This window comes from Euleptes europaea, chromosome 1 (genome assembly GCF_029931775.1).
Source record: "Euleptes europaea isolate rEulEur1 chromosome 1, rEulEur1.hap1, whole genome shotgun sequence".
NCBI lineage: Eukaryota > Metazoa > Chordata > Lepidosauria > Squamata > Sphaerodactylidae > Euleptes > Euleptes europaea.
The window spans coordinates 64,042,319-64,330,676 of NC_079312.1; the positions used below are offsets into that span (position 1 = coordinate 64,042,319).

The 288,358-nt window shown below is 41.8% G+C and overlaps 1 protein-coding gene across 1 annotated transcript; it reads left to right on the forward strand.

Moving 5' to 3' along the window:
* Positions 1-34,910: 34,910 nt before the first annotated feature.
* On the forward strand, positions 34,911-178,016 carry PHF2 (PHD finger protein 2). The gene is made up of 23 exons (XM_056851608.1): positions 34,911-35,044; positions 111,663-111,748; positions 124,358-124,472; positions 126,943-127,103; positions 130,193-130,334; positions 131,742-131,928; positions 134,409-134,571; positions 136,592-136,679; positions 137,337-137,443; positions 139,563-139,654; positions 141,661-141,750; positions 142,400-142,810; positions 144,094-144,213; positions 145,114-145,232; positions 153,352-153,530; positions 153,958-154,031; positions 154,518-154,675; positions 162,189-162,466; positions 166,068-166,163; positions 168,146-168,255; positions 172,149-172,407; positions 175,616-175,681; positions 177,529-178,016. Exons 1-23 carry the CDS (start codon positions 34,947-34,949, stop codon positions 177,615-177,617), a joined length of 3,288 nt encoding a protein of 1,095 aa, XP_056707586.1. The 5' UTR covers positions 34,911-34,946; the 3' UTR covers positions 177,618-178,016.
* The last annotated feature ends 110,342 nt before the right edge of the window (positions 178,017-288,358 follow it).

Here is a 288,358-nt window from a genome sequence, read left to right on the forward strand (position 1 = left end):
GCAGGTGGAGGGGCGTGCAGTCCTATTCCACCTTTGAAGTGCCCACAAGCCATCCTCCAAACACCTTTCCATTTGTCTTGATATGTAGAGAGAAAACACTAAGGAACTAGTTGCCAATCTCCAGGTACTAGCTGGAGATCTCCTCCTATTACAAGTGATCTCCAACCAATAGAGATCAGTTCCCCTGGAAAAAATTGCCACTTTGGCAATTGGACTCTATGGCACTGAAGTCCTTCCCCAAACCCCGCCCTCCTCAGGCGCAAAAACCTCCCACTCATGGCAAAGAGGAACTTGGCAACCCTAGCCTCTCCCTCTGGGCCCCCTCTGGGGGTGGTATTCAGGTTAAATTGCCGCATTGGCACTCGGCGATAAATAAGTGGGTTTTTGGTTGCAGTTTGGGCACTCGGTCTCTAAAAGGTTCGCCATCACTGTCCTAGACCATGTAAGGCTTTAAAGGTCAAAATCAGCACCTTGACCCTGATCCGGTATTCCACCTGGAGCCAGTGCAGTTGGTGGAACACTGGTTGAATATGTTCCCACAGCAAGGTCCCTGTAAGAAACCTTGCTGCGGCATTTTGCACCAGCTGGAGTTTCTGGATCAGTCTCAAGGGCGGCCCAACGTAGAGCGAGTTACAGTAGTCCAGCCTAGAGGCGACCGTCACATGGATCACTGTAGCTAGGTCAGGGCAGGAGAGAGAAGGAACCAGCTGCCTGACCCGGCAGAGATGGAAAACAATGGCTGCGACCTGGGCCTCCATTATTAAGGAGGCATCCAGGATCACACCCAGACTCTTAACAGCAGGTGCAGGTACCAATTGCACACCATCAAGAGCCAGGAGCCCCATCCCAAAACTGCCCTGCCCACAGGACCCTCGCCTTCCATGGATTCAATTTCAGCCGGCTTTTTTTCAACCATCCTGTCATGGCATCCAAGCACCTGGTCAGTGTGTCGGGGCGGATTCAGGATGGCAGTCCATCAGCAGGTAAAGCTGGGTGTCAGCTTACTGGTGACACCCCAGTCCAAAACTCCTGACAAGCTGGCCAGGGGGAGGGGATATAGATGTTAACATGGGAGAGAGGATCGCACCCTTCGGCGCCCAGCATACCAGAGGGTGCCACTGTGATATCTCCTCCCAAAGTGCCACCCTCTGTCCCTGACCCTGGAAGAAGAAGCGTAGCCATTACTATACTATCAACTGTGCATTGCTTACATGCATTACTGGAAAGGTCTTGGAAGGTTGGTTTAGTTACATAGGAGTGCATTTCCAGTGACAGAAAGGGAATGTTCTGAAGAGTTCTTGCCCATTAATAGAATGAAATGTATGTTAGCAATATTTAATTTTGCTTGATGCAAAATTGTTAGAGGGAGGTCAGAAGCATTGGTGCTATCTTCCCTGGTTCTATATTCAGAATCAGAACTGCAGTCCCATTTTGCCTCAGTGGCTGCTTGAGACCCTGAAGCAATATCCCTATAGCGTTCTAGCTAATGGGGGGCATGAAGGAGAGACAGGGAGGAGAGTGGTACATGAGGTGTGTTACAAGGGATTGCTGTACTGATTCTGAAAGCATGTCTGTCAACCCCTGCCAGGATCAGACCCATGTTTGATAACAGAAAATCAGTAAATCGTGAATGCCATGTGTACTGAGGTGTAGTAACACATGAAGTTGCCTTATACTGCATCAGACTATTTGTACATCATGGCTCCCTAGTAGGTTTTAGCCTTGGTACATTTTTTTCCTGCAAGTTTTCATTGTCTTGTGCCATATCAAAATGTAAACTTTACTGTAAGTAAAAATTACTATAGCTTGCCCATTTCAGCATATTAAATATGCATGCTCGTATCTCCTTCATTAGTGTTGCTGTATGAAACAAAACTGGGGCCTCCTCAAAATTCTTTCATCTGTAGGCATTGAGGAATAAATGGGGGCGAGGGAAGAAGAGGAGGCATGGTCTTTGAATTTTCAAGAAAGCAGGGTCTCCATTTTTTTGCCAGCACCTTGAAAAATGCTAGTATATAGAATGCAATATCAAAGTTTGGTCAGGGTTACTGTTTGAGAGAATAGGTATTACAATATAATGAGGGGAATGAAAAATTCTGCATAATCTGGAAAAAGTAAGAGATTAAGATTACTTCAGCATGCGATCAACGTGTGTATGCCCTGAAGAAAAAAGTTACTCCCTGTGTAATTAAGCCCCAGATTTGGACGCTTAAAGGGAGTTTGAGAAAGACATGGAACATTCAGCAAGTCCAGTCTAAATGGTAGTCTTGGAAGTGTTAAACAGGACACACTAATGCTTTTCTTAACAGTGAGCAATCAATCTGCGGGGGTCCGTCAACAATGAAGCTAGAATGTACTGCTCCACCCTTTTTATAGCACTTTTAGTGCTGAATTGTGTTGGCCTTTGCTACTAAGCTCCGAGTGATGATCTTTTCTTTTAAAAAGTGGATCATTTAATTGCACAATTGTTTTCTGTCTCATCTAGAAGGTGTTAAATACAAACAGCCAAGTAATTGGTGGAATACAGGCAATGAATGAATTAAACTAGTTCTTGATTGAGCTGAGAGAACGTGTTAAGAGTTGCAGAAGTTTGAAGGGTGGGGGAGCACATAAAGGTATTATGACCCAGTGACAATGTACATGTAAATAAATTGATTAGCCGTTTATCATGCCACAATTGACCCAGTGACAATTTACATGTAAATAAATTGATTAGCCGTTTATCATGCCACAATTGTTCTGTGATTTACTAAGGTAGGTAAGTTTGTTATTATGCCTGGAAATTCAAGGATGGAGGCTAATAAACATGATCGACAGAGCCTAGAACTGTGTGTAAAGAACCATTTTTACAGTAGTTGCAGCTCTGTTGAATTACTGGTTGGGCACAATGTAAGACAAGTTAAGTGTTACTGATTTCAGCAGGAGAGTTAAACATATGCAATTAAAAAAACACACACACAAGTATTAGCTTGCCCTATGAAATCTTGAACCTGACTACATCTCTTATTATAGGGTACTAGCAAGGCATCGGCGCCATTATCAACAAATTAGAGCCTAAATTATTTGTTGTACGCAGAGGCAGGCAATGGCAAACCACCTCTGAACCTCTCTTGCCTGGAAAACCCTACAGGGTTGCCATAAACCATCTGTGACTTGACAGCCCCAAAAAAGTATAGTATTTACATATTGTAAAATATTTTAAAATAAGGAAAATTTGTCTATATAGAATCCCAGATCTTTTCATGTTTATTTCTATCAAACAACTATTTATATGAACAACTCCTACAATTCCCCATCCCATCCCAGACAGGATTCAGAATTAGCAAAAACAACAACAACAACAAAACCCTAAAGTGCTGTCCTACCCATTTCTCATTTTAGGTCTTTCTTGCTTTCTAGTAGTCTGATCCTATTTCTGTCCTGCCTTTTTACAAGCCACAAAGACATGAAGAGTTGAGGGTGTTTCTAGTACCTGAATTGGGCCTCGCTGAAGAGGCAATAAGGGTAGAGATGGAGGTATATGGAAAGTAATATTTCTGCTGAAGTCAATAAATAAGGCACACACATTTTATATTCTGTCATAACTTGATGTAACGTATTTAAAGTTTACTTCTGGATCTAATATTCATCACAATATTTAAGCTTCAATATTTAATATGTTTATGCATTATTTTTTTTAGATGCAAACCTCCAACACTTACTTTCAAACAAATGTAGCATTTTATTTTCTATGGGGTATGATATTTCTGAGTCATAATTTTAATATTAATTTTTTTATCACGTTTACATTTGAACTAGTTTCACTGCTGTTCTCCATATACTATTCTATTAATTTTTCTGATATAGTGGCCTGAGGTTTATTTCCTATTCATAAATGTACAGTAATGTTATGAGAAATTGGGGATCAAAATGGCTTACTTTAGCAAACCAAACCATTTTTATCCCCAATTTTTCATATTCTGTTTAATTTTTCTTGCCAAGATTTCCAGCAAATACCTTAATGGCAATATTTAAAACATTTGAAAAGTGAAATTTGTTTTCTATCTTGATATATTGTAAACTGCTGGATCATGTCCTTATACCTGGCATAAACTAGCATAATTTACCCATGCCAAAGAGAAATTAACATTGTGCAAAAAAAGTCTCCGAAGAGGGATTCAAATTACCTTTATTAGAAATTCTTGAAGTAGAATAGGAGTTCTAATCTCTGGGTTAGATCAAAAGTCCCTCCTCTGCTACAAGGACATTTCTGATCACAAAAGAGGTGGGTATTTTTGTTACTGCAGAACCCAGTAACTTTTAGCACTTTCTTGCTAACCCTTTCCCACTGCAGAACCCAGCATAGCACACCATGCTGCTGTGCCCCATAAAGTTTTAAAGTATCACTAACCCTAAGGCCAGGCGCATCAATTAAAGGAGCCAGGTCATCCAGCAAACTTCCACAGCAGAGTAAGATTTAAACCTGGGTCTCCCAGAATCTAGTTGGTTGAAACTCTAACCACTGTACTACACTGGCTTTCATGGGGTGGCTGCTGTTGAATAGTAGCAAGCAGCCAGGCCTGACAGTTGTCACTGCCGGGTCTGGCCTCAAAGGCTAATACAGGCCTAGATAGGGCCCTGCCCCCACCTGCCTTTTAGTGACAGAAACTAAGGCTTGAAACCTGGCAATATTGCTTTGGTTGCCTAGCAATTCCCCACAATAGCCACTGCAGAAGTCATTTGTTTGTTAACAGTACAGGTGCTACTTCTGTGATTGGCTCCACCTCCTGCAGCAGCCATTTAGTGACAGCCATTCTGTGGCTGCGCTCACCATTCTATGTCAGACTTCCAAAGGTGCCTGCAGGATCAAAAAGATCGGGGACCCCTGCTTCAGCCTGACCTGTTGAACTATGTGTCCTGCCAGGTGCCCAGTGATTCTGACCATTGAACCTGTGTGTTCTTCTCCTAGGGTTGCCAGTTCCGAATGGGGAAATATCTGGAGATTTGGGGGTGGAGCCTGAGGAGGGCGGGGTTTGAGGAGGGGAGGGACTTCAATGGGGTATAATGCCATAGAGTGCACCTTCCAAAGTGGCCATTTTCTCCAGGTGAACTGATCTCTGTCACCTGGAGATCAGATGTAATAGCGGGAGATCTCCAGCCACAACCTGGAAGTTGGCAACCCTATCTTGTCCCAATGGAGCATGACATATCTATGCATTTTGTTCCAATCAATATATCTAATCCTCAATGTGGCCACTGAGAATGGCCAGCTTGTCAAGTGGTATCTGTGCTGAGTGCATCCTGAAGGGGCTTTCCTTGTTTTAAAATGTCTTAGTATAATAATTTCTTTATTGTATGCGGTGGGCCTAAGGCTTGTCTCTGAATGATCCCAAGCCTGTTAATCTCCTTTAGTTACACTTGTATGGAAGATTTAAATGACCAATTCCACATCAACAGCACTATATATACCAGTGATGGCGAACCTTTTAGAGACCGAGTTCCTAGACTGCAACCCAAAACCCACTTATTTATCGCCAAGTGCCAATACGGCAATTTAACCTGAATACTGAGGTTTTAATTTAGAAAAAACAACTCATACATTCACATATTTTGATTGATATTCCCTTGGGGAATTTGCATAAATAAGAGGCTTAAAGCTGGGCTGGCTAAGGGCAAGGAAGACTCCTCTATGATCATAGAATCATAGAGTTGGAAATTTCTTCTAGAAATGAGGCTTGGGGGAAGCTAGGTAGACAGACAGAGATACATCCTGGCATGACAGGAGGGTCAAAGATACGGCCCACATCTTAGAACAAAGCCACTGTAGTACCAGCCACATGGGACACCTGAAGCTTCATGGACCTTTGTCTATCAAGGTCAGTACTGTCTACTCACTGCAAAGCAGGTGTTCTACCGTTGAACCATGTCCCCCACCCCCAGTTCCTCAAGTACTTCTGAATTCCATAGATTTCAAGGGGAGAAAAGTATTTTCTTCTGTTTAGCTCTCTGACTGAAACCAAGAGGACTAAAGGCCAAACCACACATTAGGTTGAAGATCCATTACTAGATCTCCACATGGTTTTTTCACCCTAAAATGCAGCCATAGGGACAGACCACACTGGGCTGGGAGGATATTAGCTTTCTTCATTTTCCCAATTAAAAATGTCCTCCCCAACTGGGTGGCTATTGTTCCTGGTAGACAAATCTTGTTCTGTCTTCTTTCCTTGCTACGAGATAATTGTACCTGGTGTGGAGGGGAGGGTTCAGCTGAGAAGTTACCGTATATACTCGCGTATAAGCCGAGTTTTTCAGCCCCAAAAATGGGCTGAAAAAGCCGGCCTCAGCTTATACGCGGGTCAATACGGGGGGAGGGAGGGAGGAGGGAGGGGGGAAACTTACCGCCGTCGCCGCCGCCGCCGGGCCCGTGCCGCTTCCTGCCGCCGGGAGCGGCCTGGGGTAGCCTCCTGCAGCCGCAAGATGGCTGCCCCGGCCCTACCCGCCCCCCCACCATTTTTACCGGGCGGGAGGGGCCTTAGGCAGCCTCCTGCAGCCGCAGGATGGCTGCCCCGGCCCTTCCCAGCCCCCCCCCCCCGCCATTTTTACTGGGCGGGAGGGGCCTTAGGCAGCCTCCTGCAGCCGCAGGATGGCTGCCCCGGCCCTTCCCGCCCCCCCCCCCACCATTTTTACCGAGCTGGAGGGGCCTTGGGCAGCCTCCTGCAGCCGCAGGATGGCTGCCCCGGTCCTTCCCGCCCCCCGCCATTTTTACCGGGCGGGAGGGGCCTTGGGCAGCCTCCTGCAGCCACAGGAAGGCTGCTCCGGGTCCCCCTGGGCCTCGCCGCCGCTTCCTCCCGCCGGGAGCGGCCTGGGGCAGCCGCAGGAAGGCTGCCCAGACCTCCCCTGGCTGCGCCGCTGCCGGACCCTCGCCGCTGGAGAGCCCTGTCAGGTAAGCCTGCGGGGGGGGGGGAGGGGTTATAAGCCGACCCTCAGCTTATACGTGGGTGCCTAATTTTTCCCCATTTTGGGGGAGAAATTAGGCACCTCGGCTTATACGCGGGTCGGCTTATACATGGGTATATACAGTAGTACCTTGTTGTCACTGTAAAGGGCCTTTTTAAAACAGCTGCACCCTGGTACCAAGTTCAGAATTAGATATATAGGTGATTAGATATATATAGATATATATAGGCGCTTAACATTCTGTAAGGGGGAAAAACAATGTTGATGTTTGAAAAGGCAGTTGGAATGGGGTGAAGAGAGTCAGTTGGATGGTAAGGGATGATGAGAAGCTGACAGAGTAAGCGGATAAAAAGAAAAAAGGCAGAACAATCAATGTGGTAATACCTACCTAGGAAAGCAGAATGGAAGAAACTGAAGATGGGCGGGGCCCCCAAACTGAAGACGGGCAGGACCTCCAAACTGAAGACGGGCAGGGCCCCTGACAACAGCTGAGCTCCCCATCCAAACTGAAGACGGGCAGGGGGCCCCACAAACAGCTAAGCTGCCCTGCAGCTCAGCTGAGAGGAGGGGGGGGCGTCACAAGGTGCCCCGCCACAGCCTCCCCATCCAAACTGAAGAGGGTGGGGCCCCCGACAAACAGCTGAGCTGCGGCTGCAGCTCAGCTGAGAGAGAGGGAGGGGCTTGCCCCAGTGCAAGGAGAGGGAGGGCGCCAGCGCAGGCTTGGGGAGAAGGAGCACAGCACCACAGCAACACGGCACAGCCCTAGGCAGACGGGAGGGCTCCGCGCCTGCCCATAGAGAGGACTCGACGTGTCGCTTGCGGCACGCATGCCATAGGTTCGCCAACACGGATATATACCATGCTGCTTTGAGTAGTCCTTTTTTTCATAGAAAGAGAGAGATGCTGTTGCGTGTCCTTTTCTAACATATTTGTCTGATGAATTGTGTCTTAATCTGTTCCAAGGGCTAAATTATGTTTAAATTAATGTGGCAATATCTAATTGCTCAAGGTGTGACAGCTGGAAAGGAAGTTGAAGAATAGAGTTGAAAGGAGGATTTAATGAAGCAGAAAGGGAACAGGCATTTTTACCAGCCAAAGCCTGCTTTTTTCCCCACTGGTGATGGAACACTTTGCCATCGGGAATGGTGGTATCCAATCCCCACTTTGCTGCTTTGTTGTCATCCTGGGATAAAGGCCTCATTGTTTCATTTTTTAAAAACTCCTGGGAAGAAACATTCTTGCTAGATTACTGTGGAGACACCACTTTCTTGCTAAATTAATTGAAAACTTAGAAGCATAGCAGCGGCCTTATCAAAAGAAAGAAATGCAATTAAAAAATAAGCCATCTCAGAAGCTTGCTCCCTACTCATATCTTTATAAGGTGTGTTCAACTATGTGGATCTAGAAATCATTGTGGCTGAGTGATAAATTAATAAATAAATATTCAGAGCACCAAAAGTGATTAAAGAAGCCCTAGTAAGGAAGTAATATGTATTGAAATCTTCAGCAAAAGAAAATGTCTGGCCTCTAAGTGGCAGCAGATATTCCATAGACAGATACAGGAGTTACAGGAGTAGGTGGGAGGCGGGGGAGTTGGATCATTTGGAGAAAAGACCTGTATGGATAAATGTTTAATCATAGTGCCACCTGGCTTCTTTATTGCATTTGAAAGCATGAAAAGATGCAATAGACAGTTTATTTTATTAACCTGTTTACTCTGTCAGCCTAGTTAATTTTAAAGAGTGACATTTTTTCCACTGGAGATATCTTAAGACGGATGGTAGGAAAAAAAGACCCAGGAACAAATCCCATGAATGAAAATGTGTGGTTAGTCTGGGCTTTCCATGTATTCATAGAATCCCATCCTAGAGCTGGTTCTCAGAATGGACTGGATTGTTAACACCAAAATTAAAAGGAATCCACATGGAACAGAAAAAAACCAATACAACCCAGTTAAATCCTTCCATATCCATTTATCAGTTCTGGCTACCAAAACTCACCCATCCCAAGCTCCTTGTGACACTTGGCAAAAGAGGCATTTTGGATTTACAGTTGTTCTTCTATAGCTGTTTTCAAGATCTTTCTGTGCTGTGTTTTTTGGGGGAGTGAAGTTTGGGGATATTGTCGAAGGCTTTCACGGTCAGAGTTCATTGGTTCTTGTAGGTTATCCGGGCTGTGTGACCGTGGTCTTGGTATTTTCTTTCCTGACGTTTCGCCAGTAGCTGTGGCAGGCATCTTCAGAGGAGTAACACTGAAGGACAGTGTCTCTCAGTGTCAAGTGTGTAGGAAGAGTAATATATAGTCAGAAAGGGGTTGGGGTTGAGCTGAATCATTGTCCTGCAAAAAAATTACCTTTGATACTTTTTGCAGGACAATGATTCAGCTCAAACCCAACCCCTTTCTGACTATATATTACTCTTCCTACACACTTGACACTGAGAGACACTGTCCTTCAGTGTTACTCCTCTGAAGATGCCTGCCACAGCTGCTGGCGAAACGTCAGGAAAGAAAATACCAAGACCACGGTCACACAGCCCAGATAACCTACAAGAACCAATGAAGTTTGGGGAGTTCTTTTTTGTTACAGCTAACTGTAGATGAGGGTTTATGGTAGATATTTTTAAAAACACAATATAAATTTCAGTTTAGGGTTCAGGCAGTGGTTTCCCCAAAAAAAAAAAATAAAGTTTTGTTAGCCTTTCAAAATAGTAAGTGGTCAGGTGTTTTACAAAAATAATATTTGGAGCATAGGGTTTATTTTTAAAACAATATCAATTGACCTGGGCTCCAAAACAATTGAACCCAAATGATCTTTCTTTCTTTCTTTCTTTCTTTCTTTCTTTCTTTCTTTCTTTCTTTCTTTCTTTCTTTCTTTCTTTCTTTCTTTCTTTCTTTCTTTCTTTCTTTCTTTCAAGTGTTTAGCCTGACCATTTAGTTTTCAAAAAAATTGATATCAGGTTTTCAGAAAGACTGGGTGTTAGCTTAACTTTTTACTCAGAAGCAAGAGGAGCAGCAGCCCAAGCTGTTTTTTGGGCTAAACATGTGGGATGAATCTCTATGGGCTCCCAGGTTTATCTCAAGGACCCAGCGTTTGCTGAAAGGACTGAAGGAGAATTTGGGCACCCCTTCTCCAGTTCCCCCACAGTCCAGCAGGCCTTTCAAGGAGAAGGGAGAGAAGAGACTGGAGGTGGCACAAGAGGAAGAGATGGAGGTATGCTCTAAGGTGCTGCCATCTGAACCCCTTCTCCCTCAGGTCTCTCTCCCCCCCCCCAATTTGGTGTGTCTGCCCTGGAGATGGCTCCAGTAGTGCCTCCAGCTGCTAGATAGGATGGTTACCCCTATACAGCCAAGGTCTGGAAGCACTTCCAGAAGATAGAGGATCCCTGTTTTGCACAGTGCCAGCTGGGATTTGTTGCTGGGATTTGTTGAGGCAAATGCCTGGGTCATCTCTCAATGACCTGTCCCAGGAACCATTTGAAAAAGCACTAACAGGTGGAACTTCTTCAGGAGGAGCAGGGAGCCTTGTGGGTTGGCTGTGTATCTGCTAGCCAGCCAAGAGAGGAGTCACTCTGCAACCCCCTCTGGTGCTCTGCCTCCAGTCGGGAATGGATGCCCAACACTTCTGACAGAGATGTTTGGTATGAATGGCACTAGCGAGGCAAGAAGTGGACAGAAGTGGGCAGGGCAGAAAGTCACTCACCTCACTGGTGAGATGATCGGTCTGGACAGGCAGCCATTTTCTATTGTTCAGGATGCTGGGTTCTGCAGGCTGTTCCTGGTACGTGATCCCTGCTCACACCATGCTGAGGAGGACCATGATGCCCTCTTTGTTTAGGGCAACAGTTGTGAAGCCGCAGTTGTCCCACATTTGTGGGAGATCTGCGCACTTCTCATCCAATATCTGGATCTGCCCTCAGTCATAGCAGTTGTACTTCTCACCAAAAGTGCACGAGTAGCAACCCAAGGATATTATGGATGAGGATGGAGCAACCAGTACTACTTGGAGTGAGAGGAACTGTAGAAGTGTTGCCAGGCTTTGCTCCACACCAAGTAACTGGATGAGGTACATACAGCAGCCAGTATCTTTGCTGCCCTTGAGAAGCATTTAGTGGCATTGGTAGACAGGGATGTCTCTATGGGCTACATGATGAGTGATGGCAGCACAAATATTAGGGCAGCAGCTCAGGCTGTCGGCCTGAAGTTTAATGCAAGACCCGCCTCCTTCACAGGATGCCCTGTATTTGGGCTCTGCACAAAAATCCTGCATTGAATGCTATGATGCTTGAGTTCCAGTGTCTGCTCCAGAAGTGCCAGTATCCCACGTGTCATTTCTCACACAGTGTAATGGCTACTCATCCCTACACCATAAGAAGGCACTCATGGGAGTGCCAGAGCACCACCTAATCAGTGATGTCAGCACTTGCTGGTACTCTACCAGCACCATGTTTGAGCATCTGGTAGATCAGAAGAGCGCCCTGGACAAGGTGGTCTTGGAGGTTGATTTTATCCAGGGAGATAAACAGTTGAACAATGAGGAGAGGCTGACTCTCTCCCAGACAGTAGAGTTCCTTAAGCCCTTCAAGGAGTTCACCAACGTGCTCTCATCTGACATGGCAAGCCTGGGTCTCAACATTCCTTTGATCCAAATGTTTCAGGGGAAGATGGTCACCTTTCTGGACCCAGGTGCAGGACATGCAAACATTGTTCCAGCAGTGCACACACTGGTGCAGAGGATGCAAGACGGCATTGAGTGTTTTGTTTCTTCTTTACAGGGACAGGAGGCAACAGCAATGTCAGTGGTGAAGGGCAGCTGCAGCTGTCTTTAGGCTCCTTTGAGTCCATGACTGCAGCTTATACAGACCGCAGAGAGAGGCAAATTCAGGTGCCCCAAACCCCGTCTCTCTTGCTTTCTGAAGCTTTCCTTGGAGAAATGAAGTGAGTGTGTGTATGTCTCCTTAGTGAACAGACAGAACTAGGTTTTCACAGTTTTTCTGTCATTTGGTTAAAAAACAGCCTCTCCATCCTCCCAGAAATAGTACCCCCACAGGTAATAATGAATCTTGAATCTTTTAGAATTCTGGGGGGTGGGGAAACTTGACTCAAAATTCTGAAATGGTATTGGGGTGTGTCAGAATACTCCAAAATTCTACTGTGGAACTCGTTCCAAACATCTGAATCCTAATAATGCTGATTCCCCCCACCCACCCCAGTCTACATTCCTAACAAAACAGACTTTGCACAGCCCACGGTCCAGGGAGACTTCCAGGTGGGTTCCAATTAGGCAGGTTTATATGTGATCATTGTTTGATTTCTCATGAGGATTGTTAACAGCTGAATGTGTGAACAGACTTCATTTCCTCCGTTTGCTTTAGATTCCCCAATCATTGAACACTGACGTGACTAGTTTTACAACAACAAAAACCCTTAAGATTTTTTTTAAATTTTTAGTTTATTCAACTAAAGATTTGTTATTTCTTTATCCCCTTTTAGTATATGACTCTCAAGGCAATGCACAAGATAAATCTACACATTCACAGGGCCAGATCTTGAGGGGGGGGGAGCAAGCGTCCTGGGTGCAAGGAGGGGGGCACCAGCATGGGCATGGAGGAGCACTGCCACCGCGCTGCGGCACAGGCACAGCTACCTGCCCACAGCATGGCTTATGTGCATGCTGGCGCTTAGCATGTAGCCACCTGCCCTTCCTCGTTGCCCGCACCACGCTTACAGCAGCTGCCCGTGAGGCACACCCCCTCCCTCCCCCCAGCCCAGGGCGCTCCTTCCCTCAGCTCCGTGCCTGCCCATTCATCACCAGAAGTAACACAAACCAATAAAACTGTCAGCACCCATTATACCACACCAGTGTGCTGCAGTACATTAAAAATGAAGTACAGCAAGTAAAACTATAAAATACCCAGTTTAGCAACATATACAAAAGCAAGCACATTAATGATATAGTTGCCATTAAACACACAAAGCACATTAACTGCCAAATGCCTGAATGAATAAAAATGCAAACCAAAATTTTTTCAAGGCACTATACTCACAGAAGAAACTTGAATATTTTTCTGTCATCAAAGATCGAATAGTACATAGCCCACCAGCTGCAAATTTTATCTTTCAGGGGGAGTGCAACCTCTTCACTAACAGGTGGCTCCTTGGTTAGGACCTCAATGTTGTTTGCGATGAGCTTTGATTTACTTAAATAACTATGAATTAAAATGTTATGGATTTTCAACCATTCTTGACATGTTCCTTAAATTCCTCATAATTTACTGAAAACTGAATTTTATGCTATCCTTCTTTTCCTTTCTGATCTTGCATAATCCCTGATTATAATCACATGTTCCAATTTTATTTCCTGTCAGCCATATCTAAAGGCAGTTAGATCTGGTGGAGAGATTAGGAGGTGACACCTAACATTCCAAGGTGGGGTAGCTACAAAGAACCTGGTGTGAAATAATGGAGTGGATCAGATGTTAGGCTGCTTTGATCAGTGGTTGGATCAGAGGTGACACTTAAGGCTGACATGAAATGGTTCATGTTGCTTTGACGAAGTATTCTTTGAAGTAAGGGATATGTGGGCAGTGGGTGAATGCTGTATGCATATCACTGACATCCTGCCTCTGTGATAGAATGTGGCTTGGTCATGGCAGACCAGATGTGCTTTCTGAGCCTCATTCTAGGGATCCCCACCATACAGGCTTTCAAAAGGGTGCCCTTTAAACAACTAAGAGGAGATTGGGTATCAGATGGGATCAGATGGAGGGGTCTAAACAGGAGAGAAGACAGGGGTCTATCAGATCTGCAGAATGGAAAAAATGAATTTAAAATTCTAGGGATTCTAAAGTTCTAGGGATGTGCAGTCAGATCCTTAATGAAAACTTGAACTGAATCCACTTCATTATTTAATGCTGTTTTTATAACTAATCTAAATCAATCATATAAGGAAATACATGGAAGTGGACTTCATTCTGGTGCTGGATATGGCACACAGAATTGGTGTGTGTGATAAGAGTGACTCAGTAGAGATGTAATTGGCAGGGATGTAATCTTATCAGTCTGAGTAATACATACATCTTGCCAAAAATAAGAGGAGTGCGCTGACAAATCAGTTTTCCCAAAGTGTTTTTATACTAATTGTTGGCTTGGGAGGATTCTTTATAAACACAATGGTGCCTGTTTGCTTATTATTCTGTTATCTATGGGACTGTGCTTGCTAAGCACAGAGACCACCATTTTGTTTGTGCCTACTGGCGGTCACCTCTATAAATGGGGGAGGGGCAGCTCTTGAAGACTAATGCCACATTCCCCTTTCCCAATGATCGGCAGTGTCTGCCACAAGGCAGATGGAAGCCACTATTTTGCATTGCATGTGCTAGCGTTTGGTCAGGTTGCATGGGCAGACTGGAGGGGATGAAGGCAGCATCTGCTGTCCAATGCCAATGTATGTGTGTGTAATACAATATGGAGAAAAAATGGAGAGAGAGGGGGCTAAACCACACAAGGCACAAAAGATGAGGATAGTTCTCTCAAAGTCTTTAATTGCATCTAAAAGCAGCTGCATTGTTTCTCCAAGATAACTATTCCCCTGCACTGCCACTATTATCCATAGGAGGGGAAAAAGATAAGCAATCTCCTGTTCATGTGTGGAGAAAGCAAGGGTTGGTGGGATCGGTGTGTTTTTAAACAATAATGAAGCACACAAAACAGCAGTGGTACTCTTGGCCCATATGTGGCTTACATCACTACACTTCATTTCTTCTATCAGTTTTCGTCCACAAAGGCTCACTTCTGGTATTAGAGCTGGAGTGGGAGAAAAATGCTTCATGTATTAGACTGAAGTATAGTTTCAGTCGGACTAGGCAGGAGGAGGAGGAGGAGGAAAAAGAAGAGTTGGCTTCTATATGCCAACTTTCTCCACCACCTTCCCCTCCCCACAACAGATACCCTGTGAGGTAGGTGAGGCTGAGAGAGCTCTAAGAGAGCTATGACTAGCCCAAGGTCACCCAGTTGGATTCATGTGTAGGAGTGGGGAAACCAAACTGGTTCACCAGATTAGAGTCTGCCGCTCATGTGGAGGAGTGGGGAATCAAACCCAGTTCTCCAGATTAGAGTCCACTGATCTTAACCACTATACCACGCTAGCACTTCGGTTCTTAGGTTCCTTTCACCCTTGCATTCCATTTTTTCAAAACAAAAAATAATTCTGCTTCGGTTGCCCCCCACCATCTGAGGCTAGATGGATGGCGACCCAAGAAAGGGCCTTTTCCATTGTGGCGCCAGAACTTTGGAACTCCCTCTCCAGGCAGATTTGTCTACCTCCCTCCGTTGATGTCTTTTGCCAGCTGGTGGAGACTTTTTGTTTTATCTGACATACCCCCCAATAACAGTTTTTTGGCCTCCTTCTAGTGTTGTTTGTTTATGTGTTTTTAAATGAATTTTATATTGTAACTGTTTAACTGTTTAAATGTTTTTATGTTCACTGCCTTGTGGCCCTTGAAAGGATGGAAAGGTGGCATAAAATGTTTAAATAAAAAAATCTGATAGGCTCGTGTATTATTTGTGTCCCGCTTTTCCTGAGTTGCCAAGTGTCTGCTTCTGCCCACTGTGAAAAATGTTTGATTGCACATAAAACAGGGACACTTTTTCCAATCTGTCCAAATCTGGTGGTATTTTTCTTCAGCTGAGGGCTGCAGTGTCTGAAAAATTCATCCTAATTTGGACAGCATAAATAAATAAATTAAAGCCATAAAGGGGTTTCCACTGAAATCAATAGAAAAAGTCTAGAATAAAGAAAATGAACACATGTAATGGCTTTCATAACAATCTACAAAACTAAAATAAACCCAAAAATAAATGATCAAAATGTTTGTCCACATCCTGTTGAACTGGCTGTAGTCATGAGAATCCTAGCCTTGACTATAAAAGATTAACACCCCAATTGTCTCAACCCCTAACAGCTATATTAATATCTGACACCTGTTAAAAGCTGCGAAACAATTCAACTGTCTAGCAATATCCATCAGCACATGTGCCTTAAGACAAGGATAGGGCTACAGAAGTGTCTCAACCTCCCAAACTCAACCAGTAGTCATACAAAAGGCGGTGGAAAGAGCCCTGACCCCAGAGCCACATAAAAGCTCTTTATCAACTTATATTAGGGGTGCCAACCTCCAGGTACTAGCTGAAGATCTCCTTCTAGTACAACTGATCTCCAGACTATAGAGATCAGTTCACCTGGAGAAAAATGGCCGCTTTGGCAATTGAACTCTATGGAATTGAAGTCCCTCCCCTCCCCAAACCCCGCCCTCCTAAAAACCTCCCACCAATGGCAAAGAGGGACCTGGCTACCCTAGCTTGTTTAGTATGAATGGAAATGGCTCAGAGATAACAGTTCCAATTAGAGCTTTTGCAGTGAGGATAGTATTGGAAAAGGCTACCAGTTGTACTCTAGTTGCACAGTGAGTTGGGATTCAGGTATCTAGGCTAGCTTCCTGTTTATGGCAATAGGTCTGAAAATATCCCAGGAAGAGTAAATGCTCAGAACAACTATTTGAGGCTTGTGATTTCTAAGCCCATTCCAAAGCAGCTCAGGGATGAACCAAGGCAATGAGGTGGTTAAAATGTTAGCCTTACCATCAAATCCCCATCTGCCATAAAGCTTGCTGAGTGACCTTGGGCTGGCTACTATAGCCATCAGCCTGCCCTACCTTTTTAAAGAGGTTGTTGTGCAGACAAACTGAATGGTGGAGCGAGATGAAATGTGCAGTTTCTCCTATATTCAAATAGAATTGAGGATTTAACTGATTTGCCAATGAAGTTTTTTTTTAAATTACTAATCTGGACTGGCACATATTAAAAAGGGTCTGTGGTCAAGGTTGGTTGTTGCTCTAGAAGGTGGACATCTGGCACAAGTAAAAAAAGTACCCTTAGAGGTGGAATGAAAAGGATAATCCAAAACATTATTTTAGAAATTGAGAGATCATGTGTGAGAAACAGTTCATTTGCTTGTTAAACCTCCAGAGGGCTAACAGGTATTACTGGACTCTGCTTTACGAAGCAAGAACTACTGAAGCTAAAGTCAAAGGAGAATTACAACACAAGAGCGTTTAAGTGACCATAGGCCTCTTCAGCCTTTAGAGATCCCACTCGATAGCAGTTCCCAAGGGGAAAGGGTTTATTTATGTAAGAGCAAAATGTTGCTTTTAAACACAGATAATTGTCTTCTGGGTCTATTTAGCAGCTAGTATGTGAGCAATAATTAATAACAAGATAAAATGTTATCACACATAAAAAGATGATACACATCAAACCAATAGTGACAAGAAGTGAACTCGAGAAGCCAGGAGTTTGCAAGCACGGCTTATGTAATTGTGAGCAGGTGTTAGAGACAGTCTCATTTTCCAAGATAGCCAATTAATACCTTGTTTTGTGGAATCTCTTCTTTGAAAACACAGTGTGACAATAATGTTCATTACAAGGAAGGATGACAAACTGGTAGTGACCACATTTGAAAAGTCTGCATGCTATTAACCTTCCCCAGTTGTTCATTCACTTACTGTAGGAGTGTTTGGGTTTACCTTAATAACATGATCAGGCTAATATTGATTCTAAAACCATCACCAGCAAGGAATTGTACTGATTACAGATTGAATCCGTCATAAAGGGAAAAAATGTATTTTTTGTTTCAAATTATCCTATCATCATTTGCATTATTCATGCTTTAACCTTCTGACCTCACTTTGATGCTGTTTGCACAGCCTTTTTCATTATGAATTCATACTACTGAGGCCTTGTTTTGTCTGGGCAGGTGTATTTATTTAGAGGAGAACATCCTCTGTATGGTAAATATGAAAGAGTCACAGAAGTAGTTACTCAACAGCTTTTAAGGGGTTATCAAGGCATTCTCCATCAATCTGAAAAAAAAAAAGAAGATTAATACTGCAGAGTACATAAGAGGAGGGGAGGGGGTGTGGCTCAGTGGTAGAGCATCTGCTTGGCATGCAGAAGGTCCCAGGTTCAATCCATGGCATCTCCAGTTAAAGGGACTAGGCAAGTAGGTGATGTGAAAGACCTCTGGCTGAGACCCTGGAGAACTACTGCCAGTCTGAGTAGACAATACTAACTTTGATGGACCAAGGGTCTGATTCAGTATAAGGCAGCTTCATGTGTTCATGTGCTCAAGATGTCAACCAGCTTGTAACCTGAGCAATCATGTGTGTTCTGTTTTCTTAGGGGAAGGATGAATTCAGTAGCAGGCAATAAAAATTAGATCTGAATTTTTGCTGAATGGATGTGGATTCACAGGTATCTCCAGTGTGATGCCCATGGGAACCATGGTGCCTGCCAAGTGTCTTTAGAAAGTGGGTGGGGCTAGGTGGGGCTTTTTGTGTTTTTAATGTTTATGGTATAATGCAGACAGTGGCTTTATATAAAATACTGTACCTGTGCAAATAGTGGGCTGTTATTCTAAAAACACAGTGGGACTTGAGTCTGACTAAACACAATTGAGCTGTGCAGTTAACATTCTTAATGCACCTAACTGAAACTTCTGCTAAAAGTAATAAGGTCTTCCCAATTTTAATGTATTTTTACAATTCAGGTAGAAGTTGATAATAACATTACAATATCAAATATTGTTTAATTTTGAAAACTCATCTATGTTCCTATCAAAATCTGGCCAGAGTCTCTCTCTCTCTCTCTCTCACTGTACACATGCGCAAGGAGCTCTTATCAGCCTTCCAGGTCAAGCTGTCATTGTTACACATAACAGTGCCTGTTAAAAATGGCTGGGCTCATCAGAGCAGCACTCCTGTAAAGAGGAAGCCAGGAGAAGCATTTCTCCCTTTTCCTTTCACATAAGTGTGTTAAATGTCTGCAAAATGAATATAGATACTGCCAGATAAGGGTTTTTTAGCTACCTCAATATGTATACTTATACTGTGTGTATGCAAGAAAATATTAAAAACATATGTTAATTTTAAAAGGTGTCCCATTAAACAGAGCTACTGCCTGAAATGTTGAAGGCCTAATAGCAGAGTTATGTATAACCTCACTCACTCCCTGCCATTTTATGGTTAGCTCTGCCTACCTTGGCAGACATTTTGTGGTTTTGCCCACCACCCTATGTCAAAATTCCAAAGTTGCCTGCAGGCTGAAAAAAGTTGGGGACCTCAGCACTATGGCCTGTATAACTGAGCTGATGCTTTTATGTCTTAATTTAATAGTGATTGTTTTATACAGTGGCTGGTGAAATGATGCTATTGGCCACATGTGAAGCCATCCTGGGAGAAGACCACTAAGCTACTATTTTGTGCAGGATTGGTGAGGGCATGCCATTCTGCCAACTGGCTTATACCAGGTGAGAGCTGGTTGTCTTTGTGCTTATGTTTTGGGCAGAGGGGAGTTGGTCTCTGGCCTTACTTAACCCATCCAGATGCAGGTGAAAGCAGCTATCTGGGCTCTAGTGTTTAACTGTGGTTGTTTGTCCTTCTCTCACCTGTGGGCTGGGATGTATTTGGGGGATGTGTATAGGGTAGGAGATGGTGCCATGATCAATAGGGTATGGGGTAGGTGAGATACAGTGGTGGGAGGAAAACAGGCCAGGTAAGGTAAGGGGTGAGATAGAAATCTAACAAACAAATAAATAAAAATAATAAGGGACATCAGACATTTGCATGCTGTTGCCCCTTCTGGTTCTTCTTCCAGCTGGGTGATGCTCCATCCTGCTAGGCTATAATGCCATGCTTTTAAGTGCTAGGTCTGTCACAGGCAAAACAGCAGCCATCCAGGATTTAATTCTGGATGAGAGGGCTGATTTGGCATATATCACTGAGACCTGACTGGGGGAAGGGGAAGGAGTTAACCTTTCCCAACTGTGTTCCACAGGGTACTCAGTGATGTATCAGCATAGGCTGGTGGAAGGGGAGGAGGCAACGTTGTAGTCTACTGGGGTTCTGTCCCACTGGCTAAGTGCCCTATCCAGGTCTCTGCCAGTTTTGAGAATGTGTATCTAGCATTAGGCATTTGAGACAAGACTGGGATTCAGTTGGTGTACAGCCCACCCTGCTACTCAGCCATATCTCTGCCTGAGCTGCTGGAGGTGGTCTCAGAAGTGGTGCTGAAGACTCCCAGACTGATTATTTTGGGGGCTTCAACATCCATGCTGGGGCTACCTTGTCAGGAACACCTCAAGATTTCATGTTCTCCATGAGAGCCTTGGGTCCATCTCAGGTAATAACATGCTCCACATACTGTATATGTCAGAATCTTAATCTGGTGTTCTGCTCTGGGCAGGGAGGTGATTTGAAGGAGGGGGTATTGAGGATGGTCACCCTGTCATGGACAAATCACTACCTGCTTGTGTTTAGCTTTACTGAGATACCAAGACTCTGCAGGGATGAAGGGTTGACTAAGATGATCCATTTCTGTAGCCTGATGGATCTGACTGGGTTTCAGATAGTATTAGGAGATTTTCCTTCTGATCTTGATGGTGCTCCTGTCAATGCCTAGGTTGACCTTTAGAATGAAGAAATGACCCAGGCAATTGGCAGGAGCTCTCCTAAGTACCCTAAGTCAAGTTGAAGAGCCCAGGCAGCTCTTTGGTTTACTAAGGAGCTGTGGTCAATTAAATGATAAGGGAGGGTCCTAGAGTGACAGTGGAGAAAGGCTCTTGACAAATCTGACAAGGCATGAGCTACAGCTCATTTTAAAGCCTATTCTGTGGCAGTGATGGTGGTGATGAAACAATATCTCTCTGCCACCATAGCAAATTTGCACAGGGCAGACCTGCAGAAGGGATAAGCTCTCCAAATTTTTTCCCATTTCTTTTTTGGGATGCCCCCCCCCCCACTGTCTATTTCCAATTTGCTGATATAAGATGGGGTCTGTGGGAGACTTTCCAAAAGTATCTTAAATAATTTGGCAATAATCCTCTTATGATACCCTTGCCTATTCTGTGCCATTATTTCGAATTGTGTTGGAGGCCTGTGCAAACTTTGTTGGATTTGGGGCATGTGGATGAAATGTTTCAATTGCAGAAATTGGTACCATGACACTGCCAGGGGGAAAAGCTTTTGTTGCAATGTGGTCTTGCTTTGGATTGTCTTTCACTCCATAATATCCTGAATTCTATTTATATGAAGTTGCCTCCATGTATTATAGTTGTCTCCCTCTTGTCCTGGAGGATACAGTGCGCTTTTAGTGAAAGTCATTATTGGTGATATCTCTGGTACCAGATATTTTTTATATTTGTCCCACTCCCTTAGGGTGTTCCGCAACATTGGATTTTTAACCATGTATTTGGTGTGCTCCAAGGGTCTAAGCCAGACCAATTCCTCCAGGGTAATATTGGTGCACGAGGCTTGTTCTATTTGAGGCCATGAGCCTTTTTCTATAGGGCTTAAGTAGTTAATTATGTTTTTTAGTTGAGCCGCTGCATAGTATAGCCTCAAGCTAGGCACCCCCAGACCCCCTGCACTTGTTGGCATTATTAAAGTAGAGGTCTGTAATCTTGCCTTTTTCTCTTTCCAAATAAATGTGTGAATAAGTCTTTGCCATATTACGAAATCCTTTTCCTCAATTTTAATAGGAAGAGTTGTAAAGAAAAACAAAAAATTGGGTAAAATAATCATTTTGACTAAGTGAATTCTAGAGAACCATGACAAATTCTACTTAGACCACTCCATAAAGGATTTTTTAATATCTGCTATTAATGGGCCATAATTTAATTTGTGCATGTCATTTATGTCTTTTGATAGGTGACTCCCAAGTATTTCCATTTTGGGGGCGGATGGTCTAATCGGAGATTTGTTTTTAACTGTAAAACGTTCTCTTCAGACATGTTTAGCGTAATGATATTAGATTTTGAGTAATTAATCTTATATCCCGCTATAGTTCCGAAAGACTGGATTGTTTCCATTAGACAGGGTAAGGTAGATGCTATTTTTGTTATGTATAGAATAACGTCGTCTGCGAACAGACTTATCTTATACTGTGAATCATCAATTTTTGTTCCTTCTATTCCTGCATGCGTTCTGATCGCTTCAGCTAAGGGTTAAATTGAGAGAACAAATAAAATAGGGGAAAGAGGACACCCCTGTCTTGTGCCTCTTTGTATTTTAAACTCAGCTGATTTTAAGTTATTTACTGTTAAATATGCCATAGGTGATTTATATAATGCCTTGATGGTCTGGCAAAAGCCTGGGCCAAAATTTTAATGAGCTAATAATTTATGGAGATACGGACTTTCCAGGCGATCGAATGCCTTTTCTGTGTCCAATGAAATAATAGCGGTTTCTAAGTGGTTATTCTTGTAGTGTTCTATAATATTGAGAGTTTTCCTGATATTGTCCATAATTAATTTGTTTGAGATAAAACCTGTTTGGTCTGGTGATATATACTGATGGATAAACCGATTTAAAATGGGAAATTCTGATTTATGTTGGAAATGTGGATTGGAAAAAGGAACTTTTATGCATGCCTGGTGGGTTTGTAAAAAAATTAATTTTTTTGGAGAAAAGTAGTATGTGAGACAAACAATCTGATTAATACCAAAGTAAAGATGGATCCAGCTTTTTGCTTATTAGGACTTCCTAGAGATAATATGAATAAGAATGATAGAGTCATATGCCAATATAGTTTTGCAGCAGCTAGGATTATTATTGCTAAATCCTGGAAGCTAGTAAATAGACCTCTAATCAAGGACTGGAGGGAAAAACTATGGTTATATATGCGGATGGCTAAATTAACAGATTCCCTACATGGGAAGGATATGGAAGAATTTAAAACTATGTGGTCAAAAGCCTTCGCATATTGGGATAAGCGGGCAAAAATGAATTTTATTAATATAGTGAACAAGTTGTAGATTCAATTTAGTAACTCAAATTATTGTTAAAATAATCTATTAATAAACTGTTTGGACACTTCTCTGGAAGTTCACATGGTGGTGGGAGGGATTATGGTTACACTGGTGAAGGGAGGTGGGAATAAAATGGGTAAAACAATTGTAATAAGAATGTTATGACTGTATTTCGACTGTATAACTTCTGTTCTTTATAGCTTTGAGAAAACTAAAAATTGCCTTTTAACTCAGCATTAACCTTAACCCAAATAAAATATGCTTAGTATACAGCTGTAACAAATATAGCTCTGAGGCAGTATGTCCCTCAGAAATTATACAGTATAACACAGTGTTTATAACTGAAACATGCTTCTTATGTAGTTATTACTCTTGAGTCAAATAGAATACTCTTGTTAGCCAGCTTTAACCAATTAACTTAAATATAGCTGTACACTCTTCAAGGGTTGGCCCACATTAAGACACGGACCTATCCATAACCATATAAAGGAAAGGCCTTAGTGATCTCTATTAACTAGAACCAATGCATTTGTACTAAGAGGGAGCATGCACAGAACTCTCAAGCGAGTCACAGCTCTGCGGCCCATCGGCCAGGTTTTATTCTGGAGTTATACTAAATATAGAAACAGTTTATAGGTATGTCAAAATATATGTCTGAAAAGCAGAAACCTGGAACCCCCGGCTCTGTTTAAAACGATCAGTTATGCTTTGGCGAAGTTGAGGTTGGAGTCTAAGCTTTTGCGAATTGTTAGAAATACCAATCAATAATCAATACTCTTTTTGACCTTTGGCACATGTTGTCTGGGTTGATGGGATTTTGCAGAGTCCCTCTGAAAGTCCAGAGACCAGACCAGACCAGTGAACAGAGATATTCTGGGATGGAATGCCCCCATCCATTAATTGAACCAGGTTACTCCTCCCTTCTCTGTTATTTCCACTTTTGATCCTCTAACCCAGTGAGACTCCCATGCCGTGCAAGTTTATTCATCAACCCTTCAACAGGAGCCTGCATAGTTTTTCAGCCATGGGAAAGAGGAGAACATTGTCTGCATTATGTTTTATGCTCTTCTTATATTATCCTTAATCTATCTATATATATATATGAAACATTCCTATTAGCTTCGAATATACTTTTAAGCAGACTAAGTCTAAACATTATTCTCTCCCCCTCCTATGCCTATTTTAGATTCCCATCTGCTACCATGAGCTCAGAACAGGAAACTCCTAGCTTAAACGCAGAGAAATGCGGAACTTCCAAGAGAGGCCCTGTCTAGTTTCACAGAGCTAGAAAATTTCAGCTCTCTGTCCTTTTGAACTTTCCAGGCCTTACCGGGAGACTTTCTTTGGTTCGTCTTAAAGGCCATTTTATATATGCTTGCCATATCTATATATGCTGTCATAGGTGAACAGGTAGCTGTGTCCATCAAGATTTAACAGGCGAAGGATTCCTGATGCCCAAATCATATAGCAGTTGCTTGCTTTGTTGCTCATCAGAGGCTGTGAAAAGATGGTTGTCATGGTATACCACGATTTTAGTGGGAAGCCCCCATCTATATCGGATCCCATTCTCCCTGGGGGCCTGAGCAGCCATCTTAAGCTTCTGCCTCTTTTCCAGAATTTCTGGGGCAATATCTGCAAAAATTTGTATCTTCTTTCCCTTGTGGGTTAGGGTTCCGCTTTCCCTTGCCATTCTGAGGACTTTAGCCTTTGTCCTCTCATGAGTAAAGCTTGCCAATATGTCTCTTGTAAACCTTGGGGACTCTTTGTGTGGAGGGCCCACCCTGTATGCTCTATTTATAACTGGAGCTATGCCTTCTTCCAAGTCAAGCACCCCTGCTAGCCAGTTTGAAAGAAACAGTGCTGGATCACTTCCCTCTTCTCCAGCCCCAAATCCTCTAAATCGTAAATTATTTTGCCTTAATTTAGCATCCAGTGACAGTACCTTGTGAAGGTCAGATTCTCTCTGTTCCAGGTTTTGAATTTTCATTTGGTTAAAACTGGCCATTTCCTTAGCCTCCCCTGCTATTGCTGCTGTTTCCAAGAGGCCTCTTTTGATCTCTGTTAACTGCGTGTTGATTGGGGCCACCAGGCTCTCCATTCTGCTGATTATTTGTTGCTGTGTGTCTAAAGAGTTTCGCAAGACGTCCTCTTTAGAGGCAGGCGCCTTGCTGGATCGGCTTCTCCTTTCCTCTTGTTTTTGTTCCTAGCGATTTTATTGCCTTTGTGGTTTGCAGCTTTTTCTTTGTTGAGTTCTTTCTGCCCCGTAAAAAACAGCTTTGGATCAGGTTTTCCTCTGACAGGTGAGGGGTGATCTTTTGGCCCTTTCCTGACCATTTGGACGTTCCGATGGGTATCTAATAGCTTTTTATTTTATAAAAAAGAGCGGGAGGAGGGCAGCCGTTCAAGGTTATGCTACCATCCGGTTCTGTAGCCCCCTAGAGGCTCCCATTTTAAATGCTTTTTAATGTCCCAAATGTTTTAATGTTTTGTTTGAATGTTTGCTGCCTTGGGAACCCTGAATTGGGTGAAAAGGTGGCATAAAAATGTTTTAAGTACATAAACTAGAACCATCCTATTTGAGCTGTTGAGGAAGCTGTCAACTGATATTTCACCTTTTAGAACAGGCCTTTCCAGGTCTAAAAACAAGATAAAAGTTGGGTTAAGGTGAACAGTCCTGTTTCTCCTGGTAATATACAAATCTCTTCTATTGACTGAACTTTTCAGTACCACAAAAGTTCTCAAAGAAAGCATGGAAAATAGCATAGGAAGACAAGTATGGCAATAATAATGAAATAACTCAATACAAAGAACTGTTTATATCTTTTTACAGGAAAGAACTGTCAGTGGTTGCAGTTGAAATAAAATTATTGGTTGTTAATGAGACATATTGATAGGTAGAATTTTAACTGTCACAATGCTAAGTATTTTATTCTGTGGTAATGTACTATAAGCGACCTTAAAAAGTAAGATACTTTAAAAAAACACCTTAAATTATTATGTTGTGTTGGGTTTCCTGCATCAACCTCAGTCTACCCAGAATCCTGAGGGGTAAGGAGGCCAGTTGCAGTGATTACTGTTGGGATGCCAATAATATCCCAGTGACTAAGACAGGCAGAAATCTCTCTACCAGCCTCATCATCCTTCTGACCATTCAGGTGTTGAGCTTAAAGATCTTAGGAGTCTGTTCTGTCTGTACATAATTGAATATTTAGGGAATCTTTAAGGCATTTTCTGTAACATACAAACATTTCAAAACTATTAAACTGCTTTAAAAATGTTTCCCATTTTGTCTCCTACACAATACCATGAACATTTCAATCAACCAGCGTGGTGTAGTGGTAAGGAGCAGTGGACACTAATCTGGAGAACACATGAAGCCTTGGGCCAGTCGCAGTTCTCTCAGAACTCTCTCAGCCCCACTCACAAGGTGTCTGTTGTGGGGAGGGGAAGGGAATGTGACTGTAAGCCACTATTAAGATGTAGTAACCTCTCTTGCCAAGCTGACTTCAATATTCAGTTTGCTGAGACTCTTACATGCACAATGATGCTAGTTCTTCCAGGGTGAATTGAGGCTTCTTCGGCCCTATTTTTTTAAAACCCACCTGGGAGTAATCCTGTGAAAAATGTACAACATGTACATGGCATACACATTCTGGATCTGGGGCTGGATGCTGGTTTGGAATACCAATCCTGGTATTATGAGTATCAAAATGAGACAGCATCATAGCTTGCAACCCTTGGAAGATATCCATTGATGGAAGGCTGGCAATTCCCCCCCAATTATTTCCTTCATGCTGTTTCTACTAGTCTCTTTTACCCCAGAAGCAGCATTTCAGACAGTATTTTGGGATGCACTGGGAGGGGGGAAAGTCCTGTTCCATGGATGGGAGCCCATTCTATCCACAGAATGTCCAGTAGATCCAAGCCTGGGATAGGGAGGTAGGGGTGCCAGATCCAGGTTGGAAATTATTTATAATTGTGAGTAAAACCACTGAGCTCGCCAAAACTTGTCGGTGACCTTAATAAATAAGAGCATGGACTATGGAATATGGGGATGTGTAGAGGGATGTCTCTGTAAACAGCATCTCTGAGTTGGATCTTCTGGCTGGAATTGCCAACTATTCCCTAAATCAGTCAGGATCACAGAGAATTAATAGTGACGATTCAGCTCACTGAAATAACTCCAACTAGATGTCAACTCCTCAGAATGCATTTCCCCAGCTTCAGGCTCACTTAGGTGCTCTATAGTTCCTGAACTCTTGCCTGACTGGTATATTGAGACTGTATTTGAATTGAGACTGTATTTTTTGCCTTTATCAATTGTCTTCTCCTAGACATTCATGGGGCAATTGTACCTTACTGACCCTATTCTATCTTCTAGCTGCACTTTTTTTCATTGCTCTGAAGAGGTTGGTGACATGATCGTAGGACATAGCTTATATTTATGGCATCATTGTACCCATACTTAGTTGCAAGACTGTAAAAGGTTTTGATAGATATTAGCATTTCTGGCTCTTCTCAGAGGTATGGCAGCACCAATGCAGCATCAATGGGGTGAATGGAATGTTAGAATTCTCATTTAAGTGCAAGGAAAATGCATTTTTTTTAGAAACAGGTATGTTAGGTGGATGGATGGAAGGGGGATATTCTCTGGGTTTTACTCAGCAGACGGGTACTACATTGCTGGGGAAGACTAAATAGTAGTCATTTGTAAAAGATGGTATGGTGTTGGGGCTGAAAAGTGTGAGCTGCAACCCATAAAGTATTGTCTTAGCCACAAGCTAAAGTAGATAGCCCTAAGGAAGCTTCTGTCCCTCACCAGACTAATACTACTACCTCACCTTATTTAACATAAATAAATGTAAATTAAAATTAATCTGTTTAACACATGATTGGCTTAATGGTCACAATGGTATGTTCATGCCTTGGAAATTCTACTGCCAATAATGTGTGTGGCTTTGTTTTGTTTTAAGAATTGGCCCTCTTCATTGAACTCACGATACAATCCTGTCTGCATTTGTATCCACAGAATGACGATTGGGCTGCTACTATGTCCAATGGCACTGGCACAGGTAAAAAATATATCTGTGTTTTATTTATTTTATAATATATATATATTTATTTATAATTCACCTTTCCCACTCCCAGTGGTGGCTCAAGACAGCTTACAAAAACCAAGTGTAAACAAAATGCTATAAAAACCATACCAGCGCAAGGTACAAAAAGCAATTTCTATGTAGCCATCAGTTGCTCTCAAAGGCCCTCTTAAACACAGCGGCTTTGCAGTGCTTCTGGAACAGTGTCTAGATGGCACATCTTCCTGACCTCCTCTGGTAGACTTTGCCAGAGAACTGTTGTTAACACATCACTGATGAGGGGGTGGGCAGCACAACAGCACTTACACACACTTAGCTTTCAGGCATGCATGCCACCTCTTACATCCCAATGTCACCGCAGCACAGAGATGACTATTTTCTCTGCCGCTGTGTTTAAATCGATCATCCAAAATGGATAGGGTTCCCAGGTGGGGAGGGGAGGTACTTCAGTGCCATAGAGTCCCATTGCCAAAGTGGCCATTTTCTCCAGGTGATCTCTATCAGCTGGAGATCAGTTGTAATAGCAAGAGATCTCCAGCTAGTACCCGGAGGTTGGCAACCCTAAAAATGGATTTTGTTGTTCTCATTAATACATTTTGAGTCTAACCAGCCAGCATGGTTTTATTTACAACTTAGCTGTTTTGCAAAAGAACTTAGCATAGTGGTTACAACTTACCATAAAACCATGGATGGGTTTAGAAGAACAAGGAAAGGGGCTTAATATGTATGGTCTCTACAAGTAGAATGAGGCTGGGTCCTTCATCTGAATACGCCTGCATAAAGATGGACAGGGAGGCCAAAACACCCCTTCCAACAAACAACAATCAGCCAGGGCTAATGGTAAATCCACCACAGGACTTCACATGCAACACACTCAGCTCTACTGCTACATTGGAGGATTAGTTATCAGGTACCTCACACAGACAACGGGGGGGGGGGGGGGGATTTGGGGACCCACAAGGAGGAGGAATTCTTCAAAACAAGACTCCTGCATACCATCTCCCATTAACTGAGAGCTAGATAAACAAAGCCTCCCTCCATTCAACATCAATGGTAGGATTTCCCACATAAGATACATTTTGTGGAAAGGGTAACCTTGTTTGCCATAAGCCCTTGAAATACACCGGTGATAGGTCCAGGGAACTTCAAATGCTTCATTTATATTCCACCTTTCTCCACAACGAGGATCCAAAGCAACTCACATCATTATCCTCTCCATTTTATCCTCCCAACAACCTTGTGCAGTAGGTTAGGCTGGGAGTGTGTGACTGGCCCAGAGATATCCAGCAAGCTTCCATGACAGAGTAGGGAATCACACTAGGGTTGCCAACCTCCTAGTGGCTGTAATGAATGACCAGCATAAATTGCTCCCTTTTTTCCCCTTTGGTTCTCAAGCCCTGCGAGGCATATTGTGTGATGTGAACACTTGTCTATATAGAGAGACTTTAGGTTTGGTTCATATAAACAAGCATTGAATTTAAAAGTAACAGCATTGCTTTGTGCTTTAATTTTTTTCTTTTGTACTAATTGAGCCACGCGCTGCCGCCTCTCTACAGTTTCCACTAATTCAGCGTAGGTTTATTTATTTCTCTAACCTCCAGGTACTAGCTGGAGATCTCCTCCTATTACAACTGATCTCCAGCTGATAGGGATCAGTTCACCTGGAGAAAATGGCAGCTTTGGCAGTTGGACTCTATGGCACTGAAGTCCTTCCCCTCCCCAAACCCCGCCCTCCTCAGGCTCCGCCCCCAAACCTCCCACCAGTAGCAAAGAAAGGCCTGGCAACCCTAAATCACACCGTTACATTACATTAGCTATCATGTAATGATGGTTGTCGAACAGTAACAAGCAAGCAGGCCTGGGTGAGTGATGGAAGTTGCATAGTGGCAAGTCACCCGGCGGTTGCTGCAGGCCCTGGACCCAATGAGTCCTTCCTCAAAGGCCAAAACAGTCCTGGAAAGAGCCCTGATTCCTCCTCCTGCCTTTCACTGACTGAAACTGAGACTTGAAGGCTGGCAATACTATGGTGGTTGTCTAGCAACCCTTCAGAACAGGTTTGCAGACTCTGGAAGTTTTTGGGGACAAGTGGCAACACTTTTATGATAAGTTTGGATAGAGAAATAATTTGTAGTTAAACTAATATTATGTTTTGTGGTACAATATAGAATTTTTAACAACATTAATTAGCTATATTGAATAAATAAGATATTTAATGGTTGACAATGAAATTTAATGCAGTCCGATTATAATATACAATATAGTATTATAGAATTTTGTAATAGAAGACAAGAAAAAATATAGAGATTAACATTTTAGATAAATACAATATGGGGGTAATTATGAATATAAATTTTAGAAGAACTATAATGAACATTTTAATTTTAATTTAGAAGTACAATGTGTTAATGCGTCAAGTATCAGATGTGGTGGACTGTCACAAGAGTATATGTTTATTTTTACTTTTCCCTCCCTATCCCCTCCTGTTTTATTTTGTATCCTAAAAATACAATAATTTTTTTTCAAAAAAACACACAACAGGTTTGCAGAAAGATCTGTCTTGAGAATTAGATGTATTGATTAGATAAGTTTATATTAGTGAGAATATAATTGCCTCTGTTTTAGTTAGGAAGGTTTGAAGTGAACAGCGCATACCTCTGTTCCTTAATCTGGGTAGCTTCCAATCTATGTATTCAGTTCAAAATGCTGGTTCTTAACTTTTAGGTCTTAAATGGCCTGTGTGCTGCATATTTTATGGAATGCCTTCTTCTATATGTGCCATCATAATATTCCATTAGATCCTAAGGGGATGAGATGGCTAGTGTCAATTTATATCCCGAACCATGCTCTGCTGGTACAAGGCTAAGAATGTACAAATATATCCCTTTTCATTTCTTTTTGTATGTTGCAGAGGCGGCCTTAGCTAATGTGTAATTGTATCAGCTACCCTGGGTCCCATGCTCAAGGTTTGTGAAACCACCCAAAAGCCCTCCCCCCCATGGAGGGGGGAAAGAAGAGCAGTCTCCTACCCATCCCTGTTCCTCAAGCTCACCCTGCCTAGGGCTTGGGTAGCTGGTTTATGGTAGCAGTCTCCGATGCCCACCTAGGGTTGCTAACCTCCAGGTACTAGCTGGAGATCTCCAGCTATTACAACTGATCTCCAGCCGACAGAGATCAGTTCCCCTGGAGAAAATGGCCGCTTTGGCAATTGGACTCTAGGGCATTGAAGTCCCTCCCCTCCCCAAACCCCACCCTCCTCAGGCTCCGCCCCAAAAACTTCCCGCTGGGGGTGAAGAGGGACCTGGCAACTCTATGCCCACCCCATCCAGGGCTTGGGAAGCTAGTTTCCAGCAGTAGCTGTTCCTGCCCCACCACTCACCTTGCAGCCTCTAACATAGGGTGAGGGCTACCCCTTGTTTCGCCCCAGTAGGGGAGTGGCATTGAACTGAATTTGTCTGCTTTATCCATTTCCCCCACAATTTGAATGATAATATTTCTGTCAAATTTGTTAGTATGGTCAGAAGAAAAACATAACTGCAGTTTCATTCTGAGTAGAGAGAAACCATAGCAAAAACTAGAACTTTTGTACTGACACATTATATTTGTGAAGTTCCATAAAAGCTTTATACAGGGTTTTAGACCATGACACCCACTTTTTGGATTTTTTTGGCTAAATGTATTTGCTTGGCTACTTCGATACTGGACTGGTTCCAGAGACAGGTAATGTCTAGATTTAAATTTAAGTCTACTGGTATTTGTGGCTATATATTCTTCTGCTGTTCTTAATTTTTTTGTTTCTATGTTTTATTGTTTTTATTGTCTTAATTATTTAGTTTAATAGGCTTTAAGTATTGTTTTTAATTGATTATAAGTGAATGCAATTGTTACAGACAGAAAAAGCAATTCATAAATGTTACTCCAGTAAGAGTAATTCAGGACAGCATGTAGAACAGTATCAACGTTAAACTACTTTAATCCTCCATTTACCAAAAATTATCAGTACCCTCCTACGAGCTGAATGTTGCATGCCCCTAGTGATATTTAGAAGGTGGGCTGGCTGGATTTTGGCCCTCTTCCAAGAAGTTCAGCTTAGAGCAGTGAACATAGGGTAAATTTTACCCTGTCAGCAGTCCTGTGAGGTAGTTAGTTGAGAAAAGGTGGCTTATATAACCCACTATTTGTAAGACTCCTCTGTCCTAACCTTCCCCATAAGATTTCCCAGTAAGATTTTGCCTTCACATACCTATCTGAAGAAGTGAGCTGTGAGAAGAAGAGCTGGTTTTTATACACAGCTTTTCTTTACCTTTAAAGCATCTCAAAGCAGCTTACAATCACCTTCCCTTCCCCACCCCACAACAGACACCTTGTGAGGTAGGTGGGGCTGAGAGAGTTTGGAGAAAACTGTGACTAGGCCAAGGTCATCCAGCAGACTTCATGGGGAGGAGTGGGGAAACCAACCACGTTCTCCAGATCAGAGTCTGCTGCTCATATGGAAGACTGGGGAATCAAACCCTGTTCTCCAGATTAGAGTCCACCACTCTTAACCACTACACCACGTGAGGCATGGACGCTTATGTTGAAATAAATGTTGTTCGTCTTTAAGGTGCCATTGTACTTCTGCTTTATGTGTTTGGTGTGTTTTGTGTCCAAATGAGGATCTGAACCAGGTCCCAGCCTGCTAACCTAGCCACTACCTGACATAGGCTCACGGAATGAGAACGAGAGGACAGAGAAGGAATTAACAGAATACATCCCATGAGTATCCATTCTACAGAATATGGATTTTACAGCAGAATTAAAAATGAAGGGCAGGATTATTAAAACATCATGTGTGAATACGAACTCAGAAGCTCTATGTCAGGTCGGGGTGTCAAACATAAGGCCCACTGGACAGATCTGGCCGATCTTTTGGTGGTCCCCGGCCGAGGAGTGTCTGGCTGGCCTCAACCAGGGCCAGGGCTTTCTCTGCCCTGGCCCCTGCCTGGTGGAAGAGCCTCGCTAGCCAGACCAGGGCCCTGCGGGACCTCAAAGATTTCGCAGGGCCTGTAAAACGGAGCTATTCCGCCAGGCTTATGGTTGAGGCCAGCTACGGTTCCTATATATAAAGACTGGCCTCCCTAACCTTCCCATTGTAGTTAACACCTTTTATTCCATCTGGTGCCTTCCATCGGCTCGCCTAGCTGGGTTGTTGTATGGTGACTCGTATGTTTCATTATTCTAAGCAGATTATTATTATTATTATTTGGATTTGTTATATTAAGTGCAGCTACAATGTTCTGAAAGAAATGACAGCAATTAACTACACACCAAAAAAGTCATCTCTATGTTGGAAGCCTAAAGGAAAACGACATGTGGATGGCGACTGCTAGACAGAGATGAACTTGGCCCTCCCTATGCACCCCGGCAGGGTTGTGCCCTGCCCTAGAACATAAGGGTTTCAATCTTTCCCCTCCCCGGAAGTCATGGCAACCGGGAAACTATTAAACATATGGCTGCAGGACTGAGCAAAGGGGGAAAGTGACACGTGGTATTTTTCAAAACCTTTACATCAAAAGCTTGGAATAAAGGAAGGGGCGTCGAGAATAATCGCGTTGTTCCGAAAAGTTACAACCGCTTCCTATTTAAACGGACGACGAACTTCATGCTTCCAGGGAAATCGCGGAATACCCAAACACCGGAAAGTAAAAGGACCCGCCACTTCCTCCGGCCGAGTCTCAAAATCGCTGCTACTTTCATTAACAGCTAAATAAAGGAGGGGGGGGATCACACTTCTAGGGGTATAGATAGGTAGCTTGCAGAAGAAGGGGTTGGATTTGCCCCGAAAGTGTGCTTATTCTTAACCCCCCTCCCTTCTTTCTAGCTCTCTCCTGTTGCGGAATTGCATGAAAAATACAGCTGGGCTATATGTGCCTCCTAATTACTTTTTTCTCCCAGTACTCCAAGTTTAGGTAAATAGCGAGAGATTCAATCAAAATTAACTTTTTTTCGAAAGCTTACTGGTTAGCCACATGGTAGAGTTTGCCCACTTCTGGATCTCTCGGCTCCTTAATGTCGCTCAACGAGACAGATTGATTCCTTTTCTTCTTCCCCACCATCATGACGATTGGCTTTTAATCCTCCCTCATATGGGAGGCAGTGGTGGTTGGCGAGAGATTTCTTATGGGCAGGTAACATTTGTGGAAGTTACTGCAATAATAATTAAAAAAAAAAAAGACTCTCGCTAACCTCCGCCCCCATTCCTGTTCGGCGGGTGTCTTTCATTTGTACACCATATCCCTTGCTGATCGTTTGTAATTTTTTTTTAAATCTCCCTCCTTCGGCCGTCTCAACTTTGCACGCCTCCCTGTTTATTTTCCAGCCTCGAGACTGGTTCTCTCTCTCTCTCTCCCCCCCCCCCTTTAAAATATTTTGCACGCTGCCAAGCTTGGGAGTTTTCACAGATCCACCTCCCCTTTTCTGCAGCCTCCCTCCCCAGCCCCATCAGAAGAAATATTCCAATGTTGCAAGCTGACGTAAGGACATTGCAAGGAAAGGGCTACATTTCGGAGTGTTTATGAAAAGCCTCGGTACTGTACTGTCACCAGGGGGCATGCAATAGAATGCATTTCGTCCAACATTTGGAATAATGATCATTTAGCAACCACCACCACCACCAAAAAAAAAAAAAAAAAAAAGCTTCCAGTGCGCTTTGGAGCCCGCGCGAGCCAGAGGAGCCATGCAGTCAAACTTTCGGGAACCATTGGTTATTATTATTTTTATTATTTTTTTGACATTGCAAGCTCGCCCTTGAGGATCGCTTATTGAATTCTCCGGTTTTTGTTTTGTGCGCGGTTGTGTGGTTTCCACCTCTGCCTCCGGGCCTCGGCGATTTTTTATTTTTATTATTTTTTTTTGCTTCCCTCTTGCAAAAGGGGGGGGGGGGAGAGAGAATCAGGCAAGCCGACCTAGCGGCGAGGGAGCCGCAGCCGAGAAGCCCTGCCCGCTCGCTTTTTGCCTCCTCTCGCTCTCTCTCTCCCCGCTCGCCTCGGGAGCCCAGCGTTGTTTTGAAGGGAGCTAACATGGCGACGGTGCCCGTCTATTGCATCTGCAGGCTGCCCTACGACGTAACCCGCTTCATGATCGAGTGCGACGCCTGCAAGGACTGGTTTCACGGCAGGTAACACAAAGCGGTCGGGCCTTTCCCCCCACCCCACCCGCTCTGGGGCAGAGACCCCCCCCTCCTCTCGCTCGGGGCCCTTTCGCCTCTTCGGCTCGCGAGGGCACGGAGCGAGCGAGCGATGGTGGGCTTGGAGCGGCGGCGGCTGCTCTGTGCAGTTTTCCAACAGGCCTTTTCGGAGGAGGAGGAGGAGCCACTCTCCCCGTCTCCCTCGCTCCTATTTTTTTTTTGTGTGTGTGTTTTGTTGTGTAAATTGTCGAGCCCGGACACATACAATGGACCCCCCCCCACCGGGGCTCTAGTGTCATGGGGCTGCGGGGGGTAGGGGGAGAGCTATTGTCCTTTCCTCGGGGAGGGGAGGGTTGGCTGGGCGGCTGGCTGGCTGGCTCGCGCCGAGGGTGGTGGTTTTATTTTTGCTTCTGCGTTCTCCCCCCTCCCCAGTTGCTGTTGGAGGGGGGGGGCTGCTGGCCGAGTGGGTGTGGGGGACAAGAGGAAGGTGGTCTTCCCGTCTTTCACTTTCTTCCAGAGAAAGCGTGGAGAGGGCTTTGGCCCGGGGGGGGGGGGGCGACGAGCTGTTCTACAATGTCTGGCGAGGGTCCCCGCGGGGCGGCTCCAGACGGGGGGGGGGGGGGGAGCCCGGCCGGCGAGGAGCCCCGTCTCCCGCGCTCTGCAGGCAGCAGCCCCTTGCCCCCCTAGGGGAGGGGGCGACTGGGGTGTGTGTGTGTGTGGGGGGGTGTTTCCTCGTGTGATAGGCGCGCGCTGGGCTGGCGGGCGGAAGGGTCCCGAGCGAGGCGGGAGAGGACGGGGCTGGGGGGGGGGTAGCCTGTGAGCCGAGAGACCCCCCGAGCTGGGCAGGGCTTTCCTCCCGGAGAGACCAGGCGGCGGCTGGGCAGAGGGAATCCCCCGCTGGGCCGGCCGCCCCAGCCCGGACCTCGGCTTGGGCGGTGGGGAGGAGAAGCCTCCGCGCAGAGGCGGCCCGCTGGCCAGGAGCGGCCAACTCGAGGGCTGGAGGGAGAGAAAGAGAGAGAGAGGGGAGACTCCTCCTTGGAGCCCTGCGCTGTTGTTGCAGACGCGGACGGAGCGGAGCCACGTCCTCCTCCGGTACTTTGCAGATCGCCTCTTGGGGAAGGGGGGGGGGAAACAGCCACACACACGTACACACAAAAGGGGCCGGTTTGCTCCCCTGGGGGAAGCCGTCCTTCCCGGGGGGCGACCCCCCCCTCCGCTGGTTTCAGGCCGGTGAGGGAGGTCGTGCCTTCCGAGCAGGAAGCTGCCGCTGCAACACTGTTGACTTCGCCTGTGGAACCCGAGACAATGTAGCGCGCGGGGGCTGGAAACTCCCCTGGCCGCGCGCTCCGCCTCGCTCGTGGTTTGGACGGCAGGACAGGCAGGATCCCCTGCCTCCCCCCCCGCCCCCCCCGCCCTTGCCGTCGTGCTCCTGGGCTGCAATTGTCACTCCCCCGCCCCCCCCCCCCGCTTGTCTTCTTGCACGGTCCCGGGTGATGGTTCTGATCTCCGTCTCTCCCCGTGGAGGGGGTTGTGTTGCATGCGGAAGGCAGGCGCGTCGTTCATAAAATACTGGAGCTGCAAGGAGGAGGGGGAAGAGAGACTTCAGCTCGATTTTCCTAGGAGGTCAGTCTCGGGCAGATCGCTCTTGTGGGAGCCGAAGGACCTCAGAGGGAAACAAATGCCAGTGGAGTAGAGGCTGACTTCCAAGCTGGTCCTAGGAGCTGCCAAGTTAAGCATTTTGCAATCCATTGATTTGTTCCTATGTGCTGGGTTTTTCTCTTTTTCGCATACAAATTAATAGGCCTTCGAAGTGTTTAATTTTGGCTGGATGACTGTACCCAGTGTGTTTTAAGCGTTGGGAATGTCCTTTAGCTGTGTTTGTGTGTGTATACAGAGGCTTCTCTTCTGAATTATTTCCCTCCGACTCACCGCTTCAGCAAATGTGTAAGGTTGAACTTGTTTGCAACCTGGTTTCTCGCTTCAGCAGGGAAAGGTATCAAGGGCTGGCTGGTGCACCTGAAACTCAAACTTCAAGGGGATGATTGGCTCCCTAAAGAAGAATAGAGAAAGTAGCTTCAGTTTAAACTCACTTTATGTTTGCTTTCTTTAATGTTTTTTTTTTAAAAATATTTATCAGTGGTAATTTGTTTTATATGCTTCCTTGTACTGTGGAACTGTGGAAAGATGACCTGGATGTTTTAAAAAGAAAATAAAGTGGTACCAGAAGAATGCTAATAACACTGAAGGTTCAATTTGATACTGTTGGGTTGGAATTACAATTACATATATATGGATCAGTTAAAGAAGTTTTTATTCCAAATGTCACTGGGATCTAAAACAAGAGGAAATTACAAATGTTGATGGATAAGAAGAAATTTAGGGGCATAAGAAGAGCCCCAATGGATCAAACAGCAGGATGTGGTAATCTGCTCTTATCAAAGGCCATTCCTGTGGCAATCTGCTTTTTATCAAAGGCCATTCAGGTGCCTCTGGGAAGCTCAGAAGCTGTGTGTGAAGAGAGTAGCTCTCCTTTGCTGAATACCCACAACTGTCTGGTATTCAAAGGTATATTACCTTGGAACATGGAAGTTTCATCTAGCCATCAGGGCTGATAGCTGTTATAGATGTACCCTACATGAACGTATCTAGTTCTCTTTTAAAGTCATCTGAGGCAGTGTCCATTTTCCCATTGTATGGCTGAAAATCTCGTACATTATTTATGCATTGTGGTGCACAATGTGAGTCTACTGTCAGTCAATGTCATTAAATCTGTTACGAAATGGTGTCATTTTATAAGACTAAAGATTTCATCCATATGTTGTAGTTTGTGGTAAGATGTACTCAGCTGGACAGGATCAGGCTATAGTTAACCAGAGAGCAGGAATTAGACAAGCCAGATGATGTTTTCCATCCCACCTTTCACAGGAAAATGGTAGCACTTTTAAAGAGGGAACTGTATGGTAATTGACCATGACTACCTGCAAATTTGCTATGATCAAAATTATTCTATTTTGTGGTATTGGTGATTCCCTCGCCCAATCAGTTTATTTATTTGACATTTGCAGTCCCTCTTCCAGCCATTCAGGCAACTGAGGAGGCAAGAGTAAAATAGAAGAAGAAGCTGGTTTTTATACTTCGATTTTTTCTACCTTTTAAGGAGTCTCAAACTGGCTTACACTAGCCTTCCCTTTCTCTCCCCACAACAGACACCTTGTGAGGTAGGTGAGGCGGAGAAAGCTGGGAGAGAACTGTGACTGGCCCAAGGTCACCCAGCTGGCTTCATGTTTAGGAGTGGGGAAACAAATCTAGTTCACCAGATTAGCCTCCGCCGCTCATGTTAAGGAGTGGGGAATCAAATCCAGTTCACCAGATTAGAGTCCGCTGCTCTTAACCACTGTGTCATGCTGGCTCTCCATAAAGTACACATACCATAAAGTACAATACAAAACAAATCTAGATTTCTGAGCATATAGGATACTCCCAGTGCCATCATAAACAGACTTGTACATTTCTAAGCCCACTGGCTTCACTGGATGTAGAAAGTTGTTGCTCTTCTTAGGATGGCAACATCAGGAATATTTTCTTCTATTCATTGTACCTCCTTTCCAAAGATGTTATATATATATGAATTACTGCAGGCTTTAACAGCTGCTGAAAATCTTAATAAGTACTGGTCTCTAAGGTCTAGTATTCTCCTTCCCTGCACTGTGTGTACAATTAATGTGCGATCCACATTACCATCTCTATGTAACTATACTCAGTTCCCATGATCCTCCTGCCCTTTTTGAGCAGTAAGGATCAGAAGATTGCAACAAGGAACACCTTTTCCAGGCCCTTGTGACAACTTTGCTCTTCCAGCCTATGTCTGCTTGATCACCTCCCCTGGCTATTCGCTGGGTATTTCTTATTGATGGTTGCCCAACTTGTGAAATAGCCTTCCTGAGTGTGTTAGTTGCTTTGTTGATATCTAAAAATAATGCAAAGCAAAACTGTTCAAAGAGAGCTTCTGTAATGGATAATTTTGGGGGGGCTGTTAGTTTAGTGTGATTGTGTTTTAATTATTGTTTTTTATGTCATTGTAATCTGTCAAGTGCATTTATGAGAGAAAGACTGGCTAAAATGTCTTAAATAAACAAATATGCAATTACAGGTGCATGTGCATACAGTTGTACATTACCCTTTTCAGAATACCCACAGAGAAGGACCTTTTACATGTATATGGGAGTTTTGGACTAAAACTCAAATGTTTTGTACAAAAGAGGGTTTTAATACTCTCAGCCTTACGTTCTTCTGTCCCCTTCTCATTGCCTTATATTTACATATCCTTGGATATACAAGCAAAAATAAAAGAAGGGAGAAGAAAGAAAGAGAAAAGAAAAAGAGTAGCTATTCTGTTCTAAACAATGCTTGTGTAGTATAGGTGAAAGGGAAAATTGCTTGGTGAATATTTGAAGACAGAGTAAGATATGTAGAATGAATATGCAGAAAATAATGAGATGGCAAATGCCATGTTATTTTCTTTGAAAATAATATGAAAATGATAAAGGTAATAAGATAGTGTTGAAATGTTTCTACAAATCTTTTAAATGATCACAAGAACCTGCCAGGATAGTTGTCTGTGTCCACTCACAAAGTTGTAAAACAATTAAAGAAGAAAAAGAGATCACCCTGAGAAAATAATGACCTTTTGCTTAGTGGCTGTTCATTAATTAACAAGGAAGTTATATGAAAGTATACGTAATTGGTTACAGGTTTTGAAAACTACACTTTTTAAGCCAGTAATTCATGCCTGGGTCTGGAAATCGATCCACTGTTCACATTTAGTTCTGAAAACTAAACAGGATAGTATTTTGTTTTCTTAGCTTTTATTGGCAGATTATATCTATGCATACAAGTTTTGATATTTTAAAAACTATTATGCAGAATATAAATTTAGAGACTATTACTGTAGTCACAAAACAGGAACAAATTAGAACTATTACAGTACACTGTTAGTAATCTAGAAAGGGGGGAACCTTTGAGTGACCCACAATTTGAGCTTCGGGGGGGGGGGGAATTAAAAAGAGAAAAAAATTGGCAGTTATCATCTATGAATACAGCGTGGATTGCATTTGGCATTTATACATTGTACTGACAGTTAGAGTAGACAGCCAGTTCAGTTTTAGCTTGGGAGAGCCAATGCAAGATGCAAGCAACACTATATTCTTTTTTCCCTTCCATCAGTGTGGGTGATTACTCCCAAGGGACGATACTGTTTTACATGAGTTAGATTGTTCTTAATATTTTCACTTTTTTGTTATTAAGGGCTATGATTCATTGAATGAGAAAGTATGAGAAGAATTGGATATCTACAGTGAAGAAACAAGAAAAAAGTGAGCCACTCATGTGACTCGCATATTTTTTTCATAAACCAGCCCTTGAAGGGCTTATCCAGTAAAATTAATACAAAATATGAACCTTGATTTATTTGAAAAAAGCAATAATTATGCTCGTCCTGATTAAAACTCTCAGCATTGTCTTGATTAGAGAAAAAGTTAAACATTGCACACTATTTTGCATTTTTCTTTCAGAAATTAACTGTATAGATCACGATGGGTAGCAGTTTGTAGCAGTAGAAAAGAGCAAGAATCTAGTAGCACCTTAAAGATTAATAAAATTTCTGGCAGGGCATGGGCTTTCGTGCACTTCTTCAGATATAAACTAAATATATGCGTATCTGAAGAAGTGAGCTGTGACTCACGAAAGCTCATGCCCTGCCAGAAATTTTGTAAGTCTTTAAGGTGCTACTAGACTCTTGCTCTTTTGTATAGCAATATGTATTTATTTTGTAATTTATGTCATTGCCATGGGAGACATCAGGAACAGTTTTATTGAGTAAATGGCAGTAGGTCTACACAGTTTTGTAGTCACCTGAATTGATATGGTAGACCTGCACCAAATAATTATTACACTGCCAATGAATAAATTTTGAGCAAAAAACAAATGGTCCTTGCCCCAAGAAGATCCCATTCTAACATTTGACAGTGGGATGAGGACAGAAGAGGGAAAGGAAAATACACACAGCATGGCCAAATCTTCTTGTTATCAATGTGTGTGTGTGTGTGTAAAGTGCCATCAAATCACAGCTGATTTATAGCAACCTTGGGGTTCCAAGGCAAGTGATTAAACAGAAGTGGTTTGCCATTGCCTTCCTCGGCAGAGTCTTCCTTGGAGGTATCCCTTCCAAATACCAACCCAGCTTAGCTTCCGAGATCAGGTGAGATCAGGCTACACTGTACAATTCCACATCCCCTTGTTACCAATGTGTGTGTAAAGTGCCGTCAAGTCGCAGCCGACTTATGGCGATCCCTTTTTGGGGTTTTCATGGCAAGAGACTAACAGAGGTGGTTTGCCAGTGCCTTCCTCTGCACAGCAACCCTGGTATTCCTTGGTGGTCTCCCATCCAAATACTAACCAGGGCTGACCCTGCTTAGCTTCTGAGATCTGACGAGATCAGGCAGGGCATTATACTGAAAATTTGGAGGTGTGGCTATGTTCTCTATGATTGTGAAATCAACATTACCGCTTGGATCCAGCTGTAATTTCTGCTGATGGAAGGGGTTTATGCTAATAGAGGATGACTTTCTTGCTTACCTCCTTCTTCTGTAGTCCCAAATGCCGCTCCTTGAAATGCTGCACCTTGGAAACAGCATGAGGGAGGGCAGGTCTGTAGTTAGAGGAGTAATTGGCAAAAAATGCTTCCCCTTCTGCAACAGAAATAGTTTGCTGGATTTAATCATACATCTAGATTACATGTTTGCTTTAATTCTTAGCTGACACAGGTTTCTAAACATAGTGTCTTTTGTAAATTAAGAGATCCCTTGGGTAATTACCATTGCATTTGCAATGGTCTTTCTCTTTACGAAATATTAAATAGCATTAATTGGCACTGCTGCTATAATTCGTTAACTATATTTTAGAGTTCAATTTGTTGCTATGAACTATAAACAGGAGAGCCTGACAACTCTACAGAAAAGTCATACATTCCTGCAGAACACACAGTTCAGAGGCCATAATGAGATGGTAGATCCAAATTCTTCATACTTGATGCAAATGAATTTACTTGTGGAAGAGGTTGTTGTCTTTTTCATCCAAAGAGGGAAGAAAAAGATACCTGAAGAAACAGCAGAAATGTTAAGAGGAGTAGTCTGATGGCCCCTTACCGACTAATAATTTATTGTGGCATAATCTTTCATGATGTGTGAATGTATCGTATGTACTTAATTATCTTGGAATTCTGATTATCAATAATTAACATATTACAAACCTCCCATTTTAATGTATGGTTTCCAAGAATGTTATGTCAGAACCAATACCAATACCTTTAATGGCATAAAAAACTTAAATTATACAATAAAACATTACACGTAGCTAAAATAATGTTACAATCATGAACAATAATAATCCCTGAGCTTTGCCATGCTGTACTTCTATGACACTCTAAAGAATTTGGCCACTTTCTCAATTATGAGGGGAAAGCGATTATTCAAGAGAAAAGACATTTTTACAGGATCAGTTAATCCAGTCTTGTTTACCAAGATAGGTGTTAAAATTTTTGATCGAATTTCGTCATAATAGGAGCAGTGGACGAGCATATGTGACATTGTTTCAATACAGCTCTTTCCACAAGGGCAATTCCTTTGGGGTAGATTTTGAAATCTCCCATACAAAATTGAAGATTGCACGACATTAAATCTCGCAAGGGAGAAGGCTCTGCATTGCTGTGGAATTTGCAGGAGGAAGAAATACGAGGATGGTTGGCCTCGTTCCAGGGAGATCCCCAGGTTAAGAGGAGAGCAAGTTTTATTTGCTGCACTATTAAGATTTTGGTGTTCAGTCTCCAAAAATCTTCATTTTATCATTTGGAAAGCCTCTGTGGCCGAGAGCATAAAGAATGGATTGAGAGATAGACCAACTGATTTGATGTTCTCTTCAATATAAACTAACCAGTTAGAGGATTTGTATTCTTCAAGCATTTGGTAGGTAAGGCTAGGAGGGTCAGAATTATAACGCAACCGCAACCAGTATTGTGAGCCAAGCGCTGGTTAAAAGTAACCTCTGGCCAGTTTCCAGATAGAGATCTGCATAGGGTACGCAGCTAGGCACTCCCAAGATTTTATGAAGGATCATTGATCATTGATCCATATCATTGATCCATCTCAATGAATCCATTAAAGATAAATTAAACATTAAGTTAAAAGTGATTTCATTTTTGCTGTGAGTTCCAGTTATACACACACATGACTCAAATGGCATTTAACTCATCCAGGCCATTAAAAAAATTAAAAACCGTGACCTCACTTTCCTTGGGAGGACCTGGTTAGGGAAGGCTGGGGGATGGGTTCTCTGGTGTATCAGCATGTATAACATAGATTCCCTGCCCTTTACTCTTTGCTCTCTGGTGGCAGCCCCATTTAGGCTGTCCTGTGCTGAGGTGTTTCTCCCAGCAACTTCAATGTGTCTCCATAGAGCATGTAGTATATTGAATATAACTGTAATATGGTGTGAGAAGTAGCAGTGTGGACAGCTTTTGTACATTGTCCTGTGTGTATAGAAATCTGAGTAGCCTCTTAAAGAAAGTACCACTTACTAGTTTCATGGCAAACTCTAGGGGTATAATCCAGTACAATATGGGTGCAGCACCCAGAACTGATTTCCCTAGGGTTGCCAACCTTCAGGTACTAGCTGGAGATTTCCTGCAATTATAACTGATCTCCAGCTGATAGAGATCAGTTCACCTGGAGAAAATGGTTGCTTTGGCAATAGGGCTCTATGGCATTGAAGTCCCTCCACTCCCCAAACCCCACCTTCCTCAAGCTCTACCCCAAAAACCTCCTGCTGGTGGTGAAGAGGAACCTGGCAACCCTCGATTTCCCATAAGGCTGTCTCATCCTCACTCCTCTAGTCTAGAACATATTGTCTGCACATTTATATATGTATAAACCAAGGAGGGGGTACTCAGTGTATCACTGACAGTAAGACTAGATTTCAATCATATTTTTCTACATAGACTCATTCTTGCAGGTATAATCTTAATATTTTCAATCAGATGAAGGTTTCATTTTTAGAATAATAACTTTTCAGATTAGGTTTACAGTTATATCAAAAAATACTGGTTTGGTTATATTATCAGAAATACATCAATAGATAATTATGAAATTACTGCTAGGCGAACTATCTCCAGTTTCATTGGGGCCACCAGGCCTTGCATTTCTTTGTTGCAATGTTTGTATTTTGCAAGCATGCCTGCCTTACCCATAGATAGAGGAACTTCATTAATATATCCCCCAAATGAGTCTCTTTTATGGCCTGCTGCCATTACAGATTTTCTCCTCAGGCTATACATACAAAAATCCCAGGATTTGTGGAGTATTCTGCTCAAAAGGTTTCACTTTCATTTTTACTGCTTGCCCCTAACATTTAACTCCTTGTGCAGATCTGTTCTACTCTATTCATTGAACTTCTTGAAACTTAACACTTGAGGTGAGGGGTTGATTCTGTGTACATAGATTCACAAAGAGAGAGCCAGCATGGTGTAGTGGTTAAGAGCGGTGGTTTGGAGTAGTGGACTCTGATCAGGAGAACCGGGTTTGATTCCCGACTCCTCCACATGAGCGGCGGATGCTAATCTGGTGAACTGGATTAGTTTCCCCACTCCTACTCACAAAGCCAGCTGGGTGACCTTGGGCTAGTCACACTCTCTCAGCCTCATCTACCTCACAGGGTGTCTGTTGTGGTTTGATTCTTCCTTAAGTGGTAGAGAAAGTCAGCATATAAAAACCAACTCTTCTTTTTCAAAGGAACAATGGAACTAAGGACTTTTTCTTAACTCTGTATGTTTATTTTATAACATTTTTGCTGTGAAGAAGAGGCATATTATCTCTGCAGACACACATTCACAGTTTTGAGAACTGCAAAACCAAGCATCTGTGATAATATCTTCTAGATAGAAAAATTGCCCAAAATAATCTTACAGAAGCCTCTGGAAGAGCATGACATTGTGAATGGGTTAACGGAATCCATTTACCAATTTTTTTTTAACATTGCATGAATATATAGCCTCATGCTGCATAATTAAAAACTAATCCTTATTTCATGATGAAAACCCTTTGGACTATAATGTATCTTAAATAGAGAACTACCTTTAGTGAATTCTCTAGTCTAGGCTCTGCTGGACTTCTGACCAAATAGTTAATAGATTTTTCAGAAACTCATTTTCTCTATTCTTGATCCAGATGTGCATTGATTCTGAAAAAAACTTACCTCGTGTTAACCAATGTCAAGTAGACCAAGTGTTTAGAAAATACCCACTCGACTCTCCCCTGCTTACAAGGTTTTCTGCTTTGCTTCAAAGGGGCTGTTGCAAAAAAGCACTTTCTTGAACTGCCTCTTCCACGGCACTGAAGAGACTAGTTGCATAAAAATTCCAGGCACCACAAGGGTGCCTGTTGCGAGGCTGGATTGGACAATAACATGCAAGTAGGAGAGGGCAACTTGTTCTATACTGTCCTTTGCAGAGATCCTTGGCTCTTAGAGTGTTGAGAAATGCATTCCGAACTTCCCCCTTCACCTTTAAAGGTATTTTTCTAACTACTTGTGGGAACTAAGGCTGAAACAGCAACAATAATAAAAGATCACAAACAACATGTAGTTCAATCTCTGTGAATTCAAGATTTTTAAAGAAAAAGTTGATTTCGGTTTTCACAACTAGGTGTTAACTTCTGAAAATGATGTTGCAGAATAAGTGCAATATGCCTAACAAATCTATTCTGGCACCATTGTGTCTTTGGCACTCACAAAATATACATATTGCTGTAGTCCTTTGTCAGAGGATTGATTTTCAGTGTTTGTTTTCTAATCACCACAGCAAGAAACAAAGTGCTTTTTAAAAGAGGTGAGGGAATTCATTCCTTGGTAATATAACAAGGCCGTGTGTTCTGTGTAAAGGAATATATGGCATAGATGACACTCAGTGATGCCTCATTACAGACATTTTGGAAAGCTTCTGTTGTAAGTGTGTCTCTTTGTAGTTTTTGTTAACAGATTAAGAGCCTGTTCCTGAAGGGGGGCAGAGCTCTTTAGGAGCAGGTGTGACCCTGTGCCGGCATAGGTGCCACTTTGTCACGGAATAAAGTGGCACCTATGCCAGCATGGGGGCAAACATGCCGGTGTCCGGGAGCCATGGAGCTCTGCCAGTCCCCGCCCCCAGCGCAGCCACTCTGGGAACAAAGTCCTGGAAGAGAACACCTGCACCAGTGTGGAGGAGGCATTCCTGGGGCGTTCCCAGGGGTGGAGCTGACTCTAGTCAGCCTCTTAACCCCTCTCTCCCTGAGAATGCCCCCTCGCTCAGTATCATTGCTATGATACCTTTTTTGGTGTTGTAGCCTCACTGTTCTCAATTAGGTGTCTTCATTTAAAAAAAACAAACCTTTTTTACCTCTACGGTGGCTGGGAAACCTCTGAGGAGGCATCATGGGTGCACCACTCCCAGCCGCTGTGGAAATACATCCCCCCCACCCAGGTATGGGCTGCCCAACTATTCTGTTATCAGAATTTTGGTTTCCATAAGAATGGCATGCCACTGATCTTTTCTCATCTTTTCTGCTGGAATGATCTTTTCTGCTGAAAAATTTACAGTTAGCAATGGTATTTAAGTTCTTTGTGAGTTTTATGTCAAATCCCAACAATTATATGTATGTATAAGTTGCATAATACTCTTATTATAGTGTAGTCCCAATAAATGTAGTAAGATAAAAGTCAACAACTTTAGCTGATACAATTGTCTGTTAATCAGAAACTCATTTTAAATTTATCCCCCACCTTTCTGCCCTCACCAGGCCTACCAAGGCAGCTAACATATTAAAAACATATGTAACATTTACACTATTAACACCAAGTTAAAATACTCATCAAGTACAATAAAGTATACATACAGAAAAAACAAAAGCAGGGTAGGAAGGAGGGATCATTGAGGTACCAGCAGGCAAAACAAGTCTACCTGCTGGTGGAAAATGGCAACAGGACGGGCAAATCTCTCTACGGAGAGAGTTCCAGAATTTTGATGCCACAACCAAGAAGGCCCTCTCCCACGTTGTCACCCATCTAATTTCTGAAGGCGAGGGCACCTGAAACGGGCTTGGAAGATGTCTGTAGTGGTTGGTTAAGTTTGTGAGTGTTTCTTTGCCACGATTGCCTAGGAGTATGCTTTGATGAGCCTTAGACTCAGATTGATTTTGAGTCTTCCTCCATGGTCGCCGGTAACTTTGTCTTTTCATTACCCACAGCCCCTCAGTAAACCAAGGGGCTACCTAGACTATAACATCAGGGAGAGGTGTTTTGGATGTTCTTCTTTGATGAAAAAGTGTGCTAAGTATTTAAAATGACTATGTAAAGTTGTGAAATGGATACAGAAAACTTGGTATTGTGCAGATAGACTGGATCATTGTGTTTAACAGACTATTGCATAGCAGAAGGGAATATTTCAAGAACATTTGCTGCCTCTGCTGCTAGCACGCTACTAAATCCACCCCCCTGTTTCTATTCATAACAAAAAAATTAAAAATGTTTTCAGAAGTTCTGCATGTGTGAGAGAGATTCCAATTAAATATTACATGTCTGTTTGGGTTGTATTAAATTATACAGAGGAGGGCTGTGGCTCAGTGGTAGAGCATCTGCTTGGCATGCAAGAGGTCCCAGGTACAATCCCCAGCATCTCCAGTTAAGGAGACTAGGCAAGTAGGTGATGTGAAAGACCTCTGCCTGAGACCCAGGAGAGCCGCTGCTGGTCTGAGCAGACAATACTGACTTTGATGGACCAAGAGTCTGATTCAGTATAAGGCAGCTTCATGTGTTCATACAGCAAAACATGTTTCCTTGATTATCTGGAGAACAGTGTAGTCCTCCAAGAAGTTGACCTTCCCAGAAGATCATGCTTCTTAAGCAGTAACTGAGATAGGATTGGATCCTACAATTCCAGTGTGCTAACAGTTGAGCATTCCATTAGCACACAAGGAGTCTTGTGCTGGTGGAATACAGTTTTTCAGGTGGTGTAAGGTTCTTTGCACCAGTGGAAGGCTCTACCATTGGCAGAGCAGGGTCATAGTATTCAACCCAGAGTATTTTACTTTCACTGTGTAACAGGCCTCTGTTAAATTTAGTTAAACTATTGCTAAAGCCCCTTGATGGCATCTAATTTATATGAAGTAGTGGTCAAAGCTCTAGACATTTGGTCTTCATGTGGCTTTATAATATGACTGTGATTTGAAAAGCACAGTTATGTATCTACTGCCACACAGCTGAAATGACTAATGGTAGCATTCCTATTTCAATGAGTTGCAATCCAGCCATTGTGGTAAAGGTGAGATAAGGAAAGGATACAAACGAAAACTATGAACAATTTATAGCTATTAGCCTGGGATGGTGCATCAATCCAATATATTAAAATGACATCTGCCTATTTGGACTTGGGGAAAGTGAATCTTAAAGCTCAGTGCTAAACAGCTGGCAATCTAGGCATACTTTGGATTCTAGTGTGATACCCGTGGCCAAATATGTGCATCAGGGGTCGGCCTTTCTTCTCATAGATGTACCTACAAATGAAGTTCATTTGTCACGTTGACAGCAGGCACCATTTTAATAGCGTAGTGAATAGGATACCATAAAGTGAGGAAGGCGATTACTTACACCTGAAATGTAAATAAGCTGGAGAGGGACAGGCTGGATTTTGTGAGGAATTCTCAGAAGTACAAGTACAGCAAATGACATAAATCCAGCTTTAATGCCACATTTCTGCAATTCTGGTTTCCATTTCAGATGGTTGGTTTGGTCCCTGGATCATACTTATCTCTGAAAGTGCAAAATATTTCTATTTCCACATTTTATTTAGGCTTTTTTTTAATGGCAGTGTTGTAATATATGCCTTGCGTATATTCATACTTTTGAAAATGCAAATTACCTTGATGATATTTGGTTGTATTACATAATTCACACATTTTCCCCTCGTGTTGCAGAAAATTGAATGTGTATTTAGTGCCTCCGAAACATGATCTTTTTTTAAGGAGACTTGCAGTACAATCCTAAGCAGAATTACATCAGTCTAAATATTTTGAAATAAAGTAACTTGGAAGGGTGTAACTCTGTGTAGGATTGCACTGCTGAACACTGAAAGTACTGACTTCTGTGCAGTTTGGCAGGCACAGATTTAAAAGAGCAGTTAAGTAAGAAGCTGATGTGATCTTATAAGCATGTGTCAGAAATGCATTTATTATTATTTGGAGTGTGCTGGGCTGAGCTCCTTGCAGAGGGCTTGGATGGTCTTTGTGTCCAGGTGCTGTCAGACAGATGGAGGGTGGTGATGGGGGTTTGGTATTGGTGGAGCATATGAGCGTAGCCCTAGTGACTGCTAGGACCAGCTCTGCCACAGCACGCTGCTGTGCCTTCTGGCCCATGGCAGTGGAGCTGGTATCTGCCCTGGGATATGCCACCCAGACAGAGTTGTCCACCCTGAAGTGCTGGAACGATTCTTGTAGCCCTGCTTGGAAAAGCATGCGTGCCCTCATGGCCCAGGGTGTCCCTTATGAGTGGACAGTGATAGAAGGTCTCTCTGGCGCTGAAGCTATCATGCACCCTTGGTAGTGGGCGGCTGTGGCATCAAGGTATTGTGCAGTGAGTGTGAGGGGTCCCACTGCCCCCATGACCCTCCGGATGGGCTCTCACCTAGCCACCCTCACTCTTCCCACACCCCCAGCACTTGGTGACTCTTGCCCTTTCCCTCCAGAAGACTCTCAGTGGAGTCACAGTCCTGGGACAATCCACACTTGTGGCTAAGAGGGATGCTGGAATGGCCAGTGCCAAAGGCAGCCAGGACCCAGACCAAGAGCTGAAGGATGAAGTGGCCACTGCCAACATGGCCACCCCATCTCCCCCACTGGGGTGCTTGCCCCCACCTGGTGACTTGACAACCCAGGCAGCTGTCCCCTTGTGCCGAGTAGGAGAAGATGGAGTTGAAAGAGGGAGAGGAAGGCCTCTTTAAAAATAGTTTTCCTTGGTTAACAACAACAACAACAACAACAACAATTTATTGCTGTCATAGACTAGTAAATATAATATTGCATTGCTATGCTACAAATCCAAAATCTCAAACCTTACATTTAAAAAACATAACAAAACAAATAAAAACAGATAAAATACTATTCGCAGTATAAAACTTGGAGCAGAGTTTCTATGCTTATTAAATTTCCTTGGTTTAATTTGTGCAGTTTTTAAAAATGTTTTAAAAGATTGTGTTGTTTGGTTTTCTTCTCCTAGCTTGTTTTGGAACTTTAACTGCTTTGCATTTTCTTTGTTTCTAAAAAGTTTTTAATTTTTAAGGGATGTGTGCTGGGGGGGATTTTCCAAGTTGTATTCTTCTTTGACTTTGGTTCTGTTAGGCTTGTTGGTTCTGTTTGCACTGGGCGGCTTTTTGCCAGTGGTTGCTCTTGTCTGTCTGGCTATTGGCTTCTTTGCGCTGGAGAAAGCATGCCCCCCATAAGAAAAAATGGAGACAGATAGGGTGGGAGAGAGTTCATTGTTCAGGGTCCTGTAGAATTGGGCCCTGTGATCCAATTTGCTTCAAATTTGGGGAGTCTTACTGGACAAGCAGGCCTAACTTTCCAGTGATTTTGGTGTCACTTGCTTGAAAAACAGCCACTCTAGCACCCCCCCCCCCGAAAGAGTCCTCCATCAGAAATAATGGATTGAAAAATTTCAGAATTCTGGAAAAAAATCCAAATCTGAGCTCTGAAACGGCAGTGGGGACCCAAATAATCCGCGAAACCAGAATGGCTACCTTTCCCATAATAAAAATCTGGAGAATTGTCTTGTCCTGGAGACAAGATGAAACATTACAGGACCCCAGAAGCCAAGGGCCAGAGTAACAGTACTCCAGCGCAGCACTCTGAGAGCTACCTTGGAGGTAAAACTGAAACCTCGGAACAGTGCTTCCAAGTCTCAACCCCAAAAGACAGTCCAGGAGGATACTATAATTGATGGCGTCAAAAGTTTCTGAGACATCTAGGAGAATTTAAAGGGTCACCCTCCCCATTCATCTCCTGGAACAGGTCCACCAGGGTGACCATGGCCATTGCGGTACAATTACCAGGCCTGGAACCAGATTGGAACGGATCCTAGCAATCCATTTAGGAATCCCTGAAGTTGCCCAGCCGCCGCTCGTTCTATCACCTTACTCATGAATGGTACATTTGAGTTATTCAGCTCTCCTGGATCCAAAATAGGTAATATCTAGAGATAATAACATGAGAACTGGAGTTGGAAGCATATGTGTTTGAGGGTTCACATGTATGTATATTCGTAATTTTAAAAGTGAAGGTTTTACAGAGAGAAGTTAAAGTGTGGGTGGCTAGTGTTGAGCTTGATTTTTAATTTTTCTGAATGGTAAAGACATTTTACACTCCACTTCTACTGAAAAAGCAGAATGATGAATGATCCTCTTTAAATGCCAGTAATCGAATACAGAACTAAGAGGGGATGTATTGCTTCCCATGTTATAACTCAATAGCGTTGCAGATATAAAGACCTTCTGCCTGCAGTTTTTCACCCTTCTCTACTCTGGGGGGAGGGGGGGAAATCTCTACCATTTTCACTCAATGTTTCTTAAATTATTGCTGTAATGTAGGCACTGCTAAAAGATCTACCTAATAACAAAGCGGCAAAATATTTAATTTAAGGATTGGTAGAAAAATGCCACAATTCAGTTTATGGTATGAAGCATTATTAAATTGTTTATTCTAGGTATAGAAACAAATGAGCTCTTCCGTTGTGTTTTTTTAAAGACATTGGCACGTATGCCTCAGTGAAGTTTGAAGCGCTTTCAAATGTTGCTGAGCTGAATGGTAGGACATATGCCATTTGAGCTATGTAAAACATGTAACATTATTATGTTTTTGTAGAGATTGCAGTAAATATTCATGAGGTTAAAGGCATTTGAAACAGTTGATGCAAAGAACAATTTACTTGAGGATGGACCAACAAACATACTAGTGTGTATCTCAAGGGCATCATTCAGTTACTAATGACAGTGCGTGGTACCAGACAGCTTGGATCCCATTTCCTTCGGAGTTTTTATTGCAGCTCAGTGTAATGTCTCGTTAAGAAATATTTAGGGAGTTGCATGTCAGTTTGAGGTAAATGAATGCTGAAGACACCAGTGGTGATCTCGAAGGATAAGTAGATTTAGAAGTATGCGAAGAAAGAAATCTTGCAGTACATTATATAATCAGAGTATATACCCTTACTATTAATACATTTTTTGAAAAAGAAAAAAATACTAAAATTCTACACTTAAGTGATAGACTATATACTGTTCTAGTGCATTCTGTCACCAAGTTCCATGTGTGTTCCACTATACATTTGAAGTGTGGGTAGGATTCCCCATGAACATCAACAGAGGAAACACCCCCCTGAAGTAAAAGGGATATATTATTTGTGTTCTCCGCTGAAGTGAACAGGGAAGTCTTTGTTGACCATACAAGGTGATTTGTCTATGCCAAAGTGATAGGCAACACAATATTCTCTTCTGCATTAGGCAATTGCGATAGGATTGCTAAATAAATGTACAAGAGAGGACTCACAGGGGAGAGGAAACACATTCCCCTTCCAGCTACTATTTCTGTTGCTCCAATTTTGCTTTCCCCGCCTCCTTTCCTCTACTGTAGCTCCACTTTCACCACTCATTCACCTTCCTGATTTTCTTGCCCGTCTGCCCCCCCACCCTGGCTGCCAACCCTCCCAGTCTTCCTGTCTACCTAGTAATGCCTCCTGGCTGCTTGTCCATTCATCTGATCTGCCTGCTTGCCTGTTGTTGTTTCCTGTCTTCATTTCCCTCTCCTGTTTGTTTGTTCACTTATGCCATGAAGCATAAGTAGAAACAGTCATGCCAGGGAAGCTTACTGTAGCTGCCTGTAGCTTCTTCCTCACGCTTGTGGTGGCTGTCATAACCACATTTTAGTGAGGTATCTTGGATTGCTACACCAGTCCTATATGCTGCCTGAAATTGTGCTCTTCTCTTTTGCCTTTTGCAGATTTTTTTAAACCACCCAAATATTTTTCCTGACAAAATGTATTTTTCTTCAAACCTTAGGTTTTCAGAAACCTACATTCTGACCCTGTATGGCTCCATGTGTAGATTTTTTGATCCCCGTAAAGAGACCACACTTGGCTTTTACAAATGTAGATGAATAGCAGGAGGATACCTGGAATGTTAATGTCACTTTTCCGATTTAGCTAAGTTCAGGTTTCATCGGATTACCTGAATGATTTAACCCCTAAGGTTACACATTGTCAGACAAAAATAAAAACAGTTTGGGAAATGGTAAGTAATTACCGTATATGTATTTTTGCCTCATGTGTTTCTTTTAGAAACTCCAGGTGAATTTGATTAATACCATATATTTGGATAAAAGTTTTTGTAATTATACATTAATTTTTTTAGAACTAGAATTCTGCAGAGTTGTCCACCCATGCTTTAAGGACTTGTATTGTTTCTTGTACAGGGTATCATAGATATGTAGATTCATACAATATAAATACAAATTTACACTGGTTCTGGATTTAATGATGATAAGAATGGGTTAGAACCCGAAGATATTTACACTGATAATTAAGTTATTTGTGGACTAATTTTGGAATTTTTCAACAGGGCAGATCTGCTGTTCAAAACAGATATACCAGGTAAACAGGGAGTCTGGAGGGCTGAGAATTTATATAGTTATATGCCACCTGTTACATACTCCTAAGAGTTATTAGAATTCTTGCAATTACCAAGTCAGCTGTATTGCTAGTTGGTCAATTTGGTACTGCCACTAGGCCTGTGGGCTAAGATATTTAAATAAGGTGTGTACATCTCAGCTTAATGTCTCTTAGGCATATTCACCATCTGGTTTCAAAACAAACAAACCTCTGACAATTCACAGTGGTTTAATGTACACTAAACAGAAGTCATTGTTTTCATTCACTTTGAATTAACTAGGATTTCTTAGGTTCTTTATTCCATTTTCATCTAACGACTGTTACACAACCTACTCCCTGTACATGAGTACATTTCTTAGTGTACCTAAAGTCATCTGTGTTTCTTTTGGTGCCTTGAAGCCTGTGTATACATGGGTCAAACTTGGTATCATATTTCCAAAAAGTGAAAGGAGGCAAAGGACATTTACATATGCAGTTGTGGACAAGTTTACATTGGGACCACAAAACGCAGCATACAAACAAGGATAAAAGAACATGAAAGATACTGCAGACTTGGCCAACCTGAGAAATCAGCAGTGGCTGAACATGGACTGACCCAAACAGGACACAGGGTCTTATTCCAAGACACTGAAATACTGGACAATTCTACCAACTCTTTTGTCAGATTGCACAGAGAAGCCATTGAAATTCATAAACATCAGCAAAACTTTAACAGAAAAGAAGAGAGTTTAAGAATGAATAAGGCTTGGCTTCCTGTCCTGAAAACCTCCAGACTAACAAAGACTACAGTCTACAATAGCCATGCGGATTAGTTTTGGATTCCACATGTTAACAGATCACTTCAGGATACAATGGTTCCACATTAACATCCACACCCTCATTAGCATGTTATCTTGATACTTACAGGACAGTGATTAGCACATTACCTTTAATACTTCGCAGGACAATGACTCAGCTCAAACCCAACCCCCTTCTGACTATATATTACTCTTCCTACACACTTGACACTGAGAGACACTGTCCTTCAGTGTTACTCCTCTGAAGATGCCTGTCACAGCTGCTGGCGAAACGTCAGGAACGAAAATACCAAGACCACGGTCACACAGCCCGAATAACCTACAAGAACCGATGAACTCTGACTGTGAAAGCCTTCGACAATATTTTGACATTTACATAATACACTTTTATTTAGAATACAAGGGACAGCATAAAGAAAAGAGGAGAGATAGAGCCAATAAGCAGTTGGTTCAGAAGAATATCTTATACACCCTGAGGAAGCTGGGATACTCTTGGGAGAGAGGATTGTTGCTGCCGAATGGGAAATAAAAGGGTGGATGTAAAGTATACTTTGCCTGTTCTACAGGAAAGGGGGGGGGGTCTGTGGTCTAGAATTCCTGGAATATTGTGAGGTGAAAGATGGTCCTAGGGCAGTCCAGAGTCCTTGCCTGGTTCCAAGTTGATGTCTGAGTCCCAAGGGTGGCCAAATCCAAATTGTGGGTGAAAGAGCACTTTTAATACTTTTTGTCTGTTGGACCATTGGAGTTTGAAGTTGGGTGGGGACAAGGCCTGCTGAGAGGGTGGGTGGATATGTGGGGAACTTAATTAAAATGAAAAGCCAAATGACTAGCTTGGGTGGTGGTAGAAATTGGCCTAATGTCCTGCTGCTCTGGGCAAGGCAGGACACCTGCTTTCATTCTGGGTGCGATTCATTAGTTTATTCCGTTGCAAAATACATAGATCATCACCAGCAATATTAATGTATTGCCCTTCCATTCTGAACTTTCCAACCATCTCATCTCAGCAATCAAGTAGGGGATGACTATATGATGGCCCATAAAGAAAGAAAGGAGGTGGCCATGGATTTTCAGACCAATTCACTTAGTGCACCGTTGGGTGGCTGTGTGATCACCCAACAGCACAATACTAATAATTAGTTTCTCACCATTGCAACATCCTTTCTAAAAATAGTTGTTATTGGGCGGTGTGCCAAAACAAATAAAATGCAACCTTTGCTAGCAACAGAAAATCAGAATATATTTTCAAGCAGAATGTCAAACACAGTATTTGTTCTCAAAGCTGCATGAATAGACTTTGAAATGAATTAAAAACAAATATACACAGAACCACATTCCTAAACATTAACATCAATTCCATCCTTCTGAAATGCTGACATTGTACCCTTATAGCCCTTGTGTAATAGCATGGCTTCTTGTCACTGTGCAGTGCTGCAATTGGCATTGACATCCAAAGCTCTGATCTGCTGATTTGCTGATGTAGAATATTTTACGACTAGTTTGTCAGTCCTGCTGGTTTCAATCCAACCTTAGAATCGCATATTCATCTGATTTTCTACTTTGGTGTTGTTAACGCTTTTTATGTGACGAAGGATTGGTAGTAGCTATCTGTTGTCTGATTTTTGGTAGCAGATACCCGTTGTCTGATTTTTAGCAACCTTTATCTGAGCTGGTGTATCAAGATACTTGTCTTGATGGTTTAGTGGCCTAAGCATCAAGTCTCTCAACATTATTTTTCTGTAATGGGTGGAGTGTGTATATTGCCATTCGTGGTCATGGCTCCTCTGAGCCCAGGATGAGGACATTTTTTGCAAAAGTGGTGGCTTGGGACACCATTCAACAGTGGTGCTATATTAAGCTGGCAGAGCTGAAGTTACTGCTTCCTTGCCCACTCCTGTTGGGCACCATCTATTTGGACAGTTGTGTAGGACTCTTTGGTTATTTTTCTCTATGGTTATGTGAAAAACTATGTTCCATAGGTCCTATTTCTTCCTTTTTTGCTCTAGAAGATAACTAAATATGAACTCAAGAGCCTTCTAAACAGCTAAATTTCCCAATTATGTCTCCATAATTGGATGCCTTCAATATTATACTGATAAAGTTTCCCTCCTCTTACCTTTATAATTATTAGTGAAAAATTATAGAGCCATGCCAAGACACTTGCATAAAATATTTTGAAATGAATCTGCTCACTTCCTCCCATGAGCCAATTAGATGCATTTGCTATACTTCCAGCTGTAGCTCACTCAGACTGAAGAACTCAACCAAGTGGGTTCTCCAGAGGTTTCTGGGGATGAGGACTGGAGGAGAAGAGGAATCTGGGTAAGGAAAGAATTTTATCAACCTTCTCTCATACCTCAGTTTATTGAGAAAGGAGGGCATCTTGGCCATCCTCTGGTCACTAGGGGTGTGGAGGGGGGAGGTAGTTGTGAATTTCCTGCATTGTGCAGGGGGTTGGACTTGATGGCCCTGGTGGTCCCTTCCAACTCTATGATTCTATTATCAGAGTCAACATTTAAAAATGAAATTTCCTACCAACTGGTTGAGTTGCCTTTAAAATGCATATGTTCCGTAAGTGATTGGGAGTTGGCAAATCAGGGGGGAGCAAATTTTAAAAATGAGAAGTTATTAAGAGTTTGGAGAAAGGCACTGTTTACTTGCTCAGAAGCACCTGCCTTTCACTACTCGGTCCTGTTTTTTTTTGTTTAAATTCCTGTAATAAGCCCCAATGAAGTCTATGTACAAATAAATTCTTGAGGGGTAGACTGCTGTAGCAAAGCAAAAAGAGAATCTGTGCCACCTTAAAAATTTATATTTTCCTATGTTCTAGGGAATCATGAGGCACTAGATGACCATACGGGTTGTGGCTGAAACAGTATGGTGGGTTCTGGAGGTAGAACAATGGCTGTAACTATGATTTGTCAAACATCAGCACAATTAGTACAACAGTGGTTTGGAAACCCTCTTAAAACCATTATTTTGGATTCTGTGGTTGCAGATCTTTCCTACATTCCCCTCCCATAATCAGATCTGGGTAGGGGGTAAGGGATCCTGGTTATGGATCTGTCCCATAAGTTCTTTCTGCAGTCAAATCATGAGTTTTAAACCATTGTCTGATTCATGGTTAAGCTTCTTCAGTCATAATTTGAAGTGAGACATCACATCATTCTTGCTGATTGATTCTTCAGTTGCACTCTGAAGGACATTGCGCTAGAAGTAAATGCCATTGAATTACACTGGACTAATTTCTGAGCACATCTGCTTAGGATTGCTTTCTGCATGGCCTGCTCTCATTGTACTACTTCTTCTGTCTTGTGTGGATTGGGAGGAATGAGCAGGGGCCATCACAGTCCAAGGCCAAGCAGCTGTATGAACTACATCTGCTTAATATGCTTTGAATAACCACATCTGCTCCCCTCCAGATCCGCTGCTTGGCTGTAGCAGAAGAGGTTCCTGTTGGACTGACTCTGTGCCATCTTTCCTTCAGTAATGAACATGACTTGCCTTCCTGCCTTGGCTTGTGGGACTTACCCAAACAAGTTTTGTGTTCATGCAACAAGGGAAAAGTATTTCTGAAGCTATTTATTGAATCAATTTCTTGATGTTGTAAAGAGTAAAGAAGCAAGATGCCAAACTTTTGTTAGAATTAATGACATGAAAGATGGAGAAACTAACTTTAGAGCCAAGCAGAGATGTAACTGACAGTGGGAGCCAGGATGTATCAACTGCTGGCATTCTAACTGGGATCTGAAATCAATGAAAGGATTGAGAATCAGGCCTTACCATCACATGCAGCCTAGGGATCGGGTTACCTGTTTCATTTTACACTTTTACAAAAGAGTTTTGTTGATGCTGTAGGCTCTTTTATCATCAACCATTTTATGTCAAATCAACCAGCCAGCTCTGTTTATAATCCCACAACTTCAAAATTTTTTTTCTTGCATTCCTACTTTAGTCTATGGAGCTTTTAAAAAGAATTGTCACTCAATTAAAAAAAAAAATTTGGCTGTCTAATCCAGATGGCAGAAAGCATCACTTCTGCAAGGGGAGATTTGTGCTTGGATCCAAAGTGTTATGGAAGTAACATACTGATCTCAGTGGGGTGACAGTATTTGCCCAGGCTCTTGAGCAATTTCTTCTGCTCGGTGAACAGAATGGAACTGACAGGCTGCAGTGAAGAGCTACTGCAATGGGGAACATTTGCTGAAGATGGCGAATGCCACCATACACCTTTTAAGGTTGTAGTAGGTCTGTACATGGATATCACACTCTTCCTGAGAAAAATAAAATGGCTAGCGATCAAAACAGGAGGAATATCTTACAAACTCACAGAACATACAGTACTGAACTTTATTTTAATTTTACTTTCCCTTCCCTGCATTTCTTTAGGTTTTTTACCCATGCAATGCTGGATCTTCTACATTTTAAACTTGAAAAAAAATATTTTAAACAGAAGGAAGGCAAACAACGTAGGGATCTGACAATAGGCTCTTTAGGTTGCTCTTTTATCCTGACTCCTGGGAACAATTATGCAAAATTTTAAATAAACACACTTTCCCCTTGTGCTGTTTGTTTGCAAGTGTGATTTTGAATGCTCATTTTGATATTTGTATAATGTTATTGTATGAGCAAGATTAGCATTTCCCTCTTATATTATTTTAAAAGACAGTTGAGGTATTTACATGCACAAACATTAAGAAATGTGTTGTGCAATCTAGTAATTGCACAATTAGGTATGCTGATGCTAGGCTGACTGAAAAATTATACTTTTGGTTTAAAAACCTATGATTCGGAGAGATCCAGGTTGAGTATTTTCTTACTGCTCAGTGAAAGAAACAATTTCATAAACAGTTTCATACACATACAACAATCTTTTGCTGTAAAAATGTCTTTAATCTCAAGTGTTTATGAGAGGGATATTTAATTTCTTGTTGATTCAGGCTCACATCATGGGTTCATATGGAAGTGTTACTATGAATTGGCCCTCATATGTTGGCGTGTGCTGCTGATAGTTCCAAAAGATCTGAAGGTTTCAATTTAATGTACACTGATATAGTTAACTGGGAATGAGAGAGACGGGAAAACAAACCATGCAGGCCATCAAATAGACATAAAATTTTGGTGGCTTGAGAGCAAAACAGACTAGGTAATATTAATGTCTCACATACCGTACATACATACATACAAAGACCCACCACGAACTATTGAATACACCTGGAGAATGGTTCTTACTCAGAAATTCATCAGACAAGCATGTGTTTGAATCATTGTGTATCCCACATCAGGTATTCTTCAGCTACTGGGTGTAGGATACTAGAAGTACAATAGCCATGTTCGTAAAGAGGCAGAAACAAAACATAGTTCTGTAGCCTTGTTATTTTATTTATTTAGACCCAGAAGCTATGCTTCTGATAAATGTAATCAGTCCTCTGATAAGGTGTTCCCCAAAACTCAAGGTTATGTCACAGCATTAGTGAGCAGCTGCTGGGGGTGATGGGAAATGGGAAGCCCTGGTGCAAAATGCAATTTAAGGTGGACATCGAAAGTTGGATTATGTAAAATAGTATTGTCTGGATAATTTTTTAAGGATTATTTGTATCCTGATGGGTCACCTTTCCACCTAATCATGGTCTACAAGGAGGGGAACATAAAAAAGTAAACGATTAAAATACAGTTAAATATATATAATTCAGTCAAACACATAAACAAAGAACACTAGAAGGAGGGCCAGTAACCGTTACTGGGGGTATGCCAGACAAAACCAAAACATCCTCACCTGCTGGCGACAGGCACCGATAGAGGGGAAGGTATTGATGCTGCTTTATGGTTTGTACTCCCCATTTGTATTTCTGCTTGCTTCCTGTCAGCTCAGCCAGTATATTTGTAAATAAACAGCATGCTATGAATGACCACAGCTGGGGTAATTTATTTCTTAGAACTTTTATAACTTGTTTTTCAGCATAAAACATCCTTAAAGAAATTACAAGATGTTGAACAATAACATCTGCAATATATCTAAACTGAAGGTAAACGATCATTAGCTATCAATCGTAATCAAGGTGTATATTAACCACCATAATAAACATCGGAGTGTATATTAACTACCATAGTCCTGGGTAAACAAACGAGTCTTCAAGGCCCTTTTGAACACAGCAGTATCTCAAATCCCAGATCAGTATCCCATGAGAGCCATGGTTTTCAAAGTGTTATGCAATCTTTTAGGCAGACACAAAGACAGTTTATAGATCTGACGCAGATACATCCTTCAGCTCTCAAGTCTTAGTTGGGATGTGAAATACAGTGTAGACAGTTGTTTCAGCGAGTGTCAGATGATTAATGGAATAGGCTGTGTGCTTCTCTGTGTCTAGGCTAGAATCACCAAGTCCTCTCCAACACAAAGCTGGTTTACCACCACAGCCCTCAGAAAAAAAGATTACCTGTCACACCATTGAAATCTAACCCAAGCATCATATAAAAAGCAAAACATTAATTTCCTGGCTTCATCCCCCCCCCAGAATGTTGTATTCATACCCCCCCCAATCTGGCTTCATTATTTGCCTTCCCCAAGTGAGTTTCTTGCCCCATCCCATCTGTATTATTCAAGACCACTTACTATATCATGAGTCATCACATAGTAACTTGCCCTATCTCTGCTGGTAGCTGCCAATCCTGTGAAACTATATTGAGAGTGGGGAATTCATCAAGTGGGGGCTAGTCCCCATGAGAGCACTGTGTCTATTGAGCCTTTTGTCTTCCACATATCTTCATTTTCTTATATATGCATGTAATAACTATTATAAAGACCATGGAATTCGCAAGAAAAATATATTGAAATACAACAGAGAAGAAAAAAAGGGGAAATGCACACCTCTCTTTTTTGGATAACTATGAGTAGTGTTCACTGAGCTGTTCACCTGGAGAAACGCAAACAGTTTTCTTTTGAATAAGAGCATCTTGCTTATAGCATAGTTGTGAAGTGTTTCAAAGTGAAACTGTGTATATAATTGCGGTTTTTAATTTTTCCCCCATAGGTAAAATAGCCAGCTTATTTGAAGTCTTTTGTTAATGATTCACTGCTTTGCCCTAGTAAATAACTGTAAATAATTTTCTAGAACTGGATTTCATATCAGTGTTTAAATGGTTAATAACTAGATGGATAACCTGAGTCTATTAAGTTAATATGTTGGCAAGCGTGGCCTTTGCCAGTAGGTACACTTATGCATTTGCTCCTGTCATTCTTAGTTAATATCTGGTCTTGGATGGCAAGGATGAGCCATCTGTTTAGGCAGAGAGTTTTCCTTCCCAGCTCTGAAAAATGGTGTGGATAATCTTTCACTTTTGAAGAAAGCATTATCCCATTTGGTGGCACCATTTTCCAATACAGGCTGTCAGATCTCTACCTAGGGTTGCCAACCTCCAGGTGTTGTCTGGAGTTCTCCCAGAATTACAACTGATCTCCAAGCTACTGAGCTTAGTGGAGAAAATGGCAGTTTCAGAGGGTGGACTGTATCGCTGTTGAGCTCCCTCTCTTCCCCAAACTCTGCCCCCAAATCTCCAGGAATTTCCTAAGCTAGAGTTGGCTGTCCAAGTTGCAGGGAACAGGGAAACAGGTAGCATCCAATCAGAGCTGAACTTTCACCCCAGAGCACAGTGCTTAACTAATCTCTGCCCCATCATGGTTTTATGATATTGTATGATAAATGAATGAAAATTCTTCTTTCACACTTTTCTGTGAGTAAGCATTATGGAATAACATAGGACTTACTTTTAAGTAATCTTGTTTAGGATTGCTTTCAATGTCCTGAGATGATAAAGATGACTAAGCTGAGGCTATCATAATGATGAGTCACTGGAAAAGACAATAACGTTAGGAAAAGTTGAAGGCAGCAGGAAAAGAGGAAAACCCAACATGAACTGGATTGGCTCAAATGAGGAAACCACTAACCTCAGTTTGCAAGACCTGAGCAAGGCTGTTAACGATAGGATGTTTTGAATGTCATTAAGTCATAGTAATCATAAGTCAGAAGCGACTTGACAGCACTTAGTACATGCACAGCTCATACTTTCTTCATTATTTGCCCAACTGCTAGCACACTATACCCATTGGGACTGCTAATTCAGTGCTGCTATCTACAAAACATGTTGCCCCTTTCTAAGTAAGGAGGGCTCTTCATTATAACAGAGGAAATAGCCTTATATCTCTTTTTCTTTGTAGTAAGTGGAGTTTGATTGGTTTCAGAGGCAGATCTGTTACCTTTTCCTGTGGCTCCTAATATTCAATGTCTTTTCCCCGCTTAGGAACTTACTTTGTTTAGTAGAAGGTAATTTAGTGCTGGCTGCATTATAAACTTTTTCCAAGTATCTTCTTGTTTGGACCTGGATCACAGAAATCAAACCAGAATCAGATCTTTAATCAGATCATTTAAAATAAGCATTGTGCCATTGTCTCAGACAACTTGAAAGGATGAAAAGTAGACAAAAAGCCCAGCATGGGAGTTATTTTTCCGGAGCATTCTGTACATAGTATGAGTGTGTGTGTGTAGTGTTTGAAAAACTGTTTTTATTTATGCAATACTTTCAGTTTGCAGAGTGCTTTTTTCCCTTTACTGTAAGATTAAAATTTTTTGGTTAGCACACAGATCCTGATTTTTCCTGAACTTTATTTATTTATTTAATACATTTATATCTTGCTTCCCCCCCCCATAGGGATCCAAAGCATATTGCATAATTCTGCACTCCTCTATTTTATCCTCACAACAATCCTGTGTGGTAGGATAGGCTCAGTATGACTAAGGTTACCCAGCAAGCTTCTGTGGCATAGTAGGAGTGTGAACCTGAGTCTCCCAGATCCTAATTAAACTACTGTGCCATACTGGCTCACAATTCTAGGTGATTCCTAATTGTTTTTCTTAGAAATTCAGTATTGGCCATGTAAGGATTTTGGGTAGGGTTGCCAGGTCCCGCTTCCCCACCAGCGGGAGGTTTTTGGGGTAGAGCCTGAGGAGATCGGGGTTTGGAGAGGGGAGGGACTTCAATGCCATAGAGTCCAATTGCCAAAGCGGCCATTTTCTCCAGGGGAATTGATCTCTATCGGCTGGAGATCAGTTGTAATAGCAGGAGATCGCCAGCTAGTACCTGGAGGTTGGCAACCCTGGTTTTGGGGTATATTTTAGATCCCTAAAAGTAATGAAAGTTTGTGGGAAAGTGCTGACTCTGGTAATGAAATCCTGGAAGTTGATTCAGACGCACATTTGACAGAACAACTGATGTGCTCAAAGTATTCTGATCTGATTGTTGGGGTTTTTTTTTGGGGTCATTCATATATTTTGACCAACAAGTTACAAAATGGTTCTGGCTCAACAAGGATTTCATGTTTTTCAGGATGTGGTGGGTACTGATTTTGTCACGTTTTTATGACATGTCAAAGCATGCAAATGGACCAGTCATTTGTTCCATTATCATGTCAGATTGGTAATCTTCATTTTTCCTTCAACATAGGAAGGAAAAAAATACTGAAATTAATACAAGTGAAATAATTACGTGAAAGAATTCCAATGTGTCTTGATCAAAGCTTCTTCTGTAGGGAGATTACCTCTTAATAGCTCTACACATGCTTCTTAATTTTCAAAATAAGGTGGCTCCTGCACAATTTTGTACCATAGTCCAAACCCATATGCTTGTAGCAAATACGGCTGTATATATGTAGTCGATCAGATAAATTCAGCCCCTGTTCCAAAGAGCAGAAAAGAACTGATCAACGTTTAACCAGGACTACATTTGCAGTTCTGGCTACTGGATTGGGAACATGTGCAATCCACCACACAGCTGTTGCCTCATCAAAGTGGCATCTAGCTATGTTGGAGTGCTGAGTTTAGATAGCAGTGCAACTAGTAAGTGGCTTTAAACAATTGTGCAAAATTGTGCAAAGGCATTTATCAACCCTAACTGGCCCACTGAAATCAATGAGCTTAGAAGAGTGTAATTCTTCTTAAGCTTGCACTGCTGGACATGCATTTCCCATGTGATTAGCGTTCTCACATGGAGAGCAGTCTACCCTTGAGTGGCCCTGCACTGGGGATGATCTGGATTTGACTTCAGTTAGCAATCCGTAGATGGCCAAAGGACAAACAATGCCCTGTCCCCAAAAGAGCAGCAAGTGTGTGGCATTAAGCAGCTTTTTCAAAATGAGCAGTTGGTGTTCCAGGCCTATGTCTGAGGAAAGCAGCTGTTTGTTTTCCACAAGAGCACATCTTAATGTCAAGCCAAGAGGCAGCATTTTTGTTAGCTTCAGCTGCAGCTGTTTGCCTGCTTTCCCTGAGTCAATGAAATTAAGCTGTGGTTTTCCTGTTGCTAAGATCTGAGGTGAGGAATGGGAAGAAAGGAAAATGATAATGCACCAGAGAGGGCCTTTGAATTTATTTACATTTCTGTTTGGATGGCCCATAGGCTCAATACTTAGGAGGAGGAGGAGGATTGGTTTTTATATCCCACTTTTCTCTACCTTTAAGAAGTCTCAAAGCATACATATTTCTGTATAATACATAACCTCTATGTGGGGCTGCCTACCCCTGAAAAAACTCCAAAAGCTCCAAGTGGTGTAGCGTGCATCAGCCCATCTTTTTATCTGGCGTTTCGCACACAGCCTGCTTAGTGCCAGTCATGCCGGTTGCCAATCCCATGCGCTTCTGAGTTCAGTTCAAGGTGCTCTTTCTGACCTGTCCGCTCCTTCGTATCCTGGGATCCTCCTACCTGAAGGAGTGCCCCTCCCCAGTTGAACTCAGATGTCATTTAAGAGCTAGACAAAAGCCAAACTAGTGATACTGCCATTTTGAAAGGTGAGAACAGTGGCACAAGAACTGAAGATCCACACAGTTGTCTTGGAAAAGCTTCCAGTGCTATCATAAGCAGAGTTACACCCTTCTAAATACATGGATGCTTTTTTTTTTTAATAAATTTTTTATTGCATTTTTATAATAAATCAAAACCAAAAAAATATATATAAAAGTATACATGTAAAAAGAAAAGAAAAGAAAAAAATACATACATATATAGAGCGTAAGTTTCTGTTATACATTGTTATTCATATAAAACTAAATATTACGCCCTAGGTCAAAAACCCTCTCCCCACCACTGTGCCCATCACCAATGGACTTCCGATGAGGTGTCATGACAAAGATTAATAAATCACATTGTTATAGATTAGTTAAAATCACTTTATACTATAATTCGTTAACTAAATTCTTAAAATCCGTTTTTGCCGATTTATCCCAATATGCAGTGGCCTTTGACCATGTAATTTTAAATTCCTCCATGTCTTTACCATGTAAAGATGCTGTAATTTTGGCCATCCGCATATACATCCATAATTTCTCTCTCCATTCTTTAATTAAAGGTTTATTTGTTTGCTTCCATTTTTTAGCAATTGTAATCCTTGCAGCTGCAAAACTATATTGACATATGACTCTGTCAGCTTTATCCAATTCTTTTTTTGGAATACCCAATAAGCAAAAGGCGAGATCTCTCTTAATTTTTATTTTAATCGAATTATTAGTCTCATTCAAAACTAATTGCCAAAATCTCCTAATTTTTTTACAATACCACCAGTTATGCATAAATGTGCCTATATCGGTACCACATTTCCAGCAAGAAACTTTATAATCTTTTTTCATTTTATTTAATAATGCTGGAGTTATGTACCATCTATAAAACATTTTATATAAGTTTTCTCTTATTTCATTCGAGATTGTAAACCTAAATTCATTTTTCCATAATTTTTCCCAAATCTCCAACTCTATATTATATCCTAAGTCTCTCATCCATTTCAGCATAACTGGTTTAACCCTTTCCTGTTCTAATTTCATTTCTATAAGTACTTTATAAATCCTTCCTATCAAACCTTTATTACCCTTTGATAATATTATCTCAAGTTTAGATTTGGATCGGTTAAATCCCAATCTATTATCCTTAACAAAAATATCTTTTAATTTATAATACATAAACCAATCTTTTATCTGTAGTTCTTCACGTGTTTTCAAAACCCATATCCCATCTCTGTAATCTATCATATCTCTATAAATATCACAGTCCAAATTTAAATGTGCACCTCTTCTAATAAATGCTTCTATAGGATTTAACCACCCAGGGGTTTTACTTTCTAAAGCATCTTTATATTTATTCCATATCTGTAATAAATTTTTCCTTATAATATGAGAATTGAATTCTTTATTCACCTTCTGTTTTTCATACCATAAATAAGCATGCCACCCGAACCTTAGTTTATATCCTTCTAATTCTAATAACTTTGGATTCTCTAAGAGGATCCAATTTTTGATCCAGGTGAAGCAGGCCGCATAATAATACATTTTTAAATCTGGCAAACCCAAACCTCCCGTTTCCTTCAATTCTATTAAATTATTATATGCTATCCTATGTTTTTCTTTACCCCAAAGAAATCTCATAACATCTTTTTTCCAATCTTCAAATATGTGTGCACCTGTCACTATTGGTAAATTTTGGAACAAAAAAAGCATTTTGGGTAATAGCATCATTTTGATTACTGCTATTCTTCCCCATAATGATAGGGGTACTTTTTCCCAATTTATCAAATCTTTTTTTATTTGTTTCCATTGGTTTACATAATTATCCTGAAATAGATTGAGATTATTATTCGATATCCATATACCCAAATATTTAACTTTATTTTCAATGTTGAGTCCCGTCCTTTTACTTAATATTTGTTGCTGTACACGAGTCATATTTTTCACTAAGATTTTTGTTTTAGCTTTATTAATTTTAAAACCTGAAAGCTTTCCATAAACCTCCAAAATGTTATACCATCTATCAAACTGTTCAATTGGATCAGTCAAAAAACATACTAAATCATCAGCATATGCTTTAAGTTTATAATGATTTCTCCCTATTCGTACCCCTACTACATCATTAGACTTTCTAAAATTATTCAATAATATCTCTAAAACTAAAATAAAAAGTAAAGGGGAAAGAGGACAACCCTGTCTCGTTCCCCTTTGAATTTCAATCTTTGGTGATAATAGTCCGTTTACAATCAAATTAGCTGTTTGTTGTGTATATATACCTTTTATAGCAGTTTTAAAACTCTCACCAAAATCCATAAACTCCAATACCTTAATCATAAACTGCCAATTAACATTATCAAAAGCTTTTTCAGCGTCCAAAAATATCAAGGCTATTGGTGTTGTGTCTTGTTCCGCATATTCTAACAGATCTATTACCACCCTTACATTCTGACTAATCAACCTCCCGGGTAAAAATCCAGCCTGATCATCATATATTAATTGATTCAATACTCTTTTTAACCTATTAGCTAAAATTTCTACATATAATTTATAATCAATGTTTAATAATGAAATCGGTCTATAATTTTTAACTTCCAAAATATCAGTTATCCTTTGGTATTAATGCTATATTTGCTTGTTTCCATGTTTGAGGGATAGTACCTTTTGTCATGCCTATATTCATCACTTCCAGAAGATAAGGAATTAATTGCTCTTTAAATGTTTTATAATAATATGCTGTAAAGCCATCTGGTCCAGGGGACTTATTGAGTTTACTTTTGCTTATTGCTTGTTCCAGTTCCTCCGTAGATATTGGAGAATCTAAGAATTCTTTATTTTCAATTGTTATTTCCCCCCAGACCGATTTAGTCAGATAGGCTTCCATCTCTATCTCTGAAACTAAATTTTTTTTTGTATAAATCTGTATAAAATTTCACAAACGTATCAACTATCTCCTCTTTAATTCTTGTTATCTTACCATTCCTTCTAATCTGGGTTATTGGAATTTTTTTTCCTTTTTGTTTAAGTTGCCAAGCTAACATTTTACCCGGTTTGTTCGCGTGTTCAAAAAATCTTTGTTTGTTATATATAACTTTTCTTTCAATCTCTTCAGCAATTAAAAATTCATATTGTTGTTGCCAATTTCTAATCTTATTTTGTTGTTCCTGTTTAGCCCCTTTATCCTGCAGTCTAGATAAATATCGTTCCGCCTGTTTTATTTCATCTAATATACATTTTTTCCTTTTCTCCCTTTCCCTATAGTATCTTGTATTTTGTTGAATCAAATGTCCCCTAATTACTGCCTTACTGGCATCCCAAACTATATCTTCACTGGTACCTTTATTTATATTTTCTTTAAAATAATTGGATATTTCCACCTTCAATTTGTTAACTATTTTATTATTTTTTAAAAGAAAATCATTAATTCTCCAGGGCTTGTAACCTCTATTTTCCATTTTAATTTTAACTATAACCGCATTATGATCTGATAACACCCTAGGCAAAATCTCTGAGTTCTCTGATTTCTCTACCAGACCCTTTGACATCCATATCATATCTATCCTGGAATACGTAAGATGTCTCTGTGAAAAAAAGGTATATCCCTTCTTGTTACCATGTGTCAACCTCCAGACATCAAACATATCCCACTGATCTATAAGGGCATCAAAATTCCCTGGTAATTTTCCTTCATTAGCTGCTTTTTTCTTTTTTCCTGATCTGTCAATCTTAGGTACCTTAACTCCATTAAAATCCCCCATCCAAATCATTTTTTCAGTAGCATGTTCAGCTAATAGTGATGCTAATTTTTCATAAAAAGACCTTTGATTTATATTAGGTGCATATATTCCCATGAGCAATATTCTTTGAAAACCATACATTACTTCCAGCATCAAAACTCTTCCCTCTGTATCTTGATAAATAACTTTTGGTTGCAATGAAACAGGTATATACATAGCTATTCCATTGGTTTTCTTACTATCATTACATGCTGTAAATAGGGTACCCAACCTTGTTTGTTCCAACCTAAATGCATCCTTTGGGAGTATATGTGTTTCCTGTAAACAAATAATGTTAGCATTAGTTTTTTGTAGATGATGAAATATTTTCCTCCTTTTGTTGGGAGAATTCAATCCATTCACATTCCAAGATAAAACCTGTAACATATCAAATTTCAATTAGATCCCATATATTTCCACAATCAATTTCAACATGCTTGCCACCTACTACTGCCACCCCCCCTACCCCCCATATTTCTGTTCAGCCTTCTGTATCTTCAATTGAAGAGTCCTCTGATGTTGCTGGTATGTCTCCACCTCCAGAAGCCTCAGATGCCTTTTCTTCCTCTGTGAATTCTCTGGTTGAAACTTGTTTAGCTGATTTGGAAGTTTTAACCAGATCAGTGTCATATCTTCTCAAAAACTGGTCTGCCTTATCAACTTCTGTAAACTTGAACCTTTTAGCCTTGAAAATAAAAGACAGGCCCTGCGGGAATTCCCATCTAAATTGTATTCCACTGAGTCTTAAGCGTTGAGCAATCTCCATAAAATCCTTCCTCTTCCTCAGCAATCTTGCAGGTATTTCTTTCATCAGTCTCAAAGGCTCATCCCCAATCTTCAATGGTGTCTTGTAGTGAGTATTAAGTATTAGGTCTCTGTGACTTCTAGAAAACAATTGAAGCAGGCAATCCCTCGGTACTTTATTCCTTGTTGCATATGCTGAGTTTATTCTATACGCTGTCACTATCATCCCTGCAATAACTTCTTCAGATTCTTGTAGGAAATCCATCAAAAGAGCTGTCAGGTATCCACGTAGGTCCCGATCCTCAATTTTCTCTCTCAAGCCACGTATACGTAGGGAAGATTCCTTTATCTTGAGCTCAACCATCGCCAGTTGATCATTTTGCCCCTCCTCTCTGTCAACTACGGATGCTAATGACATCTCCAAGGTATCCACCTTCTTCTTGATTTCTTTAGTCTCCTGTGTATTTTTTTTGAGCTTGGTTTCAACCTTATCTTGTCTGACAGCCAAAGATGAAATTGTATCCTGCAAAGCAGCTATTGCAACTGAATTCTGAGATGTAGTAACTGTATTCTGGGATAATTCCTGCTTCATTTCTGTAACGTCCTGGTGAGTCTTGGTTAACAGTTCAAACACAGAGTTCAAAGTCACTTCAGGTTTAACATCAGGTTTAGTTTTTAAGGGCATCTTGGTGCTAATAGATGTTGTTGCTGTTGGAGAAGTCGTCTGTTTGGATATTTGAGCTATTTGAGTTACAGAGGACCGTCTAAGAGGAGGCTGAACCACCAACTTTGTATCCTTAAGTATATCTTTAGTATGCTTCTCAGCCATTGATAGGCTAGGAAAAAAAAAACCAGCTAGCAATTGTAATCCAGAGGAGAGTGGGGGGGGGGGCAGAGAGTTCTTTTTAAATCATTGTAAAACTCATTCAGATGGAATCAGTTAGGAGAAACAATCACTATGACCACTGAGATATTTTATGCCATGTCACTTGATTATTCTCCAACTTCTTTCCTTTGAGCCAAAGATCTTGTTTGCAAAAAAGTTTTTCTTTTAAGTGCGTCACTCAACTGGCAAAAAGCCAAAAGACAAAAAAACAGAGCGTAACTGAATTATAGATAGTTCAGAGTTGTCTCTTAACAAAAAAAATACTGCCACACACCCCAAATTAGTGCTCCACAAATCAGTAACCTTTATTTAATCCAATTTAAAAGAAAGAAAAAAATCGGGTCCCACCTCGCTCTCTCCTGCCGTCTCTTGAAGATGGCGCCAGCTCTTCAGTGAAGTCTGCCGGAGCAACAGCCACCGATTTCTCGGCGGCTATCGCTCCCATGGCAGTTCCACCACTGGCGCCCGAGTCCACATCCCCTCTTCCACCAAGGGGTGCCACTTGCCGGTTCTTAACGGGGCTGTTTGTGTGCCCCAAGGCAGCGACCGGCAGGAGCGCGGCTTCGCGCTTGCAACGGGGGGGGGGGTCGCCCAACCCGGAAGTGATGGATGCTTTGAATAGGGTTGTCAGGTCCCTCTTTGCCACTGGCAGGAGATTTTTTTGGGTGGAGCCTGAGGAGGGTGGGGTTTGGGGAGGGGAGGGACTTAAATTCCATAGAGTCCAAAGCAGCTATTTTCTCCAGGTGAACTTATCTCTGTTCAGACGAGGATTGAACTTTTCAAGTTATTTCATAACATCAAATTGAAAGAATTCTTTCAAAATAAACCCAGGACAATTTCGTGGAAAATCCACCTTTATCCCAAATTCTTCTAATTACCTCATCAATACGTTCAAATATTTAGTTACCCAAGACATCTCTAAAATAGAACAACACAAATGGCAGCCCCTACTGAATCTAACTGCCGCTCAAAATCAAATCATAGCTGAATTAGCCAATGATGACTCTATAGTTATCCGCGCTGCGGATAAAGGCGGCGATAGTCATCCTGGATACCACACATTATAGAGATGAGATCATGAGTCAACTCACAGACTTTTTATAAAAAGATTGCGGGAAACATCACTTTTAAGTTGGCTAATTTGATCCAGACTGTAATTTTGGAAGGGCTCCACTTGGGTTTAATAAACCAGCAAACGGACTTTTTAACAGTCCCATTTCCGAAAGTACCCATATTTTAAACACTTCCAAAAATCCACAAAAACATTCATCCAGTACCAGGGAGACCCATTGTTTCTTCCAGAGGATCGCTTTTAGAACCAATTACAAAATACTTGGATTTTTATTTACAGCCGTATGTCAGTCAGACCCCTTCTTATATTTTAGACTCTAGGGGTTTTATTAAATACGTTGAAAACATGGATCTTCCATCAGATGCTGTGATTGCCACTCTAGACGTTGGCGCACTGTACACAAACGTACCCCTTGAAGAGGCAAGAAATATCATTGCGCAGAGACTTGACTCTCGCATAGACCCTTTCCCTCCCACCTATTTTCTATTACAGCTAGTTGATTTACTATTTGAAAACAATTTCTTTAGGTTTGAATCCAATTTTTATTTGCAGGTTAAAGGGGTAGCTATGGGGGCAGCATGTGCCCCCGCTATCGCCAACTTATTTATGATAGAATTTGAACAGACCCATATTCTTGCCAACAACCCTTTTGGGAACAATATGCTTTTTTATAAACGTTACGTTGACGATTTGATTTTTATTTTTGATTCTGCTAGTTCATTTGAGGCTTTTTCTGAATGGCTGAACACTCGGTGTGTTCATCTAAGCTTCACTGGTTCCTGCAATACTCAAACTATGACTTTCCTTGATCTAGAAATTTTTGTACAATCCAATGGCAAACTTGCAGTAAGACCTTATAAGAAAATCCTAGCAAAAGACTCTGGTCTGCATTTCGCCTCTAATCATCCCATTGGCTTGAAAAAGATCTTACTTTTCAGCCATTTTGTTCGGCTTAAGCGAAACGCGACTAATGAAACTGACTTTGAAATGGCGTCTGACAGAATGACTTCCTCTTTGATTAGGCGCAAGTATCCAGTAGAAGTGATATTAGATGCCAGATTAAGAGCTAGAATGAGAGACAGTTCTTCCTTGTTTATAAACAAGCCTAAAAAGAAACTTAATAATATTTTTTGCTCCCTAACTTATAGCAAACATTCTCATCAGATCCAACAAGCCATTAGAAAACATTGGCACATTATCCAAGGCATACCAGGATGTGAATCACCCCCAATTTTTGGCATGCGGAGAACCAGTTCACTTCGGGACCGGCTGGTCCATTCTGACATTTTGAAACCTAAACAACAACTATCAACACAGGGCCACTTTAAATGCGGCCCGTGCTCCGTCTGCCCATTAAGCTTACCAGTGAAAGAGTTCAGCTCAACCACCTCGAACTTCAAATTTAAGTTGCGCCACTTCTCAAACTGCTCCATGAGCTGGGTGGTGTACTCCATCACGTGCAAATGCGCAAAATGGTACATTGGGAGCACAATGCGCCAGATTAGATTGCGCATAATGGCGGCCGCCATTTTAGAGTGCAGCATTACCAGTAAAGGGAATTTCTTATTGACCCTCGGCTTATACGCGGGTCAATATGAAATTCCCTTTTCTGGCCTCAAATTTGGGGGGGGGGGTTGGCTTATACTCGGGTCGGCTTATACCCGAGTATATACGGTACTGAGAACGATCTGAGATTTTTTGTTCATTGGGTCTTCAAGGACCATTCTCATAATTCAACCAATGTACAAAAGACCTTCCTCCAACACGAGATGTGCTTCATTCATCTCTTTAATACCATGGCACCATATGGATTGAACAATGAAGTGGACCTGTCATGTTTCCTGTAAGACTAGCTAAAATCGATACAGTCTCTTTAAATTTGTTACGACCCATGCAGGCTTTAACATCATGTGACCTAGATGGGAAATATATCTGTAAGACGCTACACTTTGAGTTAAGGCAGAAAGAATTGCAGCCCCATTTGAGGGGAAGCATAAATTAATTCTAAGAAGAAAAAATATACATGTAAAAAGTAGCAAAAACATATGAAACATATGGGGAGCTAACCAAGCCCTCAAAGCAATTCGTGTTCCTCCTTAAGAAACCTGGACAACAGAACTCCAGGATTTCTATGATTCCTTTTGGAGGTGAGAATTTCACAATTAAATGTATTGAACTTGAATTTTAACTTTAATATATCACCTTAAAGACTAGCAAAATTTCTGGCAGGGTATGTGCTTTTGTGAGCCACAGCTCACCTTCTGAAGAAGTGAGCTGTGGTTCACGAAAGCTCATACCGTGCCAGAAATTTTGTTAGTCTTTAAGGTGCTACTGGACTCTTGATCTTTCTTATCCTTCTAACTGGAAATATTGGAGATTGAACCTGAGACTTTTGCATGCAAGTTCGATCCTCTACTGCTGAGTCACAGCCACTTCTTGGCATATGACTGCACTTAAAAAAGGTTAATGGCCAATCTTGAAAGGATAGTGTATGGTTTCCTTGCAGATAATTAAAGAAATTTTAGTTGGTTGGCAGCCTTTGAACTGATTAATTAATTAAATTAAATTGGTTACATTTAAACATACTTTCATTTGATTTAACCAAAACCTCAATATAATTGAATTTTTTCAGATAGTGAGAGAAATGTACATGACTTACAACTGAACAAAAATTATCACTCAGGGCCAAACAAGCTCTACTGTGTGTGTCAGTTTAATGTGATATGGCAAGGCAGGATTAATGCTTTTGCTGCCATTTTCTTGATTTCAAAAGCCTTGTTTTTTTGTTCAATCTAGATCCCTACATCTGCTTTTATAGTGTTTTAAAAATGTAAATCATAATTGTTTGGCTATCACTTTTCCAATGAACTGGAAATATTTACCTTTATTTTTATTTTTTATTCCCCGTTATGGTAAAAAGCGAGCCAGTGTGGTATAGTGGTTAAGAGTGGCAGACTGTCATCTGGAGAACTGGGTTCGATTCCCCACTCTTGCACATGAAGCCTGCAGGGTGACCTTGGGTCAGTCACAGTTCTCTCGGAACTGTCTCAGCCCACACAGAAGCAGGCAATGGTAAACCACCTCTGAAGATCTCTTGCCTGGAAGACCCTACAGGGTCGGCATAAGTCAGCTGTGACTTGACTGCACTTTCCACCAGCACCACCATTATGGTAAAACTCCAAAATAGTCCTTAACTCATAGCTCCACCTGTTAAGATTTGCTCTTATCAACTCAAGCAATAACATTTATAAAGCTTACAGGCCTGTCATACTGTTTCAGTTTATGCTTGAATAAATGTATTTCCTTGCTGTGTTTTGCTCAGCTACATGGCATTCCCGTTAGAAATTGGCCAGCCTTGCAGAGTCACAGGAAAGCTGGTCTATGGCAGGTTTGCCTACCCTTGAACAAAGTACCGTAACAAGCCACTTAGGGATGTAGCCGAGGGGTCTTTTAAAAAGATGTATGGAGACATTAGAGGCTGTGATTTCCATATTTTGCCTGGGGACAAATGTGTGTGTGCCCTGGTGCTAACACTGTGCCAGTTGAGGAAAGAAACAAAATGTTAACTTGATCATCAGTGAAACTGGTATCCCCAGGAGTGAAAAGTCCAATGTACTCACTATCATTATGTCGTAGTTGTTCTGCATGATTTAGGGTGGATGGTGCTACTGTGAAAGGAAGCGGCATTACACTGTCTCATTCTGCCATTAAGGGGTAGGTTATAAAACGCACAATCACTAACCAACCTATCAAAATTGCACTAGTGGGTTTATAATATCCCTACATTATGGACAGCTATAGTATTCTGGGAGCTTTGTGTGACTATTTTTATATATTTCTTTTACTGTGGCAATGAAAGCCTAATGGAATGGGTGCACTAACAATAAATCTGCAAGGGCTGTGGTTTCTGCTGCTGCTTCTGCTGCCACCAGGACCTTCTTGCAGACGAAGATTTAGGGGGCTTATACAAAGCTGCTGTGGCATGGTTACCACTTTCACACAGCCATGTTCCCATGATGCAGAGTTAATGCTTGCAGTTGGAAGAATCAATACATTGGATCCAGACATAATATTCTAGTTGCAGCATGGAACGTTCCTGCCTCCTCCCCTCCCACTGTAGTCTACAAAATGCTACTCTTGAGGGACAGGGGAGCCTGAGGAATGACATAAAGGGGTCTGTAGCAGGAGTGGAAATTGGTGGAAAATGCCGTTTAGACTGACTCCAACCCATAATCTGGAAGGAAAACTGGTTCCATCCGTGCTAACAATGCACCTTCCTTTGGATCATCAGGGATGTTACTATTGTTGGTGTGGGGACCAAACTATGTGGACCTAGCAATATACAGAATGTCTTGCATGGATTATCAGGCTTTCTGGAAAGAAGATGCATAAAGTGGGATAGGAAAACTAAGTAGATCCAGGGCCTCTTTACACCGTTTCTTTATGTTAAAAGGTAAAGTGTGCTGTTGAGTCGCAACTGACTCATGACGATCCCAGGAAGCTCCACCTTTGGGGTTTTCGAGACAACAGATGAGTAGATGTTGCCTTCCTCTGCATAAGCAGCCCCAGTCTTTCTTGGTGGTCTCCCAGCTAAGTACCAACCCAGTTTAGCTTTTCAGCTCTGATGAGATCAAGCTAGTCTGTTGCTACTTTGTAATGTTGCAATCTGTTATTTATGTTATGAAATTGCTCCCAAGTTCAATATCACATTGGAGACTCCCAACATTGTTCTCTGGTGCTGTCCCTTTTAGTTGGTGTATAACGGGGTTAATAAAGAAGAAGAGGTTGGTGTGGGAATGTTCAAACTCTCCAGAGTATGCTAATGGATCCCTTTTCTGTCCCTGGTGGCTTTTAGTTTTGTGAAAGTTCTGATTTGACAGAACATGCATTTTTCAGAAAGAAACTAAGGACAAGTAAAAGGGAAGGGACAAGAAAGGGAATAAATATTATTGACTGACACCATATTTACAAAATACTTCCAATAACCCAATAGTAATAATAGTAACAACAACAACAACAACAACAACAACAAAAATAATACATTTTATCTGTATCCCGCCCTCCCCCAGCAGAACTGGGCTCAGAGCAGCTAACATCATAGAAATACATACAACTAATATTATAGCCATTAAAACCCAATTAAAAATGCTAATTTATACCCTTTCTATGATGGCGCCATGACCATATATCACTATAGGGAGAGATCATTCTGCCAGTGGCCATGACCTAAATGTCTAAAGTCAAGAGCTCAAAGGGAGATGGGAATGAAATGGAGGTGAGAGGCCAGCATTAAAGATGTACCAACTGTTGCTGTCCTCAACCATAAACCTGGCAGAACAGTTCTGTCTTGCAAGCCCTGTGGAACTGGGCCAAGTTTCGCAGGGCATCCATCAGGCTGGAACCAGGGCCAAAAACGCCCAGGCTCTGGTCGAGGACAGCCGTACATTCTTTGGGCCAGGGATCACCAAAAAGTTATTTCCTGCTGATCTTAGCGCTCTCTGAGGGTTATATAGGGAGAGGCGGTCCCAAAGATACAGTGGTTCCAGACCATTTAGGGCCTTGAAGGTTATTACCAAAACCTTTAATCTGATCCAGAATTCAATCTGGGGCCAGTGCAGCTGGTGAATCACTGGTTGGATGTGGTGTTAGCCAAAATGCTCGGTTATGAATATTTATATGGGGGAATTAGCAAATCAATAACAGGCAATGGGCATAATTGCAGGATTTAAGCCTGTGTCCACCAGAGTCCTTATTGTGACCCTCAAAATAAGGCAGAGGCAGTGGATTTAGTTAAAAGGTGTTTACTTGAGTATATGTTCACACACAAACAAAACAGATTCTTACAAAACACACACAGAGCCTAGAGAATAAAAGGTGGTAGAGTAGAGACGTTCACCAATGTGGCCGGTTTCCCTTTGAAGAGGGGAAATACTGCACCTGATCCTGTAGAGGGGGGACGGGACGTCCGAGGTTCCATGCGGCTAAAGGAGGGGGAAGGAGTAGGGATTCCCTTGGCTTAACCAGCAAGGCTGGAGAGCGATGTGGTCTGACATTGCTACCCAGACTGACAGAGTGACAGCGAGTGTGGGAGGGGAAAAGGGAAGGTAAATTATGACTGAGAACGACCCAAGTTATACTCTTTTTGGGGTGGGGGATGATGGGATTATCCCCTTGTGGTTCCCATTCATTCACAAAAGGTGAATGAAACCTTAATGGTCAGCTGGTAAGGTGTGTCAGGGGGGCAATTGAGACAGGTAAGCTAAAACCTATGGCTTGCGCAATTCCGGGAGGGTCAGGAGACTATCTCAGATGGGTTTAAACAAAGGTGCGAACAGCTGCGCCCGGGCAAGGCACTTTCGCAATGCCGGATGAGCGATTCTTAGTTGCTGATATCACGGAGGCTTCCGATGGGTCGTTGATTATGCAGATGGCTTGGGGGTGGTGGTGCTGGCTACGTGTCTGGTTGTTCCTTGCAAAATGGCTTCTGCTGGACACTCGAACAGGAACACAGGAAATGGATTCCCTCTGGTTCACTTGGAGGGGTCGTCCTGCCCGTGGTTCCTTCATGCCTGTTTCGCGGGACGGTGCGGGAGCCCTTTCCATAGCATCTGGGGCTTGCTGCACGTCTGGGACGGTGGCGACATGTAGCTTTTGGGGTTGCCATGTATCCAGTCCAGGAGATGGTAAGCGTGGGGCAACAGTGGGCTTTTCATGGGGTCTCTGTCAGGACCCACGCCGCTGCATTCTGGACCAGTTGCAGTTTCCAGAGCAGTCTTAAGGGTCATCCTGCATAGAGAGAGTTACAGTAGTCTAATGCAGAGGTGACCGTTGTGTGGATCACTGAGGCTAGGTCTGTTTGGGACAGATAGAAGTTAACTGCTGGACCTGACTAAGATGGAAAAAGCTGTCCAGGCAGTATGCATGTCCTCCTTATATACCCAGCAGAGAGTGCTAAGATTAGTGGGAAATAACTTATTGGTGATCTCTGGCCCAAAGAATGTCCGGCTGTCCTTGTTCAGAGCCAGGGTGTTTCTGGCCCTGGTTTCACCCTAGGCTTCCAATGAAAGGGGGGCATCCAGAATCACTCCCAATTTCTTGACAGAGGAGACTGGCTCCACCTGAACCCCATCAAGAGTGGGAAATTGCACCCCCTGACTTGGACCTCCCCGTCCCAGCCACAGGACTTCCATCTTCTGTGGGTTCAAGTTCAGGTGGCTCTGCTTTAACCATGTCACCACAGCCTCCAGACACTGGCCAGATTTTCTGGGACTGCGTCCAGCTGGCCACCCATTAGCAGATACAGCTGGGTTTCATTGGCATATTGGTGACATCCCAGCCTGAAACTCCAGACCAGCTGGGCGAGGGGGTGCATGTAGATGTTAAACAACATCTGAGAGAGGATCACTCCTTGCAGGACACATACCAGAGGGTGATGTGGCAAAAACCTCTCCCCTAGCACCGTCCTCTGTTCCCGGCCTTGGCGAAATGAGGGCAGCCATTGAAGGACTGATCCACATATTCCAATGCTGGCGAGGCAGTTGGCCAACAACTCATGATCAACCATGTCAAACGCTGCTGAGAGATTGAGAAATACCAGTAGCATAGACCCGCCCTGATCCAACTGTCTTCAGAGATCGTCTGTGAGGGCTATCGGCATGGTCTCTGTCCCAAGTAGTTGTGTTCTATTCTGGGATTTTGCATTGTCCTTTACTGCCGTCTGAGTCAATGTATCTGATAAGGCAAAGGAAGCTCAGTCTTGTCCTGTTTATTTGGATCAATTCCAGCCTATATTTTCCTGCAGTGGCAAGGCTGTAATGAGGATGTGTTCCAGTCAGGGACTATACATCTTGAATACAGAATCTTGGGGCCTAGTGATCTCCTGTGAAGATAGGTGTTTAAATGGCAGCCCTCTTATGGCATCACTGGCATGCAATATGACACTTCTGGATTGGCCAGGCCTGTTATAGATACCAGAAACTCTGACCTCTCTCTGTGCTTGACAGAGTAGAGTATCTTCTTTCTGTTGGGGTTCATGAGCCGGGCCAAGCCTCCACCTCAAGTGTCCAGTTCCAGTATTGGAGACCCTGGTTTAGAAAAGTGAAATACCAAGGTCTTCATCTGCTCGTGGCTGTTCATAGCTCAGGTCTAGTTCTGGCTGGATCTGTGTCTCATTTGCAAATACATCCTTCTGAAGTTACAACTTCCTGTGCAATTTCATGCTTGTGAGGTGAAATTGATGCTGTTATAAATGGTATTGATAGCTGGATTTACTGTAAGTTACAAGGACAAAGAAACAAAAAATTCCCGGTGAGGTCAGAAAAACAGCATGGTGCATCCCAGAACAGGGACTCCATGATTTGTTCCATTATAAATAAAATGTTTGTCAGTTACTGTCTGGGTGACAAGATAATTCTGGTGCTTCTACATAATTTAAAAATAAATACAACACAAGATACTAACCCAGTCCTTCAGTACCATGACCTTCTGCAGCAGGGAGTAAAGCACTTCTGCTATTACTGATTTGGGGATTCTGGTGTTTTACAAAATCTCTTGAGTACATTAGTTTTAAGCAGAGCACTTAGCAATGGCAACACACACAAAATATGATGGTATAGTAACTTTAAATTGCTGTGATTTAGCAGCTGTGTTCTTTTGTGTAATAGTTTGTGTGATATTTCATTTAGAAAACAACCTTATCTTTGTTTCCGTTGAAGGAAGAAATGATACCAGCAGCGCAGCAAGAAACATTTTTCTTCTGTAATCCTGACAAGCAGTGTCGTGAAACAACAACAACCTTGCTTAATGCACATTAAAATCTTACTCACTAGGCATCATTGCAGAAAGGAAAAATGATTTTATTTTTTGTACACTGTTGATAACAACTCTTTCTCCTATGCAGTCTTCGAAACACGTTATAGGTTATTTTCTTTTTTTGTCTTTTTAAAAGAAAAATAATCGGATTTAAAAATAGCTGAAATATTGGTGCCAAAACTAGCTTTCATGGCCAGCTACACATAATAGGGACTTTATGCCATTGTTTGAGCTTTAAAACATCATGTCGTTTTGGAGGCTAAATCCACCCTTTTGTGTCAACATGCTATTCTGATATTTTTCATCAACAGTATTTTCAGCTTTGCTTTCCAAAGATGCTTGCTGTTTGACAATGCAGTTGCAGTGGTATGCAGAATACAGTGAAGTTAGCATAACCCCAGAACTCAGACTGGGATTATGATGGATTGATTTTTTGGAATATGCAGTTTCCATGCATCTGTATAATCTGCAGGAGTGCTGTCTGCTATAGGTGTCAGCAGAAAGTTGTTCAAGTGAACCACGGAGCAGCGATTCACGACATTTCTCAGAGAGCAACAGAAATTTGCATATGCATTTTCAGACTGCTAATTCTGAGAACTAGAGACAGCATACGAGAGACGACAAAAACCCAAACTGGTCAATCAACATAATTCTAGGCATTCCATATCTGTTCAGGAGCTGTTGTGGCTGTTCTAGCCAGTTACAAACCATGCCTGTGGATCTTGTGCAACTGCTAAGCCATGCTGTGTCCATCGGTGTCTCTAACAGCTCTCAAGTGATTGTTTCTGGGGCAGGGATACCACCAAGTGAATGAGCTGAAGGTGCTCATTTGTTTGTACCATTTATATCCATCAGTGCATTCAGTTTGCGGCTATATGGTCCAAGGGCTATGTAAGCCCTTGGTCCAAATGAACCAGAAACCACGACATAGACAATCAGGTCCAAAGAAGCTGGTCTTTACTGGTCAAATAGAATAACAGAGCGTAAAGGAAAGGGTGACAGCTATGAGCTGCCTGGCTAACGCTTGGCAATATAAAAGCATTGAAACGGCGAGAGATTACATATCATAAATAAAGCTGTGTTCCCAGGGCATCAAACAGAGTTTCGTAGGCATAACAGTTCTACTGTGTTCCCAGAGCTTCAAACAGAGTTCAGTATCTTGGCATAACGTCCTTGAGTCTGGTCGGCTGGGAATCGAAAGCAAACATCAACTAAGATACAGGCCTGACATTCTGCCCCCCTTAAGGCCCCCTCCCACCGTGCAAAGGGGACGGACTATCCGGGTAGGCGGTGTGGAAGGCATTTACTAAGTGTGGGGCGGAGACATCCTGTGCACGCACCCACTCATCGTAGGCAGGGGGGAAGTGTTTCCAGCGAATTAAATACTGTAGGGACCCATGTCGTATACGTGAATCCAGGATCTTTGACACTTCAAAATGTTCCTCCCCCCCACCATCACGGGTTGGTCGGGAGCGGTTCTGGGTGCCATTCCGAGGAAGCAACATGAGGCTTAAGGAGGCTGACATGGAAGACGGGGTGGATGCGTCTTAGGGTTTTGGGGAGAGTCAGTTCCACAGTGACAGGGTTAATGATCCGAGCAACGGGATATGGTCCAATGTACTTGGCACTCAGTTTAAGACAGGGTCGAGTGGATCGCAGGTTTTTCGTGGAAAGATATACCAAATCACCAACTTGAAATTCCTTGCTGGGGGAGTGATGCTTATCTGCCTGCACCTTATACTTGCGCTTGGCTCTATCTAGATTGCTCATTAGCCAGGGCCATGTGGTGCGGAGGGCATGTGCCCAAGAGGCTACATCGGGATCCCCCTCCCCCTCTGGAACCTCCGTAGGGGTAATAGGACCGAAGTCCTGACCGTACACAGCATAGAAAGGGCTGAACCCTGTAGATTGATGGACAGCATTATTGTATGCATATTCTGCAAAAGGCAACAGCTCTACCCAATCATCCTGGTGGTAATTGACATAACAGCGTAAATAACATTCTAACACAGCATTGACACGTTCCGTTTGTCCATCCGTCTGGGGATGGTAAGCACTTGATAACCCTTGCTCCACCCCACCAGTTTGAGGAACGCTTTCCAGAACTTAGCCACAAAGCTACTTCCGCGGTCGCAGATTATCTTGCGCGGGAACGAATGTAGCCGGAAGACATGTGATACGAAGAGGCGGGCCAACTTGGGGGCGGAGGGAATACCCGCACACGGAACCAAATGTACCTGTTTGGAAAATAAATCAGTAACAACCCATAGTACAGTTTTGCCCCCGCTAAGGGGGAGATCCGTCATGAAATCCATGGCAATTACTTCCCAGGGTTTGCTGGGAATTTCCAGCGGTTGAAGTAGTCCTGGGGGTTTGCCTTGAGATCGTTTGACTGTGGCACAGATAGGGCAGCTGCGAATGAAGGAGTCCACATCAGAGCGCATTCCCCCCCACCAAAACTGTCTGCGCAACAAGTGAAGGGTTTTTAGGAACCCAAAGTGTCCCGCAGTTTTAGTTCCATGGGCCAACTGCAGAACCTCTCTTCAAAGTACCTTAGGCACGTATAGTTTTGAGTCTTTGTACCAACAACCACTTTGCTCGAGTACACCTTGGGGCAAGGTTTGGGCAGTGCGTTCGGCTAGGCACTGAGCCCGAAGGGAGTTCAGGAAGGAATTGGAGATGATCACCCCCCCTCCTTTCGTGGGACTAGGGGCTGGCGGAGTTGGAGGGGGGGGAGAAACTGGTTGTTGCGGAGCGCTGGATGCAGGCGGTGCATGGGGGGCAGGCGAGGGAGCCTGCTGGTTAGGGTTGGATACCTTGTCGGCTACTGTGCGATTCCCCTGCTGAAGTCGGGTTTGGGACCGGGTCTGCACGGCCAGCATGGGCAGGGCTTCTCGTTGTGCTGGGGTGAACAAAGAGTCTGTCGGCCGGTCAAGTTTTACCGTGTATTGAGGCAACCGGGATAGGGCATCTGCAAGCACGTTCTGTTTCCCGGGCACATGTTTAAGAACAAAACGGAATTGAGCAAAGAAGTCCGCCCAACGCTGTTGTTTTGCGGACAATTTATGGGTCCCCGTGAGGGCAGCTAGATTTTTGTGGTCGGTCCAAACTTCGAAGGGGACCCTGGACCCCTCCAGAAACTGCCTCCACAGAGTAAGGGCATGGTGGATGGCTGATGCTTCCTTTTCCCAAATGGGCCAGTTTAATTGGGAATGGGCAAACCTCTTCGAGAAGTAGGCACAGGGGTGAAGGAGACCGTCCGGTCCTCTTTGGAGTAGAGCCCCCCCCCCATGGCTACGTCAGACGCATCGACCTGTACAATAAACATTTGGTTCGGATCTGGGTGCTGCAGGACCGGTTCCGAAGTGAACAGCCGTTTGAGGGCTACAAAGGCGGATTGGCATTGATCAGTCCACAGTATTTTGGCAGAGGGCAACGTTGCGGACACTCCTTTACCCATTGTTTTCAGGAGGTTTGTAATTGGCAGCGCTACTTGAGTGAAGTTGGGAATGAAACCGCGGTAGAAATTAGCAAAGCCCAGAAATTGCTGCACTTGTTTGCGGGTGGAGGGCGGAGTCCAGTCAAGTACCGATTGGAGTTTAGCGGGGTCCATGCTAAGGCCACGATGAGAGATTATGTACCCCAAGAAGGTTATCTGCTCTTGGTGAAATTCGCATTAAGACAGTTTTGCATAGAGCTGGTGGTTACGCAGTCGTTGTAACACTTCTCTGACCAGAGCAACATGTTCCTCCATGGTTTTTGAATAAATAAGAATATCATCCAAATAAACTACCACGCCGCGGTACAGCAAATCATGGAGGATTTCGTTAATGAGTTGCATGAAGACCCCCGGGGCCCCTTTTAATCCGAAAGGCATCACAAGGAATTCATACATTCCAAAACAGCTAGAGAAGGCGGTGAGGGGTTCGTCTCCCTCGCGGATACGGATAATAAGCTTCTACTAAGTCCAACTTGGAGAAAACGCGACCCTCCTGTAATTGCCCCATAATATCCGAAATCAACGGTATGGGGTAGGCGTTGGCTTGGGTAACTGCATTAAGCTTTCGGAAGTCAATGCATAAACGCAGGTCACCCTCCTTTTTCCGGACAAAGAACGCTGGGGCTGAGTTGGGAGCGTTCGATGGCCGAATGAATCACCGAGCAAGATTTTTATCCAAAAAGTCACGTAATACAGCGCGTTCGGAAACGCTCATGGGGTAAATCTTGCTCTTAGTCAGTGTGCAATCTTTTACTACCTCAATCGCACAGTCAGTGGTACGGTGGGGGGGGGGCAAAGCATCACATTCTTTAACATTAAAGACATCTGCAAAGTCTCTGTATGCTTCGGGCAAAGGCGGTGGCGATGCGTGATCGGAGGTTAAAGCCGGAGCGGGTGGAGACATCACCGCGACTCCCTGTTGGTGCTGTTCGCACTTGGGATTGGCAAAGGAAATAGTGTTCGTTTCCCAGTCTATATGCGGACTATGACCTTTAAGCCAATTAATCCCTAGGACAACTTCGAACCGGATGGGGGCTATAGTAAAGTCTATTTGTTCCCAATGAGAACCAATACCCATCGCTACTCCCTGTGTGCGATGATCAACTGGTCCCCCCTTAAAATGGCTTCCATCCATCTGGGCGAATTGGACGGGAGCTGGTAACGCCTCGGACTTGACTTTGAGGGCTGCAAATGTGGCTTCACTAATTAAAGTGCGACCGCAGCCAGAGTCAATAAGTGCCTTGACAGGCAGTTGGGGGCCCCCCTTATAGTGTTGCAACACTGCGTCCACATAAACAGTGGTTTCTACTTCACTCACCTTGACGGGAGCTTTGGGTTTAGCAGGAGATTCTGCAGGGGTCTGTGGAGACGCTCCACTCACCACAGACCGAATCCGTTTTTTGACAGATCAAGAGGGGTTTCCAGGTTTAGAGCTGGAGCATTCCATTGATCCTCGTCAGAAGAAGGAGAGTTGTCCCCCATTGGGGCACTTATAATCCGAGACACTTATAATCCGAGACCCTGAGGGGTCGCTTGGTGCAGAAAGGTTAGCTGATTCCTCAACGTGAAGTGCAGAGGGTGTGGGTCGTCCCGGGTGGCCGCGGTGCCTCTGCGTTGAGGTCTTCCTCGAGCTCGGGGTGGCATGCTGGGGCGGGTGGTCTCCGGTCGTTGAGGACAAGTCGCTGCAAAGTGGCCCAATTCCCCGCACACGAGGCAAGCCCCCCTCTGGAACCTCGTTTCGCGATCCTGAGGTGGTCGCGTTGGTTTCCGCAGGCTGGGGAGCGGTGCTCTTGATGGGGCTTTCTGGGCGCTCTTATCTTTGTTTCGTTGCCGGACCAGGGAAATGAAACGCCGGCGGCTTTCAACTTCTTCAGCCAGTAAAATCCAATCTTCGAGGGTGTTAGAATCGCCTCGCATATATGACCAGTTCAAAATGTCAGGGTGTAAGGCTTCCCTGAAGTAGTGGATTAGGGTGGCCTCCGGCCAATCTACTATTCTACTGGCTAGTCTCTGGAATTCATCTGCAAACTCTCGGACTGGAGAAGAGCCCTGCCTGAGTTGTAGAAGTTCTGCTTTGGCTCGTTCTCCCATAAAGGGGTCCCCAAACCGTCTCCGCAAGGCAGTCATGAAATTATTGAGGGAGTGGATAGACCGAGACCGAGTGTCAAATTGGAGGACCATCCAGTCAGCTGCTTTCCCCATCAATAGAGAAGCTACAAAATGGACCCGGCTATCCTCTGTGGGAAAGAATTGCCCTTGTTCCCGCATATAACTGTCCACTTGATGTAGGAAACAGCGTAGAGTCTCGAGCGAGCCATCATAGGTCGTTTTCAATCGGGGTTGCTTCCATGAACCGGGTATGGGTTGTCCCGGCTGTACGGGTGCCCCGGGAGCTGGTGCAACTGGCGCTCCGGGGACCAGTGGTTAAACGGGGAGGTTAGCTGGTGGTTGAGCTGGCACAACCGGCTGAACTGGTGGATGAACTGGTGTGGCGGGCCCAGGAAGAATGGGCTGCGCCGGAGTCACCTGCGCCCGCTGTAATCGTTCGTTTTCCTTGGACAAACGTTCCATTTGGTCCTGGAGACAGTCTACACGATCGTATAACTCCCGGTTCTGCACCTCGTCCTCAGGTCCCCCCGTACGAGGCGCCCGGCTGGTCCGGAAGCCCGTAGCCCATTGGGAGCTGTCTCCATACAAGTCCTCCTCGTCAGAATTGTCGGATCCCCGAAGCCGTTCTGCAAGGCGCCGTGCGCGTTGGGTGGTGCGGGACGGGGCAAAAGTCGGGGAAAACGTTGGTCCCCACGAAGGGCCGGTTCAACCGGGGTCTTTGGGGCGCACACCCGCCCGTGCTCGTTCTGCAGCCAACTGTTGCTCCCTGTCTCGTGCGGCTTGAGCTTTGGCCGCCGCCTCCGCCGCCACCGCTGCTTCTCTGTCCGCGAGAGCTTGGGCGGCCTCGAGTTTCAAGGCAACATCTGCGGTCACAAGCGGTAGAAGTTCTTTTTCCAAGAGGGCGAGGAGCGGTTCGGACTCCCCACCCAACAGCGGTTGAATCTGGACCGCTAGCGCAGGTGCATCAGCCCCGAAAGTTGGGGATAACAATTGTGATAGAGTGGCTACCGTAGTATCCTTGGTTAGATCCACAAATAGAAGCGCTGTTTGGATAGCGATTCGTTTCGCCTCTGCCTGACAGTCAGCTGCATTCGGCACCAAAGAAAAACTTGCAGGTGTGGCTCCTGCCATGGCTCCTGTTGAGTGAGTTTCACGAGCAATAAGTTTATCCAACAAGCCGGTTAGTATTTGTAAATCCTCCGCCGCCAGTTGGGCATCATCTACCAACCGATCAAGGACTTGGAGGTCTAAGCAGGTGTTGGCATCCTCAACGTCAGACATCCAAGGAGAAGTCACTAGAGAACGCCACTGGGACTGTAGTAATCCATTAAGGCGAATAACTTCCATGCTAGTCCTGCTCAGCTCAGCTACAACGTCCCGTAAGAGATTGGGGTCGTCACCTTCCAGGGTTGGTCCAGACACCCGCAGTCCGGGGATCACAACCGGCTGGTTTGGGACAAACCACACGGGGCACCAGCCCCTGTGGAATCACTCGGAGAGCGCTCTCCTCGCTCCCATCCAAGTGGCAGGCGAACCCTCCTGGGCTCCAGCCTGACAGTGGAAAGTAGAGGGATAGCTGTCACAATGTAAGCCCTTGGTCCAAATGAACCAGAAACCACGACATAGACAATCAGGTCCAAAGAAGCTGGTCTTTACTGGTCAAATAGAATAACAGAGCATAAAGGAAAGGGTGACAGCTATGAGCTGCCTGGCTAACGCTTGGCAATATAAAAGCATTGAAACGGCGAGAGATTACATATCATAAACAAAGCTGTGTTCCCAGGGCATCAAACAGAGTTTCGTAGGCATAACAGTTCTACTGTGTTCCCAGAGCTTCAAACAGAGTTCAGTATCTCGGCATAATGTCCTTGAGTCTGGTCGGTTGGGAATCGAAAGCAAACATCAACTAAGATACAGGCCTGACACTGTTTTTGTTTTTTGCATTATGTCAGTCCTTTTCCAAGCCGGTGCTCATGTTACAGCTGTCCCTGCCCCCCTCCCCCCCCATGGCAGCATCAGTTCATACAAATGGCAAAATCAGTGTGACCATTTCCTGTCTGGGAGCCCAACAAGATCTCTGCATGCTCCCAGGGCTCCACCAGGTGTACTACCTAAAACACCAGGTGTACTACCAAAAACACCAGTGTTTTAGCAGTGGTGATCACGCTTTTTCCGGGTTGATATTCTAATTGACAATCTGAAAAAAAGTACCTTTACAACCATAAGAGAACACCTACAGATTCTTTTCCTCCATATTGACTATTAGTGAGTGATTGCTCCCCCCCCCCGTTATAAACCAGCCATATGTTTTCAAGGATCAAAAAAAGTTTTGCCTAAGAGGAGAGTTAAGATAGATTCATGCATGCTTTATAAAGCATAAAAAAATTATTATGCATGCCTTATATAAGCCACACAGACAGTTTATACAGACTGAAGTATAGGCCTAGCACATCAGAAGCTGAATATAAACGGAGAGGTAATTTTAAAGTATATTTATATTATATTCCCAAAAATGTTAGATTAATATATTCACACTTTTGACTTAGACTTCAATCAAAGTTTTAGAGGCAACACTTCTTAGTCCAGGGGTCTGCAAACTGCGGCTCCTGAGCTGCATGCGGCTCTTTGGCCTGTTGAGTGCGGCTCTCTGAACTTGGTTCGGAGCCCCTGCTCTCTCGCCTGCTTGCGCCGGCAGCCGGGCTGCTGAGCCGGCGCGTTTGAGAGAGCGAGCGACCGTGCGAGCGAGAGAGAGCAGGTGAGTGGGCGCACTGTCTCTCTCCCCCCCCCCCGCCGTGGAGAATGGCCAGGTCCTCCTTTCCCTTGCCTTCAATGGTTGGGAGACTGAAGCCTCCCCTCTAGCCGCATGATTGCTGGGTGGGCGGCTCGGCGGTTCCTGCCCCCCACCCGCCTATCAGCTGTTGGGTGGGGCGGGCTTCCTTTGGTAGACCTGGCCTCCGGCTGAGTCCCATTGGGAGGCCATGTCTACCCACTGGCTTTCTTGGCAGTAGACCTGGACTCCGAGGAGGGGGAAAAGTCCCCCTTCAGAGGCCAGGTCTACCAATTGGCTTCTATGGGCCTCCGGAGGCCAGGTCTACTGCCAAGAAAGCCAATGGGTAGACCTGGCCTCGCAATGGGACTCAGCCGGAGGCCAGATCTACCAATAGGCTTTTATGGCAGTAGACCAGGCCTCCAGATGAGGACTCCGGACGGGGAGGGGGAAATGGCAGGGACTTACAATTTAATTTTTATCAATAAATAAGATCACTATTAAGTATGATATCAAGTTTTATTCAGTGTACCTTTAGTTTAATTAAGACTTAAAACTTTAATTAAAGTTTATTAAGTTAATAAACAGTGTACCTACCTATATAGTTTAAGTTTAAGAAATTTGGCTCTCAAAAGAAATCTCAATCGTTGTATTGTTGATATTTGGCTTTTTTGACTAATGAGTTTGCCGACCCCTGTCTTTGTCCATCAGTTTCTGAAGAGCTCCGCGTGGCATAATTATTTTCCCCTCCACTGTTTTCTCTTCATAACAACCAAGTGAGGTAGATTAAACAGAGAGGATGGTTAGACCAAACACCTTTTTTGTATCTGTTGGAGAGGCAACAGCATTTTGTTAATGTATATATTGATATTGGGCCTATTTAGTTCATTTGAAATTAGGAAAAGCTATACTGTACACTCTGTACTTTCCAGGGTACTTATCTTGTAGGTTATCCTGCCTTGTTATTTTTTTCTCTGCTTGGAAGAGTTAGTGCATGTATCCTGAATAGGGTTGCCAAAGCTTGCCCAGTGACAATTTCAAGATCAACAGACTGGTTCTTAATCCATTTTACAGACAGACTATCTTTGCCACATCATGGTATAACTTAACATTAAGTATCACTATATCTCCCTGGGCCTTTTTCAGTTGAATGACTTTCAATCTTATCTTTGGTCTTTTATTGTCCCAAATAAATTTATTTATTTCGCTCTGCCACCCTTTTAAAGTGTTGTTAGGGATCATAACAGGAACACTGAATAATAAGTAACTAATTTTAAATTCTTCTTAAACAATTGGAAGATGTCTCAGATAAATGAATATTTTTATGACCTAAAACTTACAGTGTTTCTCTATATGCTGAGGACTCAGCACTGATTTCAAGATGTGATGGATTTCTAAACTTTTCTGAGATATTTAATCAGTGTCACAGTCATAATCTAAAATGTAATATTGCCAGTGCCAAAATTTGGTGTTATCAGTCCTTTGAAGTGCAAGTGTACATACAACATCTACCTCTGGATAGTAACTGAGAACCAGCATGGTGTAGTGACTGTAAAAATGTCAGAGTAAGATCTGGGCGACCTATGTTCAAATCCCCACACTGCCATGGAATTTTGCTGGGTGACCTTCAGCCAGTCATACACTCTCATGGTTGTTGTGAGGTAGGGTTGCCAACCTCCAGGTAAACTCCAGCCTCCACCTGGAGATTGGCAACTCTTTTTACTTAAACAATGAGTGATTTGCTGGTACCCATCAATTTTGTCCTTCTTTACAAAACTTGAGGATCTTACAGCTGAAATGAAGAATATAAATCTTTTAAATACATGAATAAATGAAACTACCTTAGAGGTGTTGTTGGAGAGTGTTACGGGTACCTTGGACCGTCAAAAAGACCAAGTAGTGGGTTCTAGATTAAATCAAGCCTGAACTCTCCCTAGAAGCTAAAATGACCAAACCGAGTCTATCATACTTTGGTCACATGATGAGAAAACAAGACTCACTGGAAAAGGCCATAATAGGAAAAGAGGAAGACCCAACATGAGATGGATTGACTCAATCACGGAAGCCATGGTCCTCGCTTTGCAAGACCTGAACAAGACTGTCAATGATATGGCTATGAATTAATGACCTCTGGAACGTCCTAAGTCGAAACTGACTTGAAAGCACTTAACACACACATATCTTAGGGGCAATATGTTTAGACCTTAGTTTGCTGAATCCTGCCATTTTAGCAAAATTAAGAAAAAAAACCACTATTTGTTAAAAATTATTTTTATTTACAAAGGAGATGAATGAAGATGGGAGTTTTTAAAAAGGTAAAGGTCCCCTGTGAAAGCACCGGGTCATTCCTGACCCATGGGGTGATGTCACATCCCGATGTTTCCTAGGCAGACTTTGTTTACGGGGTGGTTTGCTAGTGCCTTCCCCATTCGTCTTCCCTTTACCCCCAGCAAGCTAAAGTTAATTGTAACCATTATGTTTGCAAGGCCTAATAAAATCAAACCACCTCAGAGAAATAACTGAGAGTGAGAGTTCTTACACAGACAGAGCACAGAAATAAATCAATGGTGTACAGATAGCACCATGCAGAAAGAAATGGTGGCTGTAAATCCGTTACATGCTACTTGTTCTAAAAAAAAATTAAGTGTTCATTGCTATGGAATGTTACTTAGATGTTTTGAGGGTTAAGAGAAGTACAGTTAAGTAAGATAAACAGCCCAATCCTGAAGAGGGGGCTGATCTGAGGCGGCTAGGAGTGGCTCAGCCGTGCCCCCTCCTCAGAGGGTTCCCAGCTGCCATGGAGGCAAAAAAAAGTTTTAAAAATAAACAAAAGGGGAAATCCCCTACTGTGGTGCAGCACCGCCGCAGTGCAAGGGGGCATTCCTGAGGCAAAAGGGGTGAGGAAGCTGCCTAATGGCAGCTCCTAACAGCCACTTCTCCTTCAGGAACCCCCTGAGAATGTCCCCCCATGCCTGCTCAGGCTTTCCCTTCTGGGAAAGCCCTGTTGGCATGGCTGCTCTGGCGGCAGGGGGCAGCTGTTCATGGACACCGGCGTGTTTGCTCCTGTCCCGGCATACGTGCCACCTTATTCTATAATAAGGTGGCACCTACATTGGCGCAGGGTCACTCCGGCTCATAAGGCGCTTCGTCCCCCTTTCAGGAATGGGCTCATAAACTATTGTAAGTTTGGATTAATGGAAACCAGTACTACTATAGTGTAGAAAATTTCAATGTGAACTGAACCAAGTATGGATAAGTATAAGGCATTATGAAAATAAACTTGTTCCATTAGTAAAACAATTAAGCATATGGTTCAATAAGGAGCCAGTATTCTGGTTGCTGGGTGGTGATTTGTCATCTATGATAAACGTTCAGTTTTGTTTTCACGCTCAATAAGCAACCCCCCCCCCCTATAATTATCTAGATATATCTGGCTTTTATTTTGACTAATTATTATGCATGTCATTCTGTGCAAGAATTTAGTAAGATTTGCTATGAATATATTTAAATGTATATGTATTTTTATTTAGTTTAAGTTGGGAGTAAAATAAAGGGGATATCTCAGCAGTAACTGCGTAGTGGCTATGGGTAATTTTTATATAGTACATCTATTTCACTAGTTGTGCCCTTTATGCAGAGTAGCAGTCTAATCCCTAGTGTAACCATTGATTTATACAATCATGAAATTATTAGGGCAATGTATACTCCCAAGGGGTACCTTTGAAAGCAGTTCAGAAGTTGCTGTTCATCTAAAATGAGATGGCTCATCTCCGAATAGATGTAAAAAACAGAGGGCATATAACACTGATAAGTTGCCAGCTGAAATGATTGCTGATTAGTTTCTGAGCTCAGTTCAAAGTGTTTTGTGATCATCTGTAAAGATCTACATGGTCCTATCCTTGCAAGTGTCTTCTTCCACAACAGTTTCCATTCACATTGTGAATAGTGAAATCAGTCTGGATGAAGGGAAGTTTGAGAATGCCGAAGAAAGACTACTCCATCATGGCTTCACAGGTTTTCAGGTGGAAGGTGAGGACCACCTTGTTCTAACAAACTTTTGAATGACTTTCTTATGATTGTATTTTTAGACTAATTCAGTGGAGTGATTTATATATGTGTGTGTGTGTGTGTGTGTGTGTGTGTGTGTGTAAAGTGCCGTCAAGTCGCAGCTGACTTATGGCGACCCTTTATAGGGTTTTCATGGCAAGAGACTAACAGAGGTGGTTTGCCAGTTCCTTCTATCCAAATACTAACCAGGGCTGACCTTTGAACTAGGGCTAGCTGGCCTGGCCTGAAAAAGATAAAATGTAGCAGGGGCATGCATACATTTTGAACTGATCTCCAAGGTCCAGAGTGTAACACTTACTTAAAGCTATACTACTATAATTACTATTACATGTACGAACATGAAGAACTGTAGCTTTTTTGTTTCAAAGAGTATATGGGTCTTACACATTTCACTGTTCTTGATTTTTAGTGCTATTGTTCCTAATTTTAGAATTCATAACATTCAAGGCAATATCATATGCTATATATGGTCTCATTTAGAGGCCAGGTAAGAATGGAAAGGTGTATTTTAGGTGTACTTCAGAAAAATATTGATGTGATAGTGACCTTTGTTGTTGCTGCTGCTTCACATTCAAATCTGATGCTTTAATACCCATACTTTTTTTTACAGCTTCTGCTATGTAATAAATGCTAAAGTATCATTAACCTAAAAAGATTAACCGTTCTCTCACTTGGTTTCTGCTGGGTATTAGAACTGTGTTCATATGTCAACAGAAGATAATTTCAGATTCATATCAGAAGGCCATCTCAGGGATAGATGGAGACAAGAGTAGGGCATATTACCACATAAGCAATACAAATACAAACCAGCTCAGTTAAAATCAAGGGGAGTTTTGCCATTATGGTTTCCGGCTCAGAGACTACTTAGTCTGCTCATGCTTATTTCTCCCAGTTATTTGTCCACTGTTCTCCTGAGTATAACACAATAAATGAGTAGTTCTGCTACTACTTCTGATAGAGAAGGCAAGTGGTTTAAAGATACAGGGGGAGAAATATATGAGAAGAACAGTGGCTGCCTCGCCTATAGTTTTATCCAGGTATTTGAAGGAAAGAACTTTCTCTAGGTTGAAGACAACCCAGATTCAGTTGCCACAGTTTCCATTAGGGTGCAAATATTCTAAACTCTACATATTTCCCAGGGATATTTATTCCTATAATAGAATTTATATCTACCAGCTCAGAAAGTGAGCACTACGTTTTAGTTATCATCATCATCATATATTCTAATAGCAACAGTGTGACAACATCTGTGGATATGTAAATTTGTGGATTGGGGCCACACAAAAAGAAAACATATTTGTGCAAATTTGCCCCCCCTCCCCCCGATTTTCAGAAAAACCTGAAACTAAACAAAAAATAAACAGGGAGGGGCTAATCCCCCCAAAAAACAAAAGTATTGTCTGATCAAGTGCAGACAATGCTCTTACTTACTTCTAGGGGTGTGCATTTGGCTTTTCTGAACCGAAAATGGTGCCCTTTAATGGCAGCTGAAAAAGCCAAAGCTGAAAAGCTGAAAAAAATTGGCTTTGGGTATGTGTATGTTCAAGATTTTTCATAGGCTTCAATGCAGACAAAATGCACACAATGGAAAGGATCAAGGTTCAGCACATAGCTAACAAAGAATAGCTGCAGTCAAATACATAAGAATCAAGCAATTAAACAATATCTTGACATTGTTATAGTGGTTGCTCTCTTGTAACTTACATCTTACTCTGAAATAATTGCACACTATCATTATAAAGTTAAATGAGAACATCTGGTTAGACATACCTGTTGTGATAGCTATGTCCAGAACCTGGTGATTCTTTATAATGGTATATAGAGTAAGCCTGGGCATGATGCCCTTTAGGTAACCTACATTTAAAAATCAGTTCATTATTTTTTTCACATCCATAAGCAAATAGCTTGTGCTGAAATGGATGAAATAGATGTTTTGATTAGATGTTTACATTTTGTATTGTGAAAATATAGCACCAAAGATATGTTACATGATGGCTTCATTGTTTTTGAATGTGGCTAGATATTTGGCTTAAAGGGAGCAATCTTCAATTGAATGAGATCATTGGTCCATCCAACCCGGTGTTATTTCCCCTGACTGCCAACTGATCTCCAAATTTTCTTTGTTACTTGAAATATTTTAACCAGAGGTGCCACGTATACAATCTGTGAGTTTATATATCTGAAATATCCTGTGTTTCACTTCTAAGTGACAATCATTTCCATTTACTCATATGACCAGCTACAACAGTTTTCGTAGCAGATGTTCCTGCCCTTTTTAATTACCTGTTGGCCTAAAACAATTTTTTTAAAGTACCCTGTATTATTAAATGTGCCAAAATTCTTCCAATATAAATTCATCATGTCTAACCAATCACTTGTTTCTGATTTAACAATAATTTCTGTTTATTCTGTACCTTCTCATTCAACATATTTATTTGCTTGACTTTGAAGGGCAGAAAAATTAGGAAATTAATGTAACAACACTGAGCTAAACAAAGTAGACAAGCTTGTCTGCCAAGTATAGCTGGACTGTCCGGGCCGGTTCATAGCAATGAATCTTTGGAATGTTTTCCAAGTCTGGCAACACCCGGCTATAACTAAGTTTCATCATGGATATTTGACTGTGAGAACAAAATATAATTATTGCTTGTGTTTATTTGAGTATTTGTGTGTACCAGGTTGAAGCTTGGAAGTGATTGAGTGCTATTAGGGTTGGCATTTTGAGGCTAAAATGGAGGAGAGGAGAGAACGATGTAAGCTGCTTTGGGTTCCCTTTAGGGAACAAGGTGCGGTATAAATAAAGTAAATAAAATTAAAAAACAAACAAATAAAAATTGATCAGTCAGTGAAACATCAGTCAAGTATTGGACAGATAACATCAAGTAATTGCCAAGCATTGAAAACATTAGATTGGTAGAATTGTAATATTAGTGGACCGTGATCAAGGGACAAAGAAGTTAAATTGCAATTTACTGGAATAAAGACATTTATAGCTAAGAATATTATCCAAGTACATATATGATGTGGAAGACATTAAGCAATTCTTAACATTAATTGTGGAATCCAGTACCTGCCCAAACATTCTTTTATATGAAATTAGATATATACAGCAGCTAGGCTTCTGAATATGGTTAGATTTAACAATATGTGACAGGATGTATGTCTACATAAATGATATGTGTGTGTATATACATTTTCAAAATGGTGGCAAGGAAATTTTAAAGCTGTCAGATGATACCATGATTCAATGTTAAAAAGCTGTTTCTAGTACAGACACCACCAGTCTAGTCCCAAGAGATATTGTAGAAAGTGTAAGGAATGGGACCCAATTATCAGAATCACACAGCAGTTCCTTTTCGACACTAACTTTTGTTGAGTGACAGGTTATCAGATCAGCAACCTGGACCCTGACTTTGTCTTTAAAGGGGGCACCGTAGCCAACAAGGAATGTTGAGGGGGAGAGTAAAAGGCTGCTGCCAAGCATCACCTGAGGGGGAAGGGCAGCCCTGCCTCCATGCTGAGTGAGAGATGAGGCAGGAACTGAGGCACACAGGAGCTCTGTCCGTACCACGTAGACCCATAAGGTGTATGATTAGTTTAATAATAAGTTATTATTCTTGTGCAGCAACATATCAATTTGTTTTCTTGAATCAACTTTTCAGGAATTCAGTTTATAATACATTCACTACTTAGTATGTGTTTGTTTCCCTTGCCTTTTTCAAAAGAACTCCCACTGCCTTCTGAACAGTACACATTAAAGGACCTGAGAGCACTGTCTCCTACTTGTAATTATAATAACTGAGAAGAAAACTACTCCACAATGAATCTGGGGGAAAAATCAGCAGAAGCTAGTCATCATGTAATGCATATGATTTTGGCCCACTCATTACACCAGTGAACTCATATTTCAGAGAATAATTATAGATGTTTTAAACTAAGCCGTAAGTCTTCATTCAAATTGCATCTTAATAGGAACAGGAACATCTTGGATAGCAGAGTCTTTGAATCAGATGTGCTGTCTTTGAAATAAGTGTCCTAATTATAGCAGTCATCACTTAACATTAATTTAATGAACATCCTCATTTGTAAGGAAAATGTTGCCAAAGAGAATTTAATGCTGCTAAAGCCACAGATCTCCTAAAATGGGGTGGGTGGGTGGGAGGGAGAGGTTGAGCAGAAGGATCAAAAGGATCTGTGAAGGAAAGCTACCTAGCAAGTGGAAATACGAATTCACCTATATTTCTATACATGGTATAGGAACGTTTGCTTAAAAGGGAGAATAAACGAATACTGTGCGAGATGCTGGATTCATGCTGGGTTAAGTGATCTGCAGATTTCAATCCACTTTATATGTAACAGGTATCTACGTCCCAGCATAAAGGTCAAGTTTGACTCTAATTGCCAATTTTATTAACAATCTCGGTGTTAGCTTAGAAGGCCAAAAGGAGGTAGCTGAATCCTGGAAATGATAGATTTTCTGTAAGCTTGAGCAAATTAGCTACTTCTGTGTCTTTTACTCCACTTGTTCTGCTGCCAGAAGATTTCTGGCTTGAGGGCCATTAGCCTAGCTTCTTTTGTGAGTATAAAATATATAACATGCCTAAAAAGTACAAAATTTTATTACATTACTGAACAGGTTTGTTTTTTTCAGATATATTGCTTGAGCTTGTAATGTATTATTTGTTGGTATTTCCCTGACTCAGTTGCCTGATTCAAAGCTGACCCTGACAAGAGAGCTGGGAATTGGTGGATGGGTGGGTGGGTGGGAGCTGAGTGAAAATGCGTCTGAATGGCCTACTTTGGGCCAACTCCAGAGACTAGAAGAGAGCTCATTATTGTTCACGTCAGTTCTCACTTTGCATAGAGCATGTCAGAAGGTCAGTGACAACATGAGATTTACTATTGATCTGCACATCTTTACTCTTACAGGTTAAGGGAGCCCACTGTTTTTTACTAGGGTGGCCAACTCTGGGTTGGGAAATTCCTGCAGATTTGGGGTGGGGGCTGAGGAGGGGCCTCAGTGGGGTACAATTCCATAGAGTTGACTCTCCAAAGTGGACATTTTCTCCCAGGGAACTGGTTTATGTAGTTTGGAGAACAGTTGTAATTCCTCGTGATTCTCCAGGCTCCACCTGCAGTTGTAATTCCTTGTGGTCACCAATCCCCCAAACCTATTTGTGGCTTCTCAAATGGAGTCATTATGGGAACAGTTCAGAATCTCTAACAAACCCGACATTAAAAAAAAAATTATATACTGCATTTGAAAAACCCTGAACAAAGGGAAAAAGAGTAATAGATTAAAGAGGAACTATTCTTGTTCATTCTGAAGTTGTTTTTATAAGTTTATGATTACTATTTAGGCAAAATCTGCCAAAGGTCTATTTGTCACCCCAAACTTTTTTTTGATATCAGAAAGTTTATTTTGGCACACCATAGATACAAAAATATTGTGTGCAAGACCCTGAATAAACCAATTCCTTTAACATTTTTGCTTTCTTCGGGATTCTCTATTTTAAGTAAGCACAACAGGAGAGCCCTTTCTTTGTAAGTCATGTGCTGATATAATCACATGTGACAATATCACATGACCTGACAGAAGAGAATCTGCATGTGTCTTTTTAGGGTCTGGACTTCAGACAAAAAATTAAACATACATGCTAAAACTGAACTGTGGTTGACAATGGCTTTAATGTACATCCTCTGTTCGGCAAAGAAATGCCTCAGAATGCTGCAGAGTCAATCCACTTGCATTACACTTTAGAATGCATGTGTCTCTTAAACCAGTTAAGTAATTCTTATATGCTGTGTGGGCTTTTGGTCAACAGGCTGTGGAATCCCCACTAAAAGTTTGGATTGAGCAGAACTATCAACATGTGATGGTAGCCTTCTCTGGGAAGCTTCTTACAGAGAGATGATAATTCTGAAGTGTACATTTTATTGTCCACACAGTTTTCATACATGTATTGGCATATTTGAAGATAGATCTCCATTACAGGCTTGTTGATTATTTCTGGCTAAATACGTTAGAGCAAATTCCCATAGGACTGAACTGGGATGCCATGCCACAGCTGTTCTTTTGTTCTTTATGTAACATCAGTGACTGATTCTGCTCTGATGTTGTGTTGAAGTGTATAATTCAGAATGACAAAGAAACTTATCAAAATCATAGTAGGTTGTTGTTGACTGACAATGCATAAAAATGGCTCCAAAAAGATCACGTTTTGGCGTGTGTGTGTGTAAACTGAACAGGTCTGTGTTAGGGTTGCTAGCTCTGGGTTGGGAAATTCCGGGGGATTTGGGGAGGTGGAGCTTGGGGAGGGGAGGGACCTCAGTGGGGTATGATGCCATAGAGTCCAACCTCCAAAATAGCCATTTTCTCCAGAAAAACTGATCTCTGTAACCTGGAGACCAGTTATAATTCTGGGAAATCTCCAGCCATCACCTCGAGACTAGCAACCTTAGACTTATTGCTGCAGGCTTTGAATAAAACTGATTGTCACCAAATAGACTGTGGTACCTTGGCTTGACTGTGTAGATTATGGTAGTTAAAAGGGCAAACAACACATGTTTCAAGGTGATAACTATTGGTAAATAGACATCTTTGAGAAGGAGTAAATATGAGGTCTTGAGGGGCCCTGAGTTCATGATTTTCCAGTCTAAACAGAAACTCTATTCAGTAATGAATAAAAACATCTGAACAGGACTAGCAAATATAATTTTAGAGTTGAGAAAGATTCCAAAGTTCAGCTAATCTTCTCACACAGGAAGCTTTGTAGAATTCCAGATTTACCTTTAACACATAGCTTGAGATATGGAAAGTTTGTGAGCCTTCTCAGAATTGCTACCTGTCATCCATGCAGGCTCAGCTAGACAGGCACAGATTAGGGGTCTCAATAGTGGGTGAGAAAGTGGTGCAAGGAGAAAGAGTTTAGATTTTTTAGACACTAAGGAACTTTCTGGGACAAGTCAAACCTATAAAAAAGATGGGCTTCACTTGAACTGAAAGGGAACCAGGCTGCTGACACTTAATATCAAAATGGTGGCGGAGCAGCCTTTGAACTAACTTCTGTGGGAAAGCTGACAGGAGCTTGAGAGTCTACAGTGTGGAACAACTCATCTCAAAATGGGAGAGGGGGAAATGAGACGCCTCTTGCAAAGCCTTGCGGGGTCCCCTGCTTGTCAATATATCTAATTGTCAACCCAGCCAAATCTGAGAATACAAATCCAGAGATTGAAGCCATGAACAGACAAGACAAATCTTTCTACAGATCTTAAAAATACCCCAGGTTTGCAGTAAAATGTGAAATCTAAAAACAAAAACAAAACACAACCCGTTGTGGGATTAAAAAACACCAAATTGATAAAAGAAGCACCTGTAGCTTTAAGAAATGGATGCCCTCAGTGGCCATTGCTAGGCAGCCACAACAGTACCGCTAGCACTCCAGCTTCGTTTCAGTAAAAGGCGGGGGGGGGGCAGGGCTCTTTCCAGGGCTGTTTGGGGCTTTCAGGGAGAACTCTTCAGTGCTAGGCCTGGCAGCAACCACTGGCCATTTAGCTGCCACCCAACCTGTATGATTCAACCAAGCCCAGCTGCTTGCTACTATTCAACAACAGCCCACCCTACCATGCAATCTTGCTTGGTGAACTTGGACCAGTCACATTCTCACAGGGTTGTAGTGAAGATAAAATGAAAGACAATTATGCAAGCTGATTTGGGTCCACGGTGTGGGGAACAACAGGATATAAATTTAGTAAATTTAACTGAAGACGATAAAAGATGTATGGGTTGGTTGGTTGGTGAGAAGGAGGAGGGAAAAGTGAAGATTTGGGGGCTGCCAGGAGGAGCAAAAGTAGAAATAGCAGATGGAGGGGGATACAGGGAAACTGAGGTGCCCCTTCACATGGTCTTGCAGGTTCCCCACCATGCAACTGGGCCTGGCCTGGCAGCTGGCTATGCCCAATTTAGCCAGACTTTCCCCAGGTAGAGGCTGCCTGGGGTAGTGAAGGAATGAAAACTGAAGGGGGAGAGATAAAGGTAGGTTGTTCAGTGGGTGGGAAAGAGAGGAGGAGGCAGGAAAAGGGGAGAGACTATGGATGCTTCAGGGAAGGGAAAGAGGAAATAGCGGGGGAGGGGATAATGAGATGTCCCCCCTGCAAATCTTTGAAGGCCCCTGTTTGTTTACCCTTATTGACCACTCACAAACATGCCATAACCAAAGCTACTTGGTCACTGAAGGAAACCCGAGGCAATAGCCTGCTATCACAATATAGTAATTACTTTAATTTTAAAAAAATCTGACCTCTTCCTGGGCTGGGGAAAAACCTACCTGTGCTGTACATCATATGAACTTTGGGGACTGATTTTTTTTCTCAATAAAAAACTGGATTTCCAATCTAATGGCTAATTCTAAATTAACCATTCACTATGAAGTACAGCACTTCGAGGAATTGTGGATTCCAGTGACTTTTTGCTGGTTTGTGAAGCTTTTATGCTAACAAATTTGCAGCTGGCAGTGTGGGTGGCTCCAGGGTAAGTGATCTGACATTATTGGTATGATTCCTTACATTGTAATTTCACTGCACCCAGGCATCTCTCAGGGTTTCTTTCCGCCCCCCCCCCTTATGAATTGCTAGCATATGGCTTAATTTAAATTAGCTTTTCAAGGTTGGTTTTTTTTTTAAAGTAATTGGTAAACTACTATACAGCCAGCTGTTGACCGGGTTCGATCAAGAACGTAAAAACAACAACACATCCCTACAGAAAAATGATGTCGCCAATTATTGCTGTGTCTCTTATCTGCCCTTTCTAGGCAAAGTGCTTGAGAGAGTAGCAGTGGACCAACTCCAAGTCTTCTGAGAGCCAGCATGGTATAGTGGTCAAGAGTGGTGGACTCTAATCAGGAGAACCGGGTTTGATTCTCTGCTCTTCCACATGAGCAGCAGACTCTAATCTGGAGAACCGGATTTGATTCTCTGCTCTTCCACATGAGCAGTGGACTCTAATCTGGAGAACCGGGTTTGATTCCCCACTCCTCCACATGAATCCTGCTGGATGACCTTCAGTTAGTCACAGTTCACTCAGAACTCTCTCAGCCCCACCTGCCTCACAAGGTGCCTGTTGTGGGTGGGTGGAGGGAAAGCAATTGTAAGCCGCTTTGAGACTCCTTGAAGGTAGGGAAAAACGGGTATAAAAACCAACTCTTTTTCTTCTTCTTGGATAACTCATCTGCTCTGGACCCTTTTCAGTCTGTCTTCAGGCCAAGATAAGGGACAGATGCAGCCCTATCAGCTTTAGTTGATGAATTCTTGTCTGAATAAAGACAAAGGGAACATTTTTGCCACTTCCTTAAATGCCTTTAATCTCTGATGCTTTATTTTCTAGAAGAGCATGGGGCTACACTGGGGACATATCTGCAGATGCTGTTGAGTTAGGAACAAAAATTGATCCCCAGACACTGATTAAACTAGGAGGACAGGTTCTGATCCCACCACAACAGTCCCCAAATTCAGTCTTTTCACAATGGCAGCCATTGCCTTCTGGGAGAAAAACAGGACGGATAAGAATTGCAAGGAAGCCTCTGTGGACAGTGGGGCTCAGACCTCATCAGATGTGAACGTGGCAGTAATCTGCAACTGCTTAAGCTGCACTAGTTAGGTTTGAACTAGTTCAGTGTTGTTAATTGCTGACCCAGGGTTAATTAAAAGGAACGCCGCTATTCAATAAGTTCAAACATTTTTTAAAAGTTAACATTTTATTAACACACAACTTTATTAAACAACAACATTATAAACATTTAATTGTAGGAATTAGATTGATTTTGGAATAAATTGGCCACAGCTTGGAATTGGCAAACAGCTGCGACCCTCGTGGCGCAGCATGCGAGATGTGTCAAGCGCCCAGGCCGTGTCCACCACGGCCATGAAGTAACCACTGCCCACAGGACTCCCGCTGTGGGCAACTGGGATGGCAGTACCAGGATGACACCAGGACGAACACCACTGGGTGTTATCCCCCACCACTTGGGAAGAGGCGGACACCTGCCCTGCCGCCAGGGCATGTCCCAGAAGCCTCTCCCAAAACCCTTGGGATAGGGTTCCCAAAACCAGGGAAGCGACCAATTCCTATGGAGCTTCCCCCCCCAAAATGACACATCCACATGCTAAACCGCCCCAAGCTGTGACTATAAGCAATAAACTTTAGGGAGGGTGGGTGGGTTCACAAAGAAAACGGAGTGAGCTTGTGGGCGGGCCCGTCCCCTGTTATATACTGAGGGGCGAGGCTAACCACGCCCCCCACCCAGCTCCCGCCTTCCGCCCTCATTGGCTGGAGCCCTTCCTTGCCCCAGCCAATGAGAAGGCTGTAACTGGGCAAATCGGGTCCGGCACGAGCCCCCGTGCGCGCGCAAACGCACATGTCGGCTGGCCGGACCCGATTTCCCTCCCCCTCCACCGCGATCGCTCCTTCCTCCCCCCGGGGCAGCAAAGATGGCTCCCGGTAAGGCGGGAACCCTGCCTTGCAGCAGTAGGCATGAATTGGCCAAGAGGTTGGCAAAAGATTTCCTTCTTCCCCAACAATTCAGTTACAGGAACCAGCCCCAACAAGAACTCTAAACTGTGATGGTAGGATTCTCATTAACATTGTTATGCTCTTGATCAGGCTTCAGTGCATAAAAAGTAGGGGAAATAATTAGATTAGGAAGATACTTCCATAATGAATCATCAGTTAAACTATGTAATTATGGGAGAGGATATTACTATACTTTATATAATGGAGACTATGTTGTCCTACAATAGGAGTTTGTCTATCATTGCAGCACTGGGATGGGAGAAGGATTGCAACAGGTAGAATTTCCCCTTCAATACAACTTACTATAAAAAGGCCCTCTCAGGTTGAGGAGCAGGCTTCCCTGATCAGTGGTAGGTATGCCACATTTCAGTACTCTTTATATGCAGGAGTACGTTTTCACTTTCCCAAAAAAAGATTCATGGGGAGGCATTATCAAAATTCTCTCACTCAGCTGCATAAGCTCTAAGAGCTTGTACAGGATGTTGGCAAAGAGTTTGCATTCAGCCACAAACTCCCTAGGTGACTTTATACTTCAAACCAATATTCTCTAAGCTTCATTCCCACACCTATCATATGAAGATGATAATAGTGCTTTCCTGCTTTTAAGGGTTTTGTGGAACTTGCATATGCGATGCTCTTTGAACATTCAGGGAAAGCACTGTATAAAAGCCCTGTGCACAGTGAATGGTTTGGGAGTTGCTAAAGCTAAGTAGGCATAAACCTCACTATTAACTTAGATGAGAAGCCCCATGTCAGAATAGGATGCAGATAAAGTAAATATAATTGTATGTCTCCAGTATTCAGAGAAACCCTGGTTGAATGCAATCCTGTTCTACTACAATTCTTGAGTTAAAGTATGTCTTCCATCAGCTCCCTTTACAATTATTGCACTTTCATGCTGTATTCAAATGTCACACTTATCAGTGGTTAAGGAAAAATGTGCACAAACCTGTCTTTTTGCTAAACTCATGTTCACACCGCATCTCTCTCTTCTGGGGGCAACCCCCTGCCCTGTGTGTGTGTGTGTGTGTGTGTGTGTGTGTGTGTATGTGGGGCAAAATGGGATCCCATGACCACTTCTGGCTGCATAACTGGAAGTGACATCACCATGTCACAGTACACTCTAGAATCCCCCCAGAACTCTATGGGTTTTACGATAGAGTTTGGGCAAAATCCTAGCCAAACTAAGTGTGACAGAGAACTCGTGGCAGTCATGAGTTTGCCATCGCCATTTTAAAGTGATTTTAAAATGCCACAATGCCACAGCCAATGACTTTGGCTGTGGTTTGGTGTCAAGATTATGGTAATTCAGTGAGTATTAGAAATCTCCAGTAGCAAGTGATCTTTCTTAGTCGGAAACAATAAAGTTGTTGAAGTTAGAGCAGGACTGAAGGCTAAACTGGAGTACGGGATAAGCTTACCCTACTCACCATGCCTCAAAGGATGCCACAGTAGCCAATTATTTTCATGTCTTGATTGTACTGGGAGCCCTGCATGTACATTAAAAATTGTTTACATACATAGAGAGAAGGAGGACCATATCCACCAGGCCTGGCCTCAATATCTACAAGTTCAGGCAACTGTCTGCAGTGAGCCCTCCGTGGATAAAAAGTGTAGGTCCCTTCATGTGATTGAGAACTTTTTTTGTTCTTTACCTAATTGTGTGGAAGGACTGGCCCATGGTACAGTTTTATACATACAGAACTCATAGTAAACTTTAAATTGAATGAATAGGGAAAGGGGCAGTGAGTTCCCCTGTGTGTGTGTGAGTTTTGACGTCAGCTGAAGGATGTAGATTTGCTGGGGAAGTTTGATGAGAAAATAACTGTGTTTGCCTATATGTTATGGCACGCATTGTAGATGCTACTTTATATCGGGATGCCTGGAATTTTCTGTTGGGCTAGTATGGTGTTAACAGAAGGTTTACTGTAAACTCTCAAAGCATGTGTGCAAACTTGTCAATGGGCCCTGAAGCAATTTCAGGTGCAAAACGAGTGAACTTCACACCTCCTAAAATCAGGAATAAGTCTTTTACACATTTCTCTATCAGAAACCCATGATTTATTTTAGCAGTCTGCAAAGCTGTTATTGCAGAATTGCTTTTGTATAGGGCAGTTCATAGTTAGCTGAGCTGTGAATTTCCTGTGTGTCATAGTGTGTTGTGCCAGTTACAAAGCACTGTCTAGGATATGGTGTAAAATTAATCTGGGAAATAACAGTGTTGTTTTCCAGTGTAAATGTATGATCTTCCCATGAATATGTTTGTCTGCAAACCTAGTCACTGCTTAGTGAGAATACTGAAACTGAACTTTGTCTTTCTGACTCTTGCTGATTTTTTCCAATTCGTCTGCTAGATTAAGCATGTGCTTAACGCCAAGCCCTTAAATGCTTCTGCCGAAACAATGGAATTTCTCATATACCTAAAACTGTACATTTGTTTAAGAACCATTATTTCCCTTTCCTTTTTAGCTCTTCACAACATGATTTGCCTCCATTATCTTATCTAACATATGGTTATTGCATTTCCAGATGTCATAATTTGATCATAGGAGGCACCAACTCTCATACATATAATTTTAGATGCCCATCTGCTATTACAGTTTTCCAGCATGAACTTGCTTCTAGATAATATTGTCACAATATTTTCATTAAGCTCTACTCTCCAAATGGCAGAACCTTTGTAAAATGGTTTGTAGTCCTCCTTTGTTCAGTCTTGATTATTATTGCTATCTTTCTGCTAGTGGGAACATAGCTTCAGTCTTACAATCGCATGTGGGCTCTGATTCTGTCTAATAACTGGCTTTCACATTCAGATCTTGTGATTTTCTGAAAAGGTATGCCCTGGCAAAAAAAGCAATTTCTACACAATTTCCAAAATATAACTATTCAGATACTCCTTACAGAACAGCCACTTTCCACATTGCACGACAATCATGTTTGCTGTGGCAGTGCCAAGTATTTCAGTGGTGCTCCTCACAAAACAACAGCAGCAACAACAACAACCAGAAAATACAAAAGGCAATGATGCATTCCCAACCAACACTCTGTTACAAGTGCTATACAACCTTGGTTGGCTGCAGGTTTCTTGCATTTATTTATTTAAATGTTCATACCCTGCTTTTCCTGTCAGCTCAAGTGGTTTATGGGCAATATTTTAAACATTACAAATTAAAATAGACTGCATTAACCCCCAATACTTCCTCCCCCTCCTAAGATGTTTGTTATTCACATCCCATCAAAAGCCCTGGCAGACAAACAAGCCTTGCAGCACCTCCTGAAGATCTGCAGCAAGGAAAATCCTTGTAACTCTTCAGAGCCTATTTCACAGAGTAGGAGCCATGATGGAAAAAGCCCAGGCTCTGTTTCATCTCACGCAGGACACCATTAATGTGACAACTGCCAGCAGATGACAGCCTGAAAACCAAAGTTGGGGAATGGGAACATATGGGAGGAGATCGTCCTTCAGATATATGGGTCCCAGGCCTTGAAGAGTTTAAATGTCCAGGGACAGGTGAAGACAAGAATTTTAATTTTACATTGCTATATGAATTGTGCCCTGACTTGGATGGCCCAGGCTAGCCTGATCTCGTCAGATCTCAGAAGCTAAGCAGGGTCAGCCCTGGTTAGTATTTGGATGGGAGACTACCAAGGAATGCCAGGGTTGCTGTGCAGAGGAAGGCACTGGCAAACCACCTCTGTTAGTCTCTTGCCATGAAAACCCAAAAGGGGTCACCATAAGTTGGCTGCGACTTGACGGCACTTTACACACACACATATGAACTGTACATTCAGTTTTTAACATTATTTTTCTGGCAAGATATATTGGCTTTTGAAGTAAAAGGTTTTCTTTTGCTGAAATTGCTTTTACTTTGTCAGACTATCGTAGGAATTACAACAAAAGTATTTATTTCCTTAATTTATTTATACCCTGCCCTTCTCCCTAATTCTCCTCTCCTCCATTTTATCCTCACAACAACCCTGTGAGGTAGGTTAGGCTGAGAGCATGTCTGGCCCAAGGTCACCCAAGGAGCTTTCATGGTACAAGTGAGGATTCAAACTTGGGTTTTCCAGGTACTAGTCTGAGACTGTTTGAATAACTAAGTGGTCACAAACAGTGGCTGGCTGTTTGTGACCACTTTGAGCAGCAATGGAAGAAGGAATGCAAATATTTTAATAATAAATAAATGGCTGATGCTGAATCTAGACAACTGTTATAACGCAGAGAGATTATGATTCCATCTACACTGAAAAAGAGTCTTGATCTCTCGAACTCTCCTATGAATAGGTTTAGTTTGTTGCTAAAGACATTGGGCAATGCTGATGTTCTCTGGATTATATGTATGCAGTGATTGTTTATTGTTGGTAAGTATGGGAGGAGGATGGCTTTAGTGGCTGAGTGAGCAAGCCGATGAGAGAGTGTGAGGAATGGTATATTACTTTAACTTAGAGATCCAGCATGGAATAGTGGTTAGAGCGCCAGACTACTGGCTCAGACTTCAGGATCTAAAAATACACGTGGAAACCAGGGCACGGTAGTCCTAATATGAAAACCTGGTGAATAGGGATATTTGATCTGCCTGAAAGTTGCTAATATACTCAAGGGATAAAAGAAATAGTAGTGGGAAAGGGGGACAATTAGATTTATATTTGCTTAAGTGCAGCAATATTCCATATTCCTGAGAGCTTTACACTCATCAGGAGGCAACTTATTGGTAGTCCCTGGCCCCCCGGACTATCCAGCTGTCCTCAACCAGGGCCAGGGCCTTTTCAGCACTGGCCCCAGCCTGGTGGAACTCTCTGCCTAGTGAGACCCAGGGCCTGTGGGATTTAGCACAGTTCCGCAGGGCCTGTACAATGGAGCTGTTCTACCAGGCATATGGTTGAGGCAGCGATGGTTCCAACAATAAATTGGCCTCTCTTCCCTTCTTCCCCTCTTTCACTTTATTTAAAATTTAAAATCTATGATGGGCTTATCACCTTTACAACTTAATTTTATTACAGTAGTAATTTTATAACAGTAGGTATAAATTGGACAGCTGTTTTAGTCTGTATTATATGAGTGGTAAATTGTCTTAAATTATATTTTAATGTATTGTATGCATATATTGTTGGAAGCTGCCCTGAGCCCATCTTAGAATGGGAAAAAGCGGGGTATACATTGAATAAAATAAAATAAAAATATATATGCCCCAACCATAGATAAAAGACTGCTCTGTCCAGCAGCCAGGGATAAGCACTGGCCTATATAATTAGCTGAAAGAGCAGAATAGCATATTTCACACACTGTTACTTGGGCTAAGTGGATCTCTGGTGATTCTGCATTTTATTTTATTTCCTTTTTTAATCCAACCCTTTTTTGCATCATTCATTCACTTCATACTGAGCATAGGTGGAAATGCTATAGTAAACAGAAATGTAGGATTTCCTTTCAACATGCCAACTTTTACACAATAGGAAGAACATCCATGCGAGGTCATATGACTATGAAGGAAACATCAAGTGGCAGTCACTAAACTGACCACTTGGGCAGTTTTAAATTGGTGGATGCTAAAGTCGTACTAGGGACTTGAAGGCAGCATTTATTTTCTGGCAGATCTCCCATTTCATTGTGGTGATATATACATAGTTTTGACTTAAGCAGCATTGTATGTGTGTGTGTGTGTAAAATGCCATCAAGTCGCAGCTGACTTATGGCGACCCCTTTTTGGGGTTTTCATGGCAAGAGACTAACAGAGGTGGTTTGCCAGTGCCTTCCTCTGCACAGCAACCCTGGTATTCCGTGGTGGTCTCCCATCCAAATACTAACCAGGGCTGACCCTGCTTAGCTTCTGAGATCTGATGAGATCAGGCTAGCCTGGGCCATCCAGGCCATACCAGGTGATAAAAAGCCTCAGTAAAATATCTTCAGTACAATGCATTAGGGGCAGGAGGAGACACCACTTCCTAATTTGCGGAGAGGCAATAGCATCTTCAGCTATGTTAATGTCTTTTTTTTAGGGCAAAAATTCCACATCCCTCTGCAATAGGAGTTTAAGAATGGAAGATATCTTTCTACTTTGAGCAGCTTTTATACAGAGAGGAGTTTCCGTTTGTAGCCATTACTGGTTTAGCTCAGAGCTCCCCCATAAATCAACATACACAACCTCAGATAGTTCTGGGTGAGCCAGAGTTTGGCAGCTCTGAAATGGAGCTTGGTACTGCAGTTGCCACTGAAACTTGTATGTTGACAACTTCAATGGGTGTCCAAAGCATCTTCTGCATGATCACTTTTCTTAAGGCAATCAAAAAGTGCTGCGTCCTCTTTTTCTTCTCTGTGTGCAGCGGTTCTGAATTTTGCCATCAAAATGCCTTGCACAGATCAGTTAGCACAAAAGTCTATGATGAGAATAAATCCATATTTTGTGGACGGAAAGGATCACACTGGTTCATTGAGCTGTGATCAGGCTGATTTTTAAAATCTATCTGCTGCAATGCTTCAAAATTCCAGATTTGGACTCTACAAGCATTTTATGCAAATTAGTCATATTTGCATATGTATGCTTTGTATTGCTTGTACTAATTGCTTCGGTTTTTATTTAATTGCTTATTGCTACTTTGGGTTGATCAACAGTTGAGACATATGGGGAGGCAGCAGATACACAGAGGATAAGTGTTCTACAGAGCCTTCAAAATTTTGTGTTAATTCTTAGCCATGCCATAGATGACCAGTGTCACCACCTCCCGGCCTTAATGATCATTCATATTGAACAGAGAACTAAGTAACATGGTATTTGTGAAGAGAGAATTTAAAAAAGTGGTTAATGGAAATATCCATTCACTTTTGTCAAATGGCATCCATTTTGGCAGTCTTAAAAACATCAAATTAAGCCAGCTGCATGAATGGCAGGCCCTTAATGAATTGCAGACAACTTTGCCCAAATGAAAGTAGAGGGTAACCTTGGTATTACTTTTACTTTTAATGATTAACCCAGCTGTTCTGTAGCAGCAGAGTAATGGTAAAAGACATCAGCAGTGCCTTCACATTATTTGCTCATGACCCAGGTCTAGATGACCTAAGTTGTAATTGGACACAATAGTTTGAGAGAGACATAAAAATGGTGCTCTCCCAGTAGGTCAGACAATGAATCTAAATGGCTCCAGCTGACTTAGGCTATACAGTAGTGTAACAGAGCAGTCCAAGACCTGGGACATGGACTAGCAGTGTTATCCTAAGCAAAATTGCAGCTTTCTCAGCCCACTGATTTTGTTGTATTTGGAAGAGTGTAACTCTGCTTTGGGGGGATAGATGACAGTAATATATGAACCTAATTTTCATTATCCAGGAAATAATTCTTATATAGATTTATAATATATAATAATCATCGCTTTAAATTATTGTCGAAGGCTTTCACGGTCAGAGTTCATTGGTTCTTGTGGGTTATCCGGGCTGTGTAACCGTGGTCTTGGTATTTTCTTTCCTGACGTTTCGCCAGCAGCTGTGGCCGGCATCTTCAGAGGAGTAACACTGAAGGACAGTGTCTCTCAGTGTCAAGTGTGTGTACCAAGAAAATACCAAGACCATGGTTACACAGCCCGGATAACCCACAAGAACCAATCACTTTAAATTCTTTATTTTATCATCATTTATTCTATAATATGGTACAATATTATTATTGCGGTTATCAAGCATTGTATAGTGTATTTTATGTATTATTTTCTTTTACTTTGCTTTTGGAAGAAAAGGACCTATGTTTTTACTTTCTATTTTCTGTTTTTCTTTTTCTTTTAACTAATAAATTTATTTTTTTTAAAAAGAATGGCACTGTAAGGAGGCTGGACATTGGTATGGCTCTTTGGCGTAAAAGCATCCTGAAATTCCTGATCATATATTTGTGTCTTTCAGAAATATTCCTGATTTCTTTTTTCCTTATTTCTTTCAGTTGTGTTGGTGTAGACGAAGATGAGGCACCAGATATTGATATCTATCATTGTCCGAATTGTGAAAAAACCCATGGTAAATCAACTTGTGAGTATAACTATTTGATTTCTTCTTGGTCATTCTATAATGCCCAGCTTATCATCAGATGCTATTAAACAGTAAATTTTGCTGAAATGAAAGGGATTCACATCCAAATGATCTCTGTATAACCAGCAGGTTTCTGGAGAGGCAGCATGTAAATTTTCTGAATTAATATATAAAAGGAGTACTTGATTAAAACATATTTACTTAAAACCTTTCAACTCTAAGAATGGATTCAAGCATGCATGTCCACTGTTTGATGATTGTAATACCAAGTGATTAAAGAATAGGGCATGGCAGGTATAACACTGCAGATAGAACTTGGTTCAGTAGTCAGTGTTTTTCAAAGGAATCTGTTCATACGTTCAGCAAACAGTCATCTGGTGTGTAGCAGAATGGTGATTTGCATTCACGTTTGAAACTCTGTATGTCCTTGCTTGGGACTGATCACTGCTGACCTCAGTAAATATGCCTAGAATGAGCCTATAATGCAAAGCAGTATAATCAAAATCAATGGGATGTACTTCTCAGTAAACATAGTTTGGATCATGATGGGAAATATAGCAGAAAAGCTGGTATTACTGTAAAGCAACAGGCTAAGACAAATATGATGAAAGGTCTACACATTCACCTTCTCGGAGTTGCATTTAGAAGCCAAAAACATTCAGCTTTTAGAGAAAAATGCACATTAGGAATGGGTCACATAAGTCATATATAAACGGAACAATTTTCCAATTCAATAACTTATCTGGAAGAGGAGCAATGTAGCAGAAAATTCTCTTTGTCAGTAATGACCTCCCTGTAGGAGATAAAATGTTAATTTCTTTGGGGTCCTTGGCTGAGATTCTTCTATAAAAACCCAGCAAATGTATTATGATATTCAATTTCTCATAGTTTAGAAATTAAGATCAAAGGAACAAATGACTAAAAATGAATGGACAGTTGTGGTTGAAATTCATCCGCAGAACATAATTCATGATACTTCATTACAGTATTTGGTGTGGGGTGGGGAGTCTATTACTTTGGTATAAGAGTTGAGATTTTAACTGTCCACAAAACATAAATGAGGTGTGGCAGGAAGAAATTTGCAGCATGCTTTAGAATTTTAGAACTAGGAACACTTCAGAAGAATGCTATTTTTGTAAGTCATTAAAGAACACCCCATCTCACACACTTAAAATGGGGGAGAACATTTCAATGCTCAGAAAAAGAAAGGATCAACTTTATTAAGACGATGACAAGTGTAATATACCAATTATTATGACAAGTATGTTTGAGGGGAAAATCCAATGTTGAATGCCTTAAGCACATTTTGGCTTCTCGTTCCTCAACAAAATCTGGTTGCAACAATATGTTGCACAAAGTCAATTATCTTCCAGGATTATAGACAAAAAAAAAGTAGAGTGTTATGATCAAAAATCCACAACTGTAATATTCGTGTAAATGTATGTGTGAGAAAATGTAACCTTATAGGTGTTGTTTAATTTTTTTCCTGAGAGGTAACCTCTTTTTTTTTTAGCAGACCCCTTTAAATAAAACAACCCCCTCCTAGAGAACAGAAAGAGGGCAGATTTGAAAAGCAACCCTGAACATTCTCCCCCCCCCGCCCCAGTTTCCTAACAGAGGCCTCCAGCCCAAGTGCGTAGATGCATGTGAGGAAAGAAGCGAGACACCTGTTGTTACAGGCCTGTTAGAGAGAGCTACTCTAAATCATATGGCACGCTTGTAGTCTCATTGGCTTTTTCATGCACAATCCTGCTGGAAAATATGAAGCTGTTCAAGATTGTCCACATCCATGAACTCTAGGGAACAGGCTTTAAAATGTAACAAGGGGGAAACTTGCATCCCTGTTGCACTGTAGTTCATTCAAGACCAAATCCTGGTTTAATGCTAACTCTGTTTGTGTATGCTATGCAGATGCAGGCAGGCAGGTTAACTGGAGTTTGTTTTGCCATACAGAATTTTTTAATATATTTTATTATTTTATTGTTATATTGTAAAATTTTAATGTTGTAACCCGCCCTGAGCCCGGGCTGGCTGGGGGAGGGCGGGCTAGATGTATGAGAAATAACTAACTAACTAACTAACTAACTAACTAACTAACTAACGAAATAAATAAATAAATAAATAAATAAATAAATAGAGTCTTATATCTAGATTGAACCCTAGTTTAAAATCACAGTTTGTGGAGAGGAAACTAACCTGGGTTAACCCCAGCGATGTGAAAACTCAGGGGAATATTTTCCCCCTGAGGGCTCCTCTTCCCATGGAAAAACTGGAAATTTGGGGAAGCATTAAAAATAATAATTTTATCTTATTGGATCAGTAAAATTCTATTTAAGATAAAGTTATACTCAAAATATGGAAAATGAAGACTTTTTTTAAACAATGTAAGACTATCTACATAATTATATAATGATAATCCCTGTGTTTACTGTAGATATATGTAATAGTTTCGAGGATATATATACTATTTACATGTGACTAATTTTGTACACTATTAATATTGAAGAATAAAATGCTTTCAATGTTACAAAATTTAACTCAGTACAAATATGCTGCTGGTCGTATTAGGACGGTATGAGACTGTTTCTGCTCAAATAGCATGCTTATTCTTTTTACTACAAATGTATTTGTGTGTTTAATTGCCTTTTTTTTTTTACATCAGAGATGGCAAAAAACAACTACTACTATGGCCTTTAATGCAGGGACGTTTCCTTGCTGTCACCCCTGCCAACTTCTTTGGGGCTTCCTTTTGATTATGTATGCCTTTTCTGCCTGTCAGAGGTAGCCTCGCTCTTCCCACACATATTGCCCCTGTTTTCCAGATGCTGTTTTAGCCAGAATCTGGAAAATGCAGGCAAAACACACGGGGAAAGTGAGGCAACCTCTGGTAGGTGGAAAAGGCATGCAAAATTAAAAGAAGCCCTGAAGCAGTTGGCTGGGTTGACCGCTGGGAAACATCCCTGCATAAAAGGCCATTTTATATGTGCTAATGTATCATATAGTACAACAGTCTGCAGTTCTCTGTCTTTAGTACTGGGCTTATATTTGAAATTTTGCTTGTAGAAAACGTGCAGTGCAAACCTAAGCAGAGTTACTTACTCTTCTATTAACTCCAGTGGTCTTTAAAAAGTATAACTCTGCTTAGGATTGCACTGTAAGGAATTGATACTTTCTTATTTCTTCTGTTTACCATATTTATGAAAATTAAAAGTAACTAATCCATATATTTCAGTTTGCTCCCCAAATTTCAATTTTTCACTGGAAAAAAATAGAACACAACCTTTAAAAAAACGACTTCAAAATTTCCAGAAATTTCATATATCTAGCTGACTTACATTGCTGAATTCATATATCACAGTTAACAAGAGTTAGTTTTAAAACGGCGAGGCCATGTGAGAAGAGTAAGGGAGGTGCGAAGTGCATGCACGGGCATGGCAACAAGCTGGGCTCCTGCACATTCACCTTAATGTCAGCTTGGTGTGATATGGAATGCAGCCTTAATTATGAAATTTAATTTTTTTGTACTAAATTAGGTATCCTCCACTATCTGGCAACTTATTTACTTGTTGAATGATTTGCAAGACAAAAAATATGCATGCAGTTCTTATTATACAACTTGTAGGAGGATTTTTTGTGTATAAAAGAAAGGACTCTGAGACACACATTCCATGATGGATGCCTTCCAGATGTCAAATATAAAAATAATTCTCCTCTTTTGCTTTCTGCTTTTCTATTTGATCCTGCTGACTATATTTTAGAAAAATTGCTTCCTCTTGTATGGCATTTAGAATAATTTTGATTTAATGAACTTTGGGGAAACTACTTATGGGGAAGAAATATGCATTTGTTAAAAATGTATTTCTGGGATTGTTTTGGGAGAGGGAGATTGTTCTGTGGAGACATTATTAAGTCTGTAGATTTGTGAGTCTTTTATTGATAACGGTCTTTGAGGAGTAGTCATCTGATAGGCTTTGTAAATCCTTACAGTGAATGATATTGTATTATGGCTTGAATCCTGTAACAGTGTACTCTTGGAAGGAGCTCTTTCCTGATTTCCTTCCACCCAGCAGCCCACCCCCATTAATAACCAGGTGCTGGGTCTTTGAGTGCCATGGAAAAATCCCAAGCAGCACATGGGAGCTGTAATGAATAGGGTTGCCAGGTCTCTCTTCGCCACTGGTGGGAGATTTTTGGGGTGGAGCCTCAGGAGGGGAGGGACTTCAATGCCTTAGAGTCCAATTGCCAAAGCGGCCATTTTCTCCAGGTGAACTGATCACTATTGGCTGGAGATCAGTTGTGATAGCAGGAGATCTCCAGCTAGTACCTGTAGGTTGCCAATCCTAGTAATGAAGAGGAGGGAACTGCATTCCAAAATTTATTCCAGCGTACGTTTTTGTGAGTCGGAGCTCACTTTCAGTTGCTATTGATGCATCCTCCATGCATCTGAGGAAGTGAGCTATGACTCTTGAAAGCTTGTGCTGGAATACATATTGTTAGTCTTTAAGGTGCCCCTGGGCTCCTGTTTCATTCGACAGACTAACATGGCTGCCCCTCTGGAATTAGGTTGTAAGCAGTTCACTCCTTGTGTGGAAGTAGTGCACTCTCCCCAATTGCAGGTGGTTGTCACTTATGGCATACACATGTTCAGTTAGTAAGACTATGGTTAGTGCAACACATAATTATGGTGGTGTATATTCTTATATGTTGGCTTCCTGTCACATACGTCTGTATATGTATGTTCTGAGGATGCCAGGGTGGATGCTACTTTTCCAGTAGTCTTTAACAGAATTGCTACTTTATTTAATGAAAGTGTGAACATATGTACAGCACTCCGGCCTGTGAATAAAATGTGCGTGGGAGGTTTCCAATGAAAGCTTTCTGTCAATAGAAACTAGGTTTTGTGCATGGATCATCCGACTGCCAGCTGCAGGGGTTGGAAAGAATGCTACATCCAGTTGATTTTATTAATCATAGATAATAGATATGGTTAAGTTTAATTAAGCCATCTCCCATAGGAACTTCTAACTGCATTTTTTAAAGCAAAATATGCAGTAGAAGAGAAAGTCAAGCACAAAGTGGATTTGTATGCAGAATTCAGTACTTAGGTCCCATTGAGTTCCTTGTGATCTTTGTCATCTCTGTATCATCTATGAGGATTACTAGATTTAGTGAATAGGTTTCAGACAATTAAAGCTGATCTACATTACATTTGCTCATCATATCTCTCATACAATGTGATCCACCAGTATCTCAAGTAGTTTGACCCTCAGTGATTCTTATTTCATGGTAAAAATGGAAATGATAGGGCTGCATGAAATACATATACATGATTTCTTCAAATGCTGATAATCAGGAATTTGCAGCTTATTTTGTGCTGGGACTATTCATCAAGGTGGTGGTGGAGTGGTGGTAAAGTTTGTTCACTGATCATCTACCATTAATCACAATTTGTGTTACAGAATACATACTGGCCAATATGTGAAGGTATTTGTGTGTGCAACAGAAAAGAGACTGTGTCCTCATTTAGCTTCTAACATCAATTTTCAGAAGTGTCAAAGAAAAATATAGCTATAACAAAAGGACACAGTACAGTTGCTTTCAAGAAGTGGAATAACAAGAATAAAATTAGAACCCACGTGTACAGTTTATGCCATCACAGTTATGTAGTGTGGAAAGTGCCAGGATTTTGTGTCTGTTCTTTTGTACTGGAACTGTCTCTTTATTATATTTGTATACAGTCTAGTTTAAACGTGATGCTGGTGGGGCAGAAGAATTTACCCACAGTTCAGACTTCACACAGCATCTCAAGTAGGAACACATACTAAAGATTTTATCCACAAAATGCTGAGAGGAACAATCATGGCAGGCCACTGAACAACCTCCTGCAGGCCAAATCCCAACAGGCCTTTGACCACTTGGAACAGCTCTGCTGGCCTATACTGTGCAATTAGGATTGGGAAATTCATGGAGATTGGGGGTAGAGCCTGGGGAGGGTGGGGTTTAGGAAGGGGAGGGACCTTAGTAGTGCATAATGCAATAGAGTCTACCCTCCAATTAGGGTTGCCAACTTCCAGGTAATGGTGGGGAGGAAAATAGACACCACTGTACTAGTATCATGGGGATAAGGAAATCAGTACAGGAGTGAAATTAGTTAACAAAGTTTAAAAAGTTTATCACAAATGCTACTGAATACACAATTCAAAACAACAACAATGGCATTTACAACAAAAGAATACCACTATCCTATAGGATATATACAGGTGCAATGAACATATATAGAGCAAACCATTCAAAAAAGTCTCCTATAGAGTACAAGTGTCATTGCAGACAGTATAGTTGCATAACACAGTTCAGTTCGTGATCCTTAGGATGTGAAGATAATACAGGATAATCTCCAATTCCCACGCAGGGTAATGAGGTGAGTAGCAAAGAGCTCTCCTAGTCTTTCTACACACCTCATTACCCTGCGTGGGAATTGGAGACTATCCTGTATTATCTTCATGGTGAATATGTAGACTGTTCACAGTATTAATGCTTGAAGGACTGAAGAAGAATTTAAACTAAGAATTTGAAACGGCCATATCCTCTTGGTGAACTTTGGCTTTACATCCTAAGGATTACGCACTGAACTGCGTTATACAACTGTACTGTCTGCAATGACACTTGTACTCTATAAGAGACTTTTTTGAATGGTTTGTTCTGTATATGTTCATTGCACCTGTATATATCCTATAGGATGTGTTGTGTGTTAAGTGCTGTCAAGTCGCTTCCGACTCATGGTGACCCTATGAATGAAAGTCCTCCAAAATGTCCTATCTTTGACAGCCTTGCTCAGATCTTGCAAATTGAAGGCTGTGGCTTCCTTTATTGAGTCAATCCATCTCTTGTTGGGTCTTTCTCTTTTCCTGCTGCCCTCAACTTTTCCTAGCATGACTGTCTTTTCCAGTAACTCTTGTCGTCTCATGACGTGACCAAAATACGATAGCCTCAGTTTATTCGTTTTAGCTTCTAGGGTCAGTTCAGGCTTGACTTGATCTATAACCCACTGATTTGTTTTTTTGGCAGTCCACGGAATCCGTAACACTCTCCTCCAACACCACATTTCAAAGGAATCTATTTTCTTCCTATCAGCTTTCTTCACTGTCCAGCTTTCACACCCATATATAGTAATAGGGAATACGATGGCATGAATTAATCTAGTCTTGGTGGCCAGTGACACATCCTTACACTTCAAAATATTTTCTAGCTCCTTCATGGCTGCCCTTCCCAGTCTCAGTCTCCTTCTGATTTCTTGGCTGCAGTCTCCTTTTTGGTTGATGGTGGAGCCAAGGAATAGAAAGTCTTGAACAATTTCAATTTCCTCATTGTCAACCTTAAAGTGGTGTAATTCTCCTGTAGTCATTACTTTTGTTTTCTTGATGTTCAGCTGTAGTCCTGCTTTGGCACTTTCTCTTTTAACTTTCAGCAGTTGTCGTTTCAAATCTTCACTATTTTCTGCCAATAATGTAGTGTCATCAGCATATCTCAAATTATTAATGTTCCTCCCTCCAATTTTCACTCCACCTTCATCTAAATCTAATCCAGCTTTCCTAATTGTATGTTCTGCATATAGATTGAAGAGATAGGGAGATAAAATACATCCTTGTCTGACACCTTTGCCAATTGGAAACCATTCCGTTTCTCCATATTCTGTTCTAACTGTGGCCTCTTGTCCAGAGTACAGGTTGCGCATCAAAATGATCAGATGTAGTAGCACACCCATTTCTTTTAAAACCAGCCATAGCTTTTCATGATCCACACAGTCAAAAGCTTTGCTGTAATCTATGAAACACAAGCTGATTTTGGTTCTTGTAGGTTATCCAGGCTGTGTGACCGTGGTCTTGGTATTTTCTTTCCTGACGTTTCGCCAGCAGCTGTGGCAGGCATCTTCAGAGGAGTAACACTGAAGGACCTTCAGTGTTACTCCTCTGAAGATGCCTGTCACAGCTGCTGGCGAAACGTCAGGAAAAAAAATATCAAGACGATGGTCACACAGCCCGGATAACCTACAAGAACCAATGAACTCTGACTGTGAAAGCCTTTGACAAGCTGATTTTCTTCTGAAATTCTCTCGTATGCCCCAGTAACTGGCGTATATTTGCAATATGATCTCTAGTGCCTCTTCCTTTTCTGAAACCAGCTTGAACATAAGGCATTTCTCATTCCATATATGGTAACAGCCTTTGCTGTAAGATTTTGAGCATCACTTTACTTGCATGAGAAATTAATGCGATGGTCCGATAGTTGCTACAGTCTTTGATGTCTCCTTTCTTGGGAATTGGAATGTAAATGGATCGTTTCCAGTCTGCGAGCCATTGTTTTGTTTCCCATATCTGTTGGCATATTCTTGTCAAGATGTTGATGGACTCCATTTCTGTGGCTTGGAATAGCTCTATTGATATCCCATCTGCTCCTGGTGATTTTTTTCTCCTGATTGCTCTCAATGCAGCTTTCACTTCACTTTCTAAAACTGTAGGGTCTTCTTCAAAAGATTCTTCTTTGAACAAATCTTTTATCCTTTCATCTCTTCTGTATAGTTCTTCAGCGTATTGTTCCTACCTTTTCTTTATTTTGTCCTGTTCAGTTAATGTATTTCCATGCTGATCTTTCAGCATGCCTAACCATGCTTTAAATTTCCCTTTGATTTCTTGGATCTTGTGGAACAGATCTCTTGTTCTTCCTTTTTTGTTGTTGTCTTCTATTTCTTTACACTGGTTATTATAATAGGTCTCTTTGTCTCTACGTGCGAGTCGCTGGAACGTTGCACTTAGACTTTTGATTCTATTTCTGTCACCTATTTCTGTCCTATAGGATAGTGGTATTCTTTTGTTGTAAATACCATTGTTGTTGTTTTGAATTGTGTATTCAGTAGCATTTGTGATAAACATTTTGCACTTTGTTAACTAATTTCGCTCCTGTACTGATTTCCTTAACCTCCAGGTAATAGCAGATCTCCTGCTATTACAACTGATCTCCAGCTAACAGAGATCAGTTCACCTGGAGAAAATGGCCGCTTTGGCAATTGGACTCTATGGCATTTAAGTCCCTCCCCTCCCAAACCCCGCCCTCCTCAGGTTCACCCCCCCAAAAAAAGAGGGATGTGGCAACCCTACCTCCAATGTAGCCATTAGAGACAGTTATAATTCTGGGAGATCTTGAGGCCCCACCCGGAGTTGGCCACTGGTTGAAACTCCTACCCTCACATTGTTATTAGTCCTCAAAGCAGAAGATACAGACTGCCCATTTTTAGTAGAGGGATGTGGTGTCATTTTTATCCATGAAACTGCATGGGGAAAGAATCACGTCCCATCAACACTAGTGGCCATGATCTGAGTTGGGCCCCATATAGCTTCTGTTAGCATTTAAAATTTACTGAAAAGATCCAGTTATGGATCTCCCAGGATCTTGTCTGTTTTGACCTTGACATCTTCCCAGGTCAGTGTATATTACACTACAAATCAGTGCAGACTATGGGGATTGGGCTTCTAATCCAATACTGGCATTAGGAAAGGGATTGTCTCTTAACCGTCTATAAACCGTGAAGTGCCATTTAAACATAGATGCAACATCGACGTTCTTTCCAAATCAGAAGCAAGTGAGGAAAGCAGTCTCCCCCACAAATTCAATGTGAACCCACTGGAAGACATTTAACTGTCCATGGGGCAGGTGGGAGTGGGGTGGAATAAAGGGTTTTAGATGCTGAAGGATGATCTCCTTCCCTTGAACTTTGATCTTCCCTTCCAGGTGCCCTGCCCCCTCTATGGGACCCCATTCTTTCTCTGTTTTTCTTTGACATTACCACTTTGTCATTAAGACAAAGTCGTTACAATGAAAAACTAGCTGTAAAAGTATTTTAATTGAGGAATGAAGTCTCAGCAGACAGAATGAATACTTCCCATTTGCACTGTACAAAAGCAAGGATTGATTTCCTTATTTGTGTGTGTGGGGGGTTGTCTTTACTTTTATATTCGAAAATTCATAAATTTCCAGGACGCTGTAATTAAAATTTAAGTGTGCTCTGTTTTGGAAATTAAATGCTCTGTGTTGATAGCTGTTTTTTGTGAAAGAGGAAACTCGTCATTGTGAAACATCAAGAATATGTTCTGTAACTTTCTACACACTCATACTCCTTACATGCCTTCAAAAATTTTATGAATGAATCTTTTGACCCAGGATTGTCAATGTCTTGGAAGCCCCCCTCTCCCTGATTACATGGTTCTAACAGTGGGGCAAAAGGGCCTGTTAGAAGCAGGTTGGAGACAAGTTAGCAGAGGCCTTTGATGAAATAAGAGGCCATATAAAAAGGGAAAGTAGGCAAAAAAAAACAACCCACTTCTGGATGATAGCAAGCAGCTAAATATTGGTCTTTCAACAAAACGTATCCCTGTTGGAATGCACTGTCCATGTGGCTTCTCAATTTGGTGGTGGTACTGGACCAAAACCCTAGTGGATGTTATTGTGAGTGTTACAGTAAGTTTGGTTTCTCTTTGATTGTGAAGAAAGACACATTGCTTTGGATCCAGGGATTTGCAAGCGAACACATAAATGGACTTAACACAATTCCACTTGTGCAAGATCTGGCACAACACCTGAACACTTCTGGTGCCCAGAAATTGGTTTGCACAAAGTCTTGGGCAAGAGCTCTGTAGCTCAATCAGAAAGTTTGCTCCTGGACCCAACCTAATGATTGTATTATTTCCTTAATCAGAGATACACAACAAAGGAGAAAATATTCAAGGATAAAGGTTTAAGATATATGATTGGCTCACACCTAAATTCTGTGCATGGAAGCTCTACTTCCCTGCTTCCTCCTCCTATTGCAGCCTGAAATCCCCTCTTGAAATCCTGCTGCTAGAAGAAGGGGGAGCCCTAGGAGCATCAGCATGGGGGTGGGGGGGGACTGAAAGGTTGCTGCAGCACAGGAAAAATCAGTAAAAATCGCTCCCCCTGCACGTACAGAACTTTTCCAAAGTAGCCAGCCCACTGATATGAACAGTGATCTGTAATTTATCATAATGGTTGACCTCCAGTCTATTTGTATTTTATGTCTGTTTCTGAGTCTTTTTAAATTTTTTAACATGGAGCAGTTTAGAAATTTGAGTCAATTTAATATTACAGATTGGAACAGTTTGTCTTGGTCACAGAGTCTAAGAGACATTTTCCATATTCAGCAAAATCATATGCTATAGCCCTTCTGGGAATGTACCACTTCAGAAGTGATGGCTCACAGGCCTGAATGCTCTCTTTTTGAAAAACTTTCTGAACATAATTCCAACATCTGGAAGAAAACTAGGCTAGTATGTTCCCTATATTCTTGCTTTTCATGGGTAAGGAGAGTGTTTGTGTGTGTATGTGTGTAAATTTAAACTACCTACACTTGCCTTTCTCCCATATGCTGAAATGTTACATTCCTGTGAACAACTGAACCATGTAGGGTTATTGTTTTTTAATGAGCTGACATGGTTAATCTTGATACGTTTTTCATTTCCCCCAAATGTTGCCAGCGTGGTTAAGAACCACGCTCTAATCTGGAGAACCAGGTTTGATTCCCCACTCCTCCACATGAGCGACCGACTCTAATCTGGTGAACTGGGTTGGTTTCCTCAGTCCTCCACATGAAGCCAGCTGGGTGACCTTGGACTATTCACAGTTCTCATTGAACTCTCTCAGCCCTACCTACCTCACAAGGTGTCTGTTGTGGGGAGAGGAAGGGAAGGTGATTGTAAGCCACTTTGAGACTTTTCAAAGGTACGGAAAAGCAGGGTATAAAAACCAACTTCTTGCAAACACTGCTTTTGTGAGGGCATGCACTTGGGCTGGGGCATTATTCTCTGTCTCATCAGTTAAACTGGTATACATTTGAACACATGGAGCTGGTTTGTGCAGAATCAGACCCTTGGTCCATCTAAGTCAGTATTGTCTGTTCAGACTGGCAGCAGCTTTCCAGGGTTTCGGGCAGAAGTCTACTGTGTGATCCTTAAATGGAGATTCCAGAGATTGAACCTGAGGCCTTCTGCATTCTAAGCAGATGCTCTGCCACTGAGCCACAGCCTCTCCCCACTTTAAACCAGCAGTAAGAAGAGAACCTCCCAAAATAAGTCAATGTGATGACATAACTCCATTATATGGTGGCTGATTTTCTTCATTTGTATATGGTTCAAGCCGTCAAAACTGATTTTATTTTGTGCATTGCATCAGTTTGTGAGATGTATCATTTTCACAATTGTTCCATATGGCAAACTGAATTACTGCTTTACAGTGGAGATTAAGTGTGTAGCTTGTAACCTTGAATTCTAGTCAGCAATTAACAATATGGCTGGTTGTCCTTACTATTACAAATGGGGGCCATTTGGTATAATAATAGAAGCTACTATAGCAGTATTGTCTAATAGCAAGTCAGAAAACAATTGTTAAGTTTTCTCATAAAGAATAAAATTACCTGTATCTGTTAAAGTATTATCTTTTAGGAGAAAAATGCTAAGTTTATCATAATCATGTGAAGCCAATGACAGATCTTCCTATATATGTAAACAGAACCTTATCACTTATCCTTTTCCAATTCTCTTGCAGTGAAAAAGAAAAGGAACTGGCACAAACATGATACTGGTCAAACTACAGAAGTCAAACCTGTACAGAATGGGAGTCAGGTCTTCATAAAGGAGCTTCGAACTCGAACATTCCCCAGGTAGGTTGCTCAGTGATGTCTGTGTTTGTATAATAATCCTTAGGTTGTAGGCTGAACTGGAAAAATGTGTCTGTAAAGTGGTGATGGTTACACTAGTGAGTTTTTCTCTGTAGATGTACGCTGCTAGTAATCCCACAGATCTGGGAGTAACAGCACAGTTTTCGGCAAGAGTTTTTATTTTTCAAGGCGCATTGAAGCAGTGTACCCCAAACCAAATTTTTGTATCCCTGCTGGTTGAATAGTTTGAGGCTGCAACTTTCAAGGTGGAAATAAGCAACACTTTTGGTGAGGTTTTTAGAATGATCAAGTACCTTTAAACAGTGGAAAGATACATAAGTTGTTCTATGTTCCAACATGGCCTGCTTATCTGATTCTTATTTTTTTTAACATCTTCCTTGTCCTGTCACCAGAAAGCCTTGGATGTCCTCAAAATGAGATGTAGTTACAAATAAGCACAGGAGAGGGCAGTCATGTATTAGTTGTTACATGGATGCCTTTATTTGGCAGACTGTGTTTGACAACAAATGTTCTTTGTTGCAGACTCTGTTGCCTGAAAATCTTAACAGTCCCATTCTGAACACATTAGCTCAAGGTATTTTGGATAGCTGCTTGTTGTTCAGAACCTTGCATGACAAAACGAGGTCACCCATCAAATTTCCCCAGCATTTCAATAAAAGCATGTATGTTACAAACAGAGCATTAACTAACATATCATACCTAAACAGAGGCTATTGGCACTTTGTACTTGGGTACGGTCTGCAAACTGTAAACATTCAAATGTAAGTTCTTGTCTCTTTAAAATACTTGGAAACATTGTCCCTAGTATAAAATTGTATGTATGCTTGTTAAAAATAAGTCTTTATTACGGTCGCTTTCTCCTAGAGGACTTAATGTAGTTTCCCACTTCTCAGTGGGTAACTATTAAATAGCACTTTTAGTTTTAATAATTTTATACCTTTAGCACCTGTCATTTTTAAATTTGAAGCTTTTCAGGAGTTTTAGTCTAAAAGTGTTTTGTATTCATTTGGCACAATTACTAAGAGCAAATTTATATGATAATTTTGTACTCAGGAACCAATTCCCAAGAACACAGTATGTGTGCATAATGCTATTTGGATGTCTTTTGCCTACAAATATGTATGAATATATGTTGGAGATGGCAGTGGAATCAGTCCTTTTCTGGTTATCATTCATCAACATTTTTCAGGCAAAAGTCCCAGTTCACAAATGTGGTGCCACTTATAGCATGCATATATCATATGCAGAAACCATTCCTAAGAAAATAATGGAGAACATTTGATACAGTTATATCCTTGGTAGTAATAATTACTCTATAACTATGATTAAGTTAATTTAGTTCTCAAATTAATGAATTCAGCTTTAATAAAGCAGAAATTTAATTTGGTTGAATAAATATTCTGAGATAAAATGCAAACCAGAATCAACAAAAGAACAACAAAAGCATCAATAATACAGTGTTTTTTAAACAATTGTTTTGAACATACTCATCATACCCAAAAGTTATTGTGTTTTTATAATCTAACTTAATTTCCAACCTATATATTTCCTTTCTAGGGTTCCAGCCTAGAGAAAGTGAGTTGCACTTAATTCATGCTGAAAAAAGCATGATGATGTAATGTAAAAAAAATTTTGTAGACAGCCAAAGGCCTTTACAAGGTATATTAGACAGCTGAAAAAAGCAGTCATTAGTTCCTTGGTGGTGGAAAGTGCCATCAAGTCGCAGCTGACTTATGACAACCCTGTAGGGTTTTCAAGGCAATAGACAAACAGATACGGTTTTCCGTCTCCTGCCTCTGCATAGCAACCCTGGAATTCATCAAAGTAATAACCAGGGCTGACCCTGTTTAGCTTCTGAGTCCTGACAAGATCAGGCTAGCCTGGCCATCCAGGTCAGGGCATTGGTTCATTAGGTTATTTTATTGCTTTCAATAAAAATATGTGCGCAAGACTTTTCTAAACCAGGGAGAATCAGAATGCAGACTATGACTGTATATACAGAAGCAATTCAAAGGGTATTCCACTGCATCTGAGTATTCAGTGGTAGAGCAGGTTCCCAAGCCATACTATATATACAGGGCTTGTTGCACCTGCTGTCCTATTGAGTATTTTCATGTCAGCATACCTGGGGCATCCTTACTCAGTTACCCTAGAAAACTATATACCACAGGACTGCTTGCCTGTCATTGTGTGCTCAGAAATTTTTGTTAATATTCCAAGTTGGAGAAGGACACTAGACCTCCATGATTAGCACTCACACAATTGAAAGCAAATATCTTGCTGCCTCATTAAACAAACAAAGGATTATATGCCAGTGGCATCATACTGGAGAGAACGATATAGAGATCTGCATGTTGTTTCCTCAGTAATAAAGCAAGAGAAAATTACTGACTGGGTGTGAAAGTTTTTTTTTTTTTTTTAATTAGACCTCAAAATGTGTTTGTATTTCTAGCTCTGAAGATGTGGTTGTAAAAGTTACTGGAAGCCAACTAACAGTTGAATACATGGAAGAAAATGGATTCACAGAACCCATCCTCATTCCAAAGAAGGATGGCTTGGGGTTATCAGTACCTGCACCAACATTTTATGTTAGCGATGTTGAAAACTATGTTGGTATGTATTTTTCCAGGGCCTGATCAAGCTATGCATAGAAGATTATGTACAAGGGGTTTCATTACACTGTTTCCTTAATGGCAGTATGGCTTTATACATCTAGTGATGTGGATGACAAAATGACTAAGGCTGTCCTTCAGTCCTTTCAAACTACCTTCATCCCATCTTCCAGGTCAAAACTTTATGATCATCTGTAGTAGCCACATTCTTTGCTTCATTTACCTTCACAACCCTCTCAAGTTAGTGGCATGCCCATTTGTTTAAATCTGGCTTTCCCCCAATCATATGTAAAGAGGAGCTGCAGGTATTTTTTAATAGAAAAAAGGATTGTGTCTATAACTTTTCTTCTTACTGGATCCCTCCTACTTGAATTGTAAAGGACTATGAGAAAAGGCTCTGCAGAGAGGAGCTACAGAAGGAAAGTGGCAGATGTTGGGATGATTCAGCTCTTCTTTTGCCTTAATATTCTTACCCCCCCACGGTTTATATATTATTGGGACAGGCCTGGTTTTTAAGACATACAGTAAGTCTCCATCATACCCATTTGTTTCCTGTCCTCTGCCTCTTTCACATATGCTTCATTTTCATTCGTCTCCTTTTTTTGCTAGACATGTCCTCAAAGGGAGTGCCCATGCCTTTAAGGGTTTGAGGGCAGGGCAGTGCCCTGCAGGTGGCTTTCTTCCTCTTGCAACATGAAGAGGAGCTGCAACTGCTGCTTGTACCCTTGAGATGTAGCCATTTCAAGAACTGGAGGTTCCCTTTGGCCTGGGGTTGGCTTGGCAGCCCTTCTAGTCATGACAGTCAGTCTTCTGCTACTGTGGTTCCATCTGGTAGTACAGCTTCCTTCTTGTCCTACATGGATTCCTTGCCCCCCTCCTTGAAAATATTTGTAGCTTTATTAGAGACTACAGGCCAGATTAGAGACTATAGGCCAGATTACCACAATTTGCCAGACACTATGCTGCCTCTTCTTTGGCAAGATGGTCTTTCTTAAGTGGCCCCATGAAAGCCTTCTTTTCCTCTGCTGTCTGGAAGCTGCAATAACCCAACTTGGAAGTTGTGTCAGTAAACTTCAAGTCAATCTTCTCCAGGGCCCGATGCTTGGTCTGCACAAGCAAGGACTAGCGCAGAGTGAGAACTCTCTTCTTGGTCCCAACAACACACCCTTTCGACATGATAAAGTCATTGGTCAATTCACCATAATGAACAAACCCACCCAGAGGGTTGATGCTTTTGACAGACTGATTATACTCTGTTGAAGCATTGTTTTTGATCAGCTTGCCATCCTTGATTTGGTATTATGGCCAATCTTGAAGATCTTTTTTTTAAAATCGATTTGTGTGGTGATGATAGCCCTTCTAACCAGCTCAGGTGACAAGAGAAGGACACACAAGTAGGGTGCCGTGCGCAGACCTCTGTGAGTCTTGTGGGGCTTTTGAGAATGATGTCTGCTTTTGAGAATTATCCCAGCCTTTCTCCACTACCATCCATTGATTAATCTCCTGAAACAGAAGTTTCAGATTCTTCAATGTGTGCTAATTTGTGTTTCTTATGTAGATGCTTGCGTAGTTTCCCATTATTACCCTTCAGAACTCATATCCTTGGTCACCAAAGTTGTGTGTTATGAGTTACGTAAACACTGCTGTAGTAAAGTAATATTTTACAGCAATTCCCAACCTCTAAAATAATCTGACAGCCATTTTCAACCTATCTTCTTTTAATGAGAATGTATTTTTGCTTTTCCATCTGCTGTCCCTTAGCGGATTTTATTGCATGACCTGAGTGCTCCTTGACATCTGCTGGCTTCGTCCCTGCCTTGCAGCTGAAATAATCCCATCCTTCTCAGGAGTGCTCTAATCAAGAGAGAAACAGAAAAGTAAATTGATTATCTAAACAACACACATAGTCCCAAGCCCTGCTAATTGCCTCTAACCATGGACACATGCAGTTTGGAGAGGGGCATAACATAACTTTTGGATCAGACCTTGACACACAGAAAAGCTGAAGACATTTCTGGCAAAGGAGTTATACTGTACTGGAATACAGCCCATGGTTTTTAAAGGCCTTCCATAAATGACAAGAAGATATGGTCAAAAATAGCAAGGCAAATCATGATTGGTGAAAATTGAAATGACAGGCAGGATGTAACAAGGTTTGCATCCAGTACTTGAAAACTGATTTTCCCACAACAAACTGATTTCCCACAACATGTGATTCTCCTCTCCCCCATTTTATAAATAAAACAATATATTTAGAATGGGGAAAGTATAAACACATAACCCTGATTTTATAACTAAAGTAATAGGAGATGAAGGAATGACTGCTTAAAAATGTGTAAGAATATGCTTTCTTAACGCTAACCGGTTTAGTGAAATTAGGACTGAAGAGCTGAATCATTGCAGAGTGTAGGAAATCTTTCTGAGCTGCTGCAGTCAAGGCATTTAGGGTGCTTCAGCTGGCAGGGGACTTTGTTAACCCTCCAGAGAAAACAGATGCTTCCCACTGTGCCAAACTACTGCCTGGATAAGCTGTCAGACAATGACCGCTACTATGTCTAAACTGCTACACTGCAAAACCTTTATGCAGGTTCAATGATATTCTAGGATCATTAAAAGACAGATCAGATAAACAGCACTGGATTTTGTGCTTGGATCCAGGAGAAGATTCATTTCTTTAGATTCATAATGTATCATTTTCAGCTCAGTTTCAACAGTGGCTTGACATGTTGCATAGAGGTGGGTTAGTGTTTGAGAAAGTCTAGCCACAAGCCCCTTAATTATGCTAAAGTAGTTATGCTATTTTTTGGATGTCATGATACTCATGAGTAGCTGCTCTTGTAAAGCAATCCTCAGTCACCCCCTTTGCCTGTGCATGCGTAATGCCTGGACAATCAGTGTGCAAATTGCCCTCAGCACATGACTACTGGTTCATATGTCATCGTTTCATAGTGCATCTATGAAATGAATCACTCTTCCTAAGACAATGCCTAGTGATGACAAGTTGCAACCCAAACAGTATTCCATACTCTACCACAGCCTCTAACTTATTTTAGATCCAGTTTTATATTCCCCTTTCTCTTTATTTTTCAGGACCAGAAAGGAGTGTTGATGTCACTGATGTCACAAAACAAAAAGATTGCAAGATGAAGCTAAAGGAGTTTGTTGATTACTATTACAGCACTAACAGAAAAAGAGTCCTCAATGTAACTAACTTGGAATTTTCAGATACCAGGTAAAATGGAATAATGGGGTTGCCTGACCCCCACAGAGTTTGATTTGAGTTATCTGGTAGCCTGAAGCAGCAACAAATTTCAGCAAGTGATTTTGTGTATGTGGAGGGGTAGAGGTTTGCCTCTTTAACCATTTTATCTCCCCTCCATCCTAGCTATAATGTTAACATTTTAAAAATTTCTCATTCCCTGCCATAGTTAGCATTAATTTTTAGAGTAATAACAGGAAGAACTCCCTAGTTCAACAGAATGAATGGTCTGACATTGCTTTACAGAGCATGAAACCATTTCTAGACAAACTATTCATCTCTGCTTTTCAGTCTGTGGAGGTTTTGTTTGGTGTGCATCATTGGTGAGGAAGGGATGAATTTATGATTTGCTGAACCATGTAATTTAAACTTCTTTTTATTTGTTTTAGGTCTTTGGGGTAATCTACATAGCCATAAAAAGAATATTATAGGGCAGGAGAATGGTTCTTTATAAACAGAGAAAATGATAAGCTTTGGCAAAATATAAAATAAACAATGGTTGTTTGAGAAGAGAATTCCATCTCATTGGAGTAGAGAAATAAGTGATAATTAATGCAGATTACAGAAAGGCTGAAGGATAATTGCAAGATCATGTCTTTTGTAGTATCCATAGCTCTCTAGGCTGTATTTATTGTTTTAATCACGTAACCCCCTTCCTTGCGCACAAAGGATTAAAAGCAATTTCAGAACTCTGTGATTATAGGTATTTTTCAATAGGTATTCTACAGCTTTTTCTTTATCTGCAGAGACAATAACGATGAGAGACATTTTATTCTTGGGGATTGTAGGAACGATCACTCATATGCTGCTGATTTAATCATCAACTAGCAAATATTATATTTCCCAACAAAGAGCATGACATTTTAAAAGGATCCAAAGCTCCATTGTGACATGGAGCATGAAAGACACAATGTATTTATAAAAAAACATTTTAGAATGAAGTTCACATGTAAAAGGTGTTTTAAAAGTGAAAACAAATGTTGTATTGCCATATCTATTGGGTTAACCTGGCAAGCAGTTAAACAGCTATATTTAGGAAATTGGAAATGTGCTTTGTTACATGGAGTACATTTAACATACATGGAAGACTATCTATGAATTCATTTGACTGGAGTTATAGAATAATAAGCTTATCGAGTAAAATATTTTTGATTTTTTTGTTATAATTTTTTATTTGCATTGTGTTGGTATACAGTTGCTTTGCAGGAATATCCCTTAGATTTGATGGAATAATGATCTGTAGAAGTTTTATCCAGTACTTACTTTTTTCACAGGTACTTGAAAAATAGTGGAGAATTCGCCAAGAAATAGCATTTTCACTGATGCTAGGTCCGACGTTATACTTCATACTAATTCTATTTTTTTTTATAATAAAAACAGAATGTCCAGTTTTGTAGAGTCTCCTGATATAGTAAAAAAGCTTTCCTGGGTGGAAAATCATTGGCCTGATGATGCTTTACTTGGAAAACCTAAAGTGACCAAATATTGCCTGATATGCGTGAAGGATAGCTACACAGATTTTCACATAGACTCTGGTGGAGCCTCTGCCTGGTACCATGTCCTGAAAGTAAGACTCTTCTTATTTCCCTGCATTTAACACCAAATCATGTCCTAGAATTTTTACAAGATCTTAAAAGCTAAGATGAACTTCCACCGCAGCACCTCCAAAGCTGTTTCCTAGCTGCCGAAAGGCTTTAAAAAGCCTTTTGGCGGCTTTTTATTTTTTAAATGAAGCATTTTGCTCCATTGAGAACTGCGAGGCTGCCTGCAAAAAAGCAGGCACAGCAACGCCATTCTCCCCACCAGCGTGCTGGGGCGAAAGGGGACAGGAAGCTGCCTACTGGCAGCTCTGCCCCCCAGCACGCCCCAGGAATGCCCCCCTGGGACACTGGCGCGGGGCTTTGCGCCAGTGGGATGCCAGTGGAAGCCCCAGATGGCGTCCCGGGGCGGCGCTACCATGGCAGTGCTGGGATATTGGCTTCCAGGCCTCCCCGTTGGCATTGGGGCCACTCTGTGCGGCTTAAGTGGCAGGGGCGCCGGTGCAGGTTACCCGAATGCTGGTGCAGCCCCTTCCTGGCTTCCAAAGGACTTTCGTCCTTGAGGCACAGGAATGGGCTGGAACGGTTGCAAAATGGGCAGCCAATTTACTTGGACCGTGAAAATGTATTGTGAAAGTCAGATTTTGCAAAAACATTTTTGAGTGAGCAGCAAAACAGACCGTGCAAAAAAAACCCCCAGAGTTTGTATTTTCTGCCCTGCTCCTTCTTCTCATGGTGGAGGGACGCTCCCCCTTATGCAAACGACCCCACCAAACTCAAGCAAGTCTCACCAGCACCACCCCCCACCTCTCCAACCAATACGGCGCCGCGGTGCACCCCCCAAACGGGGAAAAAATCCAAGATGCAGGGGATCTCACGCAAGCCGCCCCGTTGCACTCAACCCTAGGCTAGAGGCAAAAACAGTGAAAAACACCAAGGAGGAGGCTCAACACCAAGGGTGCCGAGCGGAGAGAGACTCGCTAGCCGCCGCACAGACTCAACTTTAAACTTAACTTTAAAAGCAGTACACACACTCCCACAGAGGTGAGCGGTCACACACCCCTCAGCAGAATGGGCAAAAGACTCCTTTGGCTTCCCCTCCGCACAGAAACGCCCCCCCCCCACAGACTCTGCTTCCCCCCCCACATACACACGGAAAAAAATTATAGATTAAAGCCCCAAAAGGGGTCTTACTGTGGATGTCTTCTGTTCCATCAGGAGGGACTGGGTAATCCAATACGATTCCATTTAAGCACGGGAGGTTTTGCCTTGGATTTGCCGCTCTCTAGATGCATAGGATCGGCTGATGCAATTCATCCCAATAGGGAAAAGGGGGGGACCCATATCTCGGGACCTCCTGACCCAATCTTTACAAAACTTGGGGGTTCTTGCAAGAAGGCTCATCTGAAGCTACGCTGAATGTTTGGGGGCTGCACCCCCAAAAATGCACCCCCTGCAGCCACGGAAAGGAGCGAATGTGCACACGCACCCCCCCCCCCCACGGGGATTTCTCTCTCACACAAACAGATACTCTCTCTTTCTCTCCCCGGGCCACGCAGCAGCTGGGCTCACGTGCTCAATCGCAACTGATTGGCCAGAAGAAGACCCTGCTTGGCCACCGATTGGCCGCGGGAGAATGCTGCTTACTAACTGACAGTTATGCTCTGGGCCGAACCGCGAATTTGCCGAATTTATTCGCCAAACACCCCAAACTTGCCGAATTCGGCTCCCCGGTTTCCAGCCTTTTTTGAGTTCGGTTCCATCCGAACTAAAACCCGCCGAATTGGGGGAAATTTGGCTGTTTTTCGGTTCGGGCCGAACTGAATCGACAGCCCTATCTCCAGCTTGCCTTCTGCCACATTGTCATTAATTAAAAGCAAGAATTTGCCTCTTCCCACTGTTGAGTCATGCCAGTTGCCAACATGAGTCAGAGAAGCAGCACCCCAGTTATACAGAATGAAAGTCCTCCCAAAGTCAGTGTTTTTTGTGCTGTGAACCACCCTGAGTCCTGCCTTCACAGGGGTAGGGCAGGATACAAATAATATATTATTTATGATTATTATTATTCAGCAGTGTAATTGGAGGAAATGCTGTGCAAATAAAAAAATGCCAATCAGAACAATGCTGTTTGGCAGGAACATGGAACATGTGTCAGGTACATATCTGAGTGTTGAATATATTCTTTGTTTTCCTTGTCCCTTGAGGAAATTTAATGATAGAACTGAAAAATGAGAACTGAAAGCAGTCAACAGCACTTACCACAGCACTACTAGAAAAATGGCCAGAACTGGCCTTGTCTATTTGTGTCTAAAAATTCATTTGGATTGGTTATCCCTATGAGGTTAACAAACACAAGGCATGCTCATATTGGGTTTTGATTACTTACCTTCCAAATGTGCACCACTACCGGGTATACCAAAACAGATTGTTTAAAGATATTTGTGGTTCTGCAAGACAGGTTACATGGTTTTAATTCCTTTGGATAATCAAAGCACCTGTTCTGTTTTAGGGAGAAAAAATATTTTATCTCATCAAGCCGACCTCCGCAAACATTTCTTTATATGAGCGCTGGCAGTCAGCAGCAAATCATTGTGAGATGTTTTTCGCCGACCAAGTGGATAAATGTTACAAATGCACAGTTAAACAAGGACAAACACTTTTTATCCCCTCAGGTGAGCTACTGAAGAAATCCAAGTCATTTGTGTTCATTGTACCTATTGCTCTGAATTTGGAAAGCGTCTGTCATAGGTGAAGTGAGATAATATTAAGTTGTATAATTTACCTCTCTGTCCTATAGAATTGCAAGCTGGTAACCTTCAAATTATTGTTTGATTGGCAGCATGCAAACCTGTGGTTTGTTTACACTTTGAATACAGGAAACTTCTATCAGGGCAAGCAAAAGCAGCATAACTATGTAGTAGAAAGTCCTTAGTGGGACAGGTTTCCTACCTATGTCTTTCCTTTTGTAAGCCAGAATGGAGACAGTTTAGACTGCTATTTTGTTCCATTTAATTTATTTAAAATGCATACTCCCAAAATTCTCCATCATGAGGAGACAGCTGACATGAGGAAGTTGATGGGTGAGGAAGATCAGATCCAAGAATATTCCCAAGCTCTTTACTGAATCTATCTATTTCAAATGCATCCCATCTGACATAGGCGGTGGGATTTCCCTCTAGGACACTCACAGCCCATTCCTGAGCTGACGATGTAGAAGAACGGTTTCCCCTACGCCATTAAACAAAAAACCATTTCACAGCTTTTTTTTTGTTTAACTTGGGCTTTTCGCCCCATTGAAAACAGCGAGGCTGCGCCTGCAAAATAGCAGGCGCAGCAACGCTGTTCTGGCCGCCAGCGCAAGTGGCCGAAAGGGGGTAGGAAGCTGCCTAACTAGCAGCTCCTCCACCCGCCCTGCCCCAGGAACGCCCCCCTGCACCATTGCGGCCTCTTTACGCCGTTGCCGGTGACATGGAAAGGCCGTGCCGGCGGAGGGGAGAGGGGCGGCTTCGCGGCGCTTGGGCGCCGGCAGAGCCACCCTCCCCACCAGCGTAAGTGCGCGTTATCTCGTGATTGCACTCACTTATGCTGGTGGCGGGGTCAGGCCGCCTCCTAAGACGTCCCTCCCCCCCTCAGGAATGGGCTGTCATTTTACCAGCCAACTTCACTTTCATCTTATCTGGCTTCAGCTTGTTCATCCTCAGCCAGTGTGTGGTCAAAAACCAAGATGGCAGCAATATATTGATGAAACCCAAAACAATGAATGATCTCTTCAACAGTCTTACATAAACAGTAAACAGAGGGAAAAGAATAGATCCATGGGGCATCCAACATATTGGCTTCCAGGGAGAAGAGTCTATATCTCCTCTCTCCACTCTAAGTGCTGTCATATATATATTAACCTCTTACTCCAACCTAGTGTTCAAATAACAAGTAGAATAGCATGACCTGATTATTAAACACTACCAGTACATTTTATTTTACTTTCATTTATTGTCTGCCTTTCTCAAGGTGGACTCAAGGTGGATTACATGGACAAAAGAACTATTCTGTCACTCGATAACGCTGATTGAAAAATACAACGTTTTAATGATAACATTTTTATTGAATAACAAAGATTCCTAGTAAAACAATCAGTAAATCAATAAGTGGATTACAGAATATGATTTTTGTTTTACACAACAGAAGCATGGGGACCTTCTTAATAGCCTCAGGCAGACCAATCCATAATGTGGAAGCCAAGGCACATGAACGGACAGTCGTCAATTTTACCCATTTGCAAGGGTGTACCTTCAGAATGCTTTGCTCTGATGAGTGAAGCTGTCAATGCAGAACATACCAGGAGGGGTGGCCCTGCAAGTACACGAGCATTGTAGGTGATCAGTGCTATTGCAGGCCCAGAGCTCAGCATGAAGCCAGACTGAAATTTGATTTGTAGGGGGAAAGTGGTGGGGGTATAGGCTAAACTAGCCAGTTCTCCACTGCAACTCTTCCTCTTCCTTTCCCATTTGGCATCTGTCTGATGATACTTCTGGCCCCGGCAGCAAAATACGTAGCTTTGAAGCTAACTGTGTGGCTCTTGGCAAGTAACTCAACTTATCTTGCAGCCTTGTTTGGTATGAAACTAAATGATGCTCCAACCTCCTTGAAAAAAGGGCAGGAAAGACTTCAGTGTTTCATTTATGTGTTCTACAGGGTGGATTTATGCAACGTTAACCCCAGTTGACTGTCTAGCCTTTGCAGGACACTTTCTACATAGCCTAAGTGTTGAAATGCAGATGAGGTAAGCTGTTTGTTCTAGTCTTTATTGGAGGACATTTAACCAGTTCCTGTTTTATGTGTTTTAGGACAACTGTGTATTTTAGGACAATCATGCATTGGGTTGGGGCCGAAATACAGAGGCAACTGTTTTGTTAGAAAGCATTCATTTTTATACCTGTTGAGAACAGAAAATATCAGTGTTAAGCTATGTGCTTGACACTGCTGCCATACAATGGGTACAAATATGCCCTACAGAAGTTGTTGACTTACATTGTCCCAGTCTCCAAATTTCTTCAGTACTCATACTCATCATTTCTAGTCCTCTACATAAATATAAGACATTAGAAGAAAAGTTATTTTATTTATGTGGAAATTGTAGTATTGCAGTGCATCTTAAAATGGGGATCTTCATTTGAGCAAACTGGTGACTTTTTAATTTGTGTTATAATGAACAGCGTGGTGTGTTTTGAAATGTTTTCTTAAGTTCAGAGATCTTCTGTTTTCATGTACACTTGTCATTTTCATAGAAGTCCAGGATTTATGGCACTTTAGTTGATTAAAAGCACCGGAAAGCAAAGCCACACAGCTGTTGTGCTACAGTGTGATAATGGAAAATGCGTTCCTCTTTGGTTTGATCTCTGTCGCTGAAACTGGTTTTTTTTTTTTTACTGTATTGCAGAGCATATGAAGTTGAAAGACGATTAAAAATTGTCAGCTTAACCCAGTTTCCAAACTTTGAAACAGCTTGTTGGTATACAGGAAAACACCTGCTAGAATCATTTAAAGGTAAAAAAAAAAAAAAAGCAACCCTTTAGTAGGTACCTTGTTTTCATTCCTTGAAAGTGCTGTGCCACATTATTTTCTGTTAATGCTTGAGGCAGTCACATCTTCTCCCCCACCCCCCATAACCCCTATGCTTGGAAAGAGCACTTTATTGATTAGGTAGTAGAATCAGTTCTAATTATTTACATTATTAAATGAGTTGTATTTGACACTGAAACCAGTGTAACTTTTTAAAAATGTATTTTTAATGAAGTCAGTATTTCTAGTACAAGGTTAAAACTACATAGGGAAGCTCTGTTATCAGCAACACCCTCATCTTAATGGTGTCAGTAAATGGTCACGCTATAAGCCAAATGTCCTTAGTATAAAAATGGCTCCATGTATCAAAAATATAGAAATGATATATATATAGCATTATACCAAAATACTAAAATTGTATATTAAAATTATATTAAAAGGAAATACAATATAAAAGATCAATTTGAGCAGATAATATCAAGTAAATTATATCATCTACATTTATAGATTATACTAACTGTAAAACTTTTAGCTATTACTATCCTGGAAGTAACTTACGTTGACACCACTCTTGTAGAGGTGATACCTCCCTCATCCTTATGGAGGTGATCTTCCTGACCCTCTCCCCCACCCCACATGTGGTCATAGCTTCCTGAAGTTGTCACCTTCCTGAAGCACCCATCCAACTTTTGATCACATTCTGTTGGGGCTGTTGGAGCTGTTCTTTTGCTCCTCATTTTGATAATCTGTGGGGTAATATTTCTAAGGTTGGAAGTGACCTTGGATCTCTATTGTGATCATGCTCTCCTGGAAGTGACCATCCTAATTTGTCTTTTGTTACATGCTGATACCCAGATGTCTCTTTCCAAGCAGTGGAAAAAATATATCAGTATGGGTTCTCAAAAAGCAGAGCAAAATTAAAGATGGCTTGTAAGTTATGGTAGTATTTACTACATAATTTGGTCAGATAAGCTTTCTCATGTGATACGGGCAGAGCAATCCTGAAGGGGGGTGAACCGGCTCAGGAGCAGGTATGACTCCTGCGGCAGCATAAGTGCCACTTGCGCCGGCTAAATTGGCACGGACACCGGTGCCAGGGAGCAGCGCAGCAGCACCATCCTTGTGTGCTGATGCTGCCGCCGTGGCAGTATTTCCTTGATGCAAGGGCTTGCGCTAGCGTCAAAAGAGCATTCCCAAAGCAAGAGTGCCCCTTTACCCGGCGTGAACTTGTGCCAGCAAAAAGGCAGGTATAACCCCGTGAAACTCTATGGAAGAGGATCAATGTTTTTTTTTTTTAAAAAAATAATATTTTCAACTTGTTTTTTTGGGATGGCAAGCCTCTTAGGAGGTGGCATGTTTGCGCCATACCTGGGCCTGACTGAATACCCCCCACACTCAGGTTTGTGCTGTCAGCCACTAGTATTGAAAGCACTATGATGCAACGTAGGGTGTACATGTTAGGAGGGAAGGGGGAGATCCAACAGGTGAGATCTGAAGGAACTGTAATTAGAATTTGCATAACATTGGACTAATTCCACAAATGTTAAATTGACACATTTAGATACTGTGGTCTGGAACTGTGTGCTCATGGAAGCAGATCTTTTCTGCTTTTCCTTTCCCCCAGATGTCATCTTTATCCCTGAAAAGCCAATTCTGAGGGTCAGGAAATCCTCATGAACAAAATACCATGTATCACAGGGGGGTGCCTTATAAGGAGGAAGGCCTTATCATGAATAAGCAAAATTTAATTTGAAAATATCTATATTGAACATTGAAAAGCAGTGTTTTGAAATCAGACTTTACATTTTATTTTGGTATCGACTCTGTTCCTGACCAAAAATGACGCTCCTTTTGTAGATCCCTTTAGTATCTAATTTGGAAATACTGATTAATTACCATGGAAATTTCAGTCTTCTGATGCCATGTACTGAACTCAAGAGGCTTGTTTAGGATTGCACTGTTAATCTGTTTTCAGACCACCTATGTACTTACAGCTTGTTCCATCTTAAATTGAACAGTTTGTTTCTTTCATTTTGAAAAGCTACATACGTTTGTGACCATCACTGAATGGCAGGTGCTCTTTTTTTTTTTTTTTTTTGCTTAGGATTGCACAAAGCTGGAAAGCAGCCTCCTTCCCATTTAGTCCAGGGAGCAAAAATTCTAAACGGCGCTTTCAGGTCTTGGACTAAAAAGCAGGTTGGTTTTTCTGCTTTACTGATTTCATGTTTGCAAGGAAAAAAGGGGGCAGAAAATGTCTGGATAGCAGAACTGATAGTCATAGAGATCCTAATTACAAAAGAGCTAAGAGGAATCATTTCAATGCTTGAAACTGTTTATGCATCCTGAGCTATAAAGGAAAAATCATTAAGCTTTAGTCAAAAAAATTATTGAGCAACTACATACCGCCTTGATATGTTCTGGCCAAGAGGCAGGTGATTCCTAATAACTTTAAAAAATAAAAATTACTATAGGAAAAGATTATGCATTCTTTGTTCTTCAGTAAAAACCCTGACTCATTTGGTATTATTCAATATTTAACTTATTTAGTAATTTGTGCTCTACTGCACATTGTGTTGTGCTGGTGGAACACTGGTAGCCTTATATATTGTTGGGTTTTCTGTTTATTTGTAATTGATTCTCCTTCTTATTGTATCTGCTTTCTTTTCCCCCATCGTTGTTCTCCAAATAATAAAAAAGCTTAATGAAAAGAAAAGTGAACACTTTTGGTTACCGTAAAATGGGTGGGGAACCTTTTTTCTGCCAAGGGCCATTTGGATATTTATAACATCATTCGCAGGCCATACAAAATTATCAACTTAAAAATTAGTCTGCTATATTTGGTTAAACGTTTAGCCAAGAGGCACAGCCGGAGACGGCTCCGAGTGTCTGCCACATAGAGCGACTCGCTTTTGAGCTCTGCCATCCCCAGCTGGGCTCAAGAGATTCAAGAAGGGCAGCAAACACAAGACAGAGTGACCGACAAGCCACTCGGAGCTTGTAGGGGAAGGAGCTTGGTCCAGTAATGCCCCGATTTGGCACTTTCCTGCCCTGTGCGTCTTTTGCAGGACTTAGAGGGGAAAGAACCAGAAGGGAGAGGGGGTACCGACCAAGCCCCAAGCAGGCAGCTGCCCAGATGAAACCCCCCCCCCCGGCACGGGCAAGCAGGCAGGCATCCAACTAGTGGTGCACTCACCCACCTGGTGGCACAGGATGGTCTGTTGCACCAGCTGGGCGTAGCCGTCAAGCCGCACGCTGGAGTTGCTCCTGCTCCACATGGTCGGGGCCAGATTCTACAGCCGGCTCCTGCTACCTCCACCTGCAGAGATGAAATGAGGACACAATGGCTAAGAACTTGCCCTTGTGCATTCTGGCCCTGCCCCCTTTAACTCCTCCACTGTCGCCACTTCCTTCCCCAGCCCTCTTGTAGTACAGAGGGAATACTTTTTCTTGGGCGGTCCTAGCAGCTCCATAGCTAATTACTCTTCTGCAAGGGGGAAAGAAGGTTCCTTTTCTCGGCAAAACAAACACATCTGCCTTGAATAGAGGCTATTACTGTCCGTGGGAGGGGGAAGATCGCCAGTCTTAGATCCTTCTGAGCTAGAGATCTGCCATGACCCACAAAGGGCCAGACCAAATGATTTTGCGGGCCTTATACGGCCCCCAGGCCTGACGTTCCCCTGCCGTAAAACATACATATAATTGGACGAGTTACACTGCCCTGGTAGAGAGTTACAGTGCATTCCTGAAGGGAGGGGCGAATGCTCATAAGAGCCGATGTGACCCCTACCCCAGCATCCGTACCACTTGCGCCATGCAAACTGGCATGGATGCCAGTGTTGAGGTACTTACTCCGGCCCTTCTGGACTGCAGAGCTGCCATTAGGCAGCCTCTTAACCCCTTTTGAACTGGAAACATCCCCTAAGACAATGGCATTGCTACAACACCGTTTTTGGTGGCGCAGCATCGGTGTTTGCAATGGGGCCTTTCCCAGCGGCGGCTGCAAAACCTCTGTGGAAGTGCCACAGCAGTGTCATGGCCATGCTGTCCCTGGCCGCTGCAAGTTTCAGGAATGGGTTGTTAATCCAAAATAGGATAAAAATATATTTGTTTGAATTGCTTAGCATTACATGATTTTAACAAAAGTACCCAATAAGAACTCTTGATACGCATAAATTTTTGTCTTTGGCTTTGTTCTGTTCCAGGCTTTAATGGACCATGAAGATGAACTCCCAGAACATTTTAAACCAGCACAACTTATTAAGGACCTTGCCAAAGAAATAAGATTAAGTGAGGTTGGTATCTTTCCTGTGATGTGAACTGCTTCTTACATTTTCTTATAAACTGCCAGAAAGTTTTCTCTCTCCCGTCCTCTGTCCCCGCCTCCCTCTTTCTGAAGGATGAATTTGTTAACAAACATTCCAAGCCATTAGTTCTTTGCCTGGTCTGCAACATTCCTTTACCTAGAAAATGCAGCCACCACAGATAGCTGGTACAATTTTTAAGCCTTTCAAAAGAACGAGGTGGCCTTATGCATTTTAGTTCAAAGATATCTGTCCCAACATGAAATTGATTTTAATCCAGTAGTTCATATACACAATATATATTGTCAGGTAATTTTATGAGGCCAGAGGCCTAACGAGGTGAGATGCTGGCGGGTCCTTCATCACATCTTCCCAGCACTACAAAATAACTGCATAGGGATCTCATTCAGATACAGGCTACATGACTTTTCCACACTGTGCATGGCTTTGCCAGTCTATACGAAGTCTCCCTGCTGTTATTAGCCTTTGAATTGACCACCTCTGCTTAATCACTTGCCTTAAAAACCCCACCAGGGGTCGCTATGTCAGCTACAATTTGATGGCACTTTACACTCACACACATAAACAAGATATTGAAAGATGGTTCTAATGTGTGTATGTATGTCCTGTTCACCTTCAGAATGCTTTGAAAGTCAACAAACCTGAAGTGAGTGCCAACATGAATGTTGAGGTCAGCCCTATTGAGAAAGAGGAAATACCATCGCCTGCACCACGGACGCCGCCACCACCACCTCCGCCACCGTCGCCACCTCCTCCACCACCACCCGCTGAAAAAGTTCCTAAGAAAAAGACCCCCAAAGCAATGAAAACTCCCAAACCTTCCAAAGTACCCAAACCTCCTAAGCCCCCCAAACCTCCCAAGCCCCCCAAGCCCCCCAAACCTCCCAAAACACCAAAAGTCAAGGGGGAAGGGAAGAAAAAAAACAAGAACGCAAAAGAAGCTCCTCCACCTGCCATTCCTAACTTAGATCTTCTTGAAGCTCATACAAAAGAGGCCCTAACAAAGATTGAAACACCAAAGAAGGGAAAGGTGAGCAGAATTCTTCCTGCTGTTGAAAAGCTTTAAAAAACCTCAGACTTTTACCATTGTCTATTGTTGTCCTCATGCAGGACTAGATGTTGTGAAGAGATATTCCAAGAGTTTAGCATTTTAGCCAAAGTATATTCCCTGAGTATCTCTGAATGTTGGGTAAGAAGTGATATTTGTAGCAGCATCCTCATAAAACACTGACATACAAGGGGAAAAAACACATTGCTCAGTAGGACTTTTTTTTGGGGGGGGGGGTACATTAGCAATGGGCAATCCCCCCATAGCTCACCTTGGAAAGCCTTTGGTTTTTCAAAGCTTTCTCAGAATTTCTGGAGTAAAGCTCCATGAAACAAAATGTGGGAACAACATCCACAAGACGCTTCACTAGTTCTTCCATCTCTCTGTAAACTTTGATTAGGATGCATAAGAAGCTACAAATCCCATAAATCTTAGCAGGAAATTACCCCTCCAAACATGGTTTGGAGTGTCAGAACCATTTAAAGGTTTATCCTGGCTCCACCAGGGTGATGTATGCTTAGAATGGGAGCTAGCTGGCTGGTTAGTAGGGCTAGCTCCATGAGGAGCAAGAGTTCAGAAGGGTCCAGTTTGTAATATGCTGAGCATTTCTGCTAAATTCACCTCCATTACTTGTGTTAAATCTGTTGATATCCTCACAAATAGCTCAAAATAAGAGTAATAGTTCAATGCTATAATATAGTATAATAACATGCTAATAGCGGGTAGCACCCTTTGCAATCTTGGATTGTTCTGGGTGGCCTTGGAAAATTGCTGTCATCCACGATAACATGCCTCAGAAGTTTGCTTTAAGTGAGATTCGTAAAGCACTTTGCATTTGGAAAGGGCAAGAGAAATTAGTGCAAATAATATTTTTCTTCCCCTTGTAAAAATAGTATCTTTGAAATGATCAAAATTATAACGTTTTCACTAATTAATATTAAAAGATTCTTGAAACAGTAAGAGATTCCTTATGTGAGTTTCAAATGAGTATTGTGTTATTGCTTGCGCATTCGCTAGAGTAAATATCACCAGTTAAATTTATGACATAAATGTGGCATGTGGCACATTCTTGTTAGTGTATTGATCTTGGCAATATATACATGGGGGGAAGAGAATGATGCTTTGACAGCCTGTTCAGCATGAATGTCATGGTGCTACTCACACCTGACCATACTTGCATATAGTAATTAACAAGAGCCAAACATAAGACGTTTATTATGTCTTATGTGCATGGGATAATAAGCCTGTTTGTTTGCTTGAGTCAGGCTGCCAAGAATGCATCGAATACCCCCAATAAAGAACCTGTTGAGAAGCAGAATGAGGTGGAAAAATTTGAAATTCGGGAGCAGAATAAGACCAAAACAGAAGCAAAATGGAAATACAAGGTATGGCCTCTTTTATCTTGTGATTCTACTGTAGACTTGATGCAGTGTTGGGCTGAAGGAATTAGGGATGTGCAGGATATTCACAAATTAACATTTTCAGTGAGCTATGGTTGTTCTTGGTTAAAAAGAAAACACTTAGATTTTTATGCAATTTACTGTTTACTGCACATGCAAATTTCAAAATGAAAAGAGAAACTGAACATTCACTTCAGCTTCAGTCTAACAATTTGTATCTCTATTTCTGGATGCAAAATAGCAATTTACAAATGTACCTGTAGCATGCAAGCCAATAGAATGGCTAACTACATGACTAGATGTAGATCCATGAATACAAGTAAATATAAATGTCCGTTACATGGAAATCAGACCCCTTGGAATTCAAACAATTTAAAAGGGTAATATTTCTAACAATAACTTCCTACTCAATAGGGACACATAGTTGCTTTCTAGAGGAAACAATAAATCTGACCATCCTATCTCAGCACCTGATATCCAAGAGAACAAAGAAATAGAAACAGAAGTTTGCACCATAATAGTAGGGACCCCCGGAAGAAAGCTAAATGAATGCAAATCACAATAAATGAACAGGAAGAATTTTCAGCAGCATTTTCTAAAAGGGTGACTATCACTTTGTTGTGATATGGGTCATTTAAGTTCTTAGAGAACAAGGGGCCACAGAAGATCTTCTTACACAAGGATTGTGGATCACTGTATCCAACCCACATATTGGATTATCTGATTGAGAGATGTGCCTGTTATAATAAGAGATGGTATATGCTATGCCATTTCTGTTTTACAAATGTGTTCTCCATGGTATAATCATTTATCAAGCAATAGTTTGCCATTCTCTGGAACATTTATTGTTTGTTGTTAACTTGGAAAATGGTGTATCATTTTCAGAACAGTAAACCTGATTCATTACTGAAAATGGAAGAAGAACACAAATTGGAGAAGACCCCACTGTCGGGAAATAAGGACAATAAATTTATGTTTTCCTTCTCCAACAAGAAGCTATTGGGGTAGGTAGCATTTTTGCTACGCAGAATCACCAATGAAGTGGAAGTTTTAAAACTTTGCCATAGTGATTTTTCCAGTGGTCTGATCTGAACATGACCTATTGTCTCCAACTGGATTTGGAAATGAAAAATTACTTCTACTTCCTGAAGCATAACTAAGGAAGAACAAAAATGAAACTTTTTTTGTGTTGTCCATATACAAAAGAAGAAATCTGTCTGCATACATGGGTTTAATGATGAAATTGAAGAATATGTTGAAATTTTAAAGAACTTGTCCCGTCTTTTGGTATGGTTCATTCTTAGAGAGCAACACTAAACAGATATATTTGGAAGTAAGTCCCATTTTATTCAGTGGGACGTATTTCTGGGAAAGTGTTCTTAGGATTGCAGCCTTAGAATCTAATTAACATGTCCCACAGAACTGCAGGATGAACTCTTGATAAGCCTAAGGATGGTCGCCTCGAACTAGGGTTGCCAGGTCCCTCTTCGCCACTGGAGGGAGGTCTTTGGGGCGGAGCCTGAGGAGGGTGAGGTTTGGGGAGGGGAGGGACTTCAATGCCATAGAGTCCAACTGTCAGAGCAGCCAATTCCTCCAGGTGAACTGATCTCTATCAGCTGGAGATCAGTTGTAATAGCAGGTGATCTCCAGCTAGTACCTGGAGGTTGGCAACCATACCTCCAACCCATTCAGTATGCCAGTTTCAACACATGGCTATCAGGATTGTGCAACATATGCTGGAAGAGGAGGGTGTTGCCATGGATAGAATATCTCCAGGTGGCTTTTATTCAGAGCTCTATAATGAGACAGCAGCCCTGCAGCCTGCCTGCTTCAGCACCTACTTCTCAACTGACTACTGCCCTCACCTAGGAGGCAGAAGAGACAACCCTTATCTCTTTATCCGCCCCCCTCCAGCATTTTTAAAAGCTGTGCATGCTTTCATTAAAATGGTAGATGCTATCATTAAAATGAAAAGTATTATGTATAACAGTAACCCCAGAAAATTCCTGGGAAGGAAGCACAGTTTGGAAACCCCACCCTTCAGAATTCTCACCTTTAAGCATCCTGTAAGCTTTCCTTGAGCAGGCTGATTTTCTTTCCCCCTTTTTCCCTTTAACTGAAGCCTGGTGTATACATGCAGCACAATGAAGTGGTAGAATTCTGTGATGGCACAATAGGTTGTACCATTTAGACTGCAGGGAAGTTGATTTTTTTAAAAAAAATTCCCAGTGAAAAACTCCCTGTAATTTTTTTTAAAAAAATCTGTATTGTACAGAGGAAGGTTCTAGCCTAGTCACTTGTATGCTGTGCTCATTCTGTATTTACAGAGAGTTATTAAGGTAAGGGAGCTTTTAAACATAATTCCTCACCTGCAGCCTGAAGTGTTACTGTCCATCCATTTTGTGACCCCATTCAACACATGTGAAGATGAGGCCTGACAGCTGCTCCCAGGAGTCCATGCTCCTGGAGCATATTTTGTCCTCAGGCCTTTTGAGACAGATTTTTTGTTCTTGTTGGTTAATTTGTTGAAATAATTTCTGTCGTTTTCCTAGGCAGCCTCCTGAGTAGACAGAAAGTCCTACTTTGTTTGTGGGAAGTTTGATTATCTTGTTTTTGTGATTGGCAGGGCCAGCCACTTTACTATTACGTATTTAAATTAACCTTACTCTGAAGGCCATCTTTTCATGCTGCCCCTTGATAACTGAGATAATTTTTGCTGTGGTCACTCTGAACACTGTAGGCCTCTCAGTGTCTACTACTGAGACGGGAACAATTGTCTAACCTTTAATTGCCTTGGCAGAACCTAAATTAACTCATTTTGGCAATACAGGAATTTGCTTAATAGCCCTGCCTTGGTTTCACTTTCCCCCCCAACAAAGATTTGTACTTGATGTATAGATTGTATTGACCACTTATATAAAATGCATACCATTCAAGAGTTTTATGTATGACTGTATATGATCAATTATATTGAGAGAGCATTAAAATTGGTTTAATGTGGTTAAAGACCATTTCAGCCTTTCAAAGTCAATAGAGATCTGTCAGTTCCAGCAACTGAACAGTTGGTGTTGTCAGATCAGGTTTTTGATAAGGTATATATACTAGAAATCATTCACATGTCAGTTCATGGTTCAATATTCTGGGAGAAACAAAGATATTATTTATACCTCTTAGCTTTCATAGGACTTATCAGTAAGATGAAAAATGTTTACTTTTTCTGCACATATTCTCTTGAAGCTCTCATTTTGAGGGATCTTGTGCAAGACAACTTCTCCATTGATTGTTCATTAAGCTTGGTTCTAGAAAGTCTGCCCCTTATGGGTATTTAAATATTGTGTTGGTAATTAAATAATTGTCTGTTAGTCTCTTGCCATGAAAACCCCAAAAGGGGTCGCTATAAGTCGGCTGCGACTTGAAGGCACTTTACACACACAATTAAATAATTATCAGAAATTATCTATGTGTTGGCATGGAATAGCATCAAATGTACCTAGAACAGAATAGAATAGAACAGAATAGAATAAGCAGGGGACACACAAGGACTTGAGGCATCTTATTTCCCTCCCCACTATTTTCTCTTTCCCTTTCCTGAAAGCCCCCATAGCTTCTTGCCTTTTCCTGCCTCTTTCTCTCCTTCCTTCCAACCAACCAACCAGCCAACCTACTTTATCCCCCTGACCCCATCTTCAGTTTCCCCCCTTCCCTATCCTGTAGCCTTTCCCTGGGAAAAGCCTGGCTGAGATGCAGTGCCATCTGCCAGACCAGAACCAGTTCCTCAGTAGGGAACCCACAAGGACTTGTGAAGGACACCTCTCTTTCCCCTTTATCCCTTTCCCCACAGTATTTCTTCTTTCCCTCCCTGCAGCCGCCATAGCTTCACATTTTCCTGCTTCCTTTTCTCTTCCCCACCCATCAACCGACCTACATTTTATCTGCACTCTATCTTCAGCTGTATTTATTAATTATTTACTGCATTAGAATAATAGAATTGGACGGGACCACCAGGGTAATCTAATCCAACGCCCTGCACAATGCAGGAAATTTACAACTACTCTCCCCCCACACCCCCAGTGACCCCCACTACATGCCCAGAAGATGACCAAGATGCGTTCCCTCTCATCATCTGCCTAAGGTCACAGAATCAGCAATGCTGACAGATGGCCATCTAACCTCTGCTTAAAAATCTCCAGGGAAGGAGAGCTTACCACCTCCCGAGGAAGCCTGTTCCACTGAGGAACCGCTCTAACTGTTAGAAAATTCTTCCTAATGTCTAGACGGAAACTTTTGATTTAATTTCAACCAGTTGTTTCTGGTTCAACCTTCTGGGGCAACAGAAAACAACTTGGCACCCTCCTCTATGTGACAGCCCTTCAAGTACTTGAAGATGGTTTATTTATAACTTTCTGCCCAACGTGGGCCCAAATCAGCTTAGCATTCATCATTCTGTCCCATTTTATCTTCACAACAACGCTGTGAGGTAGGACAGGCTGGCAGGGTGTGACTGGCCCAAGGTCACCCAGCAATTCCGTGTCAGAGTGAGGAGTTGAACCTGGGTTTCCCAAATCCTAGTCTGAAACTCTAGCCATGCACAGCACTGGCTTTCATGGCGTGCCTGCTCCTGAACAGTAGTGAGCAGCCAGTCCTGAGTGAGTCATGGAACTCACGCAGTATCAATTCACTTAGGGTTGCTGCCAGGCCTGCGCTATTTGTGTATGTAACAACATGTTAAGATAATAACTTTGGATTTATTAAACAGAGTATCTCAGATTTCCTTTTTGTAAGCAAGTTTCATCGTAATGCATCTGGGGCTCTGTGTTTGTTCATAAATGTATATTATTCTATGAAAGCCCTGAAGGTTTCTATTGATTGCTGACATTCTTCAGAGAATGTTAAGGATATGCGCATAGGTGGTTAACAAGCATGTAGATGTTCCAAATCCTCTCAAAATGAAAAAATAATACGTAATAATAATCTGACATTCACTCAGGAATGTCAGCATTGCTTGTTACATGTTTCCTGTTTTATTTTGTTTTTTTGGTCAGTGTCAACATTCAAACATCAGGGTTGACAATCTCATGCAAATCTGATTGATGCCTGAAATATGAAAATACACCAACTTTTGACTGACACCTAAATGTGAACCATTCATCTGGAATTGTCAGTATGCACACAAAAATTCGAACATGTAACTAGTGTTTCATAAGCAATAAAAACCAGTAGTTTAAGAAGCCTGGTTATTATGGGATAACATGAACTTGGCAAAATAAGCATCTGTAATACTGTGCAGCCTTTTAAAAATGAATATAAAAATGTTGCATTCAGAATTTTTGACTCTTTTTTTACAATAAATGGAGTTTGATTTGTCTGTTTCTTAGTTACAGTGTCACAATGGGTGATGATGTTAGTCTGTCTGCAGCAGCAGAAAAGAGCAGGAGTCCAGTAGCACCTTTAAGACTAACAAAATTCCTAGCAGGGTATGAGCTTTTGTGTAGATGACTGGGGAAGGCAAACCTCCCCGTAAACGTAGTCTGCCTAGTAAACATCGGAATGTGACATCACCCCATGGGTCAGGAATGACCCGGTGCTTGCACAGGGGACTACCCTTACTTTTATGAGCTTTTGTGAGCTACAGCTCACTTCTTCAGATACAGCCAGAATGTGATTCCATCTATCCTTAAGTAGAAAAGGTTGAATTAGACACAGAATGGCAATGTAAATGTCAAAAGCAAATAAATCACATTAGCAGGCCTGATTGGATTAGGTGTGATATGCAGAGGGGTAGTAGGCATGGAGAAATTAGCATTGGTAATGAGACAGGAATCCCAGATCTCTGTTCAATCCAGCAGAGTGCATAATCTTGAGTTTCATTATTAGTTGTAATTCAGCAGTCTCTCTGTCTAATCTCCCTTTGAAATCCCTTTGTAAGAGAAGTGCTACTCTTAAATCAGCAACTGAATGTCCTGGAAGGTTCAAATGTTACCCCACTGGTTTCTGAATGCTGTGGTTTCTGGTATCAGACTTATGTCCATTTAATCTTTGTCGCAGGGACTGGCCTGTTTGTCCAATGTAGAGGGTGGAAAGGCGTTGCTGGCATGTGATGGCATAAATCACATTAGAAGATGAACAGGAGTATGAACCTGAGATAATATGGCTGACATTGCTGGACCCAGTGATGGTGTTGCTATATGAAAGCAAAGTTGGCACCTTGGTTTGTTGCAGGCCTTGGTACTGGAGTCCATGCTACTGTTAAGTAGTTTATCATTGCGGGTGAGAAGTTGTTTTAGATTACTAGGCTGTTTGTAACCACGAAAGGGTTGCCCCCCCCCCAGTGTCACAATCCAGCATAGGTTGTAGGTCGTTAATAATACATTGGACTGGTTTCAGTTGTGAGTTGTACATGACCACCAGAGTTGTTCTGTTGTCATTTTCCTTGGGCTTGTCTTGCAGCAAGCTGTGCCTGGGTATTATTCTGGCCTTTCCAATAATCTTCCTTACCTTATCAGCAGGATATTGTAGCTGCAAAAATGCTTGCTGTAGGTCCTGTAAGTTAGTATCTCTGTCTGAGGGGTTGGAGCAGATGCGACTATAGCATAGGGTTTGGCTATAGACAATGGACTGTTTGATAAGGTAGCTGGAGGCATGTAGATATCTTTGTTACATTGTTAGTTATAGTGTGTTTTTGAACCAGTCGATTAGCTATATACTTAGCTAATTAGCTATATACTTAGTTAATAAGCTCCATTCTTGGCAGGCAGGAATGTCGTTATTATTTAAAGGAACTGCTTAACATTGTGCTGTTCACCTAACTATCTGGCCTGAAAGCTAGGCCTTACCAAATTTTCTTTGGACCTATGATCCAACTCAAAAATTCAGGACCCAGATTTATCTGTAACAAATACAATATTTTCATTGTCACATGAGCTACCTTGAGCAGGTCTCTGAAAAGACCTGGAGCATTAGTCAGTGCCAAATGTAGACACTCACAGAATTTATTTCTCTTTCCAAGGACTTTGAATTCATACTACTCATTAAGGAGAAGTTGTACATTATACATGTAAAAGCTGTTTTTGGAAATGCTGAGCCAGTGTGGTTAGTTCAGTGACACCATAAGGTTCAATATTACCCACTGGCCAGTCCTCATTTAACCAAACCACGAAGCACTCTATCCCCCCATACTAGGGTTGCCAACCTCTAGGGACTGGCTGGAGTTCTCCTGCTATTACAACTGATCTCCATCCAACAGAGATCAGTTCACCTGGAGAAGATGGCCGCTTTGGCAATTGGACCCTATGGTATTGAAGTCCCTCCCCTCCCCAAACCCCGCCCTCATCAGGCTCTGCCCCAAAAACCTCCCGTTGGTGGCAAAGAGGGACCTGGCAGCCCTACCCCAGACCCACTAACTGGCAGGAAATGACTATTTCCATCAAAAATGCTCTGAGCAAATATTAGCTCAGATATAAGGTAGCCACACTAACCAAAAGGAAGACCCAAAAACAAAATACATTTTCCCATTCATGATCCACCATATGAGAGAATACTAATCAGAGAGAATGCATTTTTCATTTATGGGGAAGCAGCTAACAAAAAGGTTGGCCAAGATTTTTTCCCTTTCCCGATTAATCTTAAAAGGGTATAATCCTTTGCTCAAACAGTGCAACTTGCCTTTTCCACATTAAAACCAAAAACAGCAAAGCGACTGTCAAATGCGCTAAAGAATAAGGAGGCTGCCAGATCTTGCAAAAACCTCTGCTTCTGAAGGGTGCTACTCAAGTCTACCAGAGACACCAAAGAACACCTTTCCTCTCACTCCAAAGACCACCTCAGCAACCTTCTCCAGAAAGAATATGCTGCATGTGTGCGGGACAATATGCTGAAGAAGGGAGCTCTGACTCACAAAAGCTAACATTGAAATAAATGTTGTTAGTCTTTAAGGTGCCCCTTGACTTTTGTTTTATTTTGCTACAGCAGACTAACATGGTTACACATCCGCAATCCTATGCATATGAGTAAGTGCTATTAAACCCAGTAGGACTTCTGCCTAAATTGGTGTATGATAAGATTGAAGCTCCCTAGCAATTAGATTTGGGAGGGGGGAACTTTTAGCAGAAATCAGCAGCAAATCCAAAGTAAGTTTTTTTTAAAGCCCTCTCTTATGAACTGCTAGATAGCACTTTTAGCATCATATGGTTAGCAAATCAAGGACAGTGTGAGATTCGAAATTTTCAGTAAGCATGTACTTAAAAAACCAGTGGGGAACCAAACAAAAAACTTTCCTAAAATTTAAAGGCTTCAGCAAGAATAGGTTACTTAAGCAATTGGTTCCGATTAGTTCATCATTATTTGTTGGACTTATTAATTTGTTGGACTTATAAAAGGGGCCTTTCACAAATATTTAAGAAATCAAGATCCCAGTCCATATGGCTGTATCAAGGTAGCCAGTCCAACAAAGGCACAGTTAAAACTTGGTTAAAAAGAAACAAAACTTACCCTTTTGTTCTTCTGACTGTGATTGTGGGGGTGGGGGTGGGGAGGCTGCAATGCCACACATTAATCTGTTGCAGGGCAGATAGTTAATTTACCAAACAAAGCAGAAGGTTAGTGGCACCTTAAAGACCAACAACGCTTGTTCCATCTTGAGCCTTTATGAGTCATCTTTGAAAGTGATGGGTAGTGAGATATGTTCAAGGCTGAAATCCCATGCACAGTTATATAGGAATAAGCCCCCACAAAGAAGGGGGATTTACTACTGAATAAATATGTCTATGATCAGGGTGGCCGTGTCCACCAGTTTTGGCACCATGGAGGCAAACCCCATTAGGGAAAGGTGGGAGCTTAGGAATGCTTTTGCTGCCTGCAAACTGGCTTTCCCAAATCATCCATCACAATAAAGTTGCAAAACTACCAAGAGTCAGCTTGCAGTTGCCCTTGCAACACGGCACCTGGGGTTTTTCGAGCTCTGTGTTGCACAATGATATTATAAGTGGGATTCTTCATATCACTTTTGTATATAAACACAAATTGATTTCACACACGTGCTATTTCTTGTACCCAAAAGAAGTCTGTAATGTGGAAAGCCTATGATACGCAACCTTCTTACTCATTTCTTACCCTTTATCTAAATAGTTCGAAAGGAGTGAAGACTCCGCTGAATCCAGGTGTATTCGGATCATTACAAAATTTCAAAGAAGATAAAACAAAACCTGTGAAAGATGAATATGAGTATGTCTCAGACGATGGAGAACTAAAAATTGATGAATTTCCAATTAGAAGAAAGAAGAACACGACAAAACGAGATTTGCCCTGTAAGATTGTTTCTTCATATGTAAAAACAATTCCCTTGTGAAATTTCTGCCTTCTCCAAGCCGCCTGTTGTTTGCTCTGAAAATCCCCTCGGAAGGGTGGGACAGCCTCACAAAAATGCACCACAATACAGGGCACTGCAACAATGAGGAGTGATTGGGTAATATCAGGTAATATTGTTTCCTTCTTCCTCTGGTCAAGGCTTACTTACATCAACAAAGGAGAGAAAGAGGTGATTGTACCAGATACCTCCTCAGTCTTCAAGGGGATTTTCAAAGCAAACAGCAGACGGCTTGGGGAATGTGGGGAGAGATCTACTGTGCTAACTCCTGTGAATTTTCCCACTGACCTCAACCCATTTCTGTTTATATATTTTGTGTGTCATTTCTGGAATTAGTACAAGCAAACTCTTTTTCAATTTATTTCTAGTTTTATCAGATAAAAAAGAAACTGCACAACATATACCAATTAAGAAGCCAAAGGTGGAATCAGTATTGTACAAGGTATTTACTTGTTATTGTTATTCTCTTTCCTAGTAGGGCCTTGCATAGCATAACTGCTGTTGTATATTCTTGAAATAGCATAGTAATAAAGAAACTACCCCCTGGTATAGTAAGGCTTATTATTTTCTAGCTAAATACAAATTGAGTTCTTTAACTGCTTGGGTACTTGAATATGACAAATCAAGTTACACAGGGTAAGAGAAATAGAATTGTCTGTCTCAGTGATAATCTCTGTGGCTTGGATAATTTAAACCATTTTACAGTGACTCTTTGTAATGATACAATAGTGGTGATCCAAGCATTTCTCCATAAAACCCATACTATGTTGGCCTACTTATTAGCATTGGATGCCCCTGTCATTGGACACTGGGCTGCAGGAAAACCTGAGTGGTAAATGATTACCATAACACGATATCCATTGAAGTATGGATCCTCCATAGCACGATCTTTTTCTTTTAAAAATTTATTTTTTCCTGACTTTTGTAGAGTGACAACTCATCAGATGAAGATTCTCTTCATATTGACACAGATGCTAAGCCAGGGCGCAATTCCAAAGTGAAGAAAGAGACTGGAAGTTCAGCAGGAATTCTTGATCTTTTACAGGCAAGCAAGGAAGTTGGAGGTTTAGAGTATAACACCAACAGGTAGGCAGAAGTGGATGCTGATACCTCCTCTTTCAGTAATCTGATGTTGATATTTCATATATACACAATAGCCATGATCTCCCATTACAACAACATTTTGCTAGGTAGTAAACTCAAGGGGGGTGGGATGTTTCATACCCTGAAGGCAGGCAGCTGCAGAACATATCTGGAGTTCAATTACAAATCAGGGACATTATCTGCTAAAGATGCTGACAATCCACCTAAGTGAAAACAATAAAGAAGATTATTTATTTAAAAAGAAATGCCTCAATTAAGAGAAAATGAGAACAGTTTTCATTTATGCAACAAAATGTCTTCCCTAATTATAGGCTCTTTGGAGGCGAGATTAGAGGAAACCGGCTTCAGAATCCCAGGAAAAATAGCAAATGGTTTTGAAAACTAATTTCTCCAAAGAGCAACAACAGCAACAAAATGGCCTCTTTGGTAGCTATGGGGTGAGGGGAGGGGGAAGGCTCTGAGGCAACTGCCTTCTGAACTGAAGAATACCCAGCACCCCCCACCCCCCACTCTGGCCTCTCCTAAAGGTTCTTTAAACCCCATCTGCCCATAAACAAATCAAAAGGGGGACACAAGCTTTGAATAAAGGATTGGTAGCATGTAACCTATTATATTAGCTATTACATTATGCCTATTCTATTAGGTGCTGTGGAGCACAGGCAGGATGCTGCTGCAGTTGTCTTGTTTGTGGGCTTCCTAGAGGCACCCAGTTGGCCACTGTGTGAACAGACTGCTGGACTTGATGGGCCTTGGTCTGATCCAGCAGGGCCTTTCTTATGTTCTTATGTTCTAAGCTACGTGCTCCCTAATACTCTCTTATTTGGAAACCTGTAATTATTTGAGAGGTAAATAGAGGTTACTTTTCTTAGATATTTGACTTGACAGAAAAGACTCAGATGATGAGCAACAAAGGGTTTTTTTAATAGAAAAGAAAGTATTTAATAGAGAAAAGGTGTGTGTGGATGGCTTCAATATATAAATTAAAACAGGCTCTCAAGTAAAGTAAATAAATCCTGAAGGGAGATTTCATTCCCTTTTTCTGGACAGGTTACCTCAACAAGGTTCAAGGCTGCTCTTTTCCCACACAGAGCACCTTTCTACAGAACCTATGCATACCAGTTAAGAATGACAGGCCCTTGGCATGATACTTATTTATCACACTAAAGTAAGCTTTGATAGACATGATAGAGGTCTATAAACTTGCTTATGGTGTAGAGAGAGTGGACAGGGAGAAGCTTTTCTCCTTCTTGCATAATACTAGAACGTGGGGTTAGCTGCTGAAGCTGAATGGCAAGAGATTCAAAACAGAAAAATTACGTATTTCTTCACACAGTGCATAGTTAAACTGTGGAACTCTCTGCCTCAGGATGTGGTGATGGCTGCCAACGTGGAAAACTTTAGAAGGGGAGTGGACATGTTCCTGGAGGATAGGGCTATCCATGACTACTAGTACACATGGACTTCGGAGGCGGCAGGCAGTGATCTGAAGGCTGCATGGTCAGATTTCTGCTGCCTCCAAAGTCTGTGGACTTCCAAGGAGGCAGGTGGCAGCAATCTGAACGCTGGGCCACCTCTGAAATCCACCATGACTTCCGAGGTTGCAGGCAGTGCAGAACTGAGCCCAGCGTTCAGCTCTGTGCCACATATTTTTCGGGTTCAGGTATAGAACACAGGCAGGACAATGCTGCTGCAGTTGTCTTCTTTGTGGGCTTCTTAGAAGTACCTTGTTAGCCACGGTGTGAACTGACTGCTGGACTTGATGGGCCTTGGTCTGATCCAGCATGGCTTTTCTTATGTTCTTAGCTTTCTTTCCTAAACTGACACCCCCCTCCCAAGCATAAAGCCAAATAAAATCCTGGCTAAACTGATGCTCCTTTCCAGAGTCACAAAATCCTAAGGGTGGAAAAAAGATTTCTTCACCCTTTTTAAGGGGGAGCTGGCTCACCCCCTCCCATCCCGTGGAATTTCATGGGCTCTGGTTGGCTGAAAATCACTTGAATTTGTATGAGGTGTAAATCTCAAGGATTGATTCTCAGCCTTGAAAAGAGATGGAACTTTTAGGGACGATTGCCACTCCTCTCTGTGAGTTGATTTAGGAGGGTCTGTGACTCAGTGCATCTGCATGGCATCCGCATGGCATGCTTAGAAAGTCTAAAGTTCATTCCCTAGGCTCCAGCACACACAAAAAGGGGGGGAGGGATAAGGTAGTAGGTGGTGAGAAAAACCCCTGCTTGAGATCCCAGAGAGTCACTGCTATTCTGTGTAGTCAGTACTGCCCTTCATGAACCAATGGTTGGATTCAGTGTAAAGCAGTTTCTTGTGTTCATGCGTCTAGCTGTAATCATTTGAAATGAACCCTAATTTAAGTGGAATATGAATGTTTGATGACAGTAGAAACTTAACTAAATAGTACCTTTTTGAAATGAGTTGTGAAACCAAAAAGAGGAGAACACAAATGTGAAAGCTTTATAGAACTAGAGCTGTAAAATTTGGAATGCAAACTTCAGGCTGTCCTAGATCTGTTTATCTGTTTCTGCTAGGCCATTTGTCATTCTAGATTAAAGCCCAGGGTTTTAGGGTTGCCAGCTCTGGGTTGGGAAATACCTGGAGATTTTTGGGGCGGAGCCTGAGGAGGGGGGGTTGGGAGGGACTTCAATGCCATAGAGTCCAATTGCCAAAGCGGCCATTTTCTCCAGGAGAACTGATCTGTATCAGCTGGAGATCAGTTGCAATAGCGGGAGATCTCCAGCTACTACCTGGAGGTTGGCAACTCTATACATTTCTGTTGGGGTGCACTTGGCTTCTCTGTGGTTCAGTGCCATGGCTTTCTGAAAATGAATTGAAACAAACCACATAGAATGTTTGCACAGTTGGTGTTTTTACTTTCCACACAAGACAACCCCTTCCCAGAATGATCAAGCTGATTTAACTTGGAACTAATTTAAACCCAGCTTTTTCCAGTGTCTTTTAACCAATTGCTTTTACAGTCATTCTGAAATAATTCTGAAAACCAAGTCAACACAACCTTAATATAATTGTGTAAAATATTTCTTGCATGTGGTGGTAGGTAGCTCAATAGAAATGTATCGTATTACTTTTGAATTCATTTAAATGTTTCTTGCAGATAAATATACTTTTCATAATTCCTTTTGGTCTAACCTCGTCTTTGCTTGATCTTTTTAAAGCAAATTATGCTTTTCAAGTTGTTCCTTGATTTTACCACTTTAAACAGAAGGTGAAGGATTGTATGTTTGAATGCTTCCTGATATCAAAAACATCCACGTGTTTCAGCCTTCAGCTGTTAGTTAAAAGCTCACCTTGATAGCAAGCTCCTGTTTAAGATGTGATAGGTTTTTATTTAGTCATTTATTACATTTATAATCCATCTTTCCATGGTAGTTTGCCATCATTTCCCCTTGAGAAATGCTCCATTATCTAGGGTTGCCAACCTCCAGGTACTAGCTGGAGATCTCCTGCTATTACAACTGATCTCCAGATGATAGAGATCAGTTCCCCTGAAGACAATGGCTGCTTCGGCAATTGGACTGTATGGCATTGCAACTGAAGTCCCTCCCCTCCTCAAACCACGCCCTCCTCAAGCTCCTCCCCAAAAATCTCCAGGTAATTCCCAACCCAGAGCTGGCAACCCTACCATTAACAGATATGATAGGTAGAAATTCAATAGTTGCTGTGTATTTTACCTCTCATACAGTTGAGCAATATGACCACAACCCTAGTGCTTTAACACACTGCAAGAACTATGAGAGAAATTCAAACTGCCTTTGGTGGACTTTTCCCTTCTGTGCATTTCTTGAAGCCCTTGAAGGATTTGGACCTGCTAGTAGAGATACAAAATTTCCAGAAGTTTTGATGCTGCAAGGGAGAGAGTGAAATTTGGGGGGCCGGGGATTTAAATACATGCTTACTTTGTTATGATCATATTTTGCAGTTGCTACAACATAAAATATATAATTTTAACTTAGTATATAAAAATGTGTTATATAGCATATTTATAAAATTTAATAGTTTTCTTTCAGGTTAATTTTCTATAGGCAAAATTGCAAATAATCCCAAACCAAAAAGATGGTGCTGCAAATTACTGTACCCTCTCCTACCTTAGCCCATGTATCTTAATCTTTGCCAGCTGAGAAGCAGGGAAAAAAGTAAGAGTTTATTTCAAAATTTGTGTTTGCTATTTTAAACAGAAGAAATTGTTATTTGTACAGAAACATTCTCTTGCAGTCATAGTAAAGCTGACAGCATTCTTGGATATTGAGTTAAACTTTATAGCACTGAAAATATTAAACTATTCAACAGTATATATTCATCATACACATTATAGCTTATTAACTGTGGAAAAAAATAGTCACAATTAAAAATTAAATATATGCTTGAAAATATGTTCTATTCATCTACTGTATACATAGGTATTATCATTTTCTAACGTTGTAGATTGTCTTCCATAAAATCTTCATATTACCCATTCTAAGTGAATAAGACCTTGTTTTAAATATCATTTCACTCATTCCAAAAAGAAAATATTTCATAGGAGTTTGCCAAAAATTTCCAATGTTTCTATTGGGAAAAATTAGGAGGAAATGACATTGGTTTCTTAATGTTTCCATTTCCCCCTACCCCAAGACTTCACATACTTACCTGCTGCCATTATAAAGTATATTCTTTGCAAAGTAATGTTCCCTCCCAGTTTAAAGCTGCCATTCAGCCAGAGAACCAGTATGTATACTATAAAGTATGTGGCATCAACCACACACACTCCATTTAAAGAAGCTCTCATCTGTACATTTTAAGTTAACAAAGAATTTACTTTCATTTTTTTTTAAAAAACAGCAATAATCACTAAAACTACAGAAACGGGATATGACTTTCTGGACCTTAATAATTGCTTCCTGTTTCAAATTTCACTTTGAGCAGATCCAGGATTTTACTAAGCTACAAATGTGCCTAATGAAAAACACATTGGACACAATCCAGGGTAAATGTCTCCCGAGCAAGCCTCGCTGAAATGAAAACGGCAACAGAATATTAAATCAGAGGGAAAGCGGCCTGGCACTTAATCAGAGGCAGGATTCAAGGGAAACCTCTTCTGTGCAAGATCCGTTTAAATGAATGGAACCCGCTGAGTAGAGGCTACCCGGAAATTTTGACTTAATGTTTTGTCACTTTAAGAGCTTGTGAAACATGCTTGTAGTCTGTGGCTCGACTTGTTCAGAGCCACTGGTTTTGATCAGATCCCACAATTCATTTGCTAACCTTGTCTTGCTTTAGGCACTTCCTCTCTAATTTGCCCATTTAGCCGGCAGTTTGTGATGGTCCATTTCCACTGTATCTAGGGTTCAAGGTTTTAAGAAAAAGTTGGAGAAACAGGCAAATGTCTCATAGTCAATAGCTGCTAAAAGTGGTTAGCTGATTTTTAGTTTATAATGATGAGTAGGACACCACTGAAAATGTGTCAAGTATATTTAATATTGCTGTACCAGCAATACCAAGCATTATAAGAATGGATTTCTTTCATTCAAAAAACAACCTATGTGCTAACCTCACAGTGTCAAAGAAAAGGTTTAAGTCAGGATTAGTCTGTGTCTGCATCAGCCCTCCATTTTGAAACTGTTTCCATAGTAAAAGGGACACATGTTCATCCCCCCCCCCCAATTCTTTCTTACTAAATGGTTTAGGAAAGATGTTTCAAGACCATGCCCCAAATCAACCCAGGAGTCTCTAGTGAGCAACAGGTTCATGTAATAAACATTTAAACCTGCCATTTGAAAACACCTAAGCCTGTCTTTTCAAGCAGGGGGCTTGAGGGCCTTACAAGAAAATTCCCATCAGGGAAAATTCTGCCTCTGCTTAACATGACAGGCGGAAACCCTTCCTTAGAAGCCCAAGCTTCAAATACAGCAGTCTTTGTCTATGCAGTTACAGTGCTAAATGGAAAAACCAAAGCCACTAAGCAGGTGACAAGGAAGGCGTCTACCCCTGGAATTCAAGGAATGTTTCAGTCAGCTTGCTGTTTGAAATGGTACAGTAGTGTGCACGTATATGTGCTGGGCTAAATGCACCTGCTCTCACAGACAGGCTGCCTAGACCTCTCATGAGGCCCAGTTTTTGAGCCTCCTTCCTGAGTTATGGCGGCCAGAACTGAAGCCAGTGTTCCAGCAAGCTCTTCACCACTGCTATCCAGAGTGGTGGTACAGCATTTTTTGAACCACAGTATTCAGTTACTCATTTGTGTTGAATTATTTATTCACTACAACTTCTGCATTTTCCCATGAGGCACCGTTGACTAGCTTATTATCCTGCATGTGCATGTAGCGGTTCTTTTCTCTCACCCCCCCAATGAACTTAGATTTGTCTTTGATTAGTTTTTCTGTGCCCTGTATTTTAATTTTCAATTTCTTGCCTGTCCTCCATTAAGTTTGCAGTCCTTCCCACTTGACTATTTTACAGAACCAATTCTGGGAATGTCATGATAAACCTTATACATAACAGGGAAAGATTTGTACTTGCCACCTGCCATGAGTTTGTGGAATTGCTGTGATGTGCATGGAATGCTCACAAATTTTCAAATTTCTCTGAGTGAGCCTAGTAGCAGTAGATTTTTACAAAGATTGAAGTTTCTATATGAAGCAGAAAGGTCTGCTTGACATCGGTATACCTCTCCCAGGGCTTAAAAATGCACAGAAGAGCCAGAGGCATAAGGCAAGAGCTTGATTCTGATAAAGGTTGCATATTGATTTTATGAACAATCACAATTCCAAAAACCTAGCCATGTTATTGTGTTGGAACAAAGGCAAGAGTAAAGTGACATCTTAAAAGCTAACCTGTTTGTTGCAGGTTAACACAGTTTGTTTGAAGATAAGCTGTTGTAGGCAAGAACCTATTCTATCAAATGCATGAAACGGAAAAGGTAGTGAATGCACACACACATGCTTTGAGGTAGAGTGGAAAGGGATCAGAAAGCAGGTTAACAGGGCAACTTATGAAGATAACAAGCATTCATAGAGTAGCATCCTGATAGCTGGCATATGACACAAGAAGGTAATACATAATAAAAATGTAATCTGCGGTAGTTGAAGCATCAAAGCATGAGTTGCTTTAACATCGGGACCACTAAAGTACAGATTGCTATAACAGCAGACACTGTAACCATGAGATACAGTTATCAGTTTGTTAATGGTTTTCAGGTCTGCAAGGTTTTTGTTCTAATTCTCCCCCCTCCCCCCCCCACACGCACAGTTTTTTGTATTTAAATATTCTGATCTCAAGGTCTTGGATAGAATGCCTGAGATAACTGAAATGCTCCAGCTGATTCCTCTTCATTTCCGCTTTTATCCTGTTTTGAGTCCACCCGTTTCTCTTATGCTCTTGTGTACTTGTGTGAGCAGCCAAAGAGTATCATTGGAAATGGATGGCTCAAAGGACCTTTTAAAAAACAATTCTGAGTTGAAAGCTCTCTTTTTTCTCCTCTCCCCTTCAGTCAGCCACCTGCATCTCCCAGCACACAGGAAGCAATCCAAGGAATGTTGTCAATGGCCAACCTCCAGTCATCAGACTCCTGCCTACAGCCTTCGTGGGGCACCAACCAAGCTAAGAATAATTCTCTCTCGGCTCCTAATTCAAAAAAAACGGGAAGCAGCAACAACAAAAATGCAAGCAAGAGGTTGCCAAAGAAGAGTGCGAAAAACAACATTGACATTGAAGATTATGATGAGGACCAGGATCACCTAGATGCTTGTTTTAAGGATTCTGATTATGGTATGAGGAAATCTGTACCTTTGGGGGGGACTTTTTTACTGGTTTTGTCTGTTCACTAGCAAACCCCCAGTGATGTGAATAAATTTAGAAGATAGCTCGAGAAAAAGGGCTGAGACTGGGAAATTTGGGGCAGGTTATTGGGAGTCAGAATGTATATTTTTGGGGTCTGTGTCGTCTGATTTGCTTTGTGCAAAGTGAGGCAGGCATCTGGCACAGCAGTCTCACAACTCCTTTGAGTCCATTTGGCAATTTCTTTGTGTGTGACAGAAATATGGTAGTTTATTTGTTTATCTTACTTTATTTACTTTGTTTGTCGCCTGCATCCAATAAAACAATGTAAACAGAAAACTGTCGTTAAGGTATGACATACCACAAATGATGTAGCGAGTGGATTACAAAGGTAGAAGGCAGTGCAGTAAAAGCAAGATGATGCATACAGTAAACAATTGAAGCAGACTACAATCCTATTCCCTTTTAAAGTGTTTCATTGTATTGCAGTTCTAATCCTTTTAGAAAAATTCCTTCCTGAACATTTCTGTTTTGCACATTCTGTGGAGTGATAGAAGGGTAGGTGTCTTCCTGACCTCCTCAAGCAGACTGTGCCACAAGGTGGGAATCACCACAGAGAATGCACATGTATGGGCAGTTTCTGATCTGACACTACAAGGTATAATAGATATACTTGTTAGCTTCCAAACTACCAAGTCCTAAATACTGTTACGCTTATCAATAATGGTCTAATCTTGTGCTGTGCTGAGCTGAAGGATCCCAGCTCAGTTGCAGCCAAAGGCTTTATATTACTGATGTTTTCATCTCTGGCATGGCAGAGAGAACTGCACAGTCTTAGGTCACTTTCATACGTACTCTTTAATCCTGTTTCAGCTTCTGAAGGCAAATGGATTTTAAAAAAAGATTTTGCACACCTAAATGATAAAGCAGAAGAACAACAAAACTGAATTGAAACAGGTTTTGGAAAACCCAGATTAAAGCTTCGTTGATGATAGGAAGGCAGTGTTTTGTCCTTAAGGTGTGCGAAACTTTTTTAAAAATCTGTTTGCCTTCAGAAGCCAAAGTGGGTTAAAGAGCGCCCCTGAAAGGGATCTTAGTTGTATAAGCAGGGAAGGTGCTCAGAGGCAGCCTGCTCTCCTGTGTAGCATCCTAGGATATTTTCTGCCAAAACCCCTTGTGCCTAGGTTTTTGGATAGCAAGGTTGTCAGGGGATTTCTGGGGAAAGAACCAGATGGCTGAGCATCGCTTACCAACACACAGTACCACTTCAGTTGCCGCCATTGATAGCTGATTTAAACAGCTTCAAAGGACAGGGCTTGCATAGTCTCACAACCAAGAGCTGAGTGTAGATACGTAAAAGCTTCCTTTAGAAACATTATATTGTTTTCACATTATTTTATCTGCCAAACAAACATGTGGGTGGTTCCATAGGTATGGTGGAACTCCTCTTCCCTTCTCTCCCCCCCCCAACTTCCTGCTGCCTGTCAGTGCTGATCTCATAGCTCCTTCGGGAGCAAAGAACAGCTTGCAAACAGTGTGTGACTGTTTGAAGAGAAAGCAAGCACATTTTTTCAGTTCATGATTGTAGTTATTAAAGGCGCTAAGGTTATAATGCACCAACCATTTACACTATTCGTGAAACCTTGTTCCTCTCAGTCAGTCTGGACCAATAGTATTCAATAAAATGTCCCTGAAGACTGAAAGAAGACTTCCTAATAGTTTGGCTCCAAAATATCAAACATATTCTAGCAACAAATGTAAAATGTCATTTTTTAAAAAAACGTGGTGGTCCTTGGCTATGACCTTTTAAAAACATATAATTTCTTTCCACTTTCATCATTTGATGTGCTGAATATTAACATGCACGCTGAAACCTTCTGAAGTTCAATAAAAACAAGGCTCTCTTTTAAAAAAAAAAAAAAAATTGAATGTGTTTGACAAACCCGTAAGTCCAGCCTACCATTACAGTACCTGTAGGCATATCACTCAAGTTTAATTATTTTTAGAACTGGGTGAACATAAAATTTACTGGCACGATCTAAATGAGGCAATTTGAAAGAACAGAGGGTTGCATTAGGAGGACCAACATTCTTGCTAATTATACATTTATGCTACCATTTAATAGGTTTACTTTGTTGCAAGATGGTTCGGTTTGCTAAGTCTCCATCTGTCCTACATCTGGTTAGCAGATTATCAGTTCAGTGGCTAAATTAATGCAGTTACTTTAAAATCATGTGTTGTCATACCAGAGGAAGATGGAAATTAAAGCCACATTTTAGATAGCTTCATTTAGGTGTGAAAAAATAGATAATTAGTAATGATACCATTACCTTGGAAACTGGGGATTTGTTTTTTTGGCAGTCCACAGTATCCGTAACACACTCCTCCAACACCACATTTCAAAGGAATCTACTTTCCTCCTATCAGCTTTCTTCGTTGTCCAGCTTTCACACCCATACATATTAATAGGGAATATGATGCCATAAATTAACTTGATCTTGGTTGCCAGTGACACATCCTTACACTTAAGGATCTTTTCTAGCTCCTTCATAGCTGACCTTCCGAGTCTCAATCTCCTTCTGATTTTTTGGCTGCTGTCTCCCTTTCAGATGGAGCCAAGGAATAGAAAGTCTTGAACAATTTCAATTTCCTCATTGTCAACCTTAAACCTGAGTAATTCTCCTGTAGTCATTACTTTTGTTTTCTTGAGGTTCAGCTGGAGTCCTGCTTTGGGACTTTCTCTTTTAACTTTCAGCAGTAGTCATTTCAAGTCTTCACTATTTTCTGTCAGTAATGTAGTATCATTGGCAGATCTCAAACTATTAATGTTCCTCCCCCCAATTTTCACTCCACCTTCATCTAAATCGAATCCAGTTTTCCTAATGATATCCATAGACAGTCCTAATCTAAGAGAGCCAGAGTGGTGTAATGATGTAGTGGTTAAGAGTGGTGGTTAGGAGTGGTGGACTCTAATCTGGAGAGCCAAGTTTGATTCCCCACTCTTCCACATGAGCGGTGGACTCTAATCTGGTTAATCAGGTTGGTTTCCCCACTCCTACATATGAAGCCAGTGGGTGACCTTGGGCTAGTCACAGGTTTGATTCTTCCTTAAGAGGTAGAGAAAGTCAATATTTCTATTTATTTTTTATGTTCAATTTCTATCCTGCCCTCCCCGGCCGAAGCCAGGCTCAGGGCAGGTAACAACATTAAAACCAGCCAACAGCCCCAACAAATTCATTAAAACACATATAAAAACCAACTCTTCTTCTTCCTCCTCTTACAACTTTCATGCTTTTCACAGGCGGTCCCCAGTCCCCCCAAGAGCAGCACTTCAGTGTGAGCATTTGGGGCTGCAGCAGGAGGGCCCCCAGAAAGGATGGATGGAAATCCCTTCCAGAAATTCCCAGTGAATCCAAGCCCATGTTGAATCATAATGCTTATCAAAGATTTCATTCTGAGTGTTTAGTGTAGATTTCTCCCAGACTTGATTCACCCCTGGGTTATTTCACACCTGTCACTTTCTTACTCCATGGTTACCGTGACTGTTCATTACCACTTCAAAATCTCTTATGGTATTTGTTTCCTCATATAGTATACCCCTCCCTTGAATCAGATGAAGATAATCCAGTATTCAAGTCCCGATCAAAGAAAAGGAAAAGTTCTGACGATGCTCCTTATAGCCCAACAGGTAACATTTCCAATATTCCAAATCCAGAAGTATACAGAAAATACAGTAAACCTAATTTCATTTACAATTTACATGTATGTATTTTTCCCCAGTGATTCCAAGAAGCCACAAAATAAATTACATCCACTTGACACCCAGTACTGAATAATGAATTATTTAAATGTTGAGCATACATGATTGTTCAAAGTAAATATACTTTGGGGAGGAAATTACATGATTAGCATGTCTCAGCATGGCATAACTTTGGCCAGCTGCGCTTGATATACCACATGCCACAGCAGACAATTACTGGAAGGGCTGGTCTCCCTTTTTATCACAAACAAAAATTCTGTAATGCGAGATAGAGTTTTGGGGAGCTCTGCAAAGATGTCTAATCTGTGGAAGGCTCTTTCCGATTGCATCAGTTTTTATGTCTCAGGTCTGATTTCTTCACTAAGACCTTTCCCATATACTGGAGTTACTCCTGATTTTCTTGGGAGTTGATCCAGTAGCATTGGAATTGGTTTGGGCAGGATTTTTCCAAACACCTGCCCTCCCTGTGCATTTTTCTGGTCGTGGAGTCAGTTTATTTTCTTCGGGCTTAAATAATGAGGATTTTCAAAGAAGGGTTCTGTCCCCCTTATTTTTTAAAAAAATGCCCTTAAAGAATTGATATAACTGTAGCATTGTCATGATAATTTAAGCAGTATCCTAAATATTTGGGTATATTCATCTTAAATAATAACATTGTCCAGCAGCTCAGTCTTCTAGACCAATTAGTCCCAACCAGCATGGAGTAGTGGTTAAGAGCAGTGGTTTGGAGCGGTGGACTCTAATCTGGAGAACCGGGTTTGATTTCCCACTCCTCCACATGAGCGGTGGATGCTAATCTGGTGAACCGGGTTGGTTTCCTCACTCCTACACATGAAGTCAGCTGGGTGACCTTGGGCTAGTCATAGCTCTCTTAGAACTCTATCAGCCCCACGTACCTCACAGAGTGTCTGTTGTGGGGAGGGGAAGGGAAGGTGATTGTAAGTCGGTCTGATTCTTCCTTAAGTGGTAGAGAAAGTCAGCATATTAAAAAACACAACTCTTCTTCTTCATTATATTAATATTTTAGGGCCTTTTTTGAGAAAAAAAAAGTTGAAATCACTGTCTTGTGGGAAGAGGGAGTAGTTTAAGGATGACTACAGTCCAATCATTGAAAAGTGGGCTGGAGGTGAGTAGGAGTGGGCAGGACAAAGAAAACTGGTAGAAATGTTATGGGCTAGGAAAAAACTGACTTAAAAGCGCTGAGGGGTGGGAACAGGGAGAAACAGGGGGGAAACAAAAAACTGAAGTGAAAACTAAAGGCACAAAAATACACGTGGAAATCAGGGGATAAGCCAAAGCAGTATGGGCCCAGAATCGACGAAAAACCACATATGGAAAAGCCCTACATTTCTTCACAGATTTCAATTGTATCTTAACCTGCAGGAAACACTGAGGTATCTCTGGGCCTGAATGCTCCCAAGTTTCTTTGAAAGACTTCACCATCACTTAAATAGAACCCTCATGGGCTCTTGCTTAATGCATAGAACAAATATTGCTACTCATAAAAATACTATACTTCCCCTCCTACCATTACATGCTCCTTTCACATAATATGAACTGTTTTCATAGTGTTTGCATTTCATTTCTTCAAAACATAAAACGTTTTGAAGAAATGAAAAGTCCAGAGCGTAAAGTTCATTGAGCTGAGATTTCTGTACTGAAATAAATGGTATTAAATGCTTAACAATTCAGTTAAGTCCAGTTGGTATGAATATCTCGTGTATGCATATCTGGATTATATATATTAGTGCAATCCTAACAACTCTTTCCTGGGAGTAAGCCTCCATTGAATAGACCTGAGTAGGATTCTGAGTAGACCTGCTTGGTCTGGTAAGGATACTGTTAGACTATATTGTACAACAACTTAACATTGCACTCTGTCCAATATTAATTTTTGCTTTTGCATTTAGCAAGAGTTGGCCCATCAGTACCTCGACAAGACAGACCTGTCCGGGAAGGTACAAGAGTCGCCTCTATTGAAACTGGACTAGCCGCAGCTGCTGCCAAATTATCCCAGCAGGTGAGCTTATTATTATTTATGAACTATTGCATAGAAAATGCTGCTCAAATCATTTATTTAGAAAAGTAAACATCCCTGAAAAATTACACCACAGTTGGCATCGCAAATGGCTTTGTGGTCTGTGGGAAAGTTTCTACTGCAGAGAATTTTAAGTTTAGGAGTATTAAGACAGACTCCAAGGTCCAAATTTTCAGAGATGCTAGGGCTTTATTTTCAGAAAGAGCTTATTGGCAAATTTATTTTTAGTGTCACAGAGGTCAGTTTTATGACCTTATTCGTATGTACACAATGCATGCATTTACACAGATAAAGGTTCTGGGAAGTATGTTTTCAAAAATACAGCTGGTTTTAGCAAACTTTGGTAAACAGACAACAGAGTGAGCAGCATTGTTAGAGGAAGAGCTCTCAGCAAATGTTGCCACCTAGCAAACCTCATTGGTTTTAGAAGGAAAGGATTGGATATTCACCAACTCATATTTATATATGTGCATCAGTAATTCCCAAACTCGGTGCAGGTAATACACTAATATGCCACAAGAGAACTGCTAGCTGGGCATAAAACAAATAAATTAAGAAATAATTAAAGTCTCCTGAGGGCACAAACAGAGAAGGTTGCCTTTCCCCCCCATACATGATTTGCTGCTCTTTCCAGTTATCCTCCGCCAAGAGCTGGTAATTAGGCACCTTCCTTACCCCTTTCACCCCGGGAATGCCCTCGCGCTGCAGCGATGCTACGCCATCTTTTTTGGTGGCGCAGCCTTGTTGCAGTCAATGGGGACATTTTCTTTTTTTTAATTTTAAAAACGTTTTAAAGTTTCTGTGGAGGATGCCTAGCTGTGCCACTCCCAGGTGCTGCCTAACTGCCCCCTCTTCTGGGATGGGCTGCCCATCACTTATAAGGCAGGCACATGACAAACATATCTCAGGGAGGTGGCCTGTGGCATCTCCTCATGAGTCATTGCTGTAGACTAGCCTCCCTCCATTTAAGAGGCACACACACAATTGATGCAGAACGCAAGATCTAGTAATATTTTACCACACTTTTGCAAATAAATGTGTGTGTAAGAGTAAAATGTGCCTCCAGTTTTTATTCAGAAAAAAAATAAGTGTCTGTTATTTGGGAAACCCTGGTGTACAGAACCCTGCCTTTATCAGAAGCTACAGCTCCTTGTTTTTTTTCCTAAAGCAGGGGGGGATAAACTGGACAGCTAATGAAGTCATGACTGAAATATAATTGGGCCAATGACTGAATTATTTTTAAATGTGTGTTTATACAGAAAAGAATCTGAGAAGTAAATATAATGAAACTTCCAGTGAACACTAAGATTACCGCATGTTTGAAGCCCATTAAAAACTCTTTGAATCGAAGGATGCTTTTGAAACAGCATCAAAGAAAGTGAGATCTTTCTAAAGGCAGACTTTGCAGCACATGTTTATATTTTTTTTCAATTGTGTAATCAGTTGCTCCCTTCATATATGAAAAGCCAATAGAGGGCTGTAAAAAATATGCTATATAAAGCATGGCTTTTATTCCTCTAAATTACCATCACACTACCTGGCAAAGTTAAGCATTTTTAAGTCCTGCTGATTTCAGCTGGGAAATTAAAGTATATATGTAAGCTGCTTGACATTTTGTAGACTGACTCTGGGTTGATTATTATTACTAAAATGGCAAGTAGATGTTAAAGCAACAGCCTCACGTCTTCCCCTCTCCTCCCTGTAATGTTTAGCAATGCAAAATGGATGATATAATACCATCAACTTGTGAACTCCCCCTTCCTTCTCCCCCACTTGAACTTGATTGGCTGCCTCCTGCAAAAGCAAGGAAACTTGCACTGTGGTGACACCAGGGCCACATCTTTTCCCCTCCTTCCCCTTCTTTTTTTGCATTTCTAAACATTATCAGGGACATTGGGAGGGAAATGCAGGCCTGCTGCTATCAATGGTAACCATTCGGTAACTATAAATACTACCACTAGCTTAAGTTGTATGTTGTTTTGAAATAGTTAAGAAAAAGAAAACCATTAAGCATGTGCTTAATGCTTGCATTTAATAAATAGGACTTAATACATTATCATCATCATCATCATTATTCAGATGTACAGTAACCAAAAATTGGCATCAAGATATAATAGCAAATATCTTAACAGATAATCAAAATCCTCCAGTTGCCAAATTACAGAATTCAACATTAAATAAGAGTCCAATGAGACAGCCAGTGTGATATAGTTGTTAAGAGTGGTGGTTTGGAGCAGTGGAGTCTGATCTGGAGAACCGGGTTTGATTACCCTCTCCTCCACATGAGAGGCAGAGGCTAATCTGGTGAACTGGATTTGTTTCCCCACTCCTACACACGAAGCCAGCTGGGTGACCTTGGGCAAGTTATAGCTCTCTCAGCCCCACCTACCTCACAGGGTGTCTGTTGTGGGGAGGGGGAGGGAAGGTGATTGTAAGACAGTTTGAGTCTCCCTTAAATGGTAGAGAAAGTCGGCATATAAAAACCAACATCTCTTCTTTTTCTTCAAAGGTGCTTTGCATTTAATAATTCATAAACCAGATCCTTAAATATAGTCTAAAACTGTCCATTTTTTCAGTTGGCTAGAAAACATTTCCAACAACCTATAAATCCTCCTTCCATCCCATAATCTTTTATAAACCGTAATTTTCTTCATAATCATGACAAATTTTTCTAAGCCATGAGTTTGCCATGAGTTTGCCTTTGGCAGCCTAACCCATGTTGTGCTACCAACAAAACTAATAACTTAATGCTTCTAACCTTTTGGCCATCTCATGGGCATTCTGGCATACACAAGGCAGTGCCAGAATCAACTGATTCCTTATTCATGCATTCAGATTGACCATAGACAATACAAGACCACTTCCCTGGTAGAGGGTGTCATACACCTCACACTGGCTTTATTCTCTGTTGTGCTTTTTAAAAAACTTTTGATATGGAAAAGGATATCAAAGGTCATTCTATCTAATCCTGTCATCTATGCGGCAGCACTCCAGATCTCAATTAAACTGCATGGTGCACTTGGCAGCCACATATTAAACATTGACTTGGAGGTGCTTCATTCACTGAAGTATAAGGTTTGTGACCATCGGTCAACTGCCATCAATTCTGGGAGGCAAAAACTTGAATTTCATTTCAGACCGCTTGCTCATGCCTGAGCTTGCATTTCATAATTTAACAAAATGCAGCATGTGCTGAATTCGTGCAAGTTTTCATTTCTGCAATAGTGGGTACTATGATGTTTCATCATTTTTTTTTCAAATATGAAGCAGACTATATAATGACATACCTCATATTGTTATGTGAGGATGAATGAAATCTAATGATAAGAACTCTGGGGGACCTTCAGTCCGTCACACCCTCTCAGTCTCACCTACCTAACAAGGTTGTTCTGAGAAAAATTGGTGTTAGGGAGAACTACACAAGAAACCATGAGCTCTGGGGAGGAAGAGTGGGATTTACATAACAGATATAAATAGCTGCACTATTAATTTGCTCTGTGAATGCCATTGTTTCTGAAGACAGTAGCAGACCCCCTGCCCATATTATGAATTTGAGATCTGTGCCTCAAATAAGCTCTTTGCATTCAGTTTGGTATGGGTCACAGTTTGGGATGCGTTGCATAGCTTGGATAGCTTGCACAAGGTAAGCGCTCATATAATAAAATACGAGCATCACTTTTATGCTGATAAATTTACTTGGTCATGGAGTGGTTTTAATAAAATATTCATGCTGTGCAGCTTGCAACAGGACTCTTTTTGTGTATGTGTAGCTTAACACTTGCAATGTTTATCTGATATCAAGAATGCAAAATGTTCCAGTGTTATTAGTGACCATCTATTCTGCAGCCAGTAACAACTTTGTTATTTGTTGGAAGGAGGAGCAAAAGGGCAAGAAGAAAAAGAACACTAAAAAGAAATTATCACCCAACAACTCAAATAAGCTCCCTCAGGAAGGCAGCTCTCCTGAACCCAAGCTCGAGTCCCACAGCAGTAGTCTAGCAGACCATGAATATACAGCTGGTGCGAGCACGTTTGGCGTTGCCCAGGTAAACAGAGGTTCTCAACCCATGGCTCCTGGAGTTTTTCTCACACAAAGAAGGCCCTCTTCATCTCAGAATAATGCAGCTGCCAAAGGTATTCATAGATTTATGTCTTGTTTAACTACTTCATTCCTTTGGTGGGAACAGAATTATGTCACTTTACTTTTAGTAAATCTTCTATAGGCTCAGTTCAGACTTAACACTGAAGTATGGATAATCTTAACCATAATTAATTTATGGAACCAGGATCATTCAATTCCTGGTTAGGACGCTGCCAATTGACAAGCCAGGATTAAATGACGTTGTCGCCATTTGTACATCACACCAAACCTTAGATAAAACTAACAGTGGATGATAAAGCAACTTCAAATTATTGTTCCAGATCTTGGTTTAATGTACTCTAAGTAACCATAGAGTTGGATCCAGCATGATGACTGTGCAAGAATTGCCATTCGTCATGGCTTTCTCCTTCAGCCAGCAGTCCTTTCTGACCTTTGGGCAAATGTATGCACTGGGTCCTCAGAACCTATATGGAATAATAACTACTGTGAGGAGGGGAAAGGGGTGACATTTGCTCCCTTCCATAAATAGAGCTCTGCGCATTGAAGAGGCAGAAGGAAGCATTTTGCCCTGTTGACCCTCCCCACTGTATCTTCCCAATCTTCGTGGTCATGTGGGTCCCACAACCCCATGAATAAACTTTCCAATGATCAGAAAGGACTGTGAGGTGGAGTGGGAGTCAGTAACCCTCAATGGCTTCCACTAATGGATTGTGGCATCCAATCCATAGTTAATGGAATTGCCCATGTTCCAACACTCACACTAACCATAGCTAGTTTAATTAAGCCATGATTTCGTGTGATATCTGAACTGAGCCATGGCAGTGAAGCTTTTCCTCTTTCTAAAAAAAAACCCTGGAAGAATCAGAGTATTTTGAAGCATCACTTTTAATTGAATTGGTTGTTTAATACCTATGTAAATCTGATGAATGAGATCATCTGGAGCTTTGGAGTTGAGTATCAATCATCAATGCACTGGTGACCCCCAGCTATATATTATATAGAATGAACTTCCAGAAGCAGCTGTCTCTGTGCTAGGTCAGTGTTTAGAGGCAGGGAGAATGAATGTCTGAAGATTAATCCTGGCATGACAAAAATGATGCTGGTTGGGAAGGCAGAGCTCCTTGATGGGGCATCTTTGCCTGCTTTGTCTGGGATGAGCCAGTCTTTGTCATCCTCAGTTAAGAGCCCTAGGAGGCCTGTGGACCTTGCTCTTTTATTGCAGAAGCAAGTTAGTCTAGTGATGGGAAATGACATTTTCAGCTGCATTTGGCAGGGACAGTGTCTCCTTGCCAGGACCTAGCTGACCTAGCCATGCTAATCCATGCTACAGTAATCTCGAGACTAGATGATTGTAACACATGCTACATAGGACCACCCTTGAAGACAATGCAGAAGCTACAACTGTTTCAAAACATGGCACCACAGTTATTAATGGGAAGAAAACATCTGCTTCCGACTCCAATTGTCTGATCTTTACATTGGCTGCCCATTTGCTTTGGTGTTCAATTCAAAGTTTAAAGCACTTCAGGACATGGGTCATACCTTAGAGGGTGTGCCTTTCTCCATATGCACTTGTGCAGAAACTTTGGTCATCTTCCCAGGTTTTGTTAACCATGCCTTCCTGTAATCAGTGAGATTTGTTTCAGTCCATGTTTGGGCCTTTTCTGTTGCTGCTTTGAAAAAGTTTGCTGGTTCAAATAAGAAAGATTACAGCAATCCAGGGAATTCTGCAAAGCAGAACAGGTTGAACATGCCTTTGACCATGTTTAAGAGTTGATGCCCAAGGTGGTCTACTGATTTGTCTGGTTCTCAGGGATGGGTTCCCTCTTGTTTTCATCTGGATGGATGTGCTAAGTTTTGATATGTAAGCTGCTCTGAGCCTGGCCTCTGGAGAAAAGCAGGGTATAAATAGTCTAAATAAATAATAAATTACAGCATCTTTTTTTCATGGAGACTTCTTTGATTTATAGTAATGAGACTAAATCATATTAGGCAATAGAAAAACAAACTTTACATAATAGAAAATATTTTCAAACTAAGACTGACCAGTTGTTGTTATATGATGCAGCAAGTCGTGCAGCTAAGATCTTAGTCTCGCCTCAGTTCCTTCCAGAAACCACAGGAAAGAAGCATAGCAAGGAGTAAATGTTGCTGGGGTAAATAACTAACACCTGCTGCTTTAGCATGAGCAGATTTCAACTGTTAATTTTTTAACAGATGATTTCCACAAGTATGAAGTTTTTTCCCCCTTTTCAGGATTCAAGTGTATTCTTTAGTCTATCATAAACGTTTAGAACTAAACATGACTGAGGGCCAACATTTGTCTACTGCTTCTTCAAAATGTCTCTGAAGCCACTTCCAACAGAATCAATAAAACAAGATACAATAAAATGTTTGTTTAAAAAATGAAGAAAATAGCTTAAGAGTACAGCATTAAGATAAGCAACAAGTTTCATTTGGCACCTAAATCTTAATAGATTTGAAGGCACACAAATATCTTTAGGGACTGATGTAGCACTACTGAAAGAGCCCCTCTCTGGTGACTATCCACCCCACTTCAGAAGATGGGGGCACAGAGCCAAGGCCTTAAAAGTTGGTTTTAATTGGTGGTGATGTTAGTATTGTGTTGATATTTTTCAGGTATCCTGGTTCTGTCTTGTTCAGGGCTTCAGGATGAGAACTTACAGCCCATTCCTGACTTCTGAGCTGGGCTACTTACGCCTTCGTGAGTGGCCCCAACGCCGGCAGGGAGGCCTGGATACCGGTCTTCCGTTGCTGCCATGGCAGCGTCACCCTGGGACACCGGCTGGGCCTTCCGCCAGCGACCCACTGGTGTAAAGGCCCAGCCTAGCTGTTTTAGCAGGCGCCGCCTAGCTGTTTTCAATGGGGCGAAAAGCCCCATTTAAAAAAAAAAAAAGCCTTTAAAAGGCTTTTTTTGAGCTTTCGGTGGCCAGGAAACAGGTTAGGAGGTGCTGCGGCGGCGCCTCCTCCCCACTGTCCCCAGCCACCGACAGCTCAGGAATGGGCAGTAAATCTAGCACTCTGTATTGTGCTTGTGTGCAGCCAGTGTAGCTCTTCTAAAAATATCACTTATGTGAGCCAATAAACTAGCTGCTGGATTTTGTACCACTTGAAGTGTCTGAACAGTCTTCAAAGGCAGTCCCGTGTAAAACTCATTCCAATGACTGAAACTTGGTATCATCAAGCAATAATAACCATGACCAAATCTTGCTTCTTAAGGAAAGGCTGCAGGTGATGCACCAACCGAAGCTGGTAAACGGAAGACAGCTGAGCCTTCTTCTGTAGGTATGGATCTAATCGCACCCTCAAGCTATGAAACTGTTCCTTTAGCTGGAATGCAACTACATATAAAACAGATTGACTTTTTAACCCTGATCACCCCCTTTATTTACCAACAGCATCCCAGTCTTACCTGGATTGAGTTTCAGTTTATTGGTCCTCATCCAGTCTATTACCACCTCCTGACACTCATTCCGAATGTTGTTAAATGAGAAACGGAGCTGCATATTGATAATTTCATATTCCAGATCTGTGATGACATGTTTAAACGGTTTTGTCTAGCATGGAGGATAGAATTAAATCCTGTGGGATTTTATAACAAGGATGGGAAGGAGCTGAGTAACTGTTTCCCAGCATTACCTCTCCTGGAACTAATCAGTCAGATAGGAGTGGAAGTTTCTCCTAGCAAAGGCTGTTCATCAGGGTGACAGTGCCGTTTCAGGCCCAAAACTAGGTTGGAAGCCTGTCTTTAAGGCTGAGAGAGAATAGCCTGTCCAAGGTCATACAGTGAATAGGATGAATTTAAAGACTTGAGTGGGGAATCGGATCTCTGTAGACCAAGCCACAAGTATGAAGTGAAGTTCACTGTTTCAGGTGATATGAAAGGTGCCCCAGTTTGTTTTGGTATTTTTTGGATTCAGGTTGAATAGACTCAAAATTTTCAGAAAATCCAAAAAAAGCCAAATCCCCATACCGATATGGGAAATCTTTGCGGAGCTCTGGGGGACCTTTTTTTTTTTTTAGGTAGAGCCACCAAATTTGCAGCATATCTGCAGGTGACTCTCATTACAAGAACCAACTCTCATTACAAGAACCCCTACGTTTGGTGAAAATTGGGTCAGGGGGTCCAGTGTTATGGGCCCCCAAAGAGGGTGCCCTCATCCATCCTTAATTGGATGGATGGAGGAAAATTTAGGGGCCCATAAAATAGGACTCCCTGACCCAATCTTCACCAAACTTGAGGATTCTTGTAAGGAGAGGCATCAGCAGCTGGGCTGCAAATTTGGTGCATCTACCTTAAAAGCCCCCCCAGAGCCCCTCAAAGTTTTCCCATTAACTAACATAGGAGCCATTCCCTTTAACTTTTAAAGGGAATGGCTCCATGTTACCCTATAGCAAATCTTTCCAGAGCTCTGTGGGGGCTGTATTTCAATATAGATGCACTAAATTTTAAGCAGAGCTGCAAGTGCCTCTCCTTAGATTGGGTCAGGGGGTCCAATTTTATGGGGCTCCACATAGAGGAAAACTTGGTGCCTATAAAATTAAACCCCCTGACCCAAACGTAACCAAACTTGTGGGCTTTCGTAAGGAGAGGCACCTGCAGCTATGCTAAAAATTTGGTGCTCCTACCTCAAAAAATAGCCCCCCAGAGCCCCGCAAAGACTCCCCAAAGAGTGCAATGTTGCTGAAAAAAATTCCTACCATTGCAAGAATGGTGGGAAAATTTTTCTCACACCCCTAATTGGGAATGCACATCCCTAATTGGGAACTCTTTTTTCCAGATTCCCCAGTGGCAGTCTTGAACATGCTGGGAATGTATTAACAGAGTTTATGACTTAAATATTCTCCTTAAATCCTGGTAAAAGCCTCCTCCACACCAACCATAGTAGTAGTGCCACCTCAAGCAATTGGAAGCCGAATTCAAAATTCAGAAGGATTTAAAATTAGCTTATAATTTTGTGCATAATTTTCAACTGTGGTAGCTTCACCTCATTCCATCATTTCTGGAACGGACAGATGTATTGTTGTCCAATCAATTATCAGTTGCATTCGCTTCATCCCCCTACAAACTTCTAGTTTTATTATAAATACAGTTTTGTGACTCAGCATGTCTTTTTTCCTTCCAATTCCAGGGAAACGTACAAAAAAAGGTATGGCCACAGCTAAGCAAAGGCTTGGGAAGATTTTGAAAATTCATCGGAATGGGAAACTTCTTCTCTAAAATTTAGCCACAACTGGGACTATCAAAGTTCAGAATGTCCTGAGCTGACACTAACTCTTCAACTCTTGAAGGACTTCAGTAGTATTGTGCAACATCCTAGGGACAATACCAGTTAACTTTTTGCCACCACTTTAATAAATTCTTTTTAACTTTCAGCAGTTAAAACATGTACAGAATACTGCTATAAATATTTTTTAATATAGATGTCCTTTCTCAAATTGCTGAGAGTGAATAGTACGCAAAAAGTTAATACTCCAAGACACTGAGGATCATTCCAGTTTTAGGAAAGTATCCCTTTAACTTGTTTATAAGTGAAGAAAAAGCAGTTGTTTTAACAGAATGCACATTAATTCCAATTTCATTTATCAACTGTACCAGTTTTAAAGAGGTATCTGATTAAGCAGCAAAAGACCTGAGTTTTAAAAAAATTGCATTTGCTCAAATTAATGTAGATTGGGAGATGAGATTTTTATGCCATTATAATATGTGCAAGAAATTAAATGCACCCTGGAAAATGTAGTTTTCTTACGTGGATCATGATAAATACATTTTGATGAACAGAAGAGTTGAAATTGCACTTCAACCTACTAAGGGCCTTTCCTGTAAACAGATGTCTGACGGCCATGGGTGAATCAATTTATTTTATGTGCAGTTCAAGATGGCTTTCAGAATATAGTCAGAATACAACAGGGTTCATGATGAACAAACATTTGTTAATCCAGTTATTTGAAAATCAGTAGGAGTTTTGCCATTAACTTCAATTAGCACTGGATTACAGCTCTTGCATTTTCATTGGTAGATTCTACCACACACACACACACACACACACACATGTGTAATACTTTTTAAAAATTCAGTATTACCACACCCATTTTCCTTGTTTTTGTCACTTCTAGTCAATGTCTGATAGGAGTCTGAGTTCAAAGCTGTTTATCTAAAATCTCACAAACATATGCCTACAATTGGGGAAAACTTACAAAACCAATTAATACCTCAGAGGTAAGAGGTGAAAATGATAGCTGTGGAAGCAATCCTAAGCACATCTACTTGGAAGTAAGTCACATTCTATTCAGTTTTATTTCATTGCAGTTAGAAGTAGGGAAATGGTTTTTTTTAACTCCCAGAAGGTTTGTGTAGGACCAGTTTAGAATTGCTCTATTGAAGACACCCTTTATTTACCAATTGAGAGAATTCTACCTTTTAAAGAGCTGCTTCTTATACTAACTGGTCCCTTTCATGTGGGCTCTTTAAACCTGTTTTGGCTTCTGGTGGCCAACAGATTTTTTGAAGGTTTCACACACCTAAAGGATAAAGGGCAACAAAAACCCCTGGTCAAATCAGGCTTTGGAAAATTCAGATTAAAGCATCATTAACTGCGGGAGGACACCCGTTTATTCTTAGAGTGCTTGAAACATTAAAAAAAATCCCATTTGATTCAGAAGCCAAATTGGGTTTTATCCTTAAGTTGTGTGAAACCTTTAAAAAAAAAATCTCCAGAAGCCAAAGTAGGTTAAAGAGCACCTACAAAAGGGACCTTTGAGGTTGGGTCCCCATATGGCCCTGGTAATATTAAAATTAAACACTATGTGCAAACAACATGATTCCAACAACAGTAGTGTGGGAAGTAACCATGTCATCTACTATCATACATGGGCTCCCTGTTTCTAATAATGTCAGTGCAGTGTGAGGCCTGAGCTGGTAAAAATAGCAACCATGCTGGGCAGCCCATTCCTGAAGGGGGGGTGCTGAAACTCCTTTGCAGCTGGCGGGACCCCATACTGGTGTAGGTGCCACCTTAAGGTGGCGCCTACGCCAGCATGGGGACAAACACACCAGCATCTGGGAGCCACAAGCCCTCGCTGCCAGCGCAGCCATGCTGGCAGGGCTTTTCCAGAAGGGAAAGCCTGCGCTGACATGGGGGGGGCATTCCTGGGGTTGGAGCTGCCTTTAGGCAGCTTCCATAGCCTTTTCACCTTGGGAACAGGCTCACTGTTTTCAGTGGGGCATTTCCCCCCTTTTTGCCTTATTTTAATTTTAACATGCTTTTTAGGCTCTGAGGAGACGCCGTGGATCCACCGCTCTCAGCCACCGCAGATCTACCCCCCCTTCATGATTGCGCTCTGCAAGATGATATGAAGTTTAGCCCTTATTTAAATGTGCTTCACTTACTTTTTTTATACTCTTGTAGTGAATTTAAAACTCTATTCAAGACCTAATATCAGATCTGCGCTATTGGTTACTCATTCAATTGGATCTAGACTCCAGATCCTGACTTGATTTTTGATCCTAAAAAGCACCGGCAGATGGACACGTAAATCCATTTTGCCTAGTGCTAGGATCCTGATCTGATTACACCCCCCAGTTGCATTTTAGGTATCAAAATGCATTGGGATAACCAATTATGGGCATCCATTACATTTAGTTTGGTCCTTTATCCAAGATGAAACGGATCAAGCACAGGGTTTCTTCTTCCTCACTTTCAACTCTCTGCAGCCTCTCATTAACCCATGGACCACGGATAGGAATCAGACATATAAATGAGTTAGACCCGTCGCTAAACAAGCACTTATGTGCCAACCCCATTGCCCAGTCCTGTCCCATTTTCCTGCTTTAGGAAAAACAGTAGGAAAGAAGGGAAAGTGCCGGAAGATAAATTAACAAAATGTTAACTTGTGTGCAGCAGAGCTCTTGAATTTTTCTTTATGCCTGTGAGCCTGTTAAATGACTAAGGCGTGATGGTACAATGGTTTGTGTATGCCTGGATAGCGAGGCATGCAGCGAGGTGTTCAGTCACCTCCATGTAGTACACAAGGCTTTTGACATCCATATCAAAACACTTCCTGTCAAATACACTTGTCTGAACGAGGACCATGTGCATCCAGGTGTCTGATAACAGGAAAGCCAAGCTTATTGACAGTTTAACTGGATACTTGTTGTCTTTTAACTCTCTTAGTGTTTGGTGTAGAGTGCATTATTTTACATGAAACTTGCTTGTCTGCATATAAACACTTGAGGGGTAAAATTTGTTTCTCAGGCAATCCCATGTTTTCATTTATAGATACGTTTCCTAAAGCATATTTTTTCATAGAATGTAGCTTGTAAATAGCTTTTTAAATACCTTCTTTTTATAAGAGCAAAGTATCTTTAGACATTTCTTTCTATAGAATACTTCATTAACCTTTATACACGTTTTTTGCCGAGTATTATCAACAGTTGTATTTTAGGTTCTTAATTCTAAGAGGGGAATTTTGTTTTGTGTCCTTTTTGTTTTCTTTTTCTTTTTTGGCATTGCCTGAAAAACAAATAAAACTTTGTTGCAGCCTTGTGCAGAATAGTTAAAAATGATCTATTTAAGACACATTATGAAGAATAATCTTCAACTTTCTAATACCAGCTCCTTGTCTCAATTCTTGTATTATGAGGGGGGATACAATTATTTTATTAGCACCTTGTGAAGTGTTTCTGTGTTTTGTGATGATGTAATTTATTAATGTTTGTAGCTTTTTATATTTGTACATTTCTTATGAGCTTTGTTTATATACACATTACCTGGATGTGATGTCCATGAGGAAAAAAAAACAGCTACAGAAAACAACTGAGGCCTTATTAACTAACCTTTCTACAGTGATGGTGGGAAAATAGGATCGACATGCTAGGAGTCGTTAGTTGAATAGGGCCCCAGGATTATGCCGAGCAAGTTTTTTTAAGCTTCCCTAGTATACTGTTCTTGTCAAGCATTTATATAATATATCGCAGACATCATGCTGGTTTTATTATTATTATTGTTGTTGTTATTATTATTATTATTTTCGCAACATGTACATTTCTAACAAAGTTTATTGTGGCTATCTATTACAGTGTTTTATTTACCGATTCATATCAAATGCTCTTGTATCAAGTCCATGAAATCTAAGTAAACTTAGATCAAAATTTTAAAAGTAAAATATTTCAGGTTTTGTATAGAATTGGTGTTTGTATGTTTTGTTTTCAAACTTAATTGCGCTAGTGGCCAGAGGCCATATTGTGCTGTGCTGACTGCCATGCTGCTGTTCTCAGTAAAGCAGGCCCCCGAAGCAACATGAGCAGGACCAGACAGTGCCCAAGGTAGTTAAGAACTGACCTTTTTTCTCCACATGGGACTGGAAGGCTGCTTCTTGAGTAGTACATTGCTTTATCAACAGATGTCCCTCAAGGAAATTACAGCTGGCACGCAGAATCACCAGTATCTTTTCAGGCTCTGAAGCTTAAAAGGGTAGAAACAACTACAGAGAGTAATGAAACATTCTGCACATTGGATCTCGTTTTCCCAAAGGCACTCAGTGTGAACATGGGGTACCTATTTACACTGGCTTCCCCATTCACTTCAGTTTTGTCCATTGGGCTATGCCTCCATTGCTGTGGATGAAGAAATTTTTGCATGCGCTGGGGCCACCCTGAGCAGCAGAATTCCCATGTGCTGGATTAGGCTGATTGTTTTACCTCTAGGGTGGGGCACCAAGATGTACTTGCTCTATTTGTTGCTAGATATCCATAAATGTATATCTGAATAAAAACTGGATATAATTCTGTAAAGGTAAATGAGATGCAGTGGGTGGGGGGAGTGGGCATACTTCTAGTACATTAAGCAGACAGATATAATTCCTGATTTTGTATCTTAAGATACCTTACTCTGATAGAGTATATGTAACTATGGTGCAGGTAGTGGAGATACTCTGTATCACGTGACCTTTTGAATGCAACAGTTTTACTAACGCTAGAAATGTTTTAATTTTTCCTTTGCTCCAAAATATAGATCAATTGGAGACATTACCTCTTTTCTTAGAAGATAATAGTAGAACTATCACTCTTTCAGCTGCGAAATTTTATGCCCATGTGATCGATATTTTGCAGCCATTCAGATGTGGTCTAGATTTTTATATTCTAGTAACCTGCTTCAAACTAATACATTAGGAAGCAGTATGAGATAGAGAGAAAATTCCTGATTTTCTCAAAGAATGTGATGCATATTCTAAGCTGTCAAAGCTCTGCTGAAGGTGGGAGTGCACTGGGACTTATTTATTTGATTATTTGATACTTTGATGCATGCTCCAAAATAGGAAGCTTTTAAAACAAAGCATGGTGATGGGAAGAGATGCTGCATCTTCTTAGAGCAATGTGCCAGCAAAGGCAGGGGGGAGATTGGCAGGATGAAACTCCATGGCAATACAGAACTTTGTCACCACATGCCACCCATTCAAAACCGAGCACCACTGAACACTTCCTATGAGAGAGAAACTACAATAGCAATATAATAGAACTTTAATCCTGTGGACCTTTGCCTAAGAGTAAGCCACTGAACACTATGAGACTGAAAATATCCATAAGATCAGACTGCATGTTGACTTAGGTAAGCCAAAAGGTAGGACAAAGGACTTCACAGTAAATGAATATTACAAGCCTAACATTTTGCTTCCCAATAGAGTTCTCCTGCTGGTAAGTATTCTTTAATTTCTTATTTTGAGAGTAGCAGGTTGCAAAGTGATGATTTCTCAACTGCAAACTTCAGAAAATACAACCATCTGCACAGCTAATTTCCCTGTCCTATTTGAAAATCCACCTATCAAAGGTAATTTTGGGGGGATTTTCACATAGATTTAATTCTTTTTAATATTTGTTTTTTAACCTCTTACTACTCATTGTATAGATTTAAGCAAGGAAAGCAAGGTGGCCAATGGAACATATTTAGCGCCAAATCTTTAGGTGTCCACTAGATGGTGCTCATTTTCTGCATGAGAGAGACCACCCAAATATATGGTTATCTTTCACATACATGAACATACAGGGGCCAGAAACGCAAAACCAGAATGTCAGTAAACGTTTGTTCTGTATGCAGTACAACAATAAAACAGTAAATCATTTTGAGCATTCATCGATTCAATTAGTACTTCTTTTAAATACAAATGAATTGTCATAGATGTCCAAGTGCTGTGGATCATTAGAGGGTTTTTTTTTAAGTTACACATGTCTGGTTGTTTGTGTGTGTGTGTGTAAAGTGCCTTCAAGTCACAGCCGATTTATGGTGACCCCTTTTGGGCTTTTCATGGCAAGAGACTAACAGAGGTGGTTTGCCAGTGCCTTCCTCTGCGCAGCAACCCTGGTATTCCTTGGTGGTCTCCCATCCAAATACTAACCAGGGCTGACCCTGCTTAGCTTCTGAATCTGACAAGATCAGGCTAGCCTGGGCCATAGTTTACACTGGATATATTCCCACTGTGGTAATCCAAGAGCATGAGAAGCACCCAAATGAAACTGAACAAGAACACTGAAATTCATTTGCCATTCTGTTGCCATTTACCCAGTCTGGCATGGTCCTTTTGTAATATTTCACAATCTGCTTGGGTTTTTGTGTATGTAAAGTGCTGTCAAGTTGCAGCTGATTTATGAAACCCTTGTGAGGTTTCAAGGCAAGAGACTAAGAGAGGTGGTTTGCCATTACCTTCCTCTGCATAGCTACCCTGGTATTCCTTGGAAGTCTCCCATCCATATACTAACCAGGGCTGACCCTGCTTAGCTTCTAAGATCTGACAAGATTGGGCTAGCCTGGGCCATCCAGGTCAGGGCAACTGGGTTCTAACTACTCAAAAAGCAATGGTATTGACCATAAACTTTGGTTTAATCCTAACTCCAGTTTGTTATGCATTAGGCCCAAACTCAACATGATACAGGGTTTTATATATCTTTCCTTATGTTTTTAAAGCACCAGGAAGCTGAGAGTTTAAGCGTGGATGTGGTCAGAGTAAGGCTGGCTTTGACTGAAGAAGTAGAGAATATTTTCCACACAGCTTTAAATTAAGATGATCTTTTCTAGTTAGGGTGAAATACTAGTTGCCTAGCCTTGCTCACCGTTGCTTGCCCTATATAGCAGCAATAGCATAACTAGAAGATTACAACTAAGATATATGTACCAGCCCATGAATACTGAGAACTGATCTACCTTCCAAGCGTGGAGCAGCAGGTTAGACAGTATCCAAAGCAGGGTGGGGGGGCAGTTTGAAAACTCTCCAAGTTTTCAAAATCAGAGAACTTGGGTGATAATATACTGATATTAGCAGCTATAGAATACTAAACCTAAGATTTCGCTTCAAGCTATAAATGAATGTAAAATGTTCTCTCTTTCTGAAATATGGAAAATATTAACTATTTTATTTTGGATTGCCCCTGCCTACCTTTTTAAGACAGAAGCAAAAACAATGATGAGCAAGACAGTTCTGTGAAAATTTCCAGCCTGACTGAAATGGGGTGGATGAGAAATCTGATGAGATTCACAGCAGTGCTGTAGGAAAGCTCCACATGAGGAACTGATTTGGGGATATTTTTCTAAATTAACCTTATGAACATTTCCACATCACTAATTACAAGTGAGGAGAACCTTCGCAATTGGTTGAATAAGGGATCTACCCTGTCAGCGTAGGTTTCATTTCTTCCAAATGTCTACCAAGAAAATAGCCTTAGCTTAGTATTGGGGAAAGTACATAATTTAATGTTTTTCTATAGCAAAAAACAAAACAAAAAGCACACCCCTAGTAACCAGGTCTGCTCTCTGAAGGGGCTCGAGCAACTGTCACTGATCAGCTACTGCCGGGCAAATGTGGCCACCAACTTTGTACCAAAGGATACTCTGAGGCACTGAGGGCCTTGAGCATGAACTTAAAAAATCCGGAAACATGAGGCAAGCCAAAACGACTAGGTTTTTATATGCCAACTTTCTCTATTGCTTAAGGAAGAATCAAACCATCTTAAGATTACCTTCCCTGCCTCTCCCCACAACAGACACCCTGTGAGGTAGGTGGGGCTGAGAGAGCACTGTGACTAGCCCAAGGTCACCCAGTTGGCTTCATGTGTAGGAGTGAGGAAACCAACCCGGTTCACAAGATTAGCATCCACCGCTCATGTCGAGGAGTGAGGAATCAAACCCGGTTCTCCAGATTTGAGTCCACCACTCCAAACCACCGCTCTTAACCACTACTCCACACTGACTGCGACTAATTGGTCTAGAAGACTGAGCTGCTGGACATTGTTATTATTTAAGATGAATATTCACAAATATTTAGGTTACCGACTAGGAGGTCCCTCTTCGCCACCAGCGGGAGATTTTGGGGGCAGAGCCTGAGGAGGGTGTGGTTTGGGGAAGGACTTCAGAGCCATAGAGTTCAATTGCCAAAGCGACCATTTTTCTCCAGGTGATCTGATCTCTATCGGCTGGAGATCAGTTGAATTAGCAGGAGATCTGCTACTACCTGGCAGTTGGCCACCCTAATCCTGACAGTTCCTTGAAGTTTCTTTTTTATGTTTACCTGAATAAAAAACACTGGAATATTGAAAGCTAGATAAAATATAGTAAAATAGCACGTTCCCTGTAGAAATGGAAGCTTTTCAGTTGTGTTCAAATATTTGTCAGATCCGTCAGCATGACTGTGCAGTGACTACTGGTGGGCCTCTCCCTCTGCTCTGGTTTTGTTCATCTCATTGTCAACAAAACCTTTTTTCTCCCCCAAGTACTTTGGCTGTCAGTTTATCTCTTCATAGAAAATATTTTTTAACATTCTGAGCAGAAGCAGGATCAAAACTGCAGCCAGCCTCCATGGTTAAAAAAGAAATGAAATGAAATGAAATGCTGACCCATGCTGTACATAACAGCTGAATGACTAATTTCTAACTGGTTCCATATCCCTGAGCACAAGGGGAGAGTAGCCTCACTGATTCCCAGAGAGGTATGAGAAAGGCAACAGGAAGGTGATATAGATACTGTCAGGAGATGCTCTGATCTGCTCAATACAGGCTTATCCACAGGCATAAGACCTTCAATATTAAAGTATTAATACGAGTATCTTAATAATTTTCATTTGTTGTGTGGGGAGAAAGCAAGTGAGAGAGAGAGACACTTTCCTGATCCTGATGTAAATGGGTGTACGCTAAGCAACTATTTCACACATACAGCGCTGCCTAAGGTGAGCAAACAGTTTACCTGGGGACTTTACTAGCGCTTAGTATTAGTATAGTACTTTCAGTATTCAAGTGCTTCACATCCATTATCTCAGAAATCCTTATAATGGGCCTGTAAGGTAAACCACTGTTATATCATCTCCAAAGCCAAAAGGCAGTGACTTGCCTAAGACCCTGTAGAGAGTTTTTGATGGGTGGAGTCGAACCAGGCACTTTCTGAATCATACCTCATCCTCTTTGCTACTACCCTACACCAGCTGTGACAAGCAGGCAGCCTTTCTCCCCTTGCCCCATTTCCCCAGAATACCTGACTTTAGCTATTGCGGCTTTAATAACAAATATACGTACAACCTCAAAAGCTGGGGAGCGGGTTGTCAAAAATCCCATCCATACATATTATTCCTCTTCTAACTAGGGATATGTGCAAAGGCCTTGCTTTCACACAGAATTACAGGGTCAGAAGGGGCTTTACAGTCTGTTAAGTCCGACCTCTGTCTTAATGAAGAAATCAAAACCCAACATGAGCAACAGCTGGATCAGGGGTCACGTATTTATTTTGTTTATTTGGGTGGGAAATGAAAGGGACTTCTTTTTTTTTTAAAGGTCCTCTATAGTGGTCCACACAGTTCCTGTCTATTTCAGTTCATTACACCTTCATTACTTTCCCTGTGATAGGTGATATTAGTCCCTCTTCTCTCTTTGTATGGAGGAAAAACTGATATCAATAGCTGTTCTTAAAACATTTAGAGGGAAATCCTGTGCACACTTAACTGGCAGTAAGCATCACTGAACATAATGGGACTTATTTCTGAGTAGACATACACAGGATTTTGCTATTAGCACTTCAGAGTCTGTTAAAAATGTGTTTGTGTGTGTATATGTGTTTGAGTGCTGACTATTTCTGTACTGTGAAGACCATCTCCTTTTAATTAGAGGCTTTTTCTTAGCCTTTTCCCTTCAAAAATGTTTCTCTGCACTGAGAACTAAAAATATGGGGTAGAAGAAGGGGGGCTCAGTTGCTCAAGGGAATGGTAACAGGACACCCTATAGTGCTGTTTCACCTCTAGGTCGCCAATTTGAATGCAGATCAGGTCAGTGAGGGAAAGTTGTTACCATCTGCTGTCTAGCTGGTGGATGATGTGAAGCAAACTTGAATATACTGCCAGTTGGTCAATACTGAGACTATGTAGGAATTCTTAAAACCTGGGTGGCACGGTAACACAAATCACCGACATGCCCAAGAGTCCCAGAATGCACTGGGAACATCTTCTGTGTTGTTGTATGCAGGACAAGCAAGGCCAACAGAATGAAACTTTGTGCGATATTGTGGTCCCTTGGCACAGCTTGCCAGGACGGCAGTGTTTAAAGGAAGCCTGTCAGCACGTCCAGCATGAAGCTGTGCGCCACTCATGTGCCATATTGTTCATTAAATAAGGGCTTCACATTCTCTCGTACTATGATTAAAGCAAATAAACTGAAGCTCCTGATTGTGTATATATCAAACATGGTGAAATAAGAAATACGGATGTAAACAAAAACATGTAAAATAAGCCCATACATATTAAAAAGATCCTGCCCGTTTGTCAGATAGTTGCATGGCATCTATTCCTGAGGGTCTTGTCTTTGTTGGTATGAGCTAGACTCCTCAGATGTAGTAAGGCTCATATAGCAGCCATTGTATTGAGGGAGCTGAAAGACCCAAATCAGTATGCAATTTGCCTCCCAAGGTCTTTTGCCTGTTTTATTGTAACTGACAGGTCAGGCAGCACTTCGAGGTAGGAAACCCACACATGTTTGGCACACGTTTTCCTGCAGGAGTTTCCTCAAAGCGATGATAGACAGTACTAAATAGCTTCGGACTGAAATGTGGTGTATTTGCTCCACTGAATTCTCCCCAGAAAACTGCTGTGATGGGCAATTTACTATTGCTTCAGGGCAACCTCACAGTGGATCTCACCCCATCTGGGTGGCAAGGGCCCTTCTACTGTAAAAGGAAAGCTTCATGAGGGATTTGATGGATGGCCTCACCTAAGCTCCACGTGGGTATACTTATCCTGTGGTAAGAAAAAGGAACTTCTTGCATGTGAAAACACTTTTTCTAACCCAGTCTTATTACAGTGTTTAATATGTGTCTTATACTGTTCCTATTTGCATTGTTAAATTTGTAATCCTCCTTTAGTCTCAGAGAGAAAGGCAGATTTACATGAAGTAAATAAATACCGTATTTTCCGGCGTACAAGACGACTGGGCGTATAAGACGACCCCCCATTTTTACAGTTAAAATATAGAGTTTGGGATTGTCCTGAGTCCGCGGCCTGGGGCCGGCCTTCGGGACTGCGCCCCAACCCCGAGGCCACCCCCGGTCCTCCTGGGGCGGCTCAATCCCCGGGGAAACAACACCACTTACCGGGGCGGGAGAAAGAGGGGGCGGGGGCGGCTGGACGAGCTGGCAGCGCGCCTGGAGGCGGGGCTGGCGGGAGGAACAGGAGGAGGCCGGGGGCTGACCTCCCGGCATGGAAGAGTGTGTGCCGACCCGGAGCGACGGGATGTGGCTCTCGGGGAGTCGGCGAGGGGAGAAGGGAGTGGGGAAGAAGAGGGGGATGGGGGCGAGAGTAAGGGCCCTCGAGAAGGGCGAGGGGAGGACTGAGCCGACGGCCCATGGAGGGCGGAGCTAAAGGAGGGTTTGGAGGGGAGGGAAGCCCATAAAGACAGAAGCTGAAGCGGAGGCCGGGGAGGAAAGGGGGCATGTTGGGTGTGCTAGGCGGCAGCCAAAACACCCTGTGCCGGGAGAAGAGAGTGGCCACCCCAGGCCCGGCCAGCCGCATGCCTGCCTTGCGCTGCCGCTGGAGCACAGCCGAGCACTTCCCTCCGTGCACCCCGGCGCACCTGGCTCCGACTCTGAGCTGGGCAGTGAGCGCCCTCGCCGGGCTCGCCTCCCCTCCCTCCTCTGCCGGACATGGACAGAGCGGAGGCAGCTCCCCAGGCAGATTCTCCAGTCCGGCTCGGAATTCAGCATCCGGCGTATTAGACGACCCCCGGCGTATTAGACGACCCCCGACTTTTGAGAAGATTTTCCTGGGTTAAAAAGTAGTCTTATACGCCAGAAAATACAGTAAATAACCATAGAGAGGTGTGACTCTGCCATGAGTGTAGGTGGCAGCTCACTTTCTCTCATTTTTCTAGAACTTCCTTAATAACATTTATTGGCTCCCTTTCCCCCTCAAAGCAGAAGAAAACAGCATGTTTACACAAAATAATATAAAAGGAAGAGTCTAAAAACATGTAAATAGACATATCAAAAGCAACAGGCTCCTTTTAGGGTTGCCAATGCTAGGTTGGGAAATTCTTGGAGATTTGGGGGTGGGGGTGGAGTGTGAGGCGGGTGGGATTTGGGAAGGGGAGGGGTGGGACCTCATCCCATGGAGTACACCCTGCAAAGAATCCCTTTTCTCCAGGGGAACTGTTGGCTGGAGATCAGTTGTAATATCAGGAGATCTCCAGGCCCCACCTGGAGGCTAGTAAACCTAGCTCCTTTACAAGTAAATGATTACAATGACCACATATCACAAATTATATATTTAAAAGCTAGGTATTGTGTAGATAGTGCTACAGTACTCCAGGCACAATGGAATTTGTGAGCCAGCGTGACATAGTGGTTAAGAGCAGTGGACTCTAATCTGGATAATCCGGTTTGATTCCCCACTCTTCCACATGAAGCCTGCTGAGTGACCCTGGGCTAGTCACAGTTGTCTCTGATCTCTCTCAGCCCCATCTACCTCACAAGTTATCAGTTGTGGGGAGAGGAAGGGAAGGTGATTGTAAGCCAGTTTGAGATTCCTTATGGTAGAGAAAATCAGGGTATAAAAACCAACTCTTCTTCTCTCTTTTCTTCTTACCTATCCTTTGGACCATTGGCTCTGTTGATGGACCTACAGGATTAGAATGTTCAAATAGTTTTTCATATCTCCCCCTCGCCCCAATAGCTCTTGAATGCAACATACCACTTTCCTTCTCAGGAATTATTTTCCTATTGCTTTGTCCACACTCTCCACCCAAATAGTACTTTTTAGTACAGCTTCTTCCTGAATCCCATCTCAGCTTTGATCACATAAGTAATGAGAACACTAAAAAAAATTCCTTTTATGCTGTGTCAGATCTTGTAAATATTGCTAACAGTGTTTTAAAAAAAATCAAAATATTAGCACCTCTCAAAATTTACTGTGTCTTTCAAAATATTTTCTTTACCTTCAACAAAATCTAATCTTGCTCAGGGATAAACAGATATAAATAATATTGCTCCTTAACATTATCTTAACAGACTAATAGAATGGTCACCATTAATGACTGGAGAGACAGCATTTCCAGGAAGAATTAATGGGCTAAAAGTCAAAGTGGATCAATTTGAGAAATCTGTTTCAAAAGGGTTTCTTATCTTTTGTTGCCTGTAGCTTCAACCAGGCTTTCAACACTAGCAATACAAATGTCCATTACAAGCATTTCATCAGGTAATTACATGATGACATCTTTGGTTAAAGTAGGCTAGCTGCTCTCTGTGTTAAAGAGCTGATGGATGTTTGTATGCATCTGCAATCTTAGGCATTTCAGTCTTTTCCGGATAAATTCTGCTCAATGGAGATGTGACAGCAGTCAGAGAATCTAGTGTGTGATGGGAATGCAAGGCACCAGCAAATTAATGAGAATGAATGGAACAAGATCCCATTTTCCAGAACAACAAATAATCAACGAATGCATTGCAATTATTTCCTTGCTTTTATTAATCCTGTTTAATGTTGATTAATGCAGGGGGGGGGGGTAACAGCATAGCCAGGACTTGATTTTTTTTTTTTTTACAATAGCAATTTTATACTCTATTTTTCTACTCTGTTGTTATGGGTTGAACATATTATTATTTTGATGATGGATCAATACATATGATGCATTTTCTTCAGTTAGTTTTCATTTTCATTGGAGATCTTCGGTATGGCTTTCCAGAAGACCTGTTCTTTCCCTTCAACTATTTGTTCCCATCTCAAAATACCATTTAGCTAGCTTAAAAGTATTCACTCAATTTCATTTGAAAACTGCATACACCTTCCATATTATTATGTAGTTTATGAGTAATCTCATTACATTCAGCTACTGTGATGGTTACCTCCTAAGGATATTCACAATTGATTCAATCCCTGCACATTAAAGATTTTCCTGCAGTTTTTACTATTCAACAGCAGGAGGCAGCATGTAATTCTGTTTAGCTATGAACTCCTGGACAGCTTGTATTTGTTTAGAAGATAAACGTATTCCATACAAGGTCAATTTTATTCAGTTAATGGAATTTAAAACCAGGTTTAAGACTGCAGAGTTTAACAAATTAGGGATTATAACAGCTGTTCTTAATGAAACTCTCTGAAGTTTAGCTGCTACAAAACCAAGAATTGATGTGTAATGTTGGATGAAAGGATTGTGGGACTGCAGCGTCTGCCATATTTTCAGTAGCAAAATGGCATTAAAAGTCTATCCCTGCCATTCTAAAGCCTAGGGACTAAAGCTTCTTAGTGGTGAGATCTTTGGCCTGCTTTTTGAGCCTCATCTATTGGAATAGCATTTTGCTGAGCTGATCATAAAATCTGGAAATCTGACAGGCTCCGAGGCACATCTCTTTTAATAGTGTAAAAGTTTTAATCACTAGGCTTTTGTTTGATGTTTGGAGATGCTGGTGAGGAACTACAAATCTCATGAGGAAGTGTGAGAATAGGAATACACAAACTGATATGGAACCAGACAGCTAGGGTTGCCAACCTCCAGGTACTAGCTGGAGATCTCCTGCTATTACAACTAATCTCCAGCCGATAAGAGATCGGTTCACCTGGAGAAAATGGCCACTTTGGCAATTGGACTCTCTGGCATTGAAGTCCCTCCCCTCCCCAAACCCAGCCCTCTTCAGGCTCTGCCCCCAAAACCTCCCACTGATGGTGAAGAGGGACCTGGCAACCATACAGCTAATATGGAACCAGAGTAGAGTAGGTACTGGTGCCAGCTCCAGGTTGGAAAATACCTTGAGATTTTTGGGGTGGAGTCTAGGGAAGGTGGGGTTTGGGGAGGGACTTCAGTGGGGTACAATACCATAGAGTTCACTCTCCAAAGCAGCCATTTTCTCCAAAGGAACGGATCTCTATTGTCTAGAGATCAGTTATAATAGCGGGAGATCTCCAGGCCCCGCCTGGAGGTGGGCAACCCTAAGAGTAGTGTATCTCTTTCAAAATATTATCTCCCCCCCTTTTAACAATGTGTCTGTTAAAAACCAAATACAATGACAGTGGTGGGAAATAGGGCTGTCGATTCGGTTCTGCCCAAACCGAAAAACAGCCAAATTTCCCCCGATTCAGCAGGTTTTAGTTCGGATGGAACCGAACTCAAAAAAGGCTGGAAACCGGGGAGCCGAATTCGGCGAGTTCGGGATGTTCGGTGAATAAATTCGGCAAATTCAGGGTTCGGCACAGCAGCATAACCGTCAGTTAGTAAGCAGCATTCTCCCGCGGCCAATCGGTGGCCAAGCAGGGTCTTCTTCTGGCCAATCAGTCACGATTGAGCACGTGAGCCCAGCTGCTGCGTGGTCCAGGGAAAGAAAGAGAGAGTATCTGTTTGTGTGAGAGAGAAATCCCCGTGAGGGGGGGTGCGTGTACACATTTGGTCCTTTCCGTGGCTGCAGGGGCGCATTTTTGGGAGTGCAGCCCCCAAACTTTCAGCGTAGCTTCAGATGAGGCTTCTTGGAAGAACCCCCAAGTTTTGTAAAGATGGGATCAGGGGGTTGAGAGATATGGGTTCCCCCCCCTTTTCCCTATTGGGATGAATGGGATCAGCCGATCCTATGCATCTAGAGAGCGGCAAATCCAAGGCAAAACCTCCCGTGCTTAAATGGAATCATATTGGATTACCCAGTCCCTCCTGGTGGAACAGAAGACATCCACAGTAAGACCCTTGGGGGTTCTTCCAAGAAGGCTCATCTGAAGCTACGCTGAAAGTTTGGGGGCTGCACCCCCAAAAATGCACCACCACCCCGGAGCCGCGGAAAAGCTCCAATGTGCTTTAAGTGGCTTTATTCCTGTCACTGTGGGCGATTTTTTGGGGGGGGCAACCTCTTCCAGGCCCCATATCACGGGACCCCCTGACCCAATCTTTACAAAACTTGGGGGTTCTTGCAAGAAGCGTCCCCTCAAGCTACTCTGAAAGTTTGAGACCTCCACCCCCAAAAATGCCCCCCCCCGGGGCCGCAGAAAGGCGCGAGTGCATTTTTAATGACTTTATTCGGCCGAGTTTTCCCCCAAACTCAAACTAGGCGCCGAATTCCACAGATCCGAATCAGGGGAGTTCGGACTTCAGCATATACCGAATCGAGATGGGCCGAATTCTGCCAAATCCGAACTATACCGAATTTTCTTTTTCCAACAGCCCTAGTGGGAAATAGTAGTGGGAGGCAGCAGGTGTGGCAAGGCAGACTATCATCATGTGTACCCGGGGTTTTTTCTCATTCAACCCCTCTGAGATGTTCAAATGCAGCCAAAAAAGTATGTTGAATGTTAAGTTGTGAGTAGTATGACTACCTGAGAGCAGGGTGCAAACCCACCTAAGGACCAGGAGGTCTTTGAATATCTTTCAAATTGATCATTGTTTATTGTTTTATACCTACCGTGTGTGTGTACATGTGTACGTATGTGTGCACAGTGCCTTCAAGTTGCAGCTGATTTATGGCAACCCCAGCAAGGGGCATTCAAGGCAAGTGAGAAACAGAGGTGGTTTGCCATGGCCTTCCTCTGCAAGAGTCTTCCTCTGTCACAGCAACTTTAGGTGTGTAAGCCTGACACACACACACACACACACACAGACTGACTTGCTCAAGGCCACTATCAAGTGGGGTTCACGTCTGAATGGTTGGGTTGCCACCCTCCAGGTGGAACCTGGAGATCTCCCGCTATTACAATTGATCTCCAGATGACCAAGATCAGTTCCCCTGCAGAAAATGGCTGCTTTGGAGGGTGGACTCAATAACAACAATAATTTATTTGCAATCATAGACCATCAAATAAAGCAAATTTGCATAGTTAAATGGTACAGGATAAAAAAATACAAAATATATTTGCTATTGAAAGTGTTAAATAGTTAAAATAGTTAAAATGGTTAAAAATGGCAAGATTATCAAAGTGCATAGCTAATTAATATCCGAACAAATACTAAATGTGGGTAAAATTAGAATGCATGCTAGTAACCTAAAATTACAGAGACTAAAACTAGGAAGATAAATAAAGAAATAAACATGCATTCATCCTGTGTTATCAAACAGTATTCATTCTCTATTTCCTTGGCTATTGTAGGTTCTTAAGCAAACTCTGCCTAATTTTAATTGCTAGCCAAGCAAACCTAGCCATGCTTGCAGATAAGTTAGCCATTGAATCCAATAAGATTCAAACGTCGCTTTCTGAAAGGTCTGGGGCAGTCCACTAATAATGGGATCAGTGAGCCTGTACGAATGTGATCATAAAGATTACAGTCAAATAGCACATGCTCGGTGGTTTCAGGCGCATCCCGTTTACATATGGACTCTATGGCATTATACCCTGCTGAGATCCCTGCCCTCCCCAAACTCTCCCCAGGCTCTACCCCCCCCCCCAAATCTCCAGGTATTTCCCCACCCAGATCTGGCAACCCTACTGAATGGGAATTCGACTTTTGCAATACGGGTCCTGTGAAGTAGCTGAACACTGAAACCTACATCTGGTGAAGTGGCAGATCTATTGAAATGGATGTATAACAGCCTGTGGTAGCAAATGCGTTTCTAATGAATTCTCAGAAGACAATGGACAGCAGGTGTCAGGGTTTTTTTTTTTTTTTTTTAATTGATCAGCTTTCTACCAGAGTAATTTATCTGCTGTTGGTAAACATGTCACCAAATCCTTATCAAGGAGAATCTATTGATGTGAACCTTTTTCTGGTTTATAGTATGTGATTTATACATAACCATTTTCTTGAACAGCATTTTAACATAGGGAATTGTTTAAAATACAGTTGTGAGAGTATTCCTGCAGACAGAAGGTTTGCAACTTTAGGCAGGTTTAGTGGGATTAAGCCTGGTTAACTGTGACTATCTCCCACTATGAACAAAGAATGCACATCCCATTGATTTCAATGAGGCTTGATTAACAACAACTAGCTTATTTTAGCTGGATCAGTGTCCTCCTTTTTTCATGGATTTCAAAGCCCACTGAGTATCTAATGGTGTGACTGCAGCTATGTGGCATGTGCATATACAGCCTGTTTACATCAGTTTCTTTTTGAGTGGGGTTCAATTCAAGAGTTAAACTTTAAAGCACTACAGGTCCACATACACGGAGGACTGGTTCTCTTCATTTATGCCCACTTGCCATTTTAGGTTAGAACATCAGGGCCTGTTAGCTGTTCCATTGATCTGCCAAGTAGGGCTGCTAAGCCTATGTTGGGGATGAGGGATCCCTGCCCCCAGCTCCCATTTCCCACCACTGCTCCAAGTGGCAGCAGGAGAAAAATATGCAAAAAAAATGGCCATCAGCATGATGTCATGATGTCAGTTTCAGTGGAAACCTTGAAGTGATGTCACCCCTTTCAAGAAATCACTGGAAACTCTATCGTTTTACCAACAACAGCTCTCCATGTTCCACCCCCCCATCTCTGAGTTAGGAGGTCCGTTTTTTTGTCCATTTTTGCAAAAGCTGCAAGACTTTTCATTTTTTTAAATCTTTGCCAGTTAAAAAATGGACAATTTTTGACTGTCAAACACAGATATTATAGGGTTCCCAGGGCAGATGCTCATAAGACACCCAGCTTTTGACCAAGAGACAGGACCAAACCTAGAGCTTTTGGTGCTCTTGACCAGCCAGCCTACTATACCCGCCCGCTCCCCCACACACACACCAGTCAACCTGGTTGCACAAGCCCGTGTGGCATGCTCCCTGACAGTCAGCCAGCCAGTCTGGGCATGCCAGCTGGCCTAGGTGCACTCCGAGCTGCCAGACTAGGCATGTATCAGCCCCATCAGCCAATGACACTCCAAGATGCTGGATGCACTTTGAATAGGGTTGCCAACCACCAGGTACAAGCTGGAGGTCTCCTGCTCTTACAACTGATCTCTGATAGATATCAGTTCACCTGGAGAAAATGGCCGCTTTGGCAATTGGACTCTATGGCATTGAAGTCCCTCCCCTCCCCAAACCCCGCCCTCCTCAGGCTCTGCCCCAAAAACCTCCTGCTGGTTGCAGAGAGAGACCTGGCAACCCTAACTCTGAACCATTGGGCTGGGCCAGTAATGCCCCCTCTCACACACACCTGCTGAGTGTGCTCTGAGCTGCCAAGCTAGCCCAAGCACACTCCATCCTTCATGTGGGCAGGGCAGAGGAAGGCAGGGCAGAAGCACCATTCAGGGTAAGCTTCTTTTGGTGCCCTAGGCAATTGCCTAGGTTTGGTCAGTGGGCAGGCTGCCCTTGCATTAAGGACACATCTGGCTCCTCCTCTGAAGATGAAGAAGAGGGCCATGGTGAGCAGAAGATGCGGTAAGGTGCTGTAAATTCCTACTCTCCATGCTGAGGCCTTTGGGCCCCCAATAGTGAGGCACTGGAGTACATGCTTGGCAACTATTTGGAACGTCCAGAGAATCATTGAAATACAGAAGAGGAATTTGAAGGGGAAACGGATTTAAGTTTTAGATAAGAACCATTACTGTACAGTATGATAACCTTTGATTCTGTCAGTGATCAGAATTTCAACTGCCTGCTCTTAGAAGATTAGGACTACATTGCATGAGCAATAGTCAAATAACTCAGTGGTATGGTGTGTTACACAGGTCAACTCTGCCTGTTATGAGCCTTGTACTGATTATTTGATTTATTACTTGATTTAAACTTGCATTTAGTGATCTCCTTTCATTGGTTCTGTAAGTCATATTTCCCAGTGCTTTGCAACATCTGGAAATAAGGCAAAATGAGATGCCCTATGGAGGACATTTTCAGTCGATATCTGAAGCAGCATGATTTTCCTCATGGATTTTCATTACATATTTGCCTCCCATAGTGAGAAATTCCAGAGAGGCCACTGAGTTCTGAATTGCACAAAATAATTTTTTTTAAGTTGTAACCCAGACCTTCAAAATGCGACTCGTTTTTGAAATATTGATATTGCACTTGCAACCAGTACTGGAAGAGGAGCAACTGCAGTAGGACTCATCTATTATAGTACAATAATGACGGGAGAAGCCCATTTATAAAATTTTAGAAATCAGTTGACCCAAAACTTACCCAAGCTGTCCAACTCTTTGACCATTGAGTAACATAAGAGGAAGAGGACTGCTGCATCCTGCCTATGCTTTCCCTGATGCATGGGTGTGCTTCCAAGAATGTAGATTATTTTTCTTTTTGTTTTGCTAAGTACATTGGGTCCATATCATGTTTAGTTTTGGTCTGACATTTGTTCAATAAGCTGCTGTTCTTGTTTATCCTCTTTCTCCCTGCATGCCCAGCCTGCTTTTCGCCCCAGGTGCTCCGTCCAAGCTTTTGCCTTTCCTAAGTGTTGAGTTTCTGACCCACTGGCTCTATGATCTGGAAGTAAGTATCCTGTCACTTTCTCTCTCAGTGGCAAGAGGGATTTATCCGCCCTGATATCTTGTTGTATAATGAGAGAGCTAATTGCAAAACAGGAAATAAAGACTGGTCTGACCTCTAAACGTCTGCATATTACACACTTCCTGGTCCCCTTTGGCTAGTGTGGAAAATATATATCTAAATGTTTTCCATTATGTATGCGTGAAACAGCTAATATTTAGGCTTCTGGTATTTTATTTTATTTTTAAATTGAAGTTTAAGTTGCCACCTGTTTGGTGCCAGAACTCCTATTCTGTTAAGAGTAATACACTAAGCAGAAATTTGATAACTAAAACATTTTCTGACGTAGCAAGGTATACTCTATTGCCTGTTATGACTTCCTCTCTCCCTCTTCTGAAAAAGGTAACTCTTATTTGTTTTAATAGAAGGGATCATTCCAATTGCTTGACCCCTTCGTGCTTTGAGATACCTACTCTCCTCAGCAGGGAGCCCTTAATGCTCAGGAGTTCCAAGGGCACGTGGCTTTCTAGATAGAGGGATGGAATTGGGAATGCTGGATCCAAACACGTTAAATATAAATAGGCAAATTAATCCAATAATGCTATTACTGAGAATATATAAATAGAGAATGGGCAATTCCCTGGTACTAGTTGTTCCACATTTTGTGTGTGTGTGTGTGTGGGCTTCCCTATCACAACCTTTAGGGTTTATTCAATCATAAACTCCACTGATTGTATGAATTATTCTTAAATGAGTGGCAGATGCTTCCAGAATTCTTCTCAACCGAGTTTCATTCTGGAGTTTGAAGAAGAAGAGTTGGTTTTTATATACTGACTTTCTCTATCACTCAAGGGAGACTCAATCCGGCTTACAATCACCTTCCCTTCCCCTCCCCAAAACAGACACCTGAGAAGCAGAGAGAATGTGACTTGCCAAAGGTCACCCAGCTGGCTTCGTGTGTAGGAGTTTGAATATTCCATTGTATTATTTCCAAAGTTTGAATAGAGCACTATGCAAGCACAGTCAATACAGCAAAAGAATAAGCTTGGTGTGATTTTTTTGTTTGTAGGACTGCATCCCACTCTTTGTATGTGATGCTTAACCAATGAGCAGCAGTGCATGTGTGCATCAGAAAAAATACATACACAAGTATTTGGATGAAGTGCTGTGGACAATCACATTGTATTGTTTAATCAATACTGATGTGCTGTTCAGTGATGTAAAGGGGGGAGGTGATGCAAAGCAAAATCATCATCATCAATTTTAGGATTTAAAAACTAAAGCAAAATTCTCTCAGTTAAATGGAAATGAAGGCAGATGAATGCAGCACAAAGAGAAATTCTGGAAGAATAAGCAAAGGGAAGAGGGAAAATGTGTGCTTTCCAAGATGAGCTTTATTAGCAATATACACTTCTGACTTCTTGTTGGACATATTTGTGCACGAAACTTCTACCAGTTTTAAGGGCTAAAGGCTGGCAGAGGACAGTAAGAATCCAATGGTGTTGCTTTTGCAGAAAAATCTCTTTCCCTCCTTCTGCACAAAGCAAAGGACTGATGTGTTTGGTTACATTACACTTCAAGGAAATAAGTCACCCTTTAAATACTCAGGGAAATAATTATTCATTAATTATTTGCTAATGTAGAAATTGCAGCATTTGGGGGGGAAAATAAGTGCACTTTGCAACTGACTTTTATGGTGACCAGCAACTGGAAACACTTCATAAATCTGCTGCTTTCTAAACAAAGGATGCCATTAGCAAGGAGGTAATTTCTGTGAGGATTATATGTGGTGGAGCTGTCAGTTGCTGCTGATAAATTATCACTAATAAAATTTTTGTTTCTACTTTTTCTCTGTTGAGACCAACGAGAGCCATTCCAAAAATGACACTTGGCACCATCCCACATCAATCTCACAGACATTACATTCATCTTGGCGATCCAGCTAAATTAGGAAAAGGATATTGTTATTTAAAACAATGGCACGTTGCCATCTTTCCATAAAAATGATGAGGTTTCCATTAGCATCTGACATGGATTTGGAGTCTTGAAACAGCAGATTTCACAGCATTTCAGTAAACAGTTTAAACTTGTTCCTTGACAATCTGCTTCTTTTCGACTCTTCAAGAGTCTAATAATAATAATAATTAATTATCCTTCTTTCTGTGTTTCACATGCTGCAAGCATACATTGCTGGGCCAAATTGTAGGCCTAGTTTATTGCAAGCTTGCAATAATTCTGTTCCTTGTTTTACTGTATTCACTAAACATTTACATTCACTGGAAACTGTTCACATAAAAACCCTAAAGACAAATTAAGCACAGCTTTTTGCCTTTGCATGTTGTGTCCTGAAAGATAGCATATTGTAAAGACAGAAGTTTGCCCATTCTATTAAAAGGAGAAAGATTTTTTCCCACTAACATGTAATCCATCTTTCTCATGTGGCAAAAGTACATTTCATATACAATTTGATATTAGTATTCCAAACATTGAAACAGAAGCAAACAGTCAACTGAAAGGCATTTGGTATGCCACTGTAAACGTGATTTGCTGTCCAACTAAAACAGGGGTGTGGGATCCAGGTTTGCCAAGTTTCATGCATGCCTATTTATGATGTGTCCCCTTGCATCACATAACGTCAATGCTGCAAAGCACTCCCCACTTCTCTGACTGGTAAGAAGTCCAGAGTCTACTGAGTTGGGCTTCCTTCCAAAGAAAGAAGGCACTTCAGACTTGTAGTGTCTTTGTAATAGTTTCATTTACACATATGTGAGCAGTGCACATTGGAAACATACAGACTTCTGTAACTGGTAGCCAACCTGCTGGTCCTGCATCTAAGACTCACAATTACTTAGCAGGGGCAGTTAATATGCCTCAAAATAATACAAAAAGCGGGCACTTTTAAAAAATGAATGCCCTCAGTGGTACTGCTAGGGCGGTTTAAAAAAAAAATTCAGTTGAATTTGGATTTGGCAAAATTTGGCCCGTTTTTATTCAGGCCGTGCCGAAGTCCGAACTCCCCCGCTTCGGATCCCTGAAATTCGGGGGGATCCGGAGTTCAGGGGAAAATTCCGCCCCCCGCGCGCCTTCAGGGGGATTCCCTGAAGGCGCGCGGGGGCCCTTTGGCAGCCCCCCGCCAGCCTTCCCGGGAGTCCCGGCAAAGCTGGGGGGGTCTTTAGACCCCTCTGCGCTCTCTGCGCAGAGGGCGCAGAGGGGCTTGACAACCCCCTGCCAGCCTTTCTGGGAGTCCCGGCAAGTCTGGGAGGGGGCCTTTTTCGGTTCGGCCCGAACTGAATCAACAGCCCTAGGTATTGCCACCCTTCTAGCCTTGGTTTATGTCAGGAAAAAGTAGGCCCTTCTTCCAGGGCTGTTTTGGTTTTTGAGGGAGGAGTCATAATGCCAGGCCTGGCAACAACCACCAGGTGACTTGCTGCCACCTGACTTGCAGGACTTCAGAAAAGAATGCCCTCTGACGTAGCCTTTGAGGGGGTTTCCAAGCAAACACTACAGTATTGCCAAGCTTCAAGCCTTGGTTTCTGTCAGTATAAGGCAGTGGGAGGGGCCAGGGCCCTTTTGCAGGAGTATTTTGGTCTTTAAAGGAGAACTCATCATGGACTGGACTGGCAGCAACCACTGAGTGACGTGCTACCGTGCAACTTGCTTGACTCACCAGAACTGGCTACTTGCTACTTTTCAACAGCAGCCACCTCATGAAAGACAGTGTAGTGTAGTGGTTAGACTTGCAGGCTAGGATCTGTGAGACCCAGTTTTAAATCCCTACTACGCCATGGAATCTTGCTGGATGGCCTTGGGCTGGTCATCTCTCAGACCTGCCTCACAGAGTTTTTGTTGTTGGGATAAAATGAAGGACAGGAAAACCATGTGAGCCGCTTTGGGTCTCCATTGTGGAGAAAGGCAGGGAATAAATGAAGTAAATAAAGAATACATAAAAAGAGACTGGCATAAAATACACTTTTAAAAATTAATTTGGAGCAAAACTAAATAAGTTAAAAATAGAAAACAGACAGCCAGGTTTGCATTGTATAAGACTGGTCCCAGACCTTTCTAGAGTAAAAACTAGGCCTTAAATTGTGTTTGGATATGAATCAGGAACCAATGAAGTTCTTTAAACACCATCAGGATGAGTTCTCTGTAACCTGTACCAAGGACTAATAAGGTTACCGTGTGCTGAACCAGCTCAATTTTCCAAACTGTCTTCAGAGGCATTACTGCAATCTAACCTGGATGTGGTCAAAAACATAGGTAGCTGTGATGTGATAACTTTTTGTTTTCAAGAATAGGCGGACTTACTAATAACATTTGGTTCAAAGGCAGGAGCTTGGATCATGAATTACATCCTCACTAAGAGAAGGCATTTCCAAAAGCAGAATTTAACTTCCTGGGATCCTCCTCCCAGCACAGCCTGAAATGCTCCCTAATTGCTGTTTCTGAGGAACGGGGGAACCCCATTAACAAATTGGGGGGGGGGAGTCTGCTGCGATGGAGAGCAATTGTCAAAAACAACCTCTCCTTCTGTTAGTAGAAATTTACTGTGGGATTCAAGCCATTGCACCACAACCTAAGGTGCAAACATGTTAGTAGGGGTGTGCTTTTGGCAAAGCCAAACCGGAAAAAAGCCAAAAAAATACCTTTTCAGTATTTTGCGGTTTTTTTCCGGCCAACACCCCCACCCCCAACAGAAACCAACAATAGCTGGCAATCCCAATATGAAAAAGCCAGGGAAAAAATGACTTTTTCGGAATTGGAATTGCCGGTTACAACCTGTAAAAAACAACAACAACAAAAAACAACCCTCCCTCTTTAACTGCCAGAGAGAGCAGGAGTTCTGCAGGCCTTCTGCACATTGCAATGAGTTCTTTAGGGCTTGCAAGATAACCCCTTTCAGTTTGTTACACAGAGATCCTCCATTATGACAATGGACAAATTTTAAATGCCTCAATTGAAACCTAATTTGCAGCATAGCTGCTGGTGACTTTGCCTACAAGAACCCCCAAGTCTGGTAAAAACTGAGCTGGGTTCTAATTTTATTAGCCCCCATTTTTTCCTCCATTGGGGGGCCATAAAATTGGGGCCCCTGACCCAATCTTTACCAAACTTGGGGATTCTTGTAAGGAAAGTCACCAGCAGCTATGCCTCTACCTTAAAAAACAGCCCCCCCCCCGAGCGCTGGAAAGATTCCCCACAGAGTATAATGGAGCCAAAAAATTTCAGGATTCCCCCCAAAAGCAAAATAATAATTAAAAAAAAAATCCAACAACCATACCAGTATGGGTATTCAGCATTTTAAAGAAATGCTGAAAATTTTGGGGTCTAATATACTCGAATCTGAAAAATACCATTTTTGTGTGTGTGCACACACCTCTACATGTTACATCTGCCACACGGCAGCTGGGGGGACTTGTGGTCATATGACAGCTGTGAGTTCCCTATGGTAACTCAATTCAGTAGCACTGCAGAGGACTGCTTCACATGGGAACCCTGGTGGGAGGGGAGAAGAGGCCCCTGCCTCCCCCCCGTGACGAAACTTCTCTTGTATTAATATATTTTTTAATTTGTTCTCACACACCAACCCTCATTATCTCTATTGAGATATAACTTGTTATGACACCTTTACCACTCATTATGATGGATCCCTTATTTTCCATAAAACGTCAGAAATATATGGCAGTCAAGACAGGCTTTTTGAAGTATAACTGAAAAACGGTTTTATTTGTATCTATTTTTGGGGTTTAATAGTTCACTTAGCAAAGCTTCATAACAGGAATGCAGTTTGTAATGGAATAACAGAACTGAGGAATTTTGGTTATGTTCAAGTGGTTGTAATTCCAAATGTATCAAGGTGGTTCATATACAAGTGGTTAAACGTGTATTTTCTACTGTGAGTGATTTCTCTTGGCAGTCACTGGTTTGTTTCTTAAACTTAAGCTTCATTTAAACAGTGGTTCTTTAGTTGGACTAAGAGCCCCGTGGCGCAGAGTGGTGAGCTGCAGTACTGCAGTCCAAGTTCTGCTCAAGACCTGAGTTCGATCCCAACGGAAGTTGGTGTCAGGTAGACAGCTCAAGGTTGACTCAGCCTTCCATCCTTCCGAGGTCGGTAAAATGAGTACCCAGCTTGCTGGGGGTAAAGGGAAGATGACTGGGGAAGGCACTGGTAAACAAAGTCTGCCTAGGAAACGTCGGGATGTGACGTCACCCCATGGGTCAGGAATGACCCGGTGCTTGTACAGGGGACCTTTACCTTTACCTTCTTTAGTTGGAGGAGTTAGGAACATTACCACACTTCCCCAGTTTCTCCTTTAAACTGGCCTGGGATCACTCCTTTCACCAGAGCTATTTCCTATTACACTCTTAGGGATCACTCTATCAACCTTAGAGCTATTTCCCTAGGTAATTGGTTATGGATCCATCCTGATCCAAAACCCAAATGTGTTCCTTTTCACTCCATAGGAGAATCCTCCACCAGACAGCTTGTCTCCAAGCTTTGTCTGTTAACTTCTCTCTCAGTCAACTATCAGTCCTCAACTGTCAGAACTCTCCAATTGCCATTCTCAGAATACTTGAACCTTGTCAATCAAGGGGTTCTATGACTGGGATAACTCTTTGGAATGCAGCTATCTGTCACACTGTCATACTATTTTCCTGAAATGGCCCTGAGGGTGTTATTTGCCACTTTAGTGAACTGCACGTGCACTGAATGTTCCATGGAGCAAATAATGCTCTCCTGGGCTGTTTCAGATCATGAAAGTGGGTGAGTGCAGGAGCACCTCCCCCTCCTATGCAATGGTCCTGATCTGAATTGGGCCGCAGCAGTGATTCTGAATAAAGTTCCGTTGGGGAACTTCTAACTGATGCAAGTCTGTGTAGTGACCATGTAGTAGATGTAATGTGTAGTTTGGTCCTAAGCCTTCCTTTCACAACCATATTTTTCTCATTTTAGGTATAATAATGAAATACAGGAAAGAACTTGTAATGTGCAAGAAGAAGAGGGATCTGGAGTGGGGAAATAAAACATGTGAGCCTGAGTCTTATTCACTTAATGGCAAAACGTGTTTCCTTACATATGTATTCAGTCAGAGTATGAGATAGGGTCCATTTAGGAGGCTGAGCATCTTAAATGTCATAGCTGGATAGACTGGGGTGGCAATAGAGGAGTTTCCATTGGGGTTGCTGTTTCTGATCTCCATGGCCAATGTAACATGTTGTGAGGTAGGTGGGGCTGAGAGAGTTCGGAAAGAACTGTGACTAGCCCAAGGCCATCTAGCAGGCTTCATGTGGAGAAGTGGGGAAACAAACTCAGTTCTCCAGATTAGAGTCCACCACTCTTAACTATGACACCATGCTGGCTCTCAGGACAAAGACGGATTCCTTCCTAACAAAGCTCAAGTAATTTGAATAGCTTTACACCAGGAACTAATTTGTACCAATCTGCTTGTCAGGAACAATAAAAAACAGACACTACATTCTGAGCATTAAGCAGATAGTGATTGATTAAAAGAAACAAAATCAGAGCCTAAACTGTCCAGATGCTTTGATATGTAGATCAAAACCAAACATCAACCTCAAACATTAGATTAATGAGAGTCATTAGGAAATGCTAACATTCACAAGAATGATGGTTTAGGTATAAATAATGATGACAATGACATCAGAAAGGACCTGATCTTTCAAACTCTTAACATGCCTAGCAAGCTTTACTCTAACGAGTCATCCTGTTAAAATCAAGTGGGCTTTCCTGAGAGCAAACTAATTCCTACATAAACATATACAACAATTGAAGCCTGGATTAGTAAACTAATTTTGTTTATGGGACAAGCTTACATTATAAGACTACAGCGTAAAGTTCAACCTAAGTATTCCACTTACCATAACAGCAAGGGATAATGTAATCAGACAATACATTACAAGGATCTGATCCTACTGAGAGGTCTTTGTGACATACTAGACCAAGATAATGAAATAAGCATTATATCAATGTCAGTGGAATGATTAGATGGCTTAAATTCCTTTTCCTCTCCCATTTCAGCAGTTGAATCACAATAAGCTGAGAGGTAAATTGTAGAAAGAAACCCAACAAAATTAATGTCTTTTTTAGTGAACCCTTTTAGGCTCCAGGAAATAATAGCCTCTTTTGTATAAAGATTGCACAAGAATGCTGCTTGAAATCAACCTATTTCTTATGTTGTAAGCCTGGTATTTTCAGAAATACTTGTAGTAGCAGATGGACTAATGCTAAGAAGAAAGGGATCAGTTCTGTTCCTACTTCTTCCCTGGGTCTCCTATGATCTGCTTTAACAGTAACAAAATATATTCTAAGATACTTGGCAACATTATCTTTTTGTGCCAAGGCATAGGACTTCATAACAAGGGTGTAGAATGTTGGAGTGTGGTCATGGAAGAGTATTCATTACGTGGATCAGAGGTAGGGTTGCCAGGTCCCTCTTCACCACCAGTGGGAGGTTTTTGGAGTGGAGCCTGAGGAGGGGAGGGTTTGGGGAGAGGAGGGACTTCAATGCCATAGAGTCCAATTGCCAAAGCGGCCATTTTCTCCAGGTGAACTGATCTTTATCATCTGGAGATCAGTTGTAATAGCAAGAGATCTCCCACTAGTACCTGAAAGTTGGCAACCCTTATCAGAGGAGACCAATTTCTCTGGACTTTTTATGGGGTCTATTTTCAGTATTTAATTCTTTTTGCTGTAACACATATGAGGCTGCACTCGTTTCTGCAGCCAACTTAACACTATTTGTGGTTGCAAGTGAGTGAATTACAGTGCATTCTTAAGCAGTGTTACATTATTCTAAACCCTCGACTTCAGTGGACTTAAAAGATTTAATTTTGCTGACAATTGCACTGCGAGTTGCATGCCTATCAAGGAGTTAGTTTCACTGAGCAAAGGATTAATATCATGATTAGGTTTTAAAGGCTGATTAGAAAGGTGTTGGGCAGCCAACAACAACCAATTTTCCAACTCAGTGCTGAACATCTATTCCATGAAAGGCTCTGCAACTTGATATGTCACTTAAAGGCATGGATTAAGTAAGGTAAAGGTCCCCTGTACAAGCACCGGGTCATTCCTGACCCATGGGGTGACATCCCGACATTTACTAGGCAGACATTGTTTACGGGGTGGTTTGCCAGTGCCTTCCCCAGTCATCTTCCTTTTACCCCCAGCAAGCTGCGTACACATTTTACCGACCTCGGAAGGATGGAAGGCTGAGTCAACCTTGAGCTGGCTACCTGAAACCAACTTCCGTCGGGATCAAACTCAGGTCATGAGCAGAGTTTTGGACTGCAGTACTGCAGCTTACCACTCTGCACCACGGGGCTCCTCAAAGGCATGGATTAGGGTACTTTATTTCAGCACACTGATGCTAAACCTCTGATGAAGTATCAGTTAGGGGCTGAAATTAAGGGGGAATTAACTAGGACAGGAATGAGATCTTTGGTACACAATCCTTTCCTATTTGGGGCTTGCTCCACTACAGCTTCTGTAGATTTCAGTGAGCGCCACATCCAGAAAGTGAACAGCTGGTATTATGGGAAGCAGAAGTGTTATATAAGGTCACATTTCTTGAACAAGAAAACAAAGAAATAGATAGTGGTATCATGAATGGGAATTCTGCTACAATTTCTTTTAACTTGGCAGCATTGATGATGTGCTGTGGTTTTCTCAATGTCTATTGTGGTTGTACTGTGTTTTTCATCAAGCCCAGTGGTAACATTAAGGCTTGACATAGTTTCATTTTAGTTTATTGTCATATATTGTTTCAGATTCTGTTTTGCAAGGTCCCCATAAATGGGTGGCAATACACATTCACAGCATTATCTTCTGGGTGAACATGACAGCACCAGGAATGCAGCTGAACTTTGACATATTGACTAGTACCATCCATTTAGGGTGGCATGGCATGTTTTAGAAGTGCTGACTACCCTTTTTCACAGGATAAAATAGTGTCCACTGGTTTTATTAGTTCATTTTGGTGAGAACGACCTACCGTATATACTCGGGTATAAGCCGACCCGAGTATAAGCCGACCCCCCCCAAATTTGAGGCCAGAAAAGGGAATTTCTTATTGACCCGCGTATAAGCCGAGGGTCAATAAGAAATTCCCTTTACCGGCAATGCTGCGCTCTAAAATGGCGGCCGCCATTTTAGAGCACAGGGATGATGTCGCCCCTGCCCCAGGTCGCCCTCCCGCCGGCCTCCCGGGCCCTCCCGACCCACCCCAACCCCAGTGCCATCAAAGGGGGGGAGGGGGAAGATCCCCTGAACCCCCTACTCACCGGGAGACGCGGCGAATCGGTGGTGGCGGAGCGGCCTTCCTGTGCCTGCAGGAGGCCCCCCCAGGCTGCTGCCGGCCGCTGGGAGCGGCCCGGGCACGGCAGCGGCGGAGGCGCGGCCTGGAGGGGCCTGGAGGGGCCTCTCTCCGGCCCTAGAAGGCTGCTGCCGGCCGCTGGGAGTGGCCCGGGCGCGGCAGCGGCGGAGGCGCGGCCTGGAGGGGCCTCTCTCCGGCCCTGGAAGGCTGCTGCCGGCCGGGGAAAGGTGCGCGGGCCCGGCGGCGATGGCGGCGGTGACGGCGGTAAGTTCCCCCCTCCCCCCTCTACCGTATTGACCCGCGTATAAGCCGAGGCCGGCTTTTTCAGCCCTTTTTTTGGGCTGAAAAACTCTGCTTATACGCGAGTATATACGGTAGGTAGGAAAGCTGGATTGTAACTGAGTTTATAGGATCAAACTGCTCCCTTGTGAAATCAAGGTCAAAATGGAAGCTCCTCAAATATGATTTTTACTCTTGAAGTCATGAGGCAACCACAGGAGACTGCTAGTTGACTAGTACACCTCCTTTCTACTTGCAAGTAAAGGGACATTGGGAGGCTGCAGGAAGACCAGAATTTAACAAAAGTCAGCTTGCAGGTTTGTGTTTCTTTTGCTTTAATGATAATTAAAGGATAATTAAATAATTATCCTTTAATGATAATTATTTGAAGGGGCAGCCATATGGTCAAGTGTGGACTGTACAGTAAAGTTGTTACTGTGCGGCAAATTCAAATACAGCGTTTATGCAAAGTTGACATAGTATAAAGACTGGAACTGGAACTTAACATTTTGCTTTGAATGAAGAGGGACATTGCACACACCCAATTTCCAAGATTTGGTTGCTTTAATAGTCCAGAAGTCAAAACCCATATATACCATTTTTAACTTGGTGCATGAATCTTCAGTCTCAGTCGAAATATGCAACACATAAAGAAAAAGGCACTCCCTGGATAAAACAGCTAAAGACACTTTCTGAGAAGCGATTCTGCGTTATCTGTTGTCAAGTAGATCGGTCAATTGTGTGAGAGATGTGGCAACTTCTCTCTTTACTGTGTCAAGGAAAAATTAAATTTCATTTCCTGTTTTTAAAGTGTGAAATGTTAGATGAATAGCCAATGGCTGTTATCTAGGGAAAGGAAAAAGGAAGAAAAAGAAGATAGAATGGGTGAAGAAGAATATGTTGTACACATGAAAACAAACAGATTGAAAAAAGGACAGGGGACACCAAAGATTAAACTGGTGATGTTAATGTGGCCTCAAGCCAGCTCAAGAACATTTACCCAATCAATCTGTGCATGCTTGATTACCAATCTGTTTGCTCAGATACATCATAGATCTATGCCAGACATGAGGCACAGGGCTCAGTCTGTCAATTATAGGGTTGTGCAAAAAAAAAAAAAATCGGTAAATTTCTGGTTTGGATTCATTGGGCCTGATTTTTTCAGGAAACCTGTAATAAGCCAAATACCCATGGCGGTAAATATCAGTATTCAGCTTATTACCGGATTTATCAAAAACTTCAGGTCCTTTATAGACTATAGGAATTTTTTCAAAGCTCCTTTGGAGGCATTTTTGGAGGTCCCCAAATTTGCAGAGTGGCTGCAGGGGACTCTCCTTAGATGATCACCAAAGTTTGGTGAATTTTGGGACAGGGGGTCCAATTTTATGGGCCAGCAATGGGGTCACCCCCATCCTACAGGCATTTGTGAGCTAAGCGGTCCATTCTGCCTGAGACCCTAGAGAGCTTCTGCCGGTTCGAGTAGACAATACTGACTTTGATGGACCAAGGGTCTGATTCAGTATAATTATAGGGTCTGTCAATTATAGGGTTGTGCAAAAAAAAAAAAATCGTTAAATTTCTGGTTTGGATTTATTGGGCCTGATTTTTTTCAGGAAACCTGTAATAAGCCAAATACCCATGGCGGTAAATATCAGTATTCAGCTTATTACCGGATTTATCAAAAACTTCAGGTCCTTTATAGACTATAGGGATTTTTTCAAAGCTCCTTTGGAGGCATTTTTGGAGGTACCCACATTTTCAGTGTGGCTGCAGGGGACTCTCCTTAGATGATCACCAAAGTTTGGTGAATTTTGGGACGGGGGTTCAATTTTATGGGCCAGCAATGGGGTCACCCCCATCCTACATGTATTTGTGAGCTGAGCGGTCCATTCTGACTGAGACCCTAGAGAGTTGCTGCTGGTCTGAGTAGACAATACTGACTTTGATGGACCAAGGGTCTGATTCAGTATAAGGCAGCTTCATGTGTTCATGTGGTTTTCAGGTTCAGAAGTTCAGTGTTGCCGAGGTCTGGCAGAAAGAGCTGATTGGCAGGCTGGCACCTCAAAGTCTGGGGGCTCCCTTCATATCTGGGGCGCATAGCACGATGTCCATGCAAATTAGCTTCCAAACTGAGGAAAACAGCTTAAATACAAGAAAAATAAGGCACGGAAAACACTTTTTTTGGTGGCAAATAACATCCTGTGAACAGACCTTTATTGTGGTCATCAAAAATTTGATGGTCACGATGCAGGGCAATGAAGCCTCTACTCGGGGCGACCTTCAGTTTGACAGCAGGCTTTCAGGGTGCTGGTGGTGGTGATATCAGAGCCTGCCGAAGTCTCGACCACGGGGGCTGTCTGAAGGAGATTGCTCATTTCCGCAGGTGAGGGAGTCTCCTTTGGAAACCTGATGGTGTGAGCAGCTGTTGAAGCCAGTTCTTTTTAGTTGGAGGGTATATCCCTCCAGATGGCACTTGGTGAGCCCCATCTTTTAAAAAACCCTTATGTGTGATCCATATCAACCCACTGAATGGTTGTCAGACCAAGTTGGCTTCAATTACATGACCCCGACCTCAAAAGGGGCCCTAACAAAACCAGACAAAAAAAGATAGAAAAATGGGAGAAAGCACAGCACCGTGCATCTGAGCACAGGCAAATAGCTGAACCCCAAAAAGCCGAAATTTTTTTTGATTTTTTGGGAATCGCCTATTTGGCTTCGGGGAGATCCCCAGGTTTTGGCATTTGGTAAACCCAAAACCCAAATATTGTCAAAACGGCTAATTTTGGTTTTATTTTTGGTTTGGGCTTATCAGTATGCACAACCCTAATCAATTATAACCAGTATAAGCACTTTGAACCATAAGAATTAGCTTAGATTTTAGAGTTGTGTATTTGTATGTGTATATGTACTTGTGAATATATCAAAATAAAGTTAGATGTTTATAATGAGAAGGGACGACAAGATCAGTTAAAAAGCAAAATAGTTGTGTAAATAAGTAGATATATAGTAAGCAGTAAGTATATAGCAAGTATATCTTAATGCTTCAATATTTAATCATGACATGTAAATGGCGAACAGGAGGGAAGGCAGCATGGTATAGCCTGATCTTGTCAGATCTCAGAAGCTAAGAAGGGTCAGCCTGGTTAGTATTTGGATGGGAGATCACCAAGGAATACCAGGGCTGCTATGCGGAGGAAGTCACTGGCAAACTACCTCTGTTAGTCTCTTGCCTTGGAAACCCCATAAGGGGTCACTGTAAGTTAGCTGCGATTTGATGGCACTTTACACGCTCACAAATGGAGAACAGGATAGATTCACACAGCCACCTCAGATATGGTCTTTTGGAAGCAATTTACAGTGCATAGCTATCCAGTTCGTTTTCTAATTCATACTTGCAGTGAACTAATTAGTCATTAAGGGCAAAGGAATTGTCACCTTCCAATAAAAAATCCGGCTCAACATATCAGTGAAAGCAGCACAAAACTCTATCCCAGGGACCATTTCTTGACCTTCCTTGTTGAACGTAGCTCTTCTCTTCATATAGCCACTTTGTTTTATGGCTGCTGCCAAATATTTTGGGTAGGTTTAGGGTGAAAAAAAGAATATAAGAAGATCCCTTCTGGATCAGACCAATAGCGCATCTAGACCAACAACCTGTTTCATACAGTGGCCAACCAGTTACCCTGGAGGGGCAACAAGCAGGGCCTTCAGGCCAAGACCTTCCCCTGTTGCTGCCTCCTAGAAATAGTATTCAGAGGTTTGCTGCCTCTGAATATGGAGATTCCCTTCAGTCATCATGCCTAGTAGCTATCAACAGACCCATAATCCATGAATCTGTGTAACCCTCTTTGAAAGCCATCCATGATCATGGCTGTCAGTACATCCTCTGGCAGTGAATATTACAATTTCATTACTTCAGTCAGTATGTATTGCTGACCAACTTCATTTATTTATTACTTTATTTATATCTCGCCTTTCTCCCCAATGGAGACCCACAGTGGCTTATATTGTTCTCCTCTTCTCCATTTTATTCTCACAACCCTGTGAAGTACAATAGGCTGAGAGTGTATGACTGGCCCAAGGTCACTCAGCAAGCTCCTATGGCAGAATGGGGATTTGAATCTGGGTTTATCCAGTTCATTTTCATGTCTTCTGTGCAGTCCCACATGGGAACTGCGCAGGCGCAGGCCAACCACGGGGATATTAAAAGTTTCTATAAAGCCTCAGCTCTTCAGAGTGCTCCCCTACCCCCCAGCCGTTAGAGTGACCCAACTGCCCAACTGTCACTTGATGGGGGGGGATTGCTCTCCCCTCAGTTCTCTTTCTGCCACCACGGGGAGAGGACTTTCTTGCTTCGGCTCTTCAGAATATTTACCTCAGGAGTTTTAATTTTGTAATTCTGAGGAAATATGGACAATAACATGACTAAGAAAAAAGATAAAGATAAAAACTCAGGGGATCTGTTCAAGAAATGCCTAAAATGCAAAACTAAGATGGCAAAAAGGGATACACATTCTGAGTGTATCCTCTGTTTGGGAGAGGGGCACAATACCGTCTCATGTAAATCCTGTACCCAACTGTCACCCCGAGCTATTCAGGATAGAGCTACCAAGTTGAGGGCTGCCCTATGGAATAAATGTTTGGGGCCACAAATTACCTCGTCAGCCTCTGGAGACTTAGCCTCCATGGTGTCTGTGCCAGCTTCCAACCCGGCACCAAACGTGGTTGGTGAGAGGTCAGCTTCGCTCCCCACTTCCTCTAAGCCTAAGAAGAGAGTGGGTGAAGGCAATAATGGAAAGGAGGCAAAAAAGTTGAAACCGGTGGCTTCCAACTTGCCGCCTGCGCCGCCTCTGGAGCAGCTTCTTCCCCTGTCTCCCAATCGGCGCCGATCTCCGCATGACGCCGACAGTAGGGATGCAACTTCATGCAACTGGAGAATCGCTGTCATGACTTGTCGTCAGCACAGGGAATGCAGCCCTCTCCAGCGCTGAGCTCCAGAGCCAGTGTTGCTTCTATGAGACGCAGTTGCTCACCGCATCATCAAGCGACTCCACCCCGAAGAGATCCTCCGCCCAGCTGGAGTCGATCACCGGTGGAACTTACCTCCTCTTGACGTTGGCAGGTCTCCCCTCGGTGTCATTCACCTCCCCATGAGGGTCCTTTGCCCTGCCAAAGTAGATCCCCGGGGAAGAGGCAGTTTCAATGGCATCATGATCTTCAGTATTGGGATGATGTGACACCAATTGTCTCAATGCAGTCAAGAACATAGAGGAGATCTTACTCCCGTTCTCTATGTTATTATGGGCATGGGTGGTCAATTTCACCTGACTATCACCATGGTCACCATTACCATGGCTACCATGATTGTAGTCCGGGGAGAGGGGTTGTGGTCAGCGCTGTTATTACTCTTCCTGTGACTGTTACTACCGTTATAGCTCACAGTCAAGTGCCCTACCTGTGTCACCTAGACGGGATGAATCTGGCAGGGCCTCTGGCCCTTTAAGAAGGGCAGGTTCGCCTCGATGTCATCACCCTGATCAGGCAGCTGTGACAGCTAAGAGAGTTACGCTGCCCAAGGGAGCTGTGAGGTCTCCTGAGATTGTAGTCTCTGATTCTGACGGAGACCACGCATATTCTGATAATGGATCTGATAATGGATCTGATTTCACCAGATGACATTATTGACGACTCAGGTGTCACTGGCCCTTCAGATAGTGTGAGGTCATTTGTTGAGCAAGTTCAGCGTATGGCTAAGGCCTTAAACATTGATTATAAACCAACAACCACTGACCCTGTTGATGTGGTTTCTGATATTTTGGGCACAGCTGACAGTGGTCCAGTTGCGCTGCCCTTTGTAAAAAGTATCCTTGACATAATTCAGGCAAACTGGGTTAGACCCTTATCAAGCTACACTGTGGTCTGAAAGGTTGACTCAATCTATAAAGTTAGCCAGGAGGGGTGTGAGTTTATAGCTCACCACCCAACCCCTAACTCTATGATAGTGGAGGTACTCCCTGGTAGATCCCGTGCCAGTTCCCACTCATCACCCCAAGATAAAAAGGGCAGAAAATGAGATATAATTGGCAGGAAAATCTGTACTGCCATGGTCCAGTCAGCCAAAATTTTTTAGTGGTCATGAGCCGCTATCAGTTTTTTCTGTGGGATAAATTGACCAATTACATTGAATTTGTGGAGGAGGATAAGAGACTCTGGTCAGAGTTTTACAGTTTGAGGGCCAGGCTATGGGTCGGTGCCAGCTTACTGCCTCTAGGCAGATTGCAGATAGCATGAGTAAGGTGATGGCTACATCTGTTGCACTTAGAAGGCATTCCTGGCTGAGAGCGTCAGCTTTGCCTTACTACACAAAAATGAGAATTGAAGATCTCCCTTTTGAAGGGTCTAGTCTATTCAGTGAGCAGACAGGCTTCGAAAGACTAAATCCAGTTCAAAATCACTGGGAATTACATCTGCTCCAGCTTCAACCTTTAAACCAAGGTATTTTCCCAGGCACGGTCAACCTTACACTAGGCCTTACCGTTACCAGGGTCAGACGCAGCCACAAAATCAATTTCATACCTCCTTTAGCACTACGCAGCAGGACAGGAGGTTTCCCCCTAGATTTAGGGGAAAGAGAGGTGGCCAATCCTCCCCTAGTCGCGGAGGGAAAGCAAAGAAAGCCTGACTACAATTACCAGTAGTTTTTGAAAACCGTTTGTCTTGTTTCTTGCCCAGTTGGCAAGCTGTGTCTAATGATCTGTGGGTTCTTAAGATAATAAAGTGTGGTTACTTTTTGGAATTCAAATCATTGCCTCCAAGGTTCCCACCCTCTGGTTTGCCTACAGAGTTTTCCCAGGTGCTGCAAGAGGAGGTAACGGGACTACTGGCTAAAGGTGCTATTTCTGTAGTGCCAGAACATGAAAAGGGGGATGGTTATTATTCAAGTTATTTTCTGGTGGATAAAAAAGACGGAGGAAAAAGGCCCATTCTTGATTTAAGAGGCCTTAATAAATATCTAAGGGTTAAGAAGTTCAGAATGGTATCGATTACAGATGTTTTACAGTTGCTGGAGCACAATGTTTGGTGTTGCGTCCTTGATCTCAAGGACGCATATTTCCATATTTCAATTCATACTGATTGCAGGAAATTCCTGCAGTTTGTGTCGGACGGTATGCACTATCAGTTCAATGTCCTGCCGTTTGGGTTAGCGACATCACTGCGAGTTTTTTCCAAGTGCATGGCGTTTGTTGTGGCTCATTTGGCACTCAACGGCTGCACAGTCTACCCTTATTTCGATGACTGGTTGTTTGTGGCTAATTCAGCTGACATTTTGGCTCGGCAAATTGCTTTTGCATTACGTACATTAGAGGAGCTAGGGCTGGTAGTCAATTACAAGAAGTCGAGGTTGCAACCAGCTCAAGATCTGGAATTTATTGGGGTTAGATTGGAGTCTATTACGGGGAAAGGGTTTTTGCCAGTAAAGAGAGTTGCAGCCATACAGAAAATGGTTCATGCATTCCAGGCCAATAGATTCCAGAGAGCCATTTGTATCCAGAAGCTGATGGGTTTAATGGCTTCTACAACAGCAGTAGTTTACCATGCTAGGTTACATGAGGACCCTTCAGAATTGGTTCCTGGCACATTTTAGCCATTTGGTGGATAGACAATCACAGAAACTGTCCATACCAAGAAAGGTAATTCGTTCCCTACAGTGGTGGGACTCTGGGACCAATTTGTCACAAGGGGTGGCTTTTGGAAGGAGACAACCCCAGGTGTTCTTAACCACTGATGCTTCCCTTTCTGGTTGGGGAGCCTCCTGTGAGGGTTTTTCAGCCAGTGGGTTATGGTCTAGTAATGAATCCAAGATGCATATCAATTTATTTGAGTTAAGGGCAATTAGGTATGCTTTGCTCTCTTTTTCAGGCATTGTTGCAGATTGTGTCGTACAGGTGGCCACCGACAATATAGTCGTGAAGTTTTATATCGCAAAACAAGGAGGAACGGGATCATTGCGCCTTTGTACAGAAGCCATGCGCACATGGGAATGGGCCATAGCACATGGCACCGTTCTAATACCCATCCATATTGCTGGGCAATCCAATATCGTGGCAGATGCATTAAGCAGGCAGTCTACTACACGTCACGAGTGGCAGCTAAATCCTATTTATCTAGATCAAATTTTTCAGAAGTGGGGCACTCCACACATAGATCTATTTGCTACCCCAGACAATGCAGTATGTAGAGTTCTGCTCAAGAGCAGGTGTAGGGTACCATTCATTGGGTGACGCGTTTCAGTTTCCTTGGAAAGGTGCCATGTTCTACATGTTTTCCCCCTTCCCCCTGTTGAACAGAGTGGTCATCAAGATAAGGGCAGAAGGCACAGACTGCATTCTCATAGCCCCTTATTGGGCTTGCTGACCCTGGTTTCCGAAGGTGATGGCTCTGGCCAAGGGGAACATGATATTATTTCCTCCTCACGAGGACCTTTTCCTGCTAGGCCCACTGAGGTACCACGACATACCGAACCTACATTTGGCAGCTTGGAGGATCAAGCCCTAATTCCGTGGTTGGAAAGGGTGGCTGATGTGCTACTCTCCTCTAGGAAACTCTCTACCAGGAAGTCCTATGCTGCAAAATGGCAAAGGTTTTCTGTGTGGTGTGCTGATAAAGGTTTTGTTCCTGAATCCGGTTCTTTATCGCAGGTTTTTGAGTTCCTGTTGCATTTAAAAGATGCAGGTTTGTCTAATTCCTCAATTAAAGTTTATTTGGTTGCTATTTCTTCCTTCCATTTTGGTGTGGACTCTAAGTTGTTGTTTTCAAACCCTCACTCTAAGAGGTTTCTCAAGGGACTGAATAATTTGTATCCCCCTGTCTCTCCACCCACTCCTCAATGGAGTCTGTCACTAGTGCTATCTAGTTTGATGAATGAACCATTTGAGCCTATGGCCACGTGTGATCTGTCATACCTTTCCTATAAGACTGCTTTCTTGCTCACAATTACATCAGCCAGGAGAGTGAGTTTCATTTCCGCCCTACGGTGTGACCCACCTTTTACGAAGTTTCATCCTGACCAAGTAGTGTTACGACCCAGTGTGGATTTCCTGCCTAAGGTGGTCTCAACTTTTCATTTGTCACAGGACTTAGTGCTTCCTGTTTTCTTCCCGCAACCGCAATCTGAGGCAGACAAAACTCTTCACACTGTGGACGTTCGGCAGAGCTTTATTGTTTTATGTGAATCGTACTGTTGAATTTAGATTACAAGATAAGTTATTTATTTGTCTTAGAGGTCCTAATAAGGGCAAGGGGGCTTCGGTAAATCAATCTCTAGGTGGATTGTGTCAGCAATTAGGCTTGCATATCAAAAGGCAAATGTTTTCTGTCCGTTAATTGTTAAGGCCCACTCAACTAGGGCCCAGGCCGCCTCTGCTACTTTTTCTTCCAGAGTCAGCATCCAGGACATCTGCAGGGCGGCGACATGGTCCAGTCCATCTATTTTTGTGAGGCATTATGCCATAGATGTTGGTTCCGACAGGGAGGCTGTAGTGGGAAATGCAGTTCTGCAATCAATTTTTCATTAAATAATCCCACCTGTGTAAGCGAGTGTGTTATTCTCCCATGTGGGACTGCACAGAAGACACGAAGATGAAAAACAGTGTGGCACTTACCTGTAACTGTTGTTCATCGAGTGTCTTCGTGCAGTCACACATCCCTCCCTGTGGGAATTTTTCTCTGTCTTAATTAATTATTTTTGCTGTCCCCACGGCGGCAGGTTGGAGAACTGAGCGCTCCCCCCCCATCAAGTGACAGTTGGGCAGTTGGGTCACTCTAACGGCTGGGGGGAGGGGAGCGCTCTGAAGAGCTGAGGCTTTATAGAAGCTTTTAATATCCCCGTGGTTGGCCTGCGCCTGCGCAGTTCCCATGTGTGACTGCACGAAGACACTCGATGAACAACAGTTACAGGTAAGTGCAACACTGTTTATCCTAGTCAGACACTTTAACCCCTACACCATGCTGGCTCTCAAATATGAGGATGGGAGTAAAGAAAGACACATTTCTCAACTGCCCTTGCAGATCAACTTATCAAATAACCCATAAACTAGGACTTGGATGACTTGGAAAACTGAATACTGTTATGTTACATTTTTTTAAAAAAAAATTGTCCCTCATAATCAGTATTGCCAGGTTTCCTGCTATAGTGTAACACCCCTTGCTGGAAGCCACACACACACCCCCGTCGATCCCTGTCACGACACAGTAGGCCTGCAGGGGAAAAATAAGACAATAATCATTGTTGCATTGACAGTATGATGTCATTCCTGGAGCGACCCCAGAAGTGATATCATGTTGTTCTAGGAATCAGTAGAAACCTCAGTAAAACCAAGAGTTTCTGCTGAAACCTAGAGCAGCATGACATGACTTCTGGGGCCACCCCAGAAATGATGTCACACTGTTGGACATGATGTCACCCCTGCATGTTCCACCCCCCTGTGTCCCACCTAGTACCAATCACCAACTGATATCCCGACTCTATAAGGCTATAATTTTTCTCATACTGGCAAGTACAGCTATTTTACTTCCTATTTTACTTCAAACCTATTTTAAAGGGCTTCTTGAAACTATGTAACCAAGAATTAATTAGATGAAAAATGTAATGTAATCTTTACCACTTTGTGTGAGTTCTCTGAGCCAAAAAGAAACCGAAGCACCTTCCCCCACTCTGGGCCCTCTGGAGAACTGAAAATGCTTCTTTTGAGTAGAGCTTTTGTTAACGGCATTCCATTACTGTTTCCTTGTTACATCTACCAGCAGCTCTTGATTGTTCTGAAAGAAATCTGTCATGGCTAAAAGTGGACCCTGTCTACTTAAGGGGAACATAAACTATAAACAGGCTTGTTATCCTCAGAAAGGTTTTGAACTGAATCCATTCCCTGGCCACTGTTCAGCATAAGCAGCAATGAAAACTTTTCAGCAGATGCTGGCAAAAGAGCTTTGTGGCTGCAGCCCTTCTATGAGGGAAGGATTATATAGCCAGCAGACTAAGCAACTTTGGAAACAAAGGAGAATGTTCTTTCCCGGCATCTAAAAACATTGTACTGGCCAAGCAAACATTTTGTTCCAAACTGCTGTCATCAGATCTGTGTTTTGTTCATCATATATTCTAGAAAATCATTGTGAATTAAAGTATTATGGGTTGGATCCTAACTGCCACTAATGGTAAGAAGAAGGATCGTTGCCATGTTCCTCTATCCTTCCACAGCCTCTTCTGAGCCTCAGAAAGTCAATTCCTATGAAGGCTGGGAAACTGCAACAGTGAGCGCAAAAGGAGAAAAATATCCATTCCTACTTCCTTCATCAGTGGAGGTGAAATAATGGAAGAGACAGGAGGTTTTCTTGGGAATGAAAAGGATGGCTGCTGGGAGGGAATTGCAAAAAAAATCTGTGCTTCTACTGACAGTAGTTAAAATCCAAGCCTTCATATTTATATGAAAGTAGATGTCAAACGCTTTAGGAAGTTTAGGAAGCACAGGTTTCCCGGGGGCTTGCATCCAGGGCATTCAAACTGGGGATTCCCAAAGAGGAGTTGAGGTTAGAATTAGTACAAGAGGCAAAGCGGGGTAAGTGTGTGTCTATCAGCTTGAGGTTTTATGGTTCTTGAGTTGTGTGTGTATGTTGTGTGTGTGTGTGGGGGGGGGGGTTCTGTCTGAAAATCTCCTTCTAGCTCTTGGTGTGTGTGATGATCTCCCTTCTCCAGATTTAGAAACTAGGGACTTAAATTTAACACCCTACAAACTTTTGTCCCCCCTCAAAAAAATATTTTTTTTATAATTGAGGCCTTTGGGACCACTTCTAGTCTTTAATGAGGGCTATACTTGGACTCAGGGTGCCACCTGGCTTTCATTTGGTCTGTTATAAGGGAATTATAGGTTTGAAGGAACCACACAATAGCCTTGATGAAAACAACTAAGGAACAGGTTTATTTCAGTGGTATGAATGACTTGGGCCATGTCCGCACTTACCATTTGCGGCGCCAGCTTCCGCGGGCTTTCCTTGCATGTTCCCACTGCAACTCACCCGAAAGATTCTGAGGACGTCTCCAGAGCGCAATTTCGCCGCGTTAAGCGCATCCGCTTATACGGCGAATTAAAAAAATAAACCGTCCTCCACACCCGGTGCCTTACAGTGGGAACATGCAATGAGTATTAAATCCACTTCCTGCTGCCATCCCACTTCCTGCTGCCAGCCAATCCCCGCACTCCCCCCACCTCCCTTAGTAACGCTGACCAATCGCCGTCCTTGCTTGGAGCGCCGACTGGGCATGCGTGGGAGCTTGCCGGTCTGGGGATTATCAAATGAAATGGAGAAAGGAGGCGCAGTGGGAACAGGAATTTAAAGGCGTTTTGGATACTTGCGTACTGGACACGTGTAACTTGCGAGGTAAGAGGCTAGTGCGTTCACGGGCTTGGTTGTTGTGTTTGTCCCCCCCCCCTCCACTTTTCTCCTACTCTCTCAGTATCACAGTAACAAAGTAACTGGGTAGCTGGGGCCTGAGAAAGAGTAGCAGTTACAAAGCAGGTTTCTTGTTGGGCTGATCGAGACTCATAACATGATACAGAGAGGCTTTTAACCATTTCTGACAGCAACTGCACCCAAACCTTTATAACGCAGAGCAGATAGACGTCCCCCTTTTTAATTGCTTTTGTCAGGAAGAGCACCCAAACCCTACCTGTTTTCAAAATATCTAAAGTCCTCTGGTATTTTTGGATTTGGGTTTAATGGACCTGAATTTTCCTGGAAAATCTAAAAAAATCGAATCCCCATACCCATATGGTTTCCCCCCCAGCTTTTTTGGATATCCAAAAGTTTTTGGGTTCATTATACCCTATGGGAAATATTTCTGGTGCTCTGGGGTCTGTTTTTTAAGATCATGCATCAAATTTGCAGCATAGCTGCTGGTGCCTCTCCCTACAAGAATCCCCAGGTTTGGCAAAGATTGGGTCAGGGGAGTCCAATTTTATGGCCCCCCAAATGGAGGAAAACTGGGTGCCCATAAAATTGGACCCCCTGACCCAAACTTAACCACACTTGGGGGTTCTCATAAGATGAGCACCAGCAGCTGTGCTGAAAATTTGGTGCCTCTTGAAAAGCCCCACAGCCCCACAAATATTTCCCATTGACTTACATCAAGCCATTCCCTTTAAAACTTAAAGGGAATGGCTCCATGAGGCTACAGGGAAAGCCAAAAATATTCTGCATTTTCAGATCTCACAGCTTTGTTTAAATGGTGCCTTTTTGTTTTGGGCTCCCCTCACATCCCCAGATGGCCTCCCATTAGAGAGGAGGAAATTATTGACTTGATAGGTAGTTTGAAATCTTGTAAAGCCCCTGGCCCTGACAGTCTTTCTGCAGAAGTTTTTAAGGAGTTTATTGACTGGTGGGCTCCTGTTCTTGCCAAACTTTTTACATCTATTGATTTATATGGCATTTTACCAGATTCATGGCTAAATTCAATAATAATTCCACTCTACAAGAAAGGGGATCCTAAAATACCAGACCACTACCGTCCTATTAGTCTCTTATCCGTAACTGGCAAACTATATGCGAAACATCTAGAACAGCGCTTGTGCTGCTGGGTAAAGGACAACAATATTATTGGACCTGAACAGATTGGATTCTCTAAAAATAAATCAACCTTGGACCATTGTTTAACTTTACTAACCCTGGCTGAGAAGTATATGAAAATTGGCACGAAGAAACTTTACGTTGCCTTTATTGATTTAAAAAGTGCATTTGATTCAGTTATAAGAGACAAACTTTGGGCTAAGTTGAGCAATCTAGGAATAGATCAGAGCCTTTTAATCTTTTTGAAGAAACTTCACATTGGTACTTCGTGCCGGGTCAAATTTTCTTCAAATGGTTTTCTTACTGACAAAATCCCATCTAACAAGGGTGTAAAGCAAGGGTGTGTTCTTGCCCCCCTTCTTTTTAATTTATTTCTTTCTGATCTGCCTGGAGCGTTGGAGTCTGTGGAAGGCCACCCTCCCAAATTAGGTGGCAGAGCAGTGCCTTGCCTTCTATATGCAGATGATATGGCAATTCTATCTTTTACCAAAGTTGGTCTTCAGCGTTATTTGATGGCCTTTGAGAAATACTGCAGCCTAAATGAGCTCAAAATTAATTATTCCAAGTCCAATGTTATGGTTTTTAATAGAAAGTGGGTCTCCTATAGATGGCATATTGGTAAGAACAAGATCCAACAAGTTAAATGTCATAAATATTTGTGCATTACATTTAATTTTAACCTTCAGTGGGCAACTCATAGGAGAAGATCTATTAATCTGGGGAAATTGTCTTCCAATCAATTAAAAGCCTTCTTTTTTTCCAAAGGAAATCAATTTGTTCCTGCCGCTGTTAAAGTTTTTAACTCTAAAATTTTACCTCAGGTTCTTTATGGGGTTCCTATATGGTTTAACGCTTTTAATCATGAAGTGGAGGCTATTCAAGCATCCTTTTTTAGACAAATTATGGGCTTCCCAAACTGTGTTTCTTATTATGCATTGTGTTCTGAATTAGGATTAAATTTAATTGAAACTAAGGCATGGATGTTAACTCTTCGTTACTGGCTTAAACTGTATTTTAATACTTATGATGGTTCGCTTCTGTCTTTTTTATTAAAGGAAATTTATAATACCTCTTGGGATCATAAAATTCGATCTAAAATAAGATCCATTGGCATTTCCCTGGAGGAGCTAACTTTCTCCTTGGAAGTTTATATTTTTAAGACGATTAAACAGGCTTTTAGATATTGAACTTCAAAAAATACATCCGTCTCAACCCCCTGTCTGTTCATCAGCTATATTAAATCTTAAGAATGTTGCGGGATGTATCCCCTATTATCTATACAATCTTGATAGTCCTAGCCATCGCAGAGTTTTTTCTCTTGCGCGAGTAAATGCCTTCCCATTGAAGTTGTTATATGGAAGGTTTCAAAATATTCCTAAACATGAACGGAAATGTGAATGTGGCTCCAACTCTTTGGACTCAATCGAGCACATATTGCTAGATTGCTCATTATATGCATCCACTAGGAAGAAATGGTTAAATACTTGGATACATTCTAAATATTATCTTCCTAATGAAATAAAATGTCAGATTTTATTGAATGATACAACAGTAGAGATCACTGTGGCGGTGGCCAACTTTTTAGTCGATGTGTTAACAATGAAAAATTTGGGAAACTCTGTGTTATTATTTTATGTTTGTTTTAGCTTTTTTAGCTGATAGTTGTATTTATACTGTTTTTTCTTCTTCTTTGTAATATTGGATATGCCATTAAAGGTTTATTGATTGATTGATTGATTGATTGATTGATTGTTTTGGGCCAAAAAAGAAAAGCTGAAATGGCATGTCGGTTTGCAAACCCCTAGTGATGGCTACGGACACAGATTTTTCAAAAAGGGAATTAGACAGATTTATGTAGCATAGGTTCAGTGGCTGCTAGCCACGGTGACTAAAGGGAATGTCCACAACTGGAGGCAGTAGACCTCTGAATACCAGTACCAGGAGGCAACATCAAGGGGAAGGTCTGAACCTCTAGAGTAATTAGTTGGTCTCTGTGTGAGATAGGATGCTGGGCAAGATGGACCACTGGTCTGATCCAGCAGGGCTCTTCTTATGTTATTATGTCTTACAGGGAGAGGAGGCTGGGAGGCTCAGATCAGTTTAAAGGGCCCCCACGCGCCTTCAGGGAATCCCTCTGAAGGCGCGCTGGGGCCGAATTTTCCCCCGAACTCCGGATCCCCCTCGAATTACCGGGGATCCGAAGCGGGGGAGTTCGGACTTCGGCACGTACCGAACCCACAAGAGTCAAATTCGGCCAAATCCGAACTGTACCGAACTTTTTTTTTTTGACAGCCCTAGAAAGTCCTCCAAAATGTCCTATCTTTGACAGCCTTGCTCAGATCTTGCAAATTGAAGGCTGTGGCTTCCTTTATTGAGTCAATCCATCTCTTGTTGGGTCTTCCTCTTTTCCTGCTGCCCTCAACTTTTCCTAGCATGACTGTCTTTTCCAGTGACTCTTGTCGTCTCATGGCATGACCAAAATACGATAGCTGCAGTTTAGTCATTTTAGCTTCTAGGGTCAGTTCAGGCTTGATTTGATCTATAACCCATTGATTTGTTTTGTTTTTTTGGCAGTCCACGGAATCCGTAACACTTTCCTCCAACACTACATTTCAAAGGAATCTATTTTCTTCCTATCAGCTTTCTTCACTGTCCAGCTTTCACACCCATACATAGTAATAGGGAATACGATGGCATGAATTAATCTAGTCTTGGTGGCCAGTGACACATCCTTACACTTCAAAATATTTTCTAGCTCCTTCATGGCTGCCCTTCCCAGTCTCAATCTCCTTCTGATTTCTTGGCTGCAGTCTCCCTTTTGGTTGATGGTGGAGCCAAGGAATAGAAAGTCTTGAACAATTTCAATTTCCTCATTGTCAGCCTTCAAGTACCTTCAAGCTGGTACACATGCTTATATTATCCTTGATGCTTATTCATATAAGAAGTTTAGATCTAAGAAATAAGATTTGCATTAGAACTTGTGCCATTACATGGTACATCCCCAAGAGAGCTCTACATGCCTCTAACAACAACGAGGAGTGTCTGGAGGTCCTTAACTAGAGCCAGGGCTTTTTCTCTTTCTATGAGACCAGAGCCCTGTGGTGTTCTGCCAGGCTGACGGTTGAGAGAAGCAATGGTGTAGATCCTGGTTGGCCTCCCTCCCCACTTTACAGGATTGGGGTGGGGTCCTGAATACCTTCCCCCGACTTACTGTGGCCTAGTGTCTTATTAATGGGTGCCAACTGGTATAATTGGTTTTTAATGGCTTATTGTTATACTTTTTATTGATTTTAGTGTATTGTGTTGCTGAATTTTTATGTATTTGAATTGTGCAATGACTGTTAGCCACTCTGAACCCAGCCTTGGGCAAGAAGAGAGCAGGGTATAAATAGAAAATAATTACAACAACAACATTTCCCACATCTTTCAGCTTGTGCATGAGATTGAAGAAATGAGTAGACATATTTCCTGTTTGACAAAAAATGGCACAGAATAAGGTTAAACTCTTTTTGGTTTAAGAGGACTATTGTGGAAGAGGGTAGGATTTGCTTGTTTAAATAGTAACATCAACACATCTTCCACCGAAGCTAACATACTGACTTTGAAAAGATATTCTTGTGATACAATAAATAATTGTAGCATAACCGCAATAAGAATGTTCCTGATGCACATGCTGCTCAATATTTCCTTTCTATGGGAGAATAACCTGTACACTTCTGACTCTGAAGAAATGGACAACAGCCTGTCTAAAATATTTTGTGTGTGTGTTTTGGATGTTGACCTTTTGTATTAGGGCACAGTAACAACAACGTGGTCTTTATTCTTTAGGTGAGGTTCTGCATGAAATGGTTCTTCTGGATTTTAAGCATCTTGATTTGTTGAATGAAAACGATGAGAACAACAATAAATCTGTCACAAAAAAGAAAGGAAAGTGTTTTGTTTTTTTAAAAATCCTGGTTAACTAGCAATGTAAAAAGAGCTTATGGACTACATTACTGCCGATAATGGCAGTGTGTCTTTTATTCCTGTTTGTGCAAAAGGATATCCTTAGGCATCTCAGCTCTGACTGGAAGCCAAAAATAATTTGCCTCAAATTGTTTATGAGACTGCTTATTATCCCTGTAAAGAAAAAGAATGATAATAAAACTTTACCTTTTCACCTTACTTGAGGGAGTGGAACTGGAATTCTAGCTTTGGAGGAGAGTGTACAAAACCATTGAATGCAGTCCTGGCCACAGTTGTGGATCCTTTGCACTTAAACACACAGCAAGTGAAATGATTTATAAAACCTTACAACCAGCAGACCATGTAAAATGTTAGCTTTGTCACATTCCTAGAAACTCAGGCAAACAAATAACAAGTCAGTCCATTGACGGCTATCTTTTTAAGGGAGTAGTTCATTTATTACATATAGTGCAATCCTGAGGGGGAGGTAGGCTTACCAGGTCTCTTTGCTCCACCAGCAGGAGCTCTTCAGCAGCGCGTGACCACAAAGTCTGTAAAGATGCCCTGGTGGTTGTAGCCGACCTGCACATTCAGACCTGTGGTTCCTCCCAGTACAAGGTGGATGCAAAAAGTCCATGACACCAAAATATTTGGGAAGCCTGCAAACCCAGTGAACCATGGGTCATGGCCATGAGCCTATGTGCCATGGGCATAACCAAATTACTGATATTGCTCTCTATTCCTCACAGGCTCCTTTGCCCTGACCTTGTCCAATTGGTCTTGGAGCATTTTTATACCTTCACCCCTTCAAAATGGGCTGTGGAGGCTGGGTTGGCCACCTTCCAGTCCTTGGGCATCAAGGTCTCCCCCAGGCAAGCAGTTGTGGACTAGGCATCACAGTGGGTAGACTCCATATGCTCAGGTGGTGGTGGGAGTAGGGGGAGGCTGGCACGATGGAGCACTCTGGGACAGCCCAGATGCTATGGCCACTTTAGTCTCCAGCAAGGCTGGGGATCTGGAGCCACTGCCAGACCCCCCAGTCTCCAGGCCCGCAGTACATCCCTCTACCCTCTTATCCATGTAGGCATCCATGAAGTGGGAGTTACTGGAGGACCAACGTAAGTGGAGGGATGCTGTATCCCAGGGTCAGCAGTGCTTGTAGGAGCTTGTAGAGAGCCTCAGTGGGTAGCAGCTGGACATCTAGAGTGACTAGTGGTTGTCACTGGGGCATGGATGGCAGGCAGACGTGCAGTGAGGGCCGGCTTGGGGACCTGTTAGTGATGATCCAAGGCCTCTGGCACCCCCATCAGTGTGCCCCCCTCCCACTCTACAGGTGGTAGAGTTTCTCATGGTACACCCTGGGGCCGGCATCAGCACCATTCCCATGGTATCAGGAGGGACCCTGCCAGTGACTGCCAGACACCTTTAGCCAGTGCCACGTTCCTTTTGTGCTTCCAGTGCCACTTTCCTGAGGATTGTCCCCGTTGATCCATATGGGGCATACTTCTGAGTAGACTTGCTTGAGATCACTCCTGGTGCATCTATTTTTTTCTGCTGCTTCCATTCTGTTCAGCATGGGACGGTGCCTTCAAGGGGATGAGGTGTGTGCTATGGGCAGGGCTCGGCAGCGCATGACCGTGTCTCCCCTTGCCCCACATGTCTCTGCGGCTGCTGCCCTGCGATTGGTTGGTTCTCCCTGGTCTGTCCCAGCCACCCCATCATGCCCCTGTGTCATCTTGTGGGCACAAAGGCACAGTTGCTAGGATGCCAATGCGGTCGAGGCCTGTGTGGCTCCTCTGCTGGTTTGTTTGCCAGTCCCTGGGCTCTGTGGAACCCTTTAGGGACTGGACCAGCAGTGATGCTGTTGCCCCAGTGGGTGGCCACCTCTGCCCCAGCAGCCCTCAGGATTGTGCTGTATATGCAATTAACTGATGTAAGAGTATAAACATCTATTTAAAGCAAAAAAAAAAATTTTTTTTTTTTTAAATCCACTCATTTGAATCATACAAGCTTTCAGAGGTTGGATGAAATATAAGCCAGCTGTCAGATATAAAGTCCTTAATGTTTTTCCTTCCTGCTTTAACATAAACCATTATTTTTGTTTTTAAAGGTTTATAAGCTCTTACAGTTCCCTGTTTAGTCTTGTTCATGAACGTTTTTACAAAACAGAATTGCCCTAGTTCATAGTCATTCATTATCTATATTTCTCTCTTCCTATTTTTTTTGGTCCAGCCAACAATAGTGAAACATTCAGACTTGGTTATAGATTATTCTTGTCATCAGTGATTTAGCTGTATGAGAAAGGAAGAACTTCCTCCTGCTAAATCTTTACACTCTATTTCTAGATGAGCAGTTATTTTCCGTTTAGGAGATATAATGCTCTTTTTTTCCATTGTATGATGAATGCCAGCAATCTGAGTACTAGGTCAGGTGGCTGAGGGCTGAAGCCTAGAGCAAGACGTTCTGCAAGCCAGGCCAGAGAACTGGGGCCTTTCCATTCATTTATAGTGAGAAGAACCCCTTTTCCCAACTCAGAGTTTAAACAGGATAATGGCTGTTGCCTCTGCCACCCTGGCCTGATGGTAGGGTGCTATTACAACTGCTATTACAACTGATCTCCTGCCAACAGAGATCAGTTCACCTGGAGAAAATGGCCGCTTTGGCCATTGGACTCTATGGCATTGAAGTCCCTCCCCTCCCCAAACCTCTAGGTACTAGCTGGAGATCTCCTGCTATTACAACTGATCTCCAGTGCAAGAACAACCTCCTGTTCATTCTGAGTAGTTAAGATCCTCATCTGAGGTCTTGCTTCATTTCTAGGGTAGCCAACCTCCAGAAACGAAAATAGAAAAATAGAAAACAATACATTTAAAAAAGAAACAGGTTCTGGGTGGTCATACAAAACTTTAATAAAATACAATATTTTACTTACTTTTAAACTGTTATGTCCGGTTTCTAGCCTCTTAATATTAGATCCTCTTAATTTTTTACTTGCTAATTCATTCTCTATATTGTTAATATTTTAACAATAACACAATAATACTTGCCTTCACTGCACAGTCTACTGATTTTAAAATTAATACTAACTTATTTTTGCATTAATATCTAGCACTCCCTTCTCTAATATCCCACCATACTCAATTTTGTTTATATAACATTTTATGAAACATATGAATAATAAAGTTTCCAATTGTCAGCTTCCTAAACGACACAGCCTCCATTCTTGTTACCTCCTCCCCAGCTCATCCAGAACCATTATAATAAATAAAAGAACTTCAAAGCTATGCTCATCCTGCAAATGTTATTTATGAATGTAATATTTTGCCATCTGTATTGCAAGAACAGAACAAGAAGTTTTGACCAAGATATCAGGTTTAGTCAGAACTGTTTACAATTGTTTTTCTTCTGCTCCTAAGCCTGCTCAGGTTCTTGGCCTGATAAAAAAAAGTGCTCTTAAAGGCCAGTCTCATCTTTCATCTTCTCTTTTCTCAGAAGGATGAAAATCTAAACATTTTCTGTTATCTGTATTTAGGGTTGCCAGGACCTTCCCTCCACCGGTGGGAGCTTTTGGGGGCAGAGCCTGAGGAGGGCGGGGTTTGTGGAGGGGAGGGACTTCAATGCCATAGAGTCCAATTTCCAAAGCAGCCATTTTCTCCAGGTGAACTGATCTCTATCGGCTGGAGATCAGTTGTAATAGCAAGAGATCTCCAGCTAGTACCTGGAGGTAGGCAACCCTAGATGTGTTATTAACAGTGTTGTTTTTAAAGCCCCCCCCCCCATGATTTAATTAGTCCTTGGTAGACTAATTTCTAGAGCACTTTACCTCTCCTGTATTTTCTTCCTGGTTGTTTTCATGTGGTGTTTTTTGAACAGACTTATTCAAGGAATAAGACAGAGACTTCCTCTCAGTAAATCCACTCTCAGCAAAGTCCCATATTCTCTTTCCATAGAGTAGGGTTGCCAGCTCTGGGCTGGCAAATACCTGTAGATTTGGGGCAGAACCTGAGGAGGGCAGGGTTTTGAGAGGAGAGGGACTTCATTGCCAGGTCCCTCTTCGCCACCGACGGGAGATTTTTGGGGCGGAGCCTGAGGAAGGCGGGGTTTGAGGAGGGGAGGGACTTCAATGCCATAGACTTCAATTGCCAAAGCGGCCATTTTTCTCCAGGTGATCTGATCTATATCGGCTGGAGATCAGTTGAATTAGCAGATCTCCTGCTACTACCTGGCAGTTGGCAACCCTACATAAAGTCCAATTGCCAAAGCGGCCATATTCTCCCGGGGTACTGATCTCTATTAGCTGAAGATCAGTTGTAACAGGGGGGGTCTCCAGCCACCACCTGGAGGTTGGCAACCCTACCATAGAATCATGTATTCTTCCCTTGCTTTGACTGACAGAATTTAGCCTCCCCCCCCCATTATGAAATCTGATACCCTTACAGGTACACAGCTTATTAATCTGTGTAGTATTATGGCCCTCAGAAACAATTTCTATGGATCTGGCAATGTGGCACTGAAAAGCACCTTAGTTGCATTAATGTGCTTCTCCCTCGTAGTTCTAGCACAGGCATGCATCCCTAAACCTTTCTTGATCAATCTATATCAAAGGATTTTCTTGTCATCACTAACAGCCCATTCCTGAAAATCCGGCTGAAAGGCCTTAGGAGGCCTCTGCCGGCCTCTGCCAGCACAGGGGCCCACACCACCGGCGCCCGGAAGGCGCACGCCAGCGTGAGTGGCCCCAGTGCCAGCATGCAGACTCAGATGCTGGTCCCCAACCGTGGCAGCGCAGGGGCTGGATGCTGCTGCAGGGCACGATGGCGAGCCGGGAGGCGTTCCCGGGGCAATCTGGCACAGGGGGCCGGGCAGGGCCGACATTGGTCGGCCTCCCGAGCCGAAACTGCTCGGGAATGCCCCTTTTTGTTTTTTAAAAGATACGCCAGCTATGAGGGTTACGCAACCCTATGAGGGTTGCACGGGTTTTTGGTGCCGGGTAGAGGTTTCGGTGGTGCCAAAACCTCTTTAGGAGGCAACACCACTGGGTTGCCTCCTAAAACTGGCGCAGGCATTCCTTTCAGGAATGCGCTGTTAGTTGATCATCAAATGCAAATGACTGGTTGTGCATCTCTGACAAAGTGCATATGTGAGCCATTCACAATGCTGCCTTCCAAGCTCCAGCTCTGCTAATTCATTTTATATAGATCCAGTGGTACCATGTTTTCGGAGCAGAATGTTAGAAAGCTTTCATATTCGTTATTTAAACATTGCCAGTAAAGTACATAGCACTTAATAGAGAAACAACATCCCTGCCTCAAGTAATATTCAATAGAGACAATAGAGGGTCAGAAAGGAGCATGGAGCTCAGTTAAACATATTTTGGTTGAGGATGCAGAGGTCACGCCAAAGTCTTAATGAAATGGTGGGGTTTAGAAAGAAACCCGACCTGAATAAACAGGTCGGGCATTGTGGGCTGACCCGGGCTGCTCCTGGGAGAAGAGGGGGTGCCCTCGAGGCAGGGGGTGGCGCCGCTCGTACCGCGAGACCCCGCCAGCCCTGCAGTCTTCCTGGCTAGCGGGGTGTGTGGGGGAGTGACGTCATGTGGCCGCCTGACCCTGTGGGTCTTCCCGCACCTTTAAAAAGTGGCGCGTGGCTGCCCGCCATCCTCTTTCCATGCGGGGCGGCGGCAAGTGCAAAGTGCGCGATGGAGCAGAGGAGCGAGTCAGGCACATGGCTGAGAGCAGCAGCAGCGTTTTTTTGATGGACTCCTCGCTCCTTTTTTATTGCAGCGATTGGCCCCTTAAGAGGCTGGTGTTTTTTCTTCTTGTGCTGGACTTGCATTTTTCCTGGGGCCGGAGGAGGCGACGGAGATTTCGGAGGTGGTCAGCTGATCTCTATCGACTTGTGGCAGTCATGCCCTTTCTAGAGCTAATCCGACTAATTAGGCTTAAAGATTTTTTCAAAGGACGGGAACTTGAAAGAGCGGGTTTTAGAATTAAATCTGCATTTATCCCGCCTACCCAAAACCCACTAATAGAAACCTTTCAGCATTGTGTCTTGAGAGATATTCAACAGCTTGAAAAACGTAAACCATTTTACAATAAGAATCTCAGCTCAGAAGAACGGGATGCTCTAGAAAGTCTAACCCAAGATTCATCCATAGTGATTAAGCCCGCTGACAAGGGCGGAGCTACAGTAATCCTTCGAATACAGGACTATGAGGGAGAGTGCTTAAGGCAGCTGGGACAGTTTGAATTTTATGAAGAAATTGTACGGGACCCAACTAATAGAGTATTGAATATTGTTAAGACTGTAATTTTTGAGGCTTTGTCTTTGGAATACATTACTAAAAAGGAGGCTGAGTTTTTGTTTAACCGATATCCAAGAATGCCAGTATTTTACATATTACCAAAAATCCACAAGACTTTACAATCCCCGCCTGGGAGACCAATTATTTCTGGTATTAATGGGATACTTGACCCAATCTCTAAATATTTAGAACATCATCTGCATAGTTTTGCTTCTGAAACCCCATCATACATACTTGACACGGGAGATTTTATACAAAAAATTGAAGGGAAGAAATTTCCAGGCAAAACCATTTTAGCCACCTTTGATGTGGCGTCCCTTTACACTAATGTTCCACTTGCTGAAGTTAGAACAATAATTGAAGACATGCTTAACTCCCGGATAGATAAATATCCACCTACCCATTTTTTGATGGATCTTCTGGATCTTCTTTTTGAAAACAATTATTTCAGATTCAAAAAACAAATTTAAAAACAGGTAAAGGGAGTCGCGATGGGATCTGCCGTGGCCCCTTCAGTGGCCAATATTTTCATGAATGAATTTGAAAAGTTGCATATGTTTTCTAATGCTTTTTTCTTACAACATACCTTATTCTATTCTAGGTTTGTAGATGATCTGATTACATGTATAGATGATGTTAGTAATTTTGATGGTTTGGTAAATATATTGAATAATGCTGATCCCAATATCAAATTTGAGTGCAAAATGCACCCTAATTGCATTAATTTCTTGGATATAAATATTAATAAAAATGATGATGGTACAATTTGGATCTCTCCATATAAAAAACCTATGGACAGGATGGCTTTACTTCATTTTAACTCTAACCATCCTATGCATTTAAAACGGAACTTACCGTATGGCCAGATGTTACGGCTTAAACAGAACTCTACTAGGGAGAATGATTACAATAGAACAGCCTCCCATTTAAAGGAGACTCTCCTTAAAAGGGGATACCCTGAACATTTAATAGATGCAGCAAAGCAAAGAGCTGATGCACAATCACGAGATCAATTGTTCACACGCCCTAAAATAAACTCAAAAAGAATAGCAACATCTTTTCAATATACTCCATTAGTGGGAGGTATACGTAGGATCATTAATAAACATTGGCATATGCTGATCACATTGCCTGATTGTTCAGAACCGCCCCTTCTTGGTTACAGGAGAACGATGTCCCTTAAGGACAAACTAGTCCACACAGATAACATCGAACGCCCCATTAGTAGTCTCAGAAGGGGCCATTTTCGTTGTGGTTACTGTGTTATGTGCCCGTATGCGCTTCCTGTCAAAAGCTTTACATGTGTGAAAACCGGACTAACTTTTGAAATTAAATGTCATACTGACTGTAGCTCTGTTAATGTTATTTACGCCGTTCTGTGCCCGTGCCATCTTGTCTACATAGGCAAAACTAATTGATCCCTAAAAATAAGGATCGGAGAGCACAGATCGCGTGTGCGCAATGCAGTTTTAGAAGCTCCGATCGTGCCCCATTTCATTCAAGCAAAGCACCGGGACACTGACTTGAAATTCTTTGCTCTCTGGCAATATCAAAAAAGACCATTTCATAAAGAAAATGTAGATAAGATCTTAAGCCAGAAAGAATCATACTTTATAACATTGTTCAACACCATGATCCCGCATGGATTAAATTCGGCGTGCGATTATTCAGCCTATCTGTGAAGTGGGTGTAACCTTATGTGAAATTGAACAGCGTTTCTATAAATATTCTCTCCCACTTCACCCTGTATCCCAATGTGAATTGAGTCATTGACTTGAAATTATCTGAACTTATGTTAGACGTGGAAAAGTTGTCAGTAAGTATCTGCATATCTGTATTTTTGCGTATTATGTTTGGCACTAATTCAACTTAAAATTATTATCCAATGATACAAGTTGAAATAATGATGAATTTTATTAGAATAAGAAGCATCGTGGGATAGCCTTATGAGCAGCAAGTCTTCTACATTCTTCAGCAAAGGGATCTGAAAAAAAGAAGAAGAAAATTATCTAAGAAGAGAATATATATTATTTATGGACTATTATTTTGTACTGATGAAAAATAGTATGAAACAGGACATTTACCGGAAGCCTGTCTGTATTCTGTCCTAAATATTGTGACCTTTTTGGTACTATATGCTTTTGTGAAGAAACAAAAGACATAAATATTTTTTATTATTATTATTGTCATTGGATTAATTGTACTTTAATAATCAATAGCCATAGAGATTGTTATCTTCTATAGTTTGGCATACCTCAGGCATCTATAATAATGGTGGACAGATTACGGCTTCCAAGTCCTGAGTTTCCAAATGTTGGCACCACTACTTATGGGGCGGCTTCGATGGTAGATGACACAGCAACGTAACTTATTAGGTTCTCCTCCCCCTGCATGGCCTAACTTTGGTTATCCCTCATGGGTGTGGTACCTTAAGGCTCCTGTGGATTATAGACATATGCCCTACTGTCTTACCCCTGGGGTTCCTCAGTCACCTACTCCATTCCTGCTAATTTGGTTCAGTGTGTTATGCATCCTTCCACCACACAGTTAGCGACCTATGGGTCTGTAGGGGTGGGTGCCCTGTTCGGCACATGTGGCATAAATCTGACCACCAGTTCTGTTGGGAACCTGAGGGTTCATTGGCCTTGAGCTTTGGGCTCAACAGATTGTGGTGTGATAAGGTGTTACATATGAGCCTCAGTATCTTGTGCCACCTTAGGCCTTTGACACTTTTCCAGGATGGTCTTTTCAGACAAGCACTCATACACCCTTTCCTGTCATGTAACCTTCTGATTTCCTTCCTGGACTGTGGATGGTGCTCCATTCTGCCAGGGTGAATACTGCTGCCATGGTTGGAGCCTCTGTGCTCACTGTTTATGGGACACATCTACTTGCAGGAAGCATCCGCTAACATGTCCTCTCATTTCAGCTCTAAGTTGGAGAAGGGTCTGGACCCCTTGTGTGCAGCCTCAGGTCCCGGAACTGTATAGTTGCAGCTTTACAGGCAACTCCCAGTGACATACTGATTGCGCAGTGCTCCTGTTTCATATGCCCAGGGTAACACCGACCGCCGTTTTGGGGTCAGGAAGGAATTTTTCCTACAGGCCAGATTGGCCATTGGCCCTGTGGGTTTTTGCCTTCCTCTGGGCTGTGGGCAGGTGTCACTTGGTGGAAAACCCGGGGATGGGTTTTGGAGTTGGAGCTGCTTCTCCAGTTGATATGTGCGGCAAGCTGTCGTTGTGTGGACTCCGTGTGGGGGCGTGGTGATCCGCCACATGAAAATTTCATTCAGGATGCCGGAGCTGTATTGCCCTGATGGAGTGCACCTGTCCGACTGGGGTCAGGACATGTGGCTGCACGATATTCGGGCTCTCTACTTTGTTGGTCACAGCAGTAGGAGCATTGAAGGGAGCAGGGTGGTAGCCCTGCTCTTTGGCGGTTTTTGCATGGGGGCTGATCCAAGATGGGAAGATGTGCCTTTCCTTCCCATTTGTGGGGACCCCCATAAGGGGTCTTGGGATGGAGTACAACACTGTTGCCTAGCTGTCGGGCTTGTGTTCGGTGTTCCAATCCCAGGTGGAGCTGGCCCCACACAGAGATTCCCGTCCTGGTGGGGTCATCTAAGTGCTACTCCGGTGGTTGCCCAACAGGCATTTGGGCTGGTTATCGATGCTTTAGATAAATTGGATGACAGGGTGGTGATCCGATACTTGGATCCTCCCCCATGGTTTTCCGCCAATGCTCCATTCTGTTGTGATTAATAAAAGCTGTGGCCATTTTATTACCCAAAAAGTACTGTGTGTGTGTGTGTGTTGTGTGTGTGTTTATTTTGCTGTTTTATGTAATCCTGGGTGTTGTGGGTTATTTTGCTGTTCCCCCCATTCTCTGGGGAGCCGTTTGCCCATGGGGCCACAAGGATTTTCAGGAAGAAAGAGAAAACAATGGATGGACAGTGTACTGTAGCAAGAAATGCTGAAAAGAAAAGTTCTGCAGGGAAGAACAAAAAGACTTCCTTCTTCGGAGAAGAAGCATATTTCCACGAATCCTCAAGCCACCATACTGTTACTCATTTAAGCCAGAAACTGTGGAGCCAGTGTGGAATGAGCTGGGTTTGGGGCACATCTATACATTTCAAGTGTCCTTCACCATGAAGAACATATCCTATGTTCAATTTGTTTTATCTTGAGGGTTAGGTCAGGCAAGATTTTACAAAGCCCAGCCATCACAAAGGAAGGGATATTCTTTCATATTTTTCTCATATTAGTAGTATTGGAAGTGTAGGACTGTTATCTCCCCCATTTGTTGCAGTTTTAGACCCTTCTGCAGCCCTACATAAGCACAGCTGTGGCAGTGAGACCAGGAATCCTTCCAACTATTGAATTTTGTCACTAGCATAAAGATTTGGCTGAATTAGTCCACAGACCATAAATCAGATTCTTATGTAAGTTACTTTAATTATACTGCTCATACAGCCAATTCTGCTCTGAACAGTGTCATACTAAGGCCGTTTTCACACATCCTGAATAATGAATTTTCAATCCACTTTCAATGTACTTTAACTATAGTTTGCAAGTGGATGTTGCCATTTCACACAGTAAAATCCATCTGCAAAGTGCATTGAAAGTGGATTGGAAAGTGCATTATTCAGCATGTATGAACGCACCCGAAGGATAAGACTAAAATAAAATAAAAAATATATTCATACATCTATCTGCATGAACAATCCAGAATTAATAATGTTTAATCTTAATCAGCTGGAGAAATTTTTTTTTTGCAACTGCCAATGTAATATTAAAATCCACCCAGCTAAGAGAAACTTCATGTTATCCAATTCATACCTAGGGTCCCAGATAAAAGGTTTTATCCATCTATTTTTTGCCACATTGGGCAGGTCACAGCTGAATAGAGAATGTTTAAGAGTGTCTATTTGATCAGAACCACAAAGATGCACTCGCTCAGAATATGGCACCTTATTTAAATGACCCAATAGTTCCCCTGATGGAATGGCCTTCAATCTAGCCAACATAAATAATCATCTGTTGTGTGGGACTATCAGGAAGTCAAAGAATGTTGGAAGAGACTATGGAAGCATTAAACCTGGTATAAAGGTGAGCATACTCCATGTGCTGTTATCATAGTGCTTCTAAAATCCAGTTTTTGCAGGTACTCAAGATTAAAGATAGAGCTGCTGATGGTCCATGATCTTTTTAGACCTAAAAAGAGATTCCTAAAATCTGGATACGACTTTCAACCAATTTGCTCCATGAGCTCTGGTAAGAATCAGCTTGCAGTAGATGTAAGTATCCATTTGACTCCATGGAGAATAGAATCTTAACCCAGAATCTAAAGACTGTGGCCCAAATCCGAGCTTCAAGGGCTCTAGGGCCCAATTCTGCATGCAGAGAAATTCCAGCAATACAATTAGGATCACCCGTAATTTTACGAAGAAAATAGTTTAGAAGAAAATCAATTGATTTTCCACAGGCTTCAGTCCACAAAGGTGCTCTGTACAGGAAATGCTTACATAAGATAGGTAACATGAGGAAAGTTATTAGCAAGCAGGTATTTTTTTGGCTTCATACCCATTCTACTAGGCCTCTCAGATAAGGCAGCTCAAACATTTTCAGTAATTCCAGAGGGAGGGAAATAAGGAAAGTCTGATTTTCTGTCTTTGAAAAAGCAATTTCTTTGACTGAAATTGAGACTTTTCAATGTGAAACAAATCAGAGAAAAAATATTCCCCTTGAAATATTCCCCTTGTTGAAAAATGATTCTGAGTAAATTCATGTTTTTTTTCAAGTCCTAGGCTAGCTTCAAATGAAAATGGATGTGGATCCTTTTGGCTAAGTACATCTAAAAGACGGATTGGGATCAGATGTGCCATGGTTCAGAGATTGTAATTCAGTTAGTTTTATACTTTTCTTTATTTTGTGTATACCTTCCACCTGAATTTTATATTCTGGAAAACTGTAACTCAAAAATGTTCAAAGCTCTCTCTGAAGCGTGGTACTGGATAGGTGGGAGAGCAAAACAGTTGCTGTCTCTTCACAATGATGGAATTCTTGTCAAAGAAAACCTGCAGCCCTCAGTATGCTGGCTTCAGTAGGACAGTCTGCCATTTTATTGATTGTATTTCTGTTCCCAAAGCATCTAAAATGAATAGGGTATACTACGAGCCTAATGGAAAGTGTGACATGTATGATCTGTGTGTGTGTGGGGGGGGGGGGTTGCATTTAATATAATGGCCCTGCAATGCTCACAATGTTTAGAAATGTGAGTCCAACAGATCTGGTAGGTTTTTAAAAGTCTGAGTGTAGAGTTTTATTATTTAAAAGGTTTTATAAATATGTTCTAAATAGACCATGGAATTGCTATAGCAATTTTGGGGGGTTGGAAATTACTCAGCCATTTGGTTCTTATTTTATAAAATGAACAAGCATTTGAACACTCATTTGATATGCTTGTTGATGCATCACAAAAAGGAGATATGCTTTGAATTCTCCTTAAAAACCCCATGTAAACATACAGCTTATGGATAATTGCAACAAAATACCATCTCCTTAGAAAGTGCTTTCACATGCAATTTCCTCTTTGACTACTGCATGTAAACATTGTTATTGAATTTGGAGGCACTTGTGGGCTTTAAGTGGAGCAATTGGGATCAATATCTTAACAAATGCAAATTATATTTTAAAATGTCCTTGCTTTGCAACAAAATGCCTGCCTCATAAAAGACACTGAAATAGTAATAGGTAAGGTTTTTTAAAAACAACAACAACAACATAAGAAGGGCATCTGGATAATGATTCAGTTCTCCACCCTGGTTGTTCTGTCCTTCAAAATAAGTGTTTGGAGGAATGGAGGTATTATATTGACTTGTGTGTAAAGTGCTGTCAAGTCGCAGCTGACTTATGGCGACCCCTTTTGGGGTTTTCATGGCAAGAGACTAACAGAGGTGGTTTGCAAGTGCCTTTCTCTGCACAGCAACCCTGGTATTCCTTGGAAGTCTCCCATCCAAATACTAACTAGGGCTGACCCCGCTTAGCTTCTGAGATCTGATCAGATCAGGCTAGCCTGGGCCATCCAGGTCAGGGCTATATTGACCTAGTGCGCTGGAAATGGTTATGGTATGGCTGATGCACTCTACCTTTGCTTGGGGTACAACCCTCTCTGGTCATGACCCACAAGTGGACGACCAATGGGGCAGAAAGTCGTGGGTGCAGCAACCATAATACAGCAGTGCATTTCTCCTGGAATGTTATGTATCATCGGTGATGTGGCAATTGGCTATTTGCTAATTGTGAGTAGGAAAGTGGAAAGTTACAAGGCTGGACTGGTGTTGATTATAGAGATGTTGATGAATATAACAACTCTGGTTCAATGCAAAAGTTCACCGTTCTTTTATAGTTCCTCTACATACATAATGAGCTGCAACTATCCTTTCTCCTGACCATATTAATAACCTTTGATAGAGCGATTACCATTTAAAGTTATATTTGGATTTGTGTCAGTTGCATATTAAAATTGAATGTGCAGGGTTGAATCCTGTGGAAAATTTCCATCGATTTCTCTGACCCCCACACACTGCAGATTCCTGATACCCCCCCCCATGATATTCCTGGATGTCCCTGTCCTGCAGTAGCAGCACTTGGTCATCATTTTGTATTGGAGCAGGTGGGAGGGGATGAGGAAGTCCCATTCCACTGAAGCCTTCCATCAGTGGAGATTCAGGATCCAAGGCATTCTATCAGTGGCATAAAATTCATTTAACTATCACTTGTTTAATCCTGCCTTTCCTTTAATGTGCTCAGGGTGGCTGCATGGTTCTCCATTCTTCCTTTATATGCTCACATTAATACTTTGACATAGATTAAGCTGAGGTATAGAGGGAGAGAGAGAGAGAGAGAGAGAGAGAGAGAGAGAGAGAGAGAGAGATTGTGATCTTATTAGCTTGCCCTCAACAGATACTTTATGAAAACCTGAACATAGGTGTGTGGTCTGAGAAAATGTAGACAAAAATTGGAAATGTGTGATTGTTTCATGATGTACTCATGCTCTAAGGCTCATTGGGTATGTTACTTCAATACTGTGAAAGCTACTTCCCTATATTTTAGGTTCATGCTCTTCCAGTGATGTCTAGATTAAGGAATCACACATTTACAGTAAACTAGAGTATGCTCCTGTATATGGGGGTGGATCCAACCATTCTCCAAGTAGCCTTCCTCCAGCCTGAGGAGCTTCCCCCAATTTAAGTGGGTCTCCCTCTAACGGAAGAATCACGTAAGTTGGAGGAAAGTTCTTTAGATTGGAGGAACCCTTCAAACGTGAGCCCAAACAACGAGATATAAACAAACAAATTTTGCTAACTGGAGTGGTAGGATAAGGGTAGAATCCACCCCACTTCATCTAACTCCTAAGAAAATAAAATTGTCATGGGAATAAACCACATCATTCAATTATCTTGATTCCAGCACCTGGGGCGGTGTAGTGGTTATGGTGTCAGACTAGGATCTAGGAGACCCAGGTTCACATACCCCCTCTATCACAGAAGCTTACTGTGTGATCTTGGGTTCCTCCCTCTCTTCTACCTTAACCTAAAATGCAGGAGGGGAGAATGATGTGCAACACCATGAGCACCTTTGAGGAAGAGCGGGATAAACATATGGACTAAAAAAATAAACAACAAAGCACATGGACTTGGATAACAGGAAAGTGGTCTTCACATAGCAGTGACTATACAGCTATATTCAGTGTGTCTGTCTCTCTCTGTGTGTGTGAATCCTCAGGGCAGCCCTGAAACACTGACATTCCACCAGCCAATGGAATAAAAAATTAAGGAATAAACCTCACAGGCAGACAGACTACACATCATTATATTCATACATCATATCCTTAAAACTATAGATTACTTTTGCCATTTATGAAGATTACTTATCTTTTGAAGAACTATAACTACACTGACAATAAGCAGACTAAAGCACTCTGCTGAAATGCTTCTTCAGCATTACAGGAAGAAAAAAATGTAACAAGAATCCAACTGTCTTGCAGTCCTGTATATACAGAACTGCCCATTTCTGTGTAAATATGACAAACTCCATTTTACTTTTCTTTTTCTCTCTCAAGTAGACTGCATGGTATTTCTTCTTTTTTATGTTCAGAATTTCTTGGAACATCTTCAAGGAATTTTCAAGTCATTACTTCAACCCCGTTCTTAATGCTTGAGGGACACGGTTCTCATTCAAGCACACTGAATTATTTTCTTCTTTCTTCTTTTTTTCCAAGTGCAGTCTTTTGTAACCAGTTCATAGTTTCATAGAAGCCGGAGATACATTTCATTTTATAGTCTTTTGAAGTAAAGATTGCTTTAAGAGGTTATGCTTATAACTTGCTCTACAGGGATTTTTTTGGTCTACCTTTTCCCCTTCAGGTTGGCTATAGTATTTACACAAATGTCACACATACATGAGCATTTTTAACAGTATTTATAACATCACTGATATTTTCCTACTATTATTAATAATGAGTTTGTCAGACATACAAATGTAGAGTATTTCAAACAGGGCTGTCCTATGCAGGATTACTCCAGGATTACCTTCACTGAGTACGGGTTGTACTGCATGTGTCTGACAACCAAAAAGAGCTTATAAATAGTCATCATGGATGAACAAACACCATGTTGCAAAACTGTCAATGGGATGATGAAGAAGAAGAGTTGGTTTTTATATGTTGACTTTCTTTACCTTTTAAGGAGAATCAAACCAGTTTACAATCTCCTTCCCCTCTCCTCCCCACAACAGACACCTGGTAGGGTAGGTGGGACTGAGAGAGTTCGGAAAGAACTGTGACTAGACCAAGGTCACCCAGCTGGCTTCATGTGTAGGAGTGGGAAAACCAACCCGGTTCACCAGATTAGAGTCCATCGCTCATGTGGAGGAGTGGGGAATCAAACCCGGTTCTCCAGATTAGAGGTCACTGCTCAACCACTACACCACGCTGGCTCTCTTGTCTGATAGCATACGGGTCTGCCTAAACCTCCCGGACGGGACCTGGCAGCCCGCTATTCAGGCACTCGACTACTGTGCTGGCAGCGCACCCGCCCCAAATGCTACGGGACGGTCGCTGCGCGCTCCATTGTAACGGACTCGGCCGCTCCTGCGAGTGCCGTGCAGTTAGCAGCAAGGAAGCAGATGCAGGGGCAGCCTCTGGTGAACCTGAGAGAAGCCATGTTCCTGTACAGACTCTGTTCCAGCCGCAGCCATGTCAAGAGAAGCAGAGCGTCACGTAGTCAGTGCCAAACACCCCCCCCTTGCAACATCCACCGCTTAATGGGCTGTCAACAGCAATCCAGATATCAAGATGAGTCGTTCCTCCAGCTCAGCAGCAGCGATCTCAGGATGTTTGCATAGATCACACTCATTGTTCCAGTATGTTAATCTCGTCAGCAGAGAATTTCCAGTTCCTCCGGGTTGCAAAAGCCATCGGAATCAGAATAGATTTCCAAATTCTCACTACCCCACCCCGGTAGCCACAGCTTTGTCACCTTTTTGTCACCTTTTTGTCACCTGGGAACCTAGGAGGGGTGAAACCCCTCTCCCCTCCCCCAGAAAAACAGTATATCTGGGGTGCCCCCAGCCCACTACCTCACCTTAGGTCTTTCCTGGCACCTTTGCCATTACTCTGTTGGTTTGGTTTTGCGCAGCCTAACCACGTTCCCTCCCGCCTTGCTGGTCAAGTCTACGGGAACCCCTGCCCCCATCTCGGCTTTTACTTTTCAATCTGTTTTAGTCTACGTGAATTTGGACAACACCTCATCTAGATACGGTCAATATACCCCACCAACGACCTCCTGCCACATTGGCATCTGTGCTTGTACTCCTCTCTTGATATTCCTAGATTCTCTGTATGTTTGTGTGCATCACTAAATTATTTTATTTGGAATCCATTGTCTGTCTTTATTCAAGGTCTCATTAAACGGATTCTGGTATAGCTGAGTGCGACCCCGATATATAAGTACATAGTTACCGATTGCTCAGCTAATTTCCCCATATTAAGGAGCAATTCGGCTAACATGTCCTTCACCCTTCCTTGTTCAGCCACAGACTTTAAGCCAAAAGTTTAGAATTATGTAAGTCATTAGAAGGCAGAACAGGGAAGAGAAAATGCAAGGCTTCTGACTACAGATGCTGTGAAGAACCTTATGAATCCCATGAGAGAGCCAGTGTTCACTCTTTGTTTCACATGGTGCTTATGTGGAGCAGCAAGAGTCCTCTACTGGGCCACTTACATGGTATGCTGAGAATGCCCTTTTAAATATATCCAGGAGATCTTAGTATGGGTAGACTGGCAGGGCCATATTATGTAATGTGAGGCCAGGTCAGTGGCATTTAGGGTTGCCAGCTCCAGGTTAGGAAATACCTCAAGATTTTTGGGGTGGAGCCTGAGAAGGTGGAGTTTGGGGAAGGGAGGGATAATTTTAAATTCCAAAGTTATGTACAAAGCCCTCTCAAAGTTTGAGATATAGAATGCCTGCCAGAAACTGAAAATGCTATATAGAAAAAGGCCAATTGGCTTGATACTATTTGCAGGAAATATGACTAACTTTATTGGTTGAACAATGCCTTTATCACACACAGATCTGTGAAGTTATAATCTCTCCTCACTGCCCTTTCTGGCTCTTGGACACCAGAATAACTGTCAGACTGGATAAGAACATAATAAGAGTTCTGCTGGATCAGACCAGTGGTACATCTAATCCAGCATCCTATTTCACACAGTGACCAACCACTAGGGTTGCCAACCTCCAGGTGGTGGCTGGAGATCTCTTGCTGATCTCCAGGTGACAGAGATCAGTTCACCTGGAGAACATGGCTGCTTTGAAGTCCCTCTCCTCCCCAAACCACACCCTCCTCAAGCTCCACCCCCAAAGTCTGAGGTATTTCCCAACCCAGAACTGGCAACCCAACCAACCACTGTGAAAGAGAGCCTCTCACAGAGCATAGAGGCCAGGCCTTCCTCTGATGTTGCCTCTGGCACAAGCCGTCAAAGTTTTACTGCCTCTGAATGAGGAGGTTCCCTTTAGTCAACAGGGATACTATCTATTAATGAACCTAATACACTAACCTGTATTGTTCCTGTTTTAAAGCCATTTACAGTTGTGACCATCACCACATCCACTGGTGGTGAATGCCACAACTGAATACTGATGGAGAAAAAAAGTATCCCCTTTTGTCCATCCTAAATCTTTGCCCATCAGTTTTAAATGCCTCTGAATTCTAATATCATGGGGGAGGGAGAAAAAAAAGCTCCCACTCTCCATTTTCTGTACCCCATGCATAATTGTATAAACTTCTATCATGTCCCCTCTTAGTCGTCTTGTTTCTAAACTGAAAAGCCCCAGGCTCTTTAGCCTTTCCTCATAGGAAAGGTGCTCCAACCCTTTAATCATCCTGGTTGCCCTATTCTGCTCTTTTCCCTGCTCTACAATAATTTTTTTGAGATACGGCGACCAGATGGTTTGCAACTGCTCCTAAATGTCAGAAACAATTCTCCTTAAATCTGGAACATTTACAATGTTTATAAATGAAGTGTGGCTTGGGTCAGATCTTGACGGGTAAATTTCTAAATGCTCTTCCCTAAAGGGTAAGTGGTCCTGTTTTGCTAGAACTGGAACTTGCCGGGTAACATATCTTCTGGGAGGAGGAATTTAATGAAGGCAACTGTTTTGCATAAACTAGCCCCTGTATAAGAGCCTTGGCACCCATTCCTGTTCTTGAAGATGGCATAGAGGATGCTTACTTCATTTTCATCAGACATGCAATATCTTTGCAAAATAGGATGAAGCAGTTGCATTATGCATTCCCTCAGAGGCCAATCGTTATCCACTTTTGACTGATATTTAATTAGATGTTTCAAGTTACAACATCCAATATGCATGTGACAAACTATATCACATTTGCAAAAAGTAGTTGATAGTATGTTGCACGAGATGATCTTCCATAGCAAAACAGTTCAAGTCTTTCTCTTTTTAAAGAGAACAACTCACCCATTTTTGTACTCAAATTTCAATTGGAAAAATAATATTTTCCATGTCACAGTTTGATAATGAATGACGATTATCTAACATTTCTCTGAGGCAACTGCATATTAGTGGAAGCAAAAAAAAAATGTAATGTCCCCATGACAAGGTCATTTAGGGCATAAAATAGGAGGAAATGGGTATTTAGGTAACTGTGCATGGTTTTTATTTTCACTAATTTTCAGATTACTTTCGATGAGGTCTCTTCAGAGTCCAAATGCCATGCTGTGAAATAGATACTATCTAAATCATTAGAGATCATTCATTGCCATGTGCCACCTTTTAGGGCAATTAAAGCTGACCTTGGGGTTACCTAGCTAAACACTCACTGACCTAGGGCACTTCCTCTGCATATGAATAAGCTTGTAACACAAATACAGTTAGAAAGCAGCTTTGCTCCTGGCTCAGATAATGCCTGTGTTAAACGGGACTGAATATTCTGGTGAATAGTCCGGTGTAAGGCCTGTACACTACCAGAATATGTAGTCTACTGATTAAGAATTTAGATTCTTTTTTTTAAAGCCCACATCTGGACTCTATCTTTTCTAACCTTTCTACTCTTCTACCCTTTGCAGCCTGCCTCGCAAAATAAAAGGAAAAATAAAAGCCTGGAACAAACTCAGTTACAGATTTTGTGCCAGATTTTTTTATAGTTAATATTTATCAGCCTCTGATATACTCCAAGCAAATCTCTCTCTCCCCCCTCCTTTCTTCCATTTTGGCACACACAGACACAACTCTCTGGAGCTCTGAAGTGATTTCTTTCTGCTTTCAAGTTCTAGGTAGTTTTGGCTTAAATGCATAGCACCTGTATGCCAGATTTATAGCCTTTTGATCTCTATATATTTTATTAGGCAATTGACTTCCAACATATATTGTGGGTGAATAGCTTACCTTGGACAAACCTGGATAGCTGGGCAGTTCTTCCATCTTTTTTTCACCCTATTGAAATAATGACTTCAAATTGGATCCTCAAAGGGGATTCTGAAAGATAGGGAGAAATAGGCACACAGGCCACCGTTCCCCCCAAAATGGATCTAGCCTTATGCTGATACCACCCAATGCAGTTGTGGTAGAGAAAAAAAGAATAAAATAACAAGACATGGATTATACCAAACAAACCCAGCATAACACCCCTGGAGCCCCTTAAAACAAAGGGAGGGATAGGTGGGGAAACCCATGATGCTGATTGAGCCCAGAAGCATGGCAAGTAGGGTTGCCAGCCTCCAGGTGGTGGTTGCAGATCTCCTGCTATTACAACTGATCTCCAGGTGACAACAGTTCCCCTGGAGAAAATGTCCGCTTTGGCAATTAGACTCTATGGCATTAAAGTCCCTCTCCTCTCCAAATGCCACCCTCTTCAGGCTCCATCCTCAAAATCTCCAGGTATTTTCCAACCTGGAGCTGAAAACCCTAATGGCAAGGCCCTAAATAACATGGCCAATGGACCAGAAGGAAAACTCCTTCTGTGTGGTACACTCGCCACAGTCTTGCCCTAGGATTGCCAACCTCCAGGTACTAGCTGGAGATCTCCTGTTATTACAACTGATCTCCAGCTGATAGAGATCAGTTCACCTGGAGAAAACAGACGCTTTGGCAATTGGACTCTATGGCATTGAAGTCCCTCCCCTCCCCAAACCCTGCCCTCCTCAGGCTCCACCCCAAAAACCTCCCGCCAGTGATGAAGAGGGGCCTGGCAACCCTATCTTGTTCCCAGCTGAGCTGGGCTAAGCCTGATTGGCCGAGGTGGGGATGGAGGCTGAGGGAAGGCCGTGCAAGCACAAAGGCCTCCCCAGCCATTACCCAGCCATGCTGCTGGACCATGCCAAGCTGCTGAGCTACATCATTTCCCTCCACACCCACTGTCCACACCCACTGTGGGCTCACAAATGGCTCAATACATACTGGCCTAAAATCTAACCCCAACTAGTGATCTACTTGGAAAATGCCTGAGACCCACATGTATTCTAAAATGGTCTTCTGAGAACCCATTCATGAATCACTAGTATCAGACAATTTGCAGCAGCTATCCTTTAGGAACATATGGCTAATAGTTTGTCTGAAAGTAGAAGGCCATCAAGACCTAATGTGCAATAGCAGTCTAGCAGGCCCATATATTCTGTTTAACCTGGCAATAGCAGCAATGCATGAACTAATTAGTATATTGGTAGTAGAAAAGGACTTTTGTTTGGGGTGGAGGCTGTTACTCAGGATTTCCCCCCAGAATGCTTTCAGGGTTGTGCTTCATCTACACACTGTTTGATATTGCACTATTGTTGCCCTAGAACAATCTTTTGCAGCTGATCTTCCTGTGTCGATGCACCATTCCATTAAGAAAATAAGAGATATGTATAGAAGAAACAAACTATAGTTTGTGGTCATATATAATTACAACCTCAACAATCACTTTCAATTATTATACAGAACTCTACAAGGAAAATGTACAAAATGCACGAACAGAAGAAATTAAGAAATATATTTCACAAAATCATCTGACTGAGCTATCTAAAGAAGAAAAAGATATATTAAACCAAGAAATTTCAGCGGAAGAAATACAACTGGCAATCGACAATTTAAAAACGGGAAAGACACCAGGACCAGATGGACTGACAACCAAATATTATAAATGCTTTAAGGAAGAGCTAACTCCTAAACTGTTAAATGTAATGAATGAGATACATAAAACCTGTAGGGTACCTAATACTTGGAAGGAAGCCTATATAACCCTCATTCTAAAAGAAAACATGGATCCCTCACTACCATCCTCTTATAGGCCGATTTCTTTGCTTAATACTGATTACAAGTGGTTACCTCAATAACTGCACAGAGGATTCTTGCGAACATTGATAAATTAATCAACGAAGACCAAATAGGATTTATTCCGAAACGACACATGAACGAGAATATAAGATTTTTAATTAATGCAAGAGAAATGGTCAAATGTAAAAAAAAGAAAAATGTGCCTTTATCTTTTTAGATGCAGAGAAAGCCTTTGATAACGTCTCCTGGGAATTCATTTTACAAGTAATACGCAGTATAACAGATAAAGGAAACCTTTTTAAATGGATTGCCAGCATTTACTCTGAACAGGGAGCCAAGCTACTTATAAATGGAAATTTGACACAGAATATCAACATTGGAAAAGGAACCAGACAAGGCTGCCCCCTATCTCCAATACTATTAAATTTAACGTTGGAAATATTAGCCAATAGAATCAGATCAAATCAAAAAATTATAGGACTGAAAATAAAAGGAGAAGAGTTTAAAATAAGAGGATACGCAGATGATGTCATATTAACAATTGCTCAGCCACAATCAGGTATAGTAGAACTAATGGATAATATACAAAAATACGGCGATATGGCAGGTTACAAGCTTAATAAATCAAAAACAAAAAAATTTCTAGAAAATACAACGCAAGAAGAGGAGGCAAATATTGCGGCACAAACCAGCTGTATCATATCCAAAAAACCCGATAAAATACCTGGGAGTATTTATACCAAAAAATAATCAAGATTTATTTAAATACAATTATGAAGCGGTCTGGAATAAAATAGAAAAAAAATCTTCACGTGGTCAAAACTAAGAGTCTCTTGGATGGGGAAAATTGTGATTGTAAAAATGAATGTTTTACCAAGATTAAATTTCCTATTTCAAATGATTCCAATAAAAATTACTGATAAAGTACTATCCGTCTGGCAACGAAAAATCAACAAATTTATATGGGATAAAAAGCATCCAAGAATTAAATTCAAAGTTATGACGGATATTAAAAGAAGGGGAGGACTTGCTCTTCCAAACTTAAAACTATATCATCAGGCAGCAACCTTGGTCTGGATTAAGGATTGGATAATTCATACAAACAATAAGAGTATTAAATTAGAACTAGCCGCCTGGAAAGTGGGACCATATCAAATTTTATGGGGGAAATATCCCAAAAAACAGCTGGAAGAAAAGAGAGACCACCCGATTGTGGATAACATGATCACTGTATGGAAGAAATTAAAATCAAGATTAAGTCCCAATCCCCCGTTAATGATGGCTCCATTTAGTGTTTATGGTTCTATAATGGATAGAAAAAAGTTTGGATCCATTAGGTACGGTGATATATATATAAAAAGATGGAACATTTAAAACATTAACGGAAATGCAGGATTACCCACAGATGTCTTGGATGACATATCATTAATTAATATCAAGATTTAAGGAGGACTGCACAGTCAGAGGTAAAATCAGAAAAGAGACGGAATTTGAACAACTAATGAGTAAACCAGTACAACATCTTTTAGGAAAGATCTATAAACTCTTATTATCGTTCGAGACAGAGGAAGAACAAGTTAAAGTATGCCAAATTAAATGGATGGAGAATTTAAATGAAACGATAACGATAGAAGAATGGGAACAGATCTTTCGGAAAAACTCCAAGTTTACTTTATGCCAAAGTATTCAGGAAAATTGCCTTAAGATGTTGCACAGATGGTATATAACCCCTAGCGATATTCAGAATATGAACAGCAAAGCTTGGGGACTCTGTTGGAAATGTCATAAAATCAGAGGCACCTTTTTCCACTGTTGGTGGACATGTGAAGCCGTGCAGAAATATTGGGAAAAAATTCATAAGAACCTCGAAGGCATCGTAGGACAGAGCATAAAATATGATCCCAAACTCTTCCTTCTGAATAAGACACCAGATACCATGAACGAGGACCAACAGATCGTATTAAAATATCTTGTAACAGCGGCGAGAGTAGTTCTGGCATCACTTTGGAAAACTAATAAGATCCCAAAACTTCAAAAATGGTTAGATAAGTCCCTAGAATATATTACAATGGCACAATTAACAGAATACATGAAAGATAATACACGAGAGAATCATGAGAGATGGAAATCCTTTTATGAATATATTAAAAGCACCAGACAAAAGAGCTAGTCAAATCAAATTACTACTATGTTAAGAAAATATGGAAGACGGTATTATAAAGAGGGGTAGAGATTGTTAGATACCAACAAAATGATATGTAAATAATATTATTTTCCCTTTCCCTATTTTTCCTTGTATATCTACTTATTAATGAAATAATAAAAAATATGCAATAAAAAAAACAATCACTTTCCAGTTTGAAATCTTGAAATGTAAGTCAATCAGTTCGTTTCCTGTTCAAATAATGGCTAATTTGGGGAAAACAGTTCATAATTCTGATGAGATTGAACTGCAGTGTAAATCTTCATGCACAAGCAATTAGAATATAATAACTTGCTGATTTATTAGAAGCTGTACCCTGGGCTGGCTTGCTGGGGAGGGCACACTACAAATATGAGAAATAAATAAATAAATAAATACAAATTGTCTCAATTTGTCAATTTGGAGAAAACTCTTGATCTTGTTATAATTACAACATGGGTCCATAACAATCCATAATTGACTTGGTCTGCAAATGGTTACATTTGAAATAAATCCTTTGCCCTATAAATTGGATGCCCTAATAATTGGTGCCCTGACCTAGATGGCCTAGGCTAGCCTGATCTCATCAGATCTCAGAAGCTAAGCAGGGTCAGCCCTGGTTAGTATTTGGATGGGAGACCACCAAGAAATACCATGGTTGCTATGCAGAGGAAGGCACTGGTAAACCGCCTCTGTTAGTCTCTTGCCATGAAAACCCCCAAAAGGGGTCACCATAAGTTGGCTGTGACTTGAAGGCACTTTACACACACACACAATAATTGTTAATTTTTAGTTTGAGGTAAATTTGTTTACATTTCCTGAATGGCTTCTTTGTTAATCTTTCTGTTATCAGCTAGAAGTGTTTTGTTCATACTGACTAGCTATAATTGGTAATTAATTTGAATAATTCAGAAATCGACTCCTTTTTATTTCTTCCCAGTTGGTAAGACAGACACACATTGATGGCAATTTATCAAAATATAGATCAGTGTACCTGTATTTTCTTTAAAAAGTTAAGAACAGACTGGAAAGCCATCTAACTGTTTCTTCTAACACAAAATAAAGTGGGGAGTAGAGGGTAGCTAAATAGATTCCCGGTGAATATTCAGTACCTGACTTCTTCAATAATGCCCCTGCTAGTAAGTACGGGTTAGAATGAAGTACCAAACTGAATGATACATTTTGTTGGTTGAGAATGAGGCATGAGGGCATGTATAACATTTTAGTTTAGAACAATTTAATTTGGAAAGTTCCTTTTATGCACAATTGAAGTCACTGATCTAAACATGCCTAGCTGGGCTGGGCTGGACTGGGGCCTAGCAGAAGAAATGAATAGGGAGGTACCCATTCTGGCACTTGTTAGGAAAGAAAGTGGGTGGGATTCAGGGATCTGTCAGCAGAAACACTGAGGATTACAGAACTTCTCCACTTTCCCCTCCCTCTAGCAGCCCTTTTGGACTCTAAGAAAGTCAATTCCTGGAGTTGTGGGGCATGCATGAAGTAATAGTCATATTGAAGTGCCTCTAAACTTCATTTATAGGGAAATATATATATTCTTTTATATCTATGTATGATCACACATGTATAAGGTGCTATGCTCAGGTATAAGGGCTAGCATCAGGCACAAACGTATGCTTATGCACACATATGTAAACGCAAATGCCCCATGTATAAGGGGTGAAGTATTAATCTTTGGTTCAGATTCACCAGTGTGTGATCACGTAGCTAGCATGAGCTGGCAGCCATTTCTGGAAGGTGCCAGTGAGCTCATGTTCACTAGCCTGGTACGGCTAACCGCCCAAATGAGGCCTAAGCAAGTGATTTAAGACACCAGCCATGTCAGATAAGAATGTTAAGTTTCGTTTCTTCATTAGCAGATCATGTAGCCATCTAAGTAAACGTCTCAAGACCACGCTAATAGGGTATGCTAATCACCTTGTATACTATTCTAATGTGTATTGGTCCTTATGTTATACGTAACCCTAATACCTGCCCTCTATTCTAAGTCTATAAAGGATGTTGTCCTTCTTTGTTCTGGTGTGTGAATTGTCCTACGCTTCATTAAGGGCAATTTGCACCTGCTTCTGTTTATTGGGTCCAATAAAAGAATTGTTTACTCTGATAACCTCTCCTGAATTGCTTTATTGGGACAATTGAAGGTAATCCAGGCATTTCAATATAGGTCAGTGGGCTGCACTGAAGAAGCAGAGCTGTGCTGATGGAAGAAGGAAGAGGAAGTGATTTCTCTGCACATGCTGAAGTAAGGTTGCCAAGTGCCAGGTGGTGGTGGGCAAACCCCCACCAATCCACCTGGCTGCCTACCGACCAGCTGAGGGTCAGCGGGCAAAGTGCGCATGCGTGCCTGCCTGCCACACCACTTCCAGTTTACACCCGGAAGAGCCACATCGCAAGGGGCCGTTTACCACTCAAACTCCCAGTTTGGGTGGTAAAAGGCCCCTTGTAATGTGGTGCTTCCGGGTGTAAACACATCGCATGGGCCTTTTACCACTCACACTGGGAGTTTGAGTAGTAAGCGGCCCCTTGTGATGCATTTACACCTGGAAGTGCTGAACTGCAAGGGGCCTTTTACCTCTCAAACTCCCAGTTGTTAGTGCAGCTGCGCGTGCGTGCAATCTCTGCCTCACCTCTGCCCCAAAAACCTCCCACTGGAGGAGGGGGGGACCTGGCAACCCTATGCTGAAGACAGATGACATTAATAATGGTCATATGAGGTGGTGATAGGTTCCTACCTATCACGACCCATTAATGCAGAGACATAGTGTTGAAACAATCCACATCATGCTTTTTCTATGTTAATGGGGGTCAGCATGTCCCTGCCAGTCATTCGTGTATTTAAGGCTAAATCTGTAACCCAGCTATTGTATGGTGTGCCCATTTGGGTTAGTACATTTAATCAGTCTCTAGAAAAGGTCTGAGGTACCTTCCTGTGTCATATCCTGGGTGTCCCAAACTGTGTTGGATACGCAGCCATGTGCTTGGAAACAGGGCTGGGCCTTTTAGAAAATAGATCCTGGATACACTTTGAAATTCTGGGTGCGCCTTCACTTTCTTATCCAATCATCCTAGTTATGTGTATATCATGTTATCAGACTCTTACTTAAATAAATGGTCATGGGAATGGTCGGTGGGAATTTCTAAAATTGACCAGGTAGTGGTAGTGTTCTGAAAGGAAGTTGTGGAAAAAAAAAAACCCTCCAAGAGTTGGATGGACTTGAGAGGGATAGCACATCACCTGGCAGAGACTTAGGAGGACTGTTGACTAGACATCTCAGAGGGCTGAAATGAAATGGGGCTCTCAGGTCAGCGGAGCCATTTCATGACCATCTGTAAGCTTTTTGGACTGAAACCAAGCTCTCTCAAAACCAAATCCTACTCTCTAGTTATTGGACCACTGGCTTCTTTGAATGGTCACCAAAGCTATTGATTTTGACAAATGTTGTCAAGCTGAAATGCTAGTAGATTTTGTTTCAAGACCCTTGCAATATATTGTGGATTTTAAAAAAAGAAAGAGAAAAGCGGAAGGGAACTAAGATGACTCTACAGTTAAAAACTATCCAAGTCTGCATGCCCTGTACACAAATTACATGCAGAAAACGGTGGGTCTTTCTCATCCTCAAAATATGCAATACTGAAAAGAAGAAGTAACTTGCTCATTTTAAATATGTGATATGTTATATGTGATGGAGTTACTTATTAAAATTCAAATATTAAATACAAAATATGGAAACATTTTAATTTGTTGAACTTTTATTCAGTTTTGGTGTCATACTCTATTGTCAGCATAAAGTGGGTAATAAACTGAAATAAATAATCAGGAAAATCAACCATTATTTATGGTGCCAAATGATAAAATTAGAGAAAACTATAAATGAGCAAACTAATATTCTAGACATTGTGCAATCCCAGACATTACCTCACAAGATTGCTGGGAGCAAATGGAGGAAAGGAGAACAATTGGGGGGGGCAGGATATAAATTAAGCAAATAAATAAATAAATAATCTGTTTTACAATACATGCACTTAAAATAATGAATAAAGTAGTCTAACTGTGGGACCAGGTAAATAAACAGACCTCATCCTAAATCACTCAGTGTAAAGGTAAATCCTACCCTAAATATTACTACAAATTATTTAACATAAGAAGTAACCAAATAGTTGAAAAAAGGAAATGAGGAAAGTAAAATTTAGTCATTTTTTCATAATTCAAAACTAGAGAGAAATAAATGGGATAAAAATAATTCTCTCTCTCCCCACGCTCATGTATAATCAAGGTGGCCTAATCCTATTCAATGCCATGTGTGCCTCTTTGTATCCTGACACCTCACTGGTCCTGGGGCCAAGGAAAGCAAACTTGACGATTAGGGTAGCAGTTCTGCCCTTCAGGGAGGAGCTGTCCCAATCACCCTTCCCCATCCTTTCATTCTAGAGATTGCATCTTGTACCAACAATTTATGTGTGGGGAAAATCAGATGTCAACTGCTCCTCTGAGGACCACGCACTTCATGCAAGGTGCCCAATCACAGAAGTCCATTCTTTTGACCTTTGAACCTGCTGAGCATAATTAATTGGAGGCCAGTTGAAAGAAAATCATTGCCTCCAGGGGGTACCTGCTGTCATTATTCAGTCCTTCACATCAAGCAGCAGCAGCAGCAGCAGCATTAGAATAATCACTGACATGTGGTTAAGAGGCTGCTCCAAACCCAGATATGTCTTAATTCCTGGAAAGTTATTTAATATTAAACAGGAGAAAGATACTAGCATGCCAAGATCATATTTCTTCCTTTTTAACTATTCAAGAAGTGTTGATAGCAAGAATGGCATTCCAGAGATAAGACTGAAATTGGTTCCCAGTTCCTTATTCACATTTCCTAGTTACTTATTTGTGAATCCAATCACAAATATTGGGGATAATTTAAAAGCTTTGAACCCCAAAATAAAGTTTAGACCACCACATATCTTAAATCCCCACATCCAGGGACTCTGCCCTCCAAGTGGACTTATTCCATTTCCTGCTTCAAAGCCCAGTTCTTGTGTCAGCTTTTCCAAATTGGGGTGTTCCCAGGACAAATGCACATGCAGATACTGGGGTGAATCTGGACCCCAAAATAACCTTTAATCTGTCCAGATTTACAGGTTCCAGTGTCCTACATTTAAACTTTGGACCAGTCCGTCCTTCTGCATAGTATTGCAATTATTTATTGTTCTCTGAAAAACCCTCTGTTATCTTGAAAGTTATGATTCTAAGTCCTTTTCATTTTTAACAAAGATAATTGTGATCACTACTTTACTTTTGTGTGTTTTTATCTAGTAATACATAGTTCTAGTTAATTCCAGGAAAGGTGTCCAGAGCTGTACTACAAACTAAACTATGAAAAAACGATTTCCTTCTACTTCATCTAGGTCATTTCTTGGGAAATGCTAAGTGCTTCTTATCTATACTGGCTTTGATTAATTGTGTGGGAACTGATTGTTTTCCTTTCACATGTAAGTGACAAAATACTTATTGGTAATTAGTAATAACTATTACTAATGGTATTACTGTAACTGCATCCACAGGTTCAGAACAATAAACCCCCCATGGCTGAACAGAGACATAGGATTCTTATAACATTACAAATGCTAATTTTCTGCCCCAATCATTTCCTTTCTGCTCTAATCAAGCTGACTACAATGCACATTGCACCTATGCATCTTGAGTTCCTTTTCTGCAACATCCCTCCCACTATTATCTGACGAAGGGAGCCTTGACTCTTGAAAGCTCATTCCCCGAAAAACTTGTTGGTTTCTAAAGCACTACTGAACTCATATCTAGCAGCTCTATTACTAATGGGTGACAGCCATTGCTGTGCAACACAACCTCTGTGTTTGAAATGAACAATAATTGGGGAGCTCCCTCCATGTGACTCATGCAAATGTCTATGGGATGCTTTGAGCTTTAAACAACTTAGTTAACATGACACAAGGTGGATGTTTGTGCTAGGATTTCCTTTTCTGAGACATTACAGTAAATTTCTACTAACTAAAGGGATGGCCAATATTCACCAGTGAAAGTGATCTGGACTTACCTGGGTCGTGCATTGCAATCTGGCTGGGCATGTCTGTGGGGGGGAAAGGGGGCTTGCGGGGGGGGAGTCGCTCCTCTTGCCCCGCCACATGGCCAAGTGTTCCTGGCCATCCATCCCAGCTCCACAGCCTATTGCTGTGTTGGGGGCGGGCAACGAACCAGCTGGCATCGGGGGCTGATGACACCGGCAATCCCGGCATCACTCCACTCCCCTTTGCCTATTTAAAGGCATGCCACCATGCCATCGGTCTGTTTGTGGCCTGGCGGCGAGTTCCACCCACTCTCCCTTTGTTCAGGATTGTTATTGTCTTTTTTTCATCACAGCTTATGCAGTTTTTGGCATTGGGACTGATCCAATTTGGGGAAGATGTGCCTGCGTGCCTACCTTTCGTGTTTTGGAGACCCCCATAAGGGGTCTTAGGATGGAGTACATCATCGTTGCCCAGCTCGGGGGCTGGTCCTTACTCCACTCCCAGGTGGTATAGGCTCCACTTAGAGATCTATGTCTTCGTGGTGGTGCTACCTATATACCACTCTGGCTTCTACCCCAACATGCAGGTTGGGGCATTCTATTGAACTATCGATATATCAGCTGACAGGGTGGTCACCCAATGTTCTGGATCCATCCCTATGCCTTGCCAATGCTTCATCTGTTGTAATCAATAAAGCTGTGGCTGTTTGTTTTCCCAAATAAAGCATTGTCTGTGTTTTTACTGACTTTCCCTGTGGAGCCGCTTGCCCATGGGACCGCAATGTCCCCTCCCACTGCAGACCTATGACTATCCCTGTGGGTCCCCATTTGGGCGGTCATTTTGATCTACCCTAGGTGGGGGGGGAGTGAAGAAGTGCTGTTCCACTGATGGAAATGCCTCCAGTTATCGGCAATTTGGCACAGGATCCAAGCCCATGAAATTCAACACAATCTGTTTTCAAGTCATTTTGCCTATTGCATTGCTTGTAAGAGACCTAAGATTTAGTTTTCAAAAGAATGACAGCCAAGCCTTTGAGATAATATCTTTTCAAAACATTTTAACTGGGGCCAGCGGAAAGAGCTACTTCTTCTGTTATTAATCTAAGTTAAATCCCTTCAAAAATTATAGAGTACAATATATAATAGCAAACTACAGAATAGTGAAAGGTTAGTAGCTCTGAAAATATTCCCATTATAAGTGGTTAAAAGTTCAAAACAGGTGCCATACCCTGTTGTTATTAGATCTTGAAATAATGTATATTTAAAAGCTCCTTTTAAAAATACCTTCCAGAGAGACTATTGTTGAAGGAATCTGCAAAGTATGGTTAAAAGGGTCAATTTCTGGTTATGATTTTAGAATAATTTAAGTACATTTTTCCATTTTTCAAACAAAGATTTGTTTGTTTATTTCATTTTGTTTTAGTTAGAGAAATGTCATTTTGAAAAGAGTCAGGTTAAAAAAACGGATTGTGCTTTTAATGAAAAACGTGCTGCAGTTCTGTTCGTCTTTCATTGAATGTCTCAACTGCTTCCTGTTGCTGACTTGTTAGCAGGTATTTTGTAGTTTGAATTGGTTGATGTTATCAAATTGTGGCGCAGAGCTCTGCCTTTTGTGACTGATTCGATTTGCTGAAGCCTCATATTCTGGCTTCACTGCTGGGAGAAATAATCTTTATTTTTCAGGCAGCAAACTAAAAGAAGTTGTCAGTCTAATGTCAACAATGAAAACAGATATTGTGCAAGGGAAAGGTAAGTTTTGCCCCACTGTTTTGTCTAATATTTCTAATGTTGTGTCTAATGCATGGTAGGGCTCTTAAAAGCAGTATATAATAGATTCAACAATTTCTAGTTTAGCCATTAGATGGTTGACAGATCTGTCTGATTCGTGCAATTCCTAATTTTCAAACCTTCATTCTTGATCTGCTTATGTCTTGAACACAGCTTTCTGAACCAACAGTTGAACTTGTATGGTGTGGTATCAAACCTCAGAAACCATAGATTACTATTAGGGTGCAATATACGATTGTGTGTTTGTTAAGTGCCGTCAAGTCGCTTCTGACTCATGGTGACCCTATGAATGAAAGTCCTCCAAAATGTCCTATCTTTGATATATACGATTACCAGATTGTAAAGTGCTGCAAGAGGATCTCTCCAAATGGAGTGAATGGGTAACGACATGGCAACTGAGATTTGGTGTAAGTGAGCATAAAATGATGCACATTGGGTGAGAAATTCCTAACTTCTCAGGCTGATAGAGTCTGAATTGCCTATAACTGATTAGAAAAAAGGCCTTGTAGTTCTAACAGATAGCTTAGTCCACACAACTTAATGTGTGAAAAACAGCTTCTGTGCTAGGAAGGTTTGAAAACAAAATGACCAGTACAGTAATGACCTTGGCTAGATCTATGAGGTGACTAAATGTATACAGTTCTGACCACCTCATCTCAGAAAGGCTATTGTAGAACTGGAAAAGGTATAGAAAAGAGCAAAAAATAATAATAAAAGGCTTAGGGAAGATTCCATGTAAGGAGAGGCTAAAGAGTTGGGGATTTGGGACAGAGCAGAAGTTTATAAAGTTATGCTACCTGTGGCAAAAGTGGATCCAGAGGCTGTTTTCTCCCTCTTTCACAATACTATAACCCAGGAGTACCTAATGAATTTGCTGGGCAATCGATTCAGCACAGAAACTATTTCTTTGCACAATGCATAATTAACATGTCGAACACTCTGCCACCAATGCAGCCATGAACACTACTAGCTTAGATGGATTTAAAAAGTGATTGGACAAAGCACGACTGATTTATGCCTGTTAGTCATAATGGCTATAAGGTTGGAGGCAGTATGCCTCTAAATGTCATTTCAGGGCAGCCACAAGGGGAGGCTTCATGATTCAATTTGCAGATGATACCAAATTGGGCGGAGCAGCGAACACACCAGAAGATAGAGATAGAATTCAACGAGATCTGAACACACTGGAAAAGTGGGTGGATGTGAACAAGATGCAATTCAACAAGGATAAGTGCGGAGTTCTACATCTGGGTAACAAAAATGAGGGACATGCATAGTGGATGGGGGATACACTTCTGGGTAGCAGTGGGTGTGAACAAGATCTTAGGGTACGGGTGGGCTGTAAGTTAAATATGAGCAGCCAGTGTGATGCAGCGACAAAAAATGCTAATGCAATCTTGGGGTGCATCAACACAGGCATAACATCCAAATCGCAAGATGTCATAGTTCTGCTGTACACTGCATTGGTCAGGCTGCACCTGGAGTGTTGTGTGCAGTTCAGGATGTGGACAGACTTGAGTGGGTGCAGAGGAGAGTGAAGAGGATGATCAGGGGCCTGGAGACCAAGCTATATATGGAAAAGCTGAGGAAACTGGGAATGCTTGTTAGTTAGTTTGGAGATGAGGAGGTTGAGGGGGGACATGATTGCTCTCTTTAAGTATTTGAATGGCTGTCACTTAAAGAAGGGCAGGGAGTTTTTCCTGTTGGCAGCAGAGGATAGGGCTCACAATAATGGGTTTAAATTGAGGGCAGAATTTTTTTTTTTACATTAAGAATTGTTCGACAGTGGAATGAGCTATCTAGGGAGGTGGTGAGCTCCCCCTCACTGACAGTCTTTAAGCAGAGCCTGGACAAACACTTGTCAGGGATGCTCTTGGACTAGATGGCCTGTATGGCCCCTTCCAATTCTATGATTCCATGATTCTGTTGGGGTTGGCATTGGAAGAGAATGGGCTGCTGGCCTAGATGGACTAGCTTTATCTGACACTTATTGTTTTCTTTAGTATTTCTGTACAAGAAGATTCCAGTTAGCTGTCATGGTTAATACATAGTCTTTGACAGTTTGATTCATTCCCTTGGTCTTTCTGACCTACTTCTCGTTTTATTTGCACCTTTGCAGTACTTCAGTGTATTTTAATGGAGCACATTTAAGTCAAATTTCTTCAGCCAGTGTTGCAAGCGTTGTGTGTCTACAGCAAGTTTGGATGGAGTTTGATAATGGTAAGTTCTCCTGACAAACTCATCCAAGGCAAAGATCACAGCATCCCTTATCTTATTGATCTACATTAATGCTGAACACACTGTATACCCAAGAAAACTATACCAAAGATGAATGAATAACCAAAGAACCTCATGATTCTTTCTATTTCAGGTTTACTAACTAATCCTTATTCAAATAAGATGTTCAAACAAGATACCACATATGTATCCTAAAAACACTGGATAGGAATTTCTTCTGTAGACTCAAAAAATTTGCTCTTATGAAGAACAATGTATGTGAAGTGTCTTCAAGTTGCAGCCGACTTATGGCAACCCCTTTTGGGGTTTTCATGGCAAGAAACTAACAGAGGTGGTTTGCCAGTGCCTTCCTCTGCACAGCAACCCTGGTATTCCTTGGTGGTCTCCCATCCAAATACTAACCAGGGCTGACCCTGCTTAGCTTCTGAGATCTGACAAGATCAGGCTAGCCTAGGCCATCCAGGTCAGGGTAGAACAATAGAGCAGGATAATTTTAAACCCTCTTTGCTGTGGCCCACCAAAATCATGAAGGGATTTTTCAACTGACAGTTCCAGAGCTCAGCTGGATAATCCATCTCTAATTAATATGTCTTGAATAACTGTCCAAGCCAAAGGAGAACTCTTAGAGCAATAACAATTCTCATGTGAGCATTATGAGTTTTCAAAGGTCATACTCTGAGCTTGAAAATTTTTACATTTGGTGCTATCACTAATCATCATGGAAGTGCAAAGTGCACAGAACCTTTATTTAGATTTAGGTTAATCTAATTTTGCTTGAATTTCCTGGGGGGCCAAATGATACCCTTTGCCCCTCTGTACATTTGTCTGCTTCCTTGGGTGTCAAATACAAAACTCTGTACCTGCTATGTAATTCTGCCTGCCTGTCTTGAAGTACTAATCACATGACAAAATCTGCCTGTGCCTGCTAATCAAGTAATAATTTTAGTTACCTCTAAAACTAGAGCCCTCTGTCTTTGGCTGGAATATGGTAGGTCACATCCACATAAGAAGTATAATCTCCGCAAATTTTATTTCAGTTGGCTGGAAAACAACAAAGCTACATTTAAAAATGCCAGCGTGGTGTAATGGTTGAGAGTAGTGGTTAGGAGCGGTGGACTCTAATCTGGAGAACCAGGTTGGTTTCCCCACTCATCCACATGAAGCCAGCAGGGTGACCTTGGGCTAGTCACAGTTCTCTTTGAGCTCTCTCAGCCCCACCTACCTCACGAGGTGTCTGTTTTGGGTTAGGGAAGGTGATTGTAAGCCAGTTAAATTATTCCTTAAGTGGTAGAGAAAGTCGGCATATAAAAACCAACTCTTCTTCCCTCTTCTTCTATTGAAACAAATGAACAGATGTAAAAAGGACAGATGGATCTTCATTCTTATTTGCGTCTGATGAAGTATGTTTTGTATCATGAGAGCTTATCCACTGGAAAATTTCATTAGTCTTCAAGGAGCTACTGGTTCTACTACTACAGGATACACATGAAAAACTATCTAAAAAATGATTTAAATCAAAGCAAAAAAAAATTCTGGAAAAAATGCAATGAGAATAAAAAGTACATACCCATAAGGGGCGTGTCTCCACTAAGCCATTCTTGTCTAAGAAAACTCAAATGCCCAAAGGCAACATATTGGGCACAAATTGTCCAGCTTTGCAGATGCTTAATCTCATGTGGGTTTGGACTAGCTTTCAGGCATGCATGTTGCCTCTTACATCCTAGCATCACCACTGCGCAAACAAATTATTTTATCTGCAACCAGGTTTAAATCTATCTTCCAAAATGAAATAGCTTAAAAGTAGGATCTACCTTTTCTTGTCCTCATTAATGAATTCTGGCCACTATGATTTTATTGCTTACAACTTAGCTGTTTCACAAAGGAACTCAGTGTAATGGTTACAGTTACCCATAAAACTAGAATTGCAGTAGGATGAACAAGGGGATGGGTTTAATATGGTCTCTGCAAGTAGAATGAGGCTGAGGGCTTCATTTGAACAGATCTGCTTAAAGAGGGAAGTAGATCAGTTGTCTTCAACTGCAAGTGCTGATTGCCAGCAGCAAATTTGCACTAATTGACCAGCTCACCAACAACTCACAAAATTGGCTAACTTTGATTGTGGTATGTTCACCTGGAGAATTCATTCATGGCAAAGCTCGTGATATCCCTAATTAGGGTTGCCAGCTTCAGGTTGGGAAATTCTTGGGGGTAGAACCTATGGACAGTGGGGTTTGGGGAGGGGAGGGACCACAGTGGGGTATAATGCAGATGACACCAAACTGGGAGGAACAGCAATCACACCAGTAGAGATAAAACTCAATGAGATCTGAACACACTGGAAAAGTGGGATGTGAACAGGATGTAATTCAACAAGGATAAGGAGGGCAGGGAGATGTTCCTGTTGGCAGCAGAGGATAGGACTCATAATCATGGGTTTAAATTGCGGGAGGAAAGGTACCAGCTGGATATTAGGAAACAATTTATACATTAAGAGTTGATTGACAGTGGAATAAGCTACCTATGGAGATGGTGAGCTCCCCATCACTGGCAGTCTTTAAGCAGAGGCTGGACAAGCACTTGTCAGGGATGTTCTAGGCTGCTCCTGCATTAAGCAGGGGGTTGTACTAGATGGCCTGTATGTCCCCTTCCAACTCTATGATTCTATGCTATAGATTCCACCTTCCAAAGAAACCATTTTCTTCAGGGGAATTGATCTCTGGCATCTGGCAGTCAGTTATAATTCTGGGAGGTCTTCAGACCACACCTGGAAGTTGGTGGCAACCCTATCCCTAATCCACCTTCCCAACCATGCAGTACTAAACAGAGTTACACCCTTGAAGTCAATGGCCTTAGAAATGTGTAACTCTGCTTAGAATTGCATTGCAAATATGTGATCTTTGTTCATGTCTGTCAGAAGCACACACCACTACAGGTGGGGGAGGCTTCAGTGCTCATTCAGCTGAGGTATTTTCAGCACTGAGTGCACAAAATATTATGTAGAAGTTTCAATTGAATTAGGTAAATATTTATACTGAGACCAACTGGAACCATTTAAGTTAATTATATGCCTTACAGTGTAATCCTATACAGAGTTAGTCCAGTCTCAGTCCATTGAAATCAATGAGTTTAGGATGGAAGTAACTTTGAATAGGATTGCACTGTAAATCCTCTGCTATGTTAGGGCCTACATATTGTTTTTAGTGATTGATGGAAAAACCTTTCAGATGCTGAGAGAAGGAAATCTGATCAATCACTTTGCCATCCTTGGAGGTATTCTTACAAGTTCATTCACACATTCCTTTCTGGGGAAAGTTGGTGGTATAGAAACTGAGCTGAAAGAACAATAGAATGATGCACACCCAGTCTGAGGTTCTTTCAGCTCTGAAGAAACAGAGGTTGAGCAAAATTTCTAAGCGCAGGTGGCTAGGATGAAAGGAAACAGAACAGCCATGAATTTACTTTAAGAGGAAGCTTGATTTCCTATTAACTACATTGGTGTGTATATATACATCAATTATAATGTGAGAGTGCATACTTTGCAATCACAGTGTCAGTCACGGAAACATTAACATTTGTATGCTTGAAGTTGATTTATATGCCATTATTGACCCAAAAGAGGCAGTTTGCTCCTCCTCATCCACATTCTGCTAACAAATCTTTTTTTTTTCTTTGCAAACACTGGTAATTATAATCCAGGTGTAAAGCCCTGTTTATCACCACCAACAGCTATGCTACTGTAGGGTTGCCAGGCCCCTCTTTGCCACTAGTGGGAGGTTTTTGGGGCGGAACCTGAGGAGAGCGGGGTTTGAGGAGAGGAAGGACTTCAATGCCATAGAGTCCAATGGCCAAAGCGGCCATTTTCTCCTGGTGAACTGATCTCTATTGGCTGGAGATCAGTTGTAATAACAGGAGATCTCCTGCTAGTACCTGGAGGTTGGCAACCGTAATGCTACTGGGTAGTTCACAGATTGTGGGCCTAGCTATGCTTTATATAAGAGATTTATGGTTGGGGGATGTAGGGTAGAGGAGATCTACAAAGTTGACAGAAGTTGGGGCACCAAAGAGGGCTTTTTAAGACCATTCGATCCACTGCCAATTGCTCCATTAAAATGTCCTCCAAGTTTCTGATACACCCATGATGGAAAAGTATGAGAATCTAACAGCTGCTCGGGCAGGAAGGAGGGGATAGCTCAGGAAATTTCCCCCCAGTGCAGCTATTCTGATCAAATTTAGAGTCAACCATGGCCTTACTACATAAAAATCTAAATGTTGGAAGATCTATGTCTGGATCACTGTGCAGTATGCACAACACAAAGTATCAAGGTTTTAGCAGCCTTGAAAAGTAACTTCCATTATTTGTGCAGGGATTCCTCTCTGATGGGGTTGGCATGGTTTCCTTCAGAAAAGTGACAATATTTGCACAAAGGATTTCCACTCTCACACATCTTTTATGTAGATCATCAGCATATGCTTGAATTAGTAGCCTAATAAACTCATGTTATAATGTTCAGCTATGACAGTCTTAAGTTCAATCTAGTTTCACATGAAGTCCTAACTGGAAATGCAAACATTTTGTTGTGCCAGAAAGAGCTTTATATCTTGAAAAGTAGGAATATCTGGGAATTTGTCAGAGCTGTGTGGCATAATAGGAGAAACATATAACTTGTGATTGCTCAGTTTTTATTGTCACAAAAGAAACTTAATTTAAAAAGATGTTATTTCCCTTATTGTTTCAACACAGTGATATAGAGTTTTCCATACACTTAAACCTTAATCAGATGTACCTAAGAAGCATGAAGAGGCAGAATGAGAGTGAGTGACTAAACACTAAATATATTTAAAAATGAGAATGGTTTTTGACATTTCACAATAAATGGTAGAGAAGACACATAAAGAGAGATGATAAGCAAGCAGATGAAAGACTGGAGAGGAAAAGCAGGAAGATGAAAGAAGCAAGCCAAGATACATGACTATCCCTACTTCTTTAAATATCCCATAGGGAAGATAATGGAAATAAACCTGGAATGAAGCAATAGGAAGAAGTGGAAAGAAAGTAAGCTGCTGAAAGAGATAGCATGAAAAATGTGTGACAGTATCTCTCCCCCCACCCCCGCTGCTAGTTGAAATGATCTCAGATTCTAGTTCTATACACTGCTAAAAGACACTGCATGACCTCCACTGTATTGCTGTGTAAAATGCCAGTGTTCTCAAATAAAATAAATGAACTGTCAAAATATTGAATTGGGATTTAGGAATTTACTAGCATAGGAAGATTAAGATGATTATAGTTTAAATTGGTACCATTTTTGGCTAATTGGTTGCAGATACAGCATAATGCCTGAATGTGTTGATTTGGAAAAGCAGCATGTTTGTATTTTACTAGTGGTAGAGCTGAAAAATGAAGAAACATAGATATTTTAAAGGTATAAATTTGCACTCCTTTTGTTGGGATGCACAGTACTTCCAATGTCTGATATTATTGACTTTTGCAGAGCTAGAAAAGTTCTAAAAGGAAATTGTTCTACTAACTGCATAAACACTGTTGTTAGAAAGCCAATAGGATGACCATTGTGTTTTAACTATTCTAATTTTATTTCATTGGCAGGTAACTCATTAAGTCATTTGTATCCTAATTTTCTGAGGAGTAGGTCAGAAGCATTTTAGCTTCAGTTCAACCTTGAGAGGTGGGTTATATTAAGTGATTCCTGACCTTGTATTAGCTACTGTTTAATATTAACTACCATGGAAGGTTCTTAACTGAACACTATAAGAAGTGAGACTCAGCTGTACTAAAGTACACTGCTCGCACAATTGTGATAGCATGATGTGTAAGAGGGAGGTAGATAGCCATTCAAAGTGATTACCTTTAAAGTCCTTCATAATCTGGGACCTCATACTTGAATGATCACGTCTCTTGATATGGACATACAGCCCATTCCTGAGCTGACAGCGTGCGGAGTAGGCGGGGAAGAGGCGCCTACTCCGCATGCCTCTTCCTAAGCCAAATTGCGCACTCCGTTAAACAACAACAACAAAAAAAGCCGTTTCGCTGCTTTTTTTGTTTAACTGGGGCTTTTTGCCCCATAGGGAACAGTGAGGCTGTGTCTGCTAAAAAGCAGGCACAGCACCGCCATTCCCGGTGCCGGCGTACCGGGCTGAACCGGGATAGGGAGCCGCCTAACTGGCGGCTCCTCCTCCCAGCCCACCCCTGAGCCGCCCCTCGCCCCTCATTCAGCTGCCATCAGGGGGAGAAATTTGTACTCTGTGGAAGGAAATCCTTGTGCCCATGGAAAATTTCTGGTCTATACAAGCCCATATTTTGTTCAGAATAATCTGTTGTCTCCATAACAAAATCACTGTCATCTGTTAATTCAAAGTATGGGTTTCCCCCCAATATAAATCAGTTTCCAGCCAGATCCCCAATAATTATTGTGCAAAAGAGTGGTCAAAAAATTCAAAACAAGCCCAGTATAATACTGTTCAAAATTAGGTCAAGTGATTATTCCTATGACTAAATTTACTGGCTCCACTGATATTGCTTATGTAAGTAATTACATTCTGGTGTCATAAAAGAAATCAAAATTGGCCAATAAAGATTAGACCAAATGCATTTCTTAGGGGTTAAAGAACAGCTGCATCCCATTCCCAATATGTGACCTTAAGTCACCTGGTGTCCTTATGTCTCAATCAGATTGCCCCCAAACAAAGCAAAAATCAGGAACACTGTGAAAACCAGATGCTGTATTTGAGCCCTGTTTTCCTGAGCAAGCCATTCACATCGTACAATTTCAAGTTTTCTGAAGAAATGCGTGTTTAGAACTATATACAAATTTGGCCCTTATTTCTCAGCAATTGGTTTATGCTCTTCAAACACACACAAAGCACACCAGCTGTCAAGAATTATAAATAAAACAATGTTGTTTTCCATTTAAGGAACAAATTGGATATAAATAACTTCTTACTGCAGACCTCTGATTAAGAGAATCCTTCTGAACGTGGAGAATTAATGTTGCTTTCAACAAGAGCAAACAGGAAGTCATAACCAAAGGCAAATCTTTATATTAAATCATAAATGCTGATAGTATAATGACTTCTGAAGCTGATATGATAACATAACATGTGAAATAGATGCAACTGACTATTTTAAATCAAAACTATCCTGCTTTGTTTTCATCTCTTCGCTTAACATTGGAAAGACTGTTTTCCTCTATTCCATCTCACTTCTGTGCATGTGCTGACTAACACATGTGACAGAAAAGCACATGTTCAGGTGGCTACATCTTTGAGGACAATCGTTTGCAAATATGTTTGAATTTAGACCTGGATAGCCCCAGGCAAGCCTGATGTCATTATATCTCAGAAGCTAAGCAGGGCTTGCCCTGGCTAGTATTTGGATGGGAGACCTACAAAGAATATCAGGGTCATGACTCAGATACAGGCAATGGCAAACCACCTTTGAATGTCTTTTGCTTTGAAAACCCTATGGCATTGTCCTAACTAAGTCAACTGTGACTTGACAGCAAAAAAAAAATCAGGTTAATATATTTTTTAATGCTGGCTATTATTTGTTTTTTAATAGTTAATCTTTCTTGCCGATACTCAAGGTGGATTACACAGAGTGAGTCAATACAATCAACAGGATGGGACATTCAATAAACAGTGAAATAGGATCTGGGTTGTAGAACCAACCACAAATCTAAAAACCAGAATTGAATCACAGCATAAGTGTTAACATGATACATTAGATGATGCAAGATTACATAGTAGGATCCAAGTTACAGCAAACTGTACACAGTTGTATAGACCACAGTCCCTAATAATTTGTCCAAGTAAATTTGTGAATCATTTTGTACAGTGGTACCCTATTGCCTGCATAGAAAAGCCATATTGGAGAAAGGCCATAAGATACTTCTATTTGGAAACATCCTGTTTATAATCAGCATATGATAGGATCAAGCCAACAATATAAGTCTGTTGATGCTGATTTATGCCCAGAGTATTGTAATTAATGATACTTACATGTGTCTTCATGAAGATCTGCAGGACTGATGGAGCAGCTGAGGGCTGGGCAAAGGTCTAAAGCAGCAAGCAAAATCTTTGAACCTGGCAACACAGAATCATAGAATCATGTAGATAGACATGACTGCCTATCTACTGGTGGTTGCCTCTGGCCTCTGAGGAAACTTCAGGTCAAGCAAGGAACCAGTGTAATGACACAATGACTTTAAGTGTGTGGTGCTTAATATGATATAGATCCTAGAGGGCTGGGGCAGATGAGCAGAGTCATGGCTGCAGCAGCAAGTCAGTTCTGCTCCTTCGAATACTGATTTCTAAGATGTCTAGTCGGGATAGAGTGGCCTAAAAGACTGATAAATTGTTGTTGTTATGTAAATAGTTAATAACGTTTGTCTTATGTTATACTGTATCCTGGAAGTTATTCATAAAGGATGTAACAGCCAGAAAGGCCAAACTCCAAATCTGTAGGAGCAAGTAAGATATTATTGTCAGGAAGACACCAAAGATAGGATCTTCCTTCCCCTCAGCTCTTGTAAAACCTTGAAGGGCAGTACCTGGGTAGTCAATGATGACCACACCCATCAGAGGTCCTTTTAAACTGGCCAAAGCAAATCAAAAATGGTAATGAGGCTCCGTAATATAAACTACATGATTTTCCTGTGTGTTTTTTTAAGTAATCTCTCCACATCTATTGTTCAGTATTCTGCAAAATATCTGCAGCATTTATGCTGCAAAACGAAGCAAGTAGCTATACATCCATTACTGTGCAGGCTGACTATTGAGGCTAAGAGTCCAAAAATAGCACCAGCAGCAAATGACTTGGGGACAGAAAGTATCTAGATGCATTGCCCCCATGAGATTTTCCCCATGAGAAGTTGGCCAGTGATTTGTTGGTGCACCTTTGGCCACCGCTCAGCTAAAGTATTCCATCAATGTGCATTGCTGTTCCATCACAGTTAGTATCCAGTAGGGAGACATCCTATTTTCTTACATTTATATCTCACCTTCCTTCTGTCATGCAACTTGGGAGGAGGGGGGTGTTCATGGATTTTTAAGAGGTGTACCATCCAAGCACTGACTATAGTAGCTTAGTTTTGGGAAGCAGCAGTACTATGTCCCATCAGACCATTCTCTGGGACTTTCAGACATGCCTTCTATGGGGCCAGCCTCTGCAGACTATGAAACGAGATAGCACACTTTAAATATAACATGAAAACTCTTGAGTAATGTAAACATGGATAGCAGTACCTATATTTTCTATAGGTTTTTAAAGAAATGCCCTAGTGAAAAATGCACAGCATCGATTAGAAAACAGGAAGAGCAGCAAAGATGCAAACCTGTGCTAACTGTGTAATAAATGGATTAGGGTGCTATCTTATTTGCGAAAGTTGAGGTGCATCCACATGTGCATTTTAAGCAGCCCAGAGTTGTAGAAAACTACTTGCAGTTTTTCAGTATTACACCATTTGGAAGGGGATAAAATCTTTAGCCTGTTTGTGTAAACTGTGATTTGGGGCTTTAGTACAAGAGGTCAGAGCACCTGGAGACACTAGCTACATAAGCCTGCTATCAGGATGGGCAGCTTGTAATTGTGAAGCCAGTGATGGATGAATTGCATATGGGAAGAATGTCTGTGTGGCCGCTAAGTGCTAATGGTCTGGTCAGGCTGTTAAATCCTCAGTACCACAGCACTCTTTGAATTGGGAGAGGGGGTTCTAAAGATCTAACGAGACTGAACTAAAATAGTTATTTTTTTGCAACTATAGTTGTAGCAACATATGCCGCATTTGGTTCCCCCCCCCCCTCTTGTTCTCTGTTCCAAAGTATTATGATTCAGTGTAATGGTTCCTGAAGAAACACAGCAGGCTGAAACCTGTACAGCAATAGCTGTAGGAGGTTGACTCAATGTCTGCAGCTAGCTGATTACAGACATCTTGAAAGAATTGCTTGCGCAGCCTTTCTTGCAAGTCTGGAGTTGGCCTTCTGTCATTTGGGTGCTCCTTCACAATTGAGTTCATGCGTACAAGAAAGCAGTTGATTGGAAGCTTCAAGGACCTTTGTGTAATCAAAAGCTTTGAACCCTTTGTAGTTTCTGGAGTTCCTTTACTCCTGGCTATAGGGACTATCAGAATATATTATAATGACCAAAACCAGCATCTCCAGCAACAGTCACAAGTGTAATCCATAAATTAGTTCATTAATTCATGTGAAAATGTTTTCAGCCTGTCTTTTTTATTACATAAAATATTTCTGGTAGCTGGCAAAAATATAGAGTTCCACTAACATGTTGCGAAAGCTTTAAACTTTTAATAAGTTCTATATGTGGTCTTTATTAGGACTTTTATTATTATTTTGTCGGCATTTCGAGGCAGAAATTATTGTAGAAATATAATGAGCACAGATTTCATTGAGTAATACTTCAGGCCCAAATCCAGTTTATGTCTGATTCTCTCTTCTGTTAATTTAAATCTGCGGCAAGTTTTCCATTTTTACACAACTCGTTAATCTACACCATTTCTGACCATAGGCCATGATGAAGAAGGATATTATTTCCTCTGGATGCAGAGCCATCACCTCTGTGCTGATTCACAGAAATCTGCTGTAAGGTGTTTTTTGGTTAGTCCTGACCATTTGACTACGGCAGATCTCCTGTAGTCCTGGCTGTGCTCCCAATAGTTACTTCATCTTTGGAACATACTACTCACCATTACCTGCAGACCTGAGCTGGTTCCAGCATTATTTAGGCCTAATATAAATATGATGTTCAGGACAGAAGAACTTACTTTGCACAGGCCCATCATCTTGTTTAAAAAGGGCCTTCATCTACTATATCTGCAATGTGTAGCAGGTTCTCTATGTGGCTGCTAACCCATCAGTTCTGAATTCATTGAACTCTTACATATCCCACATTTCTGGTTACAGAAATAGGCTTTCAGTGGCGGTGGGAATAAACTTTGGAATGTTATGAGATTGATTTCTGATGTCATCTTCACTTTTCCACAGGAAGGGGTGTGATACAGAACAGGACAAATCATAATAACGTGTGATTTGCTAGTTTGAATATTATATACCCATCTTTGCAGCAGCTCAGAATTCCAGATTCCATTGGTAGGGTTGCCAGCTCCAGGTTGGGAAATACCAGGAGATTTGGGGAATGGAGCCTGAAGAGGGTGGGGTTTGGGAGGGGAGGGACTTCAATGCCATAGAGTCCATTTGCCAAGGTGGCCTTTTTCTCCAGAGGAACTGATCTGTGTCGCCTGGAGATCAGTTGTAATAGTGGGAGATCTCCAGCCACCACCTGGAGGTTGGCAACCCTATCCCTTGGCCAAAAGCAAGCGGAATTTATCAGAACAACCTTCTATAGATACAGTTAGAGACCCCCTGTACTTTTATAACCCAATATAGGTGATCATCAGATAGGAATGAAGTAGATATATGTACTGTAGTTAGGAAAAGAAAGATAAAATTATTTAGAGTGGTCAAATGTATTTCTGATGAGATATTTTTAGAAGGAAATCATGTGTGAAAGGGCACTCAGCTTGTTATTGTATAAGGTAAATGATTATGGAAGAGAGCCAGCCCTTAACTAGAACTAGGGCTTTGTCCCAAAATCTTTTATCTAAGCCTTGGAACATGTTTTCAATTTCAGGCATCTGTCCTTGAACATGTGATGTAATAATAAACTATAAGGCCTGTGAACAAGTGCAGAGTGCTTTCCTATCTCCACTGAATAACCACATCCAGGCTGCACACATCTGGGATCTGAGGAAGGGCTTCCAAACTAATTTCCTGATGTTTCAATATGAATAATATTGTGCAAATAAATAGCACATAATACATTCTATTTTTTAAAAATAAACCTGTCTACATATGCATATGGGCTAGGAATCCTACAGTTGTGTTGAAATAATTTACCCTGGAAACCATTTATCTTTAGTGTGGCTATAACAACATGGCACATTGTAGCCAAATGAAGCACAGTGCTTTACTGGAGATCATCAGCTTAAGGAATGCACTGCTAATGCGTAGTACCTCCCCGTATGCGTGTACCCACAGAAAGACAATCTATTTATTTAAGTATATCCCATCTAATGATAGGGTTGCCAACTTCCAGATACTAGCTGGAGATCTCCTGCTATTACACTGATCTCCAGCTGATAGAGATCAGTTCCCCTGGAGAAAATGGCTGCTTTGGCCATTGGTCTCTATGGCATTGAAATCCCTCCCCTCCCCAAGCCCCGCCCTCCTCAGGCTCCACCCCAAAAACCTCCCACCAGTGGCAAAGAGGGACCTGGCAACCCTACCTATTGAAGAAGCCCCCCAAACACCCCAAAACGATATTTTTATTTTTTTATTTATTTGCTTTAAACATTTATTAGTTGCCTTTGTACCTTAAGGAACACAAGGTAGCTTACCGTACAAATGACATCAAAACACAATAAAATACATTTAAAAAACCATAAACCCACCAATTTAAAATCAATAATGTAAAAATACTGGTAGGCAGAAGAAATTAAATTAATTGAATGCCACCATGAGTAAAATCAACTTCAGTTGTCTCCTAAAGGTTGAAAGGAATAAGTATCCCGGACGCCGGTGTGGAGGGCCCCGGACACCGGCGCAGAGCCTTCCTGGCCTCCTAAGGGCTTTCGCCCTTAAAGGTCAGGAATGCACTGTAAGTCTTGTTGGGTTGCTTTTTTAATCAGAAGGTGGAGTAACGTAATTCCTCCATCCAGCAGGGCTTGCACGTGTAACAATATCCATGGATTAGATTTCATTTCTGCATGTAATTAATGGTGCATTGACTCAGCCAACTTTCGTAATTAGTCATTGACTTGGGCTGAACCTTACGTGCATGCCCTGTCCAAGAAAACAAACATGTTCACTTTCTTCTTACATAAGAACTGCATTGCCTATGGCTGCTGCTTGATTTTTTATTATCATTATTCCAGTAAAAAATAAATGGCTTGGAGCAGAGTTACTTGAAGGACAACCTCCTCCTGTATTGTCCAGCACAACAGCTAAGATCTCCCCAAGTCTTGCTCTCTGTGCTTTGACCTGGTGAGATGGGTGAAGACTAAAAAAAAGGCCTTCTTTGGAGGTGGCATCTCACCTACCTTACTGTTCCTTAGTTGGCCAGGCCTAAACAATTCTTTTTATTCAGGCTTTTAACTAAGGGTCGTTATCTTTTTAGTTCTCTCAGAACTCTCTCAGGCCATGCAGAGGCAGACAATGGTGAACCACCTCTGAATGTCTCTTGCCTTGAAAACCCTACGGGGTTGCCATAAGCCAGCTGTGACTTGATGGCGCGCGCACACACACACACAATTGTTTTAGCTGTTTTGATAGTCTGCAGCCCGGCGCTTCCCAGTTTTATGAATATATATTTTTAAAAGGTAAAGGTAAAGGTCCCCTGTGCAAGCACCGGGTCATTCTTGACCCATGGGGTGACGTCACATCCCGACATTTTCTAGGCAGACTTTGTTTACGGGGTGGTTTGCCAGTGCCTTCCCTAGTCATCTTCCCTTTACCCCCAGGAAGCTGGGTACTCATTTTACCGACCTTGAAAGGATGGAAGGCTGAATCAACCTTGAGCCAGCTACCTGACACCAACTTCCATTGGGATCAAACTCAGGTTTTGAGCAGAGCTTTGGACTGCAATACTGCAGCTTACCACTCTGCGCCTCGGGGCTCCTGTCTTTAGGCTACTGAATGTTGTTGTGTGTGGTTTTTATGCCCCTGGCCTGTACTGATGGCTTTTTATTATTATTAACTTTTGTGCTGTTGTTTTATGACTTTATGTTTTTTTTAACTTCATGAGTCACTGCAAGCAGTTATCTAGAGAGGCAGCATATATATTTTCTAAATTAAAAAATATAGAACTTGCTCTCACTTTCTCTCTGAGGGCTAGTTGGGACATTACTTATGCCTGGATTTTCAGTTCACAGGTAGATTCCATTCACACTTGTAATGCAACATATGAACTGAGAATCAATGAAAGTTCAGCCATATCATCTTCCATGACCCTAAAGCTACATGTTAGGTAAGTGAATATTGAGTAAATTACCACAAATGAACTTCATGAGCTTCTGTCACAATTTATTTACTTAAAGCAATTATACCCTAATTTTCTCACTGACACCCCCAAGGCAGCTTCTAAAGTTAAATAATAAATACATAAATAATGTATGCAATTAAGTACAAGACCAAAAAGAAAAGCAGCATAGGCCCGAAGCTGGGGGAAAGAGCATCCGGGGCAAGTGGGGGAGGAAGGGGTGTGCTGTGCATGCACACTCATGCGCACACTGGAGCAAGGTGCTGGTGGCCCCAGGGGCAGAGAGAAACGCGCCAGGTGCGGTCCATGGCAGCTGCCCCCACAGAAAGCGAGGGAGAGCAGCAGCCAGTACAAGCTGAGAGTGGGTGGACGAGTGAGAGAGCGGTGGCACACGTACCAGCCAGACCATAGGCAGGCAGCTGCACCAGTGCCCATGCTCCTCATTCCAACACTGGTGCCTTCCCTCTCCTTGTGCCCAAGGCAAGTGCCCCATCAGACCTCCCCTCCCAAGATCCAGCCTTGAAACATCATACAGAGAAAAATCGCTATAAGTAAAATATTCTGCAACAATTTAGAGTGACTGTTAGGGTTGCCAGAACTTGATGAAAAAATGTCCTGTCCCTTTAACAGATAAGATAGCAAGTGGGTTACTTATTTATTTATTACCTTTAGCTTCCCTTCCCCCACCCCCTAAAGAAAATATCAGAGCAGTTAAGAATGAGGCTTTTTGTGTTCTCCTAGCTGAACACTTATCTAGAGTTTAACAGTGCTGGGTGCTTCCAAATCATTTCCTGGAACATGATATGCATATAGGTACTTCCATGGAATCAAATCTTCCTATTAGAGACCATCACATGCAAGATTGCATTGTAAGTGTGACAAGAGAGACATGATTAGCTCACCATGCTCAGCAGTCTCCATGCAGACCTGCTTTTTGGCATCAGTTTGGAATAGGATTGACACAGGAGACCAGGGAGTGAGGACATAGAGGAGTGATCTTCAGCTGATGGTGTGATGTCATCTCCGGAAATACCCACAAGTGAGGTCATGCCTCTCTAGGAACTGGCTAAACCTCTGTGATAAAACCATAGAGTTTTGGTGATTCTTAGAGAGGTTTTGCTGCACAGTTTCATCCAATTCCTGGAGAGTATGACATCACTTTCTAGTTTCCCTAGTAGTGATGTCACACCATTGCCTGGTGAACATTTTTTTAATTGTTATTTTCTTTCTTGACGTTTCGCCAGCAGCTGTGGCAGGCATCTTCAGAGGAGTAACACTGAAGAACAATGTCCCTCAGTGAGCCACTGTCCTTCAGTGTTACTCCTCTGAAGATGCCTGCCACAGCTGCTGGCGAAACGTCAGGAAAGAAAATACCAAGACCATGGTCACACAGCTGGGATAACCTACAAGAACCGATGAACTCTTACTGTGAAAGCCTTCAACAATATTTTTTAATTCTATTTTTCCCCTGCTGCCACTCTGGCTAAAAGTGAATAAATGGAAACTAAACCTGGAAAAGACAGAGGTCATGCTGGTTGGGAAGTGGAGGTCTTGAAGCACATAATTTTCCCCACTTTTGATGGAATTACACTGACTCTAACCCTGACCCTCAAAATCAAGCTGGAAACTCCACCTGGTCCAAAATGCCATGGCTCAGCTATTCTCAGGAGCTAGATCAAGCATGCATATTACTCCCATTATGCAGACACTCCATTGGCTGCCTGTTTGTTAGCTGTCTTAAGGTACTGGCTATCACACACAAAGCCCTTCAAAGCCTTGGTCTCTTTTATTTATGGGACAACCTCTCCCCCTATACTCTGCCTTGACAACTTCACTCATGTCAGCAGGGGCTTCTGCAGGTACCAACCTGCAAATGGGCAAAATCAACAATTGTCTGTATATGTGCTTTCTCTGTTGTGGCTCCCACCTTATGGAATAGCCTGCCTGAGGAGGTCAGGAAAGCTCCCACTCTCCTAGCTGTCCACAAACTATGAAAAACTGAATTATTCAAGAGGTTTTTTCTGCACAGGTAACAGAAGAAGAAGAAGGAGAAGAAGGAGAAGAAAAGTTGGTTTTTATATGCCAAGTTTCTTTTCCACTTAAGGAAGAATCAAACCAGCTTACAATCACCTTCCCTCCCCCTACCCACAACAGACACCCTGTGAAGTAGGTGGGGCTGAGAACGTGTGATTAGCCCAAGGTCACTCAGCTGGCTTCATGTGCAAGAGTGGGGAAACCAAACTCGGTTCACCAGATTAGCCTACGCTGCTCATGTGGAGGAGTGGGGAATCAAACCAGGTTTTCCAGATCAGAGTCCACTGCTCCAAACCACCTCTCTTAACCACTACACCACGCTGGCTCTCTTACTTGGATAAATGAATACAAACTGTGGTCTATACTGCTATGTATAGCTTAATGTGGAGAGCCAGTGTGGTGTAGTGGTTAAGGTGTTGGATAAATCTCCACTGGTGTCATGGAAGCTTGCTGGATGACCTTGGGCCACTTACACACTCTCAGCCCTGACCCCGGCTTATATTTGGATGGGAGATCTCCTGGGAATACCAGGGATGTGACATGGAGGTAGCCAGTGGCAAACCACCTCCTTCCATCTCTTGCCATAAGGGGTCGTCATAAATCAGCTGTGACTTGGGGTCAAAAATATATAGCTTATTCTAAGTTGGTGGTTTTGTACCGCTTAATGTGCACCACTTAATATGCTATGCTTCTGTTCTTTCTGGTGGTTCCAGACTTCTAAACTCCTCATGGTTATTGGTTATTATATGTCCTATTTTGTTAATTATACTGACTCAATGTGTATAACCTGCCTTAAGAAATAATGCAAATTAAAAAAAATAAAATAAAAAACTCTGAGCAGCAGCAGGAAATGCCAGCTGGAGGAGGGGAAAACCCTAGTTTGGCCTATCAAGAAGATGGACCACGAGGACTCACTGGTCAATTTCAGAGATGAGTTTGCCGCTGACTTGTGGCGGAGCGAAAAAAGGCCGAACTTAAAAGGCTTATTCATGGACGCTAATCCTCACTCTAAACTTGATTAAAATGCTCAGACATTATTTGTTAGTTATGTTCTTGATATTAACGGTATAATTTCTGTCTTGAGAATAAGGCTCCAGGAAAGACTAGGAAGTAAAAATGGCCCTGAAGCAAGCCAAGCTGAGTAAGCCACTGCAGGGACCACTTAGCTCACAGTTCCAACAACGAGCATTACCCACTGTTTCCACCCACAAACTGGCAGCGATGCAGAAGAGTCCAAATGTTGAGCTGACACTGATTGCCATTGTCAGTGAAGGATCTGAGCCAAGTGGCCCTTAAGGCACTAGCAGATCTGCTTGGCTTGGCTTCTTCCTGCCCCCTAGCATCCATTTATGGGGAAATTTCCCTACAAGTTAAATGGCCAGTCCATCTTGATATTGTAGTTATTGGCTATGGGAACAACCCAGCAAACTTTAAAACTTTTCAATTCCTTTGATTTCTAATGTGAAAGATTTAAACATAAACTTTATTTTTATCGACTCCATTTGACCTGTCTAAAACAAGTAGTAGAGCTCGATAATTGCGCAGAAGGAGGTTGTAGTGAAAGTGGGGACTGACGTTCAAGGGTAGTAATGAGGGCGAAATGATCGCTGTCTACGGGATCACCCACATAAATGTCCTGAATAAGACTCCTTATTTTTAGGGAGACAATGATATAATCAATTACACTACTCCCCCATGGGCAGCCAAAAGTATATTCTCCTGGGTTGTCATGAGGTATTGTACCATTCAAGATGGATTTACCAGAGGCAATGAAAAAAATTACCAAAAGAGTCCCAGCATAGTTTACTGAGAGATCTTTGGATTGTCTTAAAAAATGATGAGAAATGGAAGGGACTTTGGGTATATCCAGATGCATGACTTTATTCTTCCATTGAAATTAATGGGGACTTTAAAATGCTTAACTTTGGCTGAAATATGCTACATAATTTGCTTTTATCTTGGAGGGGGGATTAAAAACGAGCAATATATTTTCCACATGACAAGCTCTCAATTAGTGTAACTTTTAAACAGTCTGGAATGTCAAGGTAGCAGCAATTAATTTAATGATTAAATACTATAATATTGCAAACTACCCACGTTTCTGTTTTGTGGACGGCAGTCCTTTGGTGTGTCCCCCCCTTCAAAGTAATTAAAGCTTTGGTGGCCTTTTCATTAAAAAAAATTGTAAATAAAAGATAACAAAACATTTGAGAGTGGGGGTCCTTCTCCAGCACATGTGGCATAAAAAGCCTGTGCTGTCATGGTTTGACAGGTGTGTGCCTGGGCACTGCTGAAACGGCTCTTGCCCAGAGTTACTCATGAAATCCGAGAGTGTTTGTAAACAGTCTGTACTTTCTCAAAGGTGCCCTGGAGATTTGTTACAGGAAGTCAAATTGCTCAAATCTACCTAATTTGGCACGATACGTTGAAAGCACGCTTGAGTGGTCATAATTGCAGTGGGACTGACTTCATTTAGCAATCTCGGGCAGTCCCTTTCCAATAACAACTGCAGGCGATATAAATTCAATCTCTTGTTTGTTTCTGAAAGTGATTAGCCTGAAAAATTTGGAATTTAAACACTCATAATTGCAAAGTGTTATTTACATTCAATTTTGATTAAGTTTTTTAAAACGAGAGAGGAGTCCCTTCTCTCTTTTTTTGGAGGGGGGGACCTTGAGACAAGTTGGCCATGACAGTGAATATTTAATCAATGGGGGTTTTGATAACAATGAAAGATCTTTGAAAGGCAGTGTTTGGAGGAGCAATTTTAGAAAAGCATTCTGGGAACATACCACAAAAGTGGGTACTGCTGTAAAGAGCTACAGATTTTAACTTCCTAGACATAAAATACAACTGTAACAACATGAAAGGCTGCTTCAAATGGACCAGAAATAACTATTTGGTTTGGGGTAATCTACAACTTTAATCCATGTTTTTTGGGAAAGGTGAGCTAATTGAATGTTGCCTTTAACACACAGACTATGATTTGAGGAACACTGTTGGATGAATGGCATTATAAATTTATGTAAATATTTGTTTTAATAACATGTTTAGTGACCATGTTCTCTCCCCACCCCCACCCTTTCTTTATGGGAAACACTTTATGTAACCAACCAGACTTCAGAAAAGGGATCTGGAATTTTATAAATATGCATAAATAAAACTACAAGAAACACAAGTAAGCACAGGGGCTTTCCCTAGATCCAAACATAAAACACTATTTTTTTCATTCAAATTCATTCATGATAGGGTTGCCACCTCCAAGTTGGGAAATTCCTGGAGATCTAGGGAGGTGCATGGGAAAGGCAGGATTTAGGGAGGAGAAAGAACTCAACGGGATTGTGATGTCCTACTGTCTACCCTCAGATGCTGCCATTTCCTCCAGGGGAACTGATCTCTGTTTTCTGGAGCTGTAATTTCGAGAGAACTCCAGGCCCCACCTGAAGTTTGGCCACCCTATTCATCGAATTATTCACAATATATTTTACGTGTATTCAAAATATTGACATAGCTTTCTCCAGCTCCACATCATCCCCACAACAGATAAGTCTGTCTTTCTATTTAAAAAAATGTTAGTAGATAGGATTGCCAACCTCCAGGTGGGGCCTGAAGACCTGCCAAAATTACAGCTGATCTCCAGACAATAGTCTGTTTCCCTGGAGAAAATGGCTCTTTGGAGGGTGTACTGTATGCAATTATACCCCATTGAGGTCCCTCCCTTCCCCAAACCTTGCCCTCCCCAGTTTCTACCCCCAAATCTATTGGGATTTCCCACCCTGGAGTTGGCAGCTCTGTCAACAGAAAAGGCTTCCTGCTCCTTACAGCCTGTAGTCCACAATCAGCTAGAGATCCCAGGAGGCAGTGTAAAGGGTAGCCAGTGTTCCCTTGCTTAGCAGATGAAAACTGTTCATTGGGACAGTTCCTTCAGTGTTCTCAGGAAGTCTAAGTGTGTGTGTACAAGACCTTCTTATACTGTAGAAAGTAGAAAACGTCAGGAAGGAGCTTCTTTTTTCCTGTGTGTGCTAATGAAGATACAAAAGCAGTTCTGCTGTAGAACACATGCACGCTGAAAGAACATGGAAGCCAAAAATAGATAAGAGATGATTTAGTCACTACTAGAAAAATGTGCAGATGGAGGAGTACTATTTTTCCTTCTGTGATAAGTACATGACTGTCAACAGTTACATTCTAAATGGGCTGTTTTCATTAAGGTGATGGCTGCTGTCATCACATTTTCTTAGAAACTGTTTTGACCATAGCTCACTTTCATGCTTTGGCTGCAGCTCATTGTCAGCATAGCAGCTTAAGGTAAGGCATGCTGGGAATAATATGCGCTTATAGCTGAGGTACACCATGAGCACTACAAAAGGTTTAGATGGTGGTTTTATTTAATTGTAAACAAAAGTTTAAGTTGTGGAAAAACATTTAAAAATGAGACGCAGTATAACAATGCACATATTATTTCATTATTTTCATTACATAAAGGGCATGGGATGATGGGGAAAAATGGGTTTCATCCAGAGAAAGCTAGTCACAACCAACTTTTCCCATGACAGTCATCTGCTGGATTTGTTCAAAATACTTATTCTAGGCTGAGTATAACCCAAATAAATTTATAAAGAATAAAGCCCTAATTTGCAGCCTTTTACGGTCTCATAACAAAAAAAATAGGGTTGCCAGGTCCCTCTTTGCAACCGGCAGGAGGTTTTTGGGGCAGAGCCTGAGGAGATCGGGGTTTGGAGAGGGGAGGGACTTCAATGTCATAGAGTCCAATTGCCAAAGCAGCCTTTTTCTCCAGGTGAACTGATCTCTATCAGCTGGAGATCAGTTGTAATAGCGGGAGAGAGAAGCTGCAGTTGTCAGGCCTGTTCTTTCTCCTTTCCTTCTTTTCCCCACCTGTTGGAGGGTGAGGGAGAGCCAGGACAAAAGTTAAAGAGGGGGCCCCCAGCATCCATCCCAGCAGCCAGCTACAGATGGCTCCTGTTAGGTTCAATTTGAACCTCAATGGGCAGCCGCTTGTCTGAGGTGGCAGGGCCGTCACACGTGAGCAAAGAGGCGAAGGCTCGCTCACTGCTCCCACACATGCCAGCTGCTGCCCAAGACGCCATCCAGCCCACGCTTCCCTCTGCTGCCTCCCCCAGCCCGGGCAGCAAAGCTGACTCCAGGTAAGGTCCAGGAATCTGTTCTTCTCCTTGACAGCTTATCATATCTCCCCCACTTGTTTGTCTTTTTGGCAGTCCATGGTGTCTGTAAAACTCTTCCTGACAGCTGTCTTCATTTCCAGCTTTCACATCCATACATAGTAATAGGGAATACAATAACATCAATTAACTTGATCTTGGTTGCCAGTGGCACATCCTTACACTTAAGAATCTTTTCTAGCTCCTTCAGTCTCAATCTCCTTCTGATTTCTTGGTTGCAGTCTTCCTTTTGGTTGATGATGGAGCTAAGGAATAGAAAGTCTTGAACAATTTCAATTTCCTCATTGTCAATCTTAAAGTTGAATAATTCCTCTGTAATCACTAGTTTTGTCTTATTGATGTTTAGCTGTAGTCCTTCTTTGGCAGTTTCTGCATTAACTTTCAACAGTAGTCATTTCAAATCTTCCTGTTCATCTTGCCTAATTCAGTTTTGCATGGTGAAACCCAGATGTTACCAGGTGGGATATTTATGTTTATTAATTCAGATATTATTACCTTGCCTTTCCTCAGGGCTCAAGGTAGTTTACAAGGTAGAATTAAAACAATGTGATTTAAAACCAACAGAATAATACTCCAGATACCTCTGCCTCCAAATATGTCAGCAGTTTATACCACATTAAAACCTCTGGTAAATAAATTTCAAGCCCTGGGGAAGTTTCAAAATAGTTTGATGCACAGTTTGATGCTCTGATAGAAAGCTGAAATGCCCACTGGAATCCTGGAAGCCCTGAGTGCACTTAGAGTTGACTTCTGTTTTTCTTTTTTCTTTTTTGTCAACCAAGACTCTTTTCTGTCATATTAGGACTTTGTGTTTGTGTGTATAAAGGTAAAGGTCCCCTGTGCAAGCACCGGGTCATTCCTGACCCATGGGGTGACTTCACATCCCGACGTTTACTAGGCAGACTTTGTTTACGGGGTGGTTTGCCAGTGCCTTCCCCAGTCATCTTCCCTTTACCCACAGCAAGCTGGGTACTCATTTGACTGACGTCGGAAGGATGGAAGGCTGAGTCAACCTTGAGCTGGCTACCTGAAACCAACTTCCGTTGGGATTGAACTCAGGTCGTGGGCAGAGCTTGGCTGCAGTACTACAGCTTACCACTCTTATGCAGTGGGATTGTGTGCAATTTCATCTTTATGAACATTGTTGTACATGTCTTCCTTTTTATTTTAATTCAGCATGCATTTTGATTACTTTTTCCCAAAATGTATGTGCAAATATGGCATGTTATTTACAATTTGTGGACACCAAATCTGGATTCATACATTACAAAAGGCATCTGTGGGATGCACCTATCTATCCATGGGATATACTCACCTGGAGTAACAAAACATGAAAAACAGGCCTTCCATGGACACAAGTAATAACCTTAGCATTTATAAAGCACTTTCTGGGTTCAAAATGCTCCATACAGGTTCTAAGTAATCTTTATAATAGCCCTATAAAGTCGGCCTGTATTAGTACTATCCTCATATCACAGATGGGAGCTGGTGTGAGAAAGAGAGTTACCTAAGGACACCTAGTTAGTTTGAGATAGTGAAGTCTGTAAAGCAGAGATCTACCAGATCATAACTCATTCTCTTAATCACTACAAGCTTTTATATAATAAATTATCCCAAATCTTTACAAATCCAGAGGTAGAGCTACTACTGAGATTAGCTCTAACCCAAAATGGCACCGATGCCATAAAATATATGATGCCATCAATGACTACTGGAGAAAAGTGAGTGTTTATGTTGCAGTAGGTGTTATTGATAAGTAATAGACCTATAAAGCCTGTACAATATGTTAAAAATGGTTGGTATGACAATGATTGCAAAGCATCAAAAAAAGAACTAGTTTCCTTAATGAGGCAAGTGAGGAGTAGTTCAGATGGGATATTCATGCTCAGGTCTCTGAGTCCGAAATTAGTGGCTTAATTGCCTCATTAACTTCTGGAAAATCACCTGGGGAAGACCTAATACCCCCAGACCTATATAAAGCTTTTTCCAACTGTTTTGGCTAGAGTCTTTCCAGGTTGGAAATTAAGCACTGTTGTACCTATATATAAAAAGGGGATAAAAGGGACCCACAAAATTATAGGCCAATAAGTTTACTCAATATACCAGCCAAGGTATATAGTAAATACCTTCTGCAAAAACTAGAAGACTGGGTGGTAGAGAATCATATTATACATCCTGTGCAAGCGGGATTTAGAAAAGGTTCCAGCACCATTGACCAAAGCCAAATACTCTATCGATTGGCCCACTCCAGCGTAAATGGTCTTACGAAAGCCCTGTATGTTGTGTTTGTTGATTTGGCTGCCCCCTTTGATTCTATTAAAACTAGCGGATATGAATATCAGTGCGGCTATTATTTTTTATATGTGAGCTACACACTGATACTTACACCCAAATCAGAGTGGGAATCTCTGGTTCCCTTACTAATAAAATTCCAACTTGTAAGGGCATGAAACAGGGGTGTGTGTTGGCCCCTTTACTGTTCAACTTGTATATAAATAACATTGTGGGGCGTCTATCAGGCCTGCAATTTGTCCCATCCACTTTGGGACAACAAAAATTTTCAATTTCATTATATGTGGACGACATGGTCATAATCTGCTTGACCAAAATAGGTCTGAGAAGATCATTTCATCAATTGGGATTCTTCTGTAAGAAAGAGGATCTTAATATCAATTTTGGGAAAACAAAAGTAATGGTTTTTAGGAAAAGAGCAAAAACATCTTCCTGGAACATTCTGGGTAACCCAACAGCACAATGTAGTAAATTTAAATATCTTGATGTGATATTCAAGGAGACTTTACATTGGAAGGACCATTTGGACACGGTGAAATCCTCAGTGTTAAGGATAGCGGGGTCTATTCTGAGTTTTTATTACTCAAAAGGAAGGCATTTAATTGATCCAGCTTTGAAACTATTTGAAAGTAAGGTCATCTCTCATCTCCTTTACAGAGTTGAAGTATGATCTTATCAAGCCTTGAAGTAATCCAAAAACAATTTCTAAGGTGCCTTTTAGCTCTTCCTAGGGGGTCTGCAGAGGCTCTGATGAAAGCAAAAGTTGGTTTGTCTTCTTTTAGGGCCCAGGCTAATCAATGTTTTAGTTTATTGTTATCTAAAGATTTGAAGCACCAAGGATTTCTAAAAAGTATTCTCTTAAGATATTCCATCCCTGATGACCTTGTCACAGCTGATAATTACCAGTTTAGAGATTGGGTTTATAAAACCAATGCATTGGTAGATCGCTCAGTAATACTAAAATCTAAAGCAGCACCATGGTATAAATTATTTAAAAATGACCACTCTAGAACCCTTTACCTTGTTAACATCACAAATGCTAATATTAGAGCATCTTTTACTTCATCACACTTCCAATCCATGCCACCAGCTTTATTGGCTATTCAGTATTCTCTTTTACCAAGGGAACAATGTGTGTGCATTTGCAGATCCTCAAAACTGGAAGATTTACCTCATTATATCCTTTCTTGCCTTTTGTACAATGGTCCTGGAGCCAAATTCTTAGCAGGAATATTATGGCATATTCGGATGAGGATAAAATTAAATTTCTGCTGTCTGACACTGATGCTTATATAACACATAGGGTTTCTTTGTTTGCCCTAGCAGCAAAGAAAATAAGATCTAAGATTTCTGAAGGAGGTATCAATTAAGTTTAAAATGATGAATTAGTATATGTTAGTATATTTTGGTATCTGTTTAAATTTTTTTAATGGCTGATTTGCTTTATTTATATTGATGTATTACTATGTTTTAGCTATTTGTGATGGCCAATGGCCACTTAAATAAATTTTCTGGATTCACTACAAGTACAGCAATTCCAGTAAAAGCAACAGCTGTGATGACAGGAGTAGAGTAGGAAAGTTAAGTTGGAGCTGAATCTAACCTAGGCTACAATCCTAAGCACACTAACTAGGGAGCAAGTCTCATTGAATTTAATTGGACTTATTTCTGAGTAAACATGCCTGGGACTGCACTGCACATGCCTTAACCTTTCACATTGCACTGACTGATGAGTCAGCCTTTTAGTGTAACACAACAAGGATCTTGGGACAGGTTTGTAAAAATTGAACTTTAACTGCTTTGAAGCAGAAAAAAAACATAAGTAGGTAATGACATCTGTTACTAATCCTTTTATTGGATTGTTTAAATTAATGTTAGAGCCTTATAAAATGGGTCCTAATGTTACAGCAATGTACATTGTAGTTATTTCAGATAACTTATTTTGGCCAGTTTCCTTCCTCCCCTCCTCAAATGATCTAATTATTTTCATTATCTCCCTGGAACAGCCAGACAATACTGCAATGAGAAACACATTTCTGTGCGATGTAGAACTTCACCTGATATAGTTATGGGGAAATATACCATGAAAACCATGACTGCCATATTTAGAATCAGAAAGGAACTTACCCTCTCGCACACAAGAATCTGTGGGGATTATATCTTCCTCAGAGGAGTGTGAGTTAAGGTTCTCTAACTGAAGTGATGGAATCTGGATTATCTTTCTGGATGAGATACTTTCATTCTCATGAGGAATTGATTAGATAACTGAACAGTCCCTTCCAGCTCAATGATTCTATTACTTGACTGGTGGATGAAATACAATACAAAATAGGGATTTTCCCAATAAGGTCTTCCAAATATTCTCACTATCTCGTACCAACACTATTTCACATAGACATAACATTTGCATTTCCTTTATTTTGCTATAGAATTGTCCTTTGGGTACTATGTGAAGAATAAGCAAAGCATTAACACTATAGGTATGCTTCATGGGGGGGGGGGGATTTGTGTAGTTCACCAAATCATTGTTCTGTCAATATTATTAGTATTCCTGTTCTGAGCCATTACAGAGCTATGCCTCAGCTGCAATGGTCTGAATCAAGCCCACCTCCTGTAAAACCAGATGATTAATCATGTGTGAAAGAAAGAACTAGGCTTGGTCACCCTCCAACCAGCTGAGGTATTTTTACTGAAGCACTGGAGAAAAGTGAGTGTTTATGTTGCAGTAGGTGTTATTCAGCTCTTAACAAACCAGTCATTTTTGGTCTTGGAAGTCCCTAACCCTAATTTGTTTTTTTTAAAAAAAATGTCAGAAGCCCAACAAACTGCATTGTGAACAATGGAGTAATTTTATCCTGTCAAAGCATACAAAAGTAATAAAATTAGCAATGTTCCTCCAAAACGCCCAATTCATGATTTTGCACCCAAAATCATTATCCACAAGAAGTAAGAGCACATTGAAAATTAGACAATCAACCAGTTGCCAACCACAGCAAAGGCGATTGTGCTGTCTGACATTAACAAGGTGTTCTATGCCTGTAACACTATAAAGGGAAAACATTAACTAGGTGTCAGAACAAGGGGATATGAAATGGCAAGTTTGGAGGCTCCCAATATCTCTACATTCAATGTCCCTCCTTGGTATTTTCCTTTCTGGCAGGACTTCTTCTAAATACAGAAAGCCATTTGTGTGTGTGTGTGTAATATTTTATACTCACATCCACATACCACAGTTGAAATGAAATGTTCTTCTCGTCTGTTGTATATGTTGAAAGTGGCTATTCTCAGTAAAATACATGGAAGTAGTGAAAGTTGGATAAGATTGGGATCTCCTTTCCATGTATTTTGCCAAGAATAATGAATTATTTAAAGGCACCATTCAAGAATGACATAACATATGCATATTTATTAGTTAGATAGCCATAGGCTTTTAGCAAATATCTAGTCAAGATGCTCCAGTATATTGCTGACTGAGCTAGCTGACTCAGAAATAGTTCCAAGTTTGTCAAAGTGTAGCAGCTATTGTTAAATTGAAATTTCGAAGTCTTATATCTGTTCTGAGAAAACATGATTGCTAGGCCTCTCCTTGCCAATTCTTAGTAAACCTTTTGATATTGCTAGTGTTTCCAATACAAATTTCAGGCACAACTGAAATGCTTTCAGTGCTAAAACCTGGGTAGTCAGTGACATACAGTGTTTTGCCTTAAGCTGATTGTAAACAGAAAGCTTGAAGGATCTTATTCCATTACTGTCTTGCAATTTAAGCATCATTTTGCAAAAACATTTTGGCATGTGGTGAGAATCTGGAGTAGTTCAATAGATTACTGATGTATTTAACAAAGTGGGAGTACTTAAGTACTTTGCTTTTTGATTTGTCACCTGATGAGTGTAGTGAGATATTTCAGAGTTGAGATCGAGGAAGACTATGCCTAAATGTCTGACTTTGAAATCTGGGGTAAATGAAC

Excerpts from the sequence above, each read along its gene's own strand:
- PHF2 (XM_056851608.1), top strand. The coding sequence starts at position 34,947 with ATGGCGACGGTGCCCGTCTATTGCATCTGCAGGCTGCCCTACGACGTA. Across the intron at positions 130,335-131,741 it reads TTGGAATTTTCAGATACCAG|AATGTCCAGTTTTGTAGAGT; the intron begins GTAAAATGGAAT and ends TAATAAAAACAG. Across the intron at positions 154,032-154,517 it reads TGGAATCAGTATTGTACAAG|AGTGACAACTCATCAGATGA; the intron begins GTATTTACTTGT and ends TGACTTTTGTAG.